The 262,931-nt window shown below is 35.4% G+C and overlaps 13 protein-coding genes and 2 long non-coding RNA genes across 24 annotated transcripts in view; 6 read left to right on the top strand and 9 right to left on the bottom strand.

Annotated features, from left to right (window-relative positions):
- Positions 1-14,380: 14,380 nt before the first annotated feature.
- Positions 14,381-18,310, bottom strand: LOC121238877 (ubiquitin-like protein 5). 7 transcript variants are annotated; one of them, XR_005935200.1, is made up of 3 exons: positions 17,963-18,309; positions 16,081-16,145; positions 14,381-14,414 (listed from the first exon to the last, which is right to left on the bottom strand). XR_005935200.1 is itself a non-coding variant. In XM_041135947.1 (2 exons), the coding sequence occupies exon 1, from the start codon at positions 18,206-18,208 to the stop codon at positions 17,987-17,989; it is 222 nt and encodes a 73-aa protein (XP_040991881.1). In that variant the 5' UTR covers positions 18,209-18,309; the 3' UTR covers positions 15,891-16,145; positions 17,963-17,986. The 7 variants fall into 7 exon arrangements, 1 of the variants encoding a protein (XP_040991881.1); XR_005935198.1 differs by having other exon boundaries at positions 16,085-16,145; XR_005935197.1 differs by lacking the exon at positions 14,381-14,414 and adding an exon at positions 14,745-14,762 and having other exon boundaries at positions 16,085-16,145.
- Positions 18,311-19,515: 1,205 nt separating this feature from the next.
- Positions 19,516-34,378, bottom strand: LOC121238872 (serine/threonine-protein phosphatase 6 regulatory subunit 2-like). 2 transcript variants are annotated; one of them, XM_041135939.1, is made up of 20 exons: positions 34,167-34,378; positions 33,997-34,093; positions 33,155-33,258; positions 32,883-32,969; positions 32,685-32,760; positions 32,396-32,470; positions 32,232-32,285; positions 30,616-30,675; positions 30,388-30,504; positions 25,579-25,673; positions 25,254-25,462; positions 24,739-24,836; positions 24,393-24,496; positions 24,038-24,203; positions 23,644-23,766; positions 23,053-23,135; positions 21,966-22,107; positions 21,841-21,870; positions 21,587-21,657; positions 19,516-20,650 (listed from the first exon to the last, which is right to left on the bottom strand). In XM_041135939.1, the coding sequence occupies exons 2-20, from the start codon at positions 34,033-34,035 to the stop codon at positions 19,822-19,824; spliced, it is 2,562 nt and encodes an 853-aa protein (XP_040991873.1). In that variant the 5' UTR covers positions 34,036-34,093; positions 34,167-34,378; the 3' UTR covers positions 19,516-19,821. The 2 variants fall into 2 exon arrangements, with proteins under 2 accessions (XP_040991873.1, XP_040991874.1); XM_041135940.1 differs by having other exon boundaries at positions 19,516-20,647.
- A 12,138-nt stretch (positions 34,379-46,516) lies between these two features.
- On the bottom strand, positions 46,517-53,050 carry LOC121239913. The gene is made up of 3 exons (XR_005935407.1): positions 52,372-53,050; positions 51,707-52,019; positions 46,517-46,639 (listed from the first exon to the last, which is right to left on the bottom strand). It is a non-coding gene; the product is annotated as an uncharacterized LOC121239913 (long non-coding RNA).
- Positions 53,051-91,658: 38,608 nt separating this feature from the next.
- LOC121239377 (homeobox-leucine zipper protein REVOLUTA-like) lies at positions 91,659-99,808 on the bottom strand. Its single transcript, XM_041136621.1, has 18 exons — positions 98,758-99,808; positions 98,292-98,451; positions 97,624-97,709; positions 97,438-97,528; positions 97,084-97,179; positions 96,864-96,977; positions 96,691-96,774; positions 96,366-96,521; positions 96,203-96,277; positions 95,979-96,085; positions 95,643-95,826; positions 94,887-95,075; positions 94,576-94,656; positions 93,774-93,908; positions 93,208-93,542; positions 92,801-92,906; positions 92,479-92,628; positions 91,659-92,153 (listed from the first exon to the last, which is right to left on the bottom strand). The coding sequence occupies exons 1-18, from the start codon at positions 98,988-98,990 to the stop codon at positions 92,004-92,006; spliced, it is 2,532 nt and encodes an 843-aa protein (XP_040992555.1). The 5' UTR covers positions 98,991-99,808; the 3' UTR covers positions 91,659-92,003.
- A 20,467-nt stretch (positions 99,809-120,275) lies between these two features.
- Positions 120,276-124,465, bottom strand: LOC121239576 (double-stranded RNA-binding protein 2). Its single transcript, XM_041136844.1, has 3 exons — positions 123,895-124,465; positions 121,689-121,908; positions 120,276-121,202 (listed from the first exon to the last, which is right to left on the bottom strand). The coding sequence occupies exons 1-3, from the start codon at positions 124,138-124,140 to the stop codon at positions 120,475-120,477; spliced, it is 1,194 nt and encodes a 397-aa protein (XP_040992778.1). The 5' UTR covers positions 124,141-124,465; the 3' UTR covers positions 120,276-120,474.
- An 18,958-nt stretch (positions 124,466-143,423) lies between these two features.
- Positions 143,424-158,380, bottom strand: LOC121238775 (vacuolar fusion protein MON1 homolog). 2 transcript variants are annotated; one of them, XM_041135797.1, is made up of 14 exons: positions 157,580-158,379; positions 151,535-151,614; positions 151,323-151,394; positions 151,146-151,185; positions 150,075-150,176; positions 149,840-149,961; positions 148,760-148,892; positions 148,510-148,601; positions 147,743-147,824; positions 147,484-147,548; positions 146,585-146,878; positions 146,377-146,468; positions 145,218-145,282; positions 143,424-143,595 (listed from the first exon to the last, which is right to left on the bottom strand). In XM_041135797.1, the coding sequence occupies exons 1-14, from the start codon at positions 158,102-158,104 to the stop codon at positions 143,500-143,502; spliced, it is 1,860 nt and encodes a 619-aa protein (XP_040991731.1). In that variant the 5' UTR covers positions 158,105-158,379; the 3' UTR covers positions 143,424-143,499. The 2 variants fall into 2 exon arrangements, with proteins under 2 accessions (XP_040991731.1, XP_040991732.1); XM_041135798.1 differs by lacking the exon at positions 146,377-146,468 and having other exon boundaries at positions 157,580-158,380.
- Positions 158,381-166,122: 7,742 nt separating this feature from the next.
- LOC121239928 lies at positions 166,123-167,047 on the bottom strand. Its single transcript, XM_041137322.1, has one exon. The coding sequence runs from the start codon at positions 166,958-166,960 to the stop codon at positions 166,433-166,435; it is 528 nt and encodes a 175-aa protein (XP_040993256.1). The 5' UTR covers positions 166,961-167,047; the 3' UTR covers positions 166,123-166,432.
- An 11,549-nt stretch (positions 167,048-178,596) lies between these two features.
- Positions 178,597-191,624, top strand: LOC121240101 (disease resistance protein At4g27190-like). Its single transcript, XM_041137579.1, has 2 exons — positions 178,597-178,799; positions 189,863-191,624. Exon 2 carries the CDS (start codon positions 189,946-189,948, stop codon positions 191,440-191,442), a length of 1,497 nt encoding a protein of 498 aa, XP_040993513.1. The 5' UTR covers positions 178,597-178,799; positions 189,863-189,945; the 3' UTR covers positions 191,443-191,624.
- A 3,530-nt stretch (positions 191,625-195,154) lies between these two features.
- LOC121238135 lies at positions 195,155-196,193 on the top strand. The gene is made up of 2 exons (XM_041134978.1): positions 195,155-195,610; positions 195,960-196,193. The coding sequence occupies exons 1-2, from the start codon at positions 195,155-195,157 to the stop codon at positions 196,191-196,193; spliced, it is 690 nt and encodes a 229-aa protein (XP_040990912.1).
- A 3,918-nt stretch (positions 196,194-200,111) lies between these two features.
- LOC121239866 (60S ribosomal protein L12) lies at positions 200,112-200,846 on the top strand. The gene has a single exon (XM_041137219.1). The coding sequence runs from the start codon at positions 200,206-200,208 to the stop codon at positions 200,704-200,706; it is 501 nt and encodes a 166-aa protein (XP_040993153.1). The 5' UTR covers positions 200,112-200,205; the 3' UTR covers positions 200,707-200,846.
- Positions 200,847-218,237: 17,391 nt separating this feature from the next.
- On the top strand, positions 218,238-220,754 carry LOC121239293 (aquaporin PIP2-7). Its single transcript, XM_041136502.1, has 4 exons — positions 218,238-218,732; positions 218,826-219,121; positions 219,974-220,114; positions 220,253-220,754. The coding sequence occupies exons 1-4, from the start codon at positions 218,429-218,431 to the stop codon at positions 220,364-220,366; spliced, it is 855 nt and encodes a 284-aa protein (XP_040992436.1). The 5' UTR covers positions 218,238-218,428; the 3' UTR covers positions 220,367-220,754.
- A 20,306-nt stretch (positions 220,755-241,060) lies between these two features.
- LOC121238134 lies at positions 241,061-241,462 on the top strand. The gene has a single exon (XM_041134977.1). The coding sequence runs from the start codon at positions 241,061-241,063 to the stop codon at positions 241,460-241,462; it is 402 nt and encodes a 133-aa protein (XP_040990911.1).
- A 1,600-nt stretch (positions 241,463-243,062) lies between these two features.
- On the bottom strand, positions 243,063-245,623 carry LOC121239874. 2 transcript variants are annotated; one of them, XM_041137229.1, is made up of 3 exons: positions 245,471-245,623; positions 245,224-245,343; positions 243,063-243,384 (listed from the first exon to the last, which is right to left on the bottom strand). In XM_041137229.1, the coding sequence occupies exons 1-3, from the start codon at positions 245,576-245,578 to the stop codon at positions 243,268-243,270; spliced, it is 345 nt and encodes a 114-aa protein (XP_040993163.1). In that variant the 5' UTR covers positions 245,579-245,623; the 3' UTR covers positions 243,063-243,267. The 2 variants fall into 2 exon arrangements, with proteins under 2 accessions (XP_040993163.1, XP_040993162.1); XM_041137228.1 differs by having other exon boundaries at positions 245,453-245,608.
- A 10,653-nt stretch (positions 245,624-256,276) lies between these two features.
- Positions 256,277-262,931, top strand: part of LOC121238787 (probable serine/threonine-protein kinase PBL28) — a 12,712-nt gene continuing 6,057 nt past the window's right edge. The window contains exons 1-8 of the mRNA XM_041135813.1: positions 256,277-257,256; positions 259,161-259,376; positions 259,876-260,011; positions 260,704-260,954; positions 261,715-261,950; positions 262,179-262,305; positions 262,375-262,446; positions 262,521-262,698. Of these exons, the coding sequence (XP_040991747.1) occupies positions 259,292-259,376; positions 259,876-260,011; positions 260,704-260,954; positions 261,715-261,950; positions 262,179-262,305; positions 262,375-262,446; positions 262,521-262,698 (1,085 nt within the window). The 5' untranslated portion in view covers positions 256,277-257,256; positions 259,161-259,291. The remainder of the gene's footprint in view (positions 257,257-259,160; positions 259,377-259,875; positions 260,012-260,703; positions 260,955-261,714; positions 261,951-262,178; positions 262,306-262,374; positions 262,447-262,520; positions 262,699-262,931) is intronic.
- On the bottom strand, positions 257,407-262,447 carry LOC121238789. The gene is made up of 2 exons (XR_005935172.1): positions 262,326-262,447; positions 257,407-257,439 (listed from the first exon to the last, which is right to left on the bottom strand). It is a non-coding gene; the product is annotated as an uncharacterized LOC121238789 (long non-coding RNA).

Here is a 262,931-nt window from a genome sequence, read left to right as displayed (position 1 = left end):
TCAAATGATATCTCTCATTCATTGTCTGCAGATCAAGACTTAGATGGGAACTAATCAATCCCTTGATCTTTGTAATATACTCTTAGTCCTCTGTAATATTTTCTTAGTTGTACATGATCTGTTGTATTGTATATTTCTTTTCTTAATGTACATTCTATACTAAGTGTAAGTAGCTTTACTGCAGTGTATATGTTCAATCGAATACATGTTGATTTGGTGTGCAAAACCAAACCATTCTATCATTTCTTTCATGGTATCAGAGCACTCATAGGACTTCTCCTTTGATCCTAGTAAACATGGAATCCAAATCCTACACTCTCGCTACCACACCTATTGCAATTATCTTTGCCTTGCCCAACATCACATATATATCCACCAAATTAGATGGCACCAATTACCTAAACCGGATGTCACAATTTCTTCCAATTCTCAGAAGCCATGAACTCATGGTATTGTGGATGGCACTGAGCCATGCCCATTGCAGTTCCTTACTGATGAAATAGGGAAAAGCACCACAATAACCAACCCTGGTTATGGCAAAAAAAGGGCCAGTACCTCATTGGTTGGTTCACTATCACACTTTCTGAAAAATGTTTTGTCCTTCATATATGGACTAAACACCTCAAGACAAGTGTGGACATCCTTGGCAGCAAGACTTGCATCTCAATCTCGTTCAAGGGTTGCATATCTAAAGCGACAATTGGAATCTTTGCAGCAAGGTTCTCAAACATGCTCTCAATATCTTGGTCAGGCCAAGTCTTGGGCTGACCAACTCATGGCTGTTGGGAAACTAGTCGAAGATGATGACCTGATGGATTCCAAGATGGACCTAGTCTTAAAGATTAATGTTCTTCAACTGGTCTAAATTTTTCATTAACTTGATTTTGACTTTTTTGGGTAAGTTTTCAAATTAATTGTGGGTTCAAGGGACTCTATTCCCATGGGTTCATATCATGACCTCATCTCATACATACTGGATGGACTAAACCCAACTTATACTGCTTTTATCACATCATTTCACTTTGCCACCTGTGAACTTTTCATGTCCTTTTAGGATTTTCAAGCTGAACTCTTGAACTATAAAACATTGTTGGGAACTCAACATCACAACACTGCAGACTCAGGCAACTTTGCCTTGTACACACAGAAACCAAAGCCATATGGATCAAACTTCAAGGGCAAAGGCTCAGGACAAAACAAAGCCAAAAACAACTAGAAAACAAGAATCCATTCGATGGTGACTCAAACTCCACCAATTACAACCAAGCACCTCGTTAGATATGTGGAAAAACAGGCCATCTGGCCCTAGATTGCTACCAACGCATGAAATTTGCAATTCAAGGAAAGCATCCACCTGCTCAACTTGTAGCCATGGCTACTAGGACAAACTGCAACATGGAACAACCTCAAGAATAGCCATGGTATGCAGACAGTGGTGGTAACAGTCATTCGAGTGCAGCTTTAGAGAATTTATCAATCCAAGAACCTTACCAAGGTGATGAAGAGGTGGCTGTAGGTAATGGAACATGTTTCTCTATCTCAAATCAAGGATCCACTATGATGTACAAATCCAATATTCCCTTTAGATTAAACAAAATTTTTCATTTTCCCTCTGCTGCTGCCAACTTATTGTCAATCCAAAGATTTTGCTCAGATAATCACTGCTGGTTTGCTTTGACTGACTCTCATTATTTTGTGAAAGACAAGTGCACAAGACAGACTCTTTTGCAAAGACCAAGTAAGGATGAACTCTACCTAATCTTCTTATCCAAATCAATGAATAAGGCCAAACAACTTATAGCCTGTCTTGGAACCACAACTGATCCAGTCACATGGCATAGAAGATTAGGCCATCCAACCTCTTCCACATTTGATAAACTCAAGAGTCTAGTTCATTTTTCACCCAATAAGACCAACTTGCATTAGACTCTATGTGAACCATGTCAATCGGCTAAGTCTAAGTCCCTTCCTTTTTCTAAGTCTAATAATGTAACATCTGAACCCCTTGAAATAATACATTCAGATCATTGGAATTCTCATGTTATTGCTAATAATGGATGCAAATATTATATCACCTTTATTGATAATCTTCTTGTTTTACATGGACTTATCCTCTCACACTCAAATCTCAAACATTTGAGTGTTTTGTTAAATTCAAATGCATGGTAGAAAACCTGTTGACTAAAAGGATCAAGGCTTTTCAATCTGATGGAGGTGGATAGTTTACCTCAACTTAGTTCACTAGATTCCTTGAGTCCAATGGCATTTTGCACAAATTATCTTGTCCCAATATTGCCCAACAAAATGAGCTAGCTGAGAAAAAGCATAGGCACACAGTGGAAACTAGTCTGGCTTTATTAGCACAATCCAAACTTCCTCTTGAGTATTTGATAGATGTTTTGAATACTAGTATATATCTCATCAATAGACTGCCCACTGTAGTCTTGCAAAATCAATCACCTTATGTCTAGCTTCTACACAAACAACCAAACTACTCCTTCTTGAGGGTCTTCGGTTGTGCTTGCTTCCCACTCATTTGTCCCTACAACATCCACAAGTTGATGTACAGATCCAAAAAGCACATATTTCTCATATGCTACTCAAATTACAAAGATTACAAATGTTTTGACCCAATGACTTGAAAACTTATCCTAAGTAGACATGTGATTTTTTATGAAGCCTCATTCTTAGGGTTAATAGACATGTCTTAGCTAACCTCTCTAAGGAAAGAGAATCAAATCAACAGACCATAGATGGAAGATCAATATCTAATTCAAATGATATATCTCAGTCATTGTCTGCAGATCGAGCCTCAGATGGGGACTAATCGATCCCTTGATCTTTGTAATATATTCTTGGTCCTTTGCAATATTTCCTTAGCTGTACATGATCTGTTGTATTGTATATTTCCTTTCTTAATGTATATTCTATAATAAGTGTAAGCAGCTCTACTATGGTATATACGTTCAATAGAATACATGTTGGTTTGGTACAAGAAACCAAACTATTCTATCATTTCTTTCACTCGTTACTATCCATCTACTACCCAAAGCCCACGTGGTTTTCTTTTATTTTTCTTTTCTCTTCCTGTCAGACCAAGCTTTTGCATTTTGAAACTCAAACACAAGCTCAGATGCCCAAACATTTTCGTACCGCATCCCTCCTCCTCTCCATCGCGTTGAGCCTCTCGTCGTGGCCACCGTTCAATGGCGTCACATTGCACCAGGCCAAACACGAACAAGGTTGAGTCAACTCCCTTTCAAGTTGTGCCTCCCGACGTGGATTTGACGGCGCCGTCAAAGGTGAGATATACCCCATACTCATTCATGCGCCTCTCTCCCACACTAACTCTCTCTCTCTCTCTCTCTCTCTCTCTCTCTCTCTCTCTCTCTCTCTCTCAAAAGCCCTAGTGTTGTGCCCAGGCCAAGTCTCCTCCCCCATTGCGTCGTGCCTCCTGTTGTGTGGCCACTATACAACGTTGTCATCTCACGTGAAGGTACTTCTCTCTCCCTCTATTTCGCCACACTCCCACACTAAGTTACTAACTCTTTCAGCGTCTTAGGTGCTGCTGCTGCTGCTGCCATCACCATGCACAGCTGCTCCCCTCGATCCTCCAAGTAATCTCTCTTTGATTTTCCACCATTGAAATGGTAATAGTTTCAATTCTTATATTCTATCCAAAAAAAAAAAAAGATTTTCAATTCGTATATACATTTTTCCAATTTGAAAGCGTTGATACCCTTAATTGCTTTTTTTGAGCATTTTAAGACTCCAACAAGTAGAAGCTACTCAATCTTTGTCTCACTTTATATGAAGTTGGAACCAAAATAGAATAAGGTCTGGTTTGGTTTCACAAATCTATGAAACAATCTCATCTCATCAAATCTCATCTCAATATCTAAAAACCATCCAAACACAAATATTTTTCAATTTCAAATTTTTTACTTTTCAACTTTTTCATCTAGTCATTAAAACTTTCCCAAACTTCAAAACAAAACATGAAAAATAATTCAATTTTTTAAATTTCAAAACAAAAATAATATAAAAAATTATATTCTAACCCACTTTTAACTTTATAATTTTTTATTCAACTTTTTCTCTCTCATTTCTCAAAACTCTATAAAAATCTTAATTCATACAATTTCACTACTATTCACTAATTATCTCACAACTATTCACAGATTTCTCGTCGCATCTGTTTAACCAAACTCGGCCTAAGACTTTGTACTCATTAGTGAATGTTTAAGTTTTTTTGGTTGTTGTCTAAACTTTCGTATTTGGACAATGTGGATTTGTTATAATGTTATAGATACAATGTTCAAATCCTTTCGCACTTATATAATATCCACAACTTGTTCAAACTCTTGTCTACCAAAAGTATAATCATTTTGAAGCATTACAAAAGTAGTTGCACTTACCAACTTCTACTGCCCTTGGTGTTGGGTAAAGAAAGTATTAAAAGTATAGATGTTGTGTGGAATTTCTTGTCCCTGCCTAACATCAAGAGCTTTGAAACTTAAAATGTTGCACTTACCAATTTCTTGTCACTATAAAATGTTGTAACATTGACTGAGCAAAGCTGCTTTGAAGTAGTGAAGGACAAGCATGTGTGCGTGGCCTGTCATGCCACAAAAGGATTTTTTGTGTTGTATTTGGGGGCTTGGGAAAAACAGAAAAGGTATAGAACTCTCAACTATTAGATGAGGCAGATATAAAAGAGTGTAATCATTGGGGCTAAAATTATCATGGAGTAGTGTACAATAATTTATTTGAAAACACATTATCTAAATCCAAATAGTGCACAATAGAGGTGTACAAGTAGCATAGATTTATCAATACAGGAAAGAGTAAATAAAGAATTAAGAAGTAAGCTTACCACTTCTTTGCTGGCTTATATTATACTATGAATGTAACGACCCGGCTCAATAATCCTATAATTTTTATTGGGTCTAAATTATTATTATTTTATTTATTGGGTCAAAAAGCCCGAGCCGTGAGATCTTGTATCATACTCCACGTTCCACACGATACACTTCCGTTTCCACTGCTGCACTGCATGCACGCCTCTCTCTCTTTTTCCCTAGGATTTTTTCCCATCACCTATTTATTCACGTATAATGCACGTAGAAATTATCTCCTCTATTTCTCTTATGCACAAACATTCTGCCGCCATCATGATTCGGAAACTGCCGTGCACCAAGCAAGCTAGACTTAGCAAGGATCACGGCAAATCCACCATCGACCCAGCCACGGCTGTGGCGCCCCCAATCCCCCTATAAAAATACACAGGGATCGAGACGCCAGGATGGTGACAACACGGTCACACATCCCAAAGAAGTGCCAGTGTGTGTACATGCAACAGTGTTCAAATGAAATAACGCAGCGGATAGTCAACTAAGTACCAGAATTTAATTACAATCAAACATCAGTAAAGATTTAAATAGCAGCTATACAGTCATCCATAAAATAATTTACAATAGTTTTAAATGTACAAACGAGTGATCCCAGATCACTCCTCAGGCGGAGCCGTCTCCTCAGGCTCGCCCTCCTCCTCCTCATCAGCATCAAAATCTGCGATACCACAAAATGGTCTCGCAGGTAAGTATAACCCAAACAACAACGTAATACAAAATGCATTAAATGCAACTAACATGCATGCACATGAAAACATGCAATTTTCCACAAAACATCATTGTCTCCGAAAATGATAAATTTCCAACACACACCAAAATCCCATTTTGGTCCAAATTATCCGTAAAACATTTTCCTAGAAAATGATTTACCCAAAAATCAACTCGCACTATTTTCCCAGAAAATAGTGCATTAATACCAAATGCACCATGCATTATTTCCATATGCACCATGGTCTCCCCTATGGACCATCCGCACGTCCTGGCTTCGCAGCGGTGCTCAGTTCCGCGCCCAGCGCGTACATGGCCAAGCACTCACACTACGCAACGAGCGATGCCCAGTTCCGCGCCCAGCGCGTACGTGGCCAGACATCCTCTAGTCCCCGCCAGCAGAAGGACCACGGAGTCGGCACGAGACCATCTCGTCCGATCCCATTGTCGCCCGGCGACAATCCAGGGGACGTTACTCAGTATATTCCGCTCCCGAGTAACCAGAGGAGCTCCACCGAGTTAATACCCCATCTCGGCTTGGGGTCGTGATACACACGCACCAAAAATATCATCACATAAAATCATAGCTTTTCAAATCACATGAACATGAATGCAATACACGAAAACCCAGTTTTCTTTTACAAACATGATCATGCATGAAATAATGAAATGCACATGTACCAACACAATATCCAAACCAACAAATCCAACCAACCCATCAACAACAAATATCCAATTCAACCAAACAACTCCAATCACAAATCCATCCGACCCCCGAACTCCTCGGACTCAGTCCGGCATGCCAAAAACACAGTGAAATGGGTTAGTGCAAAAATACATTTAAATTACGAAAGTTCTTTGGAGAAATACTTACAGTGCAATATAATAATTTTTCGAGGATCACGAAGTTGAAAAAGGCGACGTTTGAGCAACACCACAGTGTAAAATACACTGTGGCCGTGGGTCACAAATACCAACTTTTTAACGAGGACAAAAGAAGACCCAAGATTGATAGGGTAGGGCCTAGGGAGGTCGGTGAAGCTAGTGGTGGTGGTGGTTTGCCGTGGGTGGCGGCGCAAGGGGTGGTTTTAGGCCAAAAATGTGCAAATTGGAGATGGACTTGATGGGGCTTCACCGGTGACGGATCGGAGCTGGGGTTGGGTCCAATGGGTTGCTAAGAGGTCGAGGATGATGTGGTAGGAAAATGGTGGCCAATGGTGGTGCGACGGCGGCGCAACGGCGGAAAGAGTGCCGCGGCTTCGAAGGGCTACTGGTGGTTAACGGCGGCACGGATGGAGGTGAGGTTGGTGGGGTGAGGTCGCCGGCGGCTGGGGAAGCTAGCGGGCTGGGCGGTGAAGGCCACCGTCGGCTCACGGCGGCGAGGTAGGGGCTGAGATTTGGGAGGTGAGGTCGCCGGAGGGAGGGGGAGCTGGTCGGAAGGGCGGTGTCGCGCACGGCGGCGCGACGGCGGCGGGCTGGGCGGTGAGGAAGAACTGACGGAGAGAGAGAGAGAGAGGGAGAGGAAGAGTCGCGGCCGAGAAGGAAAGCCAGCAGGAGAAAAAGAAAAGAAAAGAAAAAAAAAAGAAAAGAAGAAAAGAAAAAGAAAAGGAAAAGAAAAATAGAGGAAAAAGAAATGAGGTCCAATCCTCATAACTTGGGTCACGAAAATGATCCAACGGAAACGATTTTAAAACCACAAGTTAAATAAAATAATTTAAACGTAATGGTAAAGTCAAATTGAAATAATTAAATCCCACGGTAATTAATTAAATATGAAAAACAATTTAAATGCACCACAATAAATAAATATTAAGAAAGCACATAAAAATTAATTTCCACCAATTAAAATCATAGAAATAAACTCATTAAAAATCCAACCAATTTTAAAATACGAGAATAAAATTTAAATAAATAAAAATAATCCTTTAGTAAAAATACACTAAAATGCGGGGTGTTACAACGGCTCCTCCACGTTCAACGATTTCACCACGTACGCATCGGAAGCCAACCATTGGGAGTCTAAAACCACTCCGTGCGCCACAATCATGCACGAAACGTAGCCCTGTTTTACACTCCTCAAATAGAGCACCGGCAACAGCAACCATGAAGGGCCACGACTCGACAACGAAACCATCGCGGCAACTCCACCGTCCAGACCGTGCACAATCGTGCACGCCACTGTGAAGAGACTTCCACCACCGTGACGTTCGGACCAAGAGAAAGCAGCTACCCAGCCACACAAGACCATAGCACCAGCGCAGCTCCTTTCCCTTTGCAGCAACTCCACGCTGCCCAGAACACGTCGACGCCACCACCGGCCACCCTAGAAGATATCAGACCACCCTCAGCTGCCAAAGCACGCCGCAGCAGCCACGAATGCGAAGCCCGAAGCCTCTGTTTCTCCTGCACGATAGCCATCTCAGGATGCCGAAAAACCACTCAGGAAGCCACAAAAACTGACGTATGGTTCACTTCCCTCGGCCTCGCACCACCACGATAAGCACCCGACCGTCAGCCACCCAGCTCAGCATGTGCTCCTCCCCCCTCTCGGTAAGCTCTGCCGACAGCTCTCTCTCCCTCTCTCGTTGTCGCACCACCACAAGGACCCTCCAACTGCGCCGCCATGACCCCCGCCAGCAACCCAGAACTGCCACACGTCAACCTCTCTCTCGGTGAGTCCTTGCTACGCGCGCCTCTCTCTCCCGAGCCCTCTGTTTTTCTGCAAAATATATATGTATTTGCTTTAGGTTTCAGTTTACTAAGTGCAATTGTGGATGAGATTACAAATATGCCCTTTTTAATCTATTATCTTGAAGGATTATTTTAAGTATAATTACACTTATAACCTTACTTTTAAGTATATGTTAATTATGGATTTTATTAAGTCATTTTATTTAAAGTTGAGTTGGGCTTAATATTTTAAAGATGAGTTTTTACTTAAATAAATATATTAGTCATGGGCTCATTTTTATACGAAAGTGTTTAAAAAATTTGAAATATATTTTAAAGTATACTATTGAGCCTAATATTTTAGTTAATATTTCCTTTGTCTATTTAGTAGGATTTTAATAAAATTATTATGTTATACTTTAAATAGAAAAATATAAGGAATATGTTAAGTATATTTAAAATGATATTAGTATTTATTAGATTTCTTGTTAAATTAATTAATTATGTTAATCATGGGATTCTAAATCTATTAATCGAGATTTTTATGACTTATTTTAAAATAGCCCTAGTATCCTACTAAATTATAATATGTTATTATTTAAATACTAGGATTTATTGATTATTGTGTTAAACAAAAGGTTTATTTGACTATCTTTTAGATTGTGAATTTAATTAAGTAGGATATTGATACATATTGTTCCTAGACGAATTTAGTGATAGTTATTATTGTGTATAGGTGTCGAGTTACGAAATGATATTCAAAAAGAAGCGCAGCGAGGTAAGTAATTTGATCACAAATTAGGATCATCACAGTTCAGCTTATAAATAAGTATTATTCAAGCCAGTTCATTTCCAGCCAATTATTTATGAATCACTCATGTCATATGAAAACATGTCATCCAGGATAGTGTACGATTTTGTCATTCTGCATCATGTTTAAATTCAGAAATTATGATTATGTATGTAATATGCCATGCATCTCATGTGTATAAGACACGTAAGCTATCTTAAATTCAAGTGCAAGATAAGATCAGATCAGTTAATCAGATGGCTATTCAGATGCATGGTACCAATGCAGTTCAGTTTCAGGGTGGATGTGCAAGCCACGAACTCAGTCATGGTCCACCATAGTATGCTAGAATACTATCAGCGGCTCCCCTTGCGGCCGTAGGATGTGGGGCCGGTGCACAACCTCGCACACAGGGTTAAGTATGTTGGCCAGTCAGATAAATTAGTTAAATCAGATAAATCGGTCAGAACAGTCAGTTAATTCAGTTAAAATAGTCATGCATAACATAAGCATCAATATGAATAGTCATGAATTTAAACTCTCAGTATGAAAGTTTTTATGAAAACCTTATGTTTATTATGTTTACGTTGTGATGGATTTCTTGCTGAGTCTTCGACTCATTTTTGTTTGTTTTCATGTTTTTAACTACTCAGGTGAGGATGATAAATACGAGCAGGCATGCCAGGAATAGAAGGAGCAATAAATTTTAGTTCAGACTTTCTAAAATAAAACATACTTTTATGACATGAATTTTATTCAGTTTATTCATTTAATGTTTTTGGAAGACAATTTATTAGACATTTTCTACAAAATAAATTTCTAATTTCATTTATGAAATACAAGGTCTCTTGATGGGTTTATTTTATGAAAAATATGTGACACTCCTTGCTTAAGGGAAGGGAGTGTTACAATGAAACTTTCCAATACCTCAGTTGAATGAAGACTTCAGGTCACTAATTTTAGCAACTGGTTGGTTTGAAGTAATGGAATTCCTTTTTTTTTTTTTTTTTCACCCCCATATTGTATAATGCTCTCTTTTCCTTAATTTCGTAGTGAATTTAGGGGTTTCTAATGATTTTATTGTTCCAGTACTCAGACCCCTAAACTTGTATGATATGGATTCAAGTGATTTCTTATTTTATCCTCGGATTAAATTTTTGCATGTACACAGAACGTTTACTTTTTTTTTCACCATAATTTTTCTTTTAAGGGGTCAGGTTGTTTTGCCTAAAACAATATATAGCAAATGAAGACCAATAAAAGTAGCATGGAATCGTAGGGACATTGTTCATTGGTCACAAAACACCACCTGCAAAAGAATGATAAAAGATTTCATCATTCATGATAAGCTTAATTAAAACTTTGTGGGTATTATTTTTTAATTAGACTTACCAAATTTGAGGCATATTACGGCTTAAAAGTTGGATGGTGGCAACTTTATATAACTTTCATCTGCTCATCCAACTTCTTATGACGTCTAATGTATCTTGCTTTTCCAAGACCGAGAGTATGAGTGTGCTCAAGCACAACATGGGTCAAGCAAAACTCTCATTCAGAATCCAATATGACATTGATCTTTGCTTTGCATCCTTTATGTTCCATTGGTCTAGATTTAAGAATATTCGACGATATGCTCACAGACATGCCTTGACAGACACATGCAAGGGTGAAATACCTTACTTTTCCATTAGCTCAGATTTTGGAACTTCATTTTCTCACTCCAAAACCAACTTGCTTTGCATACCTCGTATGGTATGCCCTTACTTCCTCAACCAAGGAAAATGACATTCCCTCCTTTGGTTCTTCAACATCCTCATTTCCAACATTTGGTTCCATCCCTACACACACATAACATAAGAAACAAAGACAACAAAAATAAATTAATAATAATAATAATAATAATAAAGACAACAAAAACAAATTTGTTTAATAAAGAAATACATAGCAATAAAAACATATATCAGATTACAATCCAATAATATGGTAGACTCCTCAGAAAGTATTGTTATCAAGACTTGCTTAACCCAAATACTTTAATCTTAAGAGCACTGAGTTTGTATAAAAAACGTGGGTGGAATAAGAAATTATCAACCCACTTACTTGTAAATACCAACTATCATGTCAAATAAGAGTTGGATTACCTTGCCCACAATTTGTTTTTAAATTTAATCCCTTGAGATGAGATGAGATAAGCTTAGCTATTCACACCAGACATAAATAAAGTCCTCGCTCAAAACAAAATTTATCTTCATCGATATATTTCTAGATTGTTGTTACAATAATAAAAATCTTTTTTCCTAAGTAATAAGTAATAATCAATTGTAATATCCTTGTTCCTATTGTAGGACTCAATATCGTTCGTGTTGAAGCATCAAATACACACATACAAAGTATGCAATTTTCAAACTATTGTTGCACATAGAGGCATGCCCACACATGTTACATGAGAAATACCATTTGGTTTGAAGGTGGTGATTGATGGCAATAGCTGGAGCCCCAAATACATTGAAGAACAAAATAAATAGTGAAAAATTATAGGGAAAATGTGGGGGCTTACCTGGAAGTTCAAGAGAGGTGCTTGTTATGCATGGCGATGGTAGCAGCTACTGTTATGTCACTCGAACTTGACACACAGAGAGAGTTAGTGTGGGAGAGAGGTGAAGGAGAGGGAGAGAGAAGTATCCTCACTTGAGATCGTGTTATTGGCCATCACAGGAGGCACAATGTGGAGGTGAGCAGACGCTCAGCTTGGACTTGATGTCTTCGTCTCGGAGAGAGAGAGAGAGAGATAGAGAGAGAGAGAGAGAGTGTGTGTGTGTGTGTGCGCGCACGCGCGCCTTCGGCCTCTCTGTCTCAAGCTAGTGCCATTTAACAGTGGCTGGCCACTGCAGGAGGCGGAACACAAAGGGGGCTTCAGCGAGAGAGAGAGAGAGTTCATGTGCGGGAGTAGACCCGTCTTGGGTCAACGCTGTTTACGATGGCTTTTGGTTGGAGGGGAGGGCTCAGGTCCTGAGCTATTGGGCGCGACGGCTGTTTTGGGCACGAAGGGGAGTTCAAACTGAGCTTCTAAGAAGGACTGGCATGGGCACAAATGGGGGACAAGATATGAGCTCCTCAAGCTTCTGACAAAGTTTTTGAATCAAGGCAAATGAAAAAAAAAAGTCACATGCGCTTTGGGTAGTAGACGAGTAGTAACGAATAGTAAGGGTTTCATTACCCTAGGCTCAATAGTTAATATGATTGCGTGCCAATCCGTGCACTACCAATACTCCAATAGGCTAGCTCATGGGTTAATATAGCTACTTGCCCTCTTACGAGTCTTACCCATTGTGGCCTCCAATCTCATATCTTTGTTCCACTAACTGAATCATAGCAAATCAAATTCTTTGGCAATCCCAGTTACTTAGTTCACGATAACAAGAGTTTTTGTTATGACTCACCCCACTTCTTGTACCTCTTATTTTTATATTAATGCTTACTGGAGGGCCAAATAGTCCCTCTTAAAGAGTGGGCCGAGCCAATGAAGGTAAAGACCTGCTGATCAAAATTCAAAGGGCCAACATGCCATAACGTGCCAATGCGAAATTCTAATCCAATTGTCATTAACCACTAATTAATAACATAACAGGCAGATAATATCTAGTGTAATAACCACCTAGAGAATTAATTCCCTCCTACATAATAGCTGATCTGGAACCCTAACAATTTGGGATCCAGCAAAGATTAGAGAAGGGTAAGCCGCAAGGCAAGATTTATCATCACACGCCCAACTCATATAAAAAAAGAAGGTTAAAGAGCACTCCTAAGGTAACTTCTAATCACCTTGAACCTTGAAATACTCTCCACACTTTATATTGATTTAGGCATCAAAGATATCCCACACACACTGAGCCCTGCCTACCTTCTGATTGTAGGTTACTAGAGGTCGTTAGACAGTGATACAAACACATCCGCAACACTTACAATAATTGAAAAAGATAAAAGAATCTCTATCTGCTCTCAAGCCACAGTTTAAATTGCTCAATGAAAATGTAGCTTTCTGCTTTGTTTGTATGGCATGCATGCACTTTGATATCCTCATTTCTATTCCTGGTCATTTCTTTTAATCTTCTACTTCCTATTGCCTCCGAAGATGTTTAAACAAAAAGCAAAAGACTTAATTTTGCGTTTTGTCGTCTAATAAAGTAGAATTTTACAAAAACAAATTAGAAGAAGGCATCCCAACGGTTTGCATTTAGAACAACTTTAATTAGAATGAAAAAAATGATGAATCACATGTTGATAAGGTGTGCAGGTGTATGGTGTAAGACTTGTATGCAGAATTTTTCCTTTAATTAATGTCTTATATCTATATACTTTTATAGATACCCTATATGCTTTTATTAATAAATGAAAAAGTATTTCAAACATTATTAATTAGAACTTCAATAATTTTGAAGGCTGCCATAATATGAGATTATGGGTGTTATATATATCGTGTGTATAACGTTCCGTACGGTACATGTGAATCTAATATATTAATAATGAAAAATTATCTTATCAATTCTTTGTATAGAGTACACTTAATAAAATACTTGTATGACATAATTTAATTTTAAAAAATAAATTTTAAATCTCACAAATTAAATCTTACCATTAAAATACTGAGATGGATGATATATATATATATATATATATATATATATATATTTTATATACCAATTTAAAAATAAAATAACTTATAATGTCTAGTATAGAATGAGACAGAAGGAAACCCTAGACCATCAAACTGCATATAATGGCATTGTTGATTGAGATTAAGACAGTGGCACCGAAGCACGAGTGATGTGATTATTACCACTTTGGAAAAAATCTTGAAACTGGGCAACGACATAATCACCTGCTTACTTGAGCATGTCGTACAAAAATGTCCAAATATCATTATGAATCAGAGGAAAATCTTTTGGGAAGTCTTTCTTATTTCCGAAAACCCTATATATGTGCATGATATTGATTGATGCCCATCTGTTGACAAATCAGTGGCCGCCAGCTTATCATCAATCCACGTCACGATTAGTTCCCAATCACCTTTAATTGGCCATGTTTATGGAGGGAAAGAACGAATAGAAGACAAGAAAATACAAAACACTAGATCAGGATCAAGACAAGCAATCTCCCCAAGCCAGTTTTTAATATATTTTTATGACACTAGTACTTTCTGGAGAATACTATGGTTTTTCTTTTTGTCTTCTTTATGATCTAGAAGATCTCATTCACAAGACAAATACAATTAGAAACTTAGCAAGAAAACCAAACTAAGCAATATATATATATATATATATATATATATATATGTATTGTTCATTAAGAGGTGGTTGTTTGATGATGAATTTGAGGAGCAAAGTTTTCATTGGTGGACTCAGCTACAAGTGGAAAATGCTTACGCCAGAAAACCATTAAAATGGTGCATGTAAAAAGAAGGCAAGCACCAATATTCTAGCCAGGACATGACTTGTTAGTTGTAGCTCGATCATTTCGGTTTTCGGATGTGTGAAGAAGAAAAACTGGTGGTTTGAAAGAGATTTCTCATTTTTCTTGCACACTGATCAGCTGCATGAGGAAAACAACATAAATTGGGCAGAGAAGAAAAAGCTAGCAGGTGCACCACAGTATTTGCATGCAATATATATATATATATATATATATCAAATTTGCCATCATGATCAAAATGCCTAAATGAAATTCAACGTGAGTCATATACTGCATCATTTACAGAGATTTGTGTTTCATTTTGAATAAAGTGTAGACTAATAAAGGAGTCTTTAAAAAAATATAGGAATATTTGATTCTAGCTGAATCTCTTTTTTATGCCCCTCTAGTCTAAGTACTGAAGAATAGTTTTTCAAAAAGAATAATCATATTTAAAGGCCTTTACACCACACAATATCCACGTGACATAATTTAATTTAGAAGATAAATTTTAAATTTTAATTCTTACAAATCAAATTATGTCTGGATGAGATATGTGGTATAAAGTTTATACCTTCAAATAACACTTTTCTTTCTAAAAAAATATTCCGACTTTGAACAGTTTTATTTTTCAAGGACAGCTTCAAGGTTAATAAATTGGGCCCATTAAAAGTTTACGGGTTACAAAAACACTTAAAAAATGGACTTTAAAAAAAAAAAAAAACTAAAGGGATTGTAAATTGAATAGGCCTTAGAATTGGGCCTGGATAAAAACAAACAAATAAATGGCCAATCCAACCCACCATTCAAACTGACCGAATCACATCAAGGGAAGTTATGATTATAGTGAGAAGTGATCCCCTCGGCCTCGGTATAGTTTGGTCAGCGTCGAGAGTCGAGACCTCCAAACCATGCCACGGCCAGTCTAGTGCTCGGCTGACTCCTCATCGAACGGAGGGAGACGATTTTAAATAATTTTGAGGAGCAATTGCTTTGATATTTTATGTTAAAAAAATTCAACTCATCATTCTCACACCACACCAAACATAATTTTTTATTTTTTATTTTTTTCTCTCCCCAAATATATAATGTATGAATGATAAATAGAAAAACTTAATTAATTTAGAAAGAATTAAATAAAATAAAATTTTAAAAAAATAAAAAAATAAAAAAAAGTATAGTGTATAGAAATGATAAGCAGCAAAGCCCGTTATATTATGGGATTACAACTTAATACCGCATGTCTCTATATCCTCCACATCGCTGTCGTCAAAATACGGAAATAAATAAATTACACGAAACCACACTGGCCTGAGATGTGATTTATGGCACACAAGCAAACAATAATGCGAAGGAAATGGTTTGCAGAATCAAAATAGAATTTTTCACATGGCAGAAACTTAAATCCCCAGATTACACAATAGAGACAAAAAGTATGGAAGATATATGGTGTTCACATATCATATTATATATCTGCCCACTAACATAGTATATGGAAGGACAGAATGTCACCATGCAGACCCCATTGTCTCTTTAGCTAAAACATAATATATATTTCCCAATAACATTCGACCACATCCCAGATTGCAATGCATCTTTTCATATGAATTTCAACCCTGTGAACATAAGGAAAATAAGGGGGAAAAAACACCACATTAGAGTTTGACCCCGAGAAAACCAAACTAACTATACAAGTAGATCATTGCAATCAGTAGCAAAAGATAGGTAACTATTTAAGCATGAAACTTAATTTCAATTAAGAATAGAAATCTAACAAGCAGACCAATGCACCCGATAAGTTGGGACATCTATATGTTAGACTTGGAACAATCTACCTGTTTCAATTTGTTACATCAGTAATTACACAACTTTCACGTAAAGAAAAACAAACAAAAGACCTGCCATCCTCATGGTCCATGCAACAGAAAAATTGTGAAGAGTGATGAGAAGAAAAGTTTCTAATTTTCAATAAAAAGGAAAGTACACCTGACTATAGTTACAAAGGATTTCCTGACCCAACCTAACTCAAACATGAGCCCTGCTTCTTCAACTAAACAAAACTCAAAATACATAAGCTAGGTTCATACATGCCAAACACAACCATCACCGCATGCAAGCAGATCGCAACTAAAAGTATTATGTCATCATTTTACATCTTAATTTAAAACAATACTACCAGGGTATCTTATGTAGGTAATAATGTAGAATACAGCAAGTGGCAAGTTCAACCATAAATACAGGGACTCCTGTAGAAATTGAAAACACACGAACATAGATCCGTTTTTCAAATAGCTAACAAATGTTGCACAGAATCCTCTCTCAAAGTCTGCAGCCAAGCCCATCCATAGCCACTAAAAGGATTTCCAAGCAAACAAATAGCACTTGCTAAGTAAAAAACCAGATATAAATGATCGTATATACCACGTCAATATGGCGTGAAAGATCCCTGAACTTTCTCCTAGTAGTAAGAAATCCAGAGCTCATGTATCGCAGTTCTGTTATCGCAAGCATGGAATATAGAGGTTGCAACTACTTATACCAAAAAGTTCAAGGGTCCAGACCGTATATCAAGAAATTATAGAAAAGGAAAGCAGCTGTGACATAAACAAATGCCTTTAAAGCAAGTTTTCAAATTACTACTTCCTTTCCTTGCCACCACGCTCCATATCTCCAACCAGCTTCTCTTCCTAATCAACCTCACGATCAACATCTTATTACTGATATCATAATATTGTTCGTATTAAATCTAGATGTAATAGGTATATATACCATCCCTTCAGTCACTAAAATGGCCAGTATGGTCTACCTATAAATGTAAAATAAAATAAGATTTTCCCGCAAGGTCTGCAAGTTGTAGCTACTCAAACGGAGGAAGAGATGAAAAGTTTAAAACAGGCTTCGTTTCTCAGTCTCCTCGCCTTGTGTATCATAATTAACATGTGTTGGGGCTGTGAGAAGTAAGATGCAGGAGGATCACAATAAACTCTCAGTTCAATTCCTAGCATAAAGCAGTTTAGCGACTAACCCTAATTTCTTTTTTTTTTTTTTAGTTAACAAGAGATTTTATTCCAAGTAACTAAAGCAGTTTTCAGTTAGCGACTAACTCTCAGCTAAACCCTTATTTCTCAGTAGTTTTCATGCGCGTTCACAAATAAAATCCATATTGCTTCTATTCTGAATGTTTTCAGCCAAACATTCAAACAAAAAACAACATCAACAAAATTGCAAGTGAGATGAATAAGACCCTGATCGTTATGGGTTATGTTCAAAAGCACAAAGCAAAAAATAATCACAAGGAGCCTCATGTAAGAAACCTAAAATTAGTATTTTCTTTTCTAAATTGAAAAAAACAGCCAACGCTTAAAAAGAAAAGAAAAGAAAAAAGATGTAAATAGAGCAAACAAACAATCGATTGAGAGAGAGATAGTAATACCAAGAGTGGAGGAGGGATTGGAGGTCAATTGTAGTAGAGCTCGAGGCCCATGCCGTCGTGGATCTCGTAGTCCTTAAGGGTGATGTGGTCCTTGTAGATGTTATACCACTTCTGGATACGGATCTTGTCGGCACGGGTGCCAGTCTGAGCGGCGACGAGCTTCTTGAGGTCACCGATGGTATCGTCGTCGTTGCACTTAACACGAACCTTCTTGCCGAGGCGATCGTTGAGCACCACCTCTATCATCTTCGCAGGCTTCTCTCTTCTCTCTCTCGACAAACCCTAACTTTCACGAGTTGAATTGAATCGATATGATTTGGAGGAAGTTAATAATTCACAAGTCTTCCCCTCTCCTAGAGTCGGCCTCCATTTTTGTTTTGTTGTCCTTTTTTGTCTTTTTAACTCGACGAAGGCACACGCAATTTGACCGAAATTTGAAATAAATTGATAGAATTGACTGTGTTTGTGATCGGAGAAGTATTATACTTATTAAGGGATTTTATAAAAGTAAAATTATAAATTGATGCATTTTTATATATACATTAGATCTATTTAATAATAAAAATAATATTATAATATGTATTACATCAAATTACGTTAATTTGTAAATATATTTTTATAAATTTTTTTTTGTAAATAAGGCTTTTTTCTTGTAATTATTTTGACGGTCTTTGAACATTTGAACGCTATCTCAAGAGAATTGAGATCTGTTTGGACATTTGAAATATCTCAAAATTTTGTAAATAGTAGTAAAAATAGTTTAAGTGAAAATATTTAATTAGATTTAAATATGTGAGAAAAAGTTGAATAAAAATATTAAAAATTGTTTGAATATTATTTTTTAATATTAATTTTATTTTGAACTTTGTAAAAGTTGCATTGATTTTTGTATTTAAACAATGATTTGATGAAAATATTAAAAATTTAAAATTCAAGAATATTTTGTGTTTGAACAATTTTTGAGAATTAAATTATTAGAAATTTTGATAATTTTAAAATTTATGAGAATTCCTAGTCCCAAGACTCCAAACAAGGCATCAATGTATTGATAGTTTTTGGATTCAAAATTTCTAGATTTAGTAATAATTTTATAGAAAAAATCTACTTATCATCCCTCATCTCATCATCCAGTATTAAATGATAAGTTTATAAGTGAAACATAATAAAAAATTTCCAATATAACATTAGATGATAAGAAAATGATAAGTAACATTACTAAATCTTATATAGTTTAGCTCATTTCAAAATCTATAGAACCATTAGGTGGGGGGCAGCACGTGGTTGGAGAGTGTACACCCACACATCTCACAAAACTATCCCTCCTAAAATGATGTTTTCTCTCATTTAATAATGTGTCTGCACATACAGTCCCCATTTGAGGACTGCAAATAGAATTTCTCAATAAACAATGCAGACATGGTGAATCTCACGGGGAGCGCACTACCAAATTGGTGGTGGCTGGTCAGTTGTCCTATAATAATAACGAAAACAAAAGAATCGGAAGTCCGTTTCCAACATAAACCCCCAACTAACTGCCCAACAATAAATAGATATTGGAAAAGAAAAGAGTGTTTTCTCTGGCAATAATAAATATGATTATGATGGATCTGGGAAACCCCCATAAATCAGTAGAAGGAAACAAAAACCTTGAACCATAAACAAGAAGAAGAGTAATTAAAATAACTAATAATAAACAACAATAACCATTGAACACACCCTACCATCCAATCTCCTCCCCCCACCCCGCGGCTCCATCTGGAAACAAAATTACTGTACATATGTTTGCTGAAAAAAGGGCCCAATCCCGTCGGATCGAACTTTTAAGGTTGAACAACCTAATAAGCAGAGACAACGCACAATCACTCTGACACAGTAACCTCTTGATCGACCCTCCAATAATTGGCATCATTGAAATCCTTCATTCCAGGTCCACCCTCCTCAGAATTCTCCTTCTCTGGCACCTTTTGTTTAATGTTTCTCTTCAATGGCCCTGCTTCCCCAACTATTCCCTCCTTGAGAGCCTGTTCCATAGCCTTCTCGGTACCTTCTAATTCAACACCTACAAACTCAACATCCTCTTCAAACAATGATGGAACGGCAGTAGACCTCTGACTTGAATCAATACCTACTGAACTATCACTAGAAGCTGTCGTGGTTGGAGAGCCATTTGGAATTATGGATACTTCGCGTGAAAGGGAACATGCATCGGAAGTTACTAATTGTGCTTGACCAGAAGGATTGGTGTCTGAATTGTAGTGATCCTCAAATGGGTTCACACTTGAACCACCAACTTGCACATCTGATGAATCGCCCCATCCCACCCAATCAGGGAGAGGCCTAGCTCCCAACAACTCCTCACCGGCAGATGTCTCGAACCTAAAGAAGCCCATATCATGGGAAGCACTCGCTAGTTCATTTTCCTTGTTCAAAAACCCACCATTCAAGGAACCATTCCCAGTAAACCCGTTCGGGAAGTTCGTATGGGAACTTGAAGTCCCATTGACAGGGTCTTTACTTTCAGCCAGCTCCTCGTCCTCACCAACCACCACTTCATCATCACTGCTGCTGTTACCACCATTTGCAGTTCCGTTTAAGTTTATCTCATCCATTATCTCTGATGTGCTCACAGGTGCACTACCAATTCTGTCGTCTTGGAATGCAAACCAGTTTGAATTCGTGAAAAGACTACTGCATGAAAAGGAAAATGTTAAATTTCATCTTCCTATTTAACATTATTAGTTCCACCAGAACAAGAACAGTAACTAATAATGATAATGCACAAAGCTGAGCCAATATGAATCCCTTAAACCACCAAATACTAACATTCTTTTATAAGTGAACATCATAACTAAACACTTGCATCAACAGCCAAACCAAATAGAAGTAAAAAACTAAATAACATTTGAAGTCGCAGATGTGTCATGTTTCAAAGGGAGCTTTGGAAAGCAAATAAAGGAAATACTAACAAAGACCATATTTTACAGACGTGTTATACATTTTCATCTTCTTTTTTTTTTTTTTTTCTCACAAGTATGATGTACACTTTCATCTTCAAAATAGCAACATAAGATGTAGTTAGTTTTATCTATATATGAAACAATTTTGAATTTCATACATCTGAAATCTCTTATTTATATTAAAGATGAACATATTTTTTTGGATTATTTTCAGTAAGTTTCAGGTTTGCCAATGAGATACCTAACCCTGTGCAAACTAACAGTGCCAATGGCACTCCTTCATATATCATTTTTAAATCTCTTTGATAATGCAATGGGCACAAAGTGGGAGAAGTTTTTAACTGTAGCTCACACAGCCTGTGTGTATATGCTTCAGGTATAATGTATAGCACTTTATTTGGTCGGCTTCTTCAAAGTATATTTTGTTCCCTTACACTACTCTACTCTCCTTTCTCACTAGTACCAGAAGCAGTAGCTCACACAATGGGTGCACATTCCAAACTCTGAAAACAGAATCAAGAAGGGGTTGGACTGGCGGATAGTGAGAAATGCTTCATAACTACTATGAACCCTTGCTCGTCAACAATATTCTCCCACTGAACTAATCAATAGTATGTAAGAATTCTTAGTGATATATTTCTCTAAAGAAAATAATTTATAAACTAACCTCCCTTGATCATCGCCTAGCCTCAAGGATGATATTACAACTTCAGCAGATTCATCGTCAAAGTATACATCCTGTATATTAAGAGACAAAAATAGACATTTCACTATCAAATCCAATAACCCCCCTGCCCCAAAAAATATATAACATTCCTACACATTCTAGACCTTCACAATATTCCAGCTAAATAAGGCATATCAAACCTTCGCCTTTACATTCGAATCAGGAAAACTACTTCAATATAAGAAAATAATTACCTCATCATCACGATCAAGAGCTCCATGGTCCTGCAACCATGACATTCAAACATCAAAGGATGGTAAAATTACAGATGAAAAAAGGTTGGTAATATTATATGATTAAAAAGCATCTAACTATAAACCTCTTCAGCATCTTCATTCCCATAGATTTTGTAGCGAAAGGCCTGGCTCAAATTATTTGCTAGGGCCGCTACATCATAATCTCTATCATGAAGATCATCATCATCACTGTCCCTTGTCCTATCTTGCAATGCGGTTGGACGGCTGCAAACAGGAGGCAGAAAAATGGGGATGGAAAAATCAAAGAAGAAAGAAGAAAGATTGGTGGCGTTAAATGCAGTGAAGAACATGACAAACAGACTAAAGTAAAGATCCAGACAAAAAGGGATAATATAAACACAATTGACCTTTTTTCACTATACTTGAACAACACAACAGTAATCAAGTGCAATTGCACTCGGTGATAAAATGATATAAGTAACTTTATTTATAGGTACATAAAATGATATAGATAACTGACTAGTCCCAATAATGCTTTTGAAGATAAAATTTTCCATATAACAAACATTTCATCAAATTCCCCCCACTTTAGAACACTTAAAATCTCATAAGAAATACTTTTGAAGTCTGTTATCAGAAATATCCTGTAAATCACAACTCAATGTGGTGCACATGGTCCCGTTATGTTGAAGATGATCCCGTTGTATTTATCAAAAATTTATTGGCTTGTTGAAAGGAGCTTCAAGGCTGTCCCCAGGGCAGTGTGGAAGATGATCCCGTTGCGTATCATGTGGTGCACATGGTCCAAGAGGAATGAGAGATGTTTTGAAGATAGGGAACGCACAATGGAGGAATTTCAGAATTTTTTTATGCACACTTTAATGCTACGGTTTTCAGCCATTGTACTTTATGAAAACAATGTCCATGACTTTCTTTCCTTAGCTAGAATGTAATTAGGTGTTTTTTTTTTTTTTTTTTTTTTTTTTTGTATACTTCCTGTGTACATGGGTTATGCCTATTTTATTCGTATGAATACATTTTTCTTATTACTTATAAAAAAAAAAAATCACAACTCAATTATGCACAATACTCCGTAATTTTCAATATGTTAAGAAAACCTCCAAAGTCTCATACTTGAAAAATTGCTTAATTTGAATTGGATGAATAAATCTAGAACATGCAAAGCACATAGATGAAACAAGATCATACCCACAAGCCCATCGGTAGACATTTTCAACCAAATTGCGGTCCTGCAGAATAGTAGCCTGCCACTCATTCCATTGACTATTTTCCTATAAAGAACAAATGAAAATAGTTACGTTAGTATTGATATTAAAAAGAAAAGCGTGTCCATTTGTAAGATATACTGCAAAATTATCCTTAAGTTCTTTGATTTTATCAAGGATAGATACCAATGTTGCACCCAATACCACACACAATAAGAGGAAATACAGACATTGCAATATTAAAAAAATGAAGATCACATAACTTTTCAGGAACACATAAAAGCATGATCTGAAGATAAGTTCAAAAAAAATCATCTAGTCAAGGTTAAATAACAATAATTCACCAAATAGAACACACATAATTTGATAAGAAAATACACACTGAAAGAGATGGTTTTTACAAAAATCCTCTGCTATTAGTCAGGGCACCAAGGAAGTGGTCTAAAGATATTTTCTACCCAGGAAACTTTACTTTTTGGGTAAAGCATAGCACATAGTAGAATTGCTTTGGGAAGGACATAAACCCAGCAAGTTCTAACATACCCTTAAACCTCTTCCTCCATCTATAACCCACCTGAAGACATGCCTGAATGTGGCTCTGACTGTTTCCCAACTGAACAAGCTTATTAGAAATTCGTGTAATGTGTCCAAGGTTTCCTATGCGAGGCATCTGTTTTCCAGCAGCAGGTATTGTTGGCTACAAATTCAGGGAAAGTTAAAAATAATCAGAATTTCTGGCACAATCAATAGCTAAAGAGAACATAAATGACTCTGCATGTAACCATGTGCTATTACAGATGATAAGTACATTAATTTCATCACATACAATTGAAAGGAAACTAAAGATGGATAGATTGCAAATCTACAATTTTCCTTTATACTTTTTTCAATAATTATTGTCCTTTCTTATCTTGTTTCACACATTGGATGTGCTATATTGGTATTTGAGAACCATAAAAGATAGTGACCTGATTACTGTCACCAGAAAGAATGGGATGTTTATCCGTTTGGAGAATCTTTCCGATCAAATCACACTCTCGAAGAAGATGATTGACGATACTATCACTCTTGCTTTCCAAGCATGACAATATGATACTCTCTACATGGTGATGCAGTGAGTTATTGAATGGATACCTGCATTCATTAAACACATAAAACTAACAAAACCATGCATCTTCAGTCTAACCCAAAAAACAAAAACAATTCTTGCACGAAGAGATCAAGCTTTCTCTGGATAACTTGACCACGCATGCAGCTTATCAAAAAAGAAAAAAAAAGAACTTGACTACTCATGCATTCAGAATGAAAAAATGAAATACTTACTCGAAGAAAAGATCAATGACTCGTCGAATGGTCCCTGAGCTGACCAATTCATTCTCTGCAGAATCATTGGCAGTTTTCCATAGCACCGCAATGAACTCCACAATCTGGAAAGAATAGTAAAAAAAATTCGGGAAAATAAAGTTGGAATAAAAAAGACAACAATAAAGTCAGTTTCTGGCACAAACAAGAGTTTTAACCTGAAATAAGAATGATGCAACAATTTCCAAATCTTGACAATGGGCTTAGGATATATGACAACCAACTCTGTTAGTTTACTCCATTCACGATCAAAATTGGGAGATTAGGGTTTCTGTGTATTAAACTTATAATAAAGAAACAAACCAACCTTTAACCGATGCTTCCCAAGAGGAGGCCTCAATTCTCCATACGTGGTAGGCAGTTTCTTCTCATCAGATGACACAATCAGAAGTGTAAGCAAGTCACCTGTACAATAAGAGTAGTAAAAAAGAACTACTTTCATGAAGGAAGCCAAGCAAAAAGTAAGTTGCTTAACATATTTCATCATATTGTGGAAACATGTAATACAGTACATATTTAAAACAAACTCAGATATCTTTGAATTCATATTGGGAAAAGTTCGCTCTTAATTGAAAGGTGAAATAATTAAGTAGAGATAATGTAGCATCCCCTTATAGCAAGAATTCTCTCTTCCCGGCCAAGAAAAAAATGGGCAAGCATATAGTCAATTGTGTTATGTAACAGGAATGTAATAGATGCATAATTATTTTATAGGGAGTACATCAAACAGCACATTTGGCATGAGAAGAAATAATCAACTATGTGAACGTTTTAACAAATTTCAGTTTAAAACACCTAAAGTAAATACATTGAAAAACTCACCAAGTTTGGGGAGCATTGCACCAATCGTCTCAGGGTTCACAGAGATTGGAGGCTCATACATATGTTGAATTCGAAAAGAATGAAACATGGGAGATGCTGCTGCAGATTTGTTTGGGTCTAACAAAGAAATACAAACAGAAAGCGAGTGGACAAGGCAAGATTTCGAATGCGAGTCTTCCAATGCATGACCAAATATCCTTGCAACAAAGCTGACATAGATAACAAATTCAAAACATCTTTCTACAATTTGAACAAATAAATAATAATGTACATTTGCACCCGCCTGTGTTTAATTGACGAACCAAAATGCTATCTCAATACAAACCTTGGGCTAGAAAGTTTAGTGGCCAGGGCTGATGAGGCATTTCGTGTTATGGCACATAGTGTTTCAGCCGCATTAGCATGAACCTCAGGAGGACTCTGGTCCAAGTAAAATCATCTATTAGATAATAACAGAAAATGCCAGACCAGGTTATAGCAGAATATGATAAAACTTGTCACAAACATTTTTGTGAAGAATTTTTTTAAAAAAATATATATAATGGGAAATAGGAATAGCACAAATACACAAGATGTATACAAGAGAAGACACCTAGTCAAGAACTAGAAAAAATAGATACCAAGAAAATCATGAAAGTTGAGTCGTTGAAATTTATAGCAATCATTCAGGAAAAAAAAAAGGAAAAAGAAATCCATAGCCATTGCCCATGACATTAGTATGGCAAGGAAGCGTCTAAGTTCATCCAATGAGCATTCAGTCTTCAAAGTTGCAATTGATCCTTTCCCTCCAAATGCAAGAATGATAGACATATGAGACCATCTTCCATATTGCTACAGTTTACGGGATGCCATATAGACCTCTTCAATTTGCAAGGATATCGACCAATTTCCAAGGCATAACCCAATCTAGCCCCACTCTACTGGAGATATCATCCCATAGTGCCCTAGCCACCACACAGTGAAGAAGCAAATGATCCAGTCTCTCCACTTCTCCTACACATGCAACACCAGTCAATTACTATGATCCGTCTTTTCCTTAGGTTGTCCATGATCAGAACCTTCCCCAAAGAAGCTGTTCAAATAAAGAAAGTGGCCTTAAGAGGCGCCTTACTCCTCCACATACTCCAAGGAAAAGGATTGCAGTGCTGACTAGTAATGGCCTCATAGAATGAGCGGACATAGAATTTCCCCTTTTCAGGAAGGGATCCAAAAGACATCATCGCTTCAGATCGCTTCCTACATCCCTAGCTCCTACAGAATATAATAGATTAAAGAAGTCAGAGAATACACCAATTTTCCAATCTTGGGCTGCCCTCACAAAAATAACATTCCACTGCAGAAAACCTCCAGTAACTCCCAATAACTCAACCACTGAAGCTTCCTGCTCACGCACTATTGAGAACACTGCTTGGAAAAAAAGTCTTTTAGGGCTCTATCTCCACACCATATATAATGCCAAAATATGATCCTATAGGCATCACCCACCACAAATCTGATATGTCAATAGAAAACCCCCCATCCACCTCTAATATTAATTTTCCTTTTATAGGTTATCCTCCTCTAATAGGGGATAAATCATAAATGTACGCAGTTTTTTCATAGAGTGGCCAATTCTCATAGGCGCAACAACACTATTGAGACTCTTAAGGCAGGTAATCAAGTTCTCTCTTCCCCCCTGATTTAGAGAACCATATTGTGAACTACTATGAGAATCTGCTCACGGAGCCAACTTGTTGGAGGCCAAAGCTCGATGGTTTGCCTTTTGAGTCCATTGATATGCAGAGTGCGAGCTGGTTGGAAAGACCTTTTGAAGAAGATGAGGTGCATAAGGTCATTAGAAGCATGGCCAAAGACAAAGCACCTGGACCAGATGGGTTTTCGATGGGGTTTTTCCAACATTGTTGGAAGATTGTGAAATGTGATGTTATGCTGATCTTTTTTGAATTCCATGCTTTCCAAAAATTCAAAAAATGCTTCAATGCGACGTTCATAGCCCTTGTTCCGAAGAAACATGAAGTGTTGGAAGTTGATGATTTCCATCCCATTAGCCTAGTGAGTGAGGTTTATAAAATTATCTCCAAGGTTCTGGCTAATCGATTAAGTGTGCTAATGGAACAAATCATTTCGAAGTCTCAAAATGCCTTCGTTCGGGGGAGGCAGATACTGGACTCAATTCTTATTGCCAATGAGTATTTGGATCAGAGGTTGAAGGAGGGTAAATCAAGCATACTTTGTAAGCTTGATATGGAGAAAGCCTGTGATCATGCAAATTGGGATTTTCTCCTTTACTTACTTGGGAGATGTGGTTTCAGTAACAGGTGGATTTCATGGATTCAATATTGCATAACTACTGTGTGTTTCTCAGTGCTTGTTAATGGTAATCCGGTGGGTTTCTTTTGTAGCTCCTGTGGATTGAGGCAGGGGGATCCTTTGTCTCCATTTCTATTCGTAATTATTATGGAGGCACTAGGCCAGATGGTGAAGGCAGTTATAGATGGAGGCTATATAGAGGGTTTTTCGGCAGGCAATGGTACTTTTGGTTCTATCATGATCTCACATCTTTTATTTGCAGATGATACACTTCTCTTTTGTGAAGTGGAGGTGGGTCAAATCCAAGCCATACGGGCACTCTTGTTGTGCTTTGAGGCCGTGACAGGTCTCAAGGTAAACTTGGGCAAATCTAAGTTGGTGGCGGTAGGTTTGGTGCCCCATATCAGTACACTAGCAGAAACGTTGGGGGTGTGAAGTGGGTTCTTTGCCTATGAAATATTTGAGCCTTTCTTTGGGGGGCCACTTTCAAAACTAGAGGTATATGGGAAGGGGTTATTGAGAGAGTGGCGAAACGGTTGGCAGAGTGGAAACGGCTGTATTTATCGAAGGAGGGGCGACTCACATTGATCACTAGCACTTTATCTAACCTCCCAACCTATTTCCTATCTCTATTCCCATTGCCGGCAGGGGTGGCGCATCGAATCGAGAAGTTATTCCGGACTTTCTTGTGGGGTGGTCTGGGGGAAGAAACCAAATTCCATCTTGTTAGTTGGAATAAAGTTTACTCCCCAATTTCGAGAGGTGGTTTGGGTGTGCGCAATTTGAGGACTTTCAATAAAGCACTTTTGGGGAAGTGGCTATGGAGGTATCAAGAAGAAGGGGGGTCTTTGTGGAAGAAAGTGGTAAGACTCCAGATATGGAGGTGCTTGGGGGGGATGGTGCACTAATGAAGTGAGGGAGGGTATGGTGTGGGTTTGTGGAGATATATAAGGGGGGGATGACAGTGCTTTGAAAATAATATTAGATTTGTGGTCGGACAAGGCACACGCATCAAGTTTTGTCAAGATGTCTGGTGTGGAGAGCATTCTTTGAAGAGGGCCTTCCCAGCTCTCTATAACATTGAGGCTAATAGGGAGGCTTCGATAGCGGATCTATGTGTGTTTGCCCAAGACTCTTTTCGGTGGAATATTTTATTCACTTGGGCTAACCATGTTTGGGAGTTGTCTACTGTTCCAGAACTTTTTAGCTTGATATACTCTTCAGAAAGATTAACGGCACAGGACGATAGGTTACAATGGAGGTGCAAGGACAGCAAGAAGTTCTCAGTCAAGACATACTATAAAATTCTGGCATCACAAGGTAACATACATTTCCCGTGGAAAAGTGTTCGGAGGTCACGCACACCTTCCAAAGTGGCCTTTTTTGTGTGGACTACTGCATTTGGAAAAATTCTAACCACGGATAATTTAAGGAAGAGGGCCTCATTGTGATGGATTGGTGTTATTTGTGCAAAAAACATGCAGAATCAATGGACCATCTACTATTGCATTGTGAGGTGTCGAGAGAGTTGTGGAATGGGATATTTAGTAGGTGGATGTAGCGTGGGTTATGCCGGCAAAGGTGGTTGACCTGCTTGCTTGTTGGAAGGGTCTACAAGGTTGTTCACAAGTAGCACCAGCTATGATCCCGTTGTGCATCATGTGGTGTATATTTGGATGGAAAGGAATGCACGATGCTTTGAAGATAGAGGGAACAATGGAGGAGCTTCAGAATTTTTTTCTGCACACTTTACTCTTATGGTTCTCAGCCATTGTTCTTAATGGAAATAGTGTACATGAGTTCTTACCTCTAATTTAGCTTTTTAAGAATGTATTTAGGTGTTTTCTATTGTATACTCCCTGTGTACATAGGCCATGCCTATTTTCATTCATATTAATGAAAATTACCTTTTACTGATAAAAAAAAAAGGTCATCCTCTAATATTCTTCCACAACCCCACATCATATGCCCCATGTACCATATTGGAACCCCCCCCCCCCCAAAAAAAAAAAAAAAACCCCCCCACAATGCTCCATCATACTTGGGGTCGATCAACGCTCTCCACAATGCCTTGTCACAAACTTATAATGTACTCCAAAGCTCCACTTTGGTGCTGCTTTATCTCATCCTCACGAACTATATTGCTAGTCCCTAATTGTTGTTTTATCTGTATTTGTTAGTCCCTAATATATAAGGGAAGTTTTATTTTGGTCCTTAGACTTCAAAAAGTTCTAACATGTTGCTATTATAGTTTTGACCAAATGAAGTGCTATCAATTTGACCAATAATACCATCATGAAACGGCTTCAGCGACACATCAGTGCTTACCAGGTCATCAACTTTTGTGGCAGTATTGTAAAAGGTAAATGCTAGAGAAGGCACTGAAGCGAGCCAGTACAACCTTGTGTACATGCTACACCACAATAGACCACAGGTAAGGTGGCAAAACCATATTTGAAAATAAAACGGCTGATTGGGCCAGCCATATATACACTCAACCACCTATATTCTAAGCTTCCATTCAGAGCAAATCAAAGGAAGCTGTGGCTCAATTTATTCTAATAATGAACATAAAATTCTTGGAGCTTCAAAGTGGGAATGTGCAGAATTTGCAGAACTTGAATCTTAAATGGATTTACTGGTCAACTAGGGTTCTTTTCATATATATATATATATATATAGATATATATATCTATATATATCGGGCATAGTGATGAAACTCTAACTAAAAAGACACATTAAATGTTGATGTGCATGCATGCTCAGCAATTAAGCATGAAAAGGCATTACTGAACCTATATTAGAAATGCATTATGGCACTTACTGATGGACTCAGTTTATCCACAATCATTTCTAGCAGATTGCTATCAGCCAACCATTGCATCACATCTACGTAGTTGGGATACACATGGTCATTGGAGCCTACAAGTCGAACCAAGACCTGCATTAAAAGATCACCTCAGACCAATATAAAATGTAAAATGCAAATCTTATAAAAACAATATGCAAATCTTATAAAAACAATATAGCCAATGAAGTAGAAAGGTTTTACCTCCATGATAGATGTAATTCCTATCAAATCAACCAAATGGCGAAAAACGTCCTGATGAGCCTGTAATGATCAACTAATGTGTGAATCCAATATAGTGTCCTAGGCCATAAGAAAATAAAAATAGACAACATTTTCTGTAGATAATAAAGAAAGTAGTCCACTATCATGCCTGTTTCTGACAGGCAAGAGGTAACTAGATTTGAAGGCATTTTTCCTAAAGGTGCCAAACCAGAGTGGAGATCTTAGAGTTAATAAACTAATCAGAGATACGGGAACAGTTTTCACATGATGTCAAGATTCCCATCAAATAGATATATAACTTTCAAAGTGCATTAAATATTGCAGATTAAATAAACATCGCCTTAGCCACAGAAACATTAGGCAGTTGAATCCCATTTTAGTTTTAGAAGGTTCAGAAAAATATAAGCGCAAACTTTAACGTTCATTAACCAACTAAGCAAATTAGCTAATACCCAAAATAAGTAGGCAAAAGGCTTAATATCTTAAATTCTGATATTCTTGTCTATTTTCACATGTCAGTCAAAAATTAATAAGCAAAGTTTAAAAAACAAAGATTTTCATGCAGTAGATAATTCTAAAGAACTAGCATCTGGAACTGGCGATCAAAGCACTAGTGCTTGAATGCACAAAGCCATTAAATAAGCATGGCCTTGGCCACAGAAACATTATACAGCTGAATTCCATTTTAGTTTTCTGAGTAGTTCAGAAAAATATAAGCACAAACTTTTATGTTCATTAACCAACTAAGCAAATTAGCAAATACCCAAAAGAAGAAGGACAAAGGTTTAAAATAAAGCATTTAAGTTCTGAGATTCTTGTTTATTTTCACTTATATGGCAAAAACTAGTGACCAAAGTTTAAAAAAACGAGAATTTTCATGCAATAGATGATTCTAAAGATCTAGCATCTGGAACTGCATTAGTGCTTGACTGCACAGAGCCATGTGACACGAAGAAATTTCATGCTAGAAGAAGTTCCAATGCAACTTTGGTTGGCAGGTTTAAAAGTAAAACAAAAAACACAGAAAAAAAAAGATTGCAGTATTGATGGTTATGCATATAAAGGATACACTACTAGTCAAAAAACTAAATATAAACATACATACATAGGAAAAAAAATTTAAGGAGTGCTACATAATGCACAGTACTTCAAAAACAAAAAACCAATGCCACCAATTTGATGGTCTCAAAAGTTACTGTATTCAGGAGTATATAGTTATGTTATCAAAGGATCTATCACCACCAGAATGAAACAAGCTTGGTATCACAAGTCACCATTGCCTAAAAAGGTGCCAATGATAGCAAAGAACTCTATCCCTTCACTTTGAGTCAAACAACATCACTAGGGGAAAATACCATGCGAAGTGATCCATAATTTTTATGCCTATAAGCAACAACCACAAGTTGTTCTGAGGGTGCAGTTGACCACAACGTAAAGCATAAATTCAATTCAGGCACATTCAATCAATGCTTGCCATGAACAGGAAGCAATAGTTTCAATTTAGAAGCACGTTGTCATTTCCAGAACATTGGAAGAGCTCACAATAAAAATCTAAAACTTTCAATCAACAATGCTGATTTAAGAAAGTTGCTTACTTGGACATAATTCATAAGTGGGACCGTCTTCCGTATCATAAGGCATACAACAACCTAACATCAGAACAAAAACCAAAAAAAAAAAAGAGCTTTAAGAATTCCTTCAATTAGAGCAGAAGTGAAATATCAAACAATCCAAAGTTCCTTCTATCATCGTGGCATACCTTGCTAAAATACCCAGCCAGCAAGGTACCATGTGGACGATTAGGTTCCAAGAAGGAGAAGAGCAAGTTCATCAGCTGCAATCACAGGGAAAGAAAAAGAAATCAGTATCAAAACCTATTTTTATAAGTAAAATAAAATTTTCTTGAATCACATAGATAGGTAAAGCCCAAGTAGACATGAAATATACAAAGGAGAGAACCTAATTACAAGTTAGGAGCTAGAAATGGAAAACCATAACAACTTCCATCCTTATAGATAATGTGATCATGAAAAACCGTAAACATGTACCTCCTCTTCCTCCACCAAAGTTTTCAAAATAACATCAATTTCACATGTGAAGATCTCACAGGCAATGAATGGAAACCTACAGCATGAAAAAAAAAATTATGATTGAAAATCAGGAGAAAGGAAGAAATTTTCAGAAAACAAAGAGCTTTCAATTTGAAAATTTAAGATCCATTTCTTTATCAAGTCAGAGTAATATACTTGAAGACTCGTTTGCTTTCAGCATCCTCTGGGGCTTCATCAACAATATATCCCAATAACTGCTCCACCTGGGCTCTATCCCGTAGACTGAAACAGAAATGTCCAGTAGTTTCCAGGATTAACTTCTATATTATCCAATAAACAATATACAGTTCATATCAATTACGTTGACTTCCAAGCAACCGACTATATATAAATTGGATGGAAAAACAAGGTAATAGATGATAAAGTTGATAAAAACACGTTTCAAGAGAATGGGGAAGAAATGCTACAAGTTAATGAGCCGACTGTTTAATGCTTTGCATTCTTGAATTATTTCTTCTTCATCCAAAAGCTCTTCCAAAGTAAAATTCTCCTTGTCCAATAGTGACTCCACCTGTATACAAGAAAAACACAAAAGCTTGATGAAGTTGGAGTGAAAGAGCAATGCCAGCAGTCAAAGCCAGGCATTAATAGGTTCCTACACTAGAATTTCTCGTGACAAGTACCCCTTAACCAGTAAAACGCCTCTATCAGTTCACTCTAAAGCAACCACTAATTCCTAGAAAAACCATTCAAATTCCTAGATATGGTTCTGGACTCAAATTCACAAGACCAAAAGCTTCAAATAGACAAGGTTCATTCCATATTCCCAGCAGCCAAAAGAAGGTGAAATGGAATTTTGTAAAGAAAAACAGGGATTCTACAACTTTAACTACATGCAGATTAATTTAGGCTATACTGATGCGCAAACGAAAAACCCAGAGAATGAACCCTTCAAATCTCTAGATTAAGGAAAACCACAAGAAGTAAGCCACTAGAAGAAATGCATAATATAAATAAAAACGTTGCGGCAAAAAGTAAACATATTCATCAACCAAAACTAGTACACCTCAGGTAAATTAGTCCAAAGCAAATTGGAATGAAACATACCATCAAGTTGAAACAACAATTAATAGAACCAAAACGAAACTAGCTTTCCATTTCCAAGAACAAAAGAAGAAATATACAGCAGAAAACATGGGAAAAAATAAAGAATGAAAATCTAAACATGGCAGTCTATTTCATATAAATACAAAGCCAGCGAATTAGCATTATTAAGAGTCAAATACAATTGGGGTTTAAAATCACTTACGGGTGAGGAGGCAGAGAGCGATGTGATCTTCCAAAACATGTCGAAGAAAGAGATTCAGCTGAGCTCGAAGCAGGAGCTGCGCAGATCTGTAAAAACCCTGGACACACGAGGAAATCTAGGTCAGGAAAAGACGCGTAGAGCTCGAGATTCGAGTGAGCTGAGACACATACAGACAGACAGGTAGACAGAGAGAGATGCTTGAAGCTGGAAACCCTATTTTTTTGCGAGAGAGGGAGATGGAAAAGAGGCCTGGGCCGTGAAGATCGAGAGAGAGAGAGAGAGAAAGAGAGAGAGAGGACGAAAAAATCGCAGCTAAACAGGAGCTAATTGCTGAGGGTCGCAAAAGTACATCAGTTTGGTAGTCCGAAATTCCCACAACATTCATCTTATTATGTTTACAAAGACTTTGCATACACTTCCTTTAAATTAAATACTCCCTATATTCACATCCAACCAATTTCTTTATTTTTTTGCTTTTTTCTTATACCATTTTCTTTCTAAGAAAAATATATAATTTTTTTAATTTTTTAAATAAATTATATCACGTAAATGATGTATAGTATAAAAATTTTAATTAAAATTATTTAATTTTATATAATTATTTTTCTTTTAACAAAAAAAACATTTTTACAAGTAAAACCAAACTTGTATAGAAACTATAAATAAGCATAACTATTAACAACCTAAGAAACAAATATAAGATTATTATTATCTAAAGATGGATAATCCCAACTTATCTAAATTTGATTGCCTCCTCCATATACATTAGTAAAATCAATAACAATGAAATAATAGAACTCTAGAATGCCATCCCACAAGTTAGCAAATATCAATGGTGGTTGAGAGTTAGATGTAAACCAACTGATAAACAGTCATACAGTCCGTTTCAATAATGAGATCTGGTATACTAAGCTAATAACATATTGACAACCTAGTTCTTATAAATACTGAACACCACGATCTATGAAGAACAGTAATATTTTATAGATTGTATTGAAATGTGTTTGAATGCAAATAGGTTGAGATATGTATTTAAATAGAAAAATTATACTCATTATCATTTTTCTCATTATCCTCTCATTATCTTATGATATGATATTAAATGATAAGTTCACAAATAAAACATAATAAATAGTCTACAATCATCAAATAACATATCATGAGATAATAAGAGGATGATGAGTAGCATTACTGATTTAAATATATGAAGTAGGAGTTTAACTTTTTTTATGAAAATTTAAAAAAATAGTAAGTCTCATCAATGATTAGTTTGGAATGAATTAAGGTGAGTTTGTGTTTCAAACATAACCAAACATAACTTAATCTAACAGTTTGAGATGAATAAGTAAAGAAATGTCAAAATAAAGGATGTGCTGCCTTTTTCTAGCAATAATCATAATTATTATGAAAAGTCCAACAATTAAATATCATTAAACCTAATAATTTATTTGATATCAAGAATCAACTAGTTTTAATTTATTCTTTCTACTAAAATCAATCGTGATGATACAATCTTATTGATTGCTTAAGGTCTCGTTAATTTATATAAATGAGATAAGATGAAAGTTAAAAGTTAAATAAAATATTATTAAAATAAAATTTTTATTTTACAAAAACAAATTAGGCCTAAAAGAATCTCATGTGAGGTTGGCCATTCGTGTAACTCCTCAGATGAGAGCTACACATTTTTCGGCTTCCGATGGTACCCTTAAGAATATCATGAAATGCCTTTGCCCGTACGAAAAAAGACAGTTTTTGAAGGTCACGTGTTGCGTCTCAATTTAGCCTTTTGAATTTTAAAAGGTTATAATATTTATATAATAAAACCCACTAAAAAAAAACAAAATAAAAGGGGTAAAGTTAGCAATAATTCAGCCTCTCATGACAGATTCAAACGAGAGAGCCTTTTTGTTTTCATTTTAGATTCATTATTTCTCCTCTGTCTTTTATTTTATTTCTTTTTTATATAGTTTTATATTTCAACTTAATCATCCAATCACATATAGAGAAAAGTTCCTTCTTTTTTTTTTTTTTTTTTTTTGTCGTTACCTTCATTTTGAATTTTAAGGTTGATTAATCATTTGGTTGCGAACTTGCGAAGTTTTGCACTCTTTTCTAGGGAATGGAATCACTTCATTTCAAGGTAGCTTTTGAATATTTGGCCATTCGTTTTGATTTAAAACAGTCCTTTTTATCCGATTTTCGTCCCTTTTGGATAATGCATACCATACTTTCTGGTTGAAGAAAAATGCAGTGTATCGATTTTGGTAAATTTGGTTACAAAATATAAAATTTTAGTTGAAGGGTGAAAAGTTTTTTTTTTTTTTTTTTTTTCCGTTTTTGTGTATGTATAAAGGTCTCTGAATTTTTAAGTCTCATTTAGTTACACAAACTATTTCATCTAATATTTATTATAATTTTTTCAAAAATTTACATAAAATATAATAAACAATTCAAATTTTTTAAATCTCAAAATAAAAATAATATTTTAATAATATTTTATTTAATTTTCATCTCTGATATCATTTTCTCAACTCAGTTTAGACTTGATTTACTACATTATGACGACCAAAACGTTCATAAGTGTCCCACCACGCCACTCCCTAAATGTCGATCTGATGGTACAAAGTCGTCTGAGACTCATACAAGGCTTAGGTTACACATGACCACCATGCGCCACTTCTCATTAACGTTTCAGACGGCTACACCCATTGTGCCAATAGATTTGGCTTCCTCAAATCTTTTATATTTGACACACTCCACTTCAAAACCACCGGCGTGTGACTCCCATACACCGGCATAACCCCATTTAATGTTTTTCGATCACTGATGATATGGGCTAGTCAATGTGCCTATCCATTTTTGTCATCGCTTTTTCTAATCGAAAATATTAAGGACAAGTACATTGGTTTTTTCTTCAAACATTTCAAAATAAGGAATTGTAGCACGCTACAACCAACCATCGCTTCTAAAGATGGCACTATAATTCACCTAATGGATTGTAAAAAACCGCCCTAAAACGGATGGGACCAATCTTTTGATCCTATAATCTAATTATTTTATTTGTTTATTATTATTATTATTATTATTTTGTATTGTACTTGTTACAATGAATATTTGTTGGAAACCTCACCCCCTTCTTATATATCTTGGTTATTTTATGTTAATGAAAGACTTGCTTAGAAAAAAAATCCAAAACAAGTTTAATTTAGTCACAAATCCAAAGATAAAAGGAAAATATCAATGGATAAAGTGTTTATCATCGTTCAAGGGGCGGTAATTTTCTAAGGAAGATAAATTAACCTAGTTAGAAATCAAACTTTCACCTTTCAACAAATCTATTAATTATCCTCTTTCTCATCATTTCATGATGTGACATTAGATAATTACATATTATTTATTTTACTTGTGAATCAATCATCTAATGCCACATCATAAGATGATGAGTAACATTACTCTTCATCTTTAAGAGGTTAATATGACCAATGAGTACCATGAGAGTACTTAGATAAATCACTCGTGCGTCACGAAAATGAAAACCCTAGCTAATGGTTGCAATCTTAGTCATGCATTGAAGTGAAAAGATTTTGATCAACTGAGCTAATTTTGGTATTCACGGGTGTTATTTATATTATATTCTTAATACTTAATTTATCATAAATGTCAAAGCCATTCACTCGTATAAGCTCCCATGCATAGTTATTTATTTCCATACCTAATATGATAAATATGGGACATGTACCGTGGCATGACGTATACCTATTCATGAAGTGCATATTATCTATGATGCATGCAACTTGTATTAATCAATATTTTATTAAAACACAATTTAGATTGGGCTAGTTACTAGTATTAGTTCAGATCTAGAAGAAAAGGGGAAAAAAGGTGCATTTTCAGAGGATAATAAATCCTAATATTAGTACTGGTAGTTGGCATCTGTACCTCGTGATTGAGTATTGTTTGTGCTCGTATAGACAGAACAAAAGAGGCGGTTAGAAGAAAATTATTTATTTGTAATAGTTATTTTTAATAAAGATGATTATTTTTTATTAAAATGAGTTTATTTTTATCGTAAATAGATATTTTTGTCGCAAATAATATATTACAAATACTCGTTTTTCTTACAGTGAGTTTTGCATGAGAAATAACATATTAAAATTTACTATATATCAATTACTATTCATTCTCACACTTTACACTTATAACTTTTTCATAGAATCATGTGGAAATATTTTTTATAAGATATAAGAATATTTTTTATAAAGTGTATGGTGTGTGAGGTGTGAAGTGTGAGATAATAAATAATAATTGATGAGAATAATTTTTCTTAAATAATATAACATTCGGAATTATTTTTTTATTTGTGCTGATAGAAAGAACAACGAGGTTTTGCACGGAGGATTAACGTATTTAAGTAATAAAAAATAATATTTACAGTCTAGTAATGCATAAATATCGCACTATCTCTTTAATAATAAAATAAAACCATTATGTCTCCTTATTTTGACCATTTCATTTAACTGTTGATAAAAAAAAATTTTTTACTTAATAATTAAAAAATGATTTTAAATATATTAATATATATATATATATTTTTTAAATATTTAAATATATTAAAAAAAAAACTACTGAACCATGCGTCCCATCTAACGGTAAGAGTGGTCGGCATAGGAGCCCCACTCTTAATAATATAATCGTTCAGAATATTTTTCCTGAGTTGCACGCTTGATTGACACGAACATACGTCAGCTCTAAGAACTTTTTGGGATATCCGTACGGACTTGCTTAGCATTTTACATATAATTTAAACTTTAATTTTTGTTTGAGAAGGATTTGTCTTTGAGGCCAAAAAGTTAAAACTCCATAGGCCCCTTCATAGAAAATATATTATTCAGTTCTCAACAATTCTATGAGCCCCTCAGACAAAAAATGTGTATCTTCCTGGTTACATACATGGTAAGAAATGCTAATTAATTGATGCAGAGATATTATATAAATAAGTTCATATATTGAATAAATTTATTATGCATCAACTACTATTTATTCTGATCACACTCCACACCTATATTTTTTTTATAAAGTATGTGAATATTTTTCATAAGATGTGAAGTGTAGAGTAATAAATAGTTACTGATGAAAAGAATTTTTTTATACAGATATATTTTGATGTGATAAGTTAGATCGTAAAATATTTTTAACCGTAAAGTATATGTGCTAATAGATTACATCAAATCATTGCATTGTATAAATTTGATTTTGTAAGATTTTGTACGTAGATCGAGCACTTCTCCATATATATTGGTAGAGGTTATTTTTAGTATGCTTAAAATAAAAAAACAAATTAATGTAAATAGGCTTTTGGCAAAACTTAAAGATTAGCCCCTAACCTTAAAGAATAATATTTTTTCTTAAACTCAAAAGCTCTTTGTTTTAGAGAAAAAAAAAAAATACATCATTTGAAATGTAGAAATCTTTTGGGTCCACCGGCACATTAATTACTGATCAAGTTCTAGCTCAATCAAACCCCCTCCCCATGCCAAAGCAGAAAAGACGTTGATAATCTTCTTGTACGGTAGGTTTTGCATAAAAAGGTTGGGAATTGGTCCTATATAAACGTTGTGTTTGCTGAATATTTGAGTGGAGTTCAGTGCGCGGGCGCTGAACATTTCATGCGGCCACAACTTAAGAACTGCCGAGAAATATACATGGAACTGCAGCACACATGCTTGGAACATGGATGTGCTTGATGCATGGACTTTCTCATTCTAGTTCTTGTAGCTCATAATTCAATTGACTTGCCCTTATGATTATGGTTATACATATCTAAATATAAATATATGATTAAATATAATATGTTACTTAGAAGTATGTGTCTAAACACATCACTTATTTGTTGGGGTGTATATGAAAACTAGTCCCTAGAGTTCACTTGAGCCTCGCTCGACACTCCGCTCGAGTCTCGCTCGACATTCTGCACATTCTGCTCGAGCAATGTTGTTTGACTGTTCGCTCGATGTGCGCTCGACACGTCGCTTAAGCGAAGAACACAGATTTTGACATATTAGGGTTTTCAGCACCGTTTAATATATATATGTTATATTTGACTTGTTTTGTACGACTTTTAGCCTATTTTTTAGAGAAAACAATTGTCAAGTGAGTGCAAATTGTGTGAGAGACAAAAAGCCCTAAAGAGTGTGAGTTGAGATTGAGTGATTATAATCTCCTCTAATTAATAAGATTTCTGCAGCTCTGTAGACGTGACAATTTGCCAAACCATATATATTTTGTGTTGTGTGGTTGATCGTGATTGCTTTTACTTTATTTGACATCGTTGGTGTGTGTACATTTCACAACAACTAGTATCAAGAGCCAATGTCAGATCTAAAGGAGAATGATAGTTGGAGATCAAGTGAAAGCACTCGGGATCGAGAAGTTCAACGACACTGATTTTGGGTACTCAAATATGCTGATCGAGGATTATCTCTATGGGAAGAGACTCCAACTTTCAATGTTGGAAAAGAAGCCGGAGAACATGGATGATGCTGAGTGGACCCTGTTAGATCGACAAATTATGGGGATTGTTCGGTTGACCTTATCCAGAATAGTGGTACACAATGTCAGTAAGGGGAGAACCATGGTGGATCTCGTGGTGACTTTGTCAGGTATGTATGAAAAGCTGTTGGCAAACAGTAAAGTGCACTTGATGAAGAAATTATTCAATTTGAAGATGTTAGAATGTAATCTATAACCCAACACTTAAATGAATTCAATACGATCACAAATCAACTGTTTTCTACAGAGTGTTTGCTTGACGTGCGCTTAATAGTGGGCATGAGCGTAGCTCAATCCGTGAGTTCCCTCGAGTCCCGCGTGATAGTGAGTTAGAGCGAGACACAAACCCTAATGTTTGCTTGAGCCATGCTTGACACTCTATTTGAGCCAATGTTGTTTTGGTCGTTCGCTCGATACGCACTCGACATGCCACTGAAGCGAGAAATGCAGATTTTGCCAAATTAGGGTTTTTAGCGTTGTTTACTATATATATGCCATATTTGACTAGCTTTATATGACTTTTAGCATATTTTTTAGAGAGAACAATTGTCAAGTGAGTGCATATTGTGTGAGAGACAAAAAGCCCTAGAGAGTGTGAGTTGAGATTGAGTGATTGTAATCTCATCTAATTAATAAAATTTCTGCAACTCTTTGGACGTAGGCAATTTGCCAAACCACGTATATTTTGTGTCGTGTGCTTGATCGTGATTACTTTAACTTTATTTTCCATTGTTGATGTGTGTGCATTTCACAACATTATTTTTGGGTCATTACCTACATTTATAAGAATAAAATCTTAGTTAATAATTGATGTGGCAGGCCTTCACATCACAAATGTGTTTTGTTACGTCAATAAACAAGTTTGCAAATAAAATTTTCATGCATAGTTATTTTATCATGGGCATATCACATGATAGACTTATTGAACATAATAACTAAACTCACAAATGATAGAGAAGAAGCACAATAAGAACTTTGTCATCCTCATCCCTCTTTCTCCTCGTTGAGGAGGTAGAATGGAAGATTATATATAGCTTCATCAAAACACATGAGATGGATCGTGGAGGGTTAAACAATGTTTCATGCAATATGCATTGACCTCAGAAAATACACCTTTATCAAAGAACTTGTTCAATGAAAACTGTTATTGTTCATCTTAAATTTTGTTATACCTACTCATACATGCTATATGATATATTTTTAAGTCACTTAAAATATATCACATCGGCAAGTATGATTAGAGGACAAGATTTAAAATACAAGTGTAACTAAACAAGGATTAGGGTATTGCCGTATTGATCTATTCTAATAAAAAAGAAAAGAAGAGGCTAAGATTGTCAATAACACTAGGTCTTGTTTGGGTAATGAAATATTCTCAAAACTTCTCATAATTTCTTTCCAAAAAATAGTCAAATACAAAATACTTTTCAATTTCAAATTTTTAATTTTTTCGTCTAATTATTATCCAAACACAAAACCCAATGCAATTTTTACAAATTTTCAAACAAAACACAAAGAACAATACAAATTTTCAAATTTTAAAATAAAAATAATATTTAAACAATTATATTAAAAAAAATATTTTAACTTTATAATATTTTTATTCAATTTTTTTCTCTTTCATTTTTCAAAAACCAATACAAATTTTCCAAATTTACAAACAAGACACAAAAAAATACAGGTTTTTCAAATTTCAAAACAAAAATAATATTCAAACAATTATATTTAAACAATTTTTAAATTTTATAATATTTTTATTCAACTTTTTTCTCTCTCATTTCCTAAAATTTAATAAAATATCTTAACCCAAATCATTTCACTACTATTCATAAAATTTTAAGATATTCTAAGTATTCAAACGAGCATTAATAAAGATCTAAAACTCACTTGACTGATGAAAACTACCAAACACAACAAATCTCAAATATAATAAGGTGATCATGAGCCGACCAATGTATCACCCTTTTAAAAACTAACAAATCCTTTGTCATATTTGAGAAAGCTACCAAGCACAATAATTATATATATATTAGCTGCACCCAACCTTACATGGGAATGCTTAGTGTTTTGACATTTGTTTAAGTTAATTGGCATGCAAACACTACTAAAGGTGGTCCAATCATTTTTCTATTTCTCGGATCGATCATTGTTTATGTAAGAAGATATTATGAAAAAGAAATATAACTGCATATCGAGTTTATGTACTCAGAATCTTCTGTTTAGATTCATCAATAAAACCAAAAAAAATTAAACTCAAGAAAAATAAAACAAATAAAAATTAAATTTAACAAAAGAGAGGTGATGTGGAATGGGTTTCTAGTTTCTATATCTAATGGGTTTCAAGAAAAATTGCTGTAAAATTTTCAAAGAGAAAAAGAAAAGCTCATTGGCATATATACATTGAAGGATATAGAGATATAAGTGCTTTAAAATGGAAGAGTGAGATCTCCAAAAGCTCTAAATGATCTTGTAGTTACATTGCTTCCATAATAATGTCATGCACTCATTTTGGCTTGGTACATTTTGGTTTAAGATATTAGTCATGTAAAGGAAAATGATAGACATACAACCATTTCTACAATCTTTTATACAACTATATATGTTTTAAATTAGCATTTTTTTTAAATAATCTATAAAAATAATATAATGAGTTTACATAAATACCCTCATTTAAAACATGATTATATAAATTAAAGGTTGTGCGTATATCATTACTCTTCTGACAAAAGTCCTAATTAAGGGTTCTTGGTCTATAAAATATAAATTAACAGGTTCCTCAAGGTGTTGTGTTTGCAAGAGATTTCAATTTCAATAACTATCTTTATTTTAGAGTATTTAGTGCTCATCTTGACATAAACCTTAATATTTTGCAAGTGATCAAATGGGATAATTAAATGGTAGATATGTGAATTAGCGTTCATTCCTCAAATATCGATGGACAAATATAAGTCTTTATCTAGCTAGTACAAAAGAATATTATTCATGTGCACATTTCTGATACAAAAAGAGCTACAAAGTCAAATGTACGTTTAAAATAGGATGCTTCAACTAATTAGATACGCTAGCTTAAGAATGTGTGTGTATATATATATATATATATATATATGATCAAGATAAATACTCTATGATCATCACTGCCTGTGGACATAGACAGCTTTGATTAATCATGCATGTATAAAACTCTTTTTATTTTTATTTTTTTATTAATCTTATTATATTGTTTTTATCTTTTGTTTTCACTGTTTTGTCTTGTCCATCATGACATGGATCCTTGATTTTGGGTACTCGGAGATTATAAATTCATACTTTGTCTAGAATATGATCATGGGGATGAAAGAAATGCCAGCTGGAAGTTATTATCATGTGACTTGGATGTCTACAAAAGACATGATCTTTCACTACTATCAGTATCTAGCATATATATATATATATATAGACAATTGCATGTCGCTTATTTGGCTGGAAGAATGATCATAGTCACTATATATGAAATAATATTTCTTGGTATGATGAGTTTTTCCCCTCTGCAAATTTGGATATAATGATAGTGTTGTGTTATTAGTGTTGTGTAAAATGTTTATAGAATTTTGAGAGCATGATATATAGCTGTGAAGTTTTGACATATAGATCTTTTGAAGATGTCGTGAAAAAGGATGGAAAGAGAAAAGAAAAAGCCAATTGCATTATTTAGATATGGCTTGTTGTGCATTGTCTATGTAACGTCTGTTTTTGTGGTATGACTTTAATAAATAGATTTAGAAAATAAAATGGGAATTATTGAACTTTTTAAGACACATTCATTTCCTTATTAGGATATAAAAAATTCCATATTTAAAATTAAAACATGCTTTCAAAGAGATTTTTGGCGGAAATCATTAAATTAAATTACAAAGTACTTTTACAAAATATGCTTTCATACATTACATAAAATGTATCTAGGCTTCTGTTAACTTTTCCTTGGGCCATTTTTGTTCTGATGCTTCGACCTCATTTTGTTCTTGGGAGAGGGAGAGACATATAAAAATAAAATGAGTTGAATACTCAGTAAGCATTAATTCATATCGTAAAAATATACTAATATAGGTTTTCATTCATGTAATTATCATTCATCTACATACTTTACTTAGAACATTTATTTTCTTTTGAAAACATTATAAGGTGGGGGGTTTTTCTTTAAAAAGTTTTCATTTCTCTTAAAATATTTCCCACACATTGTACATTTCTTCATAAAAAAATAAAATATTTCAAACATTCAATTAACTCTTATTACTTTCCTTTGGCAGTTACAAACTATTACGCCTCGTGTGTTAGGGTTAGCGGTCTTTTGGACCTAGACTTTACCCGTGGCCACAGGTTAGGAATTCCTTTCCTTTAGGATGGAACCACTAGTTACACTACTAGTGAAACCGATCTGGCATTGCAATCTGCCCCTTTCCTCTTAGTACCATCATTCATTTCTTCATGGTTATTACGTAGTTTCATATATTAAAACATTCTTTTCATTCATTTCCTTTCATTTCCTTTTCATTCATATCATTCATCAGTTTATTTCATTTCATAGCATAAGCGTAAACACCATTTCATAGCATCATTTTAACATCATTTCATAGTATCATTTAAACCTCATTTCATAGCCTCATCTAAACATCATTTGATTGCCTCATTTAAACATCATTTTATAGTCTCATTTAAACATCACCTCATAGCCTCGATCATAAACATCATCATTTCATTTTATGAAACATAAAGACAATAGTACTACAATATATAACATCCATTTCACATGTATACAACTATTATTGAGGTGCATAGGGGGGAAGGCCGTTACATAGTTATATCTTAAAACATTAATACTATAACATACTTTTATTAACATCATTTCATTTTCCTTCATTTCATGAAAACAAAAAAAAAATTCATAAAACTTCTTCATTTTTATATCATTAGAAAACTCTAGAAGAGTATGAATATAATACTTACCTGAACCTCATGCCATTTTCATTTTATGTAGCCCATTCATGTGTGTGTCAGATGACAACCTACCTGCATTTATAACTTTACGTCATTTCCTTTTCATTTACATATGCAACTTAAACTTAGAATTTGCATGGTAAGAGTACTCTCAACCCTTAGTGCCTTTTCTTCTCCATGGTCTTAACTTTCAGTTGATTCTTTACTTAAACCTACTTTAACTATCTACTTGCATACTTTCTCGTAACATTGCTAATTGTTCAAACCTACACTTCTAAGTATTTCATAGTATCTCATTCATTCCCCACTACATACTCTATGCAAATCATGTACTTTATACCCATAGATCACAAATATTAATGAAACAACTCAAAGATATTGAATAGACAATTTGGTATTGAAGATAGAGTTTTCTAAAAGTTTATTAAGTGTTGCATAGCTGGAGAGTGATGGAGTACAAGCATTAGCTCCTTTTCAATTTGAGGTAGGTTCTCCAAGTACCATGCCAAGACAACAATTTTGGTGAGAGCTTGGGATAGGAACAAAGATTATATAGGAGATGAAACTAACGTGGGTTGGTGGTTGAAGAGAGGTGGTGGCTTTGATGGAGCATTACCACCTAATAGTGGTTGTTCAATGGTGTAAAAATTAAAGTTTGGAATGGTCATGGGAATTAACTTAAGGTCTGGTTTCTGTAGAGGAAGAGAATGCGCAAGACATAATAGAGGTCCACTAAATTGTTCTGGAGTTGGAGAAGGAATGGAGGTAGGAGTGGAGGAGTTTGCACTAGATTGGTTTGCTAATCTCGCTAGTATATATAGTAACAGTATCTATTATGTTGCTTCTAATTTTTCCTGGCTTTGGTGCTTCAATAAGAAGTCAAGAAGCTTGTTTAGATGCTCAAGAAGGCTAAGAAGATGGAGATTTAAGGTTAGGCGTAGTTGTAAGGTTGCAGAAATTAAGGAAAATCGTACAAGGGTATAGAGAGCATGATGCATGGAAGAAGAGAAAATGTATATTCCACTGGAATTGAATTGTTAAGAAGACGTGAGAGAGGGTGTCATATACTCTCTGCCACCCTAAAAACTAACAAAATTCCTATTCTAAAAATAGCATCCAGCTAATCAAGAGAATATTTACCAAGAATGAAAGAATAATAAATTGGAATGTACAAGTAAAGACAAAATAGAGAGAATCATCATTTTCCACATTTCAATTTTGCATGTAGAGCCTCTGCTAAACGACTTGTAGCTGCTGTAGAAGACAAACGACCTACAACTTGAGCTTTGGCTTCATTTTCATTATGTAATAGCCCCCCGCAATATGGAGAATAGAGATTCACTATTCCCATCTTGGATAAATGGGAGTGGAGGAGATAAGAAGGTAGAGCTTTGGTAAAAATAACTGCCAGTTGAGATTGGGAAGCAACATGAGCTACGGTAATGCTATCCTTTTGAATCTTGTCTTTGATCAGGTGACAATCCAGCTCAATGTGCTTGCTGCGTTCCTGGAAAATGAGGTTGGCAACAATGTGAAGAGCTGCCTAGTTATCACAATAGAGGAAGGCAGCTTGGGGGTGTGATATTCTTAGAGCAGTGAGTAAGTATCGAAGCTAGGTAAGCTTAGAGTAAGTGGCTACCATGGATCTATACTCAACTTTAGCTGAGAAACGGGAGACCACAAATTGTTTCTTGGTTTTTTAAGAAACAAGGGAGTTGCCAAGAAAAATGCAAAATCCTGTAATAGGTCGACGGGTATCGGGACAAGAGGCCTAGTTAGAATCACAATAGGCCTTGAGTTGTAGCTAAGATGTAGAAGACAATAGAATGCCTTGTCCAGGAGCTGCTTTAATATATCTGAGAACCTTGTGGGTAGTAGCTAAATGAGTAGTAGTAGGACGATCTATAAATTGACTCAAAAGCTTGATAGCATAGCATATATTGGGTCTGGTTATAGTTAGGTACAACAAATGCCCAATCAGCCTGCAATAAATACTTGGATTTGGAAGAGGATCACCAGAATCCTTGCTGAGTTTAAAATTTTGATCTAAGGGTAGTTTGATGGGCTTGCTGCCGAGTGTTCCCGAGCTAGCTAAGATGTCCATTGTATCGAAAAAGTGAAATGTTATCTTGTTTTAAAAATTTTAAGAGTATGGTTGAAAGTGCATTAAATTCTCATATAAAAAGCTGCTTTCTTTGCATAGGTGGATCTATTGAGAAGATCTACCAACTTTCAAGCCAAGAAAATATCTTAAACAACCAAGGTCTTTGATCTTAAATTTGTGATTCAGAAAAGCTTTAAGAGAGTCAATGGAATTTTGACAGTTACTAGCCACGATAATATCATCAACATAGACTAGTAGGGCAATAAAGGAAATACAATCTAGTTTAGTGAAAAGGCTATAGTCGGCTTTGGATTGTTCAAAACCAAATTCAATGAGAGATGAAGAGAATTTTGAATATCATTGTCTAGAGGCCTGCTTAAGGCCATAAAGGCTCTTAAATAATTTGCAAACTTGATGAGGTCCTCCTTTGTTGTATCCAAGGGATTTGCGCATGTAAACCTTTTCTAAATCTCCATGGAAAAATGCATTGTTGACATCAAATTGATGAAGATACCACTCTTGTATTGCTATCACAGTTAGTAAAACTTGAACTGTCACCATATTGGCAACTGGAGAAAAGGTTTCTGTGTAGTCTATGCCTTCTTGCTATGTAAATCCCTTTGTTACAACCCTGGCTTTCAACCTCTCAAGACCCATCAGAGTTAAATTTTATCTTGTACACATACTTGTAGTCAATGGCTTCCTTACCTCAAGGAAGATCAACGATAATCCAAGTATTGTTCTGTTCTAAGGCTTACAGTTCAGTTTCCATTGCCTAACGCCATCCAGGGTCTCTTACTGTTTTCTTATATGTATTTGGCTCAAAAGAGGTGGAAACAGAGGAAGAAAATACACGGAAAGGAGTAAAATTCTGATATGTTAGGAAATTGTTTAGAGAACATGGGTTACCTGCAGCTTAAGAGGAAGACTTGGCCAAAGATTGGGTTAGTGCAGGAGTGAGGCCTATTGGCAGTGGAAGTCATGCAAGTATTGAGGTGCTCTATTTATTCTAGTGGACCTGCGAAGGGGAGGAATAGACGGTTGGCTAGGAGTTGTAGTGATGGGAGGAGAAGGAATTGAAATGGAGGGGAAACAAGGGTAACAAAGGTGGGAGAAGGGGTTGTAGAAGGTGAAATAGAATCTGTGGGAGGTATAGGGTCAGAATGAGAGACAAAAGAGGGAAAGTCATGAAGATTAGGTAAAGGTTAAGTAAAAACAAAGTTAGTATTGTCAAAGTTAGTGGTAGTGTGAAAAGAGGCTGAGTGGAAGGGAAATATGGATTCAAGGAACACAACATTCTGAGAAATAAAAGTGATTTTTGTTTTAAGATCAAGAAGCTTATACCCTTAAATTCCAAAGGGATAGCTAAGAAAAATGCATGTGCGATCTCGAGGATCAAACTTCTTCCTACCATGGAGAAGGATAGTAGCAAAGTATAGTGATCCAAAAATTCGCATATGAGTATAAGTGGGTGTAGACTTGAAAAGAAGCTCGTATAGGGTTTTGTTATTAAGAAGAGGACTAAGAGTCCTATTAATAAGGTAAGTGGCTGTTAAAACACAATCATTCCAGTATTCAAGGGGAAGACCAGCTTTAAAGTTTAAAGCCCGAGCCACATTAAGCAAATGTTGATGTTTTCTTTCCACAATGTCGTTTTGTTAGGGGTAGCAACACATCTTCTTTGGTGAATAATTCCCTTTTTGTTAAAAAAATCTATCATTTGAAATTCACACCTAGTGTCACTTCTTAGAATCTAGATTTTAAGTTCAAATTATGTCTCAACTAGATTACTTAGAATCTAGATTTTAAGTTCAAATTATGTCTCAATCAGATTATAAAAGGACTCTATGCATTTTCTGGTGTTTGATTTATTTTAAAGTAAATATAACCATGTGCTCTGAGTGAAGTCATCAACTATAGTTAGAAAATATTTGGTACCATCATATGCAGTAATTGAGCAGGGTCTCCAGAGGTCACAGCGTATCATTTCAAAAGGTCTAGAAGTTTTATAGTGGCTGTCAGGAAAAAGGAGACGATGGAGTTTAGCCAGTGGACAAAAGCAACAAGGTTTTCCATTAGTAGAAGAAATATTGTTCTTTATAATAGGATCAGTAATTAAACTTAAATGAGGAAATGAAAGGTGACTGTTGCCAAAGGTCAGAAACAACAACATTGTTCATAACAGAAGCTAAAACAAGAATATTAGTATGTAAAATATGCGAAAGAGTAGTGGCTAGAGTTTAGGGTGAGACTTCAGTGCTTAGCAAGTGGTATATGTCATTCCTCATTTCACCCTTCCCAATTGTTATCCAAGATAAAAGGTCTTGAATAAAACAACAATCAGAAAAGAAAACTAGACAACAAGTGAGTGAGGCAACAATTTTCTTGGTTGAAAGAAGATTAAAAGTGAAGGATGGAACACATAGAACCTCTTTGAGGGAGATTGACTTGTTAGGTGGACAGTACCAGTGTGTGTGACAAGAACTTCGTTCCCATTTGGCAATTTTATAGAATAAGAATCTTGTTCTGTGATGGTTGTGAGAAAAGAAGTGCAACAGATCATATGGTTTGTTGCCCTTGTATTTATAATCCAAGGGTGTCACTTGATTTTAGTGGTTTGTGTGTGTGGGTAGATAAACAAAGGGGAATACCAGATAACTTAGAAGTCGAACGAGGTTTGAAATTGGATTGAATCTGATTAGCAGAGTGTTGAGTAGCAGCTAGAGACTCCCTTGGCTAAAGTAAGGCCATTAGTTGCTGATACTGAGACATAGTCAAACCCACTCCTTCATCTCTAATATCCTCAGGTTCAGAAGCAGGGGAAAAACTGGTTTGATTAGCAAAAACGCCAAGGCTTTGAGGTTTCCTAAAAAGTTTATGACCCTGTGCATAGCCATGCAACTTGTAGCATTTTTAACCATGTGACTGGACAAATGACAGTGAGAGCACACAGGTGCCTCAGCATTAGCAGGTTTGAAACAATTGTCAAGTGAATGTCCTGGTATTTTGCAGTGGCTACAATAGTGTCATTTCTTCTTTGGAGTAGGCCTGGACTGGGTAGAGATTTTGAAAGTGGAAAAGGGTTTCTTAATGGCTAAGGCCATGGATTCAAGGGATGGAATGTTGGATATCATTTGGTGTTGTCGTTCTTGTGGTTGTATTAAAGAGAACACCTTAGTAGTGACAGAGGGTAAAGGATCTAAAAGCATAATCTGGTCGCAAACATTAGAATAGGAATCATGCAAATCCATGAGAAAGTGAAACACACAATCATGTTGGTAACGATCTAACAGGGTTTTCATAGTTCCACAATTGCAAACAGGAATTGGATCATAAACTGAAATCTCATCCCAAAGTGTTTTCAGGTTGCTATAGTAAACACTTACTGAATCGTGTTCTTGAAGAAGGCTGGCTAGGGTTTTCTTAAGCTGGAAAATTCGAGGTCCATTTTGTTGAGAAAACTGATCCTGAAGATCGAGCCAAATCTCATGGGCATCATCAACAAAGACGATGCTGGATTTGATGGAGGGGCTAATGGAAGTTTGGATTCACAACACCACCATGTCGTTGCAACGTTCCTAGAGCTCAAGGAGCGGATCCTCTGAGTCGGTAGGCTGCAGGATGGTCTATTGATGAAACCCAGCTTGTTTTTAGCACGGAGTACTCGTCGCATAGCACGAGATAGGTTGCATAATTGTCGGTGGTGAGTAAATCAGTGACCAAAATAACAGCACAGTTGTCACCGTTGTCTAGGCAGAAAGGGTTTCCAGGATCACCGAGTTTCAAGTATCGGGACACAGTGTTTGCATGAGGAGTGTTTCTATTTAGGTTTGTATGAGAATATGATTTTTTGGTGTGGGTAGAAGAAGAGTCATCAGAATTTTCCAGTGAGTCCTCCATGAATAGTCGCTCTCAGGCTCTGGTACCATGTAAGGTTGTAGAAATTAAGGAAAATTGTACAAGGGTACAGAGAACATGATGCATGGAAGAAGAGAAAATGTATATTCCACTGGAATTGAATTGTTAAAAAGACACGGGAGAGGGCCTCACTAACAGAATTCCTATACTAAAAATAGCATCCACCTAATCAACAGAATATTGATCAAGAATAAAAGAATAATAAATTGAAAAATACAAGTAAAGACAAAATAGCTAGAGAGAATCATCCTTTTCCACATTTCAGCTTTGCATGTGGAGCCTCTACTAAACGAACTTGTAGTTACTGTAGAAGACAGACGACCTGCTGCTTGAGCTTTGGCTTCATTTTCATTGTGTAATAGTGGTTGCTTGAAAAAATAAAAATAAGAGCTTGAGGAAAGAACCAACTTGCTGCTGTTTTGCTTCTACTATGTGTTGCTATCCACCTTGATTGCAGCGGCTGATAGCCAGTTTTTGCCTGAGATTTTAAGGTCATGGTACTTATAGAGTCACATATTGAGACTGAATTGAAGAGATGAAATAAAAGCAAACTAAAGGGCTGAAACATAAGAGGAATTGAGAGGTAAAGTTGCTTATTTTTCTGCACTAGTAAGACATCCAACAGCTTGTGTATTTTCTTCTTTTCAGAACTTCCCTCATTCTAATATATTCCTAATTACACAAGCAAAGATTTTGTAATTGATAAAGATGGATATAAACACCCTAAAAAGTCGACCCAATAAAAACTACTAGGAAGGCAACTATTGCAGAAATTCTCCAGCAAGGAAACTAGACCAGAAAAATAGTTCAGCTTAGGAATATTTTCTTACTAGGAAAGCTAGTGGTTTGAGGTCTTTTCATTTGATAAGAAGTTCCATCCCTACATATAGCACTTATCTACATGATTCATGGAAACAAGGCATGAAGGAAAAGAAAGTGAAACATTTGCCTAAACAAAATTCTATCTAAGATCCATATGCATAGCAGTTTGCTAAAAGATCTAGATAAACTGATTGTGTATAAGGTTGAGGCTCACATACTACACTTCACATCTTCTAGTGGTTTAATAAGCAAATATAGAGGACTAATTAGGTTAAAGATAATCATTGACGAAAGGAGAGAGATGAAACGATTTGCGACACAAGACACCAAAACAGAAACTAAAATAGAAGGGTTAGTTTCTTGCATGTGCAGCAACTAACTTAGAAGTTTTCTTGCTCCAAATCATCATTTCCACCTCCATACCTTCCACTGGACAACCAAATAAAGATATAAGTGAGGAGGCTTGAGTTAAGAGGAACTAAGAAGTAAAAAGTATTACAAATTAGATTAAAAATGAGGGGTTCAAATATGAAAACTGCTGCTCAATATAGGTTGTTTTTGTTTTCTGTTTTGCTTCATTTTGAGCTCGATTACTCATCCACTAAACTAGTATATATTGCACAGACGAGGGGCCTTGAAGTGAGAAGAGATTACATATGAGAAGGAGAGGAAAGACGAAATGAGAAACCGTTAATTAATTAATTCTACAAATAAAGGGACTTTTATGACTAATTTATTGCAACCAAAAGATTATTTGCAACTAATTTTAATTGTAAATAATCATTTCGTTGGAATTAACTGGTCGTAAATAAGTAATTTTCTTGTAGTTTCTACTGCTGTCTGTTACAGTTTTCTGATGCTGTTTATCTGCTTCAATTACAATTTGATGGTAAGTTCTTCCTAGACTTGAAGAGGACGTGAAATATGCGAAGGGAAACCATAGGAAGGAGCTGGAATGTATATACTACAAAGTGGAGGAAACAGTAAATCTACTTTTCTTCATTAACTGTTTTTGCAGCTAAAAACTTGATACTACCACCACCACTTGTTCCAGTTTCTACCATCTACTTTAACTATTTCCATCTAATTTAGATGCAAGAGATGTTGCTTGCTGCCTTGAAGAAGAAGAACAAGGGGAGAGAGAGAGAGAGAGAGAGAGAGAGAGAGCTGTTTTGTGGTCTGAAATAAGGAAATTAAGTAGGAGATGAAGAGATGAAGAGAAAAGCTTAGATAGCAACACGCAGGGGCTTGGTTTGTAATCCAATGATTGAGATTAATCATAGAAAATTAAAAGGGAGCTAATAGAAAATGAAGAGTAGAAAAATAAATGGGAAGGGAGTTAGACTAAATGTAAAAACCAAGCTTTTATTCTTGATCCAATTAAATAGAGTTTTTAACATAATTCAAATAATGAACTTTAATAAATATTTCAAAGGAAATAAAACCATTTAAATAAAATGAGTTACTAAAAATCTATTTTATTTCCTTGGCTTCAAAATTTAAGATGCTTATTTTAAAAGTTAGGTTTAGCTTAATAACACTAAAATATTCCATTAAAATAATTTTGGACTCATAAAAATATTTAGAAGATTTTAAAACACTTGGCTGATCAATTTAAAAATCATTCACTAAATTTACAAAATAAGGATTCGGGATTTAAAACCTATAGGCAAGACTAATGACCAATTGAAAAGAAAATGAGCAGTTGATCACAGTATATGCTCATATATATATATATATATATATTTGAGGCCTTAGGGTGAACATTCACAAGAATATTCACAAACCTAGGCATCGAACATATATAGAAAAATGACTTGATTACCACCAAATTCATAGGAGGAGTGTATCTTCTATAACTACATCGAATAGTTTAAATAGATATGCATTGGTTTTTGAGATAATATAGGCATCAATGAATCTAACAAAATAAATCTCCTTGGATATTATTTTTTAAAATTGAAAATTCTATTGCGTCCATCTTTCTAATCATCTGCCATAAGATCAGTGCATCCAGTCATATTCGAAAATGCTCTCAATTCCTCCAAAAGACTTTGCTATTCTTTTGATCCCCTTGGTTAGGACTATCCCAACAATTTCTTTGCTTATAGGCATTTTTAGTCCCTCATGATGCCTATACTTTCTTGTCTCACCTATCTTACTCTTAAAATATGGAGTATGCAACAACCAAAAAAAAATCAGCCTATAGTGTGCATGATTTCTCTCTAGGATTGTTCATCAGGATTTCGGTCTGGGAACCCGGTTATACCCGGACCGGGTTATCCGGGTCAAATCCAGGCCAGAATCTGAATAAATCTGAATTTTAAACCCGAAACCATTTATTATTATTTTTTTTTCAGTTCGAATGTTTTGATGTAGAAAATATTACTATAACTACATAATCTTGTTACTATATCAGTGCCCTGTCTGAATGCATTCTTGCCTAACTTTACATAGCGTGGGAATCCATGTTTTGGGCAATACAAAGTTGTCATGGAATATTTGCTGAAAATGTGTGCTGCTTGTTTTAAGCATGTATCGCTCCTTGGCGTTGCAGATGGCTAGCAATAGATTAATTATATTATCATAATATTTTCTACCTCAAAACATTCAAATTACAAAATACAAAAAAAAGTGTATTCGAGTTTTGCAACTCGAGTTCCGGCCTGGAAAATTTGGAACTGGAATCCAATTTTCTTAGTTCTAAATCGGGTCGAAAAAAGTTCTGCCCAAATGAACAGTCATATTTCTCTCAAGCTCTTGGATCAATTTGTATAGGCAAATTTATTCGTTCTCCTAAGAGTTTTCGTTAGATGCATTGTTAATACCCCTCTTTATCTTCGTTTTTTTTTTTTTTTTTGAAATATCTTAGGTTCAATATTAAAATACTCTATGTTGTTTAGCCTTTAGAGATTATTCGTTAACTTTTAAAAATGAACTTTTTCATTTTTCAATTCTCAATAACGATATTTTGATCCTTCGATTATAGATCCATTAGATCCACTAATGAAATCCCATATGGCTTATAAGCTACGTCACCACCACCAATAAAAATTCACCATACGTCACAATAAATAAAAATTAAAAATTAAAAAAACTAAGAAATACGTTTTAAAATTAAAAAGACTAAAAAAGATCAATGGGACCCATCTCACTCAGCCACCCCAAGGTCCCATCTGGAGTGAATATTTTTTATCTATTAAATCATATCTTCTCATATGTTGTGACACGTGCACTACAACAAATTTTAGTGTTAGGTATAAAAATTTTTAATTCCTAAAAGTAATTATTGAAAATAAAATTTAAATTTGATCTAAAAACATGGATGACTTTATAAACCCATTCGAATAGATAAATATTCATTTGAACTAGATCTGTGATGAATTATGTCATCTCAAAAAGTTAAAACCGTTCGAATGGCAAAAAATCTGTTCGACTAATGGCTGAAGAATTGATGTTAATGCATTCCAAAAGTACAAAGGTTAATGTCATGACACTATCAGAAGTTCAGTACTACAACAGAAGCGTGCCAAAATCCATTCCAGTCAATGCCATCAAACAAATGAGAGAAGATTTGTGATATATTTGAAGATCTTGCTTATCAGGTAATTTCGCTGCTATCTTTTTTTAATAGTATATGATAGATATATTAAACATATAGACATAACATTTTTTTAGCAATAGATTACTGTGAACAAATCAAATAGTTCAAATTTAACGATAGACCATCATGCGGGTTCTCGATCTTTTTATCATTTTTTCTAAAAAAAATAGTAAGTTTGTTTAATCCCCGTTAAATATTAACATATAATATAGTTTTCTGATTTAAATTATAATATTGATTTTCTTTTTGCAGGAAGAAGAAAGTTCTGTTGATTATGATCTGACTCAATTATATGCTAAAGCACATAAAAATCGTGATGTGCTTGGACCAATCCTGAAGCAAAAGTAAATTATGTAAGTTTAAATTTTTTTAATTTTATTGTCTAATAATATTTTTGTTACTTATACTAACTTTAATATTTTTTTGTAGGACAAGATGATATCTTTTAAGAAAACTGTTGCAGATCCATATGATGAATCATCTGTCAACGATGCTCAGATCCTTTCTCAAGTTTTTAGATCACGTTCTGGATATTTGATAGGTTTAGAACGTTGCGTGAAGCCATCCTCAACGTCATTATCCTCTTCTAAAGCCAAATTAAATGACGACAAAACTAAATAATTATAGGAAGCAATACTTGAGATTGAACGATTGAGGTCCAAGGAAAAAGAGTTGCTTATCCAATTAGATCAAGCAACAGATTTGGAGACGAGATTAGAAGAGAACATGCAGAAGAGGTTAGAGTTGAATAACCAAAAATTATTTGAACAGTAGTAGTCAATGATGTCTTAAAACTCTAAGCCACCACCGCAATCTTAAAATTTATTTTTTTAATTGTCTTTCTATTATGATGTTCCAAAATATTTGAACAATTTTGATGTTTGAATTACAATTTATGTAATATTAGTATGATATTTTTAATTATATTATGTTCTGTATTATTAATACCTTTCGAACGGTAAATAACTAGTTCGAGCGGTAAATTAACATTTATAAATCCATTCGAACAAAAAAAGACCAATTCGAACAAAAACTAACACATTCGAACTACAACCGAGAAATATAGTTCGTACAGTCATTCGAACAATAAAATATTTGTTAGAACAATATTAATATGCAAAATCCCGTTCAAACGGACATAATTTCTAAAAATAAAAAGTATGTTTGAACGAGCAGAATTTATGTTCGAACAGAAGTCATTTGAAAAATTTATTAGGTCGAACGTATAAAATCTATTCGAACACTCCGTCCGTTCAAATATGATCAAATATGATCATTAGTTCGAATCAAAATCTCTTATAGTTCGAACGATACATGTCGTTCGAACTGATAATATTCCATTCGAACGGTTTTTTGAGACAAAAATGGTTCGTCTAAAAAACAAAAGCCCATTCGAACAATTTTGACTTGTTCTACCTAATTTCGTCCTTAAAAATTATTTTTTGAGACAAAAAACCTTTTGAAACAGGCTTTTCGAAACAAAATAGAGATGAAATTTTTTCGTCTCCAAAAATATTTTGGGACAAAAATTGGGTAGTTTTTGAGAAAAAATGATTTGTCTCAAAAAACCCAATCTCTTGTAGTGTATAAAGACCTAACTGTTTTCCTTATCTTTTGAAAAATTGAACCAATTTGTTTGCAAATCGAATGATCACTTCTATAACATGATGTGCAATTAGAGTAAAATAGACACATGTGATTAGAGTAAAATAGAAATGGATTAAAGCTGCTGAGAGTAAGCACCAAATGTTGGTAATACAGCATTAGAAGGGCCAAATATAGCAAAACATAACTAGTATTCCATTAGAATAAGTATCAACTTTCCCATCCACAATAGAATCCCACTCTCGGAATTAAAGGGTATTTATGTCACCATGCATAGAAAATTCGATCCCTCTTTGAACCTATATATAGCTATAGTCTCTGCCATATAAAATTCATATATGAGAATTAAATACATAAGGTTGAAACTATTACAAGCAAATAGGAGGAACATTTAAAAATGTTCTTGCAAAAGACAACAAATTTGTTTTTTTTTTTTTTTTTTCTAAGTCAACATTTGCTTTTTGTTTCATATATGTGATCCCTTAGTATTGGCGGTTTATTTATTTATTTATTTGCACCTATGTATGCATGTTTTTTTCATTTAATATTTGCTATTTTTCTTTTCATCTCTTACAGAGATGTTTCTGTTTTTTCCTGTTTGTCCATCTATTTGCTCATTTGATGTTTCATTAATTTATCACAAAAACGTTGTTGCTTTTTATTTATTTATTTATTTTTACATTAATATTCTGTTTCTTCACATTTGTAAATATTTTCACTTCTTCTTTAATTTCTTAGAATATAATATTTAATTGCTGTTTTTTCAACAAAAAAAAAAAAGTAATATTCCTTATAAAAAGACTGAATTTTATAAATGTTTTGTCAACAAAAAAGGAAAAAATTCTTAAAAAATGACAGAAATTTAAATGTGAATATCACATCATGTAAATTAGAAATTAAACAGCACATATTAACATACGAAATTTAAATTGTTTTACCCTCAATTCTAGTGTTTCATTTGGAAGCATAAAATTATATATGAAAAATTACATCTGCAAGCTAGTATATAAAGATCAACACATTCTTTATGTCACTAACATAACCGATCGAATTTAATTTGGAATAAATTAATTTTAAACTTGTTTTGTAAATCAAATTTTGGTACGTCAGTGGTGTGAAGAGAAAATGTATCTTGATCTATACCGGTTTGCAACTATATATGTAGAAAGAACCCAAAAAACATACCCTAAGTTTTTTCAACATCGAAACGTCATTTATTCAAGAATTCAGTGAGGAGCCCTAGTATCAAATATCAATTTCAAGAGATCTAGAATAGTGGAATATTTTGAACAAGACTATCTTCTCTGAAGTGGATAGATATCTTCACGGCCAATTTCGACTTTTACTTTGTAGTCAATACATATATATATATATATATATATATTAATTATATAATATATATCTTTCGTGAAATATTGCAAGTTTGAATTGGACTACCAAGTCCCAATTGGCACTTTGGTAATTATGATCTCTATTTCGTATGCTAGTTTTGGACTTTTCTAATCAACCGTTAGCTATTGTTTGAAGGAAATTATGTCGAGATTCTTGAATTCTTTAATTACTAGCTCGATTTAAATATCTAATTATATATATTGTTAATGTCCGTCGACCCATCAGATTAATGCATGCATTCCATACTATATATATATATATGTATGTATGTATGTATATGTATATATATAATGTATGTATGTATATGTATATGATCTTCTCTAGCATGCATATGCACGCATGGCGTACTTAGAACATTTCATGAGTAAGGGGTAAACTCAAGCAATTAACTACATATATACAATATGATAACATGAACATAAAAAACTAAAGCTCATGAAGTGGTATCTCAACTGGTCAATAATTTGATATTTTAAATATAAAGTCATTTTTAAAGCTTAGTTTCACCAAACAAGTACTATATATATAGACAATTAATGTGGCACTTCACACCACAATTAAAACCATTATAACTTATACAACGATCTGTTTGGGCTATTCATATTCCAAATGTGGGAACGAGACGTACGTTACATGCATGCACCATGATAAGAAACTAATTAAAGGTGTGTGTGTGTGTCTGTGTATGTGTATGTGTGTATATATATATATATATATATATATATATATATTAGAGAACGGCCCTGGGTAGGCCTGCAACCCGAGCCCAAAGTACCGGGTCTGTGCCTGATCTGACCCAAACAGACCCATCCAAGGCGCCAACCCGACCCGAACCGACCCTTCCAAAATAAAAGCGGGTCAAACTCGTATGACCCGATTGATAGACTTAAAAAAAAAAAAAAACACTAAAAATACTCCCTCTTTCTTCTTCATCGGCAGAGGGATTGAAGCTAGGGTTTGATATTCTCAGGAGAAAGAACTAAAAAGAGCCCAATTAAATGACAGTCGTTAAAGTTAATAGTGTTTGGCTGGAAGGAAAACATGGGAGAGGGAAAATTTTCATTCTGCTTCTTCGTAGAAACTCTTCAGCACTGTCATCTCTTTCTTACGCCCAAGTTCATCCTCCAAAACCACGAATTTTGATGGCTTGCTTGAACCACGAATGACGAACTACGTGAGAGTTGAGAGTTGGCAAATCTGAGGTCCCAACTCAAAACCCTAATCCAATCCCAGCTAATAATCCATGTCCAAAACCAGACCCTCTCAACCAATCAGAATCTCCTCTTGGCCAAAACCCCCGCCAATCTTCTCAAATTCACCGACATGTCCAACCTCTTGCAGTACCATGCTCTGCTCGAGAGAAGCCCAAAAGCCTTGCCCACATCCTTGGCCACCGACAGATTGTTAAGCTCGACTTGGGTAAGATTCATTAGGAACTTGATGGCAGCAGAGTAGTTGGAGAAGGTGTAGTTGTTGCTGGAGATACAGACGTATGTACGGTACAGAAATGGCTTTTGGCATTTGAGGGCGGTTGAGGAAAAGAGGAAACAGATAAAGTCTAGACGAGGAATAGCGAAGTCTCCTTCCTAGTTCACGCCTGACCACACACACCCAGTTCCCAACCCATGGAAGAAGAGAACCCCTTCTAGTAGACGAGCAAAAGAGGGAAAGTAAAAGAGACTAGTAACCTGGGCCAGGAAAGTAGCAGCAGAGGGGAGAACGCGGTGAAGAACACGACGAAGGCTAGGGTTTCACAATGGGAGAAGAGACTGTCCAAAATCGGTTTCGACGGATCCGACTTTATAAACCCCTTTTTAAGTTTTAACCCGATGAACCCGACTTTTGTTGGGTGTGCCCAGTCAGGTCGCACAGGTTGAGTGGCCCATTGGGCTTCATGCACAGGCCTAGCCCCGGGGTGCATCTAACATAATGATTTAAATGAAAAAGTCAATAGGTTATTTGTCTGAGAAAAAAAATATCAGGTTAAAGAAAGACAAAAAATAAAGATTAAAAAAAATCTAAACTTCAGCAAAGTATCTAACCGCGAGACTATTAAGAGCTTTTTGGTAAAATATGATCATTCATTAAATTCTACAAATGAGCTACACGTCAAATAGTCAAAGGTCTAAAGACCTTTTGGTAAAACATGATCCTTCATTAAATTCTACAAAAGAATTACACGTCAAATGGTCAAGGGTTTTAAGGGTCTTTTGGTAAAACAAGACTTAACGAAAAAAAAATAAAAATTACTATTTACAATTAGATAGCCACTTATTATAATAGAGTAGATATATATATATATATATATATATATAGCTTGGATGTTGGGATATTGTTTTTAACATTGACAAAAGTTTTGAATGAAATTGTTAGATATTGGTTTTTATATCATGGGGTTTTATGAAAATAGTTTGACACATTAAAAATATGTTTAGATGAAGAAGATTTTTTAGACATTTTAATTATTGGCGGTTTAAAAATATTGATGTGGAGCTATTAAGAATAAAATAAAGTTGTTTAGGTTAATTTGTTTGTCATGAAAGTCAAGATAATACTATTAAGTATAATTAGTCACTGATCTAGATCTCTATTTGTGTGTGCAAGTACAAGTTGCAAAACCAAGATCAATCCATCTTAATTTGGGACCATGGCAGCCGCCTTAAATATTTTAGGGTGGTGCTAGAGCCGTCGATAGAAGGTACCAATCGAATTCGGAATTGACAATGTAATTTTTTCTCTTTTTTTAAAGCATTTTTTTAAAGTAAAAAAATACAAAACAAATTAAACCTAGCTAAAAATAAACAAACACAAATCTTAAAAAAAGAAGCATGAGTTGTACAAATCACCTATCATTTTCCATTGTTTTAACATTATTAATTTTTGCATAACCTTAACTTTACTATATAGTAGTACAAAAAAATATTATATTAATTGAAGAAGAAAATTATCAATATATACATGAATTTAAAGATAAATAGCTAAGGGGAGTAAGGAAAGATATTTGAATAGGGACGTGCTACGTCCACCGCTCCCAGCTCTCGCTGGGAGCTACCGTTAGGCAAATTGTATTTTTTTTTCACTTTTTTTACATTTATTTTTTAACACTTTTAAATATTTTTTTTAAAAATAAAAAATACAATATTATTAAAAAAACACCTCCTTAATCACTAAGTAAAAATAATAAAAATAAAAATAAAAAATCACAGCGGTAGAATAGAGCAGTAGAAAGGAGCGGTAAGAGTAGCATTTTCCATTTGAATAACTTAATAAAGGTTGGGGGAAGCGCCATTAATATGAGTTTAGAAAACAATATTTTTGACAGTTAACATGATGAGGTTTTGAGAAACTGATCTTAAGTTGAATGAAACGTTCTTAAGATTCGTGCAAAAAAAAAAAAAAAGTTCTTTCTTTTTTTCTTTTTTTTTTTAAAGGAAGCGTTAAAGCTTGTTCCATTAAATCAGATTTGAAATACATGGGGGAATATCCTCCATAGTAATCATTACATCATAAATGACTAAGGCATCTTGTGCCAATACATGAGCCATCACCTTGCCACTTCTCTTGACATGAGTGACATTCCAAGTAACAAAATTTCTAAGTTTCATCTTGGCTTCAGAGACATACATGCCAAAGCTAGACAGTTGATCCTCCTCTTTCTTCAAAGCTTGGACTATTTGTAGAGAATCCCCTTCAAATATAGTCTTTGTTAACCCCAGGTCCAGTGCAAAGTCCACTGCTAGCAATGCCCCATATGCTTCAGCCAAAGAAGGAAGAGGAAGAAGGCTTTGATTTCTTCTCATTGTTGCTATTATTTTCCCTTTACAATCTCTGACTATTATACCAATTCCAACTTTAGCTCTAGTTTTGTCCACTGCCGCATCCCAATTAAGCTTGTAAAAATGCATATGAGGTGGCTGCCAAACAATAATGTTGCTGTTACTATGTGCTGACGAGCCATTTTTTTGCATTTCCAATTCTTTCATCATTCTCATGTTCTGATTAGTAGCCATGACAACTTGATTAGGATGTCTAAAACCTTGGCTAAAAATGAACTCATTTCTCCTCCACCAAATCTGCTATGCTACCATAACAAATTCTTGAATGCACTCAGAACTCATACTTTCTGCAATAGCTTCAAAAATCTCCAAAAATTCCATATGTGAGAAATGGCCTTTCTGAATGCTCTTGGGACATTGGCTCCAAACATCTCTTGCTGACTCACATTCCCATAAAGTATGTGTTACTGTCTCTTCCTCTATCTCACATATTGGGCACTTTGGATGATCAACAATCTTCCACTTAAAAAGATTTGACTGAGTTGGAAGTGCATTTAAGCAGGCTCGCCACAAAAAAACTTTTTCTCCCGATGTGACTTGTAGATGCCATAGAATTTTCCAAATCTCCTTGAAATTATGACTGCTCGAGGGTTGCCCTTTAAGTGCTTGGTTCATCTCATGATGCATATGATATGCACTTTTGACTGTGAAAAATCCTGAAGAGGTGCCTTTCCATATCAATTGGTCAGGACTAGTAGATGAGCTGATTGGGATTTGAGCAATGATATCTGCATCTTCTTTGTTAAAAATGTGCTCCACAAGCTCCATATTCCATCACTTTTCCCCTAGCTTTATCAGTTCCTGAACTTTAGCATTGCCATCAAGTTGAGAAACTAGGCTGTAAACTGATGGTATGGTCTTTGGTAACAATTTATCTCCCCAAATTCTGACCTCTTCACCAGTGCCAATTCTCCAATAAAAGCCAGGTTCAATCAGTTTCCTTGCTTTAAGCATACTCCTTCATATATATGATGGTTTCTGATGCAATATTGAATTCAGAAAAGAAGTCTCTTGGAAATACTTGGCTTTTAGAACCTGTGAAACTAGAGAAGAGGGGTTATGAATCACTCTCCATCCTTGTTTTGCTAGTAATGCAAGGTTAAAGCCTTCTAAGTCTCAAAAACCCATCCCTCCATCAGCCTTAGATCTTCCCATCTTGCTCCAAGCCACCCAATGAATCTTTCTTTCTGCCTCATATTGCCCCCACCAAAAAGTTGTGCATAATGCTGTTTAAATTTCGAAGGGGTTTGGCAGGGAGCATAAAAATAGACATGTTATATGTTGGGAGAGCTTGCACAACAGCCTTGATGAATATTTCCTTCCCTGCTTGAGATAAAAATTTTTACCCTTTCATTGTTGACTCTCATTCTGACTCTATCCAGGATATCTCTGAAAGATTTCTCTCTTGCTTTGCCAACAACAGTTGGTAAACCAAGATACTTCTCATAAGCCATTGAGGACCTCACTCCTGCAATACTAAGGATGAAATCCTGTGTTGCCTTAGCAGTATTTCTACTAAACTGGATTGAAGTTTTTTCAAGATTCAATCTTTGACCTGAGGCTTCCTCATAAGTTTTCAGGATATTATGCATTTTACCCCATTCTAATGCATTTGCCTTGCAAAATAATAAACTATCATCATCAAAAAACAGGTGGGAAATTCTGATTCTGCCCTTTGCGAAAGGCATTCTTGTAATGACTCCCTCCTATACCCCTTTATTGATCAAAGAGTTCAAAGATTCAGCACACATTATGAAGAGATAAGGTGATAATGGATCACCTTGTCTAATGCCCCTTGAAGGTCTGAATTCACTTTGAGGGACACCATTGACTAGAATGGAGTAAGACACTGATTCCACACACCTCATCACCAACTCTACCCAAGCAACATCAAACCCCATTTTACAGAGAGCAACTCTGAGAAAAGACCACTCTACCCAATCATATGTTTTGCTCATGTCAAGCTTCATTGCCATATACCCTTCCCTTCTTGCCATTTTACAGTTTATTGAATGCAAAGCCTTAAAAGCAACTATTACATTATCCGAGATAAGTCTTCTAGGAATGAAAGTTGATTGGTTCTGAGAAATGATGCTAGGAAGTATCTTCTTGAGCCTGTTTGCTATGACTTTGGAGATAATCTTATATAATACATTAGAAAGAGATATTGGCCTGAAATCAGAAACTTTAATACAGTTCTTCTTTTTCGGAATTAAAGCAATACAAGTATTATTAATGACATCCATGTTGCCTTTTGAATTAAGCACATACAGAACTGATTCACTGACCTGCCTCCCCACCACTTCCCAATTTTGTTGATAGAAGGTTGCTGGATAACCATCAGGTCCAGGTGAGCTCAAGCCATCCATTTGGAACAAAGCTTCTTCAATCTCCTGAGCAATGTAGGGCCTCAACAATGCTTGGTTCATTTCATTTGTGACCTTGGGTCTGGTGGCTGCCAAACATCCATCAATGTTTTGGGGGCTAGCAATCGTGAAAAGCTCCAGGAAGAAAGCTTGGAATTGCTGACATATTGCAGTTGCATTGGAAACTTCCTGACATCTGTCATCAATAAGCTTGCTGATCCTATTGACTTTCCTTCTTTGAGAAGCACATTGGAAGTACTTAGTATTCATGTCTCCTTCGTTAAACCATTTCTATTTTGCTCTTTGTTTCCATTTTAGATTCTCCTCATCCAACAGTTTTTCAATTTCAACTTTCAAACCTTTTATGTTGTCATGCTTGTCTCCCTGATTGCACTGCTATAGTATGTTGATTTAATTCATCTTTTGTTGTATTTCCTTCTTGGTATTACTCACAGCCTGTTTGCTCCACTGCTGTAGTTTAACTTGACATCTCTTCAATCCTTCAGTAGTATAGCTCAGCTTATTAGAAGCTAAACTAGGCCCCTTCCACACATTAGCAATTAACTTGTTACACTCTTCTCTTTGGCCCCAACTAATCTCATATCTGAAAATTTTGGTATGACTGCCTGCACCCTGCTGAGGATTTTCCTTGTCGATGAAAATTGGACAATGGTCAGAACTAAGTGCAGTTAATGAGAGGGTCACTGCTCTAGTGTTCCAAGTAGCCCATTGAGGATTGCATAAGGCTCTGTCTAGCCTCTCTTTAGTGAATTCAGCCCCACCACGATTGTTAGACCAGGTATACTTGTTCCCCACATACCCCATATCACTGAGGTCACAATCCTCCAGTGCCTCTCTAAAGCATTCCATCTGACCATAGGGTCTCAGAGGCCCTCCAAACTTTTCATTAGTGTTGACTATTTCATTAAAATCCCCAACACATAGCCAATCCAAATCATTTGCTGGCTTTAACTTTCTAAGCAACTGCCAACTAACTACCTTTCCTTTTAGCCGTAACAGGGTTTCCATAAAAGCCAATTAAGATCCATGTCTTCCCTTCCATTGAATCCTTAACTTTTAAGGAAATATGCTGCTGAGTGTATGACTCCAGAACTGCATCCACATCCTCCTTCCATAAGAATGCCAAACCTCCACTCAAACCTTTACAATCCACAACAAAACTATTTTCCATAGTCAGAAGCCTCTTGATTTTCTCTACCTTGGATCTTCTATATTTTGTTTCCATTAGGGAAAAAAAATTTGGGATCTTATTCTTCACCAAAAAGTGAAGTTCTCTAACTGTCCGAGGGTTCCCAAGCCCTCGGCAGTTCCAACTTAGGCAACTCATTGCTGTTGGTGGGGCTGAAAACTAGCCTCCACCAAATCTTTAACATAAGTCTTCATTACTACCACTTGATCAGTCTTTTGTTTCTTAATCCCAAAAAGCTCAGAAGCCTCAGCCTCTGCATTTCCCATCCTCCTTTTCCTCTCATCACAATTTTGCATCTGCTCCTTCCTCTCAGTAACATGTTCATCATAAAATTTGTCTCTAGCTCTTCTTTTTCAACTAACTCGTTTCTTTGTGTTTTCCAAAATTTGAGTCTGCTCAGTGAAAAATTGGTCTAGATCATTAATGTGTGATGCCACAGTGGAGTCTGCTAATGTGGCACCAGCTTTGGTCTCTTGCTGATCTCGATTAGAAACTAGAGCCTTAATTTTAGCCTCTTCCTTTTTCTGTGACTCATTCTGATTTAGGAAGTCTGACCCCATTATTAATAGGTAACTCCTCAATTTTGAATAAAGTTTCCTTTCCGAGCCCTCCCATTCTCTCCTTTATTTCTCCCTTAGCTACCTCTCCCCCTGCACACGATTCTCCTCTGACAAGATAATAACACTTTCCTTATGAATACTATTTTCCTTATTGACTTCCTAAAAATCCTCCTGCATAGGATCCTTTCCTTTTGGAGCATCATCCTCTCCACACTGCCCATTCTGCCATGGTTTTCCAGTGGTCTGTTTAGCCCTATCACCTCCCCCTCCATACCTCATTTGACTAAATTTATTAAAAGGAGTGGCAGCAGCATGCAGCCAGGGTCCATATTGGTGACTATCAACATCCTCATTCTAACAGTAAACATTTTTTGACATAACTTATTAATATGCTTGATAACTTCACACTTAAAGCAAAAAGTTGGTAGTCTTTCATACTTGAATGGCAGCCATATTTGGTGACCATCATAATTTAAAAAAGTACCACTCGCCAAAGCTTTGGAGATGTTCACTTCCACTTTGAGTCTCATGAATGACCCTCATCCAATCCCTCATTGATCATCAATAATATCCACCACTTTCCTTGCGCATTCCCCAACCTTCATTCCAACCTCTTTTGTCATACAAGCAAGAGGCATGTTATGAACTTGCATCCAAAAAAATTCCTTCTGAAAAGGAATGGCATTCAAAGATAAGTCACCCTCAAAATCTTGGAGGCACACCAACTATCTATCAAAAGACCAAGGCCTTCCTTGGATGATCTTCTGTCTGTCCTCTTCCTTTTGAAACTTTAACAAAAATTTGTTTTCCCCCACGTCAAAGAATTCTATCCAGCCTAACGTGTTTCATATCTTTGACATGGTCATCTTGAATGCTTCTCAGTTGACAACTTTGTTTGCAATGACCATGGCTAACAAACAGGACCTGCTTCTTTCCTTTGCCTTGTGAAGGGTGGATGACTCCAACTTGACTTCTGAACTCTCCTGCTCAGTAAGGCTAAAACCTTCCCATTACTTTTTCAATTGTTCAGCCATCACCAACTCTTCAGGCAAGGAAGCCCAACATGAGAGACTCTCCTCTAAGCCGAAAGAAAAAACCTCACCCAAGTGAGGACTGCGATCGGGAATTCATAGAGTTACTTCTGTATAACCTCCATAAACCTTCTAGATTTGACTAGGATTACTTACGTACGAATAAGTATTTTTTGTTTATGAAATCAAAATTAAGGATTATTATCTATGTTTGAAAAAAATGTTTCCCAACAATGAAAAAGGCCTTTAAGTCTGACAATTCCTAAATCAACAATCAATCTCATCATGTAGGAAAGCCTATACCAGAAACTATATCTTGATAATTCCAGTGAAAGAAAGGTCGATCTTTCTTGTATACCTGCCCGTTAACCTTTCTCTTTCTTTCTTTGATCGAATCCCTTGGTTTCTTCTTTTAAAAAAGAGTTGTCTTTATATATATGTTTTCCTAACAGTACTTGAACATTAATTGTCTTGAATACTCAATTTTATTTGTGGTCATATTTATTAAAAAGTTCTATTCTTCCATATTCAATATTCCCATGTTCAAGTTGGAACAATCATGTATATGCAATTCAGACATTTGCAAAAAAACCACTTAAAAAATAAACGGTTATTGTTGCTAAGGCGGTGCTCTGGGCGAAAAAAGGCGATTGCTTTAGCAATAAGCAAACGAAGTTCTTCTCTCATCTTATTTTAATAAGGGTGGGGTCTTTCTCTAGTTCATTTCACGAATTGAGAGTGTAGTGATGGAATTCATAGAACATAAATGGAAACAATTACAATTAACCGAGGTGGAGGATACTGCGATTCTTATTGATGAAGCATTTTTACTAGAAGAAACCAAGAAATGAGCATGCAGTCTGGTTGGCAAACTATATTTGGAACGTGTCATCAACAAAGATATTTTGCGCACAACTATGGCAAAAATATGGAAGTTAAGAAGTTATGTTTTGTTAATAGAGATCAATGGCAATCTTTTTGTACTTTTGTTTGAAGAAAATCCAGATATGGAGAAAGTTATGTATGGGAGGCCTTGGCTCTTTGATGCTAGTCCATTTGTGATTAAGCCATTTGATGGTTTAACACCACCAAGTAAGATTCTATTTTTATTTGAGGTTTTTTGGATTCAGTTGTACAATCTGCCATTTGCTTATATAAATGATGGAATAGGCCAAAAGATTGTGGAGACTATTGGGTTGGTTAAGCATATTGATATTCTTGCTGAGGGCTCGGGTTGGGAAAGTTCTTAAGAATACAAATAGAACTCGAGCTTCACAAGCCTATTTCAAGATGCAAGTCCATTAACCTACTGGGGAAGAAAGTCTGAATTCCTATTAAGTATGAAAAGCTTCCTAGATTGTGTTTCAAATGCTGCAGAATTATTCATGGTGCTCAAGGCTGGATGGAAGTTGGTACCTCAAAGGCTGGAAAAATGGACCAGTTTGGAACATGGCTCAAGGTTGATCAAGCCTTAAGACGTCGACCACTATTTGCTGAAGTTCCAAGTCTGGTTATAAGAGTGATAAACCTCAAGTTCCAAGTCCAATGGCTGCTGAAGTAAATCATGGTAACTAGAGTCCATTGCCAGAGGAAGAAGACAGCCTTAGTGCTCATTATGATACCATTAAACTGTCAAACGTTACAAAAGAAAAAGATAACAGTTTGGGGGTTCTAGTGGAAGATTTTCATGCACAGGGAGCCCACTTATCAGTTACAAAGCCCAGCCCATTGAATGTAGTGGTGGATGGAGGAACAGCAGCAGTACAAATGCTGGGTGAAGAAAAAAGGGTGCTAAGAAGCTGGAAGAGACTTGCAAAGAAGTTAGGTACTGTGTCTTCTAAATATTTTAGTGCAAAAACAAGGAAAAAGTGTGAAGTTTCTAAAGTTGAGATTGAACAAGGAGTGGGGAAGAAGGGTAGATTTACACCTTCAAATTTTGAGGTTTCAAATTACTCTCAATTGGCAGTGGCTGGACTCCAGCCCCGCCAATCATTATGAAAATACTAAGCTGAAACTGTTGGGGGCTTGAAAACCCCCACAAAGTTCAAGCCCTTTGTCAAATGGTCAGAGATAAGCTCCCTAAAATAATTTTTCTAATGGAAACAAAATTGAGATCGAATGAGATAGAGTTTGTGAAAAGTCGACTGGTTTTTCAGAGCTATTTTACAGTTGACTCTATTGGAAGGAAGGGTGGTTTAGCTTTGTTGTGGAAGTATAAGGACATAGTTAGTTTTGCCAATTACTCAAATCACCATATTCATGCAACTGTTAGGGTGAAGCAATCAGGTTCTGAATGGGTTCTTACTGGTTTTTATGGGTTCCTGAAACTAGTAGGAGGTGGTATTCTTGGAGACTGTTGAATCTAATTAAACCTGACCAAACTCAGTGTTGGTATGTCTTAGGTGATTTCAATGAGATTCTATCTCATGATGAAAAGTATGGGGGGGGGGGGGGAATGTTAGACCTGAGTCACAGATGGAGGGGTTCATGGAAGAAGCCACTGTGAATCAATTATTGGATGAGCATACTGGCTCATGGAATCGAAGTCTGATATATTAGATTTTTAATGAGCAAGAAGTTGGGATTATCCACAGTATACCTGATTGCTTTAATAAGTAAACCAAATATTTCTTTTTAAATCCTTGGAAAACAAACTTCTTTTTGGACCTAGAAGATTTACTAGATTTATCAAAAGAAGCAGGTTGATTTATTACCTGGGCAATAGGATATACAAGCGTTTGAATCATAGTATTATTATCAGAAGGGAACTTTTCAATGCTTTATATATTTGGAGAAGAGGGAAATTCCTAGTAACATTCTCAATAACATCCTAAGTGTGGAGAAATCTATCCCACCATTTGACGTACCAGTTGTGAACAAGAATATCATCTTTTTTAACATAACACTGCTCTAGGATCCAATGACCCTTATACTTTTGTAGAAGTGGAGGGAAACTGGGAATTTCTAACCATGCCAATCAGTCTTATAAATAGTAAAAAAATATTTGATAGTATCATTGAGTTTATTAGGAAAGATTTTTGCAATGGGACCGAATTGTGACCACCATATCAAAAACCAAATAGGAAATTGGGAATTAAATTTCTTATCAAAATTGATGAACTAGGAATGGGACATCGCATCATCTTGAAACAACATGAATTTGAACCAATCATCAATGTAATCATAATAAAAATAAGTGACATCAGAATCGGGGATCTTTTTGGTAACATAAAGATTAGTAATAAGGTTTAATATGTAAACATTGTGATATATCAGTTTGGTTTTGTTGGTTTTATTAAAAAAAAATGGGTTTAATCAAGATGAATTGTGTTTGGGTAAGGATGGAGGAGTAATACTGTAGGGTTTTTTGGATATGCTCGAGGGCCCATTGGAAACCAGGAGGAAAATAATCAAAGGCAATTTTTAGGGGAACAATGTATATTGACTTGTTGGATTCAATATAAAATAAGTTTTGACAATATGGTTTTTCAACATAATCAGTTCTTGGGGCAATATGCTTATCCGAAGTAAAAGGTTGAATATGTTGATTGGTTTTAACAATGACAAGAACATAGAGATCATTAGGGAAGGCCAAACCAGAAGAGAAACTAGGCTTTGCAACAGCAATACTACCTAGGGTAGTAAATTGGTTGGTGATCTCAATAGGGGAAACAAGTTCATGTTTTACTATATGTTTGTCAAGGATAGCAACATAAGGAGGAATTTGTTTTTATTTACTGGGTTTCCTACTTGCCATTGGGGCGCTACAGGAATTCATAAGTAAGAAAATCATGATTAGTGTTTTGGGAATTTAATATATTCAGTATCAAAATTAAAAAAAATAAAAACACTTAAAATAACTTGTCATTAGGCAAAATTATATTTTGAAGTAATGTTTTCAACATATTTTTCTAATATATATTTAGCACTCTTGCAATCAATACGTAATAGAAATACTTGATTTAATAAATCACTTTGAAATTTAGAAATACATATCAATATAGATAAAATTTCTTTCATAATATTACAATAATTTGTTTGTGCACTATTCCAAACTCCAAAATGGAAACAAACAATTTCTCAGATGATCCTGGTGAAACAATCTATTTCAGAAAATCACTATAACCAATGTCAGAGGCATCAATTTTAACTATTTTAAAAGAATTAATAGTAGGAATACTAATTCAAGGCAGAGTCTTGACATGAATTATAATTTTTTTAACAAGAGAAGTATGAATGTCAGACCAAGGCAGTAGACTAGTTTGTGACCTTTTAAACAATGGTTTACAGTGTTTTGTCATGTCTCTGTAGAATTCAACAATATAGTTCAAAGAACCAAGAAATCTTTGTAACTGTGTTTAATCAGTGATTACAACAGGAAATTTATCAGGAAATTGGATAGCTCTATCTATAGAGTGAATTTGTCTTTCAGAAATATCATAACCAAGGAAACAAATTTTCGTTTGGAATAGTTTGATCATTTTAACAAAAAGAACAAGACCATTCTGTATGACGATATCGAGAAACGAATACAAATGTTTCTAATGTTCTTCAATAGATTTGCAGTAAATGAGAACATCATCAATATAAACAATGGTAAAGTGACTAAATGAATTAAAAATATGATTCACGATAATTTGGAATTCACTAGGAGCATTCTTAAGATCAAAGAACATAACATTCCACTCATAATATCCCAAAGGTGTGGTGAAAGAGTTTTGTATCTATCATTTTCACTAATATGGACTTGCCAGAAACCAAACTTCATATCAAACTTGGAGAAAACTATAACATCACTTATTTTATGGATCAAATCATTTTTATTTAGGATAAGGTACCTAATCCATTCTAATACCTTATTCAAAGATTTGTAGTTGATAACTAAGGGTTCCTCTCTCGATTTCTGCATTTTTCTGAACATAAAAATCAGCACATGACCAAGATAACTTCTTCCTAATACTCTTCTTAGAAAGCAAATCATGTATATCATTTTTATAAAATTCTAAAATCTCACTATTCATCATAATAGGTTTGGCTTTAGCAGAGATATTTTTCAAAAAAATCTTTAACATAGAATAATTTTGTTAACAATGTGTTTTCCTATGCCAAAAAGCATTTGGAAGGTCAGAACAAATATCATCAATGAGTTTTGTGTTGAAATTAGCAATTTTTATTGTAGCAACTTATCAAATAACAGCTTAGCAACCTTTTTATATTTGATTTCCTATTTAAGGGAATTAAAATGTTTGGTCTTAGTACGGATTATAGTATTCAAATAGTTATCAGTATCAATATTCTTGTTACTAGAGGACAGATGCAGGAATATAAAGAAGTATGTAGGAAAATAACAATACAAGCGGTAAAAACCAACCAAGTGTAAATAAGAAAGATAAGTAGGAAAGTGTAGAAAATAAGCAGGCAATAAAACCAGTCAAATGTAAATAAGCAAGCAAACTTATGGTTTATTAAGTGAAACAGTTGAAGTTGCACTTCAAAGTAGATAAGCAATGATACAATGACATCAAGAGAGTTTTACAAGGGTAGTAGGGAGAACTAGGAAAGAGTTCCTAAAATCTTTTGCTTAAAAGTTCTACCTCCTGATGAAACAAAGCAAGCCTTTTATAGGCAAAACGTAGAAGTACAATGGTGAATAATAATTTTGACTTCAATAATTCACCGTGAGGAATACAACAATAATAGTCTCCAGAAACAATAATTCACCGAATGCAGGGGTAAATGTAGCAGGAATCACGGGAAGCAGTAATAATAGTTTTCAAGTAGGAATCACATCAACAACAATAATTCACCAAAAGCAGGGGTAAAAGTAGCAAGAATCACAGAGTGCAGCAATAATATTTTTCACTGACAATAATTTACCAATAGCAGGGTTAAAGTAGCAAGAATCATGGAGTGCTCAGATCAATCTCTAGACAACCTTGGGATGGTTTATGGAAAATGTTTGAATACATCATCCTCATAGGGATTACTAACATAAACAGAGGTTTTAGAGGATGCCTTGGATTCAGATGACCAACATCACAACATCTTGAAACAACATGAATTTGAACTAAGCTTCAATGCAATAATAATTACAATAAGTAACATCAGAATCAAGGATCTTTTTGGTAACATAAAGATGGGTTCTCCATTTTTCTTCAATAATAAGGTTTAATATCTAAACATTGTGATAGATCTATTTGGTTTTATTGGTTTTATCAAAAATGAGTTTAATCAAGATGGACTATGATAGGTAAGGATGGCAGAGTAATTTCTAGATATGTTCAGGGACCCAATGGAAACCAGGAGAAAAATAATCAAATGCACTTTTAAGGGAATCAGTATATATTGACCAGTTGTGTTCAATATAAAGTAGGTTTTGACAATATGGTTTTTCAACATAATCAGTTATTGGGGGAATATGCTTATCCAGAGCAAAAGGTTGAATATGTTGATTGTTTTTAATAATGACATGAGCATATGGATCATAATCACTAATGCGGGTAATAATATTAGGAGTACCAATAAAATGTTTACTAATAGTATAAATTAAAGTATTAACTCCATCATGAATAACTCGACCAATTGTAGTATAAAAAATAGGCATTCCATAATCATCATGTTTAAAAGCATTTTTATTAGTATCTCTAGAATTATCAATAATATGTTTATCTCATCAATGTCGAAGAGTACCAGAAAATCCAATAGTAAGTCAACAATTTCAATATGACTAAGATTATAGTTGGTAACAGCATTCGCAACCATATACATATGATTCATTTTATTAAGGATTTTTTATTTAAATAATTCATCTATATTCCACATATAAAGCTTATCAACAAAAACAGAAAATTGTGTTTGAAAAAACCTTTGTTCAGATTGTAAATCCGTAGGAGTAGGTTTTGAATACCAATTTTTTGTAAAACTCATGGGATTAGGTTTTCAAGAAAATCCTTTTATCCTAAGTTTGACTGGATCAATTTTTTCAAAAATGTTTTCAAGCAAAGTAACATCATGATCAATAGACAAATCAGAAGTTACAGTCTTTGAATCTTTGTCAAAGATTACATCTTTTCTTTTACTAGTGATATCGTATGCAGTACCACTATTAGAAGCTTTGTTATTTTCAGATTTTACTTTTTGTAAAGTATAAATTATTTGATTTTTTTTTTTTCAATAGTTTTGGCTTGGTTAGTTTTTAAACTTAGACCTTTGCCTTGTCTCAAGTAAATTAATCAAGGATTTTTCAATATTAACATAATAAACAGGGTAGACCACAACATATAAAGAGTTATTGAGAAAATTGTTTTGTTCAATAATCTTCTTTTTTAGCATAATTATAAACATTGGGATCAACAATTGGAATTTTAAAAGGAGAAGCCTTAACTTCATATTCTTGATGGTTAATAATAACCATCTCAAGAGGTGGATAGCTTGACTAGACAATAGATTTATTTTCTGTAACAAAATTTGATTTCTTTTACAATATTCAAACTATTTTTTGAAATAGTATTAGAAGCATAGTAGTTTTCAAGAAAGTCAAAAAACAAGATATGTTTTTGTAAATCATGCATATATTTTTTCCATTTTCAAAAACTATATTTTAACTGGTTGCGAATAATAAGAGCAGCAAAATTAGAAGCAGTAGATGACACGGAAGAGGTTTCTTCTTCTTCTTCTTCTTCTTCTTCTTCTTCTTCTTCTTCTCATCATCAAGAATAAAATATGGGGCGAAGCGCGATAACTCTGCAAATTTTGCAGCATACTAGCGTACTGTCATAGTCCCTTGCACCAAGTTAGTAAACCCTCGGGGCTCTAGCTTCTCAGTCTGCTTTCAGAAAGAAGCAATCGAAGAAGTTTTGCTTAAAGTGAGGTCAGCTCACTACTCCAGTTCCATCAGCTTCCCTGATGGCTTTCTCAGAGTTCCACCATCTCTTCACTTCTCTTATCAATTTAAAAGCTGCAAATCAAACTTTCTGTTGATCGGTGCACTCCAAAACACTGAATATCTCTTCGATGTCCTGAATCCAATCCTCAGCTGCATTGGAATCGCCTCTTTCTTCTTCTTCTTCTTATTCAGTAATATAATAAGATATGCTCAGTTGGGAGGCATTAGTAGTACCATCTATATATTGTTGGATATAATCAACATTAATTTCATCATAAACAAACTTAGGAGGCTGGGATTCATGTTCCAATAACCATTCAACAAGAAAAGTGATATCTGAAACTAGCATAATTGGTATGATTAAAAGATTTTTGTTTAATAGTCCTTACGTTTTGTGAAGGGACTCAAGTTGCCCTTTGGGAAAGGTGGGCCCAACACAAAGGCCAAACCCAGAGAGTGGTGAGGATCGGGTCATTGGAGTCTTAATGACCTACACTACTCCATCTCGTAATCACCAAAGGACTTAGAATGGATATTTGATCTAGGAAGTTGGGGTGAATCCAACATTCCCGGGATGAGCATCAAATCAAGAGAACATGGAGATAAGACCCAACGGGATGGTCATCTTTAGTATCTATCATTAACTACCTATGTCTATCTATGTAGTAAGCCAACATCATGTGCAGGCAGCAAAATCCTTCTTGATCACTATATTAGTGGTATCCCATTCCACATATCACTTACTTAGGCATCAGAGGTGCATCAGGCACACTGGGCCACCATCTTTGCTAGTTGCAGGTAGTGGGTTTTGGCTGGAAGTGGAACACGTCTTTAATAGTGGTGTCGTCTATGGTATCTGAAAAGTATTGTTCAGTTTCTCGTCGGACACCAACTTAATTTCCACATGCCAACCATTACATGCTCTCAAACGACGACCGCAGACATGGAGACTTGGCTCGTGAAATCTGAGGAGAAGCTACGGAAGGTTATGGAAACGATGGAGAGCTTAAGGCGGGAGAATGAAGAGCTAAAACACCACAACATCGAACTTAGCGACGCAACACTACCAAGTCATAACGAGTAGGGGGAGGAAAAGCACACAACAATGGAGGGACAAACACCGAGGAATTAGAGAAGAAAAACTGCATGACAAACTACGTAGCTTAGTAGACAAATAAGAAGAAATGGTGAAGAAGATGGGAGGATCTTCCTCAGTCGAACAACTGCTAAACCGTACGGACTTGCCTGATAATGCAGAGGTGATGACTGCCCCACTCCCACCAAAATTCAAGGTGTTGCAAATCGAGATGTACAACAGGTCCCAAGATCCAGTTGACCATCTGGAAAACTTCAAAGCGCACATGACTCTCCATGGATTTCCCAGAGAGATAGCTTGCAGAGCTTTCCCGTTAAAGTTAAAGGGTGTGGCAAGAGGCTGGTTTGGAGCGCTGTGGTCGGGATCAATCAACAATTTTGAGGTATTGGCCAAGTAATTCCTAACCCAGTTCATGGCAAGCAGGAGGCGGTGAAGACCCACAGCGTATCTCTTGACCATCAAGCAGAAATAGAATGAGATCATAAATATGCATCTCACCCGATTCAACAAAGAGCACTTGACTACAAATGACCAAGACGAGAAGATCACATTGGCGGTCCTTTTGGGAGGTGAATGGCCCAGGAGTCCATTCATGGCTGAATTGGAAAGGAGGACCCCATCGACCTTGAGAGAATTCATGGACAGGACTAATGACTTTGTCAACATGGAGGACACCCTACAGGCCCTCATCGAGCCAAGATATGAGAGATAAAGTCAAACGATGAGAACAGGGTGGGGGATGGAAATATTGGTTCAAGCCACCAAGAGAAAAAGCATGAAAAACCAGTGCCCCACGCGACCAGGGTACCCAATTGATCCATAACAACTTGAACGTACATGAGAAGAAAAAAAAATTCTTCAAAAAGGGCACCAACCCAAACTAGAATAGGGCAGCGCTTTTGCAAGTATCATCAGACAGACACCCACTGGATGGAGGATTGCACCACAATGAAAAGGAGGGTTGGTGAATTGGCAGGCATGGGAGAACTCGAACAGATCATCGCCAAGTGAGAAAAGTTGAAATGGCAGCTGGAATAGGGATGCAATCCCCAACAGAGTAACAGCCAGAAAACGCGACGACCGGCAAGAGAAAATGGGCATGATCATCGAGATAACACTTGTAGTGACATGCCTCTATCACTAGCAGAAGGGCACATGCCCAAATGGTAAGGTACGAGGAGATCTACGTGGCGGACAGGCCACCCAAACATCTCTGACTTACTCACGCAATGATGATTTCCTTCAGGGACGAAGATTACGAGGGAGTTTTATATCCGCATGAAGATGCGTTAGTAGTGACCCTCCTAGTGGCCAACTACACCACCGGGCATATTCTAGTAGATAACGAAAGCTCCGAAGACATTTTATTCTGGGAGGCTTTTTCTAAAATGGGCATAGATGTTGGCAAGCTACGACACTCACCCACCCCTTTAAAGGGATTCTCTGATCACACGATCTAGCCAGTAGGCGCCATAACCCTGCCTGTCACAGCGAGAAGTGGTGAATGCACAACCACCATGATGACTAACTTCTTGGTAGTCAAGGCCCCATCATCTTACAATGTCATATTGTGGCGGCCAACCCACCACCTCAACATTAAGTTTTCGACAAAAACAGGAGTAAGGGAAGTATGAGGTGACCAAGCCTTAGCCCGAGAGTGCTACGTACAAGAGTTAAAGTTAGGGGGATCCGATGTTCAAACTATCGAGGACCAAGCTCAAAGTAAATTGCCACCCCCACCCCCAATTCTACTTAAATGGGGCGAAAACTACAGCTGACAGAAGCAAATGAGCCATTGGAATTAGTAACATTATATCCAGAGCGACGAGGCACAACAACGCTGATGGGAATGCGCCTAGCCCTAGATATTTGAGGGGCATTGAAGCAACTACTAATCGAGCACAGGGATGTGTTTTCATGGAGTCACGAAGACATGTCCGGAATCGACAACGCAGTCATCGAGCATAGATTGTGCATCGACTCCGCATGCAAGAAAGTTCGACAAAGAGGAGGTCATTTAGTGCAGAGAAGTACACAGCCATAGTTGAAGAAGTAGATCGTCTCCTTGCCACGGGTTTTAGGAAGCCCATTACCCTAAATGGTTGTCCAATGTCGTCTTAGTCAAGAAAGTGAGTGGTAAGTGGAGAATGTGTGTGGAGTTCAAGGTCTTGTGGAGAAAGCGAGTGGAAAATAAAGAAGTGGAGCATAGTTTTTCGTTGCCACATGTCAATGTTATTGTCGACTCTACGGTAAGACACCGCATGCTCAGCTTCATGGATGCCTACTCAAAGTACAACCAGATTCGCATGAACCCAGCAGACGAGGAGAATACGTCATTCATGGAGGCCTACTCAGGCTACCAGGTCATGCCTTTTGGTTTAAAGAACTCTAGGGCAACCTACCAAAGGCTGGTAAACCAGATGTTCAAGAAGCAGATTGGGCGGTCTATGGAGGTATAAGTCGACGACTTGCTACTAAAGAGCAAAGAAACCGCCCAACAGCTAACAGACCTAAGAGAATCTTTCACAGTGCTCTGCCAGTATCAAATGAAGTTGAATCCAGTGAAATGTGCATTCGGCGTGGACTCGGGGAAGTTTATAAGTTTCATCGTGTTGGAGAGAGGGATTGAAGCCAATGTTGAAAAGATAGATGCCATCAACATGAAACGCTACAAAATATAAGCGAGACTCAATGACTAGTGGGAAGGGTAGCAGCTCTGAACAAATTTGTGTCTCGATCCACGGATAAATGTCTCCCCTTCTTCAGGGTCCTGCAAAAGGTGCACCCATGGAATGATAAGTGTGACCATGCCTTACAAGAGTTAAAGTTGGCTCTGTCCATTAAAGCAACCCGAGCTAGGGGACATCCTATTTGTGTATCTAGAGTGATGCCCCATGTCGTGTCTACAACCCTGGTCAAAGAGGAGGGAGCAGCCCAGGCGCCAGTATATTATACCATTCGCGCACTACGAGGCACGAAGGCTCTATATCCACAAATGGAGATGCTAGAATTTGCCTTGGTAGTCTCCAAGAGGCTATGCTCATACTTCCAAGCCTATCCCATTAAAGTACTCACAGAACACCCCTCAGAGGATACTGCAGAGACCAAATAGTTTAAGCAGACTGGTCAATTGGTCGATCAAGATCAACAAGTTCTATATCGATTACATGCCGAGAGGCACGATGAAAGGGCAGGCTTTCACAGACTTCATCGTCGAATTCAGCTGTTTTCCCTAGGAGGTGGCTGCCGACCCTGTCAAAAAATCATGGCAGATCTTCGTTGATGGCTCTACTTGCCGCACCAAAGGGAGAATAAGAGTCCACAAAATAGACGAAGGATTACGGGAGTATCACTACATGGCAAAACTCATATTCAAAACGACCAACAATAAAGTTGAGTACGAGGCGCTGATAACAGGACTTTCCCTTGCAAGGGCGCTAAGTGTTACCAAAGTTGAAGTAAAGGCAGACTCCCAAGTAGTCATCAATCAGGTTGTGGGAACTTACACAGCCAAAGGTGAAAATTTGAAGAAGTGTGTTAACCAAGTCTAGGAGAGTTGCGACAGATTCTCGTACTTCAATATTATGCAAGTACCTAGGGAAAACAATGTTGTAAAGGACAGATTGGCAAAGGCGGCCTCAGGAATGGACGAGACCATCCTGCGGCCTACCTTTGGAAGTGGAGAAGAAAGTGATTGAGATCCCATCGGTCAACATGGAAGTTAATGGAGTGGAGCTCAGAGAGCCCGACTGGGCTAAGGAGATAGAAAAGTACCTGGATACTAGTGAGCTCCTAGTCGACAAAGAAGAGGTAAAGAAAATCATAAGGGGAAAGATGCAGTTCAGTAAGGTGGATGGGATACTCTACAAGCGGGGATTTACCACCTAACTACTAAAATGCCTCTCACCTCAGGAAGCCCAACAAGTCCTAGTAGAAATACACAAAAAAGTGTGTCGGAACCATTCCGAAGGAAAGGCCTTAGCTAGAAAAGTCTTAAAGGCTGGCTAATACTACGCCTAATATCCTCAGGGACGCCAAGGAGTTTGTAAAAAAATGTGTTAAGTGCCAGTTGTTTGCTCCAATGCCACATTACCCTCCAGAGGAGCTGACCTCCATCCCCACCCTGTGGCCATCCGCCCAGTAGGGAAGCGAACTGATGGGGCCCTTCCCACCAGGGAGGGAGGAGTTAGATTCTTAGTGGTCGCCATGGACTACTTCACAAAATAGGCGGAGGTGGAGCTCCTGGCGACCATTACCACGAGAGGCGTCACTAGATTTCTGTGGAAAAATATTATCTGCTGGTTTGGAATACCCCAAAGCATCATCTCGAACAATGGAAGGCAATTTGACTTGGAGCACTATCAAGACTGGTGTGCAAAGTTGAGGATTCAAGTAAAGTATTTGTTCCCAGGACATCCTCAAGCTAAAGGATAGGCGAAGGCCATGAACAAAGCTCTACTAGAAATATTGAAGAAGAAGCTCAAAGAAAGGAAAAAAAAAAAAAAAAAAAAAAAAAGGAGAATGGGTGGAAGAACTTCCTGTGATATTATGGACCTACATAACTATAGTTAAGACCTCAACTAGAGAAACCCCTATCGTCCTAGCATACGGAAGCGAGGCAGAGTCCTCAGTAGAGATTGGGTTGCCCACCTATCGCACCTACCACTTCAAACCCCCACCGAATGACAAGGCACTAGAAAAGCACCTCGACCTCTTGGATGAAGAAAGGGAAGAAGCAGAAGTCCAGACAATTTTGAACAAAAGAAAGACAGAGCGTTATTTCTCAATAAAAGGGTTAGGCCCAGGACCTTCAAGACAGGCGACCTAGTGCTGAGAGAAACCAAGGTAACGACAAAGAATGAGGGAAAGCTTCCCCAACCAGTGGCTAGGATCATGTCGCCTAAAGGACAACCGAGGGAAGTTGTTGCAACATCCCTGGAACACAAAGTATCTGAAGAAGTCTTACCCCTTGATTATGTAGTTTGTTGGATTCGTTTTTGCTTTTGAAGAATAATGAATAAAGGTTATTGTCTCCATCCTCACAAGTGCATTAAGAATTGAAGGGCACAGAGGTTAGACGACCCCTCGACCCCTACAAACTCCATATGCCAGCACTAAGTCTCGCGATGCTTCAAAGGGAGGGGAGGTCAGACGACCCCACTGCCCCTCCAAACACCATATGCAAGCACTAAGTCTCACGGTGCCTCAAAGGGTACAGAGGTCAGACGACCCTGCGACCCCTCCAAACACCACATGTAAGCAAAGACTCGCGGTGCCCCAAAGGGAGTTGAGGTTAGACAGCCCCGCGACCCCGACAAACACCATATGTGAACACAAGAACTCGCGGTGCCCCAAAGGGCGCGGAGGTCAGACGACCCCGCGACCCCTCCAAACACCATATGCAAGAGCAAAAATTCATGGTGCCCCAAAGTGCACTAAGGTTAGATGACCCTATGACCCCTACAAACACCATATGCAAGCACAAGGATTCGCAGTGCCCAAAGGGCATGGAGGTCAAAAGACCCAGCCTAAACACCATATGTGGGCGTAAAAACTCACGGTGCCCCAAAAGGCGTGGAGGGTAGACAACCTCGAGACTCCTCTAAAGACCTTAAGCAAGCCCAAAGGCTCACGTTGAAAAAGGGGCACACAGGGAACGAAACCTCGCGGCCCGTCTCCAAACTCCACAAGGGTGAATAAAAAGCACGGGTAGTAATCACCCAACAAACTGAGCAAGACACAAAGAAATGCAAACGCAAATCACAATAGCATTCATACATTGTCTCAAATACACCCAAATGCAAATAACAAAAACATTCATACATTGTCTGGTACACAGTCCAGGTAAGACAAAAGATAATAGACACAAAAATCCTTTAAGAATGAGGGGGAGCAGCAGACTCGGCATCTTTGGAGGGGTTGTCGGGAAGGCGTAAGGCATGGTGTCATGCCCTAGAGTATCAACGAACTGGCAAGAAACTAGATAAGGCTTGAATGACTCAAGACTCAGCTTCTTTAGATAGGCACCGATAGGGCTGCAAACAAATCGAGTCAAGTCAAATTCGAAGAAGGGTACTCGAGCTCGATTAACATGTTTGCTCATTCGAGCTTAACTCGAATTCGAATAAAACTCAAATATCCTTGTTTGAACTCGATTCATTAACCATTAATGTTGTTCAAATTTGACTCGAGTTCGACTAAAAATAAACAAACGACTCGAGCTCAAGTAGCTCGAGCTCAAACTCGATTTTTTATTTTGAAATTTCTGAATTTTACCTTTTGATTAATAAAAAATTTTTAAATTTTACAAAAAAAACTCAAACCTTTTGACTATTCAACCAAATAATTTTGATTCAAAATGCTTATGGTATAACTTTTTTATAAAAATAACTTATAGTTATAAATTAAAAGAATAATACAAGATAAAAGTAATAAACTAAACTTTTTAATTCATGTAGATAATATAATAAATCGTCTCAATTCTCTATATGAGTTCTTTGAGGTGGAAGCTTGTGCCTTCACTTTTGGGTGGAAGGTTTGTTGTAGTTTGATAGTTGAACTATTCTGTTTTCTATTTGTATTGTTTGGAATACAAAATGGTGGATGAAATCACAAAGATGTGGAAGGATCTTTGTCTTACTGATGCGGAGAAGGGTGGTGTTATAGTGGCTGAAGATGATGTTAAGGATACACTTTCTAAAGGAAGATTCTGTTTCGTGGGGAAGATTATGGTGGAAAAAAGGATTAACAAAGAGACTTTCAAAGTGACTATGCTTAAAGTCTGGAAATTTGCACAAGACATTAAGATATTTGAAGTGGGGGCTAATTTATCTCTCTTTGAATTCAGTTCTAAACATGAATTGCTACATGTATGGGAAGGCTAACCTTGGCTCTTTGATCAACAATTAATCTACTTGCAACACTTTGATGGTTTCACTACTCCTACTGATCTGGTATTTAGTCATGCATTTTTATGGGTGCAATTACACAACATGCCCCTTGGCTGTATGAACTATGTTGTTGGTGCTCAGGTTGGCAAGACAATAGGCAATGTGATTCATGTGGATGTGGATGATAGTGGACATGGCTGGGGGAAGTTTTTACGTATTCTTGTGGAGATTGATTTATGTAAACCACGAGCACTTGGGACTATGGTTTTCTTGAAGACGCATCAAGTTTTTGTGTCCTTCCAATATGAAAGATTGCTACGGTTTTGTTTCACATGTGGAATCATCATGCATGGGGCTTCTGGGTGTATGGCACCATCTATGTCATCTTCATCTTTTTCCATCACCAAATAAACAATATGGATCATGGCTGAGGGCCAATATTTCTCGTGGTGGAGTGGGAAAATTCATACCTGGAAGGTCAAGACAGTCTCCTAGTGGGCAACATGAACAGCAGTTATCTTCTTCCAAGTTTTCAGGGAACTGTAAAGACAGTTATGTGGCAGTTGACAAGGAGAAAGTGACGTGGCAGCAGTTTATTTCCGAACCAGTGCCTGGAATTAGCTATTCATTTGAGACCATAACTACTCCAACTGCAAAGGAAGTAACTAACGTGTCTAAAATTGTAATGAACCCTCATATTCCATCTGTTCTAGCAAATGATCCTCCTATTGTTTCTAATCCCATTATTGATGGTGGGATGGCAGGTGACTTGTTGAAGACCTCAGTGGATAAAGGTAAACATGCTGGATCTCTTTCCCTGAAGAAGATGAAGAATAAGGTTAGTGTGTCTGTTGAACTTAATGAGAAACACCCCTTCTAATTTTAATACTGCCACTCGAAAAAGGAAGTTCTTGCTTATGGGAAAACCGACTAGTAATCACAAGATGAAGTTCACTAGGCAACAGAAATCTTTGATTTTATCGGCGGAGGCTGGAAGACAGCCCTGCCGGAAGAAATGAGGATTTTAAGTTGGATTTGTTGAGGGCTTAGCAACTCTCGAACAGTTCAAGATCTTAACCTTATGGTTAAGGATTATAAGCCTAGTATTTTATTTCTTATGGAGACTAGAATTCATAAAACAAAGTTGGGAAAATTGAAGTATGGTTTGAAATTTCATAACTTATTTACTGTGGATGGCCTTGGTCGTGGGGGTAGGGGTGGTCTTGCTATTTTATGGAAGGATGAAATAGAGTTAGAAGTTCATAGCTTCTCACATAAACACATCAATTGCTGGATTGTTGATAATCCCAACCCTCATTGGATGCTCACTTGTTTTTATGGCCATCCTGTTACTGAAAGAAGAATGGAAGGCTATAGTATCATTAGACATCTTCATTCCTTACAACCTGGAAAGTGGCTTTGCATTGGTGATTTTAATGAAATATTATTCAATAGTGAAAAGGAGGGTGGTGCTTGAAGGAATGATAGGCAGATTAATTTGTTCAGTGATGTTTTAAAGGATTGTGGCCTTCATGATTTGGGTTTCTCTTATGGGAACTTTACTTGGTCTAATAATAGGACAGATGCTTACTTTACTAGAGAAAGGCTTGACAGAGCAGTAGCCTCTACCAACTAGTGTGATGAGTTTGGAGAGGGGGATATAAGGGTCATGCCTGCTATTGCTTCTGATCACTGTCCTATTTTACTATCTGTGGTAGCCCAGCATAGTCACTCAGCCCCTAACAAGAAGTTGAGCAGATTTAAAGCTAGTTAGTCTTCTTATAAGGATTGTGGTGAGGTTGTTGCAAATTCTTGAAGGCAAGCAGGGGACTCTTATGGGTGTCTTAACTCCCTTTCATAGAAGCTTGGCTCATGTATGAGATCCTTAAAAAGATGGGCACAAGGCAAAGGTCCAGTATCTGACAAAGCACTGCAAGAGAAGACTCAAAGATTACTGGTTCTGAAGAATAATTTGATAGCAGCATCTGTTGAGGAGGTACAAAAACTACAAAGGGACATAAGCAAGATTTAGGAGAGCCTTCATCTGAAGTGGAAACAGAGGGCTAAAGTCCATTGGTTACAACATGGTCATAGAAACACAAAGTTTTTCCACCTATGTGCAAGTCAAAGAAAAAAGAGAAACAAGATTCTGCAGGTGGAAGATGAACATGGACTATTGCATAATACCTCTTTTGAGATAGGCAGTGCCTTTACACAGTTTTATCAGTCCCTCTTTCAGTCGACACAACCTAACCAAATTGATGTTTGTTTACAAGATTTGAGCCAAAGGGTGACTCCAGAAATGAATGTAGCTTTGTTGCAACAATTCACTGAGGAGGAAGTCAGAATTGCTGTTTTCCAGATGGGACCTTATAAAGCTCTTGGTCCGGATGGATATGGAGAATGTTTTTATCAAAATCATTGGTCAATAGTTGGTAGTGAGGTTTGTCATGCTATTTTATCCTTCTTGAATGCCAATGCTAGTATTTATTCTATTAATTTCACTTATTTGCTTCTTATTTCAAAGTCAGATAACCCAAAGTATGTTTCAGAATATAGACCAATTAGTCTTTGTAATGTTTTATACAAAATCATTATAAAGATGATCACTAACAGATTCAAACTCATCTTGTCTAAACTTATATCACAAAATCAATGTGATTTTGTGCCTGGTAGAGTCATTACAGATAATATTTTGGCTGGTTATGAGACTCCAAACCATGCATATCCAACTTCATGGTAGGCAAGGTTATATGTCTCTAAAGTTGGACATGAGCAAAGTCTATTACAGGCTGGAATGGTCATTTATAAGGGTTGTGCTGACCAAGATGGGGTTTGCATCAAAATGGGTTGAATTGATTACGAACTGTATCACTACTAGTACTCTTTCTGTTTTGGTTAATGGATCTCCTCAACAAAAATTCAAGCCACAAAGGGGTTTGAGGCAGGGCTATCCACTGTCACCATATCTCTTTATTATTTGCGTTGAAGCTCTAAGTTCCCAATTACATGCAGCAGAATAGAAAAAGATCCTAACTGGGGTACCAATTGCTAGAGGAAGAATCACAATGAGCCACCTTTTCTTTGCTGATGATAGCCTCCTTTTTTGTAAAGCAAACATGCAAGAATGGGCAAGTTTGAATGAAATCCTTGGCATTTATGAAGTTGCTTCTGGACAGCAACTCAACAGAGACAAGACCTCTTTGTGTTTTAGTAGAAATACAAGGGCAGCAACTAAGGAATTTCTAATGGAGGTGACAGGCTTACAAACTTCTTCTAATCTGGATAAGTACCTAGGTCTGCCATCACTTATTGGAAAATCTAGAACAAATGCTTTAAGAGGAATCAAGGAAAGAGTGGGAAGAAGGATTGGAAATGGGAGAAACAAGTTTTTATCTCAAGCTGGAAAATAGATTCTTATCAAAGCTGTTTTGCAAGCAATGCCAACTTATAGTATGAGTGTTTTTATGCTACCAAAGTTCCTGTGTAAACAACTTCAATCCCTTTTTGCAAAATTCTGGTGGGGGCATCATGACAATCAATCCAGAATTCATTGGAGGAAGTGGAAGTCACTGAGTATCAGTAAAAGGAATGGGGGAATAGGATTTCATGAATTAAACAGCTTTAATCTTGCTCTTCTGGCCAAGCAAGCATGGAGATTCATTATATATTCTGATTCCTTATCTAGTAGGATTTTTAAAGCCAAATATTTCCCACATCAGAATCTATTTCAAGCTGACATAGGCCTCAGGCCCTCATACATTTGGAGGAGCATCTTCTAGTCTATTCCTTTGTTGAGTGAAGGTATTATGTGGAAAGTTGGGGATGGATCACAAATTAGAATTTGGAGAGATAGATGGATTAATAGGGACTTCTCTTGCAAAATTTAGTCTCCTGTATCTGTACTCAATGAGGATTCTATGGTTGCTGAATTAATTGATTCTAACAGAGGGTGGTGGAACTTGGAACTAGTTCATACTATTTTTTATAAGAATGATATTAAATAAATATTGAAGATACCCATTGGGAGCATGCCAATTGCAGATAAATTGATATGGAGGGGGACTCAATTCGGGCATTTTTCTATTAAGAGTGCTTACCATCTGCATAGGAAACTCTTAACATGGTCAGTTGGTGCATCTTCTAATCAAGGGGTACATGAGAAGATCTGGAAGAGGTTGTGGTCTCTGCAAACTTCGAATAGTGTGAGGATGTTCATGTGGCGTGCATGCATTGATGTTTTGCCTACTAGAGTATACTTACAGAAGAGAAAAGTCATCTCTGAATCTATTTACCCTGTCTGTTTAAATGAAGATGAGACACCAGGTCATATCATATGGACATGCCCTTCAGCAAGGGATGTGTGGTTGTTAGGTTCCAAATCAATACAAAAGGCCTCAATTACAACAACTGACTTCTTTACTATTTTTTAGCAACTATCTAATCAACTATCAAGAGAGGAGTTGGTGTTCTTTGCTGTCTTGGCCAGTTCATTTGGTTCAGAAGAAATACTCTCATACATGATGGTTCTTTCCAGGCACCAGCTAAGGTTTATCAGCAAGTTGTCATGGCTTATGAGAACTTTCAAACTGCAATGCAGCATCAACTAGTGACTAGAATTCTCCCTCAACAGACAGCAGCTCATTGGGAATCTCCTCCACCACATTGGATTAAGATTAATTGGGATGTGGGAATTAGAAATGATTGTAATAAGATTGGCATTGGTGTTATCCTCTACAAAATTCTATTCTTGCCAGTTTAATGCAACCAAAGTTTTATTGTGTTGATCCATCTATTGCAGAGGCTAAGGGACTAATAACTACTGCCAATTTCTGTAAAGAGCTGGGTTTGAATTTTGTACTTTTCGAAGGGGACTCACTTCGAGTGGTGCAAGCAATGACTGACCTAGGAGAACAAACTGCAGACAAGCTTCATTGTTTTGTTTCAGATATGCAGCAACTAATGGCTAACACTACATGGCAGATTTGACATGTCAAGAGGGAACTCAATGGTGCAGCTCACCAATTGGCACAGCAAGCTGTAATATGGAGCATGAATTAATTGATGTTGATTGTGTAGCTGATTGTATAAAAACAAATGTAATGGCTGAAGGCCATATTCTTTGATTAATGCAAATGTTGCTTTTGATGTAAAAAAAAAAAAAAGATAATATAATAAATCAATAGTTGTAGTTGTATGATATATTACTATACAAATTGTCCTATACACATTTTGGGAACATAACATATATATATTAAATAAGGTAAACTATAAATTAATTTATAATATATTATTAAGTATATAAAATATAACTAACATGTAATATATATAACACACTTATATATATATATATATATAACATATTACGAGCTTCAAAATGAGCTCAAACGAGTCACATCGAGCTTATATGAGTTTTGTTCACGAGTCTTAATCAAGTCAAACTAAGTTTATACGAGTTTTGCTCGTTTAATATTCGAAACTATATTAGTGTTTACAAATATTTCATTTATTAAATGAACTGAGTTTGAACCAAGTATACACGAGCTAAGTTCGAGTTGTACAGAAGCTGCTCTGTTCATTTGCAGACCTAGGCACCAGGGTTTGCCAGTAGTAAAGATTTGAGCCTCGCCATGCCAACCCCATAGCCATAGCCAAAGGTACGGTCACGGACAGACCTGGTCACCCAAATCTGCGGTGGCAGGAGTACAAGTTCTTCCTTAGAAGCTGCTAGCGCCGATTTCATCTCCAATATTTGCTAGTCCCGCCTCTTAACCTTCTCGTTGACGTGCAACAAGGAGTAAGCCAGCTTCTGCTAATTCACATCCACCCAATCTCAGTCCTTCTTCATGGCGGCATGCCTCTGGGAAAGCTTCTTCAAAGCCCCCTGCACTTCAGAGAGCTTAAGTCTAGCACACGCCAGCATTCTTCAGCGTTCACCTCTACCTCTGAAAGCTCGATTTAGCGCTGCTTAGCAGCCGCCAACTATTCTTGGGAGGAATCCCTCTCCACCCTCATAAGCGTTTGCTTGAAGCTTTTCTGGACATTGACTTCCCTTGCCAGCATGAGCTAGCTACGGAGGTTAGACACCTCTGCTCGAAACTTACCACACAGTGCGTTTTGGCCCTCTGTTAGTGGTCTTCTTATGGGCCTAAACCTATGTTTGGGCTTGGGCTGGGGCCCAAGTATTACATATGTCACGAAAAGTCACTGGCATTTGAAATGTCCAAGGCCCGAGAAATTGAATTGCCAAGCGGGTGTTTACTAGACTCCCACCCATAGAGGGTGTCAATCAGGTGCCTACTAAATGATCAACACGTTTGTCCAGATTTAGCCGTTATAGCTCGCATTGGGGAAGGTCAATCGACCAGCAGGGTAGCATCGTCATCAATTTAATTCCCTTGCACCCACGCAAGGGAATTAGCAAAGTAACTGGAGGGACTCAAGTTGCCCTTTGGGAGAGGTGGGCCCAACCTAGAGAGTGGTGAGGATCGGGTTGTTGGAGTCTTAACGACCTACATGATTCCATCTCGTAATCACCAGATGAGTTAGAATGGATAACTAATTTAGGAAGTTGGGGTGAATCCAACATTCTCGAGATGAGCATCAAATCAAGAGAACATTAAGATAAGACCCAATAGGATGATCATCCTTAGTATCTATCATTAACTACCTACGTCTATATATACAGTAAGCCGACATCATGTGCAGGTAACATAATCCTTGACACTATCTTGGTGGTATCTCGTTCCACATATCACTGACTTAGGCATCAGGGGTGCATCAAGCACACCAAGCCAATATCTTTGCTAGTTGTAGGTAGAGGGTTCTGGCTATCAGTCAAACACGTCCCTAACATTTTGATTATTTTCCTGATTTAACTCTTGTCTTAGATGATCTTAACATTCTTAAAGTTTTAACTTGAATATTTTAACATCTAATTACGATATGGATAAAGGGAGCAAACTCCTTGCTATTGTTTCTCATATTTATTATAGAGTACTGAAAACTAATCTTAATCCTAAAGATGTTTTGAAAAATTCTAGTGATAAAATTTTGTTATTCCAAAGAAAAACTCATTAGATTTTCTTTCATCTTTAGGCATGCGCGTCTTCTAGAAATTTTTTACATGCTGCAACATTTCCTTGCACTTAGCTATAAGTTGCTTTAATAAAATATATCGCTTATTTGTTTTCTATAGTAATTGCAATTGAATTTTTTCTTTAAATGTTCCAATATTGTGGCATGTTCTCATGCTAGATCCATTCAAAATCCTTTAGAATTGACAACACCTAAGCCACTTGATCTTCAAAGTTTTTGGTATTGTTTAAAAAATCTTTAACATTAACTTAGCTTAATTGAAGCGGTTGATTTAGATCCATTTTTCAAGTCTAGCTATGAACCCTATCATATTCTCAATCCTTTTCAACCATGAGTTTAGTCACATTCCCAGCAATCCAGATTTCAAAAACATCACATTTCTATAAATGTTCCAAAATCTATGAAGGGACTTTTTACACATTTTTTTGGAAACAAACACCATTTTTCATTGTTTTCAAAATATTGGGTGTTTTGAAATAACCAAAACATTTTGTGCTTTGGTGGATAACCGTTAAGACTTAAAATTAAAGCACTTGTGATGGGAACCAAGGTGTTTCAAATTGATTGTGAGTTCAAAAGATTCCATTCTCGCAGGTTCATATCAACTTGTAGAGTGGCTGTGCAAATATATTCATGTCCCAATTTATGTACATGAAAATATGTATATTTTTTTTTTTGTGGTGGACGGTGACACATGATCTCTGTAAAAAGTAACACGAGCAGAAACACTAGGCAATGCATCAGACAAATGAGTTACAGAAGCCTTGTTTTAAGACTGGATGGAAACGTGCTTGTGCCCCCCCATTTGCCTTTTCAAGTTGCAATACCAATAGTTAATGGGAAAGCTTCACTACCAAAAGTTTACATGGACAACTACATAAATATGGGTGCATTAAAAAAATTGAATTAAATAAATGTAATGCAAACCTGAGGCTGGGATTTAGATTGTATAAAACTTCCATTTTCCTTTCCCCGTCTTGTTCAAGTATCTCCCATATTCTTTTTCCTTTTTCAGATTCCTTACACAAGGGGGGAAAGGAGTGTGATGGATATATGAGCTAAAATCTTCATACAAAAGACCAATTTACAAAAGAAAATGCAAGGCAGTGAACAGTGCTCTCGTCTGCCGCAAGGACTTTCCACGCAACTGCTTGTTCATATGAAACATGGCGCCCCATAGTTGACATGCAGATTCCAGCAGGCAAGTAAGTGAAACCCTGATATCAAAATAAGCAAAAAGAATCAGGCACTTGGGAATTACAATTAACAAGTGGAAGAAACCAGAAAACAAACAACTGACAACAAATTCTGCAATTACACACGCCCGCCGGGGAGGGGGGAGGGTGTTGGGGTTGGTTCTTTATTGATTTGTTTGTACTAATAAAGAGTCGAAAATACACTGGCTAAAAGATCATGAAGCTAAACTTAGATAATAGCTTAGATAAATAGCTACAGCAAATGGGACCCATCAGATGAACAGTAAGTATTTCAAGCATTTCAAACAGCAAAATGGAATACATAAAAATTTCATTTACAAGTTACCTGTTGCATTAACTTGGCAAAGTCAGCGCATAATGACTTGCGCCCAGACTCATCGAAAATTTTATCCAGTGTGATGTCTTGTAGAGCCACTAGAGTTGTTTCCAACATGTCAAGGCCTGCCTGATTTGCGAATATGAAAACTGGCAATGACTGCAAGGCCAATATAATATGGATTTAGTGAGAATTTCTCCAACATATGTACATTAGTAGTTTAAATGATAAGCTGAATTGCAGTATCAATGCAACTCCATGCACACAATTTCACATTATTTCCAGTACATGGTAGAAAATAGGCATATTCTCGCCTAGAATAAAGCTGTACCTTTAATGAACAGCACAAAATGGCATCCTGGTGATGCCATATATGTTTCAACACCGAATCACCACCCAAAGAATCAGATCGCAGCAATTCTGCCCGTAAATGGAAACTGAGAAAGAGAGAAGAGAAACAAATTCCATTTAATGTCAGAAATACAAGATTATAATTAACTAGCTCGTATTGCACCTAAACAAAAAAAAAACAAAAAAAAAAACAAAAAAAAAACCTAGCTTTTACTGCAAATGCTGGAATGATCCATATATTCATAAGTAGGAACGATCCATATAAAAGCACATCATAAATGCTTTGTAGAAGATAAGTTCATCGCAACTTCTATTAACTTTGGCTCTAAAGTATTCAATGTTCATGCCAAACAACCACGTGTCATATATCCCATAAGTAGAATGTACCTATAGCTCTGGCAGATCCAGTGCGCTAGTGTAAGAGCCTCTGGAGAGCCAGGAGAAAGCTTTGGTCCCATAGATGGGGTCAATCCTGCAGGTGATATTGCCATAGCAACCCTCTGCACAGAGGAAATAACACTTCGGACATATTGGCGTGCCATGTTTGCAACATTATCCTGTAGAGTACTATCAAATGGAAACTGGAAAGCAATAGTCAACACTGATCGAGTGTTATGAGCCAACGGTGCATCTCCTGCAGCATGGTTTATTGCAGGACCCACTTCAAGACTGGATGTCAAATCTAGCGTGCGATGTGTTGTCAATGAATCCTTTGCATCACACTGTACAATGATATCAGTCATTAAAAAGGGGAAAAGTTCTACATAAATATGAACTCTAACAACACACAAAGGCTAACATCTTGAATTTGATGCACTAATTACCACCCTTCATATAAACCAACTCAGGCTTCGTGCATAAGCATGCGCAAAATGATTCAAGTATCAGTTCTAACAGATGTGAAAGAAAAAGAAAGGATTTTTCATGCATAGCATGGCACAGATAAACTCAACTGTTTTTGAATCCAATGGGATGATACGGAAACCAGAGGGCAGCAAAGGAGCATCATCCGGAAACATCTCATCAATTGGAGCAAATACGAGTTCAGAACAGGCTCCCACAGCATGCTCATCAACTCCACTACATATCTGGCAAAACAATAAAGGAATTTAAGTATGATCACAGGCAAAAAGCAGATTAGAATCCCCACAAGGAGGACAAACCGGAAGATGGGATAAAAAAAGGTTTGAGGATGTTCTGGAAATGAAAAGAGAAAATAATAAAACGAAATTAGGTATGCCTAATCCAAGGAATGCAGAATGTGACCTAATTTCCAATCCCAACAATTTGCCTAACTCCACCCCCACCCATCCACACCAACATAGACATTCATTCGCAGACAATTCAATGTAGGCTGACTTTAGAAAATAGCCAACTTATTAGTACTTTGAACTCAATCCATTTATAACCCAGTTCAATTGGATCAGAAACTAAACTCCATCAACCCAAACAAATATCGTAAACATATTTCACATCTATTCGAAGATCAAAAGATCACATTCGGTGGCCTTGAAACAAATCTGAACCCGCACCACTGACAACTCGACTTGGAATCAGTTCATGATATCAAGACAGTGATAAAGAACCATATCAGAATTTCTCACATTAGTGCTAATCCTAATAGAAAGAAACAAACAGTTTTTCCATTCTTCGTATCATTTAATGGGAACGTGTTAATCTTACATTATACCGGGGATTAGCAATATAAACGATAAATGGTAGAGCTTTAAAATAAGCAAAAGGCTCAGAAAGCACCTGCAAGAGATGAATGTCCCTTGATGCAAAAGCATCTTCTTGAGGAAGTAAATGGCCTTCAAGTCGAATAACCTCAAGAACCTGGAATGCAAACCAAGAGTTAGCAACATGTCACGTCTGTACTACGCATTCTAACACAATCTGGCAACAAAAAAAAAAATCTCCCAGCAAAGACAATAGCATTCTGTGCTTACTCCAAATGGGATAAATAATTTATCGAATCCAACTGGTTAAATGTGGACCAAATGAAATAAAACCTATTCATTACAAGAAGGGGGTGGGGAAATAACAACAGTCATTAGAACACAGACCTCTTCGTGTTCAATTGTGTGGCCGAGAGGCATGATAATTTGGCTCCCAGTAAATCTCGTCGGCCTCATCCCTGGGTAAGTATATGGGCCTGCTTTTAGTGATGCAGCAGAATAGGCATCAACATTGAAGTCAGCCCACTCTGAACGGTGCTCCCTCAAGAAACGAACCAGCACTGCAGGAGGAACATTCTGAACAGAAAATAGGGAGAATATACACAGCCACATTAATTTTTTTTTTTTATTGGTCAACAAAATTTTATTGATCATAAGAATAGGCAAAAGCCCAAGTATACGGGACATATACAAGAGCGTCGTCTTAGCGTGCTAGTTCAGCAATACAAACATCCTTCAAAGATTCACAAATTAATGTTTTTCCCAGATTCACTTGTAAAAAAAAAATCTAGATTCATGATGAACATTGTGCAAAACATTTAACCTATCAAATGATCATCACCGAGTACAAGATTAAGTTTCACCACCAAAATGTCCAAAGTAATAAAAGATTACATCAGTATCTTGGACAATAGGCTTCACTCAAGTTCACAGGTCAGAGTTTAAAATCAAACAAATTTAGGCAGGTTCTGATTCCAACAAATACAGTCAAGTTCTAGCAATCTGGTACAATCATACGCATCTCCTTGCTCAGCAGCTTGCAAGAGATCTGACAGCATTTAGTCAAGAAGAGTTGCATGCAGCAATACCAAGGAAAAAGTCTACCACCACTTAATAACCATCAGAGGCAGTTTCTATACTTACTTGGAGTAGCATGGAAGCCTTTGCACAGAGAATTCCTCCAACCAAAGTGAGGGAGTTAGCAGGATTAGAAGTGGTGCTCAAGTTCTTGGTTGAATTAACTGCAATAATCACATCTTCAGCACCATCACAGTTCATCAACGACCAGCCATCATCATTGAATCCATTTACAGCATCATTGAAGCCTCTGGCAACAACAAAAGCATATAGAGAACCCAATATACACATTAATACACACAACTATCAGCCAAATACCCTCAAATCATCCCCCATATCTTTCAGAACAATCTGCTCAAATGCTGCAGAGAAATCAGGAAACAAAGACAGTCAAACAGCTACCTGCTCAATCGTTGGCTAAAAGTTCGCAGAACAGCAGGCTGCCGGCCTAAACCATATACGACCTCACCACTTGTCTCCTGAGCTATTTGCCTGATATAACGCAGTGCCTTCACAGAAAACACCTATCAGTACCTTCCAGCCTTTTTCTTTTTGCTGAGGTGAGGGAATTGAAGTCCACATGCAGAAGAAAGACCTACTTGTTAACCGAAACAGAATCTACTCACCGCAATAGTCATTTTTTGGGCCACCACTTTTGATGATTCATAAAGTGGTCGAAGCACTTCTGGCACATTCCATGCCTGGAAAAGGATTGAAGGAATTAGTTTTATTTTTTATTTTTTCTGCCAGATTAGAGACTTTCAAGAAACTAATCATCAAAAGACAAACCTCAAGATTCAGGTGGTCAACAATATGGATTATTGACCCTCCACCCTCGCATGGCCGAATCAGATAGCCACTAGGAAGCATTTCAGCTCTCACAAACTGAGCAGCAGCAGCTGCATTTGGGCCAGCACCAGATCCAGACAGAGATCTCTCGCAAACCTTGAGATATCAACAGAAACCAAAAACAAACACATAAAGAGCATAATACATCAGGTATCCCCGCTTCTAAGGAGGGATTACGTTGTTTACATAATGTGCCAACTTGCACACGTCATAATCAGGTAATGTGCAAGCACATAATGTGCTTGATGGTAAGAGACATGCGTACCACAAGACTGCCATTTTCTAAACTTGTAGTGTATCTTAAAGTCCAAAAATCCCGTGCAGGAGCCAGTGTGGTTGGAGCATATGTCTGAAATAATTGTGAGGTTATTCCTCTGATCAAGAAGATTCACTTACAGATAACAGCAGATGAAATCTACAATTTATAGTCAGGTTCACCTGTGTGTAAACTAGTTCGATTGTCCCTCCATTTCCAGCAGGAAACATAGTGAAAACTTCAAGGCTCCGACAGTCCCGGAACCAAGATGGACGATCTTTAAGGATCTCTGAGATCTGTTGAGAATTTCAGAAATTAACACATCAAACTCAAACTAGCAAACCTATACAATTAGGAAAACAGCTTATTTCACTGATACTAGACCACAGGCTCTGAACTTACCTTTGTCGGTTCTAAACTCACAAGACCACAGGCTCGAGCTGCCACTCCACTGCAACTTTGTGAAATGGCAAAGATCCCAACCGAATCCGGACCAGGCTGACATAAAATAAACAACTGGCTCAGGTAATACAGCCTCATGATGGGAGAAACATGCAGTACTTTTTTATTGTATTTCTCTACCACGAATGAGGGGGGTTTTTAATAGTAAAATTATAATGGGGTGTCGCCCTCCACTTTGACAACAAAAAATGCAGAATTATTTTTTGTAAAATTAAAACTAAAAAATGAAGGCACCAAATCTAGATTGTACTGCCCCAAAAACATCATGCATTTTCATTTAAGGAAATAAAAAACCTTCATCCCAGGCATCTGGACCCAATCAACAGCAGTTCCTGTAGCCTTGGAAAGGAACTCTGCCAAGGTCTCCTCTGCAATGGAGAGAAGTCTGCCAAAAAATAATTAAAAATCTCAATCAGAACAGCACCAAAAATAAAGAACTGTATTGCCAGAAACAAGTTCACCATTCGTATTTGAGATTACCCAGCAGGGTTGTTAGCATCTCTCAGAGAATGCTGAGGAGTGGTAACCACAGAGTCGCAACTTGCATCAGTAGTTGCCGCTGATGCCTACAGAAGAAGCAACACATGTTAAGAAATCTTACCAAATCATTAAAAAAGAGGATCGGACCACCATATTCTCAAGCAGCAAAACCAGGTACATAAACCTGCTCAAGCCTAAGAAAGCTGCAAGCGCTATTAATATCCTTGAATCATTTTAGCCATGGCGTTTTTAAGCATAGTAAAAGTCCACAAAAATTAACACTTGCAGCAAATTGGGTTAAAAATGTAGAAAAAATTGGCTTGCAATAGTTTACAGTATTTATTTATAGGTAACAATTAAACTACGGTTAAAATTATAACAAATAAAAAAAAAAAAAGTAGAACTAAAGAAAGACTTGGTCCTACATCTAATTCCCTGTCAAATTTGATCCTACATTTGGGGTTCTTTTAAGAGATAAAGAGCATAACCATCAATAGATCGAGAGGATTAACTTTTCTTCAGAACACATTCTGCAATTAGAAATGCTTAATGACGAATACACAGAAAAAGATCCGGTAGGAGGAGACAAGTAGAGAAAGCTTTTTTTTCTTTTAATCAGTAGACAAGAAGAGAAAGCAATTTAAAAGCCAAAAGGCCTATTTTCTTACAGTTTGCAGTTGTTGCCGCATATACCCATTTTCGCATACCAGCTGTGAAACCTGTTTCTGCAGGCGATCATTCTCCTCCATTAACAACTTGTTCATCGCTGACAATTTCCTGTTCACAGTCTGGAGCCGGGAAGCCTCTTTCCGCTGCTTCTCTCGGCACCTGCATAGCCAAACACCATTACCCTTCAGCCTCCCCACACTCTAGCCCAAAACACCATAACCAAAAAAACCATCATCCTTTTTATGAAATAAATACCCACTTGAATTGTTCAAGACCCAAACAAGAAAATTATAATAAAAAAAAAATGCTCAAAATCTCGTCTCATGACAAATTAAAAATTAATTATAAGGCATCGACAGCAGCATACTTGGAAATCCAAAATTCTGAACTCAAAAGGAAAAGATTGTTTGAAAGATGCGAAACCAAAAATGAAAATTTAATTGAGCGGCAAAACCATTCTGATACCTGCGATTCTGGAACCAGACTTTGATCTGCTTGGGGTCGATGTTGGAGAGAATGGGACACTCCCGGATCAACTGCTGCCTGCGCAACGAACTGGGTTTTGGACACTCCGCGTAGACGCGCTCGAGCGCCTCGACCTGCTCAGCCGTGTACCTTACGTACTTCCCGGCATCAAGGTGCCTGCCGATGCTCCCGCTGCTGCTCTCTCTGTGCTGCTGAGCCACAGCCATCGCCATTTTTCTTAAACGCCAATCAAGAAAAAGCCGTTTGAAAGGTGCTTCTTTTGTGGGCTTTGGCTTTGAGAGTAAAGAGGTTAAAGATTCTTTGGCTTTGTAAAGTCCGTCTTGGGTTGGAGTGGGAACACTTGTTATGCTTGTTGGCGAAGGTAAGAGCCAAAATGTTAAAAGCAATATATAAAGCACGGATAGAGCCTGTATCTTTCTCAAGCCTCAGTTATAGGTTGGCGAAGCTGTAACGACGGTTTTCTGTAAAGAAACACATTCCCACAGATAGAGCCAGGAGTTTCACCGAAATCTCTCGGTGTTTTGAACTGACTGGAACAGAGATAACCTCAAATTTTGTCTCCCAAACGAAAAGCGTTACTGCGAAAAACGAAGAAAACACGCTTGTATCTCCAAAACCCTGATCTCAATATTCGTGTTTTTTAGCTAAATCCCAAAGAAAACAAACAAATATTCTCCAATGAGTTCGTAAAAGCTACTAATTTAGCTTGAGCACAGAGTGCGGCACGGGTAGAAGAAGAATCACGGAGAACTTTCTTGAGCGAGCTTCAGAGGCAGGGAAATAAAGCGATGGCTCTCTCTCCTGGCAAGAGAGCCAGTGGTTGAAGCATCAGAGAGAACAAAGTAATAATATGCAAACGAGAAGAAGAGAGTTTGAAACCCTAATCATGACGAGAAGCTAACGTGAAGAATTTTAGGGAAGAATTTGGGGCTGTTTCTGCTAGGAGGAGGGAGGGGAAGACACTGATCTGAGCGCTGCGTGTGTGTGAGAGAGATAGAGAGAGAGCTCATTTGCACGCAAATCGACAAACATGGCAGGCATGGTTTCTTTATAATTTTGGACGCATTTACGTCGCTGTCCCTAATGTTTCTTTGAATTGACGCCGTTAGGCCCTGATAACCAAATCTTTAATTGGCAGGACAAATTTATTGTAGTAGCATATTAAATTATATATAAGTTTTAAATTCACAAATTTTGTACAAATTTTTTTATAAAAAAATGGATCATATAATGAAAAAATACAGAAATTTCATTTTTTATGAAATCTATATTTTTATAAAAGACTTATATTTAAAATTTATACTTAGAATTACTCGTAGATTAATAACAACCAAGTATTTTAAGAGAAAAATATTTTAATCATAAATAAGTTTACTCAAAAATAAATTGACATATATTGATATAAATTATAATAAGTTATATTATAAAATTATTTTTATTATAAAATAAATTTAACTTATTATATAAAGCTACGTAAATTTATAAATTTATTTGTATACAAGAGAAATTCTTAGAACCGGTTGGGCTAATTTTACCCAACTAACAGCCCGCTAATAATTAAGTGAAATTTAGGCTTTCTACTATACCTATTTTGTATATGCACTACATCATGTTACAGAAAAAATATTGCCCTCCCTTCGCACCCCCTCTAGTTTTCTCAACCCCCTCTCGCGATCTCAACCCTTTCGCACCCTCTCTCGCACAGCTACCTTCACACTGCTCTACCCCAAGATTTGTGACAGGTGGAAGTCGACCCACCAGCCGCGAGAGATGGAACCCACAAAACTCTCTAAATCTTCTCCACATGCCCTCACGAAACCCAAAGCCCATCCACCAATCCACTGGTATTGACTCTTCTTCTTAAACCACAATCTGTCAAATAAATGTATTTGATTTTAAGAAAATAATTTTTCATTGTTATTGTTGTAAATAATCGAATCGTTTGATATAAAAGCTTACAAAAGTGGTATAAAAAAGGAAAAAAAAAATGAAGAATCGTTGGTATAAAGGAAGAGAAAGGTCTTTGACCATCGGATTTGAAGCTGAATCGATAGTGGGGGCACAGACACTAGATTGAAGGGGCACTGGATCTTCGTCACATGGCTTGGGTAGGGAAGTTTTCGGGGATGGGGCATCGATGGAAGGGGGAAGAAGAAAAGGAGATGATCTGTCGCATCGTGAAGTTGAGCTCTATTGCAGCTCTTGGTCGATCTCCATCGCACTGGTTGGGTAGGGGAATTTCTAGGGATGGGGGCTTCAGTGGAAGAGGGAAGAAGAAAAGATGCAAGGGAGGCGCTCGTGGGTGAAATCCGTGTCTTGTGAATGATCTATTCTGTGTGGTTGAGAGTATTGAAATTATTATGTGATTTCTGATATGGCAGCAATTGATAGGAGGGCTGCTCTACTTCATATAACAGTCCGACCACTTAGAAGTGGTTCTATTTATACAAATTCTTTATTAACATAGCACTTCTTCCGCAAAATTGCTTATTTACATTAAACGTAAAAAGTCTTACATTTTAAATTTATGTTTTTTTTTTTTTTGGGGGGGTTCTATGAAGTTTTTAATCCAATATATTTTTATGAAAATGCTTCGTCCACATAAAAAATTACAAATTTCTTAAAACATAAATATTTTGAATTTTGACGTAATGCCAAATTTTTTATTATAAAATATACTAATTGTAGTAATTTTTTTATAAACCTATCATTTCTTATATCTTAATCTTAAGAGTACCCTTATATATTAGCTTGATGGTGCACGCATTCTATTCGGGGTCCACGGTTAACGAATATATTTTTTTCAAAAATTGCTTAGGTATAAAAAGATTAAATAAATTAAATTTATAAATTAATGTGATTTTATGAAATATGTTAGATCTATTTTATAATAAAAATAATTTTATAATATAATGTATCATATCAAGCCACATTAATTTATAGATTTACTTTTGTATAATCTCTTTATAGTTAAAATATTTTCTTTTTCTTTTTCTCAATAGTTCTTTTAACAAGAGACTTGTCCTGTGACATAAAGTGGGAAAATTATTAGTCAATCTTGAATAAGGATGATGTTGTATGTTATGATATTAAAATTATTATTGTAAGTATATATTTATAATAATATGGCATTTTATGATAGGTTGAGAGTACCAAGAAATGTTTAGTCTATACATAAATTTTACATAAATAAATTGACGCTAACGTGGTATAATGTAATATATTAGATATATTTTACAATAAATAGAATTTTACAATATGATAAATGATATAACATATTAGATTAAACCAATGTGTAAAATTCATAAATAATGTTTATGTGTAGACCTAACATTTCTCATCAAGTAATTGTACATACAGTTTTTGTAAGTATAGCGCACTCATTTTAAAAAAGTAAGATCTACTGTTAAAAAATTAATTATTTTATATGAGTCTCATATTTATTTATTTTTAAATAAATACACGGCACTTTGACACTTATGCAAATATCATTTCTCTCTCATCAGATTATATAAGCCAAATGAAAGACCCTAATCTCCAAAATTAATATTTTAATATTATTGAATAGAATTTGATATACATTAGTCACTATTTATCCCACACTTTACAGTTAATAACTTTTTCTTTTTTTTTCTATAAAATATAAATTGTAAAGATGAATAGTGACTAATAATGTAATACTCTAATAGAAGACTCAAATCACATGGCCTATACTCTAAAATGACTAGTCAATTATATAATTGGAGTCGCATTAGAACCTTATAAAGAGCAAGAACTTCTTCTCAAACAATGTGAGATCTCATACACCACATACCTTTATCTATATCATATGGGGTCTCACAATCTACCCTCCTTAAATTCCCTACATCCTCGTCGGGTTTGTACATTGTAGGTGACACGGCTCAAGTCTCACATTTCTGATTGAAATAGGTTCTGATATTATTTGTAACGTCTCAATGGAAGGTCCAAATCACATGATCTATACTTTAAAAGGACTAGTCAATAATATAATTAGAATCACATTAGAATCTTCTAAAGAGTAAAAACTTCTTCTTTTTAAATAATATGAGATTATATACATCACTTATTCTTATCTATATCACATGAAATAACACATATAAGAAAAATTATTCTTAATGAATATGGCAGCATTCCTGTCGAAAACTTGACTATCTAGTCACTAAAGTCTATCTAGTCAACTTTTCCTCGTATTTTTTTTTTTATTAAGCTATTATTAATTCAAGTCGTGCTTTATAGAAAACGACATGCCTGCAGATCATACACGAAACAAATAAAACAAATATATTTGCATAGAATTGTTTTTTTTATTAATTTTGACAATATTGCATCAGTTTAAAGGAAAAGACAAAATAATATGAAGTAGGTAACATATGCATCTATTTGTTTTTACAGTTAACATAATTATTTATGGTGATTAGTCAGGGAGTAAAATGACAGCGACGTAAATAAATATGCCTAAATAGGTAGATTGTGAATTTTGTGCTTCTTTTAAGGAGGAGAATCCAAGAGAAAATCCTACTCAGGTTTATAATATTAATAGTAGGAGGCCACGTGCCCGACTCTCCCTGTAAAAATTCTTTAGAATTAAAACAAAATAAAATTGGGGTGAGCAACAATCAAGGTAGGATGAAAACTTAATGGTAGGACAAAAAATAAGATAAGACAAAAAAATTAAGGTAGACGGAAAAATGAAAATTGGATGAAAAATGTTGGTAAGACGGAGAAATGTTAGTAGGATGGAAAAATAAAAGTAGGACAGAAATTGTTCACAACCCTAGATTTCAAACAAAGGTTTCGTAATCTCGAGTTAAGCAAAGCGCTCGCAAGGTCCGGGGAAGGGGGAACAAAAGTGCTCGAAACCCATGAGCAAGCGAAGTGCTTGAAAACCCTAGTTATCAAAGCGAGTAAAAGTGCTTGTTCACCCAAAAGGCGAGCAATGAGCCCATTCCCTGAGACAAGCAAAGGTGTTCACCTCATCTTCGGACAAGCACTCTGTTGATCAAAAGCACTCGACTCCCTAGAGGGTAAGCAAATCTTTCATCCCATAGGGCAACCAAAAGTACTCAAACTTCAGGCCAGACAATTATGCTTACCAGTTGTGCAAGCAAACGGTGATTGAACCTCAGGGGCGAGTGAAGAGTGCTTGCACTTGTGGGCGATCAAAACGTGCCCATACCCAATGTTATTGTCATGGCTAGCAACAATAGGTCGTGCCCGGGCTAAGCAACTAGTATTCATTCCCCAGAGTGAGCTAAGAGTGCTCTATCAAGGCGACTAGTATGTTAATCAAAAGTGCATGTCACCCTTGTGGGCAAGCACTATGTTGAGCAACAATGCTCGCCCTCCCCCCCCGAGGTCAAGCAAAGCTCTCATTCCACTGGACGGCCAAAGAGTGCTCACACCACAAGCCAACAAAAAGTACTCGCACCATAGGGGTGAGTAAACTGTGCCCAAACTCAAAAATTTAAGCAAGAGTGCACAGCCAAGAAGGATGAGCAAAGAGTGCTCACATTGTGAGCAGAGAGAGCTCGAACCCTGGTTCAAGCAACAATGCTAACCAATAATGCGAGTACAATGGAAAGAAAAGTACTTGCTCTGGGGGGGTATCATGTGGAGCAAAAGTGCTCACATCACACATGATTGCTCCATGGTCAATCTCTGGATCAATCGATACCCGTGACGATGTCATGGGTCATTGGTTCTCATACCTAGGGGTGAAAACTGATGTCTCGACGTGCATCGATGCGGTTCTTTGGTCTGTCATCGGCATCTACCATGAGTCTGAGAAGAAGAGTTGCAGAGGAGAAAACAGAGGAGTGAGGTAGAAGAAGACGGGGAAGAAGAAGAAAATGGGAGGTGTTTATTAATCCCATTTTGAAACGGCTTTGTTTCTTTTCTTTCTTTTCTTTTCTTTTCTTTTTTTTTTTGTTTTTGTTTCCAAGCCCTAAAACAACGTGATTTCACTTATTTAAGTGAAATGACGTCGTTTTTGTATAGGTATAAAAAAAAAATTAGGAAAACCGTTGTCAGCCAGTTCAACGATTTATCCCTAATTTTAACCGGCGCCGGACCGGTCAACGTCGGTTTTGATAAAATACTGCCGCCCACAGATCGATTCCTTGTCAGTTTCGGTCGGTTCCCTGCTCCGGCGGCCAATCTGAGTCGACACCAACTGGTTTCGCTACTTTTTATATAACCCTACTCATACCCATGACACCACTGTCAATTTTGTCTCGATTATTCTCAAACGATGAAGCTTCCATGGTCAATCTCTGTCATAGGTCACATCAACACATCTATCTCGATCGTGGGTCGTCCCATGGTCCATCTCTACCATGTTTGCGAGTCAAGCCTTGGTTAGATTCAATCACATAGATATAGATGTTCGTCTTTGCCGTGGGTCGCCCCATTGTCGACGAATGAAAAAGAACATAAGAATGAAGAAAAAGAGGGTAGATGGAGAGTAAGTACGTGAGAAGATGAAGATAAGTTGGTCCTGGAGATCTCTGGTTGTGATAGTGAGATATTTTGTTTTTATTGACTGGTTTAATTTGGATCAGGAGTATTTTTGTCGAATTTGATCTATTGTAAAGATATTTTAGACCATTTAGATATGTAGAGAGACATTTTAGCCTAATCCAAAAACTGTAGCAGGGACATGGTAGCCGAATTAGTATCAGGAGCATTTCAATCAGTATGGAATCTGTAAAAGGAGTCAGGACACTATACTACTTTAGTTCCACTTCATGGCATCTATACCTACTAGTATCGCATGTATTTCTACTAGTAGGGTGTGAATTCGCTATTTTATTATAGAATAAATTTGTGTCAAAATTAAATAGGTCACGAGGAATGAGGATAGTCTAAGTACACTCTGGTTTTAGAATATAAAAAGAATTAATGGGACCCCCACATAAAAGTCGTCCCTGTAATAATATTTATTGGATTGACATCTATTATCTGAGTTTTAAAGCTTTCCTTATTTGTTTTTATAATATATCTTATCTTATTTTATCTTATTTTATCTTATTTAATCGTTATAATTTTTTAAAATTTCTATATAAAATAAAATAAAAAATTTAATTTTTTAAATTTTAAAATAATAATAATTTTTAAAATATATATTTTAATAATATTTTATTTAATTTTTAACTTTTATCTGAACTCATCTCATTTACGAAAATAAACGAGGCTTAAAGTATCAGAAGAATAGTAATTTTAACATTTTAACATTCAATATATATATATATATATATATTATTCAACATTTATACTTGTTGAATAAAAAATATATATCCATTTTCTAGTAAATTGTTGAATAAAATTATATGTTTAATAATCGGGTAAGAAATCTAAAAATTCTCTATACTATAGATATATATATTATATATATCACTTAAAACTTTAAAGTTTTTTAAAAAATAACTACTAAAAATGAAAATTTTCCATGCAGCATAGTAATGGTACGAGAAATCCTTTTAACAACCTTATTTATAGAATGAAGCGACACTTCTTCGATAAAATATAAATAACCTATTTTATTAAGATTAAGTAGCTTGTAAATAAGCTCAAACTTGCTCTAATAATACATTAGCAGTTCGTGAACATAATAACTCACGTTTGATTACTCACTACTCATTTGAACGCGATTCGTTCACATCCTACATCCTAAATACTTAAAATTACTATCGAAGTTTTAATTTACCAAATGGCTTACAATTTTACAGTAATATATTAAAAGGACAGTGCTATGTCCACCGCTCTCAGCTGTCTCTGGGAATTACCGTTAGGCATAATTGATATTTCTTTTTTGTTTTCTTTTTTATATGTATTTTTTAACATTTTTAAATATTTTTTAAAAAGATAAAAAAAATCACAATATTATTAAAAAATATTTCTTTAATCGCTAACTAAAACAAAAAACTAAAAAATAAAATAAAAAATCACAATGGTTTAATGGAGCGGTAGAATAGAGAGGTGAGACTAGCATTTTCCATATTAAAAATGTACATTCCTCTTATCTCCAGCTCCTTGTATCCTTTTACAGTACTCTGGTGTCTAAGTGAATTTCTTGTATAACATTAGGATTCGTTTGGATAATGAAATTGTTTCATTTCATTTCATTTTATTATTAAAAAAATTTCAAATTTTCACATAAAATATAATAAACAATTCAACATTTTCAAATCTCAAAACAATAATAATATTAAAAAAATAATATTATAACAATATTTTATTCAATTTTTAACTTTCATCTAAAATTATTTCATCTCATCTCACTATCCAAACCGCACCAAGGCTATGTTTGGATGTCAAATACATCTCAAACTATCTCAAACTAATCATTGATAGGATTGACTATTTTTTCAACTTCTCATTAAAAGTTAAACATATCTAAACCTACTTATTACAACAAATTTGACTTTTAGGACGAAATTCAAATATCATCTCAAAAAAGCCTGAATTGTAATTATGGTTTGAACGATTTATTATATCCGTTCGAACTGTGTTAATTCCGTTCGAATGGTACCAAACCCGTTCAAACAGTAATAATTTGTTCGAACAATAATAATGTCCATTCGAATGAGAATAGTATCTGCTCGAACGAGAATAGTTTTAGTTTGAACGGTTAAATTTCAATAAAATTTGGCCAGAATTTGGAACGTGCTAATTTTTTGAAATTTTACTGTTCGAACGTTTTTAATTGTTCAAAGAGTCAACAATGTCTTAAAAAATATAAAGCCCCCCAGACTTTAAGAAGTCTGAGATATTTTACAGCTCACAGAGAGAGAGAGTAGCATACCAAAGATAGAGAAATTTTGGAGGTATTCTTGTGAATTAAGAAATGAGAAGAGTTATTTTTTCTTTCAAACAAATGAGATTTTTTTATAGTTTGAATATGCATTTTTTCTATGAAAAAATCTATTCATCATCATTCTTCTCATCATCCCATGATGTTGTATTAGATGATAAGTTCACAAGTGAAATATAATAAATAGCCTCCAATTATCATATCATGGAATGATATGGAGATGATGATAATTAAGATGATAAGTAGCATTACTCTTTTTCTATACTCTAACTATGTTTCTCTTTTTTGTTCTTATATGGGATGCTTGGGTCAAAAATCACTTTTTTGGTTTGTATTTGAGGTATACTTACATAGATTTTATTCTTGTTTTCAATTTTTTTAAAATATATAAAAGTTTGTTGTTTGCTATAAATGTTATTTTTGTTTTATTGGTACCTTACGCTGTTCTTTATTGTTATAATATTATTCATTACAAATTATGGATGCTTGGGGTAGGCTTGATGTCTATATTTTGTAGGTTTTGTTCTTAGAAATATTTTGTAGGCTAATATTATTATGTGGTTGGGAAATTGTACGTGATTCTAGCAAAATATGTAAGATGGTGTTTAGATATAATAAAGTTTGGATGTTATATTTTGGGAAAGAAGCATATCATCTTAATTAAAAAAAAAAAAAAAGATTGCAACTAATTGGGCTGAAATATATGTGCTAAGGGATTCAAGTGTAAAGAGTTGTTGGGTCTTATAGGAAGTATACCTTCAGTCAATTTTGCTATAGAATATTTTTTTTCAATGTATCTCAACTAGAATTAAGTGTTATCATTAAATGCTTGAATTGTTAGTTCAAAGAGAAAGTAGGTATTGATTGAATTCTATGTTCATTAGCATACATCATGTATTTGCTATTTGTAGAGGACTGACTACTTTTCTTATATGCCTATAAGGCTATATATCCGAGACGCATTTGAGGTGATGATCCCTTTGTATGAATTTTATCTTGTTGGTTGGAATGATTGAAGTGACTTGATGCAAAATTAGGAGTGGTTTCTTAGAGAAAAATTGTGTGGGTCTTCGTGCTTTCCTATATAAAAGTAAAATGTTCTTTAATAACTAATTGTTTATGAATTGCCTAGCCTAATATAAGTTGTTCCTTTAATAACTAATTGCCTCTTGTTTATAAAAATATTTAGGAATTATTCTTGACTACGAGGGAAGATAAAAAGTTCAAGACTTGAATATCCTTGAATTGAACAGATTTGAAAAGAACAAAAGTACTAAAATTTCAAACGTGGTCCGTTTCATTATTTTGTATTTTCCGCTTGTTTAAGGCTATGCCAATTAATTTGTTATGGTTAAGAATTTGAGGGGATTTTGTAAAGAAGATTTTTTTGTAGTTTTTATATTAATTTTTTTGATTTTATATGACTATTTGCTACTTGGTGAAGGTAATAAATGGTTATATATTTTTTTAATTTTACATAAAAGTATTTGTTGGGAGATTAGTTCGCTACAATTGACACTTTTGGTTGCAATGTTTTCGCCGCAAATAGTTATTTACGATGTTTTTACTCGTTATAAATGATTATTTGTGACTAATTCTTTAAAATAAAAATCTGTTTTGTTACTACTATTAAGAATGAAATTTTCTTTTTGTCTCAAATAAAATCCATTCGAATGGTATTTTTTCCATTCAAACGTCTACTAGAGACGAAGTTTTTTTCATCCAAAAAAATAATCCATTTGAACACTTTCAAATGAAAATAACAAATTTCGAGATGAAAATTTTTATAACTAAAATGTAAATTTGTTGTAGTGATTTCATATATTCAAACGCATCTTAATAGGATTTACAAAATACTATTATTTACAAATCAACTCAGATCATCTAAGATCACTTAAGCACCCAAATGCACCCTAAGTGATTAACAATTATTATAAGACAAATTTTGATATATGCATGTCTCCCCACCTTTAAACTCCAAAGGCCAGACAATAATTATAGGCCATATCAATCCGCGTTCATAATCTGGAAAATATGACAAGAATTTATAAGGGTTAAATAAAAATAAGAATTCATACAAACCCAAAATTGCAGTTTAGGAGGAGATGTGTTGGTGCCGCAGTTCAATGCCATAGTATTTATTATCTTTATAAAGAGTAATGTTAGAGAGAAGCTATTGTAGAAGCGCACACTTTGCACTTCCTACATAGTTGCTTTTAGTTCTCTACTTTTTTATTTTAGACTTGGGAGATATGTGATCTAAATGATGCCACATCATGTGTGTAAAATGATTTCTCTCAACAGTGATTTCTATCTATATTTATTCATTTATAAAAGTTGCGATGCTAACCTTAAAAATATGTTTAAATAATGAGTTCAAGACAATTTGTTTTAAAAAATTACTATTTAAATAATAAATGAAAAGCAAACAAATTCATCAGAATAGATTTATAGTACTGAACTGAAAATACGTTGAGATTAGTTTTTTATATTTATGAAGAAGTTGAGAAAAAACTTTACTATAGACCAAAAAAATCACTACAAAAAAAAACGGATATTTATGAAATGATTGTTTTGATATTTTATTTATCAATCTAATTCATCTCAAACGTATAATAATTAGTTAAAATATAGCACTCAGACTCTTTGGGCTAGACGGTAGAATTTGTCACTAAATTATCCAATATGTATACTTAGAAAAAGTTCCCAATCAAAGATCTGTGCATTTTCGAAATAAGTCAAAATTTTATTTCCAAATACCCAATGCTAATAAAAATAAAAGCAAAATATTGAATCTACACTGATGTCTTATAAAACTAAGTTCATAAGAGAAATACTTTAGATACAAAGAAATTATACAAAAATAAATTTACTAATTTTATAATGTTGTACGTGAAATTGTAAAATTACTTTTATTCTAAAAGAAATCTAACAGATTTTATGAGATCGTATCAATTTTAAATTTATCAACCGTAATAAATTGATCGATCAAATTGTAAAATGCTTTTTATTATATATTAAATATATTGCATCAAATCAAACTAATCATTTTATAATTTGTTTTTATAAGATTTATGCTTATAAATATCACTTGTTGAAAAGAAAAACATGATTTCTTTTTTCCTTTATACTTCAGTACGAGTACAATGAAGTAGATATTTAACTTTTTGGTATGTAAGGACATAAATGCAAGCGATTTGATTAAAACGGGGTTTCTTCAACGGTGTTGCCTTAATGCTTTTTGGGTGGAAAAGCTGGAAACCATTCAAAGCCGAAAGAAAAAAAAGTTTCTAGAATCCTCAGTTAAGAGAGCTTCCGTAACCCCCGTCAAGATTTATTGATTGTCTTTTCATTGAAGAGAGAAGGCCCAATTCAACCCCAAACTAATTATGCAACCACTTACTTTTTTTTTTTTTTTTTTAAATTAAATTCATCTCAATCTATTTTATATATTCAAACATATATCTCAATCTATTTACATTCAAATACATTTTAATAAAATTTACAAAATATTACTATTTATAGATTAATTCATATCATAAAAAATTATTTCAACATCTAAATGCAGTCTAAATATGTTTTTAAAACTTAGATCTCGTTTTGTTACGTAATTCAAATAAGATGAGATGTTTTATAATATAATTTTTATATTGTTATAATATTATTTTTTAATATTATTTTTATTTTAAAATTTCAAAAATTTGAATTATTTATTATATTTTGTGTAAAAGTTTAAAAAAATTATAAAAAGTATATGAAATGAGATGAGATAGTTTAATTTTGTATAACTAAATCAGCTTTTCCTCGTGCAAATTAATTAATTTCTTGAAAAAAGCTAAAAATAAAAAAGTATTTCCCATATCATCTACCTTTAAATTAAAGAAAATTATTTAGACAAAGATATATAAAGAATATTAAATAGTTTTTTTTCTTTGAATATTTGAATCGAATTAATTATGGTTTAATACGTTAAATCTACTTACGTATCATATTAAGTCATCTTGGTTCTTAAACTTATTTTTCTAAGATCTATTTGTAGGTTTAACATTTCTCTTTTAATAAAACGTAAAGAGAAGTGCTACAACTATAAACAAATTTAATAAAAGTATATTTATAAATTGACATATTTTATATGATATGTTAGATCTACTTTATAATAATTTTTTTTTTTACAATTTAACTTATTATATCAAATTACGTCAATTTATAAATTTATTTTTATAAAATTTATTTGTTGCTAGAACATTTCTCAAGCGTAAAACCACCTATGAAGTGGCATCAATTCTTCTTCAAAGTCTTCTTACTATGCATATTATCTTAAGGGCTTGTTTGGAAGATGGGATGGCTTCATTTTATTTTATCAGATTTTATTTCATTTCTTTTTCAAATATCATTTAAATATAAACTCTTTTTAATTTTGAATTTTAACTTTTTCATCTAATCATTATAACTTTTCTAAATTTTCAAAAAAAAAAAAAACACAAAAAATAATTTAACTTTTTCAAATCTAAAAAAAAATTATATTATAATAATATTTTAACTTTATAATATTCTTATTCAACTCATTCTTTCTCATTTCCCAAAATCCTATAAAATATCGTAACTCAAACAACAATTTACAAATAATCTCACTACTATCCACAATTTTTTCGTCTTATTTCATTCCCAAGCACCCTAAACTGATCAAGATTTCTTATATCTTTTTTTTAAGAGAAACTATTATCATTCATCAGAGAAACTTACAGTCATGACCAGATACATACAAGGATATCCTCATATCAACTACTACCTCATAAATCAATTAATGCATTTGGAGCTCTGCCAGTACATTATTTTCTTTTGTGATTGGTCTAATCTTCACTACTGCTGATACCTATATACAAACGTCTAAGAGACAACTCTCTGTCTAAACAGAGACTCAACCTTATCCTTCATAAAAAGAAAGGACTCGACCTCTATAGACAAACGAACAAAAGACGACCTTTTTTTTAACTAAACAGTAAAGAAAGTAGCAAGATAAATGTGAAAAATGATGAATTACAATTTGAACTAACTCCGGTAGATTTCGGAATCTGTGATGGCGCATGAAGGCACCACGCTTGTCTCTTTTAGCTACAAAAGTCAAATTTGAAAAATCTGATGGTGGCGATTCTGGTGATCCGGCAAGTGTGGCGAGAAAAGCTGTCGGAAAAGGGTGACACGTGAAGACCACACGTAATTATGAGTAGCACGTGAGGATCATACACGGTGATTTTTGCAAAACTGCCACTATCCTCCTAACAATTTTTGGCTTGAGAGTTTTCTTGTGTTGCGTGTATCTCTTAAGAGTTGACGGAAAATTGTAAATCTATATTTTTTAACTTTAAAAAAAAAACCAAAAAAAGAGAATAAACAAAGTGGATAGATGGATAAATGAGGGAATGAGAGGGAGACTCCTTCTCCTGCAAAACTCAAACCTATAGGCTTTTTACGAGAGAGTTTGCCTAGGACTTTTTAAGAGAGAGAGAGAGAGAAATCCAGTGGTTTTTAAGATTTCTTATATCTTAAACATATGAAATAAATAGGTTAGAACTTATTTATAAGTAATTTTACATACCATGGTGAAGTGTGTAACTTATTTACCCGCATGTATAGCAAATTATTTATTCAATTTGATCTATTAAATTAAAAAAAAAAAAAAAGAACATTTTCGATTTATTTACGGCGTGCGTTTTCATTTTGGCACCCGCTTTTGGCATGCGTGAAAAGTGGGTCACGTGGTTCCCACAAATGCCACGTTAAAAGATGCAGTGATCAGATGGTATATTGAAACAGAAGCAACAAAAGAAGTTTATATATATAAAAAATTAAAAATATGTATAGATTATTCACTCAGCAAAGGGTCGAAATTAATCTTTTTGGTACAATGATTGTGTATTTTAATACGGAGTTATAAATATTGGGATTGATACTATAGATTTGGCTCCATTTGAGCAGCTCTGAGCTCTTAAAGAAAGCAACTGCAAAATATGTTCTAACAATTGAATAGAAATTGTTCAAAAGTGATATACATATTACTAATATTAGATATTAAGTGTTATAATTATAAAGATATTTTATAAAAATAACTTTATAAACTGATATAATTTTATTTGATACATTAGATTTATTTTATAATAAAAATAATTTTATAATGACATACCACACAACGGTGAATCCACATTAAGCCTTGGCCTCAAACTTTTTTGAAAATTCAAAATATCCTTAGATTTTATTCATAATTCTATAAATATAGAAAATGGCCTCCAAAAAAATTTATAATTACCATATGCTCTCTAAAATTTTAATATATCTAAAAATGCCTCAAGTTGTTTTCCCATAGTCCCAAATTTTGAACAATTTCTATGTATTATCTATTTTACCGAATTAAATTAAAACTAAGTTTAGGAGAAATAATAAACTTATTAATATGGATTCTAATTTTTTTTTATACAATATTAGACTTTTTAATATGGAATCTAAAATGAAAATATAAGAAAATTCATTTAAGGTTGATGGTCTAAAAAATAGTTGAAATATTTTATTCTCTAAACTTCATTGAAATATTTTATAAAAAATAGTATTATATGTTTAATGTGATATGAAAATATCTAAATTTTACATGAAACTTGATAAATTAACTTACATATTAGAATAAAAGATGACATTGTAAAAGATTACTTAATAGTTTTTGTGACGAAAATAAATTTTAAATATTTCATTACAAAACTAATAATGGATGAATTTTATTCTACGAAATATTATTGTCAGAAATGAAACATATATTAAGTTATATTTTTAGAAATTTATTTATTCGTGCATGTAGCAAATTATGGAGATCTGATTTTATACATAATTACGTTTTTATGATTTTTTAATCTCTTTTGATTTTATATAAATGTGTTGCACAAGTTGAAAATCTGACCACCTAAAAAGAATTGATGGTCTTGTCACTAATATCACGTAAAGACACGTTAATTTATAAGTTTAATTTTATAAAATTACTTTATTATAGCTAAAATATTTCTCAAAATACGCAATACACAATAACTCGTTTAGATACATAAATTATCTCACTTCACCTCATGTCATGTCATCCCATCTTTATAATTTTTTTAAATTTTCATATAAAATATAATAAATAATTCAATTATTTTAAATTTTAAAATAATAATAATATTAAAAAATAATATTTTATTCAGTTCATATAAAATCATATCATATGATCTCTATATTCAAATGAGAAATTTCACTTTGTAAGTACTAAGAATGTACCCAAAACAACAACAAAATTAAAAAATAAAATCAGAGAGAGAGAGAGATCTAGGTTTGAATTTCTTCTTTTCCTTTTTGATTTTGCGGCAAAGTTTTGTTTGGATATAAGGTTAGAACTCAAAATTCAAAAGAAGCAATGTGAAACTTGGAATCCCAAATTGCAGGGGTATAAATCCCACGCGGAAAATCTGAAAAAGCAAAAGAATTTGACTTTCAAACGTGGAAAAGCCTTGCATGCTTTTATACATGGTCCTGTCGGCATTACTGTGCCATCGTCTGCTCAGACATCTGACTCTTTTGGACACGAAACACGAGCTCGGTATATTCTTCCTGTGTAGATTACTCCCCCACCAACTATTAAAAGAAAAAAAAAAAAAAATTTGAGAAAAGGATATTTGTAATCTTGTGATGTTCAATTTCTAAGTACTTTTTTTTAAAAGAAAAAAATTGATGAATTTGTGATTTATATAGAAAAAAATATTTTTTAATAATTAGACTTTTTTTTTTAAATTATATCTAATATTACTTACTAAAAATAATAATACAAGCGTTAAATTCCATCACTTGACATTTTTGTTTTATTATTTTCAATCCTATTTATTGAAATATTGTACATATATTATATACTTTCATGTATTTTTATCAGCCAAATAAAACAACTACTAAAAATATGTCATTTAATAAACATGTGTGACTAGGGATAATACAAATTAAGATAAAAACTAACATTTCTCTTAAATATTTACTAAATATTAAAGATTTATTTTATGTGTCTATATTTCTTATTTTAAATTATAAATTTCGGATAAGAACAATAAAGAATCTTGATCTAGAGTATTCAATACGACTAATTAAGATATTCCTTCAAAGCAAGAATATATATATATATATTTTTTGCTTTGAGGGTTAGATGATATAAGAATGATTTTATAAGAAGAAACGTACTATGATCAATTAAGATCATAAAAAGTTGAAGAGGTTCATGTCTAATATGGGATTTGGTACTTGTTAATAGAGAAAAGAAAAAAGAAGGGCAACAAGACTTGAGAAAGTAAAGGGGTCTCTCAGAGATCTCTGAGCATGACATATATATTACATGTTATATATATATATATATATATATATATATATATATATATGGTACAATCAATAGTGTATGATGAGCTATAAGAAAGTCAAATGGGTATAATTTTTTCTTTTCTAAAGTTTATGTGATGGGATCAACATCCTTCCACTTTGTCCCCTCTATTCCCCCCTTCATTTTTTATTTTTTATTTTTTTATCTTTTGTTTCCTTTGCCTTTTGTGATTCTTCTTCTTCCTAATGGGTGGAGGGTTCCCATCTTTTGCCTTGAGCCATTGCTTTTCTCATAGGAAAGGAATATAATGCCAGTGCTCCCCCCATCTAACCCCCCCTTCTTCCTTTTGGGTCCCTATTTCCCGTCCAATCTTGTGGGCCCATCCTGTCAAGGCATCACCTCAACAAAATGAAAAAAATAAATAAAAAAAATATGTAAAAGAAATTGTTGTTGCGTAAATCGATAGAATGCTGAGGTGTCATTGCTTTGTGGGTTGGTGTATATGAAGTGGAGACTCGACCCCACACAAAACTCAGCCACTTTGTCACTCTGTTGAGACTCTCTCTCTCTACCTTTGCTTCTTTGGCACACTTATAATTGTTGTGGTGGTGGTGGTACCTTTTTTTTAACATCATTTTCACTATCCCATGCTCTGTTGTTTTCACCATAAAGGTTTAAACCCACAAATGGATAAAGATGCCAATGCTGGTTCTTGGTGGTTAGGGGTGTTGCCTAAGCAAAAACTGGTCACTTTGGAAGGGAGGGGTGGTCACTCTTGTTGAATGCAAGACCACTATATGACAAAAATCCTTAGAGAGAGAGAAAAAAAAAGTGGCATTTCTTTGTTCAAACTGATTGATTTTGTATAACCACCTGATGGGTACCCCTAATCTGTCATAAAGATAAGAATAATTAGGTGTTACTATGAGACTACAAAAATTCTAAGAGAATGCAGCACCAGCTTGTGAGAGCTTTTAAGAACATGGACACCCAATTGCTGGGGTTTGGAACAGTTCTTCACTTGTGTTCAGATTCATTGGTTATTATCAATGTGATTTAGATGTTGCCAATTATAAAATGTTATGAACAGTAAGAGAGTGAGTGGAGGACCCCCAACCGCATTAGAAATGGGTTGTGTAGACCAGAGATCTGTATGGTCAAAAATCTATTTGGTTTTGGCCCACCTTATTAATCTATTTACCTTGCATAATATTGAGTTTTCCAATTCTTTGGGACATTTCATGACAATGACATAGGTCAGGGATAGTGAAATGAGATGTTTAATAAAATATTATTTTTTAATACTATTATTATTTTCAAATTTAAAAATGTTAAATTGTTTATTATATTTTGTATGAGAACTTGAAAAAATTATAATGATGAAATGAGATAAAATCGTTTCTATATCCAAACGAGACGTAGAGGTGCATAGTTTTTATTTGTTTTATCATCATTTGAAAAAAAATGCTCTTTCATTCTGTCATGCATATTGATGTCGTGCATTGTACACCTTATCATTTAAGTGAAACCATCCGAGATATGTCACATCAACATTTGTGATTTGAGAATTTGCAAAATTTAAGATAAGAAATACATTGTTCTTATCATTCAGTTTGTGAGTGAATATAAGCAATGGAATCTACCAAAAAAAAGAAAAATTGTGACCCACAGCCTTTTGTTTTAAGATGAAGTTCAGAGGTCTAAGAAAAAAATAAAACAGATTGGCTGAACCTTAAGGGAAAGGACAGAAGATGGTTACAAGGGCAATAAATGAATGGGAATGACAAGATGCATCTTGGGCATTCACAAGCCTTGATTATGTAATACTCTGTCATGCTCCGGTTTGGCTATTTGTAGAAAAAAGGACTTACTTCATGATTAGGGTCGAATCCTTACAGAGAGTTTGGGCTGCAGATGTCTACTAAATATGCTGATGGAAGGGGTGAGAATAAAATAACCACCAACCACTTCGCTTACACGCTTGCTGACACACGGCACATTTAAAGTGGTTACATATGTTCTTTATTTAAAAGGTGACACAAAAATAAGTATGACGGGAGATGACAAAATTTAAGAACATTCATAATGACTTATGTAAAATATATTTTTCTGTAAAATATAAAGAAAATTGATCAAAAGACGATTCCAATAGATTTTATATTTTGATCTTTATTTTACATTTTGTTACAATAATCTTCTAGATGTAAAGAATACTGTTTACAACTCTAAAACATTTTTAGTTATTTTCTCTCTCATTTGGACCATTTTTCTCTGTTGTTTTTTTCCATTACCTTTGTGCAAATGGGATTTCCACACGAGTTGGCGACAATGACCCTCATAACGAATGAAGGAAAAGTATAGCAATCAGTTAATTGGTTGTTTGAAGGTGGCGAAGAAGCATAAAATCACTTGGATCAAAACCTTGTAAATAGTGGTTTGGCATTTAAATTTAGATTAATCTGAAATATGACATAATTATGTATGAAGAGATATTGCAAATTCATTGGTAGTTAAAAGAAATATTTGAAATAAATAAAAAATATTAAAAAAGAATATTTAAATGGTATAGAGAAAAAATAAAAAATTATAAACATAAGTTTCACGCTCTTGCATACTACTTAAAAATATGTGATTTTACTCTTTTACCATCATAATTCATGAATATGAAATATAAAATCTATAGATAAAAAATTAAATCATTTTTTTAAGTAGTGTGCAGAGTGTGAGACTTCTGTATAGCAGGACTCTCGAGAAAAAGTAGATAAGCTGATGTATGACTTATTGAAAAAATCAGTATGTAAAATAGAAAAAGTAGATTTTGGTGATGTATTTTGAAGGATAGGATAAATAAACTATTAAGAATGCTCTAAGATGAGCAGCATTTCTCATTTGTCTCATATATCATAGTGCACACGTCCATATGAATTTTCCGGTGACTAACACAAACAATCAAAATGTAGTGTTTTTTAGGTAACCATTAAAGGTTGTTGAGGAAGAATAAATAGTACAAATTTCTTGATTTTCAACAATCACATAATTCATCTCTTGGGTAACTTTTATTGCTTTTTCAGATGCTACAATTACTCTGCTAAAAGGATAACCTAATCCTAAGCCTCAAATCAGAAGTGAAAGTCGTGTGGTGGCGCATAACTTGCCATTTACAATTGCACCAAGAACAGTGTCGTGAAGCATTTAAAGGAGTACGATCTTGGCCTCTGAAAAGGGTGGGGGAAAAGAAGGACAAGTGACAATTGCCCTCCACAAACCCATAAACGTACCCCGATGGCGATGGGGCTAATCAAGTCCCTCTTCTATATGTTTTGCTTCCTCTTATCTTTTCGGCTTACATACAAAAGTTGAATGGCAAGACCAAGTCCAGGACCAAACCCTACTTCTAGGTGAAAATCTAACCTAGACCAACGCGGGCTAACTAGTGAGATTGATATGCAACCCATTACAAGATGTTAACACCAAGATTTCCAGATTATTGACTCTTTGATCCGTCTTGATCATGATTAGCCCCGTGGATTGAGAAACCATTTTAACTCATATCATCTCATCACATCATTATAATTTTCTCAAATTTTCACACAAAATACAATAAAAAAATTGAACTTTTTCAAATCTCAAAACAATAATAATATTAAAAAATAATATTCTAATAATATTTTATTCAATTTTTAATTTTTATCTAAAACCATCTCATCTCACGATCCAAACATGGGCTAAAACTTTTCTCCCATTATGCAATGCAAATTTTAGTGTGCACGATCTGATAAAATGGGCGTCTCCTCTCTCCCTTGATTGGAGACATTCTCTTCTCCTCGTGGCTTTTTATTTTCTCCTGGATTCCACGGTGGAAAAGACCCACACTTTCTCATCCTCTGTAATTGTCTATTATCAATTTCATTTGCTTAAAAAAGAAAGAAAGAAAAAATGCTAAGACAAACAGCAACAAGAGCCAGAAACAACTCTCCCCCCTCACCTTGGGATAGCTAATTTCTCCATGATTTGGAATGAAAGGCGAATTTGAGACCCAAGGTTCTATAAAATGATGTATAAATTTGGAGGGGTGTTTGACTACAAAATTGTGAAAGATAAAACTCATGTCATCGACCACGTCTAACATTTCTTCCCTGAATTCCACAATCATCGCAAGCCCACTCATCAAGAGCTCTGAATCAAGTTCTCATGGAAAAAGGTATTTAATCACCTTTGCAAGTACACTCTCACATATAATATAACTACATGCACAAGCAATACTAGGGATGAGCAGAGAAGACACAACTGTTGTTGAATGCAAAGATTCTAGACTACTGATGCTAATTTAATCTGCACTGTAGCTTTTAACAAAATAAAGATGGTAACAGTAACCAAAAAAGAGCTAAAGAACACTCAAATACAAGATGATAAAAGACAGGCAAGCCAAACTTCAGACCACCGCAAAACCATAACAAAGCTTTCCATGAATTCAAGTCCACCTTAATCATCATTAGATTTTGAGTTGTTCCAGGCTCTGTACCGTCTCAGATTCTTGTAGACTGCTTGCAGTTGTGTTCCCGGTTTCTTCTACTCGAGCTGGTAATTGACTTGGTTGGGGAGAAGCAGTAACAGCACGAGGATCTTCTTTTTGAACAACAGGGGAATCTTCTTTGCAAGCTGGTGGAGCGGCAAATACTGGAACAGCCTGCCTAATGGATACTGGAGGAGCAACTCGGACAGATGGGGCCCGCATCACCTGAGGGGTTGGCTTGGATGGTGGTGGTAGCAGTGGTGCAGAGTAAACGGGCACTGCAGTTCGTATTGTAACTGGTGGCGCAATACCATGGCAAGGTGTCCTAAATTGTCGGATGGGAACATAAGGAGCTGCTCCTGCTGCAGGGAACTTCTGAGGACGGTTCCCACGGCCTTCTAGTGAATAATGCTGTGAGGGTAGCACCTGGCCATCATTTGCTATTGTTGATGGCAGTCTGTTTCGAGGAGCTGTCTTCTGGCAGATTAATGGGAGGATCTTTGATGTGGTAGCAGGGGGAGTTTGTGGACTGGTTGGCCTGGGGCTCTGAATTGGAAACTTCCTAGGAAACGGTATTGGAGCATTTGGGTTAGCCATTGCCATCTTCTCCTTCAAACGATATTTCAGTAAAGCCCGTGCTATTGTGATCTGTTCCAGCTCATCATTGTTTTCTGGTTCAGATGAAGAACCCACAGCTTCTTTCGGGACTGGCCAGAAAGAAAACAAATTACTTCCATTCAGTATTAAGTTCACAAGCTCCATCTACGAGCATTGGTGACAACTCGAGAGAGAGAGAGCGTCACTAATCTCATGACATTGAGCCTTAAATTATGGAAAAGGTAAGTCTTAACTGAATCAATAACTGGGCCACCATAGATTTTAACCTTCAGTAACAACTATCAGGTTTCAATCCAAAATGATGGTTGGAACACCAAGGCCAACTCTATGCCACATTTATAGAGTATCTTCATATGCAATGCAAACATGTTCTGAAAATTATTGTTTGTACTTTTAATGGGAGCTCCAGAGGTACGAGATTCATCCTCTAATGATGCCATTCCATATAGAAGTTTTAATAAGGAATGAATCCAATATGCCCAACAGCATTACCCCACTAGCGAAAGAGACCTGTCTTCCGACTTTTTACACTCTTATCACACCAACCATCAAAATAAAGTTGGATAAAGACTCACGTTGTTTTAGAGATGACCAAGCTGCCATAGCTGCATTCTTCTCAGCTTGTTTCTTATTCTTAGCAGGTTCCCCGGTGAATGTAATTCCAGCCAATTCCACGGTCCCTGTGAAAACAGGTAGGTGTCCAAGGCCTGACCTGAATGTTGTGTACTGTGGCAATGGGGCTCCAACTCTTTGTGCTATTTCCTGCAAGAGGTTCTTGTAAACCCCCGTCTCATCCTAACCAAAATCAAGTCTAATCAGTATCAGAACAACCAATATAACAACAAATGTTGACAAGTGTAACCACTTAGTGAAATGCATAGATATTCCCAAAATAATTCAAAAAGTAAGGTAAAAGTGGTAGGCTATACATCGTGTTTGCTTAGTTATGTTCCTTACAATTATATCTTGAATGTAGACTTTCCTTCATGAAAATGACATTGAATTATATGCATCTACTTATTTCACCAGCATCCCTCCTGGTATAAACTTAATAGTCCATCAGTTGAAATCAGGCCTCTATTATCTATCATCCTGTAGTCTATTATCAAGCATTAAAATTATAATCTCAGGAAGTATTTAGAAAAGATTGAAGAGTCACCGACCAAAAAATCGATGGTTTCGAGCAGAGGGGAAACTTCAAACAGGACAACAGTTATGCAACTTATGTGAATAGATAAATTTATGGTACCTTAGCTGGCATAAATTTGACAACCAATAAAAGTCCACATATATAAAAAGCGATTTATTTTTAAAAGTGTATATTTGCATATCCAAGTTAAATGAGGGTCACAAAAGTCATAAATTTAGCCTTTGGGGTTTTGGAAAATAAAAAGAAGCCCCTTTTTGAAAGGATAAACCTATTTTCTCCAATCCATAGGTACATAAACATCTGTTTCCATTAATTATTTCCATCAATGAATGTGTTAAATCCTCATTAATTTCTACATTATTAAAATTTAAGACTTCAAACTGCAAGTTAAAATCCCACATCTTTGAGAAACATAAATTGCTATACGCATTTAGATATTCCAATGGACATTACTCTACTTACCAATCCATACAGAAAAAGGCAAATTAATTTTAACTTTATTTTACTAGCTAGCCTGAGCCTAACCTCCTCCAACACCTCACTTTTCTTTTCTTTTGTTTTTTTTTTTTTTATTTTTTTTATAGAAAAAATAAGAACAGAAAAGATAAATAAATTTATGCAGTTATATCTTATGCTTCATCTTGTAATTTCCTTATTGTTCATGTGACAGTCCAAGGTATCAAGCTACTTGAAAACCTCCTAGAAAAGCGTAGAGTTTTTTTTTAATAAAAAAGGACACGTCTCTTCATATTTATTAACTGGAACCCAATACCAGAAGTGTCTATCATTTGGGACCCAGAAACGCAAAAACCTCCACTGATTGATGCCGAAACAACCACTTCAGTTATCTGAGTTGATTTGTTAATATTTTGTTGCCTAATCTTCTGGAAGTTGTGACAACAAAAAAATTGATCTGAAATATTTATTTGGCATTATCTTTCCTCTATTTTCTTGCTAAACAATCAGAGGGTCAATACGCGGAAGAACAAGGGTTTGCAAAGTTCCGGTCATCAACCGCTCTCACTACTAACAGCAAACACAACCTTTATGACCGAAATGCCCCTGAATGAGCAATTCATTGAACCGGAAAATCCAGGAGAAACAGTACAGCTCGTTTCCAGGCATAAAAGACAACAAGAACCAGATGGCTCTCTCCCTCTCTCTCTCTCTCACACACACGCAGACACTTCACTCCCAGAAGCTTCCCAAAATTGAACCAAAAACAATGAAACACAGAAAGTACATGATTTTATTTACAAGTCACCGTTCGTCAGCTAAGGTCAGAAAATCCCACTGCCAATAAGCAAGTGCCCAAAAGCGGAGCAAGGGCGTTTCCGTCATTTCACAGAACAAGCCCATTCTTCAAATCCGCCGGGAAATTAAGGACAAACAGAGAAAGCTGTGTGGGCAGTACAGACGGCGCATGATAGCACGAAGTAAATAAAGTAAAGCGCAAAACAGAGAGAACGGGGCACGGAACAGGCGGCGCGCGTTAGCAAACAATATATGAAAGAAAACTCGTTTCGTGACACTGATTGATCGGTAGCAGTGAAACCAAATCGAAGGCTTAAATTAAGGAAGTGACGGAACCCTAACGGCCCTTGAAGAGAAGGGAGGTAGGGGGGACTCACCAGGATCCTGGCGGCGAGGGAGTGAGAGGGGCCGCGGTTAGAGAGGGAGTTCAGAGCGACCTCGGCGGCGGAGTGCTCGGCCTGGCGGAGGGTGGAGCAGTAGTGGGGGCTCTCGAAGATCTCCCCGTTAAAGTTGACGGTGGCCTTGAACCTGGGCGCGTGGTCCGGACCTTCCCGAATGCACGTGTACGAGGGGAGGTTAAAGCAGCTCCGCTGGGCCAGCTCTTGAAGCTGGTTCTTGTACATTTCTTCAGCTCTCTCTCGCTCTCTTATCGCTCACTCTCGCTTCTCTATGCTACTCTCTCTCTCTCCCTATCTCTACTGCTAATTAAACTCGCTACTCTTTCCCAGGGTGGATTTAACTCGGAGCCCAGATCGGATCCGAGGGAGGGTTCCAGGGTCTGATCGAAACAAATGGGTACGGTTTTTGGGTCGGGACTGTGGCGCCGGAGAATGGTGTCTCCGGCTAGAGGGAGGAAGGGAAACTGGACGTGAAGTTGAGAGAGAGAGAGAGAGTAAATTTGAGAGGGGAGTTTTTACGTTTGTTTTTTATAATTTGGAGGGTGTGGAGTGGAGGATTATTTAAAAAAAAAAACAAAAAAGAAAGGGCGAATTTACATTATTACACCACTAAATGCTTCTATTGCCCAGGGGTCAACCCAACGTTAGGCTGCATGGATGTCATCTCTTTCCCCTTCATTTTCTCTGCTGCTTCTGTGATGTATTTTATACATTAAAATTATATCGAAAAGTATTTTTTATTATAAAATAAATCAGAAATTCCATGTCAAACTAGTATATAATTCACTAAATGGTTCCGTTAGGGTACGTGCTGATGTTTTCGCAATAAGTAATGACAAGTTTCACTTCTATATATTTTTTCTTTCTCGGCAAAAAGGGTTGGATGGGGTGACCGGAGATGGCTTCCTACCAAAATATTATCATAGTAGCATCTAACCCACTGGAGAGCCAAACAGGAGGGTCCTAGAAAGGTAAGAACTGCAAGCACTCCCTACAACTATAACTTGAGCCATAGCTTGACCTCAACTCCATGAGAGCATCAATAGTCCATAAGCCAATGTATCATCAATAATCTTAAGCGTTTCCTATTGGGGGATTCAACCGTAGAAACTAGTACCCACTAATAAACTCATGGATCACTGAGCCGTCGTCGTGATTCACTTCCATTTATTGCTATCCGGTTAACATTTTCCTCCCAAGTTAAGAATACTTTACTTATCTTGTAAATACATTAGAGTTTCTTGAGAAAACTAATATATTTTTCAATGGAGTATTATTCTATACTTGTAATTAATAATTTAGATTGTAAGCAATACTTTTTCCAAATGCCAAATCAATATTGTTTGTAACTGATTACAATTAAAAACTTTAATGATTTTTTTTTTTCAATTCTTGGATGATATTGGATTTGTTATCAGCTCAAAAAGCAAACTTTAGGTGTAAAAAGTTTATATAATCTTCCTCTTTAAATAGGTGTATGACACAATAATGTCCTTCTTAGACCAAGTTCAGCCCTTGCCTCGCAGCATATTTTCATGCAACTACACGAGAGCTATGTAATATTTACAATACGCGGACTTCGTAATATTTGGTACTTTTAATTTGTTGATAAAGTAGACGTTATTATTAAGAAAAAATTCATTTATCATTGCTCACACCACACATCAATATGTGATTTGTCATTTTATTTAAGCACACGTGTTAATAACATTTATCTATAGTTAATAACATTTTATTTAAACAAACGTGTTGATTTAACATTGTGCATCAATTATTTAGATAAAACAAAAATTCAAGAATTGATGGTTAAGTCTACATCATCATACTAAGTAGAGGTGAAAAGAAGGTATAATATATAACATTTTATATTATAAAGGTTAGAGATTCTCTTCTGTTCGAATTGGATTTATCTAATATAAATAGAGATAAACATATTAAATGAGTTATATGATAAAAAAAAATTATCAAAAAATAAAAGAGTAAGTACAAAAATAAATAATAACCTCCAAAAGAGGCATTTAGTTAGATAGATATCCAAGATAAAATAAAAGATGATCCCAATTCAATTGGAAAGAAAAGATATCCTAAACAAAAAGTCTCGTTTATATTCATAATCATTCTCATCTTATCTTATTTAATTATTATAATTTTTTTAAATTTTTACATAAAAAAAATAATTTAAATTTTAAAATAAAAATAATATTAAAAATATATATTTTAATAATATTTTATTTAATTTTTAATTCTCATCTCAATTCATATTAAAACAAATGAAGGGTTATGATTTGTGAAAGTGGTCATCAATTGTCCGACCAATACCAATAAAAATGATAGCTTCATGATGACCTAAACAATGCCATTTTTTTCAACTCATCACGTGATCTCAGTAATAATGCTCACGTGCCCCAATATATATATAAATATATATTTTTAAAAAATATTATTGGGTATGAACACGTGGTGGCCTCCAAGCCACTTTGATGAACCCAGGATAATATAAATATATTGATTATAGGATGCTCAAGTCAGAGGATCATGAATCTCCATCACTAAGGTTTGCCGTTTACGAAACTACCCCCTCATACCGTTAAGGTAGATGAAGATGTATTTATTATCGGGATGACTTTTATGGTAATTAAACATTATTAAAAGTACCCAACTTCATTATCATGGAGAAGGTAAGTGGGGAACAAGCTTTTTTAATCTCCGAAATTGGTGAAAGTTTGACTGTTTGAAATCACACTAAAGAGTTCTATTACTTTTTTGACAGATTTAAGGGTGGGTTTGGTTTCACGCACTTTTCAATATCTATCTCATTTCAACGTTTAAATAAAATTTAAATATAAATATATTTTAATTTTTTAAATTTTTTTATCTAATTATTATAATTTTTTCAAATAAAATATAAAAATATTTGACTCTTTCAAATTTCAAAACAGAAGTAATATTAAAACAATTATATTATAACATTCTTTTAATTTTATAATTTTTTATTCTACTTTTTTTCCATTCTTTTTCAAAACTCTATAAAAATCTAACTCAAACAATTTTATTATTAATTACAATTTCATCTGTATAGTCAAACGAGACTTAAGTTTAACTAGATTTTATTTTCAGAATTTAGCATTTAGATTAAAATAATATATAAATAAAATTAGTCATATATTATTAATTATTATTCATGCGAGTCTCTCGACAAAATTAAATGTTAAGAAATGCGATGTTTAAGGACGGGACAATCTAAAGATTTTTGTTAATCTTGAATTTGTAGTGAAATGAATTTAAACGTTCGAGATTTCTTCCCAACCACTTTTTTATGAAGAAGATATTTTAAGAATAATACTATTTGGCCATATGAAACTTATGGTTCAATGGCTCTCTTGACGCGGTGCTATTTGATTTATTAAAAATAAAATTTAAAAACACAAACACAAATGTGATAAGAGGGAATTTAAGATTTCAATTTTTAAATTTTTGTGTTATCCGACCTCCTTTTATTTTGAATGTATTTTTTAAGGAAAATAATAGTATGCCCTATGAGTTTGTTCTCTCATTTTAACTGTTCATATATTTTTATTTTTATTTTTTTTAATGGATAAAAAAGTTACTTTTAATGTAGAATAAATTTTCACAACCTCCTCACACTCCACACTCCACATTTTTTTTAATTTTTTTTCCTTTTATCAAATATTTATTATATAAATAATGAATAGAAAATTTGAAATAATTTAAAAAGAATAAACTCAAAACAAATTTTAAAAAAAAATATTAAAAAATTAAAAAATTTTTTAAAAATATGGAGTGTGGAGTGTGGTGGAGGTTGTGCAGCAAAACTCTTTAATGTATTTATATATTTTTTAAAAAAATATTTAAGGATGTTTAAAAATGTGAAAAAGAAAAGAAAAGAAAATTAAAATGTATAATTTGCATTAGTGGACACGCCCAACAGTCAAAGTTGGGCGGCATACTAGCAGCACCCATTTTTTAATAAACCATGTGGCATCACATAGTGTCTCACATGAAGAAAGTCATTTGAATAGTAAGTTTCAGATGACCTAGTTGTAATTATAATTTTTTCAGATATTAAGAGGAAAAACATAGAGATATTTTGGGAGCGACAAAAATTCCTACTTTCACCTAGGAAGAAACGTGGCATAAGTAAGATGCAATATAATTTACATATTTCAAATGGGATAAGCTTGAAGATTCTGGCGAGCTAGAAGATCACTAGTTATTTGAATAGGTTTAGTAACATGAGAATCTTATTAATATATATATATATATATATATATATATATATATATATTCTTGAGAATCCTATTAAATTCCTATGAATTCATAAGTCATATTTTTTAGGGTCTATATTTTGAAAAGGAAAAAACTATGGGGCCTATAGTTGAGTTTTTTTTTTAAATATATTTTTTACTTAATGATTAAAGTAAATATTTTTTAATAATATTGTGATTAAAAAAAAATATATTTAAAAGTATTAAAATATATATGTAAAAAAAGAAATTAAAATAAACTAGTAAGAGCCCAACGAGAGCTCTCAACGGTGACGGTAGAGCCACCCTTTTGAGAAATCTATACATTTTTCGAAATTAAACACCCCATAAAGAAGAATGATCTTTTTGACAAATTGAAGACAAATAGAGAATGGCAAACGTAAATGAGAAGTTTCGAAGGTCTTCTAGTTCTTCCCCCACTTCAATAAATGTAATTAATGGGTACTCCCCCTCACCAAAACAAATTATTGGTAGTGGACATTTAATGTATTGAAAAATCATTTAAAGAGCCCACATGCTTCCTCAACCTCATCTATATCCTTTTTTTCAAATCATACGCAGTAAATAAATAAAGAAAATAAAGATTTCTTTCTTAAGTGAAATCTTCCGTTTTCTAAGAGTTTGTTTTTTTTAGAGATGAGATGAGATGAATTGAGATTAAGTTAAAAAATTAAATAAAATATTGTTAGAATATATTTTTTAATATTATTTTTATTTTGATATTTGAAAAAGTTAAATTATTTATTTTATTTTATGTAGAGATTTGAAAAAATTGTAATGATGATGTGAGATGAGATGAGATGTTTCCTGAAAATAAAGGAGGCCTAAAGCCCTTTGAAATATTGGAAAATTATATATATCATACTATCATTTTACTTTTATCTCATTAAGTATGATGTGATACATTTATCACTATTAAATGATCATTTATTGCATGTCTCTTTAATATTTAATGATGATAAATGTGTCACATACTACTTAATATGATCAAAATAGAATGATAGTATTGTCATTACTCTGAAATTATTGTCGTCTTTGCTTGCTGCATAGTATTTACATTTAGAGCAGTAATTGGCTCGATTATGTAAGCATACTAGTACAAGTGGTCTTACCGTCAAGTTGGTAAGTAATATAGATCGACTATATCATGTTAGAAAATTAACATGAGGCCACGTGTTGGTATTTAATTGTTTGACATATGGCATCAATATCCACCTCAGCCAAGCGAAGGCTTACATGTGGCATACTAATAATATATGGTAATCCTCTTATTAAGTTTATAGGAGATTTGAGAGATTTTCGAATTGTGAGTTTCTTAAATGTCATGTATTAATTTTACGAGAGTTGAACACTAATAAGCTATTTGAATGATGAGATGAGATGAGAAGAGATGGTTTTAGATAAAAATTAAAAATTGAATAAAATATTATTATAATATTATTTTTTTAACATTATTATTATTTTGAGATTTGAAAAAGTTGAATTATTTATTATATTTTATATAAAAATTTGAAAAAATTATAATGATGAGATGAAATGAGATGAGATGAATTGAGATAATTTCTTAATCAGAATTACTCTAAAGACTTAAATTGAAAAAAAAAAGGAGTAAAAAGTCAAGTATTTACAATTAACCCCCTGCGGGAAATGAGATTCTTCTAATTATTTGATGAAATTGAATTGCTCGAGGCACTAGATTCTAATCGGTTAAAAATACATTTTTAACTAAAAACTTCTAAAATAACTCCACATACAACATTAAATGCTTATATAGGATTTATACTATGTGAGAATTCTATATAATTTGCAAGACCCACATATTTTGTTTATCTTTATACAAAATTACACTATCAAATGATTAGGAAAAAAGATATTATCCATATCTCTAATAATAAGTTGAACACATAGATTAAGAATTTTGAAACTAATAAAAGAGACGAGTGGTCAAACATGATAACGAGGGATTGCTTTTCTTTCTAGAAAGAGAAACTATTGATTCTCTCTAGAAAAGTTCCTCATCCTCATCTCCGCTTCATTTTTCAATACTCGTCTATTCATAAATTTTCCTACTAGTGTTTGTAATCATTCCTTTCCCTCGACTAGATTTTGGCTAGATCTATCGCATTCCAGCAATCGACTGCTTGCACATGCTCCACCACGCAACCCCTAGCCATCGATCTGTCAAGACGAAGCGGAACTACAATAAAAATTTAGATGCGTGATCCTCATGGGCGATTTGATCCGCACGTGGGTGCTATGCGTTGCAGCGCCAAAATGCGTTCAACGGCTACACGCGCTGTACTAGTAGTTTCACCACCTCAAGATCTTTTATATTTGACCCACCCCATCTCACAATCACTAATGCGTGGTCTTCACGTGCCGTCACAGCGAAAATCATACAATCGCAGACCAAACCATTTGATGTCAGTCTTTCTACTATATTTCTTCTTTCTCTAACCGTTGATCTTAAGGTAGGGAATATGAGTCTCTTCAGAAAATATCTCAGGACAAAATTGCAGTGCACCTTCAACATCTACTGTCTTTAGTGGTGGCATCACAATTCGTACATCTGTATAATTGTAAAAAACTATTATTTAAGACGGCGCCCTCTTTGCAGAATATGAGTGGGGACTAAGTTTTTTTTATCCCAAAACTTGATTTTTTTTTCCTTCCACTTTTGCACTATAATTGTTGTAATGAGGTGATTGTTGTAATTGGATATTTGATAGAAATCACACCCCCTCCTCGTATATCTCATTTTTCTTAGGTTAATGATATATATATATATATATATATATATGATACCAAAACAGCGGGAAGAAGGAAAAGCCAAAGCTGACTGAAGAAGAAGAGAAGGAAGGGAATGAAAGAAGCAGAGTAAATTGCACAATAATTAAATTATGCAAGCACAAAATAAACAGGCAGTTAAACCAGCCATATGCATGTATGAATATGCAAAATTAATTGTAATAAACATATAAGTTTTATTAAAATTAACAAGTTTAAAGTAATTACAGGCACAAGGTAGTGCAGATTTGCACTTACAGAAATCAGGATAAATAAGGAGACTCAATATTAGGGAGAGGGGATCAGAAGTGTTTCTCTCGAGTGTGAGTTCTACCTTAGCTCAAGGGTAAAGTTCTCATTCTATAACATAAGGAGTTCCTGTTTACAATTATTAAAGTAAAACAGTGAATCAATCCGTGAGTGAACAGTAAGAACTGTTTAAGCACGGGGCTCAGAGTGTCATTATTGTGTCTTTCCAGCTGTCTTTGTGGGCGGCTGCTTTCGGCACAAGATAACAAAATATCATTCGGTCGTCTGGTTATCTTCCAGCTACCTTTTGAGGCGGCTGCTTTAGATACTCGGTGACGATTATCTCAAAGTAGACTTTGGTTAGTCTTCTTTGAACTCAAGTAGTAGTCAATCATCTTCCAGCTTTGGAATGCCTTCTGAATCATGACCAAATATGTTACTGTATGAAGCCTCTGAGGATGCTTCTGAATTCTCATCGTCTTCAGAATTATCGTTCGTAGACTTAGACAGTTGTTGCTCAAGTAATTTTGTTAAATCTTTTTTGCCAAGTCTGTTGAAGATATTATCTTTGGCAGACTTAGAAGATTTCTTTGAGGATGAGCTGGTGGCTTTTCCTCTTGCTAAAGCAGTTGGTGAACTAGGGGCTTGAATTATTAAAGGGTATTCAGGAACAGGTGTACCAGATTTGATTGCTGGAAATTCCCTCTTATCTTGCAAATCAGGGGCGACTTGAGGGAAATCTTTAATCATTTGGTTGATTACTTTTTCAGTATATCCAAACCTATCCCACTACTTTGTGAAGTATGCTCGGTCAATTATATTGGCATTTTTCTCATAAGTCTATTTGAAGATCCACGGTAGTTTGTAGTTCTTGCAAAAATTGAGTTCATAAGGAAACATCATTGAATGTCGGTTTAGTTTTGTACCAGCAACTTGTTGGTAGAATGTAAAAGCTTTGGCGAGCTGCTCAGGGAGATTGTCTAAAATTAATCCAAATTGGTCCCACCATTGGAGAAACCAATAAGAGAAAGTTCCTTTGAATCTGGTATCAAAATTGATGAACCATGAATGGCTCATATCAGGTACCTGAAAGAACATGAAACGTCTCCAGGCAGTTATATAATCAAAGTAATTGTAACTCAGTGTAGAGTTTGAGAGTCTTTTGAGAGTCCATGGTTTGTTCCCCATTCGGCTTCTGTAATGACTCGAAGAATGTAAGCACTGTGGTAAATTAGTTTGGTGGAATCATTCTTATCATAAATGAGTTTTATGACAAGAGAGTTGGTGAGAATCAAAATACTGGAATAATATTGGAGATTTTTGGATGAATCTTTAGGTATCCAGTGGAAATTGGGGGGAAAATAAGAAAAGGCTATTTTAAACGGATCTGTTAGGTTAGAACAGTTAGGTTCTATGTGAAACATATAGGTTATAAACGGCTTCTTCAGATATTCAGATTTTCCTTTCGGGAGTAAAAACTGAGGAGTAATTAAAGCATGGATTTTTGATGCCACTGCTTTCGCATATGGATCAAAAGCTGTAGAAACCGTAGACGCGAAGGTCGCCGGTTGCACAATTTTACCAAGAGTTGTGAACCTATTGGCAATATCCAGTACTGTTGATGAGGCACTGGGTACAGTGGTGGATCCAGACTCATTCTTGATGAGTTTTATACTGGGTATTGGAGGTGGCGGGTTCGCTCTCTATTTTTCTTTTCCTTTCTTCTTGCTCACGCTCATGGTTGGGTGTCTGCAAGAACTCTCTGGTAAGAAAACCAGGGATAGAATTATTAGTGCATTTGATGTATTTAATATCGAAGTAAAAAACACTTAAAATACATTGCCATTGTGCAAAAATATGTTTTTGATGCAATGTTTTCAACATCTTGTTCTAAAACAAATTTAGCACTCATGCAATCAATTCGAAGTAAAAACTTCTTATTTAACAAATCAGATTGAAATTTAGAAATACATAGTACTATAAATAAAATTTCTTTTTTAATAGTACTATATTTTTCTTGTGCAGGATTTCAGGTTCCAGAATGGAAGCGAACAATTTGTTCAGGAGAATCTAGAGAAACATATTATTTCAGAATGCCATCATAACCAATGTTTGAGGCATCTGTTTCAACAATTTTAAAAGAATCAGAAGTGGGGATACCAAGGCACAGAAGGGTCTTAACGTGTGTTTTGATTTTTCTCACTATATTTGTATGAATTTCTGTCCAAGGAGGATGATGAGAACGAAGTCGTTTGAACAAAGGACGACATTATTTCTTCATATCCTTGTAGAAATCAGCAACATAATTGAGAGATCCTAAGAACCTCTACAATTGATTTTTGTTAAGAATAATATCAGGAAATTTGTCGGCAAAATCAATGGCTCTTTGGATGGGCCTGACTTTTCCTTCAAAAATATCATAACCAATGAATATGATCTTGGTTTGAAACAGTTTAATATTCTTCACAGAAACAACAAGACCATTGAGTCTAATGATGTCTAAAAACGAGTTCAAATATTTTCAGTGTTCATCAATAGATTTGAAAAAAATAAGGACATCATCTATATAGACGATGGTAAAAGCAGAGAACGAGTTAAAAACATCGTTCATGATATGTTGGAACTCACTAGGGGCATTTTTGAGACCAAATGGCATCACATTCCATTCGAAATGACCAAAGGGGGTAACAAAGGCAGTCTTATACCGGTCTGACTCAGCTTCTGGATTTTTCAAAACCCAGACTTGAGGTCAAATTTGGAAAAGACCACAGCATCAATCAACATATGAATTAAGTCATTTTTGTTGGGAATAGAGTACCTAATCTACTGCAAGACTTTGTTCAAGGGTTTGTAATTAATGACTAGACAAGGGATACCTCTTTCTAGTTCTGTATTTTTTCGTACATAAAAGGCTGGGCAAGACCAAGGGGACATGCTGCCAATAATTATGCCATTATCCTTAAGGTCTGAAATTTCCTTTTTGCAGAATTCTAAAGTCTGACTATTCATCTGAATGGGTCTGGTTTTAGTGGAAATAGTGCTTTCATCAAAATTTTTGATATAGGGTTGAGAAACGATGTGTTTCTTCCTATGCCAAAAAGCATTTGGTAAATCAAAACAAACATCAGAAACAAGACGCTTGTTAAAATCATCAATTTTTGAAATTAAAATTGGCGAAGATAATTGTTCCGAAATTTTTTGTACCTGATTTCTTGTTGAAGGAAATTCAGATGTTTTTCTTTTGCAAAGAGCAAAGATTTCAAACCTTTATCTTGATCAATCTCTTGTCGAGATGCAAATTTGAATTTGACATTTTGACCAAAAGGGTCGGTAGTAATACTGTATTTTTCAGTAAAAAATAGATATAAAGCAGAAATGAATGGAATGCCTAAAATCACTTTGTCAGACATGTTTCTGACTAAAACAGAGAGGATTTTAAAACAAACATTGTTTTGACAAACATTAGCGTTGTTAAGCTCATATGTGATTTTCATTTGAGATCTATTTGCATAAAATAATCTATTAGAGGATTTTCAAAATATTTGCTAGGAATGAGTCCTTCCTGAATATAATTCAGGTCTGATCCGGAATCAATCATAGCAACAACAGAAAATTGAAAATCATGGGTGACCACAATGGTGACCCTAGAAAACTATTTTGGAGGAATGATATGATGGATGAAGCAAATCTGATTATCAGCAGCCAACTCATGTTGGCTTGAACCAGAATCGTTTGTTTGCTCATTGTCAGAAGGAATATCTTGATCAAGTTGTTTATCAATTTTAAACACTAAAAATTCTTGTTTTAAAATCTCATTTTTAGACTTAAGGTTGTTAACCTCAGATCTGAGTTCAATGATTTCTTTTTTAATAAGATTTATTTCGTGTTGTAAATCATTTGTAGAAATTTCCTTGGATTTTTTCTTTTGAAATCTCTCCAAGGTTTCTTGAAAACTAATCATTTGCTTAGAAGACTCTGGTTCTTGGCGAGGCATAGTCTTTCTTAACTTAATAAGATATTCTTCCTTAAGCTCAGGATTTGTTATTTGAGAAATCAAGGTTAGCAATAGGTTTTCTTGTTCTTCAGATTTAGACAAGACATGAATTATCTTACCCTTTGTCTGGCAACAAGTATTATTACAATTGCAACCTAGCTTAGGACCAGTAGAATCTGGAGATTCAGTTTCTGAGTGATATTCTGAATCACTAGAACTGAATTCAAGGATATCAGATGATGAAGACGAACCTATTTCTAGGAGTCGAAATAGTTCTTCTTTATCATTGTTATCAATATTCAACTGATTAAGCTTCTTTTTCAATTTTTTATTTTTTTTAACTTTCTGGGGGCATTTGTTAGCAAAATGTCCTGGATTGCCACAAATAAAACATTTTCCTTGAGAAAAATCCTTAAATTTTTTTTATTAGAAAATGGCTTAGAAAATGATTTTTTATAAGTTTTATTGTAAAATTCATCACGGAGTTTTCTCCTGATACCACCACGAGGTTTAGAAAACTTGTGCCTCCTTTTAGAGGGAGCTATAGTAGGAAGTCCAAATTGTTCACAAAATGTTTCCATTTCGTATTTGGCTTTCTTGCTATTTCTCATCTGCTCACGGAGCATTCTTTGATCATTGCATATACTAATACTAAGTTTCTTAATTACAGCACAGATATCACCATAAGTGTATGCATCGTAATTTAGAGACCCAACAATAGTAAGTTCATCCTTCACTTTGTAAGCGAACAAGCAAGGTAATCCATCAATGAATTTTTCTTTCCAGTAAGGCTTCTGACTATCATCCCAAAGCATTACATTGGAAATGAAAACATCTTGGTACCATCTATAGTCAGACATCTGATGACATCTGAGATTATTTAACTGGTCGCTGATGCGGCTAGTTATATCAGATGGTGTGCCAATAAAATGCTTTAAAATTGTGTAAATCAAAGTATTAACTCCATCAGATTGGACAGATCCAATGGATTAATCAAAAATAGGTAACTCTTCATCATTACACTTGACAGCGTTCTGAATGGTTTCCTTGGCATCTCTGGTTATGTGTTTATCCCACCAGATTCTCAAAATACCGGAAAAACCTTGTGTTAAAATCTTAACAATATCAGATTGCCTAATATTGTTATTTACATAAACATTTGCCACAAGAGACATTTTACTCATGATTTCTTGTTCAGAGAAACCATCAATATTCCACTAATAGACCTTGTCGGCAGAGTAAGAAGATTGGCTTTGAAAAACTTTTTCTTCAAACTGTAAATCAGGAGGAGTAGGCCTGGAATACCAGTTCTTCGTTAGACTCATTGATTTGGGTCCTTTTGAAGAAAATCTGACTATTTCAGGTTTTAAAATAATATCTTGAAAATTCTTTTCAAGTAAATCAAGATCATTTTCTTTAGAAGAGTGATCATTAGAAGACTCATCTGTAGTTTCAACAAGAACTTCTTCTTTTATTCATTTGTTAGACAAAGCACTAGTAGAAGGCTGTTCTCTTTTCAGATCATTAAGCATTTGATCAATCTTATCAAGAGTCTTTGCCTGTAGATTATTAAAATCAATTTTGGTACGACTTTCTGGTAAGATAATCAAAGGTTTTTCACCTGTTTTCTTTGGTTGATCTTTAGTCAAAACCAAAGGAATAGGATTAGGTTTTTTAACCTTTTCTTCAATTCGATCTAACTGTTGTCCGATCGTATGAAGAGCAAGATTCACAAAGTTATTTTGAGAAATAACCTTTTTTGTTTCTTTGAGAATCTTGTCATTCTCAGGATCTCTGGAAACAATTTCTGAGATTTTGAAAGGTGAAGCAGATATTTCAACCCCTTTATGGGTGATGAGAACAGTCTCCAAAGGTGGATGACTAGACTGAACTACCATTTTACCTTCTTCCTTGACAAAATCAGTTTTAATAACGTTCAAAGTATTGTTAGAAATATAAATATTTTCAACAAAATCAAAGAAAAGAATATGCTTTTGCTGCTTATTCATTTCTTCTTTCCATTTCTGTTTAACACGTTTTTCTTTTTTGGAATATTTTGTGTGATAAGCTTTTCGCTTAGCACTATTTTTAGAAAGTTTGTATTCTTCAAAAAGATAAACAAGATCAAACGCAAATGGTTTGTTCAGCACGGTTAGACTGTGATGAATTTGAGGTGCAACAGGAGCTACCATATTTGAAGCTGTAGGTGATAAAGATGAGTTATCGTCTTCTTTATCAGCTTCATTATGAATAGACTGGTCTTTAAAGGATCCAGGATCCTGTGCAGAATAAAAAGCAAAAGTAACCTGAGAGGACGTAGAAAGTTCTTTCAGTTTTAAAACAGGATTAACAGGTTGGGCTGTTTTAACAGAATCTTCCAGAAATTGTTTGAGATTTTGGTCTCTTCTTACTGGAATTTCTGACCCTTTAAAAGAAGAATTAGATCCAGCAAAAGAATTTCTTCTTAGCCCTGGAGATCTAGTCTGATCAAAACTAATTTTAATGGTTCCATCCAAATACTGTTGAATGTTACTTGGGTAACTGTCAACAGGGTTTCGAGGATGTGAGGAACCTCTTCTTCCAAAATCCATTCTTTAGGAAGAATTATATTTTTCCAAAAAATCATTTTTGGAGTTGAAACATCTGCATCTGGGGTTGAACTCTGGATCAGAAGAGTTTTTCCCTGGATGGATTTTGCAATAGCTTTTGGATTTAAACTCGTTTTTAAAAGACGATAATAAATCCTGTAAATCAAAGTAAGAGGTTTGCTACCCTTAAGCATATCATATCCAGAAGTTAAAATGTTTAAGGTCATACATTTTAAAATATGTTTATCATCAAGAGCAAGTGTTAAATCAGGATAACAATTAAAATGGACTGGTCCATCCGTTAAAGAGGATTGGATCATTCCGAAAATACTTGTTTCAAAATTATTGAATCTGGCATCCCTTAAACAAAATAATACGGATGCATTGATGCCTCTCCTTGTTAAAGGTTTGGCAACAATTTGGACAGATCCAATATGAATATATCTAAAATCTTGCTCCAAGAATTTGGTTATCTGTTTTTCTTGAAAAAGATAACATTTTTCTTGAGTTTTGGAAATAGCATAAGTTTGTTCAACAGTACGCACGCAAAACTGTGTGTGCATAGATCTCTCAAACCAATTGGTTCGATAGATCGTGCTAACATCAAGTTTTGGAATCTTCCATGATCTCAGTACAGACGACTCTACTGCTTCAAAAGCACAGTTTTCCTCATTAACAATGTCAGGCGGCATAGCCGACCTAGAACTAACTGTTGAATTGGATCTATTTATCCAACTCATTTTGTCCTAGGACAACACTGACCGTCGCATCTCAGGGGTCTGCGAACTTACCACTCTCGGCCCTTGGGTTTGAACCTATAGCTGCCCTACACTCGCCTCTCTGGCTTTAAAACGGGACTTACACCTCCGGGTTCCTGACCTACTTGTCGAAAGATGATCCTGAACCAATCAAAGTAGAAACTCCGGGTGGGGGTTGTCAGAAAACAAAATAAGTTCAACAAAGAAGAAACAATTCACAACAATTAGATACCAGATTGTCACTGATACCAAAACAGCGGAAAGAAGGAAAAGCCAAACCTGACTGAAGAAGAAGAGAAAGAAGGGAATAAAAGAAGCAGAGTAAATTGCACAATAATTAAATTATGCAAGCACAAAATAAACAGGCGGTTAAACCAGTCATATGCTTGTATGAATATGCAAAATTAATTGTAATAAACATATAAACTTTATTAAAATTAACAAGTTTAAAGTAATTACAGGCACAAGGTAGTGTAGATTTGTACTTACAGAAATCAGGGTAAATAAGGAGACTCAAGATTAGGGAGAGAGGATCAGAAGTGTTTCTCTCGAGTGTGAGTTCTGCTTTAGTTCAAGGGTAAAGTTCTCCTTTTATAACATAAGGAGTTCCTGTTTACAATTATTAAAGTAAAACAGTGAATCAATCCGTGAGTGAACAGTAAGAACTGTTTAAGCACGGGGCTCAGAGTGTCATTATTGTGTCTTTCCAACTGTCTTTGTGGGCGGCTGCTTTCGGCACAAGATGACAAAATATCCTTCGGTCGTCTGGTTATCTTCTAGCTGTCTTTTGAGGCGGCTGCTTTAGATACTCGGTGACGATTATCTCAAAGTAGACTTTGGTTAGTCTTCTTTGAACTCAAGTAGTAGTCAATCATCTTCCAGCTTTGGAATGTCTTCTGAATCATGACCAAATATGTTACTGTATGAAGCCTCTGAGGATGCTTCTGAATTCTTATCGTCTTCAGAATTATCGTTCGTAGACTTAGACAGTTGTTGCTCAAGCAATTTTATTAAATCTTTTTTGCCAAGTCTGTTGAGGATATTATCTTTGGCAGACTTAGAAGATTTCTTTGAGGATGAGCTGGTGGCTTTTCCTCTTGCTGAAGCAGTTGGTGAATTAGGGGCCTGAATTATTAAAGGGTATTCAGAAACAGGTGTACCAAATTTGATTGCCTGGAAATTTCTTCATGTCTTGCAAATCAGGGGCGACTTGAGGGAAATCTTTAATCATCTGGTTGATTACTTTTTCAGTATATCCAAACTTATCCCACCACTTTGTAAAGTAGGCTCGGTCAATTATATTGGTATTTTTCTCATAAGTCCATTTGAAGATCCACGATAGTTTGTAGTTCTTGTAAAAATTGAGCTCATAAGGAAACATCAGTGAATGCTGGTTTAGTTTTGTACTAGCAACTTGTTGGTAGAATGTAAAAGCTCTAGCGAGCTGCTCAGGTAGATTGTCTGGAATTAATCCAAATTGATCTCACCATTGGAAAAACCAATAAGGAAAAGTTCCTTTGAATCTGGTATCAAAATTGATGAACCATGAATGACTCATATCAGGTACCTGAAAGAACATGAAACGTCTCCAGGCAGTTATATAATCAAAGTAATTGTAACTCAGTACAGAGTCTGAGAGTCTTTTGGGAGTCCATGGGTTTGTTCCCTATTCGGCTTCTGTAATGACTCGAAGAATGTAAGCACTGTGGTAAATTAGTTTGGTGGAATCATTCTTATCATAAATGAGTTTTATGACAAGAGAGTTGGTGAGAATCAAAATACTGGAATAATACTGAAGATTTTTAGATGAATCTTTAGGTATCCAGTGGAAATTGGGAGGAAAATAAGAAGAGGCTATTTTAAACGGATCTGTTAGGTTAGAACGGTTATGTTATATGTGAAACAGATAGGTTATAAACGGCTTCTTCAGATATTCAGATTTTCTTTTTGAGAGGAAAAATTGTGAAGTAATTAAAGTAGGAATTTTTGATACCACTGCTTTCGCATATGGATCAAAAGTTATAGAAACCGTATATACATATATGTATATATATATATGCTTGATTCCTGAAAAAAAAAAAAAAAAAAAAGAGGAGAGATACGAGGTGAGTGAGGCCGCATCAACGTATGGGAACATTCTTTGATAGCAGAAACAATGATAAAATTAGGCCTAAACCAAAAGATGCAAAAGTAGATAATGAGTACCATCAATCTGAGGGTGTGATGAGATGATAAGTAATTATACAAAGAAAATATTCTGGCCATTAGACAAGGTAAAGCTTTCACTGAAAAATGATGACGATAAGTAATATTATATATAATTATATATTGTATAAATATCGTATATTTATTTTTAAAAAAATAAGTTTATTATTAAAAAATGAATTTTTTTTATATTAACATCATATTTATTCACTTTATTTTTTTTAAAAAAATACACGTACTTATACATTCTATCAAATATCTTCATTCAAGAAACAAAGGTTGGGTTGGTCCTCGACTCCTCTGGTTGGGCGATTGATTCTACACCGAGCACAAGGCGATAATGGAATGAGTGAGCAGTAATTGGCTTGGCTGTGTCTTCTCCACCAATTACACGTGTAAAACCTATGACAGAAGTCTGACAAACCCTAATAACTAGGGTGAATCAACAGTTTAAGGTGTGAGGTTAGGTCAACGCGCAGAAAAAGCAGGAAAACCTAGTGAAGTGGAGTGAAAGGTGACAAATGAGCTCATTCTCATGGGACCCCCAATAATCATTACAGAGCACCCAACTCTCATCAGTTTAAAGCCATTGATTTGAGAGGTTGTCTTCACCAAACCATACCACACCACAACACATCCTTTTCTCTCTTCTTCTATAAACCGTCCTGTTCTATATTCCATTCGAGTAATGATAAATACATGATATTTTACATAATATTTTTTATAACACATGTTATAAAATAAAAATATTTTTATAAAATAATGTTTATTTTATAAAATATTTTACAAAAATATTTCTCCTTTTATAACATTATTGTATAAAATATTATATAAAATATTGTATATTTATCATTTTTCATTCCATTCTCCCCAAAGATACCTTTTTATCATGGGTCTAATAGGTCCAGTTTGATATAATTTTGGCTAAAAAAAAATAATAAACACACAACACTTTCTACAACAATATTTTAAAAGGAGGAGTATTTCTGTAAAATAATTTATAAAACTAACATCATTTTACAAAAATATCCTTATTTTATAACATGTGTTGTGAAAAGTGTTGTGTGTTTATCACTTTCCAAATTTAAGATCAAACCAGTAATAACCGACTTTATCATTATTTCTCCTTTTATAACATTATTGTATAAAATATTATATAAAATATTGTATATTTTTCATTTTTCATTCCATTCTCCCCAAAGATACCTTTTTATCATGGGTCTAATAGGTCCAGTTTGATATAATTTTGGCTAAAAAAAAATAATAAACACACAACACTTTCTACAACAATATTTTAAAAGGAGGAGTATTTCTGTAAAATAATTTATAAAACTAACATCATTTTACAAAAATATCCTTATTTTATAACATGTGTTGTGAAAAGTGTTGTGTGTTTATCACTTTCCAAATTTAAGATCAAACCAGTAATAACCGACTTTATATTTTTAAAAATTGATTTCGCACCAATTATTTCTCTAAATCGGTTCTTTCGATTTTACTAGTTCTAGTCTGGTTTTCCAATTTTAATATGCTATATTATATATTATATAATATGGTATATTATGGTATATAATACAATAGTGATAATATATTGTAGTATATTATAATATATATTATAATTATATTATAGACTATAGTGATATATTATAATATCTAATATAGTGATATAAGATTTTAAAATTTAAAATTATATTAATTATTAATTTATCATATAATACAAAAATATTTTATACATAATTATATATTATATACAAAAATTATATACAATATAAAAAATTAATATATATATATATAAACCGTTCCGGTTTTAAAAGAAGAAAAACCAAAATTAGATCGATTTTGATTGGTTTTAAGAAAAATAAAACCGATACTGGACTGAACCAAACTCGATATTGGACCGAACGGTTTGTCTGGTTTACTGGTTTTTTTTCACCCCTACTTTCTATATTACTGTTTCTAAAGATAAGCATAAGCATTAGCAATAAGGATTATAAATAAATGAGTAATGCTATATGCAGTCGTGCAGTGAGTAAACACTGTTCAATTGTTTTGAAAAATAGTCAGATCTACTATTAAAAAATTATTATTTTTTCATGTCAATCCAGTATTTATTTATTTTTTTTCAAAATAATTATACAATACTTGCATACTTAAGATTGCAACTGTCATTTATCTAAATAAATTTAGCGGTTCCTTCGAATCCATGCTTCAAGAAAAAAAAGCTTGCATTCAGAACTGCACAGCACAGCTCAATTGCTTTGCTGTAGATCTTATACCATCCCATGGCATCCGCTCCCAAAGTAGTGTATAGAATCAACTCGAGTCCCCAACCCAAAACCATCTTTAAAAACGTCATGCTCAACCACGCACAGACACTAACAGGAAGTACAAGATCTTGTAATATTACATGGCGTTTCATACATTTTCCCTGTCATAAGCATGTATAACATCGACTAAACTTAATAACCCCAACCGTCATATATAAAGTATTCGAAAGTCCATCCTAAAAACTTTCTGTTGCAACAGATATCATGCTTTTGATCTGTATATTTCCATTTATTAGTATTTTAGTGACTTAACAAATTGGTAGGACTAGCTAACATCAGCAATCAGCACCATTTTAATGAAAGCGCGTGGGAAAAAAAAAAAAATTGTGGGATTTCATTAGAGATAAAACAAAACTATAGTACACTCTGCATTACAGAAAAATTTATATATCACCATGAAAAGGGGCTTGCGCCAAGCAAAAAAATCTCGTTTTCCACATCTTTCACCCATTGGGAAACCCGGTTGCAAGTCTTTACTGCCAATGCCTGCAAATACAAGACCATAGCAATCAAAACTCAGAACGCACCCAACATAAATATGCAGAAACAATAGGTACAAATGAATCAATGATGGATAATAGCTCGATTGACTGCATGCTTTCAAATTGTATTTCACCTGGTCAGTATATCTTTCTGGATTATAATATATGCAAAACAAAAGCTTATTAAATTTGGCAAAATAGATTCATATGATGAAACTGAGCGAAAGACACGGGAAACTTCAACAGCTCATCTAGACATGTAAGCCCCAACAGCCCACCTAGACTGTATCGCGTAAAGGTAGCAAGAAGGTCAATATATCTATTTGACCAAAAATAAAAGATGGAATATGTAAAATTCGAACTCTTCCTTGGATGAAATGATAAAGGCATACCCGAGAATACATGTATAAAAGCTTTGTACAGGTATCAACAAAAAATGATCAACCAATTAGTCAAAAACACACAATGAGGATTGTATCCATTTTATTTTAAAACTCTCAAAAAATATAATCCATTCCGTTAATCCAAGTGGTTACCTGTTCTACCTAATGAAGAACTTGCTATTCTTGAGGCTTGGATTCAAGAAGTCCTATATAACTTAAGGGCACACTAAAACTTCAATTCTTTTTATCACTGATTCATGTAGAATTCCTATATAATAACTTATTGTATCTTAAATTGTGTATCTCCATCGCTTATTTAAATTGTGTATCTCCATCACTTATTTAAATTGTGTATCTTCAAATAATGATTTTCACAGATAAAATTATAATCATTGTTACTTTGAGCACAAGCAAAACAGTTAGCATTGTACTTTTCGACTCCTACAAGGGATTCCTCCTATATTCCATATTATTGTTTTAGTAAAAAGCATAGTCACATACATATAGGCAACTATACAAGGTAGGAACCTGCCTCATTTTATTGCATGGAATTTCAATACAACTGATCGGATCTCACAAACTACAAATATCTTTTCTCTTGGATGAAGGAAGAAATTACTCAATCCATTTCCATATTGCTCATGATATATATAATAACTAGAGAACCCATTTCAAATGCATATCCCATATTAACACAGCAGGTTTCTTAATATGCACAAGAAAAAATTGACTGTACTGTATGTGCCAATTGCCATCTAGCTAATGAACCCATGGATACGAAGGTTGCACAAGTGGTACTTCCTGATATCATTCTTAGGACCAATAAGTTAAATTCTTTATGATATGGAACTCAAACAAGTTCTTGCCAATAGTAAAAGTTTAGATGAAGGGACTAACATGTTCCACAAGTTGTTAGACAATCTGTTATTTCAAACTATTGCACTAACTATAAAAATTTTCTCGCGACAGGTCCTGCTGCTGGTTTGAACCATAGCAAAGTCACCTTTTCCTTTTCTTTTTCAAAACCCAACTACAAAGAAAGATGTTCACTTAAAATATCCCATATACCTAGGCAGGAATAAGTAAACTACTTGCCCAGTCTCTCCAAACGTATTTTCATTCCATTTTGTTCTAACTAAACAGTAAAGTATAACTGGAAGATAACAAAGGTTGACAAGTATGATAATTAGCACAAAGCAAAAAAAAAAAAAAAGAATCTCGGGTACATAAGCTTAAATAAGACCTTGTCTGCCAGTGGATCAAATGCCGCATATAGTTCAAAATCCGGGGTGACCCAACAGAGTAGAACTGCCATGTTAAAAAGATCATGAAATTTCACCAGGAAAGCCTTTCAAATGAAGCAAGTAAACAAGGATATTAACATCTAATCTTATGCCACTGAAACAAGCTTGTCAAGGAAAATGATTTCTAGTTATGAAAAGAGGTACAACCAAGAAGAAGCCAAATTCAGATTATGAAATGAAAAAGGATAGAATAAAGCACATAAACCAAAAGAGAAACAGCTGCTGAATACAATTTTTCAAGCAAATCTACCAACACAAGTTGCATGTTTTGGCAGTGGTTAGAGGATGTAATCAAACTAAGTCAAGCCAAGTATTGAATTTTCAAGCTCCGTGCATTTCATTTTTATTTGAAAACGGGTCTTGCTCAAGCTTATCATGACCTAGATTTTCTGTCTATGAACAATTAAATAGTTTTTCCAATTAATTTGAACTTATTCACTAGTTACTTGATTAATTTATTAGTTTCACAAAGGAAATAAATTTTGTTACTGCAATCTTATACATTTTCATAAATTTGTATAAACATTTAGTTATTTAATTATGTTTAACATTATATCATCATGTTCAACACTTTTATTACTGATTAAAAAATGATCATCTCATCGTGTTCAAGAAGTGAACTATATGTATGAACTTGAAAAATCTTGTATTCGTAATATATGGAATACAGTTTCTAGCACAAAATTAATGATTTATACCACATCTTATGACTTTATCCCTAAATTTCAACAAACAAATTTTGAGTTTATATGAATATCTTTATACAGGTTATATACACATTTTTTGTATCTATATCAAGACTCGTATTTATAAATAATTTAAATTATACATACTGCCTTGAGACATAAATTCTTTATCTTTTAAAATATTTAATAGGCTCTCATTATAAAATTAAAATAATACTATAAAAAATAATAAATACGAAGTTAGTTTATAAAAGTTTATACACATTGAGCTGAGTTTATATAAGTTTGAATCATTTAATAACCTAGCCTAAATTTTGCTCAAACTTGGTTCATTAGTTAAGTGAATCAAACTCATGTCGAGTTTATTCAACATTTCCAAACTAGTTGTAGAATGGACTAAGAGATTAAATACCATAATGTTCATCTCTTCTAAACTGAGTTTTGTGGGGACCGGTTCCTCTATCATGCATGGACGCATAAAGTTTCTGGTAAGCTCTATATAATCTGCAAAACAATAAATTAGTTACCTTACGAAAAACAACGAAGTAAAGCAATAGCCTAACCATACACTCCCATTCAAAGCTCGTCTAGCAAAGTTGCAGCAAGATTCAACATAATACCTTTTCTGCTGTCGTGGGCTATTAATTGGTGGTGAGAACTCCGAAGATACATATTGATCTAGAAATATACTACGGTACATGAAATGCCAAAGTCCAGCAGGTCCACCAATGCCCACATATGGTTCTCTGAATCTCTCAGGAGAATCTTTAGGTTGGCCTAAATGTGGAGATAAAGACCCAGAACGAGGTAAGGGATCAATAGGCAAATCCTCGACATGCATCCCACCGTCTAGCATGGATCTCTGAACTTCACTTAGAACATTTGACTTCAAAAGGACCCCTTCAATACGAATCCTATGAAATTGCAGCAAAAGTTCTCAATATAAAATTAACCAAAAGATAACACCCTATAAATTACATGCTAAGCTTATGTTTATTTGGTTTGCGTGCATAGGGTCAGAAAAATTTAGGCCTCATTTGGATAGCTATCTCAACCCATCTCATCTAATCTCATCTCCTTCCCAAACATCGCTCAAACACATACTTTTCAATTTCAAATATTCAATGTTTTCATCTAATCATTATAAATTTCTCAAACTTCCAAACAAAACACAAAAAACATTTCAACTTTTTCAAATTCCAAAACAAAAATAATATTAAAAATTATATTCTAACAATATTTTAACTTTATATTATTTTTATTCAACATTTTCTCTCTCCTTTCCTGAAACCCATAAAATATCTTAATTCAAACAAACGAGGCCTTAGTAAAATATCTTAACTCACAGATTTTGCACCTCATCTCAACATCCAAACGAGGCCTTAGTAACATTCCTTTTTTCCATTCTTTTCTTTAAAGGTCACATCGGTCATATTAGGCCAAAATGTACGTCATTTCTTTGAAAAAAGAAATGCAACATAATGCACCCCCACTGAATTATTTTAAAACCATAGTTTACCTGCAATCCTTGAGATGATAAAAGGCATCTGAACTTGTAGTAAGCAACATCAAGTATGTGTCAACCTGCAATGAGTAGAACATGTCAAAGTTATTCCTTCTATCATTAATCCCACTGGTACACAAGAAAATGTCTACTGCACATAAAAACTGTACAATTTGCATAAATATATATAGAGGCCAGCTTTTTCATACCACCACTAGCCAGGATCTTATAAACTAAGCAACTAAACTGTGTGAATTGTGAACCCAAGACTCACATCAAAATAATGAACATAGGCATACAAAAATGCCATGGGATTATATCTTGGCAGGCAAATTGGTGAAAAAGATTCGGAAGTCCTGCATGAAGCAAAAAAGCATATATAAATTTGCAGCATAAAATATTTTCAGAAATAACAATGTATTAACAATAAATATAGCTTTGACATTTGTGGGTTATCTTATGTCCTATTGATATTTATAGATATAATAAGACTTATCTTCTGGGTGGTTGTACTTAAAAAAAATATTCCTCTGGGTTGTTATTCTATCAGCATGTACCTCTCCAAACCAAAAAAAAAAAAAAATGTTCACAGCTAAAGAAAAAAAAAAGAAGGAAAATAGGAATGTTTTGTGAGACATCAATGGTAGAATATGTTTAAAATGTTTTTGACAAAATGTGGACATTGAGTGCGTGGCGCATACAAAAAATGCGTGATTAGAAATTTAGAACACGCAGATTCTTGAAACATTATGTGCAGGTAGTGAATTATAACTTATAATAAGGATATTTTTTAGGAATGCATAAATCAAGACAAGATAGGAATGCAGAGACTTCATTTACCAAAACATGTAAATTAGCTAAAGAACAAATTGAGTGGAAACCAGTTAAGCAATTTAGAAGAGCCAGCACTCTTGTTTTCCAACAAATCAAAACCAAGAGATAGTTCAATGTACTTCTTAGTCATGCTACAGAGTAAAATTGTCCATGACAGAAGGATCATCAAGAAATGACATAAAACTTCTCAAAGCCAAAATAACTTGCCTAAATGATTCTGATGACATAACAAAGTTGGCAAGTAATAGCATATCATCAGGATGAAGAGAAGCTTTTTGAGCACCAACAAGACTGACAACCTGCAACCAAGCTTCAAAGCTCTGAATTGCTCTAACCAGTAAATATTTATAAACTGGGAAAAAAGAGAGGAAAAGATCTGACTCAATAGATGTACCCCTAAGGATGCATAAATTCAGAAAAGAAAAAGTAGATGAAACAATGGGATAGGGGTGTTAACCTTATGCTTGCACATTAATAATGCAAATAGAACACCTGAATCAGAAACATCTTGTAGTACAGCACCTGCAGCTTGCCTCGTCACGTAAGCAAGGGGAAGACAAGAGTACGCATGAAGAAAAGTAGCTGGATTCCTAAAATCAAAGAAATGAACAAAAAAACTAATAAGCCTATCAAATAGCATGACAATTTTTTTTGTGGGGAGGGGAGTGGAGAAAGGGAGGGGCAGGGGCATTATGATTAGCAGCTTATAGATAACAGCAAAGTAAACCTTATGAGAAACCACCAAAAATAAGACAGACATTTCAACTTGCATTTCAACTTCATTGACTACAAAAGAGTTCATGAAACGTCAAAAATAGAAACATTGCAGAGCAGTAACCAGAATGGATTTTTGTATACTTCCTGTGTACATGGCCTATGCCTATTTCATTCATATCAATAATATTATTTCTTACTTATAAAAAAAAAAGTAACCAGAATGGATTTTGAAAAATTATAATTTAAACTATAGTTGCATTAACCAGGACAGATATGATGGTTTTGCATCCAACGTAGCTTAAGAATGAAAAAATTCTATGCGACTCTATACTTGGCAAAAGAAGAAAAAAGTAAAGATTAAATTCCTTACTATTATATGACATTTTAAGTGGATCCATCCAATCAGTCAAATGCTCAAACTTTCAACTGGAGACCCAGCCCATTCACAGTTTTGTGAATGGTTTAAATTAGAAAACTCTTGTTTATCCAAGGTAGTTTCATGAATGGTTTAAGCTAGAAAATATTTTTTCATATGCGTTTACTAAGCAATACAAGAGCATCTACAAATGTGAGCTCCAAGGTTGTTCTAATCTAGCAATAAGATCCTGGCTTCCTACAGAATATTAAATCTTTTCTCTGCCCCAGAGAAAGGAGCTCATGAATCTCCCCTCTTTGCAAGGCTGCCAAACAAAAATATGAATGCATTCATATACATCTCTGTTGACAGTCAATCAACCCTTTTTACCTACGAAAAAAATGCATATATATCCGTTTTGCAACAAACGCATTCCAATATGCAGAAGGGAATGGAGAAACAAACCAACTGAATGAATGGATTAAAGATGAGAAGACAACATCAGTTCCTCCAAGCAAAGGTGTCATATCAAACTTTGGGTTCTTCTCGAAGCACCTATTAACTGACTTTGTTAAAATAAGAAGCATCTGCATCCATATTATAATCAATCATGTGAGGAAGTCCACTGATTATTATGAAGAAAAAGATAACTAAAGTAGCTAATATATTCAGAAGGGCAAATCTGTGCAGGTAATGATACCTGACCATAAATTAGCTCCAGTTGCCCCCTCAACGACTCATAAGGCTCCTCTGTGCAGCTAATGCAAACCAAGTAAATGGGTCCCTTCACAAGAAAAACCACCTGTACATCCAAATCAATTTATTTAGCTGATTGCCAAAAGAAGAAAAAGGACTTTTGAAGACCCTCTAAATTGTAAAAGTAATTGTATACAAGCTTCAATTTCTAGGCATTCTATTCCTCAAGCAACAAATGCATGTTTTTTCTCTTTGATATGAAACAAGAATTTCAATAAAAAGTGCAAAAGGCACAATCCAGGTACACGCAATGTATATAAGAAAGACCCATTTCACAGATTTGGTTCTTGTAGTAGGTATGCCTTATTTTCAGGCAAGGAACTTGTATAAACTGCTCTGATCCTCCTTTTACTAGTTGTCTCAGCTGGAATCCTAATTGGGCTCTCCTTCCTTTTACTACTGAGAGAATTCCAAACTTTCAGTTCCTATTTCCTCTAGTATTCTCTCCTACTATAACGACCCAAGTCAGGCCCACGCCACATCAAGCTCATACTCCAAAAAGACTAGTCAAGGTTACAATTGAAGCCCCTTGAAAACATTATAAAGGGCTTGAACTTCTCCCCCCCAAACACAATCACACATCTGGGGATTACACCTACCCAACTCTGGAAAAACATCAAGTCTTGTGGATGATAATTCAACACCAATCTCAATAAAGAAGTGAGAGAGAGAGATATCCACAATGTGTCATGATCTCAGAATGAATATTTTTTTGCCTTTCTGCTTTTTCCAACTCTAAGAACTAAAAACCAGGAATAAAGACAAACACAAGTAATACAACTGGCAAGAAAAGTATTTTGGGTCAATATAATAACTAGCAGCCTCTAATTGACACGTTTTAGGTATTCAGGAGAATCAGAAAAGAATGGTGAAAATCACTTCTGAATTGTTTCATGAACAAGTAAGAGTTCTCAGGAGAATGAGAGAACACTTCATCTTATGTCTCCAAGAAACAAATATGGCTAGCAAGCAGATAACTGCAAGAATGAAAATTTCAAAAGAATGTAAAAAACACCTGGTGCTTTCCTGCCCTGACCAGTTTGACACGATCCCCCCTGAAAAGTGATTAATAAACAAACCATTGAGAGCCTTTATAGATTTGGCTTCAAATAAACAATTAAGCTAGGAAAAGGGGCACAATGGTACACAGAAATTCATAAAATAAACAACTATGGAAGAAAGATCCAGGTACCCATTCTCCACAAAGGATATAATGGCCTGCAATGTTGCTGAAAATCCTGCTAGCTTGTGTTCATCTCCGTATCTGGCAGTTAATATTCAAGACAAGATACAAAACAACAAAAGGCCCAGATAAGAATTTAAAAGCTTGGACTACGTTTTTTTTGCATTGGCATGAAAACTGAACAGTTTCTGCTAAAGAAATTGCAGGAGCCAAATACAAACCTGGAAAATATTGGTTTGCCTGAGTTACTTAAAATGAAAAAGTGCTTCTTCCTTTTTCTCCATGATATGGAAGCATCATCCTGCACTTCAGTATTAATCAAGCAGTCCATAATATATAAATACATGAATTTGCTACTTTTTCTAAACATAACAGCACCATTAAAAAAAAAAAAAAAACTAAAATGGCCATATAGTTTGAGGCTATTTCATCAGACAAAACACTGAGCTCTGGAATCAGATTAATTATTTTTTTGATAAGGAATAAAACTTCATTACAAGGCGCAACCCGAGTACATGATCTATAAAAGAAAGATACCTATGTAGAAGGAGAAAAAGATAAAAAAAAAAAAAAAAACATGTAAACTAAACTCATTAAAGTCTAAAAAACTGGCCAAAGGAAGTATTATGAAAGAAAGTTTTGATCTCATCCAGTATCCATTTCATGATACATATAATTTGTATCATTCATTTCCCTCTGAATATACCATCGAGGCAAATAGGAACCATCTTCTACTATACTGCTATTTGTGGTCTACAATCCTCCCCCTAATCCTCCCCGAGAGTTAAAAAGGTCAACCATTCTTCTGAGCATGATCGAAGCCAAACCAACTCAATTGAAAAAGTCACTACACAAGCACTAGCAATCTTGCAACAGATTAAAAAGGTTAACAATAGGCTTCCCATCCTCACACCCATGCATCACCAATCCATCACAATGATGTGCATTTTCCTTGGATTATCTATGATGAGATTTTTTCTAGAAACGTTGTCAAGCAAAACACACGGCTATTAAAGGGACCTTAGTCAGCCAAACACTCTTCCGAGGAAGGGAGTTTTTATCATGTGCAGCAGTGATTTTTTTTTTTTATCAGTAAAAGATAGATATTATATATATAAATGAAAAAGGTATAGCCCTTGTACACAGGAAGTATACATAAGTGCTCCTAAATATATTCTAAGAATGATAAATTAAAGACAAGAAATCCTAAATATTGTCCCCATGCAAAACAATAGTGGAAAACCCCACATTAGAGTGTGGAGAAAAAAAATTCTTCAACTCGGTCATTGTGCGTTCCTTATCTTCAAAGCACCTCACATTCCTTTCCGTCCAAGTACACCACATAATGTACAACGGAATCATCTTCCACACTGCTGCCACTTGTTGACAGCCTTGTAATTTTGTCCAACAACCCAACAAATCCACCACCCTCAAAGGCATAACCCAAGCAACATCAACCCTTTGAAAGATCTCATCCCACAACACCCTTGTTACCTCGCAGTGTAATAAGAGATGGTCCACGGATTCTCCATTCTTTTTACACATGTAGCACCAATCCACCAATACACAACCTCTCTTCCTCAAATTGTCCATGGTCAATATCTTCCCAAGAGAAGCATTCCAAACAAAAAAAGCTACTTTAGAAGGCACACGAGCTCTCCAAATATTCTTCCATGGGAACGGAGTATTGTCAAGATGTGTAATCAAGATGCTATAATACGCCTTGACTGTACATATCTTGTGATTATTAGACCTCCACTTCAAGCTATCTCGTTGTGCCATAGGAATCTCCGTGGAATATAATAAGCTGAAAAAAATTGAGACACTAGGTAATTCTCAATCATGAAAATCCCTATTAAACAGAATATTCCACTGGTGTGTACCATGAGAAAATAACCGCACATCCGCCATTGAGGCCTCCTTATTAGCTGCAATGCCCTTTCCAATGCCCGTTCTCCACACCACACATCTCGCCAAAATCTGATTCGATTGCCCTCACCAACCAAAACGAATTTGATTTGCAAGGCATGGCCACCCCTTCCTTATATACTTCCATAATCCCACACCATACCCCCCTCTCACTTCATTAGAGCACCAACCACCCAGCCCAATACCATACCTAGCATCAATAATATCCTTCCACAATGATCCCCTCTCCAAATGATATCTCCAAAGCCATTTTCCTAATAAACCTTTATTAAAGGTTCTCAAGTTACACACACCACCCCCCATTCACAATTGAGCCACATACAGTCTTCCAACTCACCAAATGAAATTTTTTCTCCTCCCCCATGCCTCCCCATAAGAACTCCCTAAAGAGTTTCTCCATTTTGTTCACCACCCCTACAGGCATAGGAAACAAAGATAAAAAATAAGTGGGGAGGTTAGTGAGAGTACTCTTGATAAGAGTGAGACGGCCCCCTTTTGATAAATACACTCGTTTCCAGCCAGCCAACCTATTCTCTATCTTCTTCACTACCCCATCCCATATAACTCTATTATTGAAAGTTGCTCCCAACGGAAGGCCCAGATATTTCATTGGGAAAGAAGAAACCTTACAATCCAGAAGACTTGCTAAACTATAGATATTAGAGACCACACCCACAGGAACCATCTCAGACTTGCCCAGATTCACCTTTAGCCCTGACACTGCTTCAAAGCAGAGTAACAGTGCTCGTAGAGTTTGGATCTGGCTTCTATTCGCTTCACAAAAAACTAACGTATCATTTGCAAAAAGAAAGTGTGAAATGATAGTAGGACCACCAGAACCATTGCCCACCTAAAAGCCAGATAAAAACCCTCCCCCAACAGCAGCCTGCACCATCCTACTTAAAACCTCCATAACTATAACAAAAAGAAGAGGAGATAGAGGATCTCCTTGCCGCAGACCCTGCGAACTGTCAAAGAATCCAGCCGGTGTGCCGTTAACCAGAACTGAGAATCGAGCGGTTGAAATACAATGACGCAACCATGAAATCCACCTATCCCCAAAACCACATCTCTCAAGTGAGTATAATAGAAACTCCCAGTTCACGTGATCATATGCCTTCTCCATATCAAGCTTGCACAAGACACCTGAACCTCCCTCCCATAATCTGTGGTCCAAACACTCATTTGCAATGAGTACTTAGTCAAGAATTTGTCTCCCACGAATAAATGCATTCTGAGACTTGGAGATAATTTGTTCCAACACCGGACTAAGCCGGTTAGCAAGAACCTTCGAGATAATCTTATAAACACTACTAATCAGGCTTATAGGCCGAAAGTCTTCAATAGTCAAAGCCCCGTGTTTCTTAGGAATGAGAGCAATAAAGGTCGCATTTAGGGATTTTTCAAACTTTTGAAGAGAGTAAAATTCATTGAAAACCTGCATAATATCACCTTTCACAATGTCCCAACAAGTTTGAAAAAAAACCTATTGAAAAACCATCCGGCCTCGGCGCTTTATCTTTAGCCATTCCAGATAAAGCCTTGTAAATCTCCTCTTCAGCAAAAGGTCTCTCCAAAACACTCACACTCTGCAAGTCAATTGCCTCAAAGTTCAAGGCATCAAGATTCGGCCTCCAAGGAAACGATTCTGTGAGGAGAGTCTCATAGTAATATACTATATGGTTTTCTAACTCGGGAGGAGAAGAAAACACCTGAGAACCTGATTGGAGTGACTCGATAGCATTATTACGCCGATGTGAATTAGCCACTTTGTAAAAGAACTTCGTATACCTATCACCTTCTTTCAACCAAAGGGCTCTTGATTTTTGATGCCATGAAGTTTCCTCTGACAACAAAACTCTCTCCAAATTTGCCATAACCATGCCCTTCCTCAATAACATCTCCTCTGAATTATCTCCCAATAACTCTTTATCCTCCAGCTCTTGCACTTCCTCCAACAGTGTAGCCTTCTGATTGTCAATGTGACCAAAAACCTCCAAAATCCACTTCTTCAAATCTTGTTTCAATGCTTTCAACTTACTTGCAAGAATGTAACTTGGAGTACCAATGAACTGATATGAAGACCACCAAGCACGCACCATCTCTACAAACCCATCTGTTGTTAGCCACATGTTTTTAAACTTGAAATACCGACGCCCCCTATGAATACCCCCACAATCCAAAAGAATAGGAAAATGATCAGAACTAACTCGAGCTAGTCGTTTCTGACTAACTTCCGGATATTGAGCTTCCCATGCAGGAGATACAAGGAATCTATCCAATCTCGACCACACCCACCCATTTGACCAAGTGTATTCACCCCCTACCAGGGGGAGATCCATGAGGTCAAGATCGAAGATGAACTCGCAGAATTCATCCATGGCCAGAGAATTCCGACAATGCCCTGAACGCTCACTAGGAAAGCAAACAGTATTAAAATCGCCCCCATACACCACGGCACATCCCATAATGAGTATAGACCCGCCAACTCCTCCCACAACCTTCTCCTATCCATATCCACGTTAGGGCCATACGAGCCTGCAAATGCCAATCCCAACCATCCACCACATTTTTAAATCTAATCGCGACCGAGAATTCTCCGATACACTCCTCGATCGACTCAACAACTCTTTTTATCCCACATAAGTAACACTCCACCTGAGGCTCCCAAAGAAGCCAAATAAGTCCATCCCACATACAAGCACCCCCATACACTTCGCACAATTTTCCTATCAATGAAACGCATCTTTGTTTCTTGAAAACACACCACATCACCCTTCCACATCCGCAATAATGATTTGATACAGAGGTGTTTATTGCGAATGAACATGGAGCATCCCTTTTGAAAGGAGCCCAAAGAAGTTTGCCTTCACCTCCTCGTCTCAAACTAGTGGAATACAACAAATTAAATAATGCATTAAAAAGTATCTACCTCCCAACGATGAGCCGCTCTAATAAAACTAACATTCAAAATGGTCTGCCATATAATTGTCTTTTTCTTTTTAATTTTTTTTTTTTTTTTTTTTTTTATGTCGGGGAACCTTTCCAAGGCAGGGCCCTTTGGACCTACCCCTGCAGAGTAAACCCTAGTCTCATGCACCGCACCCTCGGAAGTTTCCCTACACGGAACTGGTTAAATCGCTGGCCTTTCACTAGGAAGTGTGGCCCCAAAGGATTGTTTACACCCATGAGGTGTTGAATCTTGGACATTCAATGGAGTGATACCCCAAGAACAAGGCCTTCACCACTTGGGCCAACCCCTTGGGGTTTATAACCGTCTTTAGCATGAGCAATATTGTAAACACCCATTAAGCTTCCTAGAGAATCATATCTCTACACCACAAATAATGACAGAAGCTAACAGACGCATCTTCCACCTCAAATCTAATATGGTTAGAAAATTCCTCCAAATGTTTCTTATGTTCTCCTATATTCCCACCCAATGATGCCTTTGGACCTCATCAAAACACAACCCACCCTATGAACATTCACATTTAGAATTGATCTAGTTTGAAAAACAAATGCCATTGCGATGTGAATTTTATACTCTATTTATATCCTTCATTACTGGTTCTTACATTTATCCCATATTAGTTGTTTCGTAGCCTAGCTCGACTGGGGGAGACTCCTAATGGAAAGTACAATCCTTAAACAAGGTGACATATTACTGCTGACCTCAGAGCTCACACCAACTTTTCTCTTCCAAACCTCCCCTTCCCAAAAAAGGCAGATGCTTTTGTAGGCAGGAGCTACTTCACTTTTAAACTAATAACTCAATAGAAATGAGAACTATAATAAATAAAGAGTTCTTTGGTTATCAAACATCCCCTTCCCTTGTTTTGGCGAGTTAAATTTGAATCTTATGTTGAATAGCAGGCAGCTGGAACCACAACTTGCTACTAAGAACTACTCAACAAGAGTACCAATTCTAATATCCAGCAACATTGCAATAAAACTAAAAATTTCCCAAATATTTTGATATTAACTCGTCCAAGAGTACAGCCATGGAGAAGATTATATTGGAACCCCAAAATGCGTCTGTAAGAGGCAGACAAATCCTAGACCTGGTGCTTATAGCAAATGAATGTTTAGATAGTATATTTACGTCGAGAGGGATACTTTTCAAATTAGACATTGCAAAAACCTATGATCATGTTAATTGGAAATTCCTGCTTTACTTGCGCTCATTTTGGGAAAAGATGATGATCGGAAAGCACATAGAATAAAATCTGTCCAATGTGTATTTATGCGTGAAGCCTGCACAATTGATCCGAAAGCACATAGAATACTGATAAAAATTTATACAATTGAACAACAAGGATCCCCAAATGCAGTACCTCATCGAGGTGCCGCTTGCCAGGTACCCATGAGGCTGGCAAATCCGAAACCCCATCGACCAAATCATCATTCCTCACTTCTTGTATCTCATCATCGCCTATCCCATCAATTCCCGACCCACCACTGCTGGCACTGGTACTACCCCTTTCACCGGCATACCCACTACTACTAGGGCTCGACTGCCCATCCACTTCCAGCTCCGAGTTCGTCCTCCTCCACACCACGCGTCGCTCCACACTCTCCCTCACCTCCTGGACCTCAAAACTGCTCTCAATTCGTTCCTCAACACCACTGACGCTTCCTTCTCCTTCATAGCTTCTTTGGATTTCCGTTCGGTGATTGCTTTCCGTCAGAGACCCATTCGCGACGCCGTTTAGGGGCCCATCCTGAATCGCCTGCGCTTCGTTGTCGGGCTCAGACAACGCGACCGATGCAAATTGATCTTCGAGCGGTTTGGGTGTAAGGTTGGGGTCCGGACCGGTGGATTCTTCGCCGGAGAGTGAGGAGCTAGAATTGGAGGACATTGACGCGAGAAAGGCTTAGAGGTTTTCCAATTACGGTGGAATCCTCAAGAGAATATAGCTCGGGTTTCTTCTTTTAGCTTTTGGTTGGTTGGAGAGAAAAATGAGAGAGAGAAGGGGGGACGGCAGAATTTGTGGTGCGTCGCCTACCAGTCGTGGGCCGGTGCAATCCGTACGCGAAACGCAGCGTTAAGGCCACGACTCGAAGGCAGAGCCTGACCGGTTGGTGGGAACGTGTAGCTGATCCGAATGCACGTCTCGTTCGCAGTCTATCCAGTACGGGCTGGTTTGATGCCATCTGTTTATATTCTCTAGATTCTGTTCATCACTTCTGAAAAGGTTTTTTGTTTTTTTTTTTGACAAGGTATCTTATTATTAAGAAAAATAGTTTAATAGAATCTTTTATAAAATTAAATTTATAAATTGGATATTGTATTAAAAAAATATAAAGATGATAAAAAAAAAAGTAATACTAAGTATAAATCCTTCATAGATTCTTTGTAAAAAAATGAATCTCCCTTTTTAAGATGAGATTTTTTTTTATAAAGGGACAGTGTAAAACTTGTACAAATTATTATTCTAAAAAGAATAGTATATTATAGTACTTCTCTTCTTTAAATTTTGGATCACATTTATTTATTTTATTTTATATTCTATTATATTTATTATTTCTTAAAAAATTATAAATAAGTTTAATAAAATTTCAACAATCTATTTTAAGAAAATTATTATTATTATAATTATTAAATCAAAATAAATAAATTTTTAATAGAAATATTTTAATTATAAAGATATTTTATAAAAGTAAATTCATAAATAAATATGATCTAATGTGATGAATTAAATTGTAAAATTAATTTTATTATAAAATAAATCTAATATATCATATAAATTTATAAATTTATTTTTATGAAATATTATATTTCATCTAAAAAAAATAAAAAAGAGAAATAATACTCCTTCAGTAAAACCTACTAGACAAAGTGTACCGATTGTTTAAAAAAAACAAAAAAACAAAAAAGAAAGCATTCATAGTACACTGACTGGCTTGGGCCCGTTCGAAGCCTAATTATTATAATAGTAAACGGCTAAACTTGGCAGTAGCATTTATCTTCTCAGAAATTTCCGGAGGAAACGGCATATTATCTGTCACTTTGGGCCTTTTGCACAAACAGACAATGGCTTTTTGCTTGTCTTCTGTCTCTTTGTTTGTCTATTCTTTCTAATAATTAGGTTGTTCCTATGTCATTGACAAACTTGTACATCCCAAACACGACGAATGGATCCTTAAATCGCAGGTAACGGGTTTATATCATCAGTTTCTGACCACACCTAAAACCCAAGGGATTGGGTTGGGCAATGTCTATTCGGGCCGGACTGATTTGTTTTTTTTTTTTTTTTTTCTCATCCGGTTCGAAACCCAATTTATCTGGAATGATCTCTTGTTAGGCCTATTAATTAATTTTGGTGGTCGCCAAGTCTATTGAATTATCGCTGTCATCATTACGAGAAATTTCAAGTGGTTTATCTACGCAGATAAGGAAATTTCAAATGTAGAAAGTTTTTATAAAATAAAAACTTTATCTGTAATTACTTTTACGTATTCTTTTATACACTCTATTAATATAATTTATTGCATCTTTTTTTTCTAATATAAAATAACTATTTTGACCAATCACATTAGTAGAGTGTACAAAGAATATATATAAATAGTATGCAAAAGTGATTGAACCTAGCAGAACTCTTTATAAAATATGAATAAGAGTATATGGCTTTAACATGAAGAAAAGTGTTACAGCCATAATGAGATTTTACAAAAATAAACTTACAAACTGGCATGGTTTCATGTGATGTATTAGATCTACTTTACAATTAAAAAAACTTTACAAACTTACATACCACGTCAAGCCACGTAGGTTTATAGTTGACTTTTGTGAAATCCTTTGTGGCCAAAATATTTTTCTAATGTGAAAGTCATAATTTTCTATTACAAAGATTAGGAGAAATATTAGTCTTCATCTAGATTTTTATTATTTTTCAGTCACACTTGCTATATGCCATGCTTCAACTGGTTGTCTATCTTTTCTTTTTTTTTAAAGGAATAATATATATTCATTACGTAGTGACCAAATGGTCAATACAGTTTGGAATGTCCTCTAATTCAATGAGTACATCTTCAATAACTTGAGCAATTTTAGCTAAAGCATGAGCAATCACGTTGGATGCTTTTTGTACAAATTGGACAGACCATGATTTGAAGTTGTTTAAAAGGATCATAGTTTCCATGGAGATGAGACCATCCAGAGACCAGTTGGCAGTATTGTCTTTGAGTTCTTTCACTATCTACATGGCATTTCCTTCAAGAATGATGTTTCTAAGACCAATGTACAAGGCTAAGAGGATAGCCTGTTGTGCAGCATAGGCTTTAGCAAGGAGGGATTCGGGGTATAATGATTTCTTCATCCTCATTGTTGCAATGAAGTTCTCTTGCTAATCTCTAATGGCCACTCCAATACCACATGTGCAGGATAATTTTTGTAGACTTGCTGCTCAGTTCACCTTGTAGAAGCTTTGAGGAAGGGCCTCCTATTGTGGCATTGGATTCCCTACTGATCAAGGAGAAGGAATTAAGGAGTGGTTTGCCAGGATTTGTAGTTTTTTATCTTTTGTTTTGACTGAGAGGATAGAGTGAGTGGGTTTGTGAAGGTCTATTTGAATATTAGCTCATTTATTCTCTTCCAAATCTTCCATATTATTACTGCAATTTCGACTAGGTGTACTTCCTCCATTTCAACTAGCATTTAAGTGCCATTGCTTTAAATGAGGAATTATATGTTTTTTACTTTTGAAATTGAACTGAACAATAGCTCCATACATTGTTGGCTGAGGGGCACTCCCATAGAGCATGCTCAATTGTTTCCTCTACCTTACTGCAAATAGGACATGTTGAGTCTTCTGTTACTCTCATCCTTTTCAGATTAGCTTTGATGGGTAAGGCATTATGACAAGCCTTCCATAGGAAGAGTTTTTCTGCACTGGTTAGGGGAAGCCAGGAAGCTTCCATATTCTTTCCCATTTTTCTGTAACATTGTTGGAGAAGGAGGATTGGCCTTAAGATGATTGGTGGAGAGTAGTTTGCAGATTGTAGGCACTACTAACAGTGACTATCGCATCCTTAGTTTGTTGCCAAACTAATTTGTCGAGACTGCCATAGATGCTGATAGGGATCAACATAATTGCTTTGGCTTCAGTTTCAAAAAATTGTGTCTTCAAAGTCTCTATTTTCTAATTCAAAGTTGTGTGATCAATCAGAGAAGCTATGAGAGCCTCAGGGTCCAAGTCTTTGGGTTGGCTCTGGATAATGAATGATGAGGGACAGAGAAGCCATTGTCCTTCCAAATTCTGGTTTTGTTTCCATCCCCAATTCTCCACATTAAGCTTGCTTCCAGCAGATTCTTGGCAGCATATATACTTCTCTATATGTAAGAGGTTGTCCTTATGATTGTTGCTTGAAGGAAGTTTCCATTGGGATAGTACTTTGCAGAGAGAATCTTGGCAGGTAGTGGTTTAGGATTTTGAACCAATCTCCATCTTTGTTTTGCTAATATGGCATATTGAAGAATTCAAAGTCCCTGAAACCTAGACCACCAGTTATTTTTAAACTTCTCATTTGGTTCCAAGAGCACCAATTAATTCTACCTTTGTTCTCTTGATGATCCCGCCAATATTGTCTAATTAGTCTGTTCAGTTCCTCAACAATGGCTTTAGGTAGCTTAAAGACTTGCATGCTATATATTGGGATGGATTGGAGAACTGCTTTGATGAGAATCTCTTTACCAGCTTGGCTTAGGTGCTTCATTTTCCAGTTACTTATTCTGCCTCTTACTCGATCAATAATGTTTTTGAAGCCTTTTAATTTGTCTCTCCCTAATTGAGTTGGTAATCCCAGATACTTGTCATAAGGTTGAGAAGATTGGATACCTGCAACTGTTATGATTAGATCTTTTGCTTCCTTTCTTGTATTTTTACTGAAGAAGATAGAAGTTTTATCCTTGTTGAGCTTATGGCCTGAACCTTGTTCATATTTCTCCAATAAGAAGAGTAATCTACACCACTCTAGAGGATTTTCCTTACAAAACAAGAGGCAATTATCTGCAAAGAATAAGTGGCTGACATGCATTCCAAACCTGCCAATAGGGACTCTTGTGATGGCTCCTTTGATTTCAGTTTTTTGGATTAATTTACTCAAGCTCTCTGCACATAAGATGAACAAGTATAGGGATAGTAAATCACCTTGTCTAATGCCTCTAGAGGGTGGGAATGGTAGTTGCGGAATACCATTGAGAATGATTGAATATGAAACAGAATTTACACAATGCATGATGGTATCAATCCATTTCGAGGCAAACCCCCATCTTTGTCATCATAGCTGCTAAAAGTGGCCATTCGAGTCTGTCATAGGCTTTGCTCATATCCAACTTAAGTGCCATGTGACCATCTTGACCCTTCAACATATTGCTCAGTGTATGCATTGTTTCAAAGGCTATGATGGCATTATCTGTTATTAGTTTGCCTGGGACAAAGGTGCTTTGAGATGGAGAAATAAGCTGAGAAAGATGTGGTTTTCAGCCTATTAGCAAGGACTTTTGCTAGGATTTTGTAAATGACATTGCAGAGTGAGATTGGTCTATATTCTGAAACATTGATGGGGTTCTTGTCAATGTTTTGAATACCGTACTGGATAGCGTACCGGTCAAGGCACTGGAACAAAATATTTCGGTACCGGTACCGTTTCGGGATAGCATTTCGGGATAACGTTTCGGGATAGTCGATCTATAAATAAATTATATATATAAAAATTATATTCTAAAATAATAGTCTATATATAAATAAATTATATACAAATACATATATATATAAATTATAAATAGTCTAGTCTTAATTGAGGGTTAGAAAATAAGTTTGTAGTTTGAAAAAACGAAAAAAAAAAAAAAACACAGGCAGAAATATCGGCCGGTACCGGCCGAAATTGAGGCCGGTATGACCGGTACCGGCCGGTACGGCCAGTATTTTAGCCGGTACGGAACAGGTATAGTACCTGTACCGGCTGGACGGCCGAAACGAAAAATTTCAACCGTACCGGCCGGTACGGTATGAAATTTAAAACTTTAGTTCTTGTTCTTTGGAATTAATGCAATGTGGGCGGCATTATTTTATAATAATTAGGTCATACTAGTATATTATTGAATTAACTACATAAGTTCTAGTTATATAACTATATAAATATACTAGTATATATGATAAACATATATAACAAATACATATTTTTATAATATATATACAATATCGGAGTCGGAGTCGGTCCAGCAACTCTTTTGATTCTGATTTTGACTCCGACTGAAAAATTAAAAAAAATCTAATTTTGACTCCGTTTTGTTGAAGTCGGATTTTTCCTCAGTCCTAGAGCAAACTCTCATCATCATATACCCTATTGGTGTAGGCCTCTTGTGAGAGGAGTCCTGTCGCAGGGAGAGTAGGAGTTGGGATAGGAATCGGATTCCTAGCTGTCACTGGTCGCATCCACTGTGAGGCACATCGCTAATCGGCAACACTTTGACAATATTATTTAAAATAAAAGATAGTTATATGAAATTAAAACTATATATAATGAAATTTCATTATTATAAAATAATTGTTGATATTTTACTACCCGTCGTAAATTTATCTAAAAAAACTTTATAATCTGTCATTTTTTTTTTTTACAAGGAAAGGGACGTATATGCTCTCATGAAAGCAACTCACGAGTCACGAGAGTTTCACTTTAAAGCAATTATTTCCCCTAGAAAACTAAACAAGCGTGTGAGCTTTTGTTTCGAATTTGCTTCAACTCAAACCAACCCTCGCGGTTTCTGTATTTATTTAAAGCACGTGAAACGTGAAGTTTGAAAAAGAGTAAAGAGGAAAGAATAAAGAACATGCATGCATCCGATGCCGGTTTCACAAAAATTCCATGATGTCTAGGGTGACACCATGGCACCGCTCGCCAACAGATTTTAATAATTCCCATGTCGCCAGTAAAGCCAGAAAACAAGAGGCGGACTTTAACAAAACGCTAAAGCCTGGGTATTATTATGATGACAGATGGATGATATCTTGTCAATATAATAATGGTCAACCAACGGTCCTTATCCGTGGCTCCCATCGAACCCCCCCAAAATCTAACGGTCCACAATCTTCTCATTCTTCTGCTCTTAAAAACACCTGTCGGGTCCGGCGTTAGTTACTTACTTCTGCACTTTAAAAACACGACACCTATTCAAACCTCCGCGGTTTCTTTCTTTCTTGTGGCTCTAGTCGCCTATGCTTGCATTAAATTCTATTAATGACGTTCAGCATTTTCTTTTGCTTTTATTTTCAACTACTCTGTTTGCATGTCATCTTCGTATAAAAAATTAATTTCGTTATGACCCAATTACCCATTTGAGAAAAATTTCAAGTTCATGGAATTTTTTTTCTTATACTATTTTTATAAGAAACTCTCATAATTATTGATAGTTATGTATAAATTTTAAGAGAAATGATATCTATAATTTCAGAATATATAATTCTTGTACTTCTTTTAAAAAAGTAAATAAATTTAAAATTTATATAAAAAAAATTATTATTTTTAGTTATAAATCTCACTTTTTTTAAAAAAAATGCTTAAAATTTATACATTTAGACTATAACTAAAATTATTCAAATTTCAAATATACTAGTCTCGTATATGTTATACAAATTTGTAAAATGTGAATCCCACAAAAAATAATGTTTTTTACACTTTTTAAAGCCGTGACACATTTTACAAAAAACAAGTTTTTATTATCGGTTAGTATTCACTAATTCACACTTTATAACAAATATTTTCATATCCTTATAAAAATAATTATAAGTATATGATGTAAAGATGAATAATGACGGAACGTATAACATTCATCTTTTACAAATGACTATGAAGAACGAGACTTGTGAGATTTGTAAAACTTATTTACTATCTCTTTCAGGTTGAGAATCTCTTGCTATGTTTTGTTTTGTTTTTGAAAATCTTTCTTATTTATTTGTAAAAACTTTTCATCTAATTCTTTATCTAGAATTCATAGCCTACGCAAATCCCAACACAACATAAATCTTAAAATCTTTTAAATTCAAATAATTCTTCATTTTCCTTGCCCACATCCATAAAACCTAAAAAACTGATCATCGATCTAAAAAAATGCTTAAAAATTATAAAAACAACTCCGCTAACCCCATAACATGGCTTATGATCTTGGAGTACTTGTTCAACAATTTGGACAAACCGGGATGGATTATAAACAGTTAATAATCCGATATCCAGCAAAATTAAATTGCGCGATAAATAGTAGTAATTAAAGTCCTACATGGGTCTTATTAAATGTATTAGGACTAACCACCGAACACTAAAAAGTAGTCCTGCCTAACCCTCCCATATGCCAACCCCCACCCCCCCAAAAAATCATCAAGCTCACACGCCATTGACTCCGCCATTCATGCATATCGTATACTGCCTAAACCAGGATCGAGGTTCAGAAATTGCAGACAAAGACCGGACATGCAAGGACGTTGTGGACATCCTTGTGAGCCATTAATTCCATGCATTGTTTCGGGGTTAATATTCTTAAATACCTTTAAAAAATATCACAATAGTTCATCCATTTCTGAACGAAAAACTGAAATAAAACTCCTTTATTTTGTTTTTTCAAACCAACCCCACCATACACTTAGATCATGGGGTACCCAAAACCTACCCAATCATTGAACCACCGGACCTACATCCCATTTATATTGACAACTTGCCCCCACCATCCACCTCCCTCTTCAACCACTTCTATTTACCGCTTTAATTTCTTTTTTTTTTTTTTTTTCTAAAAAACAGGACCCAACCACCTCAGCACATGGAAAAAGGAAAAAAACTGCGTACGTACGAGTACGACATTATACGAGGAGAATTCAAGGAAATTATCAAGACGAAATCCCCTCTGCGAATTCGTATATATAAGTCTCGAGAGTTAGAATTACATTCGTCAATCGTCCAAGATGTTCCCCTTCTTCGAGTAAGAGTCATCATACGACGTAAAATTAAAACCCAAAAATAAAAAAAAAAAATAATGTCAAAACAAAAAGAAGACGAACATGTCTATCGGACTACGTCGGAATAACGGAAGAAAAACAAAAAAAGATATTCTACTGAATATTCCGTAATTTCTCACTGATGTTCTGTGATTTTTTTTTTTTTGTTCTTTTTTTTTTTTCCGTTTCTGTTCTTCAAATTTTCTAATCTTGGAAGCCGGTTTTTTCCCAAATTGCGTTTCGGACACGACTAAGATCCCTACCTTTCAGGGTTCTCCCCGCTCCTTCGTGCACCGAGAAGGAGGCAATCCTCGTCCTCGCCATCTGCCTAGCCAAAAACTCGTGCGGCGGGACCCTCACCCCGTTCTCACACTCGTCGTCGCCGTTCAAGTCGACGTCGTTAACGCCGTCCCCACGGCGATTCTCCCGGTACTCGTTCCTCAGGATCTTCGACCAGTCCGGAATGTTCACAGGCAGCGAGGACGGGTTCGCTCCGGCCAGGTGGTCGGACGAGTCTGTAAACGAAGGCTTGGCGGAGGACTTTTTTGAGAGGCGGGAGCCCGAAACAGGCTTGCGGAACTGTTCGGGAGAGTTGGAGCGGACGGAGTTGTAGATGTCGGACTCATCGAGTTCGAATGCAGACTCGTGAGCTATATTTGGAGAGTGGTGGTCTCGGTCATTGGGAAGGAAGCGGCAGCTCGGGCGAGCGTAGTAACTTTTACTGGCCGCCATGGATGGGTATTTGAAGATTGTATACACAGACAGGGAGTTTCGACGTTCTCTCTCTGTCTCTGTCTCTGTCTCTGTCTCTGAGTTGGTTTTGGGACTGAGGGTTTTGATCTGCTTTTATAAAGGTTCGGAACTTCGGACGGGTGGCTTAATGGATAAGGCTTTCTCTCACAACTTCGTTCTATTGAAATTACTAGCACGCCCTCCGCTTTTTGTGGCAACCCCATCTCAGTTTTCTAATCTATCCACTCAAAATTCCCATTTTCTTTTTAAATCTTCAAGGGCCCCTATTTTTGCTTTGGAATTTAGACTATACTTTATGCCATGAAAACCATCCATATGGTAGTGTTTGGGTCTAAATAAAATATTCTTAATTAAGAATATGATGTCTGATGGTATATAATTTGATTTTTTGAATAAAAAATTTAGATTCAAAATTCCATTCTATTATAAAAAAAATATTATTCATTTAATTTTAAATTTAATTCTTGATGTGACAAAACAAATATTTGAATATTTCTTAATTTACTCTTTTTTTTTACGTATATATCAATTAGTTAATATTACATCATAAATAATGAAAATATGATAATTAAAAAGAAGTTAACTAAATATTATTTTGGGTCTAATTCTAAACACCCATTAAATGGAGAAGAAATATAGCATCTTACCTGAATAATTTATTGCCATAAAAAATAAATCAGAAATTATTTTATAAATTAATTTGCAGTTTAAAAAAAAAAAAAAAAATGGAGTGCACCTTATCGGGAAAGCGGAATCACACAGCGTAGATTAAAATTACCAGACAACTACTTTATCCATACTAACTGAAATGGTACAATGCCGAGAAAAAAAAAACCTGAAAAGGTACAATATTCTCCGACATTTTCGAATGGTGTCGATGAGGACGCGTGTTTTCCCTCACAGCTACAGATGAATGCCACGTGTGGTATGTAAGAGTAACGTAGAGCTTTTGCTAGCCGACAAAAAGGGGGGCATTTTGGGGAGGGGGATTTGTCTCTTACCGCCATCGGGTGAGGGGAATTTTGTCGGGACATGAGGGAGAGGGAGAGGGGGCTTAGCCTGACCTGCTCCTAGAAATGAGGACAAAGTGGTCCCCTGTTTAGACGTTCGAGGATTTCGACACGTGTAACTGTGCAAAGTACGTGCTCCACGTGGCCTCTCAATGTTTAACGTAACTTAGGTGGGCCATGGCCCATGGCAGCACGTGAAGTAGGCCCTAGCGCTACTCGGATCGAGCGCTTTCTCCAGCCAGCTGTTCTTGTCCTCTCATACGCAACACTTGAGATAAATCTCACCCAAAAAGCGTTTTAGCTCGTTCCCTAAATTAACCTCTCGCAATAAAATTGACTTTTATTTTTATTTTTATTTTTTTAAAATAAATGATATTTACGACCATATAATTTAAAAATACTACTTATATTTAAAAAAAATATAATTTCTATAAAAAAGTAATTTTTTAACAATAAATTCTATTATTTTTTAAAAAAAGTGGATGACGCTTATACAATTTATAATTGTATTTATCATTACTTTTTTTTTTAATAAATAAATTTATATTTTTTCAATAATAAATTTAAAAGTTAATAGATAATTCTTTCTTAACACAATGGAATAAGGATATATTACTATATTTCTATTTGATTATTAGTGTAGTATTAGGGATGTCGTTAGAGAAGACCGCGCGTGCATAAATGAATCTAATGTGTGAAATGTAGACATTCCCTCGAGATACACTTGAGCCATAACTTAGAACTCAATCTCAATAGCATGACTTCTATCTCATCAAGGCATAGTGGCTCAAATTGCACTGTCTAATTACGATCGTGAAAGTCGATGAGAATATAATGTGATGTGAAGTAGTAATCAAGATATATAATCTGAATTTAATGCAATGTGCAAATTATATAACACTTGATAATTTGAGAATAAAAAATACATATCTCTCTTTATTATCCTTTTGCATAGAAAATCAATTATATTGTTTGTTTTTTTAAAGAAAAAAGAAAAGAAAAGAAAAAAGCCAGTACTATGATCATTAATTTGTTCAGTCCACTCTATGTTTTTATTTCCTTAGCTTTTTCTTTATTATTTCAACTTTTTCCTTTAGTAAAGTCGACGCAGTACTCTATATATATGTAACATGATGATGATTTTAATTAACTAATTACTAAAATATGGTCAAATCTTATATAATTTTCAGTGCCAGTCATAAAGTTGATAAAAGTAGTGAATGATTAGAAAAAAGAAAAGGTGAACTCAAGATCTTGATTCCAGCAAGCAAATGAGTTGATGATTTTTTGATCAAATTCGCAAGATAATGCATGACTTATTGCTGTCTTGCGTAAAGAATATATGTATATTTATATGTATAGTTGGTGCCTAATGCGGTCCAATTGATTAAATCCTACAACCACATTTTCCACCTTCTTTCTTGATAATATTCCTCCTAATTATATTCTTCCTTCTTCAAATGAAATAAGTTTTTTCTTTTTCTTTTTTTATTTTTTAAAAAAATTCTCCAATTATTTCATCCAAATTGGATCAAAGTGTGTGAAGAACAAAGAATATTAATATCGCATGCAAAAATGTATTATTGTATTAAGAGTACCAAAAATTTTATGCGTAGTCACTTTTACGTATTTATTTGTGCACTCTACTAATATGATTGATTGTATCACTTTTTTTTAATATAAAATAATTATTTTAGCTAATAACATTATTGAATTGCGCAAGAAAGATACAAAAGTAGCTGTAACATAACTCATTATCTAATTCCATATCATTAAAATCGTCTATTTAGTTTCTAATATTATAATATCAAATTAAATATTATGTATTTATATTTAGAGACAGTCTAATAATTATGTTACTGACTTCTAAGACACATCATGTTATACTGGAAATAATATATCGAATTAAGAATATTTAAAATAAAAGGAGCTTGATATCGTGTGCATGGCTTAATTATAATCAGCTATATATCCTAGCTCTATGGTTCTTTACTAACAACAATGTTTTAAGGTTTGATCTTAGCAACAACTTATTACACCACGTTCTTGCATGTGATCGCTTGTAGGGACCTTTTGCCGGAAAAAAGTAAGCTCCATTTTTACCCTTTTTTTAGCAAGTGGGATTGATTTTAAAAAAAAATTAAGATTTCTGATCAAACTTTAAGACGTAGAATAAAATAAATAAATAAATACATGAAATAAATCTAAAATTGAAGTTATTTTCGGACACATATTTCTTATAGTTAACATGCATCGAATTGATTTTATTATGAATAATGCCGAATACGATTTTAGGGTATGTATGTGTTATTTAGTTATTTTGAAAAAAAATAAAGTTTATTATTAAAAAATAAATTTTTTTATTTGATTTCTAAATTTATTCACTATTTTAAAAAAATACAAAAACTTGCATACACTAAATTTAATTTCTAGAAAAGCAACCCAATTATGGATATCAAAAATAGAATATTAAATGAGAGTTGGTGGTTGATTAAAGAAATGGTGTACAAATTAGTAATTTAATATATGTATAAAGTATTAGGGGCTTATCTTAGTCGCTTTTCCGCGTAAATGTCTAATCAAGTTTGGTTGTGGGGTTTAAAGGATGCCTAGATTCGGCCTATCCTAATTAGGACTAACTTATAATTTTGGGTTTGTATTTTTTTAATTACGGGAATCTTTCACAATTCAAAATATGTACTGTTTATTAATTGGGTCTGAATGCCAGCAATAATTCAGCTTTTGGTCAGTGGGAATTGCTTACGGCACCTAGAAAATTAGGTATATCTCCATAAAGCAAATTCGCATTCGGAAAGAAAAAACAAAAAAGAAAAGGATTTTGGAAAAAAAATTTTCAAAAATAAAAAAAAAAATTTCCATCTTCTGGAAAGATAATAGTCGAGAGGTTGGTTAAGAAATTGTAACAATAAATGGTTCAATTTCGAAGAGAGATAGAAATATTATGATCAATTTTTTTTTTTCTTTTCTTATGACATATCGTCCACACGAAATCAGTTTCCAACTTCCAACTGATTTGTAAATTGACATTGTTCGCTAATGCCTTGTAAGTTATTTTGATCCGATTAAAGATCAAAAGTTTCTAGAAATTAGCAATTGAAAAAGGAAGGGAAAAACACAAGTCTTGTTCATAAAAGAAATAGTGGGGTTGGATGAGACTAGAGAGCATTATGGAGGTTTCCCTTTCATCTCATAAAGCATGATGTGCTAAATTGTGGGCCACAAGATTAAGATGCATGGAGTGCTATAACAAGCAAACCAAATCCTATGGTCTTAATGTTGTATTGGAGAGCTATTAAAATTATAGTTGGCTTGTAATATATATTTCAGATCAAATTTATAATGTCCGTCGTTATTAATAAATATAATATGCTTTCGTCAAAAAAAAAAAAAAAAAAAATCTATGGTCTTAGATGAAGAGATGGGGAGGCATCATATATCAATGGAAAAATGGAGACTTCCTTGGACTAAAGTTGGGCACTTTCTTTCAACTTTGAAACTTCTCATTGTTTTGCTCCCAAGTGGCAGTTTCTTATTGGTAATTGAAATGACCACCAGATGCTCATCCCCAATGTTAATGTCTGCATTATCCTCCACATTTCATAGCTGTCAGTTGCACCCAGAGCCAAGCAACTTCCTTTTATTTATTTATTTATTTTTTAAAGATATTGAGGGCCTGAATTCAGTGAGGCTGCCGGCATGTTATCATTGTTTAATGTGATGGATAGGATCATTCAGAATTGGGTCATTAAAAATGTATGGGAAGAGTAGCCATGAGTTGTGGATAAAAGGATAATGAATGCAGCCTAGTACTGCTTAATTAGTACTATTATATAATGTTAATTAATGAGGGGAGTGCAATTATTGTAGCTGTAGACTTAGCAAGTGCGCTATGTTCACAGTGCCTACATCTGAATCATGCATATGGGTTTCATTGGGAACTTACTTCAATACACACTATTTTCATTTCTTTTTTTCTCTACATTCTGTTCATGATATAAAGATTATCCCCTCAATTAATGTGTCCACGCAACAAACACTGGATATACTATATATATATATATATATAAGTAAAATAGAGATCCAAAAAATAGATATGGGACTATCAAATTAAGCTATATAAGCACCTTCAAACATTGAGCCTGTTTGAAAATACAATTGTTCTCATATATTCTCAATAAAAATAATATTAAAAAATTATAGTCAAACAATATTTTAACTTTATAATATTTTTATTCAATTTTTTTTCTCTCATTTTCTAAAACTCAATAAAGCATCTTAATTTAAACTATTTCTTAATATTAAAAAATATTCTTAATATTTAAAGTAGACCTCATATTCACGTGCTTAACAATAAATTATGTAAAAGGAAAAGAACAGGAAGGGGAGATTGGAACTAAGCTAGTAATCAATCCCAAGTTGGAGGTCTTGGCCAATAGATCACTACATAAACCAAGAAAGAGATAACCCAAAGGGTGGTTTGAGTTGGAAGTCTTGCGAGGGTTTCTGCTATAATTATAAGTGATAGGTGTGGTAGATGGAAGATTAACAGATGTTGTACATGAATCTTGTAGAGGATAGCTTGTCGGAGGGCATTGATTCATCGCGCAATTCTATGTTATAAAACTTCAACAGTCTAATAATACTCGTGCGGTATAAATTATAAAAAAATGGTGGATTGGTGGTTTTCAAAGAGTAAAAGAGTCCAAAAGGTCACGGGGTGGCAGTGATTTGGGAGCGTTAATTAGTCAAACTTTTAACTTTTATCAAAAAATATAATAATGTTTCTAATATGACTTGAATTTAGGGTAACTAATAACATAAGCAAACATGGAAGCTTCGACCGATCCTAGTTTTGTTGGTGTTTAAAAGCATGAAAAACTATATTGACACCTGGGATTTACACCCTAGTTTGGATCTTGAAAAATTTAAGCAAAGGGAGTTGATGAAGTGGTGAGTATGGCACTGAAAATACTAGAAATAGGCAGTATGTGGGGGCTCACATGCTACTCTGATTGGCACATGAGACACACATGCCAATAAGAATAAGTCACGACTTCTTTGACTTTGTGTTACTTGGAGATGGCGAAAAAGATTGTAGCAGATTAGCTGTAGGAGAAAAAACACAATTGGAAACATTTCAAATTTTCTTTTTATATCTTGAAACGTAAAATGGAGTGTTGCGGACGTGTCTCGTAAGCCTGGACTCAGCTTCCTCGTTCCACATATGAGACCTGTCAATAAAGAGGTTAAGAAACAATCTGCCCCCTGTTTGACCGATTAGAACATCTGATGCTTAAGTCAGTTCGTTTTTAGAAGAATTTAAGATTTTTTCCCAGCCCCTTGTTTCTTACACGTGTCCTGTCTTATATCCTCCTTCCGAAGTTGAGTTTTCGCTTCTTCCGTATGTTTGGGGTGTTTATCCCCTGTATAGGGCACCATGCTACTGCAATTAATTTGATAGCTTCTGCTCGTCCCCCGATCTTTCCCCTCGAGGCCTTTGATTAGGTGTGGCTCCTCTATCGACATCTTGTCAGGGACAGGTCCTTTTGCCGGGTTGTCCTTCCCTTGATTCCCCATATCGGGTCATTTAATGTGGTTGGGCTTCTTCACATTTGCTCTAGTTAGGGACACACTTGCCAAGATTTTGCACCACACGGACCCTAGATTTGGCAACTTAATGTAGCAGGACTCCCTGCAGGCTTCCTAGGCAAGGACATGTCCGTTAGTGTGTCGCCCCACATTCCTATGTTGAATTGGATCTCTGACACTCCTATCTCGTTGGAACCAACTATTCTTATTGGTTCTTCATTGTCTTCCCATTTCTAGATCGGGCTCAAGCACCTTGAATGGCCTGATTATTGTATGGATGCCTTGAGAGACTCCTCTAAGGATGATTGTTATCGTGGTGGTGCCCCAAATGCAGGAGTAAATTGAGGAACATGAGGATAGATTGGGTTAGGTGGACAAAATTGAATTTTTTACTGCATCTGTGGTCCACCTAAATTCATGGATGATTGATTCTGCCTCCAGAAAAAATTAGCATGATTTCGCCAATTAGAATTGAATGTCTCTGGAAAAAAGGACTAGAATCGGCTTCCAAAGATTATTTAGTACATTTGCTTGCTTGGCATAACACTTTGAATAAGCTTGTGTGGAAGGACACATATGCATTGTATGCATGAGACTAGCTCAGAGAGAACATACTCTATCTTGGACTTGATTGAAAAAAAAATCATGGTTCTACTTAGAGTTGAGTTGGATCTCTGACAAGCCTAATCGCCAATCTTGTCAGAATTAAACTATTCTTGTTGGGTCCCTAGGTTGGGCTTGAGGGCCTTGAATGGCTTGGTTGTTGCATGGATGCCATGAGAGACTACTCTAAGGATGATTGTTGTCGTGGTGGTGCCCCAAATGGAGGAGTAGCTTGAGGAACATGAGGATAGATTGGGTTAGGTGGACAAAACTGAAATTGTTGCTGCATCTGTGGTCCACCTAAATTCATGGGAGGTTCATTCCGCCTCTAGAAAAAATTAGTATGATTTCGCCAATTAGGATTATTGAATGTCTACGATAAAGGACTAGCAAACGGCTTCCCAAAATTATTTAGTGCATTTGCTTGCTCTGCATAGCACTTTGAATAAGCTTGTGTGGAAGGACACAGATGCATTGTATGCATGAGACTAGCACAGAGAGAACATAGTCCATCTTGGACTTGATTGAAAAAAATTCAGGGTTCTACTTAGAGTTGAATTGGATTTCTTACACGCCTACCTCGTTAGAACTACACTATTCCTGTTGGGATTTTATTGTCCTCCCCTTTCTGGGTTGGGCTCGAGGGTCTTGAATTGCCTGGTTATTGCATGGATGCCTTAAGAGACTTCTCTAAGGATGATTGTTGTCGTGGTGGTGTCCGAAATGGAGGAGTAGATTGAGGAATATGAGGATAGATTGGGTTAGGTGGACATAATTGAAATTGCTGCTGCATCTGTGGTCCACCTAAATTCATGGGAGGTCGATTCTGCCTCTAGAAAAAATTAGTATGATTCTGCCAATTAGGATTGAATGTCTTTGAAAAAAGACTAGCAAATAACTTCCCAAGATTATTTAGTGTATTTGCTTGCTTGGCATAACACTTTGAATAAGCCTATGTGGAAGGACACGTATGCATTGTATGCATGAGACTAGCACAGAGAGAACATACTCCATCTTGAACTTGATTGAAAAACATTCATGGTTCTACTTAGAGTTGAATTGGATCTCTGAGATGCCTATCTCGTTGGAATTAAACTATTCATGTTGTGTCTTCATTGTCTTCCCCTTCTTGGGTTGGGCTCGAGCGCCTTGAATGGCCTGGTTATTGCATGGATGCCTTAAGAGACTCCTCTAAGAATGATTGCTGTCATGGTGGTGCCCTAAATGGACGAGTAGAATGAAGAACATGAGGATAGATTGGGTGCCCTAAATGGACGAGTAGAATGAGGAACATGAGGATAGATTGGGTTAGGTGGACAAAATTGAAATTGTTGCTACATCTGTGGTCCACCTAAATTCATGGGAGGTTGATTCTGCCTCTAGAAAAATTAGTATGATTTTGCCAATTAGAATTGAATGTCTCTAAAAAAGGAGTAGCAAACGACTTCCCAAGATTATTTAGTTCATTTGCTTGCTCGGCATAACACTTTGAATAAGCCTGTGTGGAAGAACACATATGGTTTGTATGCATGAGACTAGCACAAAGAGAACATACTCTATCTTGGACTTGACTGAAAAAAAGTCATGATTCTACTTAGAGTTGAACTAGATCTCTGACAAGCCTGATCTTTTGGTGTTCGCTAATGGTGATGCATGGTCTTTACTTCGTTGATGAAGACTTTGGAGATATATGAGAATTGGTTAGGCCAAATAATTAAGAAGGAAAAATCGGAACTTTATGCTTCTAAACATATGTGTTTGCTGAGGAGGCATGAATTGTTGAGGAGTTCGGGATTTGTGGAAGGCTTGTTTTCGGTAACATACCTGTGAGTTCCTTTAGTATCTGGTCGTCTTACAACTAGATTACTTGAACTGTTTGTTAACAAAATTCGTGATAAGGTGGCAGGATGGAAAGTCAAATTGTTATCACAAGAGGGTTAGTTGATTCTATTGAAGCATGTGCTATCTTGTATGGCTACCCATTTGCTAGCAATTCTTAACGTGCCAATGGTGACCTTAAAGAAATTGAATTATATTTTATCTACTTTCTTTTGGGGAGATATAAATGGGAAAGCAAAAAAGAAATGGTATTCATGGTCCAAGTTGTGCAAGCCAACGTTGGAGGGGGGTTTGGGTCTAAGGGAGTTTGCGGATGTTCAACGTTCTTTTCACATGCAATTTACTTGGAGAATCTTGGTTGTGGATAATTTGTGGACTCTCTTCTTTAAAGCAAAATATGTTAGATGTGGCCATCTTTTGCTTGCAAAGAACACAACGGCATGGGAGATAAAGGAGTGTTGAGTTGGTTCAAACTGAGATCTAAATGTATTGGAGGATTTGGTTGGGACAAATATTATGGGAGACATTTTATGTTCTTTATCAATTGGGAAAGAGGGGGAGGATGTCATTATTTGGAAGCCAACTTCTGATGGTGAGTTTTCTTCAACTAGTGCGTGGGATGTAAAGGAGTGAAAATTTCAGGTATGGAGTGGATTTGGAATAAGGTATTGTCGAAGAAAATTTCCTTATGCATGTGAAAGGCTCGGTCTCATTGCCTGTCGGTGGATTCTAAAGTGCAAACTAGAGTGCAAAATTGTGAAGTGTAGTTCGCATCAAGATGCAACTATTGTACTACTAGAAAACTAGAGACACTTGAGCACGTGCTCCATTCAGGTGAGATTGCGAGACAAGTATGGGAGATGGTAGATGCTATGATGTGTATTCCATGCATGACTGTTGGGACCTGGTGTGGTCATGTGGCACAGTGGTTATCTTTTGCGAAGAAGTCGTCGCAAAGAGGTGTGCTTATTGGCTTGTTGTCGAGCCTCATCACTTGGCGATTGTGGCAATGTCGTTGCAAGGTGTGCATGGAAGAGACTCTTGAGTTGGTTGAAGGGGTGTGGCACTCTTTAAAATTTTGGCTAAGGAAGTTGTCGAAGGAGTAATTTTAGTTCTCTTTTGGCATTGGATGAGTAGGTTTTCAGATCTTTGGATATTTCGTTGTTACCTATCAATTGGTGTTGACCACGTCTTGTAGCATGGTGCAAACCATCGCATGGATTTGTGAAACTGAATGTTGATGGTAGTTGTAGGGGTAACCCGGGATTGTGTAGGGGTGGAGGTGTGATCAGGGATATCCATGGGAATGTAAAAGGAGCTTTTTCTGCAAACTTTGGATAGGGGGCTAACAATGAGGCTGAATTTAGTGCCCTCAAAGAATACGTTATTTTAAGGCTTTGGATTTCTTCAATTTGGAAATTGAGTGTGATTTCAAATTAGTGGTGGACTGGTTGCTTGCTGGAAGTTTTACGGTTTGGTATCCTTGGGAGTTTTGGGAGGAGACGATTAAGGAGCTTCAGGTGTCTACTTCACTATAACACACCAATACAGAGAAGGAAACCAAGTTGCAGATTTTTTGACACGTTGAGGTGAAGAGGGATAGACATGCAAATATGAGGTGGGGAGACGCTGCCCAGGTCGTTGAGGGGCATCATTCGGTTGGACAAAATCGGCTTGACTATAAGAATTTAATTTACTTGGTTTGATTGTTTTTCTTCAGTTTGAATTGTATTGTGTCTGTATTGTTTTCGTTGACTGGTTGCTGCTGCTGTAAGGATGGTATTCCTCCGCCTTTGGTGAGGTTTTGAATAAAATGGGAGGTTTAAAAAAATAATAAATATAAAAATAAGGTGATGGAGGTGTGAGCTGAAGGAATAGGAGGGAGGGGTCTCGGCTGGAGTAAACAGAATTTCTTAAGTCTTGAAATCTGTTGGTCTTGGGTGGGAGCTTTGCGATTCTATCTCGTGCAATAGCGCATATATATATATAAATATATATATATATATATATATATATATATATATATATACATGGTTGTGTGACTAGGTATTTCAAGGAGGGTGTCGCCTGAATCATGAAGAAGAGAAGAAAGAAAAACTTCAAAAATGGGAAGATCATGTATCGGATACGAGCTTGGAGTTTATCTTATCTCAAGGTATTTTGAAGTAATTTATGGTGTTTTTAGATTTTTTTTTCAGATATTTTCTTTCTAAACATTATTCAAACGTAAAATAATTTTAAATTTTAAATTTTAAATTTTTTTAACTAATCATTACTTAAATATTATTTATACACAAAATTCAATACAACTTTTTCAAATTTCTAAATAAAAGATAAAAACAATATAATTTTTTTCAATTTTTAAAATAAAAATAATATTTAAACAATTTTTAAAATTTATAATATTTTTATTCAACTTTTTTTTTCCAAAATTTATTAAATATTTTAATTCAAATTATTTTATAATTATTTATAAGTATTTTAAAATATCCAAATGAGACTTTGCATTAGCATGTGCGGATAAGTATGAAATAAATGTGTCTACCTAATTTACAGACCCTACTTTGTGTGGTGGACGTCAAATGGGGCTATGAAGAAAAGAACATCATCTCATATTAAGTACAGACTTGTGACTCTTACCTCAACTACATTTGCTCAATATCGCTCATCTGATGCTCACCATGATCACTTTGTTCCAATCCATTGATAAATTTCTTTGCTATTATTTCTGATTTGTTTTCTGGAGAAGGAATACGTACGAGGCAAATCACACAAACTTCAGAAACTTTTTTTTGTCTTCCCTTAGACGTTTCTTCAACATGTTTTCTGTCTCAATTTGCTGATGCTTTTTTTTTTTTTTTAATTTTTTTTAATTTTTTTATTCTATAGAATAATATTTCTTTGATTTGCAAATATATTGGTTTCACGATCCTATTATTCTCTTGCTCTAGTCATTGGAAGCGGAGTTGTTTTTCTACATCTCGTACCGTAGCTAATTAAATTCTCAAATCAAAGAACAAATTAAGAACAAGTGGTCAATTAACATGACCCAGATATCGAGAGAGAGAGATAAACACAAAAATAAAAGAACTAAAAGCTAAAAAGAAGGAAAGAAAAAGGTTCAGAAAATGATTAGAAAAGGAAATATAGGAAAAGTATTATATTTTTAATATTCTTTGTTTACAGAGTTTACACATATTTTTAATACAATGATGGGCTCTTCTATTAGTTTCTATAACTAATTTATTACATATCTTGTCAATTTAAAACAATAATCCCATACCTTTAACTATTTAGACTCCACAAAAGAGAAAGATGATTATTTGAGATGATTAATAGATCCAACAAACAATAATAAATTAATAATAGATGATGATTATTATTAGAATCAACAAACAAACAAGGAAACATAACACCTAAATCCATAATATAAATTAAAAGACATCATCATCATCAATAAAATTATAAATTATATTATTAAACTCTTTCTATAATTAAGAAAAAACAAATAATCAAATATAGATAAATATAATAGAATCATAAACATTAAAACATAATCATGCAAGAAACAAAACAAGATCTTAATGCACACCCTTGCAAAGTGCAAACAATAAACATCACACAAGAACACACTCACTAATGAGTATTTGTAGATGTAGATGGATATTACAAAGTTACAAGTTACAACTCCCTTCATGACTCCCTCCCCTAATCCTATCAATTTAACAAAGAAAGTTAAAAACTTACAAACCAGTGAAACTACAACCATTCAGATGTTACAAAGTATCATAATTAAATTAAACAAGTAACCAAAACCAACTCCAACTCCAACTCCATAGTTTCCACCAGGCACCTAGTAAGAACTCCAACTCAAGTATCTTGCATTTTTTTTTGCAAAATGAAACAAAATTAGACATTACACTACTTAACTAAAGGATAATACTACATCAGATATAAAACAGTGCCGATATTATCCTTTTTCTCCTAAACCGTGCTCTGCTAGGGTTCGTGCCGCATGACAGCCAACGGGGCTCCTCTTGGGCCATCGGTGACGCACTTTTGCAGACTTGGTGGCACGCACGCCACTACTCCTTCCTGAGATTGATGTTCCGCTCCACCCTACCAAAACCATTGATGGACATATTTGTGTTAGTTTTCCAAGGAGGAAATTGAAAATTCTGTTGCTCCATTTAGGTATTCGTTGGTCCTCAAGTTTCTTATGCAACGTCCGTCCCTTGATGCCATTAGAGTGTTCATCCGAAATCGATGGGGACTTAAACTTGCAACTGATGGTTTCAACAATGAGGAAATCTCGAAATGTGTACATGCGACTCACCAATGAGACTGATTTTGTGAAGGCAATGTTGAGGGAGGCTACTGATGTAGATGGGGCTCCATACCGTGGGTCCCATTGTCACACTGATTTTGATGAGGAATCGGAGCCTTCCTTGGTGCCGGTGTGGGTTTTCCTCCCTGGATTACCCCCAAACTATTATTATGAGTCATTTTTTATTAATATCACTGTGCCGTTGGGTCAGTTTCTACGATGTGATAATGCCACAAAGTGTGCGACGAGAACAGACGGGGCTCGAGTTTGCTACTAGATGCGGCAAAGGATCCCGTACGGGGAGTTTGGATTGGCAATCCGCACCATGCTTCAAGCTTTTATATAGAGGTTGAGTATGAGACACTCCTTACCTTTTGTTCTAAATGTTGCATTCAGGGGCATAACTCAAAGACCTGCAAATGGACGGATGGTGGCGATAATGTTGTTGATCGTAAGAGGAAAGGAATTGCAAAGGAAATAGAGAAGGTAGTGAATAAGTGGAAGACGAAACTTGCTGCGGATGGAAAAAATATGGAAGGGGCTGTGACACCTCTTGATGTGCAAAGGAGACGTCGTTGCCGTTGATGATAATGATGGAGGATTCTCGGTCTCCTGAAGTGCTTGTGATCGACGCTGCTATTAATGTGGGAATGAAGGGAAGTGTGGATATAGATTTGGTTGGTCCTAGTTCGTCCGAAATAAAGGGTGATAGTGCAGATTGTGGTGGCATGGCATTTGTGCATGGTAATCAGGTTTCGATGGCAGAGGACTGGGTTGTAAGCAACGGAATGGATATGCAAGTTAGTGATTTGCCTCTCAATAATTCTATTGTTGATGTTTTGGTGGCTAGAAAGGTGGATGTATTTGGGGCTGGTCCAAGCTCATTGACAGTGTAGAATTCGGGGGGACCCATGAGGAGCTAGTAGTAATGTTGGAAGCAGAAGGTTTTGGATGCCAGCAACGTCTTTGTAATGTCAAGTCTGGTATATTGGTTGTCAATCTGGTTGTGGAGAGCGTGGTGTCATGTGGTATGATGGGAACATAGAAGTTAGTTGAGCAGGTGACAGGGGAGGGGGCTTTACTTGACTATGTGGAAGATGAAAGGTTGGGTTCTTTGGCTGTGATAATTCCAGTTGAGAGGGTAGCGTTTCCACCAGAGGGAATGGTTAACGACTGCGTCTCGTGCCCACTAGAGGGAATGGTTAAGGACTGCGTCTCAGAACCCGATGAAGATTGGGTAGAGCACCTATGTAAAGATAAAGAGTATTCGTCGGATGGGGATGCTATGGCAGAAAAAAATGTAAGTAAGGGTGGATAAACTCTTATAAGCTCATCTCGTGTTCCTAGTAAGCCTGCTCGGATGAATTTATGATTTGTAATCCTCTCTTTTGGACTATACGTGGTATTCGATCATCACGGAGACGTCTATGCAAGTTGGTAAGGAAGTTCCAAGTTAATTTCATTATGTTAGCTGAACCGTTTGTTGAAGAAAGTCAGTTGGATGTTTTGAAAAATTGGTTGAAGTTCGATTATGGCTTTTCTAATCAAAGTGTTGGTGGGAAATTATGGTGGTGATGGAAAGATGGTTTAGAGGTGTCGATTAGTCAATTTAGTGCTCAGCATGTTTTTGTCTTGCTAAAGGATGCCTCTCATTCTGTTGTGGTTTCTGTAATCTATGCAAAATGTAATCATATGGAGAAGTGTGATCTCTGGAGATTGTTACAGTTGGATGTCGTGCAAGATATTCCTTGGCTCTATCTTGGTGATTTCAATATTGTTGATGGGGATGTTGAAGGTCGGGGTGGTAGACCCCGGTCGAGAATGGCAATGGTGGCCCCTTACGGGGGGCAGGTAGCACCGCTAATGTAGATATGGCCCATCATCGTTTAAGTTCCAACAAATATGGGTGGCTCATGAGAATTTTAGAGAGGATGTGCAAGGCTCTTGGCAGGCTCCAATTGCTGATATGGGGTTGTTTCGTCTATCTGCTAAATTAAAAAAGTTGAAAATGGTTTTGAAAGATTGGAATCGTAGAGTTTTTAGGCATACGGAGAAACATATTAGTGAGTTGGAGAAGCAGATAGAAAGAATTGAGGGTCAATTGCAAGCTAGCTTTTCTAAAGAGGTTGAGACAGAATTATTAAATGCCAAGGAAGAACTGGCGGTGTGGCTTCTTAGAGAGGAGACTTGGTTATCGCAACAGGCCAAAATTAGATGGATGTTGAAGGGCAAGGCCTCCACTTAGTTTTTTAAAATATTTGCTTCTGTGAATATGCTGGTTGTGCAGGAAATGCGACTCCGTGACAGTTCTTGTTTATCCTTCCTGGAGGCTATCCATGATGGGGCTGTGGATTTTTGGAGCGACTTTATGAAGGCAAGACCAATGAGGGTCCCCCCAGATTTATCTTTGTTTGTGCAGAATGTAGTTACAAAAGAGGAAAACAACATTCTTCTTCAGATCCCTTCAATCCAAGAGGTGAAAGAGGCTATGTTTTCTATTCCGACTGATAGTAGTCTAGGCCCAGATGGGTTTGGATCTGGTTTCTACTGTTCATGTTGGGATATTGTGGAGATTGATGTGGTGGCAGCTGTTCGGGAGTTTTTTAGTGGAGCCCCTCTACCCAGATTCTACTCGACTTCTTATATTGTACTTCTTCCAAAAGTGCCAAACCCAACTGGGTTTGACAAATTTAGACCCATCAATCTGTGTTCTGTGATTTACAAGATATCCTCCAAAATTCTGGTTCGTTGATTATCAGCTATTTTAAATAAGCTTATTTCCCTAGAGCATGGGCCCTTCTTACCTGGAAGAAGCATTTTCAAGAATGTTACGTTGGCTCAAGAGATGATTCATTTATTGAATAAGTGGGTTCGTGGTGGCAATGTCGTAATTAAAGTGGATATGACTAAGGCGTATGATAGTGTTGACTGGGATTTCTTATTACAGGTCTTGTCCTCTTTTGGTTTTGGCTCTTGGTTTTGTGAGTTGATCAAACAATGTATTTCCACTCCATGGTTCTCTGTGATTATGAATGGCACAATGAAAAGTTTCTTCCCCAATGAGGGTGGCTTGAGGCAGGGAGATATTTATCTCCCTATTTGTTTATTCTTGTGAAAGAACTTTTATCCAGATTGTTAAAGGACAAATTTGGTAATGGGATGATTAGTCCATTTTCTTACCCTCAGGGCACTCCTCTTATCTCTCATTTATTGTATGCTGATGACATTGTGGTGTTTGCTAATGGTGGGAAACCCTCTCTTCGTGCTATCAGGGATGTCTTTGCTCAGTATGAGAATTGGTCGGGTCAGGTTGTGAGTATAGAGAAGTCTTCTATTTTTTTCCCTAAACATTTTATGAGTGCCCAAAAAAGGAGTGCCTTGAGGATTACTTCTTTCTCAGAGGGCTCCTTTTCGGTGAAATATTTAGGTGCGCCGTTGATTTCAGGAAGGCTAAAGGTGACTCATTTTGATGGGCTTATGCACCGGATTCGAGGCCAGCTTGAAGGATGGCAAACGAAGTTCCTATCGTCTGGTGCTCACATTTTGTTGTGAGGCACATTGTGTCAAGTATACCGATCCATCTCTTTTCTGTGTTGTATGCTCCTAAGGCTGTGGTGGCAAGTCTTAATCGGGTCATGAGTAATTTTTTTTGGGGCTCCTACAATGGTAAACCAAAAAAGAAGTGGGTTGCTCGGGCTAGAGTATGTGCTCCAATTCTTGAAGGGGGTATGGGTCTACGGAAACTTGAAGATGTGCAGGTGTCGCTCTTTATGAAGTTTGCATGGAAGCTTCTAACTCAAAACTCTGTTTGGGTTAATTTCTTTATGGAAAAATATGTCAATGAGAGGCATGTCTATTTGATTGAGACTAGTAAAGGCTCTTTAATCTGGAAGCGAATAGTAGAGGTGCTACCTAAGGTATTGTGTAATTCCGTGTGAAAGGTAAGGGATGGTCAAGTCTCCTTTTGGAGGGATAACTAGTTGCCATCTGGTGCTATTATTGACTCTTGTGAGATCTCGGATCTTCCTCTTCTCACAATAAGGGAGTGTCAAATTCATAATGAGTGGGATGTGGAACTTCTAAGAAGATTGGTGGGGAAATCTAAACTTGAGGAAATCTTGACATGTTTAGGTGAGCATAAAGACGAGGCAGATACTTTGATTTGGAAACTGAGTTTGGATGGTAATTTTTTCTCGAAATCGGCTTGGGAATGTATTTGTATTAGGGCTCCAAAATCTGAATGGGCTAGTTGGATTTGGCACTTAGCGCTTCCAAAGAAGTATTCGGTTACTATGTGGAAGGCTTTGAATTTTTGCGTAAGTGTGGATGCGCATATTAATGAGTTGGGCATTCTCGTGGTTTCTAAATGTGAATGTTGTATACGGGGTTGTCTAGAAAATCAAGATCATGTCCTGGCCATAGGATCTCTAGCAGCGAAAATTTGGCACATGGCGTCTTTGAGTTTGGGGATGCCTTATGACCCTTCCAAGCCTTAGAAGAATACTATGGAGCTTTGGTTTAGACGGGCCTCACATTCATCTCAAAAAGGTACGCTGCTTGGTTTGATTCCAATTATATTAACGTGGTCTCTTTGGGTGTGGCAGTATAAGGCTCGCATGGAAGGGAAAAATGTTTTTGTGCAGTCATTGTGGAGTGCAATTAAAGCTTCTATTACATGGGTAGGATTACGTTTGAGGGCGAGTAAAAAATTGGAAAATGGTGACGCTCGAATATTGGAGTCCTTCTCAATTTCGGTTAAAGCTCATGTACGCAAGCCAGTTTGTTTGGTAAAGTGGTGTAAACCGAACAAGGGGTGGTTCAAGTTGAATGTTGATGGGAGTTCGTTGGGCAATCCGGGTTGCATGGGAGCGGGTGGCATTATTCGGGATGATCGGGGCTATTTGAGATTGGCTTTTGCTAAGGAGTTGGCTCATGGCTCTAATAATAAAGCGAAACTATTAGCCCTTTATTATGGGCTGAAACATTGCAAGGAGTTGGGTCTGCATATAATTGAGATTGAGCTTGATTCTTTACTTGTAGTTAATTGGTTGGCAAGAGGTAGATGTGGCATGTGGTATCTTGAAGACTATTGGAATGAAATCCAAGAGATCTTGTCTACTTTGCAGGTCAAGATTAGTCATGTTTATAGAGAAGGAAATTCAGAAGCTGATTTTCTTCCTCATTTGGCTTCGAATCATCAGTCTGGTACGTGAATTGATTTTGATGATGTTCTAGGGAAGCTAAAAGGTATTTTAATGGTGGATAAATTAGGTCTTCCTTCTTTGAGGACTTAATGGTTGCCGTCAAGTGGTTTCTGGTCTTGTTTCTTGTTGTCCTCAGATTCAGGTTTGTGTTAGGAGTTTGAGGATTAGGTTATTAGTTACACTTGGGTTCGGATGTTTCTTTGTTTATTACTTTACATTCAAGTGGTTTATTGTTACATGGTTTTCCTCTGCCACAAGTGAGAGTTTTTTAATTAATATGAGGTAGGGGCCACTATTGGACATGTGGCTCTGACTCTTCCAAAAAAAAAAAAAAAAACTAGAGGATAATACTAATAATAAAATTAACATAAAAGTTAATGATATCATTCATGATTCATCTACCAGACTCCCTCCCATAATGCGACTTTCTTAGTCCTCTTCAAGTCTTGCGGGGTTCACAGATAGGTATACAAAAAAATAAAAATTATTAGTTAAAAAGTAAACAATAAAAATTCAAATTAGTCATTTAAAAATGAAGGTAAACGTCTAAAGTTACCCGACTCAAACTTATAACTCTAAGCATCATCAACATTATCTAGTCCAATAGGTGTTGACCTTAGCCATGCATTTATGTGTGCAGATAAGGGTCTCTATAGTTCTCGGAGCCAATGAACTCCAATAAGCATCTAACACATGATCTTCGGTGCTAAACACCAACTTAGAGACAACCGTCGTGATAGGAATTGCGAACACATCTAGGCTATTGGGGAAATGACTGAAAACTTCGGGGAATGAACTTTCCACCAAGTTAAGATGTGGAATGCATCACTAGGTGCCTCGACAATCTCCATAAAATATCGTTCAACCTCATATTTGCATTGCATAATGATCCCTGATTTTTGGATTTGATGATACCTTTGTATCAGAACTGTTGAACTTAGAGCATGTGTGTCATCTAAGAAAGAAGTCGAGTCTTTTAGTCTTGAGGAGCTCCCACCTGTGCTTGAAGATTGACCATTGTTGTTGTAATGGTGATATAAGGTCTCAATATCATTCTTTAATACTCTAATGAGTTGGTAAGCCTTCTCATTACCGAGGACATCTCTAATCCAAACCTCTACAATAACCAACTTATATTGGGGACAAAGAATCGCACCCACAAATAATAATTTATTTATTTTCTCGACATCCCCCGATATTTATTGTGCTTGGATTTCATCCTCATAACCATACTATTTAACAACACGACATTACTTTCACAACTCTTTTGCAAGTGGTCATAAAGTCTGGAAAGCTCCTAAAGTATATGTTTGCAGTATGGCATAAACTAATAGATATGCGAACAGTGGTATCATAAAACAATTTTAAAAATTTAACAAAGTACCTCACATTATCCCAATTACGAATGTCTGGCAGTCCGAGCCCTTTTCTCCCCGTGGTGTCCTCTGACAAAGTATGATATACTTCCATCTTCGACCTCCATCCTCTCAAAGGCTCTCTGATATATTTCCGCTACATCAAACATCATGTATGAAGAGTTCCAATGAGTGCGAAAGTCCAAAGTCAACATACTATCACATGGAATTTGTAGTTGTTCGACACAAGACTTGAACTTGTCAACCCTTTGGGGGTAAGACTTCATGTACTTCACAATATTGTGGAATTAAATCATTAACTTATTGTAGACCCTCATTGACTATGAGATTGACAGTTTTTTACTGCTCAATACCATCCGTGGCAATAATTGTTTCATAACTTAGCTTCCTTTGATCTTTAACCATCAATCCCTTGTGTATCTTATACTGCACAGAACCATCCAAATTTGCTATCAAATCTGTAGTGCCTTACTTCTTAGAATGACAACCAAAATAATCACTATAATGGTGGCACCTTGCTTGTGGATTCTCACAATCATTGTCAATTTTGGCAGAATGGTCCCATGTCCGTGACCTTCTCTTATTAGGTCGTGGTGGTCGACCATCACCATACTCCAATTCTTCAGATTCATTAGCAATAGGTTCGTCATTTTCAAGTAGTCAACTACTTGCAAAAAAAGTAGTTGTAGATATGGGTCTAGGAGTGGAAGTACTTGTCTTCAGCATAGGCACTGAAGCATCACCTTGTGTATGATCTTCCTGAGTAGATGTAGCATCCATATCCATATTCACTTGAAAAAAAAAATAACAAAACAAAACAAGAACAAGTCATCATGATTCATGAAAGTTTCAATTAGAAAGAAATATAGCCTAATTAGTAAATCTACACAAAAGCAATATATATAGCCTAATTATATATACTGTGTTAATAATGTGTATGTGATGGTATTAACACTTCATGACATAGTGAGATAGTGAGATACAGACTATTGGGCCATCGGCTGTGTGAAAAATGTGTTGGCTGTGTCATGTGTGAATAAAATCAATAACCAACACTATTGGTTTTGTAAATAATATTGACACGGTGAGATACACACTAATATGCGAATTTGTGTTAACAGTGTCAATAATATTGGCTGTGTACTGAATATTGACATAGTGTGATTCGATCCTTGTTAATCATGTTTGAGTACTGACTTTTGGCTTTTCATTTTGTTTTGTACCCACTCCATGCCATTACAAAGATTGCCTTAATTTATATATAGCCCTAATAGCAGATTAGTTGGTAAGTATCTTTGATTAGAAAAAGTTGGTAAATATCTATGATTAATTGGTTAATTTATATATAGCCCTAATAGCAGATCAATTGGTAAATATATTTTATATATAGCCCTAAATTCTGATAGCAGATCAGTTGCTGATATGAGATTTCTCAGGTGTTATAAATGCACAAATTTACATAACATAAATTCAATAAATTCAGAAATTTACAAAATTCACCAACTCCGCCGAATTTACAAATTCACCAATAAATTTAAATTTGCAATACCTGCAAGTGTTTTAAACAACAACTAGCAAGCCAAGGAGCGATTTTAAGAGGGAGGTGAAGCTGTGCCCAAATCTTCAATCCCTAAAAAAAAAAAAAAAAATGTCAAGCCCTAGGCAACTTTAAAATCAAGTGAATAAATAAAATGCGACTTCATAGGACGAAAAAGAGTACACAGAGAAGAGAAGGTGCATAGGGCATCACGCCAAAGAGACCTTTCCACAGTGGGGTTATGTTAGCGACGGTGTCACAACACACAAAGTAACAAAGAGGAGTGGAGACTCTCACTGAGAAGGGATTCAGGAAAGTGTGGGGAGAAGAGGAGTCGTGTTTTGAACTCCATTTCAGACTAAAACGAAGTCGTTCTACTAGAAATGAAATGCTGTCGTTTCATTCAATAGCACTTCAATGTGGGCCGCTAACAGATGTAATTTGCTTTAAAAAAATAAAAATGGTTTGAGTCGGAGTTGTTATGAGTTCGGAAGTCGGAGCCGATTTCAACTCCTATTTTGACTCACCATCTTTTTCATAGAAACTCCGACTCAACTCTGAACTCCGAATTATATCAAAGCATGTGTAGGCCAGAGTCAGACTTGATGGAGTTTTTGCCCACCCCTTATGTGGGGGCAAGGTGCGGATGCCCGCCGAGCACTGCTAGTCAAATACTTCTTTGTACAGTATTGACACTATTAGCTTGGAGACAAATTCCTATCCAAAAGAAGAGTATAATATTAAAGTTAGTACAACATAGACTTTAGTCTATTTTTGTTGTGTGTATATTTATATAATCAATATAAATGATTATATAAATGAACTATGACGAGGTTAAGTGATATTGAGATTTAAGTTGTATTAAGAATATATATTCTATTTTAATTAATAAAATTTTGAGCATCCAAAAATGTTTGGAATTTCTAAATTTCTACCCTCTAGCTAACGCCAACATCACAGACTACACCCATTAATGTGCCCAATATATACGATCCTTTTTATTCAGAGTCTCGTATTCTGACTTACTACAAATATTGGTCAAAATCGTTACTAGCTAGCTAGAAGGCATCCCTTCTATATATACATGCGAAGCAAAGAATTGAGTTTCCTTCATTTACATCTAATTAGTGATTTCCTTCATTTCGGTATTTATTCATATCTTTTTGTCTCAATTTACAATTGAGTTTTTTTTTTTTTTTTCTTTTTTTGCACTATGTTGTTTTTATTTGAAAATGGGGAGCAGGAGGCAAATTAATTTTTATTATATTGCGTCTAGTTAGTGTTTTTCATTGATATTGGTTTCGGAATATTTTTATTCTTACTTTTCAATTTAGTTGTGAACTTATTTTTCTCCATCACATTTCACATTTCTTGTAGTTACCAAAAAAATCAAAAGTGAAAAAAGGAAAACAAAAAATTGCAAAAGTAGAGAATGAACAAAAGAAAGAAGGAAAGAAAATGGAGATTGTGGTGTCAATTGTTGGAAAAATTGGAGAATACTTGGTTCCTCCTTTCGGAGAACATGTTGGCTATCTGATTTTCTATAAGAAGAACATCACGAAAGTAAATGAGCATTATCAAAAGCTACATTTAAAGAAGGAGGCCGTGCAACAATCCGTTGAAGGAGCCATTTGGAATCAAGAAGTAATCGCAAGTGAAGTTCAGACATGGCAAACAAGTGTGGACATAAGAATTGAAGAGCTTCGGAAATTCCTTGAAGAAGATGTTAAGGCGGATACGATGTGCTTGAATGGGTGGTGCCCAGACCTAAAGTTTCGTTACTCCTTAGGTAAGAAAGCTCAAAAGAATACTCAAGCCATGATCCAGCTATTACAGGAAGGTGATAAATATGATCAGGTGTTCATTCGTGCTCCTCCATTGGAAGTAGCATCAACATCCAATGGACGCTTTAAGAATTTTGAGTCAAGAAAGACAAAGATTAACCAAGTTTTGGAGGCTCCAAGGGATGACAAGATGGACATGATTGCGATATGTGGTATGGGAGGCATCGGGAAGACAGAAATGGCCAAAGAGATATCCAGAAGAGTAAAAGATGATCATTTATTTGATAAAGTTGCAATTGCAGTGGTGTCTAAAGAACCAATCCTGGAAAAGATTCAAGCCGCAATTGCTGAGCACCTAGGCCCGAATCTTAATGAAGAGTCTTTATCAGGAAGAGCAACTCAACTGCATTCAAGACTGGTGAAGAGTAAGAATGTCCTTATAATATTGAATGATGTTTGGGAACCACTTGATCTTGAGGCTATTGGAATTCATCATGGAGATAAAGATAATAGTTGGAAAATCTTGCGTACCCCAAGAAATGAAGGCACTTGCATTCAAATGAAGACTCAGAAGATTTTTCCAATCGAACTCTTATCTGAAGAAGAAGCATGGAATTTTTTTAGTGTGATGGCATGTGATTCATGTATTGGTACCCCCAGTCTACAACTAAAAGCTAAAATGGTTGGAGAGGAATGTGGACGTTTACCTATTGCTATTGCAATTGTTGGAAGTGCAATGAAGGACAATAGCAATGAAGATGAGTGGGATGGAGCGCTTGAGCAGCTTAAAAAGTCTATTTCACATAATATCCCGGGTCTACATGAAAAGGTCTATGGCAACATAGTGTTCAGTTACAGTCTTTTAAAAAGTGAAGAAGCCAAATCATGCTTTCTTCTATGTTGTTTGTTTCCAGAAGATTATGATATACCTATTGAGGATTTAGTAAGATACGGAGTTGGACGAAGGTTGTTTGCAAACATTGATACGATAGCAGAAGCAAGGCGAAGAGTCCATGCAATTGTTCAAAATCTTAAAAGGTCAAATCTATTGCTAGATAGTGGGAAAAAAGAATTCATTAAAATGCATGATGTACGAGATGTTGCCATATCGATTGCATCCAGAGATGAACATGGTTTTATGGTCAGATGTGATGTTGGACTTGAAGAATGACCATAGAATGATACATATGAAGACTTTGCCGTAATTTCTCTTATGCTTGGAACAACAACAAAACATCCTGAAGGGTTGAACTGTTCTGGACTTCAGCTTCTACGACTGTCATCTTCCTCTTTTCCACTCCCACTTAATATGTTTGATGGAATGAAGGAACTAAGAGTGTTGTCTTTGGAAAGAATTGTTGTGAAAAACGATGACAATAAAGTAAATTCAAACACAAGAAAAAAAGCAATCACACATGACACAGTATTTACGTGATTCGGCAAATTGCCTACGTCCACGGGAGCTGCAAAGGATTTTTATTTCTTGAGGAATCACAATACAATGTGTGTTTAACGGCTACTATTCACTCAGTCACTGTACAAGTCAGAATAAAATAATATATATAGGTTATGCGGCGGAAACTCTAAATTCAACAGAATTAGCAATGTTCGCTCGAGCGACGAGTCGAGCCCGCATCAAGCGAACTTGTTTCCCGCAATTGCTCGAGCCATGTGTCGAGCGGCTCTTCAAGTGAAGCTCTCTGACTTCCCTCCGCTCGAGCTGTGTGTCGAGCGGTGTCGAGCGAAACTCTCTGACTTGCCTTTGCTCAAGCGATTTGTCGAGCTATCTTTGAGCGAAGCTCTCTGACTTGTATTCACTCTAGCGGCTAGACGCTCCGCTCGAGCAGTGTGGACCAGAATCTAAATACTCAACAATTCTCTCACTTGGAGACTGGTACACCCACAGTATCGCCCTCTGGCTCAAACATGATATTCTCCACCTCTGCAACTCACTGCTCCTGTCTTCATGCAAGAAGACCAACTGAAGTTGCGCACAACTTCAGTTTCTCAAGTGTAACACCCTTTGTCAACATATTAGCAGGGTTTTTACTTCCACAAATTTTCTCAAGTAGCAACTGTCCATCATCTAACAATGATCGTATAAAGTGATACATGATCTGAATGTGCTTTGTCCTGAAATGAAATGCTAGGTTTTTGGCAAGGAATATGGCACTCTGGCTGTCACTGTAGAGAGTGCCATTCTGATTCTTTTTACCCAATTTCTTCAAGAAGCCCTGTATCCAAACCATCTCATTTGCAGCTTCTGAAACTGCAATATACTCAGCTTCTATAGTAGACAAAGAAACTGTTTTCTGTAGATTGGAACCCTATGAAACTGCAGTACCACGCAGAGTGTAAACAAATCTTGTGGTACTTTTTCTGCTATCAGTATCTCCAGCTAAATCAGCATCAACATAGCCTTGCACCTCTAAGCCCTCTCCTGAGAAACACAAGCACGTTTCTGATGAGCTTTTTAGGTACCTCAAAATCCACTTCACTACTTCCCAATGTTGTTTTCCAGGGTTACTCATATATCTACTCACAACTCCCACTACATGGGCAATATGTGGTCTGGTGTAAACCATAGCATATATAAGTGAACCAATAGCTGAGGCATAAGGAACCTTACTCATATAGTCTTGTTCCTCTTCTGACTTTGGTGCCTGATCCTTGCTAAGTCTGAAGTGACTACCCAAGGGTGTGCCAACTGACTTGGCTTTGTCCATATTGAACCGGTTGAGTACCTTTTTCACATACTTAGCCTGTGAGAGTCTCAACTTGCCTCTGACTTTGTCTCTGACAATTCTCATGCCAAGGATTTGCTTCACAGCTCCTAAATCCTTCATTGCAAAATGCTCTAACATCTGCTTCTTCATATTATTGATCTCATCAATATTTGCCCCTGCAATAAGCATGTCATCCACATATAGTAACAAAATAATGTAAGAATTGTCAAACTGCCTGACATAGCAGCAGTGATCTGCCTGACATCTGATGTACCCTGCATTGCACATGAAACTGTCAAATTTCTTGTACTATTGTTTAGGAACTTGTTTAAGGCCATACAAGCTCTTCTTCAGTTTGTAAACTGAACTTTCCTTTCCCTGTACCACAAACCCCTCAGGTTGGTGCATGTAGATGTCTTTTTCAAGATCTCCATGAAGAAAAACTGTCTTCACATCTAACTGCTCAAGAAATAGGTCTTCAGTAGCAACTATAGCCAAAACTAACCTGATAGTTGTGATCTTTACCACAGGTGAAAAAATCTCAGAGTAATCAATGTCTTGTTTCTGCTAAAAGCCTTTTACAACAAGTCTGGCCTTGTACCTTTTACTGCCATCATGCTCAGTTTTCACCCGGTACACCCACTTGTTATATTAGCCTTCTTCCCTGATGGAAGTTCTGTCAACTCTCATGTCTGATTCCCTAGCAAGGAATCCATCTCATCCTTCATGGTCAACTTCCACTTGCTAGAATTTTCATATTGCAAGGTTTCTTGGTAACTCTGCAGTTCTCCACCATCTGTCAATAGAATATAATTCAAAGCAGGTGAGAAACGCTGTGGAGGACGAATAGTCCTAACTGACCTGCGAACTGTAGTTGTAGGAGTGGACGGCGCTGGATCTGACTATAGAATAATATGAATGGGTGCACTGTGCCCACTCTCCCCGTCACTCATTTCCCTACACTGCACTGTGACCTCTGGTAGATCATCCAAACTCACAAAGTCAAACTCCTAAGGAACTGCTTCAGTAACTGTACTAGACTTGTCCTTGTACACAATCTTCTCATTGAAGATCACATTCCTGCTTCTTATAATCTTCCGACCTTGATCATCCTAGAAACGATAGTCAAATGACTTGTCTCCATAGCCAATGAAATAACATTTCATTGACTTAGCCTCAAGTTTACTACGAGCATCAGAATCAATAAGAACATAAGAAAGACAGCCAAAGATTTTAAGAAGAGAAAATTTGACCTCTTTCCCGCTCCAAGCCTCCTTAGGCAATCCACAATCCAACGGAACTGATGACCCTCTGTTTATCAAGTATACTGCAGTGCTAACTACATTTGCCCAGAAAGTAGGTGGTAACCCAGCATGCAGCCTCATGCTTCTAGCACGCTCATTTATGGTTCTATTCATACGCTCAGCAACTCCATTTTGCTGTGGTGTCCCAGGAATGGTCTTCTCCATTCTGATACCCTGAGTTGCACAATACTCTTTGAACCTACCATCAATATACTCACCACCATTATCAAACCTCAAGCATTTCAACTTCAAGTCTGTCTCTGTTTCAACTATGGCTTTCCAAATTTTGAACACATTAAATACATCATATTTGTGTTTCAAAAAATAGACCCATACCTTCCTGCTGTGGTCATCAATGAATGTAACATAGTAACGAGACCTCCAAGAGATGCCACTGGGGAAGGTCCCCACACATCAGTGTGCACAAGATCTAGTCTCTCTGACTTTAGTGTTCTACCACTCTTCAAGAAAATGACCTTCTTCTGTTTCCCTATAATGCAACTCTCACACATACTAAGATCAACTGACTTCAATTTTGGTAGCTTGCCTTTAGACAGAAGTTCTTTCATGCCCTTCTGACTCATATGGTCAAGCCTGCAATGCCACAAATCTGCTATGCTCTCTGCAACGGTAATAGCAATAGTGTTATCCAAACCAGTAGCCAAGCCTGCAATGCCACAATTTATCAGCATTGACACATGTATGGAAGAATATTCCGCAAGGATTTCAAGGCTTTCACAATCTCATGACGATTAAAATTAGTGATTGCCATAGTCTAACATATTTGTTTTCAACTTCTGTTGTGAAACTGCTTGTACAACTTCAAGAAGTATATATTTCGTATAGCAATCTGATGGAAAATATTATTCAAAGAGAGGAAGAAGCTGGAGAAGAAAGGGAAACAAATATGAATGTATTCCGTGAACTTCCTTCCATCCAATTGTGCAGTTGTCCGAATTTCACGAGTTTTAATATGGAAGCCTGTCCTATTAAATTGCCATCTATAAAAATGATCAGTTTGAATAATTGTCCAAAATTGAAGGCATTTGGGTCAGAAACTCAGAGCCGAAGAAAACCAAAGAAAATGGACACAAAACTGGATTCAAGAGGCCAAGGTTCCTCAGTAGTACGAGATTCCCCTGATTTTCTTGGCGGATGCCTTGAGTCATGTGTACCACATCGCAAGAATCATAAACCGGTGGTTGTCTCATATCAAAGCATCAGCAAGAGATCCAAAGGAAGCTCCTCTGTAGGGCGAACTAAGCACTACAATCATGGACAAATACCAAATGATCCTGCCATCACAGAGGTCTGTAGCTCTTGTTCCATTTTGTTCACATTTTCTTTCATTTTTTTTTTTTGCTAAAAAAGGTCAGCCACTAATTTGGCCAACCTTTTTATTGTGTACACATTCCAAGTTTTAATTATCATGAGTTGATTCATGGATTTTCCTTATTACTATATGCTTTAATTTCATTTTACAAAGAAATGACACAATGCAATATACATCTTATTGCAAACCTTACTAGTAGCTGTGGGTTATGTGATCTTCTCTTTTGTTCTGTCTCATAATGGTAAAAAAAAATTCCTATTTCAAAATGTTCATGTCTTTTTTCTATTCAAGTAGTATTTGTTAACGGTTTTTAATATTTTGATAGGTTACATTGACTAAGCAAGAGCAAAGTGTGACTGAAGAGACTGACAATCAAGTAAAGATATGGTCTCTTATCCAACCCAACTTGGTTGAGAGTTTGCAAAATCTAGGACTTGGTATAACTGCTTGTGATTTATTGGAAGTGATATTTCAACTGGAGGGGCTGAATGTTGAGGAAAGCCTTGTCTTCAACAATTTGACATGGTTAAGTTTAGTCTATTTTGGTATGGCTACATGATTGATTTTTATTGATTTTTAGTGCATATGCATTTATTTAGTTAATTAAAGAATTGACAACTTGTGAGTTTTAAGCAGGTCATCATGTTATGACAAGATCAACTTACTACAGATCAATTGCAATATGGTCTGTAAGAGTTCTTGCCCAAGACTGATACTAGTTCCACAACTCGTAGTAATCGAGTGTTTAAGTCTAGGAATGCTTTATGCAGTTAGCCCTTATTAGTTTCTTTGTAACAGAGAGTATACCATGATGACTATAACTCTTCTTACTGTGCTAGTGTATCAAATTCTATATGTACAAGACTTGTTTCACATCCTATTCACCGGGGCAAACAACTTGCCACAAAGAAAGATGTCGGTTCAGTGTTCTTGATGCACCTATGATGCCTAAGTTAGCAAATACGTATATGGGATTGTTATAAAGGCTCTAGGATTGAAATTACCTAAAATCACCATCTCTGGTCAATTATATAGATGTAGCACCTTGCTGATAAGAACAGATTGATAACTCAATCTCTTGATTTTACTTATTAGTTCCTGAAGTTTCGATGGGGAATGACGAAGTTATCACCCTTTGGTGATCTAGGCGAGATTCTCGCCATCTCCTTAACGGTAGGGCCACCTTATCACTCTGGTGCTTATAACATTGATTCATAATGAATCACGATGCCTAGGCGACTAACTTTTCACTAGGCTCGTGACATATGGGCCTCGCATATCGTTGGACCCGTCTTATCGAGGTACGAAAGGGTCATCCAATTATTCCACAAATTTTCATCAAGTGTGCGTGGCGAGAATTTGATAACTACAAATGGTTCAAGTTTGCGAGCTCTAATTGGCAGTTCATGTCCCCGTACTATGGGAGAATTGTAACGGCTCCTCTATTCATGCTCGGTCACGTCATTAGATCGTGGGATCTACCCTTAATGATGCCGCTGTCAGCCCGTTCGGCTCCCTTCTTGAATGCTTAACTTTCATGCCGTTTCTTTTTTATAAATACCCCTTCTCTTCTTATCCTTCTTTCTCTCTCTTCTCGTACATTGGTTTCCCAACTTTCTTGTTTCCTTGTTATCTCATAGTTTCTTGTTAAAACTCTAGTCTTTCTTTTTTCCCCTTTTTCGCATGTCGGCAAAATAGCTCAATGGAACACCACACGACTTCCTTCTCGTGGAGCTCCTTCGTTGGCTCCTGAATCTTCCTCTTAGTGTGATGTCCTTCATTACAAGGGCTTTGGTTAGTCTTCCATTACACCTCTGTCGACCTTTACAAATTGAGGGATTCCCATGGGATTTTTGACTCAGTGATTCATGAAGTTCCTTATCGCGGTGTTGTTAACACGGAGCGCTTTGATGAGAAGGTTGCCCTTCTCGCCTGTTCACTTGCACATGGATTGAGACTTCCCGTTTGTCACCCGTGCTCGACGTTCTTGATTTCTTGAAGTTGGCGCCTACTCAACTTCACTCTTGTGCTTGGAGAATCCTCATGTCATGTTTTATTGCGTGGAGGATGGTTTTGGAGCGTACCCAAGAGGAATATCCCGATTTAACTACCTAGGAGTTTTTGCCACCCATTTGATTAGGGTGTCGACTGGCAACATCTATAGCTTCTGCTTGCGTTCCCATGATCACATGGTGCAATTCGAGGGTCATCATTCCAATGCCAAACAGTGGTAAGAAGTTATTTTTTTGTCTTTGGTCAGGGCTAAGAGTTTCATTGCCATGAAGTGTAAAGGGTTGAGTTCTCGATATGTGCCAATTGGGGTCGGGTTCTTGATGACAATGTGATTGTTGTTACCTTGTTTGAATGGAAGCAATCCCGTGTCGAGATGATTTATGCTTGGGTAAGGCCAAACGAGGATGCTGGACTGAGGCCATTTTGACTAGGGTGAACATTGATAGATTCTTGGTAATGCCCGACTACTCTTGAGTGAGCGGCCATTCATTTTTAATGAATTCGGTTAACTTCCAGGACAAAAAGAGGCCCTTGCTACCACCCCACTAGAGAATGAGGGTAAACGGTCTCGCTCGAAGCATGCTGTTACCTGTGATGCCCCCAACTTCCGCTTGGGATGTAATGGAGACTTGGAACGTTGGGACATGCAACACATAGTTACATACACACATTCATGACAGTTAATATACAATACATTCTAGTATGCAACTAGCAGTATGCAATAATTCCAACGGAATAAGGGTGGCTTATAAAAATCTCATCCTAGAATGAACTAAACATTCCAATAGATCAAATTAGCCATAAATGGATATTGTCTTACTTAAAGAGGTCCACATAGTAATGCATAAGTTCAAATATAAAGTGGGAGATAGATTCTCCTTATTACAAACACTGCATCACAGTTCCAGTTGATGGTATTTCTTTTTAATTAAGTAATCATATCATGAACCTAATAAACAATATGATTCTCATTATTTAAATATAATATTTAATAATATACTCTCTAATATATTCATAACTTATATTTCATAAGAATATATTACACCACTAGAACTTTTGATTTATTGTGTTATCTATACATTAAATGGTTTAGTTTATTATTTCCTTTACTTTATAACTATAAATTAATTTATTCTATACACTAATTTATTTCCTTTACTTTTTAATCAAAGCTATTTGGTTGAATAGTTAAATGGGTAGATTTTTTTTGTAAAATTTAAAACTTTTTTGTATCAATCAAAAGATGATACTTAGAACTTGAAAAAAAAAAAAAAAGAGTTCGAGCTCGAGTTACTCAAGTTCGAGTCATTTAGTTATTTTTAGTCGAGTGTAAGTTCAATAAAAATAACATCAATGGTTAACGAGCGGAGTTCAAATAAGAAAATTTGAGTTCAAGCCAAGTTTGAATAAGTAAACATGCTAATCAAGCTAGAGTACCTTTATTCGAATTCAACTTGACTCAGTTTATTTGCAGCCCTAATGGTAAGATTTAGCTTTTTTTTTTTTGGATGGAGTGGGAAGCCAAATAACCTTATTTTGTGGGTACCTTAAACTCCTAATCTCATTACCCAAACATCCCTTAATAATAGATCAAGCCCTCTTCTTCCATGGCAGAAAGGAAGCCAAATTCTACATATAATGGATTGTCTCATGGTATGCAACTTAATAATTTGGTTAAAGATTGAACACCAACAATTATTTCACCAAGAGTGTAAGTAATAAAGATTTGTAATCCTCAAAAGTTATTGTCCAAAGTTTAAAGAGTATGACATAGAGAAGAATAAATTATGAGTAATGCTACATACAGTCGTGGAGTGCGCAAGAACAGTCGCTTTGAAAAAGAGTAAGATCTACTATTAAAAAATTAATTTATTTTCATGTGAGTCTCGTATTTATTCATTTTTTTCACGACTGCACGGCACTTGCGCACTCACGACTGCAAGTATCATTTCTCATAAATTATATACTACAAGTATTATTTGGCTTGCATTATCTATTAAAATATTAATTTCTATGATTTTTGTAATTTTATGTAATTTTGCGAAGTTTGAACTTAAAAGAGAAGTGTTACAGTCACAAAGAGATCGCATAAAAATAAAGTCACAAATTGACTTGGCTTAATATATTATGTTAGATCTACTTTATAGATCTAATGTATCAAAAGTAAATTTAATGTATCGCATCAAGTTACGTCTATTTGTAAATTTACTTTTATTGAATCTTTTTATAACTAAAATACTTCTTTTTTATAAATAGTTGATCTAAATTTAGTATTTAATTTTATCATAAATATCTAAATTTAAATTTACTTTAATTATTTATCAAAAATAAATAAATTTACTTTATATAAACGACCAAAATGCCTATCCAACATTCACAGAATCACAACAAATGGGTAAAAAAGCCTATAGGCATTAAACTCCTCGTTATCAAAGGTCACAAAAGACATTTCATCTCTTAACTTGGGGAGCAAAACCCTAGCTTCTTTATAATTCTCATGATTTCAACACTCGTGGTCGCTTGTCCGAAACCCTTGCCCCCCTCATACCAAATCAACAATGCCGCCGAAGTTTGACCCTTCACAGGTCGTGGATGTCTACGTCCGAGTCACTGGCGGCGAGGTTGGCGCGGCGAGTTCACTCGCTCCCAAAATTGGCCCCCTCGGGCTCTCCCCCAAGAAGATCGGAGAGGACATAGCCAAGGAGACCGCCAAGGACTGGAAGGGCCTCCGCGTCACAGTCAAGCTCACGGTCCAGAACCGTCAGGCCAAGGTCTCCGTTGTCCCCTCCGCTGCCGCCCTCGTTATCAAGGCCCTTAAGGAGCCCGAGCGCGACCGTAAGAAGACGAAGAATATCAAGCATAACGGGAACATCTCCCTCGACGACGTCATCGAGATCGCGAAGGTCATGAGGCACAGGTCCATGGCCAAGGACCTCTCTGGGACCGTCAAGGAAATCCTCGGTACGTGCGTGTCCGTCGGTTGTACGGTCGACGGGAAAGACCCCAAGAACTTGCAGCAGGAGATCACCGATGGTGATGTCGAAATCCCTCTGGACTGAGTTCCCCATTGAGGATTTTTTTTTTCAAATATAGTTTAATTTGTTTTGTTTTGGATAATTTGGGGATTGTATGGTTTACTATGTTTAAGAAATTAGAATTTTTGCAGGGATTTGTATGCTAATTTAATTATGTTGATGGAGTTATGGTGTTAGTGTGATTTCTTTCGCTGGGGGATTGATTATTGTTAGCTCAATGCACGCATGGTATTTTACTTATTTGTCTATTGCTGTTATACAGTTTAGTGGCAATCTGATCGTTGTCTATGGTAACGTTTGATGCGGAGAAAAGTAGGGAAAGGTAATTTGTTGAATTCTTTTTTATTGCTGTTATACAGTTTAGTGGCAATCTGATCGTTGTCTACGGTAACGTTTGATGTGGAGAAAAAGTAGGGAAAGGTAATTACCTATGTTTCTGTTGAATTCTTTTAACTATTTATTTGCTTGTGAAACTTCCAACTGTATTTGGTAATTTCATCCGTTTGATTCTTTTGCTCTATAAGATTCTTACTTCTATAATGGCCAAAGGCCTATGGCCTGATTGGCATAAACCCCCAGCCTCCTTGGATTCGAAACCACCCGCAAAAACTTTAATGTGTTGGATTGTGTTGCTTTCTTTAGTGTGTCTCCTGTTTTCTTCCCGTCTGTTCTAGGCCTTCTGCTAGTGAAACGGCTTTCATTTAGTTGGCATATAGGAAGTATCAACCTAGGAAAAGGGATTGAAACATCCAAAACTTCTGCAACCAATCTCATTTTCCTATTTTATTATGCAACCTGTCCATTTAAACATCTTTGTTCCAATTTCAATGGGTGATTGACCTTCTTTTGCCATTTCGCTCCTGCTCAAGTGGCGCTTCTTCTACTTTTAAGAAAGTTGTGGGTTCAAAACTCTCTGTATGCTTATGTAAATTACTCAGAGCAAATGGGGTCAGTGACATTTTTCTTTGCTGCTTTTTATTTAGACCTTGTTTTGTAACATTTCATCCTTGATCACCCTAAATCTTTAATTCCCCTTTTTAGTTGAATTTAGGTTGACACATTCGTAGTGTAATTTCATTAAGATACATATACTATTGTTGTTGGTCATTAATCAATTAATTCTCTCTCTCTAGTGACACTCAATTGCTCATATTCTTTGTCCTTCATGGGATCATTAATGAACAGAGTCCAAGCTTACAGTTGTTAAATTTTCGCCCCTTCTACGTGAGTCAGACCAAAATGCATTTAGTATGCAGCTTCAGAAACAACGGCATCTTGCATTTAGTGTTCTATAGATAAGGATTGTGAGATGATGGATATACATATTGAATGATAGAAATTGATGACAGTATGATTGTGATTTGGGGGGTTTTTTTCCACCAACCATATGATAGTGGCTAGCTTGTGCTTGATAAAAAATAGAACTCAGTTTTAGGACAAAGGTCCCATCAAAGTTTAGCACCTGACTAGATTGTATTAATACTAGTAATCTGACAGTTTAATATGGGAAATGGTATTAAGATGTTGTGTTTATCAATACACAGCTTATACGTTATAACATATTAACATGCATGGTTGGGATGTTATGTGTTAAATTTTAGTGATTGTCATAATCCTATAGAATACATAAATAGAAGTAGTGGTTTACCTGTTAGGGCCATCAAACAGAGTAAATATGTGTTAGAAATGGGTTAGAATTAGCCGACACAGCCGAAGCAAATTGCTGAAGGTATCGGCAAGGATGACCTAGAAGGTTGGATAGATTTATAGCCAGATACAGTGACACCTGCTTTAAAGGTGTTTTTTCTCTAGATGATATCCTCCCCAATTGCATAACAAAACTTCCCCTCGATCTTTCCCGTATTTCAATTGCGGTGTATGGTATCTTTGCAGGATGATTGGCGCTTATAGTAGTTCATTTATACATTCCTTATTTCCCATCATTCTGCGCGTTTGATGCATAGAACGACAGGTTAATCATTTTTTAAAAGTCGGACAACCAAGATTTTTAATTTTGTTTCGTACCGGGTGTAATATGCCGTACCACCCGGGTAGCCGGGATGGAGAAGAGCCGAGTTTTGTACCGGTCAGAATTTAGACTTGTATCTGACTAAAAAAATTGTTAACTGACTCATAAACCGATTCTATGTATGGGCATCTGCATAGTCTATTTGTTAAAAAATAAAAAATAAAAATAGATTTTTTATTTTTTTATTTGTAATAACGTTAGTTTATAATATGCAAAGCTCGGGACAGTTGACAGTTTCTACTACCTTTGACTTTGAGACATGAACTAAGCTGGTCCGGCCCATATGTACCCGACACAAGAGAGCCGATGAAAACTTGGGGGTAGCTAATCACTTTCTCAGAGGCCACGAATACATTAGAACTTTGATCTTAAAAGGATTAATTGCAAAATTAGTATTTTTTATTTGAGTTCTCAGTTTTTAAATTTCGAAAAATTGATACCCTTCTTAAAAAAAAAAAAAAAAAAAAACTCACAATTTAGATACCTCCATCTATGTATAATTATAAAACTAATGGAATATCACGCGTCAATTTTTTATTTGCTGACATGCTTTATTAATATCTACATCTACAAGGCTGCCAAGCGGCATACTAATGTCAGTGACAATCCTCCTGTTAATTTTCTAATCTCGATTCTTGAAATTCATATATCAATTTTGTGAGAATTGAAAATTGAGGTTTCGAATTTCTGAAAATGTGAAAATTTGGATACTTATTTTGCAATTTATCCTATTAAAAGAACAAAATTATATATATATATATATATATATATATATAAACAATAAGGTTATGTTTGTAAACAAATGAGTTTTCAAGTATTTTTTTCTTTACATCAAAACAATCTCAATTCAAAACATCTTGTATTGATTTCCATAAGAGATTTTTTAGTGTTGGTTCAAATGTCTGCGAGGTGATATATATGTTGAAACTGTCAAATAAGAAATTTTATGTTTCACATTTGATTAAATGAAAAAGGATGAAATATATGACAAATAATACATTTTATGTTTCACATATTTTACATCATGAATCTTAAACTCCATAAAGTGAGAAATGTGCACAAGTCCTAATGTGTATGGTATAGGTTAATTTGACCATTAGAATAACGTGAAATCCCAAGGGTTGGCTCAAGTGGTAAGGACCTTTATTTTAAGGATACGCTCCCCCAAGATTAAAGCTCTATAACCTTGGGCGTAAACAATTACTACGGGTCACGTCCTATCGGTTAGATCTAGGAGTCGATGATTTCTTTGATTTGCATGATGTAAGAGAACTTGGTAAAAGACATGTTGCATCTAAGCAATTTTCAAGATTTCTCATCATAAAAACATGATTGAAATGTAGGCAACATAGCATAATCTTAACAACTAGCTAGATTGTAACATGGGATGATCTTATTGATAGTTTAAGATCGATTATACATTATAAAAGGGGTGATAGCTTGCAAATGCAAATTGTAAACACCCTTAAACATAAAGTCTGTTCATATACTTCGTTCATCACCCCTCCTTTTTATGCCTCTTGTTAGCCCTAGAGAGACCATAAGTAGAGAACTGTCTAATCCCGATTAGACATGCTATTACAATTGTTGTGCTAGTTAAGGCTGTAGCTCATTCAATTTGTCTGAGAATAAAAAACCAGTAAACTCAACTTCCCAAACCCTTTTTTATCTTATGAATTCCTTGTTTGATCGATCCCATACCGTACTAAATACAAGTTTAAAAAATTGAGGTATTACAAGGTACTTGTGACGACCTTATAATTAATAAGATATATCACTTGTTCTCAGAAAATGAAAACGACCATCTTTTCTATTTTTTTATGGTTTAATAAGGCTATGTTATTCATGAATTTCAAACGTGTATCGACCCTCTAAATCTATTCCAATTTGCAAGGGAACAGATAACAAAACAACCAAATTTAGATTGGCCTGCATATTTTGGATGTAAAACCTCTTCAGATCAGCATTCGATGATCTGGAGAGTTTGGTTAACAAGATTTCTGTTTCGCTCCACATGGTCAAAGAATTCAGTACTAAGCGAGAATTTGGTTACTTTTCTGTGGTTCTTAGTAGCAGATGTTCTATGAAAATCTCTTAATGAAGATTTAACGATTTTAATCTGTTGTGAGGTACACAAAATAAGCCAAAGATCATCGATTCTTTGCCAAACATAGTCAATCTCCTTCGCTCATTTTCTAGGGAAATCTTCGTCCAGAAATAAAATAGAGCAATGCCAAATATATCAGATGGTTTTGATCTCCATCGCTAAACTCAGACTCCTACCCCCATATAAACCCCTGCTATTCATCTCCTTTAGCTCAACCCAATTCTCTCTTCTTCTTTTTTCCTTTTTTTTTTTTTTTTTTTTCCTTTTTCCGCCTTGAATTTCCTCCTCTTCCTGATATATTTGGCGTTGTAATTCTCTTTTTCTCTGATTCTCTCTTTCTCAACCAAACTCCAAGGAGAAAGAGATCAGGCATTAAGCTGAAATAATATTGCCCTGATCAGCATCCAGTAATTGCAATGGCAAAGGAGCTGAGGCATGTGATGAGGATCACTTGGATTGAGTTTGCACCATCAGTACTTATTGATTTCCCATTGAAGCCTTCCAGTACCCCTACCCTAGAGACCATTTTGGAAGACAGAGCTGAGGAAAATGACGACCACAACAACAATAACAACAACAACATTAATGGCAATGAAGATTATTGATTGATTTTAGATTTTGGTAAGCTCGGTGGGGAATGTTGGTTTCCTAATTTTAAAGGTCTTCTCTGTACGTGAGTGTGAGCATGCATGCAGACTAGATAGCTAGTTGGTACCGATGACTTATCAAAGATGTTTTGACAAATTAGTGTTTTTTTTCGTCTTTGATAAAAGGTCGTGTATGATTTGTAATCTAGTTTGTTTTTTTGGGCATTATAATACTAATATAAATTATTAATATATTATCTACTCTGGCCTCTATATTTTTCTTTTTCTTTTTCTTTTTCTTTTGAAAGCCATTAAAACATGAGGTGAAAATGAAATCAGAGTTTAACAATTTATAATGCATGATTGAACGTTCAAGTTATCGTCCAAAAGTATGTATATTTTAATTTGTACAATACTAATTGTATAAAAAAAAAATTATCAGGTAATTTAAAAGTCTTGATTTGATGACGATGGAGAGGAAACCTAAACCACATGACCACTACGTGGCATAAGTTGATTTGTAAGAAAATTAAATTAAATTCTATAATGCCATTGGTGTGCTGTAGTTATCGGTATGAAGGTTGTGACAACCATATTGATTTGCAAATATAATTTTTTATAATTACAAGGATATGTTAAAATGATCAATTTATATATATTCTAAGGGGTTGTTTGGAAATAGTTTTGATCTCATCCTATCTAATTTCATTTTTTCAAACATCATTCAAATACTAATACTTTGAAATTAATCATTACAACATTCGATTCCCAAACTTTCAAACAAAAAACAATTTAAACTTTTCAAATCTTAAAATAAAAATTATATTAAAAAATTATATTCTAACAATATTTTAACTTTATAATATTTGTTATTCAAATTTTTCTTTCTTCTTTCTCAAAACTCTATAAAATATTAAACTCATGAAGCTATCGCACTACTATTTACAAAATTTTCATCTCATCTTATTCTTCAAGCATCCCCTAAGTTTAGATGTTAAAATGATCAATTTGATCCTCGTTTAATAAATAAAAATTATTAATATCATGAATAACCCTAAAAATGTTGTCCGAAACTAAAATAATAATTACAGAAGGAGAAAAAAGTCAAACTCGTTTATGCATATACAAAATAAAAGCGAATCTTAAGAAAAAGAGACTTTATAAAATCTAAAATTTAAAAATACCCAAATAAAGGTTTTTTTTTTTTTTTAATTTCATAACTACATAAAGTTTAAGCAAATTAATGCATAGAATAACAAAAAATCTGTTTATCTTGATCTAAATTAAGGACATCATTTTTCCCTTTTTATCATTTTCTTTACAATTTATATAAACCTAAAATATAAAAAAAATAAACATCTAAAATTCTTCTTCATTTTTTATTTTTTTTCAATTTAAAAAAGTTAAATTTTATATAGAAAAAAATGTTTCAAAAGTTTTGTGAAAAAAATGACAAAATCCTTGGGGGCCGCTTGAAATTCGTCTTTAATTTGTTTAATTTATAATTCTTGCTCCTTTTGCACTTACTTTTCGGTAACCTTTTCATTTCATCCTGATCCTTTGAGAAACTCAAATCCTCCTTAGAGCCAACGTTCGAAGTCTTGCAAAATTGAAGACTAAGAACGTTAATGCCATGCAAAATTGTAAAAGCGTGGTAATTAATAAGAATTTGTTTAAAAAAAAAAAAACTGAATCTCTTCATCAGTACTACTGTACTCCAATTACGCATAGATTGAATCCATGTGAATAAGTTGGCATGCTTGAGAAAAAAGAATAAAAGTTGCAATATATGCACTTTATAACAAAAAAAAAAAAAAAAAAATCATAAATTTGAACAAATTCTTGTACGTTGATCTTTTTCGTACATTTTTCAGCAATCAAAGATCGAGATCGATCGCTTGATATGGGAGATGATCAGGTTCTATTGTTCTATATACTTGACCTAATCATGCCTTTTTGCCTGATGATCTATATACTTAATTAACTTGTACATGATGAGTCCAATTATTAATGTACAATAGATATATTATTGATCAATGGATTAAAGTCTCACATGATAATATATGGCTTTTCAATCATCATTTTAGCTATAGGACCAATATATACTTACCATGTACTAGATATTAAGGATATATACTGTAGATGCAAGACATTTATCAAGTTGGCTTTGTCACCAATCCACCAAAGGGGGAGATTGTAGACATAAAAGTTTGGTTAGGACTAGGTGACTAAGTTGATAAGTTTGGATATGATTAGATGACTAAAATGATAGAGTTTATCCTATCATTAAGTTGATAATTTTGGATGAATGTAAATTATTTATTAATTTTATCTATAACAATATTAAGTTTATCTAGAATGTATTAGATGTTGTTTAGATAAGTCATAAGTGTGAAAATCGAGTCCCAAGGAATCTTCACTTATCCAAAGAAGAGGTTGAACTAAAATCAGTTACTGCAGTGAAGAGTTATCGCGAAATGTCATCATTCCGTCAGGAGACGTCTTCGTGATCGTTAACAAAGTCCTACTGAAACTAAAAGTGCTTTTAGTTTGTTTATTTAATGGATCATACTAGTTAGGATTTGTAGAGATTCAGGTCTAGATATTTTCTAGAGCACTTTCTAGTGTATATTTTGGTGAGAAAATTTCTTGGACAATTTTCATATTGTTTCTCTCAAAAAGATTGTGGTCGTGCTCCATGTTGAAGAATTGATTGGTCAATTTTCAGCCACTAGAGTTCTAGGAGAAAAGTCAATGTTTGAAGATCATCAGAAGTTCTGGCTACAACTACTGTAGAAGACAAATTGGTCATTTGTCTGATCAAGTAAGGGTGTCAATTGACAAATATTTTGTAATTAAACTTTACTTGTAATTGATTTTCAAATAATAAAATTGATTTTTCTAAATTTGGTTGCCTCGTAGGATTTTACCTTTAAAGAGTTCTTTAAAAGATTTCTCTTCAATACCAATTTTGGTGTTATGCAATTTATTTATTTTATGTTATTGATTAATTATTAAACAATTGCATGATATTGAAGTAAACATCCCGCTCACATTTTTTTTTCTCTTTTTCGTTCTATCAATAGGAACATAATTGGTCCTCTCTAGGTTCTCTCTCGGAGTTCCTGTGTGGAGGTTTAGTTCTCTTCTCGGCTCTAGTACGAGTTCTAATGAAGGATGGCTAAAGATATTGAGGACTTGTATGCTAATCTGTCTTCGACCGAAAGGGAGAGTGAGGAGATTTCTTTGGACGTTAGTAAGGTGGAGGAAGTACTCAAAATGGGTGAAAATTGTTTCATCATGAAATTGTTAACCAGGAAACATTATAAACATGATGCTTTTAAAAAGACAATGTGAAAGGTATGGAGACCAGTTAAGGGAGTCAAGTTTCGGGACTTAACCTCTGTGTTCATCATGGTTGAATTTGAAGATGCTCGGGATAAGGCCAAAGTGATGCGAGAGGGTCCTTGGATGTTTGATAAACATCTAATTCTTATGAAGGATTTTGATGGGAAGTTGCATATGGGTAATCTGGAGTTAGTTCATGCACCATTTTGGGTCCGTATACATGATTTACCTCTAATGGCTCAAAATGCATATGTTGGTAAGCTAGTTGGTGCTACATTGGGAGAGGTATTGGAAGTGGATTTGGATGTGGGGGAAATGGAGTGGGGTGAATACATGCACATTAGAGTGAATCTGGACATATCCAAGCCATTGCTAAGGTGAAAGCGTATGGGTGTTAGGATGACCAGTTCTGTTTACTATACTTTTCTTATGAAAGATTGCCTGACTTTTGCTATTATTGTGACTTGGTGGGTCGTACTACACGTGAGTGTGATGCATTGAGGTGGCAAACTTGAAGGTTAAAGATTGTCCATATGGACAATGGCTTCGTACTGGTTACTCAGCTAATCGGAAAGGGGGAGGGAAGGGTCCTGAGGCCAGGAAGACTGAGCCAACCTCAACCAGGAAAGCCCCAGTGGCGACGGCGGTTGTTAGTCCGTTAGGCAATATTCATGGTAGTTACGGTGTTGCGAATAATTCGCAGGGAGTATTCCTGCTAGAGGTGGGGGGGAGGAGTTACTTACGGTTACGGAAACGGTGGATATTTCTTCGAAAAAAAATTATGGAGGTTACAAATGCTCTCGTGAATCTAGGAGTACCTGATGTCACGAAGTTGGGAAATGGTGATTCTGTGAGGAAGGATGGAGTAATGGATGAACACCATTTGACTGACGTTCCTATTGAAGAGGTCTCTGATATGGGCTTGGGCTTGGATGCACCAATGGACTTTAGTCTAAACTGTCTTGATGTAGGCCCAACAGCTACGGGTAACCTTTCAAAGGGTTTGTCTTCAGTTCGTCGAAAGTCAAGACCTAAAGGGGCATTGTCCCTGAGTAAGGGTTCAGAGGGGAAGGGGGTCGCTGAAGGATAGGGCATCGTTGGGGGGTGTCCATAGCAACGATTAAAGGCAAGAAGCGACAAGCTGTGGAAGCAATTGCAGAGGAGGAGCACAATGCGAAAAGGCATTCGATGGTGGCAGATTATGGTGCGCTTTTTAGTTCTACTGAGATATCGGCGATGGCTATGTTACAGCCCCGCCGGATGCCATGAGGAATCCAAACCCTTCGTGACTTGGTCATGAAGGAAGCTCCGGATATTTGTTTTTTGCAAGAAACCCGATTGTCTTCAAGACAATTTGATCTCTGTAAATTTAAGTTTGGTTTTAGAAATTGTTTTGTTGTGGATTGTATGGGTGGTAGTGGAGGTTTAGCTTTGATGTGGAGAGATGAGATTGATTTATCCATTGTCAATTTCTCAAAACACCATGTTCATGCTGGGTTTACTAGTATTAATGGAGAGAAATGTTTTCTGACTGGTGTGTATGGTCATCCAGATTCCAATAAGAGGCATTTGGTCTGGCAGTTATTAAAGAATTTGGGTTCTGGTTGTCTATCCCCTTGGCTAATCTTTTGGGATTTTAATGAAATTCTTTATCATAGTGAGAAGTATGGAGGCAGGTTCAGATCGGATAAACTGTTGGAGGATTTTAGAGATGTGTTATCAGTGTGTCATTTGAGAAATTTGGGGTTTGTTGGAGTCCAGTTCACATGGAGTAATAGGAGGGAAGGTGGGGTTTAATTAGTGAAAGATTAGACCATTTTCTTGGTAATTCTCTGTGGTGTAATTTGTTTCCTAATATGCGGGTTTAGCATGGGGTGGCCTCCTATTCAGATCATATCCCTTTGTGGTGGGATTCAAATGTTGACTTTATAAAACAACGTCATCGGAAATTGTTTAGATTTGAAGCCATGTGAGTTGGGGAGAGGGAATGTTCTAGTATTATAAAAGAACTTGGGATCAAATGGAAGGTTCTCCTTCACTTACTAAAGTAATATATTCTATTTTCAAATGTGCCTCTGTTTTGGGACATTGGAATCAGCGTTCATTTGGGCATGTGCAAAAGGAATTAGCTAGTGCTAAAAGGAGATTGGAATTTTTGCAAGATGCTGGTCCATCTGGTTTTTCAGTAATAGAATAACAACAAGCAAGGGATGATGTCCAAAAGTGGCTTGAGCGAGATGAAATTATGTGGAAACAAAGATCTCAAGTCATGTGGCCGAGAGAGGGTGACAACAATTCTAGATTTTTTCATTTTAAAGCTTCTGCTAGAAGAAAGAAAAATTATATTTTACAACTACAAGATGAGTTGGGTATTCGGAAGAAAGGTAGTCAGCTGGATGACTTAATGATTAATTATTTTACAAAATTGTTCTCTACTGGAGACGAGGTGGATATGGAGGAAGTTATTAATGGGGTAGAGAGTCGAATAACAGATGATATGAATAGAGATTTGCTAAGGACGTTGAAGCGTCTATTAAACAAATGCATCCTTCAAAAGCTCCAGGACCAGATGAGATACCTCCAATTTTTTTCCAGAAGTATTGGACAATAATAGGTAAGTCTGTTATTGACTCAGTGCTTTTGGCTTTTAATCCTGGAGATTTTCCTATGAACGTGACCCACACTCACATTATTTTAATTCCTAAAAAATCTAATCCTTCTAAAGTTGCTGAATTTCACCCAATTAGCCTGTGCAATGTGCTCTATAAGATTTTATTAAAAGTCATTGCAAATAGGCTAAAGCAAGTACTACCCTTTGTCATTTCTGAAACACAATCTGCTTTTGTACCTGATAGAAAAATATCTGATAATATCTTGATTGCTTAAGAGATGTTGCATTTTTTGCAAAATAAGAAAAAAGGAAGAAAGAGTTTCATGTCGATAAAATTTGATATGAGCAAGGCATACGATAGAGTGGAGTGGCTTTTTTTGGAGAAAATGATGGATGCTCTTGGTTTTGCTCAAGGTTTGATAAGTTTAGTCATGAAGTGTGTTAGAACTGTCTCTTTCTCCATGCTAGTCAATGGCTATCCAAATGGGCATATTATTCCAAGTCAAGGAATTAGACAAGGAGACCTTTTGTCTCTTTATCTGTTTCTCTTATGTACGGAAGGTTTAATCAGTTTGTTGAAAAAGAAGGTTAGTAAGGGGCTATTGAGGGGATTAAAATTTGGAGGGGTGCTCCAAGAGTTAACCATTCGTTCTTTGCCAATGATAGTGTCGTTTTTTGTAGAGCGGATGTGGTTACAAATGTGAAGCTTCAGCTTTTATTGAGTACTTATGATAAAGCTTCTGGCCAGTGTATTAATAAGGATAAGATAACCATGGTCTTTAGCCGAAATGCTTAAGAAGGATTTAAGGGTCAGATTATGCAGCTTTGGGTGGCGAGTTATACACAACAATTTGAAAAGTATTTGGGCCTTCCTCCAATGGTGGGTAGATCAAACAAATAAGCTTTTTCTAGTGTTAAACAACGACTATGCAAAAGTTACAAACTTAGAGAGGAAATATGTTGTCACAAGGAGGGAGAGAGGTTTTGCTTAAAGTCATAGCAATGTTTCTTCCGACATGTGCTAAGAGTTGTTTCCTATTTCCCAAATCTTTTTGTTCTGAAAGGATGATGGCCCTTTTTTGTGGAGAAATCAATCTCAAGAACGGAAGATTCATTGGATTAGTTTGGAGAAGTTGTGTGATTCAAAATTTCAGGGGTGCTCGCGTTTCAAAAATTTAAGGCTCTTTAATTTAGTTCTCTTAGCCTAAACAAGGTTGGAGACTCTTGAAGAATGAAAATTCACTTTTGTTTAAAGTGTACAAAGCTATGTATTTTTCCAATACTAGTTTTTTGAGGCAAAAGCTGGAGTGCGTTCTTCTTATATCTGGAAGGGGATTTGGGAAGCTAGTAACTCCATATTAAAGGAAGGATGTAAGTGTCGTGTGGGGAATGGAATGAATATTAGAGTTTTTAAGGACTCTTGGTTACCAGGTATTAATCTATCTGCTGTTTATTCTGATTTTTCAAGTGTTGATGCAGATTTGAGGGTTAGTTTTTTGATTGATGAGCATACAAGATGGTGGAATGTTGATAGATTGAGGGCTCTCTTCAATCCAAATGAGGTGAACCAGATCTTGTAGCTGAATGTTTGTGATAGTATAGAAGATTCTATCTTCTGGATACATGAGAGAACTGGTATGTATTCGGTAAGAAGTGCATATCGAATACTTCAAAAATCTGAAACTCAGGGTAGGGGGGAAGGTTCAGGAAATAGCAATGCAACTATTTTTTGGAAATGATTGTAGAATCTGAAACTGCCAAAAAAGATGAAGCTTTTTGCTTGGAAAGCCTGTTTAGAAACGTTGCCAACTTTAAAAAATTTAAAACACAAGTTTATTGTTGAGAATGATACTTGTTTGTTTTGTGGAAAGGAAATAGAGGATGTTGCTCATGTAGTGTTCTATTGTTCAGAAGCCACTCAAGTTTATACACAGCAGATAAGTTTGTTTCGGACTGTGTTGTCAAATTACAGTTTTTGGGACCTAGCCAATATGACTCGAGCTGAAGGTTCAGAAGACAGTTTGGCAACTTTCATTGCTATTGCATGGGCTCTATGGTATAGAAGAAAGGTGCATATCTATGAAAAGGTCTCTTGGATTACAGGTGGTGGTTAATAAGTCTTTATCTATGAAATCTGCTTTCAAAAAGAGTCAGGTTTTTTATGCTTTTTCTACTCAACTTACTAAGGTGATTTCTTGGCAACCTCTATAGGCTTTCTTAAATTGAATGTTGATGGGGCAACTTTTCATGACCAACAAGTAGCTGGAATTGGAGTGTTGTCATGGGACCAAAATTGTGATGTGTTAGTTGCATGCAATAAGTTGGAAAGGGAAGTGGTCTCTTCTGAGTTTATTGAGGCTATTACTATGTTAAGGGGGTTACAAATGTGTGTTCAATGGGGTGCCCCGAAGATAGTGCTTAAAACTAATTGCTTAATTCTTGTTGATGCTTTGAATAATCATATTGATTATTGCACAGATTTTAATTTTCTCTTACAAGATATTAGAAGAATGATGAATTGTTTTCAGGAAATTAAAGTTTTGCACGTCAACAGGATGGGTAACTTGGCGGCACATCAACTAGCTAGACATGCATGGAGTAATAGTGATATAGAGATATGGTGGGAGTGTCCTTTTGTATCTCAAGCCGTTTGGTTTGATAAAAGCAATCTTTTTGGAAGGACTTGTTTATTGTTTCAATGAATGAATTTGTCTATCCAAAAAAAAAAAAAAAAACAATTACATGATTAACGACTAACCAATTTATTGAGTGAATATCACTACAAGAAAAACATGCTTTTATGGCCATTTAATTGCGGCGAAAAGACCATTTGTGACCAAAACAGACTTATTTTGGCTGTAAATAGTTATTTCGCTGGAATTAACTGGCCACAAATAAACAGTTTTCTTATAATGAATTGATAAATATTTCTGCTGCATTACGATATAAGAGTACTTGGATAATTTCATATACCAATATATAACATCCTAATTATAAGGTACTACTAGTAGTACTACTCGATCGGCCACAAAAATGAAGAACATGGTACGTACGCAAAGCAAGCAAAACAAAACAAAACAAAGTCATACATACATATATACCTGGTTGTAATTAATTATATATATCTAGGGTTGCCATCAATCTTTCATCAGCAGTACCCTAGCTATGATCATTCACTTTTATCATTATATATATAGAGAGAGATTGATTTAATTTTTAAAAAAATATCAAGAGGAGTCACCGACCAAACTACAGGTCATTCTCGACCATAAATAATCAAAAGAAATAGATCATATGATATAAATTAGATATTGAATTAATTATGCTGCATCAATATTGGTCATTAATTACATCTGGTGTTTCATGGACAAGTAGTGGCCTGCTAGCCATATATATAGTGATCATGCAGAGATGATCAACATGCACTTCAAATCAAAACAGTAATTAAGAAAGCAACTTGATCACCAAACGCTTTCAACATAAAGAATTAATGTGGGGAATGTGATTGGGATGAGATATCAAGCCAATATATATTTAAAGATTAAATAAATTAAAAGGAGGTGGGAATATTACTTAGACTAATGCCCGGGGCGGTAATGGTGGTCCATTCTTGGCCTCGACACTTCACAAAAAGACATGATGAGTAATTAATATATATATATATATAGCATGACTACTGCATACACACACACACATATATATATATATATATATATACACACATATATATATATATATATATGGGTATATTAATTATGGGTATAGTTCAGTCGCTACAATGATCAGTACTACTCAGCTATCATAGCATGTTTATTTACTGACCTATGCTATGGCTCCAATTGAGAGGTATTGGAGATGATTTATATTCAATGTAATTCGATTCCATCTAAACATTACAATTTATAAGAAAAACGAATATCTGTGACAAGCTACGATATTTGCAATAAGAAAAACTATAATTTGTAACGAGAATTAATTTATTTTAATAAAAAATAATTATTTTCTTAACAAATAGTACTAACTACAAATAAACGTTTTTCTTGTAATAAAAATTTGTTTCAATCATATCTATGCATGATTTGATTCTCTCCATTTGCTTGATCTATATTAAAATGCATTATTTAATTATATATGCTTGCATTTTTTAATCGAAGATGATAATCATGAGTACTACTGCTCGATCGATCGGTCAATAACTTTATTTGTACTCTTCATAATAATTCCTAACATATATACCATTCAAAAGTCAACAAACTCATCCTTATCAGTTTTCCAACAGTACTATATATTAATCCAATTATATAATATATATATATACACAGTATTTAATCAAAGGTTATAAGGTTATATAATGTGTATTATTTATTATCTATTTTGGAAAAATTACTCTGATCAACCACCCGAACTATCAGCTAGCCCACTTCATTAATGTGACCTCCAAGTTATCAATTTTGGCAATTGACACTCAAATTAAAGGTTTATAAGTTGCGATATTGAATATATATATATATACACTAATTTCGTAAATATATAATATTTAACCATTCAGATAAAAAAAAAAAAAAAATCCACCTAGCTAGCTAATTAATAATCTTATAACATACACATTGCAATTAAAAGTTTTCAATTATGGTGTCAATTATTGAGAATTTAAGATGTTATATATATTTTACCTAATTTAAATTCTATATATAATTTTAAAACAATGATTAAGATCAAACGACCGTGATCAATCTCACTAATTATAAAGCTAGAATGAAAATGAAGGTCTTGAGTGATGGTTTTATTTGTATTATTATGAAACTATAAAATTAGGTCATGATCAATATGTGTTACCTATATATTCTTTTATTAAAAAAGAAACACAAATTTTTGTGGAATTAAATTTATTGGAAGATAATTATTCCAATAAATAAGAAAAAGTGTTAAAAGTTAGCAATTTGAGTCCTAAAAGGCTAAATACAACTAATTTGAACACCAAATTATAAGATGTCAGGAAAGAAATATGGTTTTGTGCAAAAAAAAAAAAAAAAAAAAAAAAAATTAAAAGTAAAGTTATTTGAAAAGGAAAAGAGTATTGCTATATTCACAAAAGTAATCTCACAAACTGATGAGATTTCATATGATCCGTTAAATCTTCTTTACAATAAAAATAATTTTATAATCTGACGAACAACATCAAACCACATCAATTTGAATTCTTTTATGTAATTTCTTTGTGGTTATAGTATTTCTCAAAATGAAACTCTAACACTAAGACATGACGTGTTTCAGACTAGTGCATGGCAAGAATCAAAATGAATGGTATCTTAACAAGATTCTAGGGTTTACAAAAAAAATATTAAATTTTTGTGAGAGAGTAATTTATTGTTGGCGTTTCCTTTTTTATTCTATTATCCTTTGGTCTTTCTATTATCATAACTCAATCTTACGCCTTTCTACTGTCGTCAGGGAAATATATTGCAAAGGTATGCAGAACTATATATACATACATATATATATATATATATATATATATATATGCTTAAATGCAGGAATGTCATAGCCAGTTGGAATTGATCATGCATGAATGATTAGTTCAATGTTTTGAAGTTATCGCAGGTTCATAATTGATGCGAATTAAAGCCAAAAGGATTATAACCACCATGTGTTTTAAAATGATTTGTTTTAGGTACATCCAGATAAGTTCTTCTGGCAAGCCATCGTCACCCAACAACATGACAACCTTTGTATACTCATATTATATATATGATCCTCTTGATCTGATAATTATAATCATGTGTATTAAGAATATTGCCTCTTTTTTTTATTATCTTTTCTTTTGGTCTGGATAGCATTGGATAGTTAATGGGTTGCTTCAAACGTACTGAAAGGCTGGTTGGCTGGCTATGACTTTTGGGTTCCTATCTCAATTCAATCCATTAATATTGCTTGGGTAGTGGAAGAAAAGGAAGTGTTGGAGAGTGACTTTTGGCAGAGATTAGGTCCCGATCGACTCTTTTTGTTGTTTTGGGTTCTGCAGTTGATCAGATGTTGCATGTGGCCTTAACTTCTTCTAATTCCTACCAAAGACAAAAAGCTAGCCCTAGTTCTTGGTTCGACATACTTCGGACCAAACCTAGCTAGCTGTTTTAACAACGACTAACTTCAATCTTTCCTTGCCTCTCTAGCTAGCTTGCATGGATTTTAATTTGTTTGAGACAAACCATGTGTTGATGATATATATATATATATATACACACACATACACACACATATATAAGAGCATGTCGTAATTAATTAAGACTCATTTATTTAGTATCGATTTAAGAAATAGCCATTCTTTCTAATTGCCTAATCGAATTGAATGATCCAATTTTTAAAAGAGATCAATCAAACAAGCATTTGACGGTCATGTTCATGTAAGATTATTCTTTTATCGATCGCTTGGAACCAAAACCACTGTTACCAACTAAATGTAGGACCTAGAACCTTAGCATCGGAGTTGTATTAGTAGTGTTAATGCTAAATTCCACTCCTAACCTGGATTACATGACCGTTTCACACATAACAACAACCACATATATATACATATATTATAGACATAGCTAGCCGTTGAAGTTGTTGAATTTTGTTCATAGTACTGGCCTGATCTACCACTAGTTAACCTATCTAGCTGGAACCAAAAAGAAAAAGATCAAAAACAATGCAAGAAAAGTAATCAAGAGCCGTTGGACGACAAGGTGGGTCCATGCAAGCGAAATCAAGCTCAATGGGCGGCATATATATGCATATATATATATATATATATATATATGTTAATTATGTCATTAATTAACATTCTTACCCAAAAAAAGAAATATATATATATATATATACTTAAATTATTAATCTTAATTAATATGGACCGTTTCTCTGTGCCTCTCCATAAATACCCCCTTTGTACTCGATCCATCCACCCATCACAACCACAAAACACAACACACTTCCCTACCGTTCATTTCCTCTTTCTGAATACTCTTTGTTCTTTCGCTGATCTGTGATCATCAGTTGCTTGTGAAGCCAAGACGTAATTAGTGAGAAAAATGGGAAAGGACGTTGAGGGTGCGGAGCAGGGAGAGTACTCGGCCAAGGACTACCAGGATCCACCTCCAGCGCCTTTGATCGACCCGGAGGAGCTGACAAAGTGGTCCTTCTACAGAGCTCTTATAGCGGAGTTCATAGCCACTCTTCTTTTCCTTTACATCACAGTCTTGACTGTGATCGGGTACAAGGTCCAGAGTACTGCCCCCGGCGCCGACGATTGCGCTGGAGTCGGCATTCTCGGCATTGCTTGGGCCTTTGGAGGCATGATCTTCATCCTCGTTTACTGCACCGCCGGTATCTCTGGTACGTTGTTGCTCGTTTTTAAGGTTGATCGTTACAAAGAACGTCTTTAGTTAAAATCAATTATATATATTAATAATTGGGACATGAACATAGGAGGGCACATTAACCCGGCAGTGACGTTCGGGCTGTTCCTGGCTCGAAAGGTGTCGTTGATAAGGGCGGTGCTGTACATGGTGGCGCAGTGCTTGGGAGCCATATGCGGTGTTGGGCTTGTGAAGGGCTTCCAAAAGACTCACTACAACCAGAACGGAGGTGGTGCCAACGAGCTGGCACAAGGGTACAACAAGGGCGTTGGACTCGGGGCTGAGATCATCGGTACCTTTGTTCTTGTCTACACTGTTTTCTCAGCCACTGATCCGAAGAGGAGCGCCAGAGACTCTCATGTTCCTGTAAGCTAGCAGCTTGCATCCTCATCCCCACAATTTACTTTCGCTAGCTCTAACAAAAATCTTACTTACAAATTAAAATTTACTTTACTTTCGCTAGCTGGTCTAATAAAAATCTTATTTATAAATTAATGTGATTTGACATAAAACCATTTATATATTTTACAATAAGAAATTTTATAATCCGCCACTTCAATTTTTTTTATGCTATTACTTTCGTGACATTTTTTCTTCGTTATCTTGTCCAGCCAATATTAAAAGTGATGTGAGCCAATTTAATTTATTAGGCCTCATGATGTGTGCCCATTTTCTCTTCTCAAGTGTTTGTTTGATTTGTGATTCTTTCTCTAGTTAAAACATAGTGACTGAAGTTTTCAAAGAAAAAGTATTTCGCTTTCAACATTATTTGTGCAGAAAAAGAGACATGCCTTAATTCATTTTTGCCTTACTTTAGAAGATCAGTAGCTTCAAGAACATCTTCTTGAACCGTACAGAAAATTTAACAAAACTAGAGTTCACGAAGTGAACTCAACTTTTTGTAAGAAAAGTATAGGCCCTGCATCTTTAGGTAGTATTGATACTTCATGATTTTTAAAAAAAAAAAAAAAAAAAAGCTTTTCATAATTAAATCTTTTCTTTCTTTCTTTTTTGGGATAACAAATTTATAACAATATATGATAAAAAAATTATTTCAATTCTATTTTCTGTAAAAATAAATGATCACAAAGAACGGCTAGCTACTGCATCACATGCATTGTCACAAGTAATTATATATATATATATATATATATATATAATATTTACTGGCTACATAGGTCTTGTATAATTGATTTTGTTTGTTGTGAAATATTTAAGGTGTTGGCACCACTCCCTATTGGCTTCGCTGTGTTCATGGTTCACCTGGCAACAATCCCAATCACCGGTACTGGTATCAACCCAGCTAGAAGTTTCGGAGCCGCAGTGATCTACAACCAGGACAAGGCCTGGGATGACCAAGTACTATACATATTTCTCCCACCTCTTCTAATTCCTTTCATAATTTTACTTTTTCCCACTACACATTCATGAGTCCAAAGTTCATATTTTTATTAATCTGAGAGACTAATCATTATCTGCATATGATATATGTTTCAGTGGATTTTCTGGGTTGGACCATTTATTGGAGCTGCAATTGCTGCCTTCTATCACCAATTCATCCTCAGAGCAGGAGCCATTAAGGCTCTAGGTTCCTTCAGAAGTAACGCTTAAGCTTTTCCTCCCCGACCATGAAATAATATCCTCAAAGATCGATGGAGATGGATGGTCATCATGATTCAAAAGAATAACAATATCATAGTGCATGCATGCAAGTTGTCTGATCAGGGTCCTCTTTTATCCATCAGTTTCTGTCTCTCATGGGTTTGAGAGCTGTAAATGGAGGACCATGGAATTGTAGATAAACATGCCTATGGGCAGGGTGTTTCTTTCTTATTTTTCTTTCTTTTTTTTTTTTTTTTTTTTTTCCTTTGGATCTCATGTATTTATGTACTGGTGATTGTCGTCCTTGTTTATCCTTAATTTATTTTGCTTTTTGGTGTACTCATGTTGTTTCTACCTTAAGCTATTAAAATGGGTTGTGGACATGTGGTCCTGATAACTCCTCGGTGTCTCGATCACCTTTTTATTGCTTTATACTGTGTGTGTTCTTCTTACTTGCAAATTAAGTTTATATATAAACTGGATACAATGTCGTGGCTCTTTTCTTAAAGAGAAATTTCACCGTAATTTCTTGATCTAAATCTCAATGATTGCTTTGAGACATTGACAAAGACTTGACACTAAAATATTAGTGGCATCAAGATAAGGAGTAGTAGGGGACATATTTCAATAATTCTAAATTCAGAAATTAGGAGTTAAAGCTTATCATGAAGAAGGGGGATCATCCATCGGGTATATTCGATATGATATATACCTATTACCCAATGAAAAAATGGATAAATTGAGAAGAAAAAATGGAAGAAATTAGGACATTTGCACCCCTACTCTCTCTAATTAAAGTGATTGCTTTCAACCCTGAATTCATGGTGTTGAAAATTTAAATTTTGTAATAATTTAAGTGAAGTGATTGCTTTGTTTATAATATTGATCGATCATGCTTATCCAAATCATCAGATCATGAATCATTAAAAATGGGTATTGATAAAAGAGCTTCAAGCACACACTATAAACAAATGTTGGTTGTACCAGAAAGTGATGATCAGAGCCCCCAAAAGATAATATGAGTTGGCTTTTGTGGTGGTGATTATTTTTGGAGGAGAGATATATGATGGGTTGAATGGTTTGTCTTTTCTACTAGTCAGTTTTTAAGACGACAATAAAAAGAGAATAAAAAAATATAAGGAAAAGGAGACATGTTAGGTCAATATATATAGCTTAAGATTCCTTGCTTTCTAAAAGGTGGATGTCTCTCTTCTACCCAATAAATTATAGTCTCTGAGCTCATCTCTCTTATCCCCTCCTTATTTTATGGTTCTCCCACAATTGTCTAGACCTTGGTAGGTGAGGCTTTAGCGGTTTGATGATGTACATTTTGGCATAATTTATGGGGAAGGTGGGCGTTTTCCCTTTGGACTCTTGCACGAGATAGTTGGCAACCGGACTAGATACTATCCGTGATTAGGGTTAGGGTTAGGGTTATATTGGAAAAGAAAGCTAAACGTACATGACGTCGATCGGTTGAGTCGTTGTAGCTCGATGGGTACGTATTTTCTTTTGTAGCAGCAGCGAAAGGAAAGACTCGAGCAAGTCATGTAGATTATAATCCCTGCATGCATGTGTTTCTCATTGCAGTAATAAAAATAAAGTGTTCGTAGATCTAATCGTTACGAGTATTTGCATGTGTTTCAAAAGAAAATAGAGCGTTAATTACACATATCATGAGAAAACAACATATATAATGATGAATATATTTAAGAAAAGGATAAATTCTAGTCTCACGTCCCATTTATACCGCTCAGTGTGATCGTTTGTCAAAAAAAATTTTTTTTTCTTAACTTAGTGATTAAAGAAGTGATTTCAAGTGTATTGATGTATTTTTTAATATATTTTTTAAAATATTTAAAAATGATAACAAAAATGTGAATAAAAAAATTGGATAAAAAAAACACTAGATTTGCACTAGCGGTCGGCACGTTAGTGCTACTCTTAAGAAAATATGTCTTGTAAAATGCAAATATGTTATGATAAGATTATACATCATCATGATGACTTGGAGATCTTTTTTAAAAAAAAAAAAAAAAGAAAGAAAAATTTATTATGTGGATGACGAAATATGATTAGGAATAATTAGGGTTATATTAATGGAGATGTTCTAATCCTTTGGTATAAGTACATAGGGTTACCAAACAATGGCAATCATTTTTTTATTTTATTTTATCTTTGTGGTTGGTAAGCAACAGTAGTACTACTAATAAAACAAAAAAATTATGGTCACATTATTGATATATAAAATTTATTAAATCCCATTATCTGTTCATCCATCTACAAGACTTGCGTACTACAACAAATTTGAGATTTTGGGACGAAATTATTTAGGAACGAAATTTTTTTCATCCCTAAAAGTCATTTTTTGAGACGAAATTTAAATTTCGTCCCAAAAAATCGATGAATTTAGAAAATCGTTCGAACGTCAAAATAACCGTTCGAACAGTATTTTCTGTGACGAATTAAATCGTCTCAAAAAAATTTTTCCGTTCGAAAGTGAAAAAATACGTTCGAACAGTAAAATTTGGCGGATAATTACTTTATTATGGCGGGAAAAGTTAAAAAAACGTTCGAACGAGAATTTGTTGTGTTCGAACGGAAAATATTTGGTGGTAAATCCTGGCGGGAAGGTTTCTAAACCGTTCGAACGGAATATATTTACTTAGAACATATTCAAGCACCACATTTATACATTCGAAGGTATAATATTAATCTCGGTACGAAACTCAAAATATAAAAAATATATATCATATATACAAATTCATTAATTAATTTTATGTAATTAATTTTAAAATATTTTAATAATTTCTTTTACGTTAAATAAGATTTTTAGTTAAATAAATATTATCAACCACATATATATTAATCAACCAAATAAAGCAAATTATCAAAATGCCATATATATTGTTCATAATTACAACAAAAGAAAATATAAATAAAAGATAAAAACTATTGTGATGCGAGGTCTCTACACACATTCTCGACTGCAGCTAATTGTGTCTCTACCTGTGTCAGGCGAGTACTAACTGTGACCTGAGTTGCATTATTGGCAATAATCACTGTACGTAACTCATTAACCTCTATACGTAACCCAGAGACGGTAGCCATAATCTCTGTACGCAACTCAGACATGGCAGTATGCACTGCAGTATGCACTGCTGATGTGTGTACGCTGATCTCAGCACGTAATATGTCAGCCATCTCCTCGCGAATATATGTGCGTGATGTCTCAGCCTGTGTAGATGTCTCACCAGCCGATACTCCAGTATCTCCCAGCTGCGCATCTCTCTGAATCTCAGCCCTGTCAGGAACAGCCCCACGAAAACGAAATCTAGAGTGTCCCGTGCTCCGTGATAGGGTGGTGCTGTTGATCGGTGCCATCGAAAATCGGGAACGCTCGGCAGGTTCGGACACAACCCCGGCATGTAGCAAAAATCGAGTGATGAAGATCCCAAACGAAAGTATATCTGTCGTAATGAACCGTGCCTCTGATCGGATTCTCTCAAATATATAACCAACGAGGTCGATCGGGATGCCACGAGCGACCCGTATCATAAATCTCGCTCGATCCATGCCGACCTCCGTCTTGTGCTGCCGTGGGTCAATATTATTGGCAATGATTAAATTCATAATCTTGAAGAAAGAAGATAAATCTGCCTGCCTAATACTCTTGGAGCCATCGTACACTGGAGCATCTGGACCAACAATCAAGTCTCTGATCTCGTGATCAGCAAGTGTATCGATCTCATCTGTGTAATCTAGTCCCTCGTCCTGAGACATAACTGCATCACCTGAAGGACCAGACTCTCTAGGCGGCAGGTTTGGATAGGCATCAAGAAGCCTAGGAATACCCAGATATACAGCGAGTCCGTCTGCTGAAAATATAACAGGAGCTCCTCGGACACAGATCCTATATGCCCCTCTATCGTCTGGGCTAGCAGCACCGAGCTCTTTATAGAACTCAGTAACGATCTCAATGAAGGAAACGAGCTCCATTCCTTCTTCTCGCTGATCTAAGATTGGTGCCCAACCACGATCATTGAATACTGATGGGAGGGAATGACCCTCCCATATAAGAGCGACAAAATCAGACAGTTTTACCTGTCGCTCAAGTAAAATGGTTCGCTCTCGAACTGTTTGGATGGAAGGTTCTCCTGATCTACCACATTTACGGCCCCGATAAGTCATTATTATGATCCTGAAATTTTAAAAATAAAATATACATTCAAGATTAGTGATAAAATCTAATTACGACTAAAAGATTTACAAAATTATATACTAATAGCAATTTAATAAATTAATTGATAGAACATATAATCAATTAAACGATGAAAACAATTTAATAAGCTAATAAAATGTTAATGGAATGAATTTAATAATTAGCGTTCGAACGTCTAAATATATGGTCAAACGGACAATTAATAACGTTCGAACGTGTCGATCAAGTTCGAACGTACAGGTTTACCGTTCGAACGTAAAACAGATCTAACTCGGCCATGGCTGAGTCAACTCAGTGGCCATGAAAATACTCAAAAATTAATCGATTCCGTGGTTTCTTCGACTAAAAACAAAGTACTCTTCATTTCTAAACATCCTACGATAGATTTATGATGTTCTACGATAATTATTGATGAAAAAATGCAATTTAAAAAAAAAACAAATAAAACCATAAAATTATAAAATAAACGGTAAAATGAGTTTGAAAATACATACCTTTACTTGGGAGGAAAAGTGATTGACGTATGTACTGATCACGACGGCAGACGGCGGTGAATGTAGTGCGTTCAAACGTTTTCTCTCTTTTTCAAACGGTGGGGACGGCGGTGTGAGAGAAGGAGTTGCTTGCGATAACTTATACGTGCATAACCGTTCGAACGTTAATAGTTAAAGTTCGAACGTTAATATAAAACCGTTCGACAGTTACTATTTCACGTTCGAACAGAAGTTTTGTAAGTTTATTAAAAAATATATTAAATGTATACTATATTTATATTCCTATAAATTGTTATAATATATATACTATTATAGTAGATTATATATACTGTAATATATATGTAATATTATAATATATATTATGATGGTAGAATACTTTAAATGAAAGCATAATAACTTATAAAATATTTTTTTATAGTATAATAGTAATATATCATAATACTTTACTATCAAAGTGTTATATATGAGATATTAATATGTATATAGTACCACATAATAGCATGTAGTGCTATATGGTATGAGTTTATACTTAACTAATATATGTCATATTATATATTCCATTATACTTTACCTACTAAAGTTATATATGACATTATACAACATATATATATAGAGTATAGCTTACTAATATACTATCATCTTATAAATTTCTCTACACTTTATTATGTGACCTTAGTATATTTGAGGCTATATATATGTGAGTATATATTACTAATACATATGATCTTAATAATATATATGATAGTATAGGTCACTACATATATGATAATATATATTACTATATATATATACTATATATTTAGTATAGATTACTATATATATGATAGTATATATTACATTATATATGATAGTATATATAACTAATACATATGATGTTATAGTACTTTTCATTTAATGATGAAAAAAGTTATATTTAAACATAAAGGATATGTGTTCGAACGGTACTCGTAAACCGTTCGAACACATATGTTAACGTTTGAACGTAAAAAAACATTCGAACGGACAAGGCAAATGGCGGGAAAACATCTCGCCAAAAACAAGACAGCTGGATTACCGTTCGAACGTAATTTGTTATAGTTCGAACGGATTATTGCAGTGGTGGGAAAATATCCCGCCAATTAAACTATAGTATCATCTAATATGTATATATATATTAATGTTGTTCTTTTATTCAAAAGGTGTAATGAAAAAAAAATATAAATAAACATTTACAATACCGTTTGAACAGTTAGAAATTAAAGTTCGAACTGTTAATTTTCGAGCGGTAATAAATCAATAACGTTCGAACACATATGTTAACGTTCGAACGTGAAAATTAGGAGGGAATTTTCTCCCGCTTAATATTTTCACGTTCGAACAGTTAGTAAATAACCGTTCGAACATGAAATGTTCTTCAAAAACACGACAGAACCTCACAATTCTGTTTCTCTCCTCCTGCTGTCGCTCCGTGTGGTCGCCCGAAGATTACCCCTTCGCATATCAGAGGTATTCTTTCTCAAACTAGCCCTTAAGCTCAAAAAAATTATTCATCTCACTTCATTATTCTCGGATTATTACTTGTAGGATAATTTGTGATTATTTTCGGATTATTCTCGGATTATTTCCTTTTCATCTTCAAAAATTCAGGTATTTCTTTTAAAATAGAAATGTATGGTTTGAACTTTATATTTTGCAATGTTAGAAAGTTGTATGCTTTGAGATTGTTGTTTGTGTTTGTTAGAGTTTGGGATTAATGGAGTTTTCGGCGTTGTTGAAGGCGACTGGAATCTGGAATGAATACGTTCGAACGGGTTCGGATTACCGTTCGAACGTATTCATTTTGTTCGAACATAGGTTCTCATAGTTCGAACGGATAATGACATTACATCAATAACGTATACAGAATACGTTAGGTTTGGTATGGTTATAAATTATATGTACTACTAAATCACAAATAATTAGGACCAACTACCATTTAATATTGTTAATTCTAAATAAATAAAATTAATATTCAAATTAAAATACTACTAAATCTTTAAATTAAAATAGAAATAGTTAAGATTTAATAATACTTAAATACTTAAAGATAAATTAATAAGTTTAATATTCAAATTAAAATACTACTAAATCTTTAAATTAGAATAGAAATAGTTAAGATTTAATAATACTTAAATACTTAAAGATAAATTAATAAGTTTAATATTCAAATTAAAATACTACTAAATCTTTAAATTAAAATAGAAATAGTTAAGATTTAATAATACTTAAATACTTAAAGATAAATTAATAAAATTAATATTCAAATTAAAATACTACTAAATCTTTAAATTAAAATAGAAATAGTTAAGATTTAATAATACTTAAATACTTAAAGATAAATTAATAAAATTAATATTCAAATTAAAATACTACTAAATCTTTAAATTAAAATATAAATAGTTAAGATTTAATAATACTTAAATACTTAAATATAAATTAATAAAATTAATATTCAAATTAAAATACTACTAAATCTTTAAATTAAAATATAAATAGTTAAGATTTAATAATACTTAAATACTTAAATATAAATTAATAAAATTAATATTCAAATTAAAATACTACTAAATCTTTAAATTAAAATATAAATAGTTAAGATTTAATAATACCTACTAATTAAGTTTTTGTTGTATTGTTGTATAAATAATATGTTGTTATTGTTTGACATATATTAGCATATTTTGCATTGTTTGTTCATCAAAATAAACCTTAGACCCGTTCGAGAATTATCAATCCGGATGAATGCTTGATTGATAACTCTTGAATTGTCCAGAGTGGACAGTTTGGGATTGTAAGATCATTCACGCAAACTATAGAACTATATCTGTTGTCGTCCAACATTATGATTTTGGTAGATTCATCCATTGTTCTCTGGATATGCAGTTTCGGTGATGGTGCAACGACGTGTTAATCGTCAGTGCACACAACCAAACGAGCATATTTGGAGAACTATGGGGAGATGCTGCCGAAATTTTGTTGGACATGACAGATAATAGATCATAGGTTGGCGACTATGATCTTACAATACCGAACGCGATAGGACCAACTACCCGGTGAAAGGTGGCATACTCATTAATTGGTACATGATACATAGTTGTTTGCTGATGCATTAAAATATTGTTTGTAATGAATATAGTTAGGCATGGATAAGAGTTGGATGAGAGTTAGCGATCGATTGGGTCAGAATTACAATATATATGCTGAAGGTGTTAAGAAATTCTTGGAGTTTGCATTGGGTACATGTGATAGTGATGGGCGTATCAGATGCCCATGCAGAGAATGCAGGAATTTGCGTTCTCATAAGATAGACTTGGTGAGAGAGCATCTGTTTGTCAAAGGTATTGATAAGGGTTATACTGATTGGGTCTTACACGGTGAACCATATCCAACTTCATTTGAAGCTCCACATGAAGAAGAAGAGATCGATGAAGATGTACAACCAGAGATTGTTGGAGATGATTACGATGAGGATATGGAGGAAATGTTAGGTGACATCGGTGCGGGAATGTTTATGAATGAAGGTGACACGGACACATCAAGCTCAAATGATGGGGGCCATAACACTTTTGCACGCTTGTGGAATGATTCACAGCGTGAGCTATATCCAGGATGCAGAAGACATAGTAAGTTGTCGTTTACCGTAAGATTGCTTCACATAAAATCAATGTGTCGATTATCTATTAAGGCAGTCAATATGTTACTTGAGCTGTTTAAAGAGGCACTGCCGACAGACAATACTTTACCTCGTAACTTCTATGAAGCAAAAAAGTTGAAACGAGGACTCGGATTTGATTACAACGTAATACATGCATGTAAGAATGACTGCATATTATTTTGGCGAGAGAATGAGCAGTTGAACGAGTGTCCTATATGCCACGAGTCAAGATGAATATCGGACAAGGCAAATGTTCCGCAAAAGGTCATACGCCACTTTCCATTGATACCTAGATTACAACGATTATTTATGTCACGCGCAACGGCTGTAGATATGACATGGCACTTATCAGACAGAGTAAGGAACGATAATATTTTGTCACATCTTGCTGACTCCCAGGTGTGGAAGGAATTTGATCAGGAACACCCATGGTTTGCTGAAGAACCGCGTAACGTAAGACTTGGGTTGGCAACAGATGGATTTAATCCTTTTGGGAACATGAGTACTAGTCATAGTACTTGGCCAGTTGTACTTATGCCGTATAATCTACCACCGTGGAAGTGTATGAAAGATCCATATTTCATGATGAGTTTGCTCATCCCAGGTCCGAGGTCACCGGGAAATGATATAGACATACACTTACAGCCATTGATTGCAGATTTGAAAGATTTGTGGGAGAATGGGGTTGTCACATTTGATTCGTCAACAGGCAAGTCGTTCAAGATGCATGCTGCGGTGTTGTGGACAATAAATGATTTTCCAGCTTATGGGAATTTGTCAGGTTGGAGTACTAAGGGGAAAATGGCATGTCCAACTTGTAACAAATATACCAAATCTGAATGGCTTACGTACGGGAGGAAATTATGTTTCATGGGTCATCGTCGATTTTTACCTGGTGACCATAGATGGCGTGGAAATTCTAGAATGTTTGATGGAACTGTTGAATGGGGCCAACCTCCACTATATTTGTCTGGCGAAGATGTACTTGCACAATTTATAAATGTTGGTTGTAATGAATTTGGTAAAAAACAACGAAAGAGAAAACGAGCTACGAATGAGTTGAATTGGACAAAGAAGAGTATATTTTTCGAACTCCCGTACTGGTCGAAGTTAAAATTGCGACATAGCCTTGATGTTATGCATATTGAAAAAAATATTTGCGAATCCGTATTGGGAACATTGATGTCAATTGAAGGAAAAACAAAGGATACAATAAACTCAATGAAGGATTTGAAGCGGTTGGGAATAAGACGGGAAATGCAGTTGCAAGAAAATGGTTCGTCTGTCTACATGCCGATTGGGTGGTATACATTGTCAAGGAATGAAAGGGTTACATTTTGTGAGTGGCTAATGAAGATCAAATTACCGGACGGTTATGCCTCGAATCTAACAAGGTGTGTGAGAACAAATGATTGGAAAATAACTGGATTAAAAAGTCATGATTGTCATGTTTTCTTACAGCATATCTTGCCTATTGGTATCCGTGGGTACTTGACCAGATATGTGCGTGTGGCTTTGACTGAGTTGGGTGCATTTTTTAAAGACTTATGTGCTAGGACGTTGAATGTAGAAGCTTTGGATCGAATGGAACGAGAAATTGTCATAATATTGTGTAAGCTAGAAAATATTTATCCACCGTCATTCTTCGATGTCATGGTTCACCTAGCCGTTCATTTGCCACGTGAGGCTCGACTTGCAGGACCAGTTCAATATAGATGGATGTATCCCATTGAACGATTTCTTGGAAAGTTGAAACGTACAGTGGGTAACAAGGCCCGTCCAGAAGGATCAATTGCAGAAGCATATATTGACGATGAGTGGCATACCTTCTGTTCCAAATATTTCCATGGAGTTGACACTCGGTTTGATCTGCCAGAAAGAAACTTTGACGTTGACCGAGCAAGACAGCGGAATATATTTTCTGTGTTTTCCCAACAAGTTCGTCCAATTGGTGCAGTGCGTGGTTATGACTTGTGTGGAAGAGAGTTCGAGAAAGCTCAGTGGTACGTGCTGAACAATTGCCCTGAGATAGAGAACTACTTGAAGTAAGTTATAACTTTTTCTTAATTTAAATTGCCTCATTAATTTTAAAAAAATACAAAATATAAAATATTTGTGGTAATCATCAATTTCAGTAATCATATTAACGTGCTAAAGGAACTAGGAGTAAATGATATAAACTAAAAACATGAAGAGGAGTTCCCGAGATGGTTTGAAGAACGGGTAATGAAATTACATATGCGTTACTCAATAACAAATGAAAAATTATTAATTTCAACTTTGATATAGTATACGCTTTACTCAATATGTAGGTTGTACAATTGCATGCGAATAATCCAAATGATATATCTGATGAACTGTATGCATTGGCGCGTGGCCCATCGAGACGCGCTGCTCGATTTTCTGCATGTATTTCTCGGGGAAGTAGGTATCACACACTGGATCAAGATTGTTATAGGAAAACCCAAAATAGTGGTGTCCTAATCGAAGGAAGTCATGATGGAGAAAATATTGATTTCTATGGGGTTATTGTCGATATAATTGGAATGAAATATTTGGGAGAGCTTGCGGTGTATCTGTTTAAGTGTGATTGGTGGGATTTAAGCAATCCTCGTACTGGAGTCCGTGATGATGAATATTTTTTGAGTGTTAATACATCAAAAAAATGGTATGAAGATGATCCTTTTATTTTGGCTTCTCAAGCATCTCAAGTATTCTACTTAGATGACCCGAAGTTAGGAAATCAATGGTGAGTAGTTCAAAAATATTCTCCAAGAAATATATATGATGTTATCCCTCAGGCGGAAGGACAAGATAAAGAAGAAGATGACTCTTCTACTCAAGAAGCATACCAAGAGAGTCAACCCGCCTTAAATTTGTTTGTGGATTTGAGCCAGTATGAGATGATTCCATTAAATAGAGAAGATATTGAGGCTGAAATTGTTGATGCGACAGTTGAGGAAAATGTTGAATCATCTGAACTATCTACAGATGATGAGAGCGAATTGTCAAATGAAACTGATACAGATTCTGATTGACCAATTATGTGTTAACATTACACTTGATGACAAATATTTTACTTATTGAATGTATCAGTAGTTTGAAATTATGCCGCCAAAGAGGAAGGAAGTTCGCAACCCATCTCCACCTGTTCCTAGCTCTCCTTCATTGTCACCATTAGAGATTGATTTTACAGAACAAGGTAAAAATCTAATACTCATAAAAGTTATTAATTAAGGTCCTATAATAGAGATATAAATGAAATTGATTACAATGTTATATTTTATAGAATCTACAGTACAATCTCGTCAAGGTCGAGGCACCACTAGAGGGGTGACGTTAGAAAAATATCGGAAGGTGGGTAAGATCAAGGTTAACATTCCTGACGAACATACTGGGGGCGAAGGACAACCAGCAGCTTGGCTTGCATCACATGTGGGTGCTCTTACACGAACTTACGCACCTTTGGCAACGACTTCATGGAAGAAAGTCCCCCAAGATGTTAAAGAGCTTATCAAGAAGCGTTGTTTGGTAATATTTAAAACATTGATTTAGTAGAATAAATTTCTATATTTTACTTAAATTTAGAATATTATAAATGATAATGTGTTTGTGACTATTTTTTTAAGGATGATTTCGAATTAAATTTTGGTCGGAGAGAGGAGCGTAAGACTGTGGAAGAGCTTATGGGTAATGCATTCCGTAAATATACGAGGTGTCATGAGTATTATAATAAGTTTGAGAAGAAGGAAGATGCACGCCAACATCCTTTCCAGGATGTCCGACCTTCTGAGTAGGAAAAACTTTGTGACATGTTTGAGGATCCATCATATCAGGTATAATGAAATTTAATTATTTTACTTGTCCTATCTGTCATTTTGCTTCATCATATTTTCAATTTCTTTGCAGGAGCGAAGTTCTATAAACAAAACAAATAGATCAAAATTGAAAATTAATCATTATGCAGGCTCAAGATCTTTCCATCGCCTTTCTAAGAAATTGGTATTGATATTTTTTTTATTGGATATAGTTAATTATTTGGATGAATCATAATGACTTTATATCTTAACACATTTATTGTAGCAAGATTCAGATACTAATTATGATCTGACAAAATTATATGCTGCATCGCACACTGATCGTAATGGAGAGTGGACTCATCCTGATGCCCATGAAAATTATGTAAGTTTTATAACCTGTTTTAATTAAATATATTAGAATATTTATGACGATATTAATTCTTTATCTTATATATGGCTAGGATAAAATGATTGCCCTACGTGCTGAATCTGCGTCAGATCAAAATTCCTCAACAAGTGATATTGAGATTTTTACACAAGTCCTGGGTCAACGTTCAGGATATTTGAGGGGTTTGGGTCGTTGTGTAAAGCCTGGTCCCTCTTCCTCTTCTTCTGGGAATGCATCTATGACTTCTATAGCGCTAGAGAATGCGAATTCCAGAATCGAAGAATTGACTGCAAGACAGCATGAGTTAGAGGCTCAATTGGCAAAACAAGCAGATATGGAGATGCGCCTCAAACAACATGAAGAACAACAAGAAGAGTTCAGAAGACAGATGCAACTCCAAATGCAGCAGCTTATGCAACAGTACAGGCCTCCAAGCAACTGATGGATTTTGAGATTATCTATTTATGTACGAACAATGCCCGTCTCGACTGTTATTTATTTAGTTTGCGCTTATTTTAACACTTTTGTGAGTGTTAAACAGTTTCTAATATATTTTTTCAAATAGTATGAATGTCTATTTGGTTTTCTATTATTGATTTAAATTAAAGATATATCGTTCGAACGAACGTAAAACGTTCGAACTCTATGTAATGACAATAGCGTTCGAACGTAAACGTAATGTTCGAACGATCACACAAAGTTCGAACGTAAATAATTTCAGTCGTGTTCGAACATAGCCTATACCGTTCGAACCCATATACCGTTCGACCTGACCATTTAACGTTCGAACACAAAGACAATTCATAACGTTCGAACGAATTCATGTGTGTTCGAACATATTTCGAAATCGTTCAAACACGTCACTACTGTTCGAACTTAAAATTTTTTCCGTTCGAACCATTTTCTAGGACGAATTTAAACCGTGACAAAAAAAATTTTCGTTCGAACGTGTTCGAACGGTTTCTTCCAAAATCAAGCTATTCGTATTCACTTAACATTTTGAGATAAGTGGTGATTTCACAATATCAATTAAGGAATTTCATTGCTAATTAGGGTGCTACAAGCCCTATACAGACAGGTAGCCACTACAACAAATAGTGGCTTTTGAGATAGAAATTTTTCCCGCAAATACTATTTGGTAACAAATAATTACCGCGTTTTGCCACCAAATTCACGTCGTCAGAAGATTCTCGCCGCAAATAACTATATTGGACCATTTACACCCAATCCCCACCCATATTTCTTTGTCTTTGCTTGTTGGGCCAGCTAATTGACACCACCATACGCCATCCCGTCTATCAATATATTATTCCTAAGAAAAACAGCACAAAATCACAAAAAATAATAAATATATAAAAAAGAATTGAATCACACAAAACCAACAATAATCGCACAAAATAAAAATAAAAATAAAAAACAAATTCAAATATGTACTCAGATCTATAGATCTGTGCAGTGGCGATGTACTTACATTAAAAAATCGTATGAAGAAATCTTAAATCCAAGGCGGCGTGGTGATGATTGTGGTCTTGGGTCTCAGAGACCCACAGCCAAGCAATGGTCATATGACTTGTACTGTCGTAGGCTACAACTTGGCCAAAAGTGTGGAGATTCTAGAGAAGAAGAGGACTGAGAGCAGAAAAAGAAGAAGAGGAGCAGAAGATGAGAGAGGCGCCACTTAATGGTGTAAATCGGTCAGGTCCGGTGGGGATGATGGACTGAAAATTTTGATCCATCATTTTCCCAGTCATGTAACCCTCCATTCCCGTAGGCTAGAAGTGTCACGTGTTTTTCATAAAATAAACTCGACAAAAGATCTCATATTTAATAAATGAACTTTAGGATTTATTTTGTAGAAAAATGTATAATAAAATGTCTTCCAAAAATATTAAATGAATAAAGTGAATAAATTTATGTCATAAAAGCAAATCTTATTCTAGAAAGTCTGAAACTAAATCAACTGCTCCTTCTAATTCTGGTCTGCCAACTTGTATTCATCATTCTCACCTGAGTAGTTAAAAATATGAAAACAAACTAAAATAAGTCGAAGACTCAGCAAGAAATCCATCACAACGTAAACATAATAAACATACGATTTTCATAAAAAGTTTTCATGCTAAGAGCTTAAAATCATGACTGTTCATACTGATGTTTATGCTATGCATGACTTGATTTATCTGATTGAACTGACTGATCTAACTGTCAACACACTTAACCATGTGTGCGAGGTTGTGCACCGGTCCCACATCCCGTGGCCGCGAGGGGAGCTGCTGATAGTATTCTGGCATACTATGGTGGACCATGCTTGAGTTCGTGGCTTGCACATCCACCCTGATCTGAACTGCATTGGTACCATGCTTCTGAATGACCATCTAATTAACTGATCTTATATTATCTTACACTTAAACTTAAGATAGCTTATGTGTCTTGTACACATGAGATACATGACATAATACAAACATAATTATAATTTTTGAATTTGAACATGATGCGGAATGACATGATTGTATGCTATGTTGGATGACATATTTGCATATGACATGAGTGGTGCATAAATAATGACTGTCAATGAACTGGCTTGAATAATACTTATATATAAGCTGAACTGTGATGATCCTAATTTGTGATCAAATTACTTACCTCGCTGCGCTTCTTCTTGAATCTCACTTCGTAACTCGTCACCTATACGCAGTATTAACTATCACTAAATCTGTCTAGTAACAACATGTACTAATATCCTACTTAATTAAATTCATAATACAGAAAATAGTTAAATAAATCTTTGTTTAACACCATAATCAATAAATCATGATATTTTAAAATTACTTAAATACTAATAACATATTATAATTTAGTAAAATACTTGGGCTATTTTAAATAAGTCTTAAAAATCTCAATTCTTAAAATAGGTTTCCTTTCTTAACATAATTATTCAATCTTATAGGAACTCTAATAAATATTAATATCATTTAAATATTCTTAACATATTTCTTAATTTTTCCATTTAAAGTATAACATAATAATTTTATTAAAATCCTACTAACTAGACAAGGGAATAATAACTAAAATATTTGGCTCAATTGTATACTTTAAAATATATTTCAAATTCTTTAAACACCTTATAAAAATGAGCTTTTGACTAATATATTTATTTAAGTAAAAACTCACATTTAAAATATTAAGCCCAACCAATAACAAATAAAATACTCAAACCCACATGAGTCCAAGCCCAATTAAAAATTACAAGATCATTTAAAAGTAAGCCTAGCATTCTTTGTCTTAGGAAAAACACTGGCTGTATGGGCTTAGGGCCCAAAGGCCCATTATGAATCAAAGGATCTGGAGATTTTAGAACACACGGAACAAAACAAATAAGGAAAAGGTTGTGCGTAAAGGAAATAAAGGGCTCGAGATAGAAAGAGACGTGCGATACTCACCTAGAGGAGGAGCTAACGTGTGGTGGCTCTAGGTGGCTGGGGAAGGATTGGCGACGCGACTGGGTGGTCCTCTGGACAGAGTGGTGCGACGCCGAGAGAGGAAGCGAGAGTTAGAGAGAGAAACTGTTAAACCGAAAGCATTAGGGAGAGAAACTGGTAGCCGACGGTGGTGGGCTTACCGGAAGGGAGTGGACTCGACAGGGTTGAGCTGGTCGGCAATTTCTGTGGCCGAGGAGAGGGTGGTTTGCTGCGGTGGCTGCTAGTTGCTAGGAGGGAGGTTGTGGTGGTTCTAAAGAACAAGGCTCACAATTGCTGTTAGGGAAGTGTTTTCTCTGTTTCTTTTCTGTTTAACTCTGGTTTGAAGTGCGGGAGAAAATTTTGATTTCCGTTGGAGGTTTTGGTTGTGGGTTATCATGGGTTTATATAGTGGGAAAATGAATGTTTGCTGATAAGATTTTTAGAGTTGGTTTCCCATTATGATTTGGATTTACCAATTAGGGGATAAGGATGAGTATGAGGTTATGATTATAAAATCAAGAGATGAGGTTTACGGGTGGAGATAAGAAGAAATAAGAGTTAAATTTGAACCAAAACTCTAGTGGAACGTAAAGATAAAATAATGATAATAATAATAGAATGTTTATAGTTATAAGAAAAATACATAAAATTTATTTGTTGGCCTAATCTTAGGATCGGGTTGTTACAGGTCACCCCTAGTGGACCGGACCAGACCGTTAGCTATCAGTCTGGTCGGTCCATATTGGTCCATGTCAGCTTCAAATGGGGGCCCAATCATACAAAAAAGCACATCATTCTTGAAGTATACAAAAAAGTTCGCAATATGTATTTTTGGCCCATTAGTTAAAAAATAATAATAATAAAAAGCTCACAATGTTTCTAATTTTGAATAATACAACTATTTAACTTTATTTGCACATTTGTTACTTAAAAATAACCTAACGAGACAGGAGGATCGAACGGACGGGTCGGGTCGGGTCGGGTCGCAGGACACTACAGCTAATGAAGTTTTTAACATTATGGTTTTTAGTAATTTTTTTTTCTTTTCAAGCAAGCATAATATATATATATATATATTAAACAGTTATAAAATACAAGAATTAAAGGGGTGAGAGACCCCAACAATCATCCCAAACTAGCTAAAACAGGATAAGAAAAAGAAAAAAATGGATATGGAGCCAATGACTTGGCTTCCACCCATTTCTCATAAGGGGAAGCCGCCTAAAGCTATTTTTCTGCAATTCAAAGATCAGACTGCAATACTACGACCAAAAACTATAGTAGATTGTGTTGTGTTGCACTTTGCTAGTCCAATTTGGTTGAAAGAGACACTCATTTTCTCTTTCTCATGATGATTTTTGGTTAGGAGAAATGGAACATAAGAAAATGGTATCCAATAGATGTTCCGATATAACGGCAGACAACTGTCAGTGGTTGTAAAGGCAAGTGGAGATCACGCGCCATTGTTGGTGAGAAGAAGTTGACTGGATCTACAAGATTCAAAGCTACTGATTTTATTTCTATTGCACATGAAGGCAGAAAATACACACCATTGCACAATGGCATGTGGATCTCACACATGGTGTAGTCTATGCATGAGACCCACACGCGACTTGTTTGGATGAAGTTTTTCTAGAGGAAAAGATCGATAGTTAGGGAGTCTTGTGGAGCAACGTTTGGTGGTCGTAGGTGGCCGAAAGTAATAGATCGACCCATCTCCATGCTATTTCAGAAAAACAAAAGAAAAAGTCGGAGAAAAACCAATGGACAACACAGAAGAAGACCTGATAGTAGGAGGAAGCTCCTCCCTCCTCTGGACGATGGTGGAAAGATTTTTAAGAGATGGGTTTTTTTTTTGGGGGGAGAGAGAGCTTTTCTCTGGCTCGAAAAAAATAATTTAAAATTATGAGATTTCAATAAATTAAGAATGATAATTAATTATTATCATCTTCTATTAATGAATTAATTAATGAAACTGATGCATCGAACACCTTTCAATTGTCATCTAGCGTATCAATGTTTTTTTTATGGTTGCATATAAATTAAGGTGTTTGGCCAGCAATATTGAAACAACTAACACAGTAGTTTCTTCTTGTCAAGATAGGATTTGAGGAAAAATTACAAAATTTGCCTCTCAGCATCAATAAGACATCATTCGAAACAACCTTCAATGGAATCTGTCTTTTTATCAAGTTTATTATAATGAAAATAAAACTAACATAGTCCCAGCTTTTTTTTCTTTTTTTTGGGCCTGTATATATATTTTTTATCCTTGCGCTTTGTCTTCATATTTAATTTCCTATTTTCTTGGTTTTTGTTTTTGCTTTACAGTCCAGAGAGCCCAAGAAATTATCCAATCCAAAAGCTGAAAAGGTCCAGTCCATATTTTATCAACTGGGATCCTTTTCGGCCCAAACATATATGCATCATTGGGTTTGTATCTGAACAAACCAATCTCTTTCCCAATATTCCAAGAGATAGGGACCACCATGTTAGTCGTTATTGGAAATTTTACTATATTTTGCAAATGTAGATTATTAATTCTTTTCTGATTTCCAACATCAATGAAAAATAGGATGTGCAAATAAAAAGGCAACGGTAATTTGGGAGTGTAAAAATGTAGTTTTTGGCTGACATTTATCACACACAGACGAGTCTTGTGACATGAGAGCGAGCTGTATGACCAAAACATGTGAACAAGCCTAAAAGGCCAATTAACTACAGCAAGGATCTTGTGCAACTGGTAAATGTGCATACGAGAGAGAGAGACAGAGAGAGAAGAAGTGAAAAGCAAAGGAAAAACGCATGAAGGGTTGAAATGATTTCAATATTAGGAGTGGTGGGGAGGAGAAATGCATTGATTTGAGGTGCAGCATGCGTTATAGCATTGTAATAATGTCCAAAGTCCAAAGACACAGGGCTAGCCTTTATGATTACACGCATATTATATTGCATCTTGTGCCCACCCTTGCTGATCCCCCAAGCCAAGAAAACCCCACCCCCCAAAAAAACAAAAATCCTCGTTAATTTCTTTGCTTTGTAAGGAAACTAAGCAAAGAATAAAGAAACGTTGTTGAAAACTGATGCTAATGCTTCCTTCTTCTTACATTGTTGGCATTAAGTCTTAGGCTGCATTTGATTTCCAAATTCAGCTGAGCTCAATTGAGTTCAGTCTAAATTTAAATTGAATCTAGCATCCAAACACATAACTCTCAAATTACTAAACTCATCTCAACTCAAAACCTTCTTACATGTGAGAGCCGCAACCTTTTTCAACTTAAAACATCTTTATACTTGGAACTCATAACTTTTTTCAATTTTCCATAAAAAGTACTAAACTCATCTTAACATCCAATTACATTTTAAACTCAATTTAAATAGGCCTCACATAACTCCATCTACTACTCAAGTCATTACTATTTATAAAGAACTCAACTCAACTCAATATCCAAACGTAGCCTTACACTTGCGCAAGGTGATAGTGTTGTACTTGTTTCCAAGTAAGAGAAGAGTTCCACCTAGAAAATTAAAGAAACGAAGATTATTGTGCTCATTAAGTTATTTTTCAAACAATTTTGGGTAAGAATTTGAATGGGTCTTTTCTGGAGTCTTAAGTGAGAGAGAAGTTGCCTAAAAAAGTCATGTGAGATGCAATAATACTGTAATATTACTTATCTATTTATCTCTCTCTTACTCGAGTTTGAACTTAAGAAAATCTTTTTTATACAACTGGAATCTCTTAAATCGATTATAAAAAGCCAATGCTCATTTCCAAACATTGTAAGATCCCATTCACCACGTTTCAATACTATACTCAATACCATGCAGGTGTTACATTAATTTGTCTCCCACCCCCAAATACTCCTTGTTGACAAGGTGGTAGTATGAAAGAGCTAATTGCATGTGGCTGCATAAAGCATGATATGTTTATACGCACGCAAATTAATACACATCAATACATTTTTGGGTTCAAACTTCAAAGTATATGATTAGTGAGGAGCAAGAGAAGCACGTTGATAACTAATCAATAAATCATTCTAATCCCATTCCCCACTCACGTGTCTTTGAGTAGAAGCATTTGAGGGGAGAAAAGAACATGAAATTTTGAAGGCACTCGAGTAGAGAATGTAATATTCTCAAAGTCATGTCAAGGTGAGCAGCATTACAAGTAAGATTGTGAGAAATTACCTACTAAAATGGTTGAATTATAATGCCAAGATAAGATCATAATTAAGAACTATTACAGGGAATTTTGAAGTTGCTGCATATGTGGGACTGACATGCAACATCCCAATGATATTTTGGAGTGGGTATCGGTTTTTCATAATTTGAGAGTATAGTTTGTCAGTTTCGATATTTTGGAAGTGAGAAACATCTGATAGTTTGAAGATGTTAAGTGTATATTTTCCGTCTATAATTTAACCAAAAAAGAGAAAACACTCTTGACTGACTAAGGCAGTTTGGGGAGTCCTGAGTTTTAAGTCGTGGGATGATAAATAATACATTCCCAATCATTCTGTTCCCTCCTTTCCTCATCTTCCATCACCAGAATTCAATTCCAAGCAACCACCACTTCCTAAGGACCTTATAAAAGCCAGTTCAAAAGACCAAAAGTTCACCAAAAGCTATTCTTAGGACACTAACTTCAAGGAACTGCAAAACATGTCCCCCATGGTTTCCTTCCTGCTCTTCACTTCCTTAACTATTCTCTCCATTGCTAGAGCTCAAGATAGAGCTCCTCATGGGGTCGCTAATGAAAACCCCATAGCTTTTCCACCATCAGCATATGATTTCTTCCATCCAAACACTCAAAACCCCAATACCAAAGAGCCTTGTTACCTGTCCAATTGCTCGCCCTTGCCTATGGCAGCACAAGTAGTTGAAGCCACTCCAGCACATGAGAGCAGAGCATCCACTTCCCAGCATGGCAGGAGCCGAGTTGGAGCTGGTGGGATTGCTGGCATTGTGTTCGGCTTTGTTTTTGCTGTGCTTTTGGCAATGGGTGCATACTATGTAGTGATCACGCGTCGAGCCAATACAAGTCGGACCAATTCTGTTCAACCTGATGCTTAATCGACATGCTCACCACAAGAAGCTTTATGAAACTTAGGCCTCCACCCTTCTTGTCTCTTTCTTTTCCTGTTTCTCTTTCGTTTCTTCACATTTTGTTCAGGTTATGGAATGTGGCTGTAATACTATAGTGATAAGCTGCATAGTATTTCACAATTATGGCTCATGGTTCATTTATGGTCAAACTTTGGTGTATAAGCCATAAACATAATCAAATGATTACTGAACTCTAGTGAAGGACAATGGGAGAGTACAAGCAAAGGCTCTAAAAGCCGACAAAAAACGCCCAAAATATTGTTACGATCATCAAAGGTGCCTCCACTCAAAAGAAAGAGAAAATAAAATAGCATCCAGACATTCCAGAGTAATCAGATTGATTGCTGAAGTATAGAGAATTAAATTAGCCAGAAAGGATACTTTTTTATAAGTACAGCAGTATCATTGTCAACCATGCAATAAATCATTGTATCAAGAACCTGAATATATTACAGCAGTATAATCAGGACCCTGATTATAGCTTGATCAGTAAGAAACTGACCAGAACATTTCGCTACAAAAATCAACAAATTCTTCTCCACACATTTCTTTGACTCCCACACAAACAATGCGACTCAGTACAGAAGAAATTGTTCGCTGAAAGTTGCGAACTTAAATTCCAAAAGAAGAACCATTCGTTGGGTAAATTAATCAATGGTTTGGAACATTCTTCTGTTGGAAAGGGGAAGAGTCAAGATTTATGCATGTGTAGCTGGAAGAAATTAGAAGGAAAATAGAGAAGGGAAAAACAAATGAGAAGCATGGCCCATGTTTGGTTTCAGAATTTCAAAAATTTTTAACTTCAATCCAAACATTTTTTAAATACCAGCAACTTTTTCTGTTTCTCAAAGAAAAAAACCTTTCATCTAATCATTTGCCTATGTTTCCATGAAAAATAAAAACATAAAAACTAAAACAATTGTCACAAAAATCCAGAAATATTACACCTCTCGCAAATTATTCAAACAACTTCTCAAATTTACCTACCCAAATTCACAAACAGTTTCTGGATTACTCCAACAGTTTCTCATTCTTTCATAAAAAACAATACAAAACACATCTCAAAAAGTTTTTTAAGAATTCTCAGAATTACACAAATTTTCACTTACCAAAATTGTCATTCATTCTCAGTTTTTTAATTCCTTTTAAAAATAAGAAAAATCTTCATTCTCAGACACTACCTTCCCAGCAAATATACAAATCCCGCTGTATTTTGCGTAGCTCCACACTGAGATTTCAAATAATTACACTAACATGCCCAAAAGGGCTTTAAATCAAGCATCATTTATTCAGAGATTTACCATGACTAAGATCAAATGAACTCAAAACGAACATCCAAACCAAAAAGGGTCTCCAACTCTCACGAAGTCCACATGTTACGACCAGTTAAGTGATGAGGCAAGTATCGTGTGGGCCACACAGTATCCAAAGATTCAATAAACAGAAATAAAAATCTCCATTCCAAATCATACCACGTAAATGCATCATATTGATAAATAGATGTTTGGAGGAAAGACTAGTATCATGTTTGTCCAGCTGAGCCAAAATAGACGGAAGAAGAAGAACCACATCAAACATATCGTTACTCATTTAGGAATAATAATTGTCGGAAAATTATTATGTGGGTTCTTCATCATATTTCCTGACCCAGGATGTGTGTCCCTTGCATAATACAGAACAGGTGCAAAACTACAAATGTGGCCAGGCTGTAGTATGTGTATGAAAAGAACAGAGAAACACTCATAAATTGGTAGTGAAGTACTCCGACATTTCTACCACCCACGTGAACTAAGCAAATCGATTACTGGTCCAAATGTCTGGTCCACAGCCTTGTTCCATAGATGTGCAAACTGTGAGCGAGACTGCTTTCCGAATATAGGTTCTCTCACCTGGAAGGAGTTCAAAGTGGAAACTATTAGAAGTCACTGCCTTGCATTGCGTGAACCAGGTGCTTAAAGATTTCAAAGAAAATAACTATTGTATTAAGAGATCAAGCATCCTTTATCTGTTGATTCAATCGTATCAATAAGACCCCATTATTATTACCTAGTTTGAGAAAGTGGATTGAACGCAAAGATTAAACATACAACATTCATATGATAATAAAGCAGAGACCCAACCTCAATCAACTGCCAACAATACAAATTGGAGTCAGTATCTATGATATGCAGACCTAAGATTGTGCCATTTTCAAAATGAGAGGCTCAATCACATCAGATTCGTATGTAGTCACCTCACATACAGCTTGGTCATTTCACAGAACTGATAGCCAGAAAATTGAAGAATAATTCTGCCCCCAAAGCCTTCGCCTCTCATAATTTACCTAGGACTAATCTTTTTTATTTGTGCGAATCCCATACACCAAACTTCAGCCACACTCCCCTTTACTATTCAGCTCCCATTTAAACTAGACCCGCCCGAGATATCCCCGAAATGGGAATCAGAAAATGCTAGCACAACATCTTACAATACACACAATCCTATGTATCAAAATCCCTCATACTCCAATCCTTGACATTCTCATCAAGGTCAGTGTTATGCCACAATGCCTTCAGTTGCATGGCATTGCTAGGTTGGCTCTTATATCATTTTTCATGATCCAAATACGCCCTAGTCATATCTATGAGATACTCCATGATGGACCAATCACTTAGTTAAGACTCACTATAATATCTTGAACAGTTAAGATTCACTTCCCAAGCCAAATACAGGAGTCTACAAATACACTCAACATGGGAGTCTACATAAACCAACACAGCAAATAATCCAGAATATTATAGTACAATGCTTCTCTTGGTTCTATGTTTGATCCCACATTGACTAAGTATGAGATTGGTTGGTGGTTTATAAACCCCTAGGCACCCTTCCCTTGTAAGCCAATTTTCAAGGGTGAGTTCTACCTAGTGGGTTCATAACAAATAGTATCAGAGTCACACCACGTATGCAGTCCATGTTGTGACGGTTGCAATCGTGCGACACGGGGGGTGATGCCGGCATGGCAATGTTCGTCTGGGGCTAGGAAAGACCTAGCGCACAGCCAGCCCGTGTGAGCGCCAGGACCGCCGTGGACATCGGCTGCGGAGTGCAGTGGTTGTAACGATCTCACATCGACTAAGTATGGGATTGGTTGGTGGTTTATAAGCCTCTAGACACCCTTCCCTTGTAAGCCGGTTTTCAAATGTAAGTTCTACCTAGTGGGTTCATAACATTCTATGAAAGAATGAGGCAAAAGCCTGCTTTCAACCCTCTGGGTTAAAATCAATAACAAAATCAAAATTAGGTTTTCATACATTTTTTTTTTTTTTTGATAAGTAGGTTTTCATACATATTAAATCAAAAATGAAATTTTGAAAAAAGAAAAAAGGAATTAATGTCGAACCATAGCTGTTCCTCTTTTTCCAAATGCAAAACACCAGAAATGGGGAAAAAATCATTCGCAAAGTACAAAGACGTAGCAAGCTTTCGGACACGATCCCAAACGTTTCCCTCCATAGGCGTACCCAAGATGCATTTTCCTCTCACATTGACCATTGTCTTCTCCCACATACACAATAAAACTGCGCCCCCCCCCCCCCCCCCCCCCCCAAACGAAGGGAAATAGAAAACACGAGTAGAGGATTGAATAAATTCTGAGATGCCTAGCTGTAACAAGGTTCTCATTGAATCCTAGGGTCTCAGATACCAAAAGTTCATATCACAATGTTAAGGAGAATGGGCGCTAGAATCACCTGAGACTGAAAATCGGATTGAGCTTGGTTATAAGAAATGGATTTATAGATGCTTCTACGTTGCTCAAATACAACGATTCCCGTGAATATGCTTCCGAGAGCAGCGCCGAGAAGACGCTCCTGCATTAATTAAAATTTCAACAACAAAATAGCCATAAAAAACAGGATTATTTTTTTTGAAGGAAAAAAAGAATTAATCTAAGGGACCTGATAGAGAATGAATGAGCACCTGAGTTAGAACGCTAACCATGATGGCGTCTGGTGCTGCTACTTTTTTTTGTTGGGAGTTCTCTGCAACGTAGAAGAGAATTTGTCTGCCCCAGGAACTGGCTAAGAGTCCTGAGAGGACGGCCATGCTGGACTAATGACCCAACCAGGCTGGGCTACTGTCAAGTTTAGCCCACTTTTCCAGACCATTTGAATCGGAAAACTCGGATAGGAACTAAGAGCATTATGCATCTTTAGGCATGAGTAAAAGTTTTTAAAATTAAGCTCCTAGTTATATTTGGTTAAACACTAATTAAAGTAATATTTTAATTATTTCTAAAAAGTATTATATTTTAATGTCGATATTATCTAATTATTTTAAAATCTATATTATCAATTTCAATTTTCATATATAACCCGTTATTTTCTACATTATTCTATTTCATTAATAATAAATAAATTATGAAATTAAAATTAAATTATTAACGAATATATCATTCCATTTTCTACCTTATTTTAAGTAAAAATTAAATTATTAATTAATATATGAAGTGTATTTGTAAAATATTACAAAAAAAAATTATAAAATATTATTAAAATATATAATATTATATTATTATTTTAATTTTAAGATGGCTAGTCCAATATGGATTCACCTAACCAAATGTTAATGCTATAGCTAAAACTTGAAATTCTAGCCAAAAGTTAGACTTGACATTATCAATGCTAGAGGCCGGTTTGGATTTTGAGATTATGAAATGAGATAAGAAATTTTTGAATAGTAATAAAACAGTTTGTAAATAATTGTGAAATGGTTTGTTAAAATATTTTAAAGTGCTTTGAAAAAAAATAGAGAAAAAGTTGAATAAAAAAATTTTATAGTGTTTTTTTTTTTTTGTGTTTTATTTAGAAGTTTAGAAAAGTTGCAATAATTACGTTATAATTAAATGAAAATGTTGAAAATTTAAAATCGAAAAATGTTTGTATTTATAGTGTTTGAATGTTGAGATGAGAGAGATGATATAAGATGAAATCATCTTACAATCCAAACGGAGCCCTAGACGCAACTACTCACCCAGCTGAGTTTACTGATCAAATGGACCGTTAAACATGCCAGTACCACATGGGTAGTGCCATATCATATTAAAAAAAGCAGAACATAAAAATCTTTTTTTTTTTTACTTATTATCACCAGTATTAATTTATTATCATGATAGCAAGCATTTGTAGAATGATTCATTTGACTACAAACTATTATCAAATCCCTTAATAAATCCTCAAAATGTACTATTTAGTTCATTAGCAAACAATAATGTTGCCAACAGTTTCAATTAATCTCCCATGTTTACAAAATCATAATTTTATTTTTATTCTATTGCGTTAAAGAAATATCGTGGTCTACAATTGATGGGCCTTATTTTATATTAATAAGAAAATATAACGAGAAACAGATCCAAAAAAAAAAAAAAAAAGATGTCTTACGACTGCAAAAAAAAAAAAAGGAGTTTTACATTTTGTTTATAACTTATAGTTTAAGTAATAGGTTCTATAGTTAAAACTTATTTACTATTTGGTAATTCTATGTTTAAAATACTTTTAAACATGTTACATTTATTTAGAAACAAATTAAAAAAATGTTTTATGACGTAGAAAAGATGATCATTTGATTTTTTAAAAATTGTGACCATATCCGTTTACTATAAATATATTATATTTGACTTGTTTTGTTCGACTTTCAGCATATTTTTTAAAGAAAACAATTGTCAAGTGAGTGCATATTGTGTGAAAGAGCAAAAAGCCATAAAGAGTGTGAGTTGAGATTGAGTGACTGCAATCTCCTCTGGTTAATAAAATTTCTGTAGTTCTGTGGACGTAGACAATTTGATAAATCATTTATATTGTGTGTTTTATACTTGATCGTGCTTGCTTTTACTTTAGTTTGTCATTGTTGGTGTGTGTGTGTTTTACACAACAACTGGTATCAAAAGCCAAGGTCGGATCTGAAAGAGAACGATGACTGGAGATAAAGTGAAAGCACCCATGATCGAGAAGTTTGATGACACTAATTTTGGGTATTGGAAGATGCAGATTAAGAACTATCTCTATGGGAAGAGGTTCCATCTTCCATTATTGGAAAAGAAGCCAAAGAGTATGGATGATGTTGAATGGACTTTATTAGATCGACAGGTTTTTGGGATTGTTAGGCTGACCTTGTCCAGAACAGTGGCACACAATGTTAGTAAAGAGAGAACCATGACAGATCTCATGGCGACTTTGTCAGGTATGTATGAAACGCCGTCGGAGAGTAACAAAGTGCATTTATGAAGAAATTGTTCAATCTGAAGATGTCAGAATGTATGTCAGTGGCCCAATACTTGAATGAATTCAATACAATCACAACTCAACTGTCTTCTGTAGAGATTGAGTTTGATGATGAGATCAAAGCATTGATTTTGCTAGCATTGCTGCTAAATAGTTGGAAGGACATAAGGATGGTTGTGAGTAGTTCAGTCGGCAAGATGAAACTGAATTACAACAACGTACGTGACATCATCCTTACTAAAGAGGTACGTAAAAGAGACTGGGGTGAGTTCTTGGGTTTAGGATCGGCCCTAAATTTTGATAATCGAGGCAGAGGACATGACAGGTCAAGCTCCAAGAGCATGGGAAAGAGCAAGACAAGATCTGGGCAGGAAATCACGTGCTAGAGTTGTTGTAAGTCGGGCCACATTAAGAAAAACTGCAGAAATCAAGAAAGTGCTGAGGATGATGCTATGAATGTAGTGGCAGAAGAAATTCAATGATGCCTTACTTCTTACAATGCACAGTCCAATTGATGATTGAGTGTTGGATTCGGGGGCTTCGTTCCATAGCACCTCACATCGAGAATCATACAGAATTATGTTGCTGGTAATTTTGGGAAGATGTATGCGGCTAATGAAGAGGCACTAGATGTAGTGGGAGTGGGTGATGTACACATCACACTTCCAAACAGGAGCGTGTGGATTTTACAGCAAGTTAGACACGTTCCAGATCTAAAGAAAAAACTTGATCTCACTGGGACAGCTTGATGACAGCGGTTATGCAGTAGCGTTCTCTGGAGGAGCTTGGAAGATACTAAAGGTGCGCTGGTCTTAGCGCATGGTAAGAGATCTAACTCTTTATATTTAACATCAGGGTTTAGTGATATACAGGGAAATACAAGAGTACAAAAGGGTAGGCCTGTTCGCGCGAAACATATGAGGAAGCCAAAATGAGTCAGCTTTGTCGTTCCTCATGTAAGCCTGGGAAAGTTGGTTGAGGTTACCAAGATCGGTTCGAGACCAGATACTCCTAGTGCAGTGGGAGTTGTGAGTCGCCTAGTGGATGTGTTGACTAAAGGTGATGTACGTGGAAGACTGTAGTCGGGCTTGACTTCAATATGTCTTCTAACTTGAAGACGGGAGCTATGAGCTGCAGAGATGATAGGACTTGGCTGGAAATAATGGCTTGCATGTGGAGACCCAGTCTCCAAGTATGAGATTGTTGGGTTGCATGTGGAGACTGGTCTATAAGCAGAAAATCGAGGAATGGTGAGTTTGCTCGACATGCAACAGTGGGCTCAAGCGAAGCATAACTCGTGAGTTCGCTCGACATGCGCTCAATAGTGGGCTCAAGCGAGACACAAACCCTAATGTTCGCTCCAGCCACGCTCGAGCCAATGTTCATTGGTTGTTCGCTCGAGCAAAGAACCCAGTTTTTGCCAGATTAGGATTTTCAATACTGTTTACTATAAATATGTTATATTTGACTTATTTTGTAGGAATTTCAGCATACTTTTGAAAAAGAACAATTGTCAAGTGGGTGCATATTGTGTGTGAGAGCAAAAAAATCCTAGAGAGTGTAAGCTGAGATTGAGTGATTGTAATCTTCTCTGATTAATAAGATTTCTGCAACTCTGTTTTTTCGAATCACGTATATTGTGTATCGTGTGCTTAATCGTGCTTGCTTTTACTTTAATTTGCCATTATTGGTGTGTGTGTTTTACACAACAAGTTAGTGTAACACGGCTAGAATACGGTCTCAAAATGTAGAGAATACAATACAAGAGTCAGGGAAACGATGCTCCTATGCTAGATTTTGTATAAAAAGAATGGACTAAGGTTTTTTTATTTGAAAACATGCATTTCTTTTGTTATGAAAAACTTGAAAACAATCTCAGTCATTTTATTTGCATTACTCATGATATTCGTATAATAAGAGAAAAATATTTTTTATCATGACTGGTCTAGACATAAGTAATTTTTGGCATTATGTTCTCAATTGTGTAAAAAGAGCGATTACGAAAATCTGAAATTTGTGCATGATTATATGAATATTATATGTTTCTGTTAAACACTTGTTTTGATAAGAAATGTTGCATTTGAAAAGCCTCTAGCATGACTTTCTGTTTCTGCTTCCATCCCGACCTTACCACAGGTGTAAAACTGTGGCCTCTGTTTGTGTTGGTACCAGCATCTTGGAATCTGGTGCACCTACTTTGAAGACTAAGTGATTTTCTATGTGGTCTTTCATGTGTGAACACCCGAGGCTCCGAGAATAATGAGAGGAAGATGCAAATTATGTTTATGCTTGGTTGGCCGTCGAGGTTTGCACAACCCTACCACATGGGTTAAACATGAAATATGTTCTGTTATGATGTTATTCAGTTATGTTTATGCCAAAAGATTTTATATGATTTATTGTTGTAAATAAATGTTTTCTAAAATTTGCTCTGATAATTTGATAAATTGTTTTGTTTTGCATTATGTACTGGCTTATGTTTATATACTAGTATATGTTCACTACTTACTGAGTTGTTGATACCTCACCCAATTATATTCAATATTTTCAGATAATTTTGATAATTCAGTTGAAAATCAGGAATAGGAAGGATGGGCAGAATTAGCTAAGGATAGTGGATTTAGTACCTAAGGGTACTATGATTATTAGAGGATTTTATTCAATCGATTGGATCTCATTACATCGATTTGGTTTATGGGGATGTTTATAAATTATTTAGACTTGTGGAATTGTTGGTTAATTATGTTGAGATCCTTCTAGAGGAACATCTACATTTAGTTTGAACAAATGAGTTTATGTTTATAAAGCATTTGGGGTGTGTGTGTGTGTGTATATAAATATATATATATATATATTGGGAGATGATTTTAAGTAATAGGAACTAACTCCTCAGACTTTTGGATATGGGGCATTACAGAGATAGATCGCAAGTCTAATCATTACATTATTACATACATGTATCGCAATATACAAATAAGTTCTAATGACCTTGTAAATGTCATACAATGAATTCAAAGGAAAAAAGTTATGTGAATTATGCAAATGAAAATGACCTTACAAGAAAAAAGAGATGTTTTGTATTATATGGGGTTTCAATCATGTGATTTTGCAATTTATCAAATAGAAGTGTTACTAGATTTATATAGAGATTTTATAAAAATAAACTTTATATATTAATGTGATTTGATATGAAATGTTAGATCTATTGTACAATTAAAAGAGTTTTATAATCAAACATCTCACATCAAATCATATCAATTTATAAATCCACTTTTTATTAGATTTTTGTGCAAATCAAACACTTATCTTCATCAAATTGATCGTTTTATTTATATTAAAAAACAAATTGAAATTTTGTCAATAACCCCACATCATGATTATGGCAACTACCTCTATTTCTTACAAAGAATATATGTGGATTGTATCCCATACTCAACCTCTACACATGGTAGGGACTCCCACCCCATAATCTATCCCTTCCCACACAAAAGAGGTATGTCTCAAGAGACTCTCAACACCACCCTTTGATAAGCATTGCTAGGCCTACTAACCGCCTATTAGGGTGGGCAGTCGGCCATCCTGCCCCCGCACCTGCTTGGGTGAGGGGCTAAGTTTGGTCTCTAGGCCCCGACCCCCCTTTGCATAGGTGGGTGACCCTGCCCGGATGCCGAGTGGACAGATTGGCCTATGGGTTGTCTACCCACCCGTGGTCACTAGTAACACATGGTGAGAGAGTGTGAGGCTAGGATACATGGGTTGATAGTGAGAGGGAGAGTCCAAGAGACGAAGCTGTAGTGATGAGGAGAGAGGATGAGGCAAAAGAGAGAGAGAGTCTAGACAGAGGTGCATTGAGGGGGGAACATTTTTATTTTACCCTAAAACAAATTGCTGTCATTTCATTAAATTTCTTTCTTAAAATATATGTAATAATTATTTGTTAAACCCAAGGTTTCAAGCATCATATTATTATATATCTACATATGAATTTTGATGATAACAAACAAGTTGAAGCATAAATGAATGTCAAGCTCAAGTTGTACACATAATGGAGCCAAGCACATCAATGTATCAAGCATGAGCAAAAAAAGGACCAAACTTACAAATAAAGCTCTTAGAGTAAATTTTGTACATCTCTTTCAAAATTCAAAATAAGATTAAGGCTGAAAAAAAATCTTTTATCATAAAGCATCAAATTGCATTTTCGAAATATGCATTATATATTTGAAAATTAAAAGTTTGAATTTTGAATTTTTGAAAGATGATTGATTGTCATCTTTCACATGTGCATAACATGATTAAAAGTTTGAAATTTGAAAATTTGAAAGATGATTGATTGTCATCTCTAACATGTGCATGATAAGTTTGAACATTTTCAAAGAGATTGATGCTCTTTTTTGTATGTGCAAAAGGTAGTTGCTTTTGTTTGAAAAGAAAATAATGTTCCTTTTGTCATACGTGAAAAATAGAAGATTTAGTTTGAAAAGTGAATGATGTTGTCTTTGACAATTATAAAAAGAAGAAACTTTTATTTAAAAAACTTGAAAAGTGAGTGGTACTCATTTTTGACATGTGAACAGTGAGTGGTGCTCATTAGTCTCATTTCCAACTTTTCTCCAGTTTAGGTTACGTTTGAATGTTGAGTTGAGTTCTTTATAAATAGTAGTGAATTGAGTAGTAGAAGGAGTTATGTGGGCCCCATCTAAACTGAGTTTAAAGTGTGTTTGGATGTTAAGATGAGTTTAATACTTTTTATGGAAATTGAAAAAGGTTGTGGATCTCACGTATAAAGATATTTTAAGTTGAAAAAAATTATGGATCCCACGTATAAGAGAGTTTTGAGTTGGAATGAGTTTAGTAATTTGAGAGTTGGATATTTGGATGTTAGACTTAGCTTAAAATTAGACTGAACTCAACTAAACTCAGCTGAGTTTGAAAACCAAACGCAGCTAATGTATTTATTGATTATTTTCTTATTATATTTAATTACGAATTATTAAGATATTAGGCCAATCTTCCGAAGATTAAAAGATGATCAATGAAACATTAATCTTTTAAAATATAAGAAAATGTCTATTTATAAGTCGGTGCGGATAACACACATGATAAAGTGCTTACATATCATAATTTGATTTGGAACAGAAGTTTTAAAATTTGAATCTTATAAATTAAGTCTTATCATTAAAGCAGACCAGTTTGAGAATAAAATAACTCAAAATATAAAACACCTTAATTGTATTTTAATAAAATTGGAAACTCAATCGTCTTAAAGTGTAAAACCAAAAGACCATTTGTTTAGTGAGTAATGCTACTAGCCTCCTAACTTGTATATAACTCACTTTACCCCTTAATATGACATCACAATGTGATGCCATGTGATTTATTAAAAAAATAAAAAATTTAAATATATATATATATATTAAAAATAAAATGGCATCCAAAAATACCAAAAAAAAAAAAAATGAAGACTAAAACTTTAGATTTTCTCACCATTTTATGTTTGTATTTTTTATTTTATTTTTATAAGCCATATGGCCTACGTCAAAAAGCAAAGTGAGAGCACCAGTAGCAAGCTGGCCATATGCATTTCTTAGCAAAAGTTTGGCCATTCGGTGGAAAATGGAGGAAGTAACAAGCTGACCGTATCTATAATGTATTTAGCTAGACAATATTATGCTGGCTAACTTTTTCCATCAACTTCTGCTGGCTAAATTTTTCCATCAACTTCAGCTAACCCAATATTTTTTTCAAATATATTATTCACGAGAAATGATAGTTACAATCGTGAGTGTGTAAGCGTCGTGCAATCACTTTAAAAAAGTAAATAAATATAGGACTCACATGAAAAAATAATATTTTTTTAATAGTTGACCTCACTCTTTTTTAAAACGACTATACGACGCTTGCGTACTCTATGACTATACGTAACATTATTCATTATTCACTGTTTTGGCACCAGTTTTCTCCCTCCCTTTTTATTCTCTCCCCCTATTCATTCTACAAAACACAACTGACATTTCTGAACGATTTTAAAAAGCAAAAAGTTACCTGAAGGAGTTTCTGGCTGCTTGAAAGAAGAAACAAGAAAATCACTGGAAGTTGTCTCGCTAGTTGGGCCTGCTCTCTCTCTCCGCATAATCACCATATTTTTTCTATACTGATCTGCTTTCTCTTCCCATGTTCTGTAATTTGCATTTGTTTTGTTTTCTATCTACTTGTGCAATCTCTATAATTTAGTTTGATTGAAATCTTTGATTTGCTAATCTTTGCATTTGCTTGTTTGCCTGCAAATTGTTTGTGAATATTACCCGACCCTATCTCATATGCTACCGACCCAATCTATCAAAATGGAGCCTGTTACCAACCCTACTCTGTTATGGCTCATTGCACTTATGCTGTTGACAGCTACTTCCAAAGAAAGGTTCAATCTCAAGCCTCCTGTGATTTTGCTGGCACTGCCTCCATTTCAACTTTTGACCCTTGTTAGTTGCATGCCCTTCATAATATTCTCACAAATTTCTTTCTTTTCTACACTGATACGACTGAGGAAAAATAGAACCAAAAAAAAACTTTTTAAGATCAGAGAGCTCTTGGCTACTTTTCTTTTTTCTCTCTTGGTGATTTACAGGCAGTATTGGTTGTGTTTTACCCTTCTAGCACTAGGAAATTTTATGTTTTATAGTAAAAGAATATAACCGTTAGAAAAATATAATCGTTAAAATAATATATTAGTTGAAAAATTATGATCGTTACAAAATTATATCCATCTAAATAATATGAATATTAAAAAATTATATTCGTAAGAAAATGTCGTGTTTTATTGTGCATTTTTTAATAAAGAATAAATATACTTATCACCATTTGAATTAAAAGTATAAATGAAAAATTAAAATAGATATTTTAATGGAATAAAAATAAATTTAAAGAGTTATGTCAATAAACAGTAGCTTGCTAAAGTGAAAAAAGTGGATTCTTCAAAATTTAATCACTTCACTACTAATAAAAAATGGCTAGCTTATTAAAAACAATTAAAATATATATATTCAAAAGATGGGTGCGGCTACTATGCGGCTATGCCACCCCATCTTAGCGTAAATTTTTTTTTTAATATTTTTTTAATATATTTAAATATTTTTAAAAAATAAAAAAATAAAAAAATATATCAATATATTTAAAATTATTTTTTTAATTATTAAGTAAAAAAAATAAAAAAATAAAAAATTTGACCCCCTTTTAATAAACCACGTGGCCCACGTCATACTCTGTTACGGCTCATAGTCATTGCATCTATGCTGTTAACAGCTACTTCCAAAGAAAGGGTCAAGCTCAAGGCTCCTGTGACTTTGCTGGCACTACATCCATCTCTACTTTGTTGCAAGCCCTTCATAATATTCTCACAATTTTTTTTTATTTTTTTTTTATTTTTTTTCTACACAGACACGATTAAGGAAAAATAGCAAGAAAAAACAAAACTTCTTAAGATCGGAGAGCTGGCTACTTTTATTTTTGAAAAAATCTAATTGTAAGTGATTCTGCATACTAATACGCGCATCTATTCAATATAATTGGTCAAAAAGTAGATTTTATTAAAAATAGTGCTAATTTAAATTTAAAATATGAAGGTAACAACATTAGTATGCAGATTGGTACATAAACTTGCTTGTATATAGCAAAACTCTTTATTTATTCTCTATTGGTGATTTATAGGTAGTATTGGTTTTATTTACCCTTCGTCATGAAATATTTTATTTTATAGTAAAAGAATATAATCATTAAAAAAATATGACCGTAAAGAAATTATTATATCTATTAGAATAATATGAACATTAGGAAATTATATTATCTAAAAAATATTGTGTTTTAATGTGCGCTTTTTTAATAAGAAATAAATATTCCAATTACCATTAAAATTTAATAGTATAAATGAAAAACAAAAATAGATATTCTAATATAATAGAAATAGATTTAGAGAATTTATTACTTGATATCAATAAAAAGTTACTAACTAAAGTGAAAAAAGTAGATTTTCTAACCAAATTTTGGCTCAAGTTTAGCCACTTTGCTACTAATAAAAAAGGCTAGCTTATTGAATATATATATATATATATTTATATATATATAAACAAAAGAGAAAGACTAAAATCATAGACTCCCTCTATCCTTTTATATTTTTGTTTTTAACTTTTTTAATAAATCGCGTGGCACATATCAAAGAGCAAAATGAGTGAAACAAATTAACATTAAACTTATTTAGTTAATCCTTTTAAATAAATGAGGAGGTGAATAATGAAACAGTTTCTTATACAGCTATGAGAACAGTTATTACTAAAATTAGAACTCTCAAACTTTCAAGCTAAACTACAGACCTATCTGTCATGGGCCAGAACCTAGAGATTGCAATGGGGAATTAGACCCCTTTTCTTCTTTGTAGGTTAAGCATGATTTGTGGGGTGGGGAGTGCTTTGGGAGCTGAAAATGAAGCAACATGTTAGCAAAAAGGAAAGGTTTAATGGCAATGGGTGTTTACATGTGACTCCCGCGCCCCGCTAACGACCTTCCCAATCCCGACCTCTCTGTCGTCATGTGATCGTCGCTATTGCAGCTTTGAGAATGGTCCCCTCTATCCTTGCCGGATTGGAAAACGACTTTGGGAGCCACTGCTGACTGCTCAAAAGACAATGCCTTTTTTCTGATCCGGACGTTTCTTGTAAACCAACCCCACATCGCTTTGTGTGCTTGTTTTACATCTCCCTTCTTTTTGAATATGGAATAGAGATGCGTGGTGGGCTATGTTTGTTTCATCTTTGTTTTTTGTGCTCGCTTGGGGTTTAAAAAAAAAATGCTGGTCTCAGAACATAGAACACCTGATCAGCTGAAAATATAGATTCTAAGAGGGAAAATCGAGACGTGAGCTAATTTCCGGACCAAATCAATATGGAAATTACCAGAATATTGTGTTCTAGATCTATATTTTCATCCAACAAATACCATTATCCAGAGTTATTAGTATCATCATTATTTTCTTCGGGAAGAAGCAGAATAGCGAGGTTGATCAGGAGATAGGCCAAATGTCAAGGCAAAATGGTCAAAAGGGTGAAGCACTTCCTACTCTATTATTGGTTCGCTGGGAGGCTGTGATCATTACGATCCTCTATTGGCCCCTTTAACGAATTTAATAATTCTGAAACATTGTCTTCGTCAATGTTCATAAACATCAAGCCAATTATTAGGTAGTTGGGGCCCGGGGGTCATAAACATTTATACTTTGTAAAGTCCACGTTTTTATATGCTTTTAGTCAAGTTTCTCTTAGAAGTCTAAAACCCATTTCAGATTGAAGAAGTCTCGATTACTACAAACAAAACCAGGAAGGAATTTCTGCATTTTCTAACTAAGCTTGGTCAAGGCAAACCTCCCAGAAAGACTAGTGATAGTCTGAGGAGGGTGGTAATATTGTGATTTTGGAAGCAGGTGGGTCTCCCCAAGGCAACTGGCAAAAGCTCTCTCTGGTAAGTTTAAATAGCATAAAGCTGCTTCGTTCTTTACCTGAATTGATGATTCTCTCTAGCTCAACTCCTTGCAGCAACCAGCAGGCATGGGCAACCTTAATTTTCTTTTTCCTCTCTCCCTCCCTCCCTCCCTCCCTCCCTCCCTCCCTCCCTCTCTCTCTCTCTCTCTCTCTCTCTCTCTCTCTCGTTCTTCTGCCCAGTACTTCTGTTTTTGTCTGTACAGTTCCTCATGAAACATGTCATGTCCTTTTAGTTACACTTGTTTTGTCTTGAATAAGTTTCTGGGACTTGAGATTCCTTGGCCATGCTGGATGGCAGGAAAAGAAGTTCTTGGCTTCACCTTTTTCTGGTTAACTTTTTTGTACAAACCACCGATTGTCTTGTGCTATGGATGCTATGCTGTTGAAATATAATAGAATCCTGAGGTCTTTTCAGATTAGGATTCTGAAAATCGACGAACACCATATTATTTTCTTATTCTAAAATAACTTTTCCGGAAAGCGATTCTCAAATCCTTTGGAAAGTGAATGATGGAGGTTGTGATAGGACACTGTTTTTTGCCGTCACTTCTCTTTTTGGAGGAGGAGACCTAGCTTGCTCACACGCCAGATTTGAGTTCCATTTTAATTATTGTTTAAAAATGATTGTTATAACTATTTGTATTTAAAATGGATGACTAGGAAAGAAATATGATTAAAAAAAACTGATTTTAAAAGGATATTATTTTTTTGCTAATTTATGTCTGATTTCATAAGTCTTTCATGATAGAAAAACTACAGCTATAAGTCTCTTCTAATGTCAGTTACTTCATCATATGTCATGGCACTTATGTTAGACTAACGTTAACTAGAAATAATCCCTGTTATTTATGAAGTATACGATATAATAGTTTGTATAATAAGCAATATTGGAGTACAAATCTGAATGTGACATGTTTGCCAAGATCTCCTAATGGAGGTCTCCACCTGTGACATTTGTGCCTGTTTCTCTCTCTACAAGATTGTATGTCCTTGATTGCCTTAATCTACTTTTTGGGTCTTCGCATTTCAACAATTACTAGATCTTGGACTCCCGGGGAATCTTTTGGGATTTGCATTTGAGTTTTCTGGCTGATGGGAATTTGTAGGGGTTTTAGCCATTGAAGAAAAACCGATGTCTCTGTCTACTTTAATAAAGAGATTACAAGTAATTCAAATCTATGTGCCTCTGGCTTTCTTTTCTTTCAGCTTAGCTGGAATTCAAGTCATAAAGTTCAGTTATTGTTGAAAAGTCCCACACGACTTAGGAACAAACTCATCCTAGTCTTTATAAGGAGTTACCTCACTCCTCCTATGAGGCCTTTTATGAGGAGAAATTGGTGTTTCTATATGACATTAGAGCAGATTAACCTATGACCGATGATGGACTCCTGTGACCTACCAACGATGATGGTACTGAAAATACCGGCCTACACGTGAGGGGGCGTGTTGAAAAGTCCCACACGGCTTAGGAACAAACTCATCCTGGTCTTTATAAGGAGTTACCTCACTCTTCCTATGAGGCTTTTTATAGGGAGAAATTGGTGTTTCTATAGTTATCTTCTAGGATGCTAGAATTCTAGGTACTCGTAATCTCTTAATAGATTTCCCAGTGCTTCTCCAGCTCATTATTAAATAGTTTGAATCACTAAAGATTAATTTAAAGAGCTCCATTCTTTGTTTTCACCTTAAACCTCTATAATATTATATTGGATGGTTTTTAAGTGCTTGTTTAGTCATAGCCTTTGCACAAATATGAAAAGTCTTGTCACCCCCAATTTTTTCTTTTTTAAATCGCTGACATAGAATCGAGTTTTTCTTTTCTTTTCTCATTTCATTCAAGGATCAAGGAAGGAACATGGTTGTTTTGTGCTTTGTCCCTTTCAGTTTGTTGAAACCATTCGGGGTCTAAGTCAGTGAATTCAGATATTGTGCTTTTGTTACGCTTTCCACAAGATCAAGTAAATGTTTGAAGTTATTGGAAGTGAGGGGTTTCAATGGAGTAATGGTTGTTGACAATGCGCTTGTTTTGGAGGCAGCAGCTGCCACTGCTTATTCTAATTCAACTCTTGGAACCCGGCAGGACAAGCCAGCAAATATATGGTTTGTCTTCTTTCACTTTCCTTGTATTATTTATATATAACTAATTTCTAGGAGTATAGAACAGTAAGAGACAATGAGCAACTGGGTTCTTTGTATCTTAAATGCTCTTCAATTGGTGAAATGATCAATATTTCTTGGAGAGTTGATTTGCATATTTTCACCATCAAAAAGCATATTGACTTGGTTTGGGGGCTGTGATGGCTCAACAAATTTGGGACAGCCAAAAACAAAAGAGGGCCTAAAAGGGAATAGTCTGTTTTCCTAGATAGATATGGTGGAACTGATGGGGAGTCCAATGTAACCTGTTGTCTATCATTTTTATTGTCGAGAAGCAACACCTGGATTCTTTTTTAGCCCAGAAAGAGAGTGGTTCTGTTCATGTTTGGCTAACCGGTTCCCCAAGTCATGCAAAAGATGTCTACAGTTTGTATGAACAAGCCAAATTTCATTATTAGTACCATAGAAGGATTTTGATTGGTTACAAATTTTGTTATTCTAGCTAAAGCTTTACTCACTTTCAAGAGTGAGGGTGGAAGTCCTCAACTATCGCCTGGAAGAATTTGGACATACCCATGCCTTAGACAACAACCACAAGTTCACTGTTATAAACTTAGAGAACCAGGAGTTGTTTCTCTGTAAGCTCTCTCTCTCTCTCTCAGAAGTTTATAGAACCATCTACCGATGCCTAAGACAATGAACATGTCAATTACATATTTGTATTCCATAGTACATGCAAATTTACATGCTGCACAAATATCTATGATCTTTTTAGCCGTATAGATTTTGTTTTTTCCCTAAGAACAAATTTGAGAACTCAATTGCAACAGATATCCTTTATGCGAGCCTGCCAAATAAGCATTTAATTTCAACTTTTAATTTTCCTTTATGTAATCTAATTTTCCATTTTCAACTTTTAAGCTTTGTTGGAACCTAGTGTTATTTTTGGACATGTAGGGTACCCATGTTCCAGTAGTTTCATGGTACATTAGAATTTGGGTGTTCTATAGTTTATTTTGAACAAAGAGGAGGGTGTTTCTATAATTGATATATGTTTTTCTTTTTCTAAGCAGTCTATTGTTTTCAGCTGTTCAAAGGATTATGTTTCATTAGTTTCTTAGATTCTAAAGAATGTTTTCTATTTATTAAAACTGTTTCTGCTTTCCTCTGCTTGTTCTTAAAAGAAAATTTCAATAAAGTCATCTTAGGGCTTGGACTTCATAAGAGGCCCTTGAATCTATCCTCTTTCTCTACAGAGTGAAACAATCAATTTGTCAACATTTGCTTTACATTTCTTTGCCGCTAATTCTTCAAATTAATTATGAGGAAGGCTCTACAAATCAAGGCTCAAGAGGGTTGAGGCTTCAGTTAATGGAGATAGTGGAGTTCCAACAATCACACCTTTGCAAAAAGTTGATGTTAAGAAACCAAGTAATAAGAAAGTTGCTGCCATAGCAGGAGGTGTTGGTGCAACCCTGGTTGTGGTTGTCATTGTGGTGATTGTGTACACCTGCTTGATGCGTGCTAAAAGATTCACGAGACGAACATCTGAGACAGGATCCTCCCTAGCATCTCCTCCAGGTAAGTTGGAGTTTTTATTTGAAGATGGACGGACATCAGACACTGAATTGATGGAGTGCATACTGAGATGGCATTTTATGTTGTGAAGTTTATTATATGACTTAATATATGCCTTTTCAAATGGTGAAAGAAGCATGACTCAATATCACACGCATCCATTACCTTGAGAACTTTAGTATGAACAAAATTGACAGTCCAGACTTACAAAATGTGTCAGAAAATATAAAAGCATCAAAGCAAACTATAACTTCTCCTAGTGCAGATCATCCCAATATGGTTTTGAACTAGCTGGCTCTGTTTTCCCAAATTGTCCATCTGGACAAAAGGACTTGCCTATGTAGGAAAGATTGTTTATATCCAAAATATTTGCTTTTAAGAACTCATTGATTGTAGCAATTTAGTGCCTTTTGATTAAGGAGCCAAATTTGAAATCGAGCATTTCATTTAAAGGTTGTATGTTTCTCTTGAAATCATTAAAAGTTTTTTTGATTATGTGTGTTCAGAAGAAAATGCAACCACCTTAAAATATTAGGACGGTCAAGACTTTTACAGAATACAGCTTTCAAAATGTGTAGTGGATTTCCCCAAGTTATTTGTCCAAATTATTTGACACAGTATCTTTGGCATTGGGAACCTCCAAAGTCAGGTCCACTGGATGCTGGACCTTTGTGGATTGTATATGTGACAAGTGTAATATGGTAACTACGATCAATGCTTCATTTGGTAGGTAATATATGGTATCTTGTTTAAAATTTTTCAGTTGAATATGAATCGGGAAATGCATCCCCGTATGGTGGGCTTCCTTATCCTTATGATATGCAGAATTTGAGGCAGCTAACGTTTCTGGAACTAGAGCAAGCCACATGCAATTTCAGTCAAAGCAACATCATAGGTGAAGGTAGATTTGGTTTAGTTTATAAGGGACTACTTCAAGATGGATCAATTGTGGCTGTCAAGAGATGCCTACATATCCACACTCATCATTTTGTTCATGAGGTACATTTAACATTCTATAGAAATAAAGGTAATTTTTGCAGAGACATTACCATTCATAGTGTTGATACAAGTTCACATTTGACAGATTTTCAACATTCTAGTGAGACTAAATTTATTGACTCAGAAGAAGTCTTTTAATAGTTTTCTTCTTCAGTAGCCCATGACTTTGTTAGCATATTTAAATGCTATGTAAACAGAACATTGTTGACCTCCCTTGATGTAACACAGGCAAACCGGATAGCTTTTGTGCACCACATCCATCTTGTCAAGCTTATTGGTTATTATGAAGATAATCATCAACAATTACTTGTCTATGACTATATCTCGAATGGAAATGTTGGAAATCACCTCTATGGTAACTCTCTCCCTCTCTACCTCTCTCTCTCTCTCTCTCTCTCTCTCTCTGAAGTGCACGTGTTTAAAGACAGCGAAGGCTTACCTATTGGAAAGCTAGACATGTGGCGAAGGCTATCTATTGCTTTGGGTGCAGCGAAAGGTATATGCTTTGGTTTGTGTTCCTTTGCATTCCTCTTTTATGATGTTCGTCTCATACTTTTATATTTGGATCAGGGCTTGAACACCTTCACAGTTCGGTGCCTCCTTTCTTGCACATGCACTTTAGAACTAGCAATGTTCTTGTAGATGAAAATTTTATGGCCAAGGTTTCCGATTATGGACTTTATAAACTGCTAATCGATGGTGATCTGGCTGAATCATCTTCAATGATAGACTGCTTTCTGGACCCAGAGTATGTCATCTTTCTTAGAAGCACACAATTTTGCATATTTAATTACATGCTTTAATTTCTATTTACAATTTAGTGAGAACTTTGTTCTAGTTGGAATGCAGCTGTCAATTTCCCAAGATTTTATTGCGGGTTTTGTTCAGTGAATGCATTTCTATGGTAAAAAGAGTGTCTTCCCACTATTAATGAAGTTATTCATACTTTTAAAGGATGCTAGCATAAGTTGCTAATACTTC

The sequence above is a fragment of the Juglans microcarpa x Juglans regia genome, chromosome 7D (assembly GCF_004785595.1).
Source record: "Juglans microcarpa x Juglans regia isolate MS1-56 chromosome 7D, Jm3101_v1.0, whole genome shotgun sequence".
NCBI classification, from domain to species: Eukaryota; Viridiplantae; Streptophyta; class Magnoliopsida; order Fagales; family Juglandaceae; genus Juglans; species Juglans microcarpa x Juglans regia.
This window is presented reverse-complemented; position numbering and strand designations above follow the sequence as displayed.

Bases quoted from the DNA above. Each gene is read 5' to 3' on its own strand.
- LOC121238775 (XM_041135797.1), bottom strand. From the start codon at position 158,104: ATGTCCTCCAATTCTAGCTCCTCACTCTCCGGCGAAGAATCCACCGGT. The intron at 149,962-150,074 runs GTATCATTACCT...ATATGGATGCAG, and splicing joins TGGAGCTAATTTATGGTCAG to ATGCTTCTTATTTTAACAAA. The intron at 146,469-146,584 runs GTATTATGTTGA...ATTGTTTTGCAG, and splicing joins AGCCCACGACAGCAGAAAAG to ATTATATAGAGCTTACCAGA.
- LOC121239866 (XM_041137219.1), top strand. From the start codon at position 200,206: ATGCCGCCGAAGTTTGACCCTTCACAGGTCGTGGATGTCTACGTCCGA.
- LOC121239576 (XM_041136844.1), bottom strand. From the start codon at position 124,140: ATGTACAAGAACCAGCTTCAAGAGCTGGCCCAGCGGAGCTGCTTTAAC. The intron at 121,909-123,894 runs GTGAGTCCCCCC...GATTTTGGTTAG, and splicing joins CCCTCGCCGCCAGGATCCTG to GATGAGACGGGGGTTTACAA. The intron at 121,203-121,688 runs GTGAGTCTTTAT...CTTTCTGGCCAG, and splicing joins TTGGTCATCTCTAAAACAAC to TCCCGAAAGAAGCTGTGGGT.
- LOC121239874 (XM_041137228.1), bottom strand. From the start codon at position 245,578: ATGGCCGTCCTCTCAGGACTCTTAGCCAGTTCCTGGGGCAGACAAATT. The intron at 245,344-245,452 runs GTGCTCATTCAT...TAATTAATGCAG, and splicing joins TGGTTAGCGTTCTAACTCAG to GAGCGTCTTCTCGGCGCTGC. The intron at 243,385-245,223 runs GTGATTCTAGCG...AACTCCTTCCAG, and splicing joins AATCCGATTTTCAGTCTCAG to GTGAGAGAACCTATATTCGG.
- LOC121239377 (XM_041136621.1), bottom strand. From the start codon at position 98,990: ATGGCGATGGCTGTGGCTCAGCAGCACAGAGAGAGCAGCAGCGGGAGC. The intron at 97,529-97,623 runs GTAATCTCAAAT...ATTTTTTGGCAG, and splicing joins GATGCTAACAACCCTGCTGG to ACTTCTCTCCATTGCAGAGG. The intron at 95,827-95,978 runs GTAGCTGTTTGA...TGTTGTTGCCAG, and splicing joins TTTAGCCAACGATTGAGCAG to AGGCTTCAATGATGCTGTAA.
- LOC121238134 (XM_041134977.1), top strand. From the start codon at position 241,061: ATGGTTTCCTTCCTGCTCTTCACTTCCTTAACTATTCTCTCCATTGCT.
- LOC121238135 (XM_041134978.1), top strand. From the start codon at position 195,155: ATGGAAAATATTATTCAAAGAGAGGAAGAAGCTGGAGAAGAAAGGGAA. The intron at 195,611-195,959 runs GTCTGTAGCTCT...ATATTTTGATAG, and splicing joins ATGATCCTGCCATCACAGAG to GTTACATTGACTAAGCAAGA.
- LOC121239293 (XM_041136502.1), top strand. From the start codon at position 218,429: ATGGGAAAGGACGTTGAGGGTGCGGAGCAGGGAGAGTACTCGGCCAAG. The intron at 219,122-219,973 runs GTAAGCTAGCAG...GAAATATTTAAG, and splicing joins CCAGAGACTCTCATGTTCCT to GTGTTGGCACCACTCCCTAT. The intron at 220,115-220,252 runs GTACTATACATA...TATATGTTTCAG, and splicing joins ACAAGGCCTGGGATGACCAA to TGGATTTTCTGGGTTGGACC.
- LOC121239928 (XM_041137322.1), bottom strand. From the start codon at position 166,960: ATGGCGGCCAGTAAAAGTTACTACGCTCGCCCGAGCTGCCGCTTCCTT.
- LOC121238872 (XM_041135939.1), bottom strand. From the start codon at position 34,035: ATGTTTTGGAAGATCACATCGCTCTCTGCCTCCTCACCC. The intron at 24,204-24,392 runs GTAAGTATTTCA...TAATGAATGCAG, and splicing joins GTCATTGATCTTTTCTTCGA to GTATCCATTCAATAACTCAC. The intron at 20,651-21,586 runs GTTAGTTTATAA...CTTTTCATGCAG, and splicing joins CTAGGCGATGATCAAGGGAG to TAGTCTTTTCACGAATTCAA.
- LOC121240101 (XM_041137579.1), top strand. From the start codon at position 189,946: ATGGAGATTGTGGTGTCAATTGTTGGAAAAATTGGAGAATACTTGGTT.
- LOC121238877 (XM_041135947.1), bottom strand. From the start codon at position 18,208: ATGATAGAGGTGGTGCTCAACGATCGCCTCGGCAAGAAGGTTCGTGTT.